Source organism: Lynx canadensis, chromosome A3 (assembly GCF_007474595.2).
Source record: "Lynx canadensis isolate LIC74 chromosome A3, mLynCan4.pri.v2, whole genome shotgun sequence".
NCBI classification, from domain to species: domain Eukaryota; kingdom Metazoa; phylum Chordata; class Mammalia; order Carnivora; family Felidae; genus Lynx; species Lynx canadensis.
This window is the reverse complement of record NC_044305.1, coordinates 20,437,729-20,675,774: the sequence shown is the minus strand read 5'-3', so window position 1 is coordinate 20,675,774 and position 238,046 is coordinate 20,437,729. Positions and strand designations below refer to the sequence as shown.

Sequence of the window (238,046 nt, the reverse complement as noted above, 5' to 3'; positions counted from 1 at the left end):
CCTACCGTATCCTCCAGCTGAGAGTTGCTCAGGTAAACCTAACACGCTCAACTGTGAACATTAGTAACACTGCAGCATCCTAATGGGGATCTGCGAGAAAAGACCAAATCCAGAAAATTCGAAGTCAAACTTGTTAGCAGAAAACATTGAGGGAAAAAAAGCCAGAGGAAAATTGCAATGCGGCATTCTGACGTGAATTAAATAATGAGGTAAGCACATATAGTCGGGAGGGTACCACAACAGAAATGGAAAGCTTTGGGTAGAAATGACTAGATGGATGCGAAATGGGAACTGACAGGACCCAGGAAAGAAACTGAATAAAACCGAAAAATGATCTCAGAAACCTAAATCCAAGATGCTCAAGGGGGGAGATACTCACCCGGAAAGAAAGAAAACGAAATAACCAAATGAGAGAGAATTAAGAGAAAGTTACAGATAAGGCAAAGGAACCTGAATCAAGCTGAACATAGTTGAAGAAAATTTGACTGTGTTGAATTTTGTATTGTAAAGGAAGAAGAGAAACAATGGAACGAAATTCACGTTTAAAGGGTAATTGAATAATACTTTACCCCTTAAGAGAAAATGTTCTGAATATAAGTACTGCAGAGACATGCTGTGTACATGCTTGGGAAAACTGGCTCAGAAGTGCCAACTCTAAGAAAATCCTAGCCAAATAAGTCCTCTGGGCCTTCAGGCGAAAAGACAAAGTGATTTGCACTATAAAGGAAAATTAGGTGTCATCAGACTTTCTAAAGGCACTGTATAACACTAGGGAGTTGGCAAAAGAAATTGAATAATGATAAACGAACATGGTAAAATATGCTTATTTGAAAAAAAACCCACAAAACATTTAAGAAATACTACAAAACCTGCTAGCAAAAGACCAACAAAAATTTAGTGGAACGAATAGAGAAAGCACAAATACATGAAATAAGGAAATAATACTAAAACAAGAAAAATCAGAACTGTGGGACAAGTCTTTGCAAACACATTTGAAAATATAGATAAAATCAAAATATTTTAGGCAAATATCATTTACCAAGACTGACCCTGATAGAGATCTGTAAAGTTTGGAACGACCCATTTCCATACAGAAACTAAAGACCATTGTCACAGAGCTGCCCCCTCAAAAAGGGTCCTGATCCAGTTATGTTCACAGAATTCTATTAGCCTTTAAAGACCAGATCCTTCCAATGTTCCTTAAACTTTTCAGAGCATAGAAAACAAAAGAAATTCTCTACATTATTTTTAGGCATAACTTCTATCCAAATCTGATTGCGTGCACGCACACACAGACCCACCATAGCCCAGCCTCCCTTAAAAATATCAGTGAAGTAAACACAAGTCAGTTATTTACAAACGGAATCCATCAGCACACGAAAGGATAATACATGGTGACCAAGTGGTTTTTACTCCGGGCATGCAAGCGTAGCCACCAAATACCGAAAACCTCAGAGTCTTCACACAAGGTGTATTTCGTATGCTGTGTGTCCAGTGAATGTCAGCATGTGCGTGTGGGCTGGGGGGTGGGGGGGGCATGCACTGTCCCACAGAATCATTGCACGCCATCTTAGGATTCTGCCATCTCAACGCAAAGGAAGGAACCAGGAACATCAGGAGTCCGGTCCCGGCTCCGAAATGCTTCCACCAAGAACTGACATTATGTATAGCACACCTACTCAAGATTTCTTTCATTGGCCAGAGCACATAATTTAGCCCTGTGTGATTTAGCATTCCATTTTATCTCCTCTGACTAGTTATGTCTCTGTCATTTTTGAAAGGTGATCTAGAAGTTACAGTGTACATGCTTAGCTTATCATAGTCTGCCATTACTTAATTCTAGAACACTTCACCTACAGTGTAAGAATGTTGTCACATAGAACTCCATTTTTCACATTGGAGATTTGCTGTTGGTATCATGTGCTTTGCTATTCACTTATGGTGTAAACCCCGTAACACGTTTTTAATTTTTTAAATTTAGTCGTTAGTCTTGGAGAAATCTAGAAAAATAGATTACCTGCATGTTGACTCTTACTGGTCAAGACACTGATGGCGGGGGGGAGGCTTCCTTGGCTTCAGTACTTGCACATTCTTCTCAGGAAATGCCACAGGACGGGCGGAGGCTTCCTTCTGGAAGGAAGATTTTGGAAACCATCTAGAAGAAGTGTACTGGGATTCTCCCCATAGCCATTCTCCAACCTGGACAACAAGAGCTGTCTGGAAGATGCATTCACCTGCTTGGTTCTTTCCAGCCTGAGTAACATTTTGTTGAACACTTGGCTGGGAGGGGGCTGTATTGGATCCTGCCAGCCCTCTCCCAGCCTGGACAACCATCTGGGGATTGCCCGGGAGCCAAGTTGATGGGCATTCCTCAGTCTAGACAAACCTCTGGAAACTCTTCAACTTTAGTTTGGAAGGAGGAGTTTACTTGATGATCCTTCCCCACCTTGGAACACCAGCAATTCTTTGGACTGGGTCAAATAGAAGTGTTGTTAAATCTAGAAGGCGATATCCTTGCCAGCAAATGTCCATGCCCTCGTCAGTATTCACAGTAAAGGATGTTCCAAGAGTATGTACTGAGGAAGTCTTTTTGTTGATAGTGGTCCTGTCAGGCTTTGTCACAGGCCTTCCTGTCAGCCATTGTGAAAAGGCACACCTAGTTGCTAAAGTACACAAATAAGAATCTGAATAAAACCAAAACATTTACAAAGACCCCCCCCCCCCCCAGCCGAGGAGGAGGAGAATCTAGCCTCTTCTTGGCAGCTCTCCCCACATTCTGGGTCTGACAGTAGGGAAGCTCTTCCAAGATTATTGAGGTAGCTAGGAAGTCTGGGGACCTGCCAATTACACCCAGTTCATCCTGGCATCCCCTCTGTGTGGTGAGCCTTGGGTTTTAGAAATAAGATGAGCAAACAGACCTGTGGTGCCCCCACTTTGGGGGCGCACCAAAGGTGACGTGGACGCAGAATATCCCGAAGCCTCTTTTCTGAATTTGGGACTGATGTTGGAGAAGGACCAGAATGAAAAGAGCTTCCAGAGAGTCTGCTTGGGTGAAGAAGATAAAAGCAGGGGGTGGCCGGGGAAGGTGAAGTTCCTGGGCCTTGGCCCCTTGTGAGCTCTGGGAGCAGAGTTGGCAAACTCCCCAAAGCTCTTTTCCTTTCCGTCTTCTGAGTTCCCAGGCCTGCTCAAGGCTCGACCTTGAGAATGAAGATCTTCCTCATTGGCAATTTCTAGGGAAGAGACTCTCAGAAAGAAGGAGGCGGTCCCTCTTCCCCCTGAAAGTTTGGAAAAGCAGGCACTCTCCTGAGAGCAGCAGAAAGCCGTTTCAAAGAGCCCGTTCGGATAAAATGTGGGACTCTCATCCTGCTCTGACTTTGGCTGCAAATGTTATTTGTAACAAAGGACTCTCTTAAGTCATCTGGGTTTCAGAGAAATGTAATCGTGCTGTAAAAATAAATCTTCAAAAAGGCTGGTATCTTTAAAAATTAAAAAAAAATGTGATTGGTAGCTTTGCTTAATTATATATTGCCCAAATGATAGCATTTCATTGGACATATCTCTGCTTAAAAATGAAGGTAAAACTATTTGTCCGTTGTCTGTATTTGCAATTTCCCTCTTCTTCTTTCTCCTCTGACTATGACTTTGAATTAACAATACACGCTTTGTATATTTGGCTTTGGAACTGTGTATATGTTACATGCAGTTATAAAACAAACCAACTTTTTATTCACAATGTGAGCACAATCCTTAAAAATCAAAAGCGGAGTGGCACAAGTGAACCTCATTATCAAGTTGGCAGCTTACTTACACAGAGGGGTCTTAGTTTTATGTCTTGAATGAGGTGACTTTAATTAGGTGATTTTATTTTAAGTGACTTTTTTCACAGCAATGAAGAAAAAAAGTCCAGTAAGTGAATGTACATCTTTAGTGGGATATAGTCTAAGAACAAAACAACTGTAAGCAAATCTTGCTGTTTTCAGCAATTATGTTGTTAGTAATGGCATTGGTATGGCTATTCTGAAGATATGAATATATATATATATATATATACACACACATATGTATACACATATATGTATACACATATATGTGTGTGTATATATACATATGTGTATATATATGTATACATATATATATATGTAAATAATTATGTTAATGTTGTTAGAAACCAACATTTCCAGCCTAATAGACCAGAGATAAAAATATAAAATCAGGGGCGCCTGGGTGGCGCAGTCGGTTAAGCGTCCGACTTCAGCCAGGTCACGATCTCGCGGTCCGTGAGTTCGAGCCCCGCGTCGGGCTCTGGGCTGATGGCTCAGAGCCTGGAGCCTGTTTCCGATTCTGTGTCTCCCTCTCTCTCTGCCCCTCCCCCGTTCATGCTCTGTCTCTCTCTGTCCCAAAAATAAATAAACATTGGAAAAAAAATTAAAAAAAAAATATAAAATCAAAAATTAAAAGTCCTATAATCCTGAATTTGGATCACAAGTATCAGAGCACATGATGTATTTTCTCTCCGAACATAGTACCGTCTTACTTGAAATAGGATCTAGAAATAATGAACAACCCAGTATCAAGGAACACCCCCAGCGTGGCTTCCCATTAAAAGGAACCAGGGCTCATTAAAAGGCACTGTTTCTTATTAAAAGGAACCAGGGCTCCTTGGAGAAATGACTGCTTCCCGTTCTGGGGCAGGAATTATACAAGATGAACCTGGAAAATCTTGTTGCATCAGAAAGCAAGGAAACTATCAAAGATTCCCAAAGACTCCCGGGTCGTCTTGAAAGAACCCAGGAGCTAACTTGAAGTGGCTCCCACTGGCCAAGGAATGAGATCGTTGGAGCATCAGAAAGAATACAAACGAAGGGTTAAAGCACATCAGATGTGGAAATCCATGAATGCATCATTGGTAATCTCATAAGCTCATGAGCTCAAAAGCTCATAATTTTGAAAAGGATATAAAATGAAAGAAGCAGGTATTCATCTTGCCTTTCCCGTACCGAATGTACCCCATGCTAAACAGATACATGACAGGGGAATTTTTCTTTATAGAGGATTCCCAGCGAATAGAAGAAGAAGGAATGATAGAATACCACCATTTTCCAGGGCGCCCGGGTGGCTCAGTCAAACGTCCAACTCTAGATTTCAGCTCCGGTCACGATCTCAATTGGTTCATGGGTTTGAGCCCCCCCTGCATCAGGCTCTGCACTGACCGCACGGAGCCTGCTTGGGATTCTCTCTCTCTGTGTCCCTCCTCCACTCTCACGCTGTCTCTCGGTCTCTCTCAACAATAAATAAACATTAAAAAAATAAAATTAAAGGGGCACCCAGGTGGTTCAGTCGGTTGAGCGTCCGACTTCGGCTCAGGTCATGATCTCGCAGTCTGTGAGTTCGAGCCCCGCGTCGGGCTCTGTGCTGATAGCTCGGAGCCTGGAGCCTGCTTCGGATTCTGTCTCCCTCTCTCTCTGCCCCTCCCCTGCTCACGTTCTGTCTCTCTCTCTCTCTCTCTCTGCCAAAAATAAATAAACATTAAAAAAAATTAAATTAAAAAGCATTAGTACTCTCATTTAGCCTTGTTTTGTTTGTCACATAGCAATATGTCTTAGATGTCATTCCACGTCATTGCATACGGAGTGGCTTCTTTCTCATCTTTGAAAAACGTATGTATGTGTATATGTGTCACAAACATGACAACTCCATGAGAATGTGATCAGCATGTCCATGACCTATATATGCTTTCCCCACAAACAGTAGCGTGCTATGCACAGTATAACAGTATATCTTGGAAATCATACCACATCAGTACAAAGAGAACCTCCGTGTTCTTTCTTTTGTCTTTGTTTTTATGTTATGTTCCATGGATAACTCATTCACAGCCTTCCGAAAAACTGCCCCCCGACCCTTTGCCCTTTTATACTAAGAAATGTGGTAAGAATTGCAAACATTTTCCTATAATGGGTGTTTGTCATTTGACTTTTGTTGAGGTATTTTTCCATGCATAATTCTTTATGGTCTCAAATCAAGCAATCTTTTAAAATTGCTTTTGGGTTTTATCTCATCTTTAGAAAAGCTTTACTCTGAGATAATGAAAAAAAAATCTTATGTGTTCTTTCCATATATTTAGTTCTTTTAAACCTTTTAATGTAAAAAAACATAATGGCATACAATATAAATGTATATAACTTAACAGCTTGTTAGAAAATGAGCACCTGTGTAATCATGGTGGTCAAGAAACTGAACATTGGTGTCCATGCCCCTCCCCGGAAACCCCCAATATGATCTTTCCTGATCAAAATCTGCCCTTTTCCCTTGGTAAGAAACCACTGTATCAACTTCTAACATATCCTTTTTTTGCTCTCTATAGTTTTGCCACCTAATTGTGCATCCCTAAACATGGTCTTTAAGACGCATCCCTGTTGTGGGGCACCTGGGTGGCTCAGTGAGTTGAGTGTTGGGCTTCGGCTTAGGACACGATCTCACGGTTCGTGTGTTCGAGCCCCGCATTGGGCTCACTGCTTTCGGCACGGAGCCTGCTTCAGAACTTCTGTCCCCTTCTCTTTCTGCCCCTCCCCAGCTCATACTCTCTCAAAAATAAGCATTAAATAAAAATTTGAGACCCATCCCTGTTTCATGTAGCCGTGGTTCGCTCATGCCCGTGGCTCTGGAGTATTTCACTGCACACATGTATCATGATTTATTTATCCAGTTGGAGTTGCTGTTGGGAGGTTTATGGCAGGACTCCAGCTGAATTACTTTTCGGATAACTAGCCAATTGTACCAACAATATTTATTAAGTAATCTGTCTTTTCTCCACTGATTTAAATGCCACCTTCATTACTTATTAAATGACCTTATATTTTGTGGTTTACTTCCAGACTCACTCATCTGCTCTATCCATCTCTCTGTCTGTTCCTGAATTCATAATGAACTCGTACTCTTACCTTGTTGCACACTTTATTTTTTATTTATTTATTTTTTCAACGTTTATTTATTTTTGGGACAGAGAGAGACAGAGCATGAACGGGGGGAGGGGCAGAGAGACAGGGAGACACAGAATCGGAAACAGGCTCCAGGCTCTGAGCCATCAGCCCAGAGCCTGACGCGGGGCTCGAACCCACGGACCGCGAGATCGTGACCTGGCTGAAGTCGGACGCTCAACCGACTGCGCCACCCAGGCGCCCCCCCTTGTTGCACACTTTAAAATGCAACAGAGTTTGTCTCCCCAGAATTCTCTCTCTTTTTTTAAGGACTTCAAAATTTTTTTTTCCTGCATGATCCTTGGAATCAGTTTGTGAAGTTCCAGAAAAATCCTGTTGGAATATTTATTTGCATCCCATTAAAATTACAGAGCGAGAAATGAAAGATCGTATCTTTCCTTTATTGACTCTTCTAGCCCCAAATGGAAAAGTGCCTTTTTCCTTTGTTCAGGTCTTCATGTCATGCAGTAGGACTACACCAGTTTTATTCATATATTTTCTGCACATGGTTTGTGAAGTCAGTTCATTCATTCGAACATTTGAATGGTATTCCATGGTATTTCATGTCACGATTTATTTAATGATTCTGCTTTTGAATGGCGTTTGAATAGCTCTGTTTCTAAATTTATTTTTTAAATTTTTTTAATCTTTATTTATTTATTTTTTTTTTAATTTTTTTTTTTCTTTCAACGTTTTTATTTATTTTTGGGACAGAGAGAGACAGAGCATGAACGGGGGAGGGGCAGAGAGAGAGAGGGAGACACAGAATCGGAACAGGCTCCAGGCTCCGAGCCATCAGCCCAGAGCCTGACGCGGGGCTCGAACTCACAGACCGCGAGATCGTGACCTGGCTGAAGTCGGACGCTTAACCGACTGCGCCACCCAGGCGCCCCATAATCTTTATTTATTTTTGAGAGACAGAAAGACACAGAGTGTGAGCGGAGGAGGGGCAGAGAGAGAGGGAGTCACAGAATCCGAAGCAGGCTCCTGGCTCTGAGCTGTCAGCACAGAGCCCGATGTGGGGCTCGAACTCACGAACACGAGATCATGCATGACCTGAGCCCAAGTCAGATGCTTAACTGACTGAGCCACCCAGGCACCCCTAAATAGCTCTGTTTCTGAATTTATTCCCTTACGGATCAGGGTGCAGTGAATATCCCCGCACACACGCATATTCGGAAAGGATACACTCTGCAAATGAAGTTGCTGGATGAGAGGATGTTTTAAATGTCGACTGGTACTTCAAAGCACTGTCCCAAATGATACCAATTTACACTCTTTCTACAGGTAGCTACCCATTTTCCAGACTTCAACAGATCCTGCATATTTATAACTTTAAAATCTTTTTCTAATGCTCAGTACATTATATCTCACTGTGGTTTTAGTGAATAGCTCTTTGATTTCTGCTTACCTATATTTCTTCTGAGCATTCCCCATTTATATCCTTTACCTAGTTTGACATGGGACATATATATCTTTTCCGTACGGGTTTTGTATATGCTATTTATTTCACGTGCGAACCTTTTATTAAAGTCTGGAACATTTAATTCTTCACTGTCTGGAGTTACAGTGTTCTAATTTTCTCCATAAAGATCTTATGTGGGTTTATTATTCCTAGACACCTCCTAGATTTCATTGCTATCGTAAATGGCATCTTTTTTAAAAAGGCTATTTCCTAATTGTTTGTTGCCGGCATGTAGGAATGGAATTGATTCGTATCAGTGATGTTTGTTTAGTGATTCTGTGTCCACCAGCCCCACAACGCTCCCCTGTTAGTCCTCAGGACCTGAGTGAGAATCTGTTGGACTTTACTTTTATTTAAAAACACATTTTTTAAGTTTTTATTCATTTCTTTGGAGAGAAAGAGAAAGCACGAATGGGGTAGAGGCAGCCAGAGAGGGGAGACAGAGAATCCCAAGCAGGCTCCGTGCTGTCAGTGCGGGGCTCGAACTCACAAACCGTGAGATCATGACCGGAGCCAAAACCGAGAGTCAGATGCTTAACTGAGTGAGCCAACCCAGGCGCCCCTGGATTTTTAAACGTAAAAAATCAGACATTTCTAGCGTCGTGTGAGCAACAGGTAGTTAAGCCTTGTGATGTAGAATCCAGGAAGCAGGGAGAGGGAGACAGAACTGCAGAGGCTGGGAGAAAGTGAGGAAGCAGGACAGGAAAGAGATGGTCGAGAGAGACAGGGGAACTGGGAAGACTGGCAGGTGTGCGGGTAGTGGCCAGGGGGGAAACAAGGCCTTGAGTTAAGTGTTCCTGGGAAGTTCGCGTCTGCATTTCCTTTCATGGCATTTGAAAAACAAAAGCTGGGTTATTTGTAACATTTTGGGGCCTGTACTGTGCTTGCCTTAACTCCAGCAGTGCTTTGGGATTGGATGTCACGGATCCTGGCTTATACCTGCTACAGTCATGCACAGACCGAGCCCAAGACCGTGTGCCTGGAGCAAAGGAACTAAAGAAGAAAGGAAACAGGAAGAATACTGTATGAATATAATGGAACAAACAAATGGACTGCAAGGTGGCAACATCGTGGCTATTTTTTTTAATGTTTTATTTATTTTTGAGAGACAGAGAGACAGAGCATGCGCAGGGAAGGGGCAGGGAGAGAGGGAGACACAGAATCCGAAGCAGGCCCCTGGCTCTGAGCTGTCAGCAAAGAGCCCGATGCGGGGCTTGAACTCAGGAACAGTGAGATCATGTCCTGAGCCAAAGCCGGACACTTAACCGACTGAGCCACCCAGGTGCCCCAACATCATGGCTATTCTAATTAAAGAGCAGTGTGCTATCCTGAAAATCTAAACAAGAATATGGAGATAAAAATATACCAAATAAGGTTCAAATCTATAATGTCCTTGATACTAAGTAGAGGACTATAGCAAAAAAGTAAAATTATAATAATAACAACATATTTATTATTATACTCCTTATCTATTTTTATGATTTTTCATTTAAATTTTATTTTACTTATTTTGTATTTTGTTATGATATTTATTAATTATTGTTATTCTTGCTGCTATTGTTGTAGCTTTCTAGATGGCCAGACCTGGGCTGGAATTCTGGGTCCTCCACTCACAGGCTGTATGAACTTGCGGAAAGAAAGTCAGTCCCTGAGGTTGAGAGGTCAGTGAAGAAGGCAAATCTGAGACAAAAACACGCACGCTGGCTATGACCATGGGCAATCCAGGCCCCAGCTGGGATTCCTGGGACAGGTAGGGCGACAGGGTCATTCTCTGCCCAAGGTCTCCCATCCTCGGGTATACTCCGGTTTTGTGCACAAGGTGGCAGTGTTCCAAGCTTGTGCACGCGTGCTTCTGGAGCGCCTGCTCGCATCACATTTGCTGATGTCCCCCTGGCCGCAACAAGTCACTGGGACAAGTCCCAAGTCCACGTGGGAGGGGGTACACAAAGGCGTCAATACTGAGAGACGTGGTTCATGGTGAACCGTCAATGTGACCGCATTACAACGTAGTGGACGATGTAGCGTGCAAGGCGTGCTGGGCCCTCGGCCTCCTCACAGTCTCAGGTGACACCGTCCCTGGAGCAGACAGAGCATAAGCCGGTAAGACCAGCAGATGGGACCAGAGCTGGTGCAGTCCGAATCGTTGCAGGGGTTGATGCTTTGATAGGAGGGTTGAACCAAAGTGGGGGTGGCACAGAGGAGGCCATCAGAGGCCCCGGAGGGTAAGAAGTGACAAACACAGGCTCCGGAGCAGGCAGACCTGAGTTCAAGTCTCGACTTTGCCATTTACTTGTTCATAGCTCTGGGTTGCTGACTTCTCCGCTTCGGCCTCTTCGTCTATAAAACTGACCTCGAGGGTTAAGGATTAAATGAGACCAGTAGAACTTAGCTTGGCACAAAGAAGCGGCCCATGAGTGGCAGTGGTTGTGGCCAGGCTGGCAAGAGTGGTGGTGAAGATGATGATGGTCTGCGATGACCCGGGACAGAGGTCAGGAATGCTCTGGACGAGCAGTGACTCTGGACGGGTGAATGAGGGTGGCCTATTAGAGCAGGGCGGGTGAGGGCATCCCGGGCAGGCAGAACAGTGTGTTCAAAGGCACGGGGGTAGGCTGAGTCTGATGTGCTTAACAAACTGTGATGCCTTTGGAGCCTTTGGTGCAATGGGGGGGGGGGGGGACGTGCAGATTGTATTTTCCCAAGATGGCCGTAGGACTGTCTCCCATCCCACATGCTCTTCTGACAGTGTGGCTGTTATAGGCTGAATTGAGTCCCCCCAAGTTCATATGTTGAAGCCCTAACCCTAGTATCTCAGAATGTGGAGATAAGGTCTTTAAAAATGTGATTAAGGGGGTGCCTAGGTGGCTCGGTTAAGCGTTGGATTTCAGCTCAAGTTACGATCTCACGGCTGGTGAGTTTGAGCCCCGCGTCGGGCCCTGTGCTGCCAGCTCAGAGCCTGGAGCCTGCTTCGGATTCTGGGTCTCCTCCTCTCTCTGCCCCTCCCCCACTCACACTCTGTCTCTCTTTCCGTCCAAAATAAATAAGCATCAGGGTGGCCCTAATCCAGTTTGACTGGTGCGCTTGTAAGAGGAAATGTGGACACACAGAGACACAGGGGTGGGCACACAGAGGAAAGACCATGTGAGAACAGAGCAAGAGGGCCGCCACCTGCAAGCTAAGAAGAGAAGCCTCAGGAGGAACCAAACCCACTGACACCTCCATCTTGGACTTTCAGCCTCCAGAGCTAGGGGAAGTAGATTTTTATTGTTTAAGCTGTTCAGTCTGTGGCATTTTGTTATGGCGGCCCTAGCAAATGACCACAGTGACCTTGACATTCCTCCCATCCCGTGGCAGTCCGTGTTCTCTCCCCTTGAGGCTGGGTGGAGACATTCACGCTTGAAGCAAGCTGCCATGTTGCGAGGAATCCCACGCTCACATGGAGAGACCCCACGTAGATGTTCCTGTTGCGGACCTAGCTGAGGTCCCAGCTGACACCCAGCAAGGACATCACACACTGAGTGACGACACCTCCAGGTGATTCCCGCTCTGAGCTGTTGAGTCACCCCCAGCCCCTGAGTCTTCCCAGCTGACACCCCAGACATGTGGAACGGAGACAAACTGTCCCTACTGTGCCCTTTTCAAATTTGAGATCCACAATTTATGAGCATAATAAAATGGTTGTTTGCCCCATTAAGGTTTTGGGGTAGTTACATAGCACCATGAATTCCCAAAGGCTCTTCTAGAGCAGCTACCGTGAGCCTGACTCTCTCACGGAAAGGCACAGACCGCCCCTCTCCATCCAACGTTCTCCCCAGCCTTGAGGCAGAGCTGTTGCTGCCACCTGGTGGCCAATAGAGAGAATGCGAGACCTACTGTTCTCCCTCACGAGCAGCTTATTCTCATTCATTCATTCATTCAGTCACAATCCCTGATGGTGGCGGGTCAAGTGTAGTTTTAAAAAGCATAATCTGGGGTGCCTGGGTGGCTCAGTCGGTTAACCATCCGACTTTGGTTTAGGTCATAATCTCACGGTTTGTGACTTTGGGCCCCGCATCTGGCTCGTTGCTGTCGGCGCAGAGCCCGCTTTGGAACCTCTGTCCCCCTCTCTCTCTGCCCCTCCCCAGCTCGCCCTCTCTCTCCCTCAAAAATAAATTAAAAAAAAAAAACATGAAAAAGCATAATCTAACACTACTGTTTCTTGTATGCGTTTGTCTTTGGTCATGAGATTTCATTTACAAGTCCCCAATCCCTTAAACTTTCCTTTAAAATCCAAAATTCTCTGAAAAGTGAAAGGTTTTCATCAGTTTACAAAAGCTCGCTCAATAGCTAGACCCAATCTGAACTGACGTGAGGCCATGCATCGTCTCTCACTGACATTTCACAGCAGAAATATCAGTGTTTGATTATGGGGTGCTGCCCTAGATTCCCTCTAGGGGTATTATATAATAGCCCTGGTTCTCAAGTGTGGTCCCCAGACCAGCGGCATCAGTATCAACTGGGATCTTGTCAAACATGGAACTTCTCAGGCCCCACCCCGGACCTGAATCAAAAACTCTGGGATGGAGTCCGGCCATCTGTGCCTCAACGACCCCTAAGGGTAATTCTGATTCATGTTCAAGTATGAGAATCACCGATATAGAGTATATGCACCACATTATAGTTATGAAACCCCAGAGCCTGAATTCCAGAGCACATTTGGTTCCCATGGTTTCAGAGAAGAGATTCCTTGCAGACTTGTATTTTGAAATTTCAAGTCACGTTAAAGGAAGCCAGGAGACTTTTATGTGTAAGAAAGAGGGCGGTGCTTCCTTGTAGGCCTAGAGAAAGGATGATTGATAATAATAAAAGCTAACTTTCTGAGTGTTTATAACCTGGCGGGCACTGTGCCAAGTACCTGGGCTCACCAGGTCCACACAATGAACTTAGAAAGTAGGCATCGTTATCATCCCCATTTTACGAATGGGAAAACTGAGGCGAGGGGAGTGAGCAATTACCAAAGCACGGAGAGGACCCCCAAAGGAGGCCCTGGGCTTCAGCGGAGGGATACCGGCAAATCACAGGGCCTTGTTTCTTCAGTGTTCCGAAACCTGCTGGTGCCTCCATTTGGCTAAGCTCTGCGAGAAGCCAGAGAACAAGGGAATCCCTACGGCTTAGCCCACAGCGGTGCAGAGCAGAATAGATCTACGGGGGCCACTGTTTCACACTTCTACGGCGAGTTGTATGTATCATAACTGGATGCTGCTGTGTGTTTAAATATAAAAGTATCACATTGCAAGGATCCATTTGCAACTTGCTTTCGTTTTCACTCACATTTTTGTTTTCTAGATTTGTCTGTGTTGACACAGGTAGCTCTGTTTTAGTTCATTTTCTCTGTTGTCTAGAATTCCATCATCATAAAAGAGCCCTTCGTAGGGGCGCCTGGGTGGCTCAGTCGGTTGAGCGACCGACTTCACCTCAGGTCATGATCTCACGGTTTGTGAGTTCGAGCCAGCGTCGGGCTCTGTGCTGACAGCTCAGAACCTGGAGCCTGCTTCGGATTGTGTGTCTCCGTCTCTCTCTGTCCCTCCCCTGCTCATGCTCTGTCTCTGTCTCAGAAATAAATAAACATAAAAAAAAATTTTTTTTAATAAATAAAATAGACCTTCGCTTATTGATCTCCAGTCCCCTGTCGGTAGATACTCAGAATGTTGCCCATCTTTTACCATTACAAATCAAACTACAATAAATATTCTTAGACCTCTCTTTTCCTACACCGGTGGGAGCCTTGCTCCAGGCCAGGTCCTCCTAAAAGTGGAGTTTCTGGGTCACAGGACACGCTTATCCAACTTTTCCAAACAAGTGCAAAAGTCCTCTTCAAAGTGGCTGTACTGATGTTGGGTTCCCCCTCACTCCAAGGGATTCCTGTGTCGTATCCCTGGCCTGTTCCTCCCTTGAGAGGAAGGACTTGCTTTGCCTTTCTGCCGGCCGGCAACCTTTCTCGCCTGGGTGTTTTGCTTGACTTCACTCAAGAATGCAGAAGCCGAGCCTCCTGTGTGGGGATAAGCACTGCTTCATCTGCGGAGCCTGGATTTCTAGCATTCCGCCAGACCCTTCCTCTCTTGTCCCAGGCATAACCCAGGACGAGCGCTTTGACTTTCCAGCGTGGGTGTTACCACTCAGGAGTGGAGAACGACTTTGTTTGCTCCGGGTGGTCTCTGTCCTCCCTCAGAGGCAAAGAGTGACAGCGGCCAGATGGACACAGAGCTGAGGGCCGCCACGGCGACCACAAAAACACAAACCTGAAGCTGCCCGCTATCCAAAATGTTGCCGCATCCGGGAGCTGTTTATTGAACCCCGGAGCGAGCTGGGACCGGCGGCAGGGCCTCTGTAAACCCTTCCCTTGTGAAGCAGGATCCCTTCATCCTCCCTGTGCTCCTCCTGCAGACAAAACAGACCTGGCGCCTGCTGGGGGACACTCCCCACCCATCTGTCCGCTGGGAGAGGACAGGACAGGACAGGAGACACACACTGGGGACTTAAACTGCAGAAACTCCTTTTCCCACAGTGCTGAAGGATGGAAGTCTGGGATCAAGGTGTCAGCCGGGTCCTGTCTCCAAATGCAGTTACATTCCGAGGTCCTGAGGGTCCTCCCCACATTTGAAGGGAGGGTGGGGGGGGGTGGAGGGGGAAACACCATTCAACCCCTCACACTGTCCAAACGGGAGAGGCAGACATGAATCCAATGGTGACAAAGAGATGTAAAATGATAGCTGTGGTCCCGGGGACCATGAGAGCCAAGTCCAGGGGGTTTAACTGAGAGGCTTCCGGGAAGCCTTCACTGAGGAAGTGACATTGGGGCTGAGACCCGAAAGACGCGTGGGGTTTCAGCAGAGAACGAGGGAACAGTATGTTCCAGGAGATGGGAGTACCGTATCTGCAAGGTGTTGGGGAACTGGAGGGCAGCCAGTAGGGGGGGGGTGCTGTTAGCGGGGGGGGGGGGGGGGGAGGGGACCTCCAGGGATGGCGAGGCCCTGCGTCAGGGAAAAATCACCTGGGCACCCCTTAAAACCACAGACCCTGGGCCTCACTCCAGGCCCACGGAATCCGAACCTTCAAGGGACGGGGCTCCGGGATCTGCATTCCTTCCCAGTGTCCAGATTTTGTTATTTCGAAAAATATCAAACTCGCAGAGAAATCGAAAGCGAAGTACAAGGAACCCTTGAATACCCTTCACCTAGATTCACCGATGGTGAACATTTTGGCACATTTAGGCTTTTCTTTCTTCCTCATTCACCCTCCCCTTGGCAGGCATCCCCGAAGAATGAGGGAAGGAGCCGTCCTCCATGACCACAACACCGTGATCGCATCTCAGAGTATTAACGTTGCTTCGGTAATGGCATCTCATATACACACAAGAGCTAAATTCTCTATAGTCTACAAAATTCTTTTGTAGCCCTTCACTTCCTCAATCCAGGATCCGACCAAGGTCCATGCTTTATGTACTTTTGGTTGATGCCCCTTTACTCCCTCTTAATCTAGAATAGCTCCCCACCTTTAAATAAAAAATTAACTTTGTAAAAGAGAGTCCAGGCTGGTGGAATGCCCCACATTCTAGATTTGTCTAAATTTTCCTCATGATTAAAATCAGGTTAAGTATTTTTGGCAAGACTATGCCATAGAAGGTGACGCGTACGTCATATTGCATCACATCAGGGCACACACACAATGTCAGGCTGTCCCATTCTTGGCGAGGCTGGGTTCCATCACTGGGCTGAGGTGGGGACTTCTGGATCTCTCTATTGTAAAGGTGCATGTCCCCCTTTTTAAATCAGTATATAATTTGGGACGTGGTCATTTGAGCCACGTGAACATTCTGTCATCCAGCAACTTTTTACTCAGTGGCTCTAGCATCCGCCGATGACCCTTGCTTCCTCAATTGTCATTATAGTGGTGACCGCACGGTGACATCTGCATTTTTAATAAGCGCCCCAGGTGATTCTTTTACTCAGGAAATTTGGGAAACCTTGCTTAAGTCAAGGTAAGAGTTGCAGGAGAAGATCACTGTGGCATTGGCAGCTGGAGGCATTAGCTAAGACCTATTGTTCTTAGGGGATCAGTTAAAACGCATATTCCTAGGACTGTATTACACCAAAGAATGGAAAAGCACTGCCAAAGACAGGCCTGGGGAGCAGCGTTTTAACACCCTCTTCCTCCCTTTGCCCTAGGTAATTCTGTGCTCTGTGAACTTTGAGAAACACAGACTTAGGTGGTGATCCTTAGCCTGGATGCACATTACATTAAAAAAAAATTTTTTTTAATGTTTATTTATTTTTGAAAGAGACAGAGCATGAGCGGGGGAGGAGCAGAAAGAGGGAGACACGGAATCCGAAGCAGGCTCCAGGCTCTGAGCTGTCAGCACAGAGCCCGACGCACGTCTTGAACTCACAAACTGTGAGATCATGACCTGACCCAAAGTTGAACCCTTAACCGACTGAACCACCCAGGCGCCCCAAGGATGCACATTGCATTTTCAAATCACCTGGGGAGTTTTTGTGATCCCTGTGTATACGTGTGTGTGTTTATTTTTTTTTTAATGTTTATTTTTGAGAGAGAGAGAGAGAGAGAGAGCATGAGTGGGGGAGGGATAGAGAGACACACATACACACACAGAATCTGAAGCAAGCTCCAGGCTCTGAGCTGTCAGCACAGAGCCTAATGCAGGGCTCGAACTCACAAACTGTGAGATCATGATCTGAGCTGAAGTTGGACACTTAACCACCCAGCCACCCCGATAAGTGTGTGTTTAAAAGTAGGAGCCCCATCTCCAGAATCCGATTCAAATGGCCTGGGGCATCCATCCTTCCCAGCGCTCCCTCAGTGATTCCAACGTACCGCCAAGATCGAAAGGCACCGTGTTACGAGAATTCTCTGTAAACGGAATATAAAAATGAAATCCTGCCCGCCCCCTCCCCCCAGCCACCCTGAAACTCACAGTATCCCCAGCACGGAGCTCACCTGCTAGCCCAGAACATCTAGTGTTCCCTCCACACCTCTATGGGGCTCCCACTGTGTGCAAACATTTCTGACCGTGCTCTTTGGGAAGCTTACAAAAGAGGTCGAAGAAAGGTCACTTCCCTCAAAAGCACGAGGACGTGGGAAAACACACACACACACAAACCCGTGCGAGTATTGTACAAAAGGAGTTTTACCGACCAGGAAACTGACACCCTGGAAGGGGAAATGACCACCCAGCAGGTTCACAGTGGAGCCAGGACGCTTACCCAGCATGCCTTTCTACCACCCTGGCTCATTTTCCCCGGAGCCCACGCTGCACCCTCTGCACTCCCTGCACTCCTGCCAACACCTTCACCAGCAGCACCTGCCACCCAGCAAGGCTCACGGAGGGCCAGCCATTGCAGGACGTATTTGTTGAATGAATGAATGTAGCCAGCCCGGCACCTGCCCACCGGCTGGTATTAAGACCAGTGGCTCAAATAACCTCGAAAATGAATCCCTGTGAGTGGGATTAGCTCATTTTTCCCACAGACTCAGGAGCCTCTGGGCCTTTCTTCTTCTGGACCCCTTGCTTTACCTCATAACAACCATATAATGAACCACCGTTCTACCTCCTGTGTAATTATGTAACTGTGAGTTCACTTGAGCTGCACTTGACTAGTGGAAAGTTACGTAGATATTTAATTCTGTATTTGTAAACACCGATGTGTCAGATTTTATATGTTGGGGCCAATCCATTTATTTTTAGGTCCTCAAAGATTTCCCGCCATCAGTTAGAATGTTCTTTGGCCTTGGACTGTATCCTAATGTCTCATAGACCATAGGTGAGCTCAAAATATAAAGCAGGGCTTTTGTGCCTGGGGACAGGGGACAGGCTGGGAGATACAGTCCTCTGGTTGCTTTCAAGGGACCAGTTTACCTTTTTTTTTTTTTTTTTTTTTTTTTTGTGAAAACTTTATTGCGATCCATATACTACACAATTCACCCACTTAAAGTATACAATCCAGGGGTGCCTGGATGGCTCAGTCGGTTAAGCATCCGACCGGCTCAGGTCATGATCTCACGGTGCGTGAGTTCGAGCCCCGCATCAGGTTCTGTGTTGACAGCTCAGAGCCTGGAGCCTGCTTCAGATTCTGTGTCTTTCTCTCTCTCTCTGCCCTTCCCCTGCACACACTCTGTCTCTCTCTCAAACATTAAAAAGATTAAAAAAAAAATAAAGTGTGCAATCCAGCGGGCTCTGGTATATTCATAGTTGGGCAGCCATCACCGCATCGGTTTTAGTATTTTAATCACCCCCAAAAGAATCTAGTACCTTTGATCAATCATGCTTCCCTTGCCCCCCAAACCCTCTCCCAATTCCAGACAACCACTGATCTACTTTCTGTCTCTGTACATTTGCCTGTTCTGGACATTACCTACCGGTAGAATCGTACAACCTGTGGTCTCGTGTCTGGCTTCTTTCGAGGTGCATCCGTGTTGTGGTATGTATTGGTACCTCATTCCTCTTGATTGCCAAGTGATACTGCATTGTGTGGACATATATCGCATTTTATTTACCCATCCAACAGACGATGGACATTTGGGCTGTTTCCACTTTGGTGCTGTTGTGCGGAATGCTCTGTGAAGGTTCGTGCACAGGTTTGTGTGGAGGCATGCCTTTATTTCTCCCGGCTGTGTACCTACCAGTCGAATTTCTGGATCATCTGGTAACTCTATGTTTAACATTTTGAGCAACTGGCGGGCCGTTTTTGAAAGCAATTACCCCATCTTACATTTCTACAAGCAATGTATGAGGTGTCTAATTTCTTCACTTCCTTGCCAGCCCTTGTTATTGCCTGTCGTTTTGATTACAGTCTTCCTATTAAGTTTGAAATGGGATCACATCATAGGTTTGATTTGCATTTCCTTGATGGCTAATGACGTTGAGCGTGTCTTCGTGCACTTACGGGCCACTTATGTATCTTCTTTGGAGAAATGTCTACTCAGATTCTTTGTCAAATTTTGAATCGAGTTATAGCAAACCCTCGGTTTGCGAGCATAACTTGTTCCGGAAGCATGCTTGTATTCCAAAGCACTTGTATATCAAAGCAAATTTCGCTGTAAGAAATAAGGGACACTCAGATGATTCATTCCACAACCCAAAAATATTCATATAAAAATGATTACAATACTGTAATGTAAAACAAAATAATAAAGAAAATACAAAATGTAAAGAAAAATAAACAAATTAACCCGTACTTACCTTTGAAAACCTTCCTGGCTGGTGTGCGGGAGACAAGAGAGAGGAGGGTTATTGTGTAGGACGACTGTCACTATCACTAATGGAATCACTGCTGTCTGTTGGCTCAACGGAATCTTCTGCACGGGGGCCATCGTAGACACTCGCACGGATGTTGACCACAGTCATATACTGTATGTAATGTAACTGGCAATAAGGCAGCAGAGGAAACGGTTTCTATCTGCAGGCAGCCTGACCTAGGATGAAGCAAAGCATTCCTAAGCTTACTCTTGTATGGGAAAGCAAAGGACTGTCCCTAGATGCTTTGAAGTGACAAAAAATACAGTAGTGCCTGTTGTGGGCACCTTCCAATGTTCTGAAAACTCACTGATTTCTGCCAAGCACTGAGGCGTTAAGACCAAGCATGAGAGACAATCACCCAGAATCCCTCGGGGAGGGAGGGAGAGGGAGAGAAGAACCATTGGCTCAGTTGTGATCATGTGACTTTTGGCATCAGGTACTACTTGTATTGCAAGACATCGATTGTTTAATCAAGTTAAAATTTATTAGAAATGTTGGCCCATCTGGAAGAACACTCGTAGAACGAGTTACTCGCAGACCAAGGTTTTTACTGTTTGCCTTTTTATTATTGAGTTGTAAGAGCTCCTTACATATTCTAGATACAAGACCTTATCAGATGTATGATTTGCAAATCTTTCCTCCCATCTGGTGAGTTATTGTACTAGTTTGCTAGGGCTGCTGTGACAAAATGCCACATTCTGGGTGGCTTAAACAACAGAAGTTTATTTCTCACAGCTCTGGATGCTAGAAGTCCAAGATCAAGGTGTTTGCAGATTTGGTGTCTCCCAAGGTTTCTCTCCTTGGCTTGTAGATAGCCATCCGTTCCCTGTCTATGTCTTCACAAGGTCTCCCCTCTATGTGTGCATCCCGGATGTCCTTTTCTCCATTTATAAGGACACTAGTCACACTGGATTCAGGCCCTATCCTAAGGGCCTCAGTTTGACTTAATCACCGCTTTAAAGGCTTGTTTCCAAATACAGTTAATTCTGAGGTACTGGGGGTTGGGACTTAGACATGTGAATTTTGCGGGGACACAATTCAGCCCATAACAGTTACTTTCTCTTCACTTTCTTGATGGTGTCCCAAATTAAAAAAAAATTTTAATGTTTTTATTTATTTTTGAGAGAGAGAGAGAGACAGAGCGTGAGCAGGGAGAGAGGGAGGGAAACACAGAATCCGAAGCAGACTCCAGGCTCTGAGCTGTCAGCACAGAGCCCGACGTGGGGCTCGAACTCATGAGTTGTGAGATCATGACCTGAGCTGAGCTGGACGCTCAACGAACTGAGCCACCCAGGTAGGTACCCTGATGATGTCCCAACTTTTGAAGCACAAACTTTTTTTTTTGATAGGGCCTGACTTCTCTGGTTTTTTTTTCTTTGTTGCTTGCGCTTTAGGTGCCACATCTAAGAAGCCATTACTTAATCGATGGTCACAGTTTATGCCTACATTTTCTGATGAGTGTTTTGTACCTTTAGCTCTTACGTGTCAGTCTGGTCTGTTTTGAGTTAATTTCTGTACACAGTGTGAGGTAGGGGTCCAGCCTCATTCTTCTGCACAAGGAAATCCATTTGTCCCAGAGTGACATCCAGTTGTGCATGAAAAGATTTGTTGAAAAGATTATCGGTTCCTCGTTAAATTGCGTTGTCACTCTTGTTGAAAATTAATTGGTCGTAGGTGGAAGGGTTTATATTTGGACTCTCAGTTTTATCCCATTGTCTGCATATCTATCCTCATACCCATACTTCACTGCCTCGATTACTGTAGCTGTGTTTTGAAATCAGGAAGCGTGAGTCCTCTACCTTCTTCCAAGTGCACCGGAACTTTCGGCATCAGATACGGTGAAAGGTGTGAATGAACAATACAACAAGGGGATTTGGGCCTATCCTCAAGGCTTCATGTCAGGAACATAGGCTCCAAGTTCAATACCTGCCTTAGATGGATTCCCGCCCTCTGAGCCGACAGCTCTTCTCGATAAATCAACGGAAACATTCTGTGGAGAACAATGATCCCCTTGGGTTATTTTAAACATCGCTTTATGTCTTCTCCCCCACCTGCTCTACTCTCTAATTGCTCCTTCTGAAACAGTGTCATTCACCACTGGATTATTAATGAACTAAGAGGGAGCGGGGGGGGGGGGGTGAATGAGAGAGGGGGCTTTCAGAGGACTTGAGGGGCCCCAGGGCCTGGAACAAGCCCAGCCCTGAGTTTTTCACCTTCCCCAAGGAAGGTTACTGAGTTGCCTTAGCAAAGAGGAAATCCCTAAACTCGGGTTCTACCCGTCACCGCAAAAGGACATTGCTAGTGTGATGGCCAAGAGGAATTCTTCCTTCAAACTGGATTGCTGGGACGTGAAAAACTGCGCATCACCCCAAAACTCCCCAAACTTAAACGTTGTCTGCACCATCTCTGACTGGCCCTGGGCTGCCTGGGGCTCTAAGCTGAGGCGGAGAAAGCTCAGGAAACAAGGCCCTTTGTGGACAAGAGAATTCTATTGTTCTAAAGCCAGTGTTCAGGGAGTGTGGATTCCAGAGAATGTTTTGGTATGGGTTTTTTCCCTTTGTTAACTTTCTCTTCTCTTCCTGGGGGGTGGGGTGGGGAGTAGGGCCCTCTCAACAGCGACGTAAAAATAGTTAGATCCTGTAAAAAAAAAAAAAAAAAAAAGATGGTGTTCAGAGTGCTGAGGCCTTCAGCCCCGGAAAGAGGCTCGAATTCGATGATCGAAACCACCTCGGTGTGTTTTGCTTTTCGTTTTTTCATTTTTACCACTAGATCTCGGGAGGGCAGCCCCTTTCTGGAGGCTGCACACCTCAGACAGTGACGGACGTCAGCGGAGGTACGACCACTTCCTTCCTCCTTCGCTTAGCCTCCTTTCTTTACACAAAGAGGAAATGATGAGAGTCCGTGTCGCAGGCCACAACCCCCAAGCTCCCACCGATCTCTCCTCACCCCCCACCCCCGCCCCGTCTGGGGAACCTGCCCCCACAAACCTGTCCCCAGGGCAAGGCCTAGTTGGGCTTCTTGAGGTCCCGGAAAGGCTTCAGACTCAGGCTGCACAGGCCTTCGAGGTAGGAGACCTGGGTTTCTGGCACTGGTACTGATTCTGTATGACCTCGGGCAGGTTACTGCTCCCCTCTGGGCTTCATGACGCCCTTCCACGAAATGGGAGCAGGAATGCAGTCCTGGGCTTCCCCCTTTCCGCGTTTGGTGATGGTGAGGAGAGGGCGTGGAAAGGGGGGAAGACTGTAAGGACGACTGTTCCGAAGCCTGGCAACGTCCATGGCCCTCGACTTCCGCTGCTCAGTGGAGGGGCCCCGGCACCCCCAGGGTGCCGGGACCCTTCTGCGAGCTCCCAGGGCGGCGGGAGGAGCGGGGTGAGCGTGCCCACCCACTTCCCCGGAGCTCAGGCCCCGCCTAGGGGGAGGAGCCGAGGGGCGGCGCGGAGGCTGGCGGCCGGGCTCAGCCAGCTTCTGTCGCCGCACGGGCAGCTGCGGCTCGGGGACCGACTGACAGAGCCAGGGCCGGAGCCGCTCGGGGCCGGGCTAGGGAGAGCGGGTGAGTTCCCCGGCGACGCCGCCCCTCCCTGGCTGGAGCCGGCGGGGATGAGGATCGCGGCGGGGAGGTGGTCCCAGCCGCGGAAGGTCTGGTTGGGGGTGTGTGGGGCGCGTGGGCCAAGGGCCGGCGGCTGGAGGTAATTGGGGGAGGGGGCGCTGGAACGGCGGGTGCGGGGAGCGCAGGCCGGGGAGTCGGGCTGGGGTGGGGGCGTTCTCCGGGTCTGGCGCGCCTACGACGAGGCTGGGGTAGGGGGCGCATCGGCAGGCTGTTGGCCGGGGCCACCGGGGCCCGCTCTTGGGGCAGCCTGTGGGATTTCGGCTGCTTCTGCAGGGGGTGGCAGTGCCGCGAAGCGGGAGCCACAACCAGCATCAAACGGCCGGGGCGCCCAGCCTCGGGGCCCGCCGTGGGGGCGCCGCCCCCTCGCGTGGCGGCGCCAGATCCCCGCAGGGAGCGCTTCTGCCCGGGCGGGAAAGGTCCCCAGGGCGGGCGCCCCCGCGTGCGGACCCACCCCGCCGCTGGCTCCAGCTGACAGCGCCCGCCGGCCCCGGGAGACCCCGCGCGCTTCTTCCCCGCGGGAGGTGCTCCCGGCCTCTCCAAAGGGCCGCCGTGCGCGGGCTGCCGGGTCCCCGCGCCAGGAGCGCGCCTCTCCTCCCGAGTCCCGCGCCCCGACTCCGGCCCGAGGAGCGCCCCCGAGAGCCTGGGATGGGCAGAACCCGTGCAACCCGCCCCAAAGAGGTCGCGCGGAGGGGTCTGCCCAAGGTCACCCGGAGCGCCCGGGCTGAGCTGCCCAGACCGCCCGAGTGGAACGCAGGGAGGGGGAGGCGCCCGCTGCCAGCCTCCTTTCCCTGATGCAGACTCCCTCCCTCCCTCCTCCTCCCCCAGTCTGGACCCGGCTCCTCGGGAGCCGCTGCTGATGCAGCTCCCAGCCCCGAGCGGATGACTGAGCCGAGGCGAGCTTTGAATCCGGTGTTCCCGGGAGGGCCGCGCTCAAAGCCTGGGACCCGGGACTCCCGGGCACTCGGGAGCGGGGAGAGAGGTGGCTGCATAAGCGCTTCTCAGAACCGAAAGCCGAGCTGCTTGCGCGCCCATGTGATTGGATTCCACATAATGGGCCCCTGTTCTCGCTGTCAGAAGCGCTCACCAGCTCCCCGCGGCCGCGGGCACCAGGTGCCGCCTCTGAATCGCCCTCTGTGGAGGACCCAGGGCCCCGAGGTACCAGGCTCCCTTTCCCGCAGGGCTGTCTCTGGAAGGGGCCTGTCATTAGCCGCCTGAGCCCACGGGGTACTTTCCTGAGTGCCCTGCCATTTCCTGCGGCTGGTGAAACAGCGAGGGGGAAAACCCTCCATCTGGGAGGCTTCCCCCTAGGTTGGTAATAAAGCTTCTTAGCTCAGCCAGTGACTTCCAGCGCTGGGCTGGAAGGCAAGGCACTTGGCCTCCCGGAGCCTCAGTTGCCTCTAAGACAATGGGGCTCATACTCAGGCCGTGGGCAGGGGTGGCGAGGGGACCCACGTGAAGTGCTTGGTGCAGTGGAGCGGGTCGGGAGGAATGCTCTTAGGTAAATACTGGCGCCCTTCGTAGTGGTTTTGAGTGGGGTGTGTCTCTTTTAGGCAGGAGCAGCCCGTGGAGTCCTGGAGGGTGGTTCTGCAGGGGCCGGGGGAGTTTCCACATCTTCCCCCAGCTTGGTCACAAAGCTCCAGCCTGCAGGCGGCTTGTGGGCCCTGGTGAGCGAGTCCTTTCAGCTCGCCGCCTGCTCACAGAGCCATCCCACACAGATTTCCCCGGCCCCTTCTCTCCCCCCTGCCAGCAAGATGCTGGAGACAAGATGTCACCCAGGCCACTCTGGACGTTCGACTTTGAACCCTCTGGTCAACTGGAGCGTACCCAACAGTGTCGCCCACCCTGAAACCTTCCTGACCCGTTTCCTGGTCCCAGCCTCTGCAGTGGCTCCTTCAGGAAGACCAGTTGACCCTCCCTGTCCCTCTGTCAACCTCCTCCCACTGGGACATTCACCTGCACATTCTCTGGTTAGCGTGCGGAGGCTCCTTGCCTCCTGGAAGGACACGCGGGCAAGGCCAATGTATGCTCAGACTTCATTCCGGTCACTGGTGCTGGAGGGAAGGTTAAATCCTAATCTAGCCGCTAAGTCTGTTTGGGAGCCTGAGGGACAGGGGGAAGGGGATGCTGACACAGGAAGGTGGGATTTTCCCCAAGGCCAGAACCTTTCGGCTGAGCCCATTTGGACTCATTGGAAACTAGGGCCTCAGTTTCTTTTCAAAACCAGTCCCATCCCCAGAGGGACCTTTCTTTGGCCAACAGAGGTTGCAGCTAGCCTGGTTTTGCAGATGGGGGAAGGCACATTCCTGGATTCCTGTGCCGTACTTGGACCCTCAAGAACCCCACCCAACCTTGCTGCCTTCCCCCAACTAGCTGCCCCAGCCTGTACCCTGCCTGCACCTCGGACTTGAACCATTTGGCGTATAGTGGGTCCCACAGGGCATTCTGCCAGCAGAGATCAGGACAAACCTTCTTTAGCCCGAGCACATCTTAGAGGCTGGGCTCAGGGAGGGCTTGGACCAGCCTGCCTCCTGCAGAAAGCTACAAAGTTTGCAGACCACGAGCACCAGGCAGGTTTAGTTCAAATGATACTCGATGAGCTCGATACTTAAAAGCTGTGTGTTGACAGGTAAATTACTGCTCTCTCTGAGTCCTGGTTTTCTCATCTGTAACATGGGAGCAAATAGTACTGCCTACTTCGTGGGGTTGTGAGGATTCTGTGAGATAATAATGCACAGAAAGTGCTTAGTGCAGCACCTGGTGTGGGCAGGAATGCAGGAAATGATTATCGTCACCATCACCACCATTTCCTCCTCTGCCTTGGGCTGTCAAAGGTCCCACCGCCTCCAGTCTGGGGGAGTCAGACCTCTTCTGCCTCTAGCTCTCAGGACAGGGAAAGCCTCTTGGCTGGGGAGGCCTGACTCCTGGGAACTGGAGTCCAGCATGGGCCTGTCCCCAGGAAGTCTGTGAGTTAGCCTCTCACATCTGGCTGCCATTTTCCAGGATTTGTGGGTTCATTCGATAGATGTTTACTCCATTGTAGACCTTGTGCTTAGCGAGGGATTTCAAGATGAATCAAGCAGCAATCAGGGCTCCCCTCTGCGGGGGAGACGCAGGCCTGGAAACAGATAGCGAGGACACCGTGGGATAACAGCTTCACTGGTGAGAAGGGGAGGGGAGAGCCGAGCGGCGGGTGGACAGGTGGCCAGGGCTAACCAACCCAGGTTTCCCTCCTGAAGCTGCCACCTTGCTGCTGGCTGGTGATGGACAGATGCCTGGGTAAGAAACTCAGCGCAGGGCCTTTTAGATATTAATCAGAGCTTTGCACATGTTAGTAGCTATTATTACTAGTCTGTGATGACCGATGACAGGTGGGCAAGCTGCTGTGGGAGCGCGTCTCGGGTCTTCAGAGACAGTTTTCCAGGTGGCGGCTACTAGAGGGGCGGGCAGACTGGGCAGAGGGAGCGGCTTGCGCAACAGCACAGGGGCTTGAAAGCGCTTGGTGTCTCTGGGAGCAGTGGGCAGAGGCCGCGGCTGGAGTGCCATCACCATAGGGCGTGACGGACGCTGGGGCGGCAGGCGAGGCCAGGGAGGTGGGCAGAGGCCATCCTTCCGAGGGGTCCCAAATGATTAAACACTCGCTGACCCGAAGCAGGCACCCTGCGGCCTGTGGAGGGCTGTCCGGTTGCACACCCAAGAAAGTCTAGGATTAACTTCTGCACGGGAGGGAGGGCTGGCCCCGGGCTCATCGGCCAGTATGTTAGCTGTCCCTTCCTCTTCCTTCTACTAGGAAAGCACGGAGATCCCCTCCTTCTTCCCGAGATGCTTTTCCTACTTCTTCATCTGTTTCTCTCTTCCTGGGACTCAGTAGCTCATTTGAAGGAAGGGGATGTACGTGGAGGAAGTGCCGTGATCTGGCTCCTTATTGATTATAACATTGTACCAGGTGCCGGTACGCTTCCTGGAGGCTGGTCACTGTCCAAGGTCTTTGCTTGCATCGCCGTGGAATGCTCATACCGACTGACTTGAAGTGGATGCATGTGTCCCTGTTGTACAGAAGGGGACACTGAGGCACCAAGGGTGAGGCGATTTGCTAAGGGGCCTGGGGCTCCTAAGTGGCGGGAACTCATGTCGGGGGTCTCCAAAGCTTCCACGTGCTGTCCCGTACCACTTCACTCATGCTCCTTGTAAATCGCTAAATGTTTCACTCATGCAGAACGTCTGGTTTCTTCCACTGTGTACTCTTGGATGCTGGGCGGTAGGCACCTTGGAGATGGGTCACGGTGGGGGGTGCTCTGGCTTCCTGGACACTGCTCCATTCTCTCCCTGCCCTGATTTTTGGGGAGGCCCCGTGGACAGGCATTTGGCAAAGGGGAGGAGGTGTTCTTGGATGTCTCGGAATTCAGGGCCGCATCCCTTGGCCCGTAGGGTCCCACAAATGTGCCTTGAGGCAGGCAGTTTGTAACCTCATTGACGTGGCAGGTGGTGGTTGAGTTCTACCGGGACACCCTAGGAAGGAATGAGTCTTTTAGGACGGCTAGTCAGCGCGTCGCGTGACCTTACCTGTTTTCAGAAGGCAAAGGCTCAAATTTCCTTTTCCATAGGAGGCAGAGTTTAGGGCTGGGGTTCAAATCCAGGTTCTGCCTTCCACTGGCTTTGGGGCCTTGGGCAATTTCTTCGCTTCCTTGAGCCTCAATTTCTTCACCTGGAAATACAGATCATATATACTATATACATAATATGTATAATTCGGAGTTGTAATAAAGACTTGTAATCATACAAAGAAAACCTGGCTTCCACGTCGTAGATAACATCGGTATAATATCCACAACATTGACCTCTGTGGTACTTATCGTAGTTGTGATCATATGGTTATTTGTGGTCATTACTTTTTGAGTCTGTCTTACTCGCTAGACCAGTGGTTCTCAGCCGGTAACAGTTCGGCCCCCAGGAGTCCTTTGGGAATGTCTGGAGACATTTTTGGTTGTCACAACTGGGGAGGTGCGGGGTGGTGGGGGGGGTGCTACTGGCGTCTAGCGGGTACAGGCCAGGGATGCTGCTGAATTTCTTACACCACACAGGACAGCCTTTCATAGCAAAGAGTCACCCAAATGTCAATAGTGCCGAGTCTGAGAAAAGTTGCACTGGGCTATGAGCCTCATAAGGTCAGTGACTGTGTCTAATTCATTCAGCTCTGTGTCCCCGGTTGCCCAGCATGGAGCCCGGTACATGGGAGACAATCAATATGCATTAAAAGGATGAATGAGGACTTGGAAGGCCTTGTGTCCCCTAGAGTCCCAGAGGTTTGGCTTGTAGGACATTTTGAATGGGCAGGAGAGATTTAGATGAAACTGAATGATAAATGGCCAGTTGGTGATGCAGGCCAAGGAAATTCAGACCAAGCTATTTTCCTTCGCCAGCAGGTGCTGGGGGGCCCAACTGAACCATTGCTGCAGTGACCAGTGCATTTTGGTCACGTGCCCGTAGGACTCACCTTTATCTGGACGAGCCGGCCGGGGCAGGCGAACTAGGTGCCGACAAGGAACGCCCTGTCAGCGGGGCCCTTGGGATTTGCCAAGCTGGGCCGCAGCTGCTGTTGCCTTCCTGTTTTTTCCCTTTCTGGTGGAATGAAGGAAACCCACTGAATGGCTATTTTTCCACTGACATTTACAGCAATGTGATAGGCTTTGGATTAATGAGGTCAAGCTCCAGTGTGAAATCTGCCCGATAACTTGAAGCTGGGCCAACAGGAAGACACGGCTTGTTTTCTTTGGGCTATTTGATGTCTTTGGATGGCTTTGGCCAGGGAAGCAGGGGTCACAACTCCGTACAAAAGAAGGGAATGTTTTTACGCCCCAGAATTCTAGAGGCTGGAGTTGTTGTCTCTTTTTCAATTCATTGGGAAGGCTTATTTTAAATTTTTTAAAATGTTTTTATTTATTTTTGAGACAGAGAGAGACAGAGCATGAGCAGGGGAGGGGCAGAGAGAGAGGGAGACACAGAATCCGAAGCAGGCTCCAGGCTCTGAGCTGTCAGCACAGAGCCTGACGCGGGGCCCGAACTCACGGACCGTGAGATCATGACCCGAGCTGAAGTCGGACGCTTAACCGACTGAGCCACCCAGGCGCCCCGGGAAGGCTTATTTTAATGCCGACTTAGAAATAAGTAACTCATTTAAGCAGAGGTTCACTGTGAGCCCTAGGCTGGCTGCCGAGCATGGATCTGGGCTATGCAAAGCTGTTTTTCTGGGGCTCTCTGGGAGTCCAAAGGAAAAGATCGGCCCCAGAGGGTGCTTGGACAGGTTAGAGGTGCGCACGAGTTAGAACTTATTCTGATGGGGGACGCCTTCTTGGACAATGTGCCTCAAACTTGCTCACGAGTCACCTGGGGGTTCCTGTAAAACGCACAACCTAATTTAGTAGGTCTGGGTCCTGTGTGTCTGCATTTCTAACAGGTTCCCAAGGGGGAGCCATTCTGCTGGTTTGCGAGCTGTACTTCGAGTGGCAAGGGTCTGGGGAAGCCCACGTCTCCAGGGGAAGGGTCTCTGGTGTCACTCACGCAAACACAGCAGCATTCAGCTCGTCACTCCTGTTGGCCCAGCCATCTGCTCTGCCGGCTGGCTTGCAGGGGCACGTGTTTCTTGCTCCCCCGCTCCGTGTGTCCAGACCTGGGACCAAACATGAAAACGAGGCCGCTTGCTCCCAAGGGCAGGAACAGGTGGGGACGTCTGGTGCTTCCAGAGATGTGTGTCCAGGGACATGCCGTTCCCGCGTCACTGATCACCTGGGGCTTGTTGAACATACAGATCCTCAGGCCCTGCTTAGCCCAACCCGCCTGTATCAGAACTTGGCCGGGCCCTGGGAATCTGTGTTTGTAAAAAGTGGGCCAGGAGATTCTGACCCACAACCAGGCTGGCAGAGGGGAAGCCGGGAGGAAAGAATGGCTACGTGTGGAAGTGAATCGCTCAGCAGGCGTGATATGTGAGGTTGTGGACTTGTGCACTGCCCGATGGCACAGGGAGGGGGCAGAAACGTCGCCTGCCCCACTTGCTAAGCTCTGCACCCTGCAGGGTTGCATCTGCCTGGAAGGAAGGACACCTTTTTCTTAATCGTAATAATAATCGTCAACATCTGTTACGTATCACGAGGCAAGCACTGTTTATTTAACCCCTTTAGTCTCATCCTCGCAGACTGTAGAGGGGGCATTACGGCGACCTTGATTTTACTGCTGAGGAAAGCGAGGCACAGAGAGGTGCAATGACTTGTGTCAGGTCACATGGCCATTAAGTGCGGGAGTCAGGATTTGAATACAGGACGTCTGGCTTCAATGTGCTGGCATCTAAATCATTATGTTCTCTGGCTTTTCTCTGGGCAAAAATGCCGTTGCGCTTCGGGGCTGTCCCGACTCTCAGGAAGTGCCTTTTTCTATTTCTTTCCCAGGTAGGGGAAAGGCTAGCAGTGGCCTTGGCCGTCCCTGGAGTCAGACCTGGGTTTGATCCCCGCCTCTAGCACTTACTGTAATCTTGAGCAAATTACTTGCTTAACTCCACTGAGCCTCAATTCCCCGCGTGTAAAATCGGAACGATAATAGAATAGGCTGGCATGATTAGCCATTTTGCTCCATACAGAGGATGTACTCAATAGTATCAGCAATTCTGATTACATCAGCATCTGTCACGTCTGCCCTGGGAGCATCCCTTCAGAACAGAGGGGATAGGTGTGCAGAGTCCTGGGTCATTTACGTCCCTGGGGCCTGAGCTCACCCAGATGACTTATTTACGTCTATTACTTACTTAGGCATCCCTAGCCTTTACTTCTTGGCACTGGTCAGAGGCCCCATGTACATTCCAGCTTGGTGAGTTCTCAGAATTTCTTGGCTCCCAGACTGATTCAGAGTCTCAATCAGAACTGGCTTTATTTTCTGTCATCCAAGAGCAACTAAAGGCACACATTCCCATATTTATTTCCTTCAGGGCTCTTGGCCCTTCTCGGTGTCTGTCCCTGTCTCCAGGTTCCTTTCTGGAACTCTGTAGACATCATTGGCGCCCCATGAACTGGACAGAGAGCCAATGTTGCTTTATAGACATTGCCTATTGCCGTATAAAGAAATAGGGAAGATTTTCTCCAAAATTTCATTAGTTATCTTTTTTTTTTAATGTTTTTATTTATTTTTGAGACAGAGAGAGACAGAGCATGAGCAGGGGAGGGGCAGAGAGAGAGGGAGACACAGAATCCAAAGCAGGCTCCAGGCTCCGAGCTGTCAGCACAGAGCCCGACGCGGGGCTCGAACTCACGGACTGCGAGATCATGACCTGAGCCGAAGTCGGACGCTTCACCGACTGAGCCACCCAGGCGCCCCTCTATTTTTATTTTCAAATGTTTTTTAACGTTTATTCCTTTTTGAGAGACAGAGCATGAGCGGGGGAGGGGCAGAGAGAGAGGGAGACACAGAATCCAAAGCAGGCTCCAGGCTCCGAGCTGTCAGCACAGAGCCCGACGCAGGGCTGGAACTCACGGACCGCGAGATCATGACCTGAGCCGAAGTCGGACGCTTCACCGACTGACTGAGCCACCCAGGCGCCCCAGTTATCTTCTTTTACATATAAAGCCAAGCTTTAGTTTTCTTATTGTGGTATTTTATCCTGTTTAGTTATAAAAAGAATACAAAATCATTGTTAACATCCGAATAGTAACAGAAATGTGGAAAACAGAAAGTGAAATGTCCCCAACCATCATCTCCAGCCACTCATTTCTTTTCCCCAGAAGAAATCCCTGGGTGTTTTTGAAACTTTCCATAAATGTCTTATATACATACGTACAAACCCCTATTCATTTATGTGTCTGTCCTTTTTTCTTAACACACCTCTGCAGCATGCTTCTGAAACTCCCCCTTTCAGCTCATTTATCTTAGCACATGTCAACATACCTCTGTCTCTAGGGCTATGTGGTACTCCAGGAATAAGCATTTATCGTAATGGATTTTCTAGTTCCTTGTGACAGTGAAGGTTGTTTCCAGCTTTCCTCCTACTAGAGCTGTGAAGTCACAGCATCCTTGCCGGTGCAGCATATCTCTTTGTACCCTGGCGCGATGTGATCCCTGTGGAAGTTTCCCCGCAGTTTCAACTATGATGGGCATCATCAAACTCTCCTCCCAAGAGGCCAGACCACTTTCTATCCCCTCAGCAGTGTGTGCAGATGCCTCTTCCCCACCCTCTTCCCGCAACTATGGTTTTGCCAGTCCAAAAGGAATAAACTGGAAAGAATGTTTCAGGGGCCACGTTAATTCTGGTTGTATAACCTTTTAGACTCTGCCTACATAAGCATTGTTAAATATTCAAGAACTACATTTTACCTGGCCTTAAGCTTGGGATTAGCGATCTAAAATTAAACGAAGCCGGTTTCTGCCCTCAGGTTGATCCCTGTCTTCTGGAGGAAGCAGACACGTGGAAAGATAAAAACCGAGCAGTGTGGTCCAAGCGTGCCAGAGGAATGCGTAAACGAAGCTAACTTTTGCTCGATAAACTCTATCCGCATGAACATCACAGATGAACTTGTAAAATACAGAATAGACCCTGTCCTGAGGGGAAAAGGGGTACTTGAAATCCTCAGAAGAAAATGACTTGGTTAGAAGCAGAAAAATCCTCCAGCTTACCCCTAGTGGGGGCAGCAGAAGAGGCAGGCAGCTAGGAAGGTGGGGAGATAGGAAATTTTCAGAGAGTCGTTTTGGTGGTTTCCGGGTTTGCTCATGGAAACCCATCAGTCCGAAGGAGGTGGTGCAGAATCCCCACGGAGTCTGTAGCACTCATTACCGATCACTCACGCCCGGGCAAACGTGCACATTAGTCCAGAAAGAGTGAGAGCAAAGGAGCAGAAAGCTGGATCCGAATACCCACGACCCTGGCCCTCGCAGAGGCTGGCCGTGGGTGGCAGGAATGGGCGGTTTCCCCAGGGGTTAGGAGGAGACGAGCTCCGGACGGTACCCACCGTGGGGCAGATGCACAGAAAGGGTATTCAGTGAATGAGAGGACATCAGAGATGCCTCTGTTTTGTAAGCGGGCCTCCTACTTGAAAAGAACAGGACCATTTAGAAAGGGGTATGATCACCTAGTCTGCCCATCTGTGGGGAGCCAGGCCATAGCTGTACATTTGCTTTGGGCCACGGTCCCGATGTCTCTTCATTCACTTGGAATGGTTTAACTACGACACAAGGTGGGGAGCAGTTGAGAATATCTGAAACCACGCTGTGGGGATGAACATAAGCATCACTTTACAGCAAATCACCTAAGCGGGGGCACACAGAGCCTATGAAGCTAGGGGCAATCTTATCCCACCCTTCTGTGGCAGGGGCCCCGGGAGGGGTGTCCTGGGTCGACTCCTCAGTGTTCCCCCATTCCCCCCATCAGCCAGATCTATTTTGTCTGGTTTGATTCTCCAGTGCTGGTTCCAAACCAGGATAACTCCTTGTGACGCATGGATGGAATAATCTCTGAATTTTCAGTCTCTCGGTCTCCTGACTTCCTGTCCACTGTCCTCCCAATGGAACACCTACCGCGTGCTGGGGTGGCTGTGTGGTGGGACATAAAGGGGAATGATATGTATCCCTTGTCTTTGGAGGGCATCTCGTCCAAGGGAAGAGGCAGATCTGAAACTAACAATTACTACAGAGGGTTGAGCGCCACAGGGGAGATGTGGTCACGTGCCTTGGAACTGGAGAGGAGGAGAATGAAACCCATTTGGCACAGGGCAGATAAAGAACAATCCAGAGGGAAGAAAAGGAGCATTGAGACAATACTGTGTAAAGGAGACAAAGCGGGTGTTGAGCTTGATGCCTGGAAAGCACTTCAGGGATGATGGATATGATCCCAGTGCTTGTAGCTGCTCTCAGAGAATGGGGAGTCTGCCAGGTGGAGGGATAGAAGGGTGATGCCACCCTGTGGAACAGAATGAAGGAAGGTGAGGAGGGGGGGTGTGGTGTAGTGAAAATTGTGCGGGCCGTGGAGCGGAGAAACCCGAGTCTGTGTTCAGATCCTAGTTCTGCCCCTTTCGAAGTGTGGCTCGGGCCATTCAAGAGGAGCCTCCATTTCCCAATTTGTCCGTTGGGGACAATCATGTTTGTCTTTCAAGGCTGGCTGTGTGGATTGCAGTGAATCCGTGTGTGGCAGAGTCTCGAGACAGCAGAGTCTCGGCCCCTGGGGGCTACAATTGCTGAGGTGTGAGGCCATCGGTCTGGTTCTGTGTAGCTGGAAAATTAAGCGTTAGCAGGTTGGGGCTGGGGAGGGAGGTTGGGCTGGCCCGAGATAAAGCTAAAATGCCCAGGCCAGACACCAGATGGGCTGTGAGACTGAGGCGTCTACCCATGACTCTGGAGGCCATGGGGAGCCATGAAATGCTTCCTTACGAGGGAAGCACTGTGGCATCAGACTTGGTTTCAGAATGACCACTCTGCCAGTGGTGTCTGTGGTGGGCTGGAGGTAAGGGAACCACTTTGGGAGATGCTGCCTTCCCCGGTCCTGTCTTGGCAACCCACAGCTCACATTAGCCTGGTGAAAGTTCTGGTGAGTTCTGCAGTCAGGCACTTCCTGGAGAGACAGTCTAGAGTAGCGGTTCAGAGCATGGGCTTTGGTGTCAAGGCCAATGTGAATGTGGATCCTAGCCCTGTTGCTTTCCTGGCTGTGTAAACTTGGCACTCTCTTAACCCCCCTGAGCTGTGCTCAACCCTTCTATAAAAGGAGGGCTCACAGTACCTTCCTCATAGACTTGTTGTGATGATTACTTTTTTTTTTAGTAGGCTCCATGCCCAGCGTGGGGCTTGAACTCACTACCCTGATATCAAGACCTGAGCTGAGACCAAGAGCCGGAAGCTCAACCCACGGAACCACCTGGGCACCCCTTGTTGTGCTAACTGAACGTGACAGTGGGGACGAAGCAAGAAAGCTAGCTCTAGGAGTTCACTAAGTGCCCAATAAAAGCTGATCATCAGAATTTTTATTCAACGTTTTTTTTTTTTTTTTTAATTTATTTTTGGGACAGAGAGAGACAGAGCATGAACGGGGGAGGGGCAGAGAGAGAGGGAGACACAGAATCGGAAACAGGCTCCAGGCTCCGAGCCATCAGCCCAGAGCCTGACGCGGGGCTCGAACTCACGGACCGCGAGATCGTGACCTGGCTGAAGTCGGACGCTTAACCGACTGCGCCACCCAGACGCCCCTATCATCAGAATTTTTAAAATCACATCTTTGACCATGAAACCCCGTTCCCCACGTGACACCTATTAACCATCTCTGGAGCTGCTGGTGTTACGACAGAAAACATCTTGCTTTAGACTTTTCTGGAGAAGCAGCAGCACTGTTTGCTCCAAGAAGTAGTAAGGAGGGTTGCCAAGTTCTAACACAGTGGTTCTTGGATGTACATTAGCCCAACTGGGGAGCTTTTCAAAATGTCAATGCCTGGCCGAGACCAATTAAACCAGAATCTCTCGAGGTGGGACCCACACACATCGGTATTTTTTTTTTTTTTTTAGTTTTAATGATTTATTAAGGTAAAACAAATATAGGAAAGAACACAACCCTGAAGTGAATGAATCGTTCACTGGCTGCAGATGCCCAGATCCTGCTCAAAAACCAGAATCTTACCAGTATTCCTGCAGCCCCTTTTAGGTCCCTTTCCAGAAGCTCCTCCACCCCAAAACCACTATGCCGATCAATTGCCTGCTGCTGAATTTCACCTAAATGGAATCGTATAGCGTGCACCGTTGTGTGTGTTTGGCTTATTTTGGTTAACGCCGTGAGAGTCTTCCGTACCGACGGGTGTAATTGCGGGTTGCTCACTCTCCTTGCTCTACAATGGTTCCTAGTGTGACTGAGCCATTCTTCTCTAGACTACTGAGGGTGGGCATTTTGGATAGTTTACATACCTTAGGACAATCACAAGCCGCGCTATTGACATTCTTATACGTGCCTTTTGGGGGAACGTATGTAGAAATTTCTGTTTGGGTATACTTCTAGGAATGAAACTGCTAGATTACAACTGCCGAGCAGTTTTTAAAAGTGGTGGTACCAATTTATATCCCCAGTGTATAAGAATTCTTGCCAAGAGCTGCTATTTTCTGTCTTAAAAATTTTTTTGGCCGTGCTCGTGGATGTATAGTAGTCTTGCTCTGCGGTCTTAATATAAGTTCCTAGCATCTCCAGGTGATTCCAACGTGTAGCCGAGTTTGAGAACTTCTTTCTTAACAGGTTTTGAAAAACCAGGGAGCGCCTGGGAGGCTCAGTTGGTTAAACGTCTGACTCTTGGTTTCAGCTCAGGTGATCATGATCTCATGGTTCGTGAGTTTGGGCCCCACATTGGGCTCCACAATGACAGTGCAGAGCCTGCTTGGGATTCTTTCCCTCCCTCTCTCTCTCTCTCTGCCCTTTGCCCGCTCACATGCTCTCTCTCTGTCTCTCTGTCTCTCAAAATAAACAGACATTTGAAAACAAAGAAAAAGGAAAACACCTCTTAACACAACAGGATGAAGAAGGGCCTCCCCATCGACTCCCTCTGATGTCTGTACGTAGAGTTTTTTATGGACCCACTGAGTGTAATCAGCCGCTGGACCATGCTTTTGCTGTGGAAGGAGACTGCGGAGGTCTGACAGCCTGCCCCTCATTCCTGTGTGTGCTTTTTTTCGGGCACATGGTGCCGTCAGGAATGATCTGGAAGCTGGAAAGAGGCCACAGTGGGACTTTACTCTCTTTTCCTACTTGAAGACCTGAAAGAGAAGGAAAGGAGCTGAGAAGGGGCTAGTGGTCTAAACAGATGTTGTCAGATGACCGATCTGGTCTTTGGGACCGGGGTTTAAGATTCTGTGTTGTGTTTTTGCCCCTCAAAGCTTGCCCAATACCTGGCACTTGGAAGGTACTCAAAAAAGGGTCACTGAACTCAGTATGAGAGAGAACTTCGTGATCGTCCTTAGTGGAAAGCACGAGTCAGGATGCCGAGGAAGGCGTTGGTGGGGGTTTAGCTGATCTCAGGAAGAGTTTGGGTTTTCTTCTTTGTTGTGTCGATAGTTTCTATTTGCTCATTTATCTTCTTTTACACCCTCGAGCAAAGTTACAGGTAGCTGCTTTAAATCCTTATCTGTTGACTTCCAACATCTGGGGCATCTTGGGGTAGATCTCTGTTGATTGCCTTTCCTCTTGACTTTGGGCCACATTTTCCTGTTTGTTTTTAATTTTTTTTTTCTGGTAATTTTGGATGACATTCTGAACCATTGTGAGCGAGACTTGAAGAGACCGTTGATTTTATTATGTTCCCCAGAACGGTAATGATTTCCTTCGTTTGTTTTATCAGGCAGTTAACTTGACCAAACTCAAACTCTGAACTCAGTTTCCCCTGTGTGGACAACAGCTGGAATCTTTTGTTCTGTTCCTTTGGTCTTAGCTGAGCTGCTTGGAACCTCCCCCCATACATGCGTCACTCAGAGAAACTTGGGTGGAATTTATACTCAGAATTCGGGGCTACTGTCCTGTGGCTATTTTCCGAGACCTGTCTCCTCACTTTCCAGGTGTAGTTACTTGAATTCTGCCCTCTAATTGCTCAGACAATAAGAGCAAAGGTCTCCATCCACGTTGTAGCCACCATGAACGTTAACTGGGTTCTGTCCTTGGGGAAAACCCTATAAAAACACGGAAGTCACCATTTCCTTCTTTCGGGTGTTGATTCCCCTCTATTTTCTGTATGCTTGTAATTGAACAAACCGAGTGCCTTCTGATAGATGTGTGTGTGTGTGTGCGCGTGTGTGCGCGTGTGTGTGGTTTATAATAATTATATGTGAGAGGCTACTCTGCCATTACCTAAAGCAGAACCTTTCTGATCAATAGTTTGGTTCATTCAGGGACTCTCAGAGCCCCCTTATTTTACTGCCTAGCACATAGTAGATGGCAATAAATACTTATTAATTTATTGAGTAAATGCATGAGGTCTTAAGTTAAAAAACGAAAAATGAAAGTGAATCAGGGGAGAAAAACTGCCAGGAGAAAATCCTGAAACCAGCTCCCCCCGGGTGACACCAGGTATAAGATAGGGAGGGTTTTCGGTAATTTGCTGGGGGCAGTGTCGAGTGCAGGGTTGTGATTAGGGCCCCAGACGTCTGAGGATAGACCGAAGTGGCTCACGAAGTGAACCTGTGTTTTCATCGCGAGGAGACAAATTCAGCTGTGACAGTAACATCACTTTCAGGGCATCGCGTCTGTGGGTCACTGAGAACTGACCGTGTTCGGTGGAAATACAGCTGGTCAGAGGGGAAGCAGAGGTCTGCCTGGAGTGCTACACGCTCCAGAGGAGCCAAGGGGAGAGAATCAGAAGGGAGGCTGGCTGGCGATCAAAGAGCGGAGGAAGGAAAGTAATGAAAGGCAGTCCAATGCGGCTTGTTCCTCGCCGCGTGCTGACCTGGGAGGTCACAGACCCAGGACAGAGGGACTTCAAAGGCTACCTAATGCACAGAAGTGTCATTTAGTGAAACCCCGGGCATCTGGAAACTTCCTGGCTAACTCTACTGAATTTCATCTCGTGGAGAGGAGAGGAGAGGGGAGGAGAGGGGAGGAGAGGAGACAGGACAGTTGCTGGTGGGAATCTGGCTCAGGAGCTGTTGGGGGAAGTAAAAATGAGAAAGTGCTCACCAAGAAAGGGAAGACTGGGCCCACAGGGGTTTAGGAAGGCAGGTTTTATGAAACTTAGGGTGAGTTTACAGTTGACCCTTGAACAGCACAGGTTTGAACCGCATGGGTCTACATATCCGTGGATTTTTTTTCGATACAGTACAGTCCCAGAAGTGTATTTTCTCTTATGAATTTCTTTCTTTTTTTTTTAACCTTTATTCATTTTTGAGAGAGAGAGAAAGAGAGAGAGAGAGAGAGAGAGAGAGAGCATGAGCAGGGGAGGGGCAGAGAGAGAGGGAGACACAGAATCTGAAGCAGGCTCCAGGCTCTGAGCTGTCAGCACAGAGCCCGACGTGGGGCTTGAACTCACAAACCGAGGGACCATGACCTGAGCCAAAGTCGGATGCCTAACCAACTGAGCCATTCAGGTGCCCCTCTTATGAGTTTCTTAATAACATTTTCTTCTCTCTAGCTTACTTTATTGCAAGGAGACGGAATATAGTACATATAACATACAAAGATGCATTAATCCGTTGTTTATGTTATGTTAACAGTAAGGCTTCTGGTCGACAGTGGGCTATTATTTTTTCTTTTCAAGCAGGGGAGATATTAAAATTACCTAACCATCATGGCACAGGCATAGACCAGTCAGAAGAGAGGCTAGCCACCAACAACCAGAATATCAGCCCTCCTTCCAAGTTCCTTACCTCTGAGTCTCAGTCTTCCAGTCTTTGAAATGGGAACAATACCTCCACTGCAGGGTTGGTGCAATGGTTCCAAGGGCCATTACATGGAGAGAGCCTGATACGTGGGGAGTGCACTGTGGACAGACGCTGCCCTTGTCACTTTGCATTGTTTATCCCTGGGTTAATTTCTTCTACACATCTTATAGCTTCTCTGATGTGATACCTTAGTTTCATTAAGTCATTACATCTTACTTTCTACTGACTTCACTAAATATTTGTTTTAGTACAAACTCAGCTGTTCGTTTTCTTAGTCAAAGTGTCCTCCTGTCTCCTTGATCACTAACACTGTGGATTCTCTGAAATCTTGCATTTCATGAGGAAGGTCTTTTAAAGTTTATTTATTTATTTTTGAGAGAGAGGGGGAGAAGGGAGAGAGAGAGAGTGCGTGGGTGGAACAGAGAGAGAGGGAGACACAGAATCCCAAGCAGGCCTCATATTGTCAGTGCAGAGCTCGATGCAGGGCTCGAACTTTTCGAACTGTGAGATCATGGCCGGAACTGAAATCAAGAGTCAGAAGCTTAACCAAGTGAGCCACCCAGGGGCCCCATGAGGAGGTCTTTTAAAGCAGTTCAGGTTCTTGTAGGGTTTTCCCTAGTTCCTTCCTCCTCTTCTTCCTCTTCTTCCTCTCCTTCTCCTCCTCTTCTTCTCCCTTTATGTACATAGACTTTGGAATTAAGCAGACCTGGGTTCACATCCCAGCTCGACCACTTATTGGTTGCATGGTCAAGGTGGCCACTCTCCGCCTTGACCTTCCCTCCTCTTTCTTCCTTCCTCCATTGTGGGACTTTCTCTCTCTCTCTCTCTCTTTTGCTATCCTCACTTCCTTGGCATCTTCTCTAAACCTCAGTGAACAAACAATATGAAAAACTCCTTAAAATTTCCATCTCTGCTACTTCCAATTGGCCAAGAACACCCCTGGCCCAAAGGGGAGGAGAGAGCTTGCTAGTTTCTGAAGCGGAAAGAGAGGTCTTGTTAGGAAGCAGACCACAGTCCCCTTCTTCCTTTATGTTGGCAGTGGTGTTGGACCCGCGATGTCTGGAACGGACGAGAAAGTGATCCCGGGCTTGTAGTAGTGACTCTGCCCCTCCCCCTTCAAGAATGGACCCCATCCCGTCACCAGAATGTGTATCTCCTACTCTCCAGGGGCAGAGCTGAGAGAGGTGGCGGTCAGCTCGCAAGCTGCCCTCCTTTGCTTGAGCTGGCTCAGCATACACTTCCTAGAATCCGGATCCAGCCAATTTAAGGGGTTGGTTCTTCATTCTACCCCTTTGAAGTGATTAGAGAATAGAGTGAATTATTAGAGAGATTCCTACTAGAACCTAAACTGCGATTTGAGGGGCCCTTCCACTCAATCTGATAACTTTCTAGATGTTTGTGTTTAAGGATTTTGAACAACGGGGCAAAGGCAAGTGTTGAAATCCAAGGTTAGGCAAGCATGCTCCCAGGTGTGTGCTCAGTAAGCATGCAAGCCACTCCCCACTGCTTTATCCGTGGCAGACATTACTAATCGATCCCACCACTCATTCCTCCTGTTGTCACACATGGCCCCATAAACCCTGCCTTCACAGCGCTCCAAGTAGCCATCACTAACCTGAGAGCTGGTGCAACAGAGAAAAGCTTAGCCTGGGCTGTCAAAAAAGAAAGCTTTACCGGGCAGAAAGAGGCAGGCAGAGAAGACAGAGGCCACTCTAGGCTTAGCCAGTGTGAATGGCCATCCCCTGTTCGATAAATGTGTAACCCAGGAGGGCATTTTGTGGCCACAGGTGGCCTCCTTTGGAAAAGGATCCTTCCAGCTGCAAAGGGAGCTTTTTCTCTCCCTGCAAAGAGAGGGGGTGGACCACACTCCCTGAAGCCTGGAGAAGCAGTATGTGTAATTTGACTCCTGTTTCCCCGTGCTTAGCTCTTACATAAGCTTCTTTAGAAGCCTGGCTGTTTGGTGCAGCACTGTCACTGTGACTGACTAATGTTCGTAGACATCATGTCAGCTTTGTGTGTGCCCCATCCTTGGCACCTTCCCTCTGGCCCCTGCAGCCTCCCCCACACTTGACATTCTTATCCAAAAGTACGTGGGCCTCTCTGTGGGTTCAGGTTCGCGGGGAGAAACTCAGCATGAAAGACTGATGTGTGCATGGGTTTTCCTTCACCTGTTCGAGCTGTGGTTTCCTTTGAAGGTTTCTTGGAGCTGAGCCTGTGTGAGCTGCCTCACCATCACGGGCAGGATGAATCCGAAACATCGTCAATCAGTGTCTACTTGGAATAGTCCTTACAGACTATCTAGCCTGGTGGTTACCAAGTTCTGGGCTGCGAACGTGCATGATGGAGTACTTGCTCCTAACACAGATGATCTGCCTGCCGGGCCAGGATGGGGGCCCCCTGGGACCGTCCCACCTACCAGCCCACATGGGTGGTGGGACCTTCCCTCTCAGCAGCCTCGTGAGTGGCCTTGGAGGGGACCCCAGCATTGTGCCATGGGTGGGCTTTGTTCAGTTGTCAACGTGAGACGATTTTTCCCCATGCCAGGCTGATCCTGCTTCTTCATTTTGCCCGTCCATGATCCCAACCCTGTCCTCTAGAGACCTGGAAAATAGCTCATGGCTTTTTAAGGCCTGGTCTTTTCCTGCCAATATGGCCCAGCCAGTTCAGTCAGAGGTCCACTGGGCTATTATTATCCCCGGTGCTGGGTAAGACTCTTTTCCCAAGAAAGTTCAAGCTGTGCAAGTTACTTGATCCCTCCTTGTTCTTGCTGAACTTGTGGGCTTTTGAATCCTGCCACCCTCCCTCGCCCTGGTTCCCCTCAAAGTCTTGCCAAATCGGGTCATGGTAAACGGGCTTCAAGAGACAGTGACAAGTCAGGGCCGAGCCCACGGCCGTCACTCAGAAGTCCGAATGAAGGAGCCCAGCTGGGAGAGGCAGACTTGAGGAGCAGGCCGTTGGGGACCCGAGTCCCCAGATTTAAAACCAAAATGTCTGTCTAGGATGACTGTGCTTGAAGTCTAGAAGGTACCTCCCAGCAGGGATAGGAGAGTGAGTCCATCACATCCCATGAGGATGGGGTTGAGGGTGACCAGGCTCATTTCTAACTCAGATAGTTGGAGCACCGAGGGTGCCGGAAGTCTCTTTGCTCATGAGTAAGGCATTTTTATACTGGGGCAGGGGAGCGGGGTGGGGGTGGGGTGGGGAGGGTGGGGTGGCGATGCTGTTTTTCAAAGATGCGTGTTGCGGAAGGGTGGGGGCGTACATCCTTTAGGAGAGAAAGTGGGTCCCAAGTGAGATCCAAGGAGGAGGGCAAGCCAGTGCTGTTTGTTTTGTTTCCCCCTTTCCCTCGTGCTCGACAGCACAGGAAGCGCGAGGAGAAAGCACGCATGGTCTTCCTCTAGGATCCTGCCAATATTGTGTGGAGGAGAATAGCCGAAGAACAAGGAAAAAAAAAATCTTCACATTTTAACGGCGTGAACTTTGAGACACCGTCTGACTCATGTTTTGAAGGCTCTTCAATTTGAATTCACCTGCCTCCGTGTTGTTTTTCTCAAGCGCTACTAGGCTCGGGTCCAAAGAGGGGTCAGCCAGTTTCTCCCCTGGGATTAAGGAGTCCCAAGGCCCGGGCCCCCTGCTCCCATCTTGGGGTGGGGGGCGGGGGGTGGGGCTGCTGATAGAACCTGATAGAACGTGGCTTTGGCCTTCCCCCTCTTCCTCGAGCCTGGCCTTCAGCGTGGGGCCCCAAGTTTAGGCCGCTGTATCGGGCAATGTGCCCCAGCAAGAGGCCACTCATCTTGCTTCAGACAACAGTGCCTTCTGGAAGTCCAGAAGCCCCTAAGTTAAAGGACCCTCGTTTCCCTCTTCCTACTCCCAAGTATTGGTTCCTTCCAAAGGCTGGTTTCCGGCTGCCACTGGGGTTCATGTTTCCACTTCAGGGGCAAGAGGAAAACAGAGCTCCTGACTGGGGCAGTTTAGGTCACGTGCCTACCCCCAGCCAATCACACATGGCTGGGCTTTGGCCCTCGCTGACAGGTTCTGGCCAATCAGGGCCCAGCACAGAGTAACCCTGGGGAAACTACAAGGACCACGAGCAAGCACACTGTGCCTTTCAAGGGACCCATGCCTTTCTTCCTTTTCTGGTTTCCCCAGAGACCCATCATTCCCCAAACGACACTCCTGTAACGGCCGTCTTCTTATTTTCAAGGAGGAAGGGGTTCTGTAGAGTGTCCTCCCCTTTCCCCCTCAAGGCTCAGCTTTCTGGAGTGCAGCCCCTGCTCCCGGAGGTGTATACCGACTCAGTTTCCCCCTTAGCAGACAGCAAGGGTTAGTAGAGGCACCAAGAGAAATCAAGTTCAGATTTTGTCAGACAGGAATCAGAGGCGGAATCGAGGCTCACCCCAGATGCCTGTCCTGCCCCGCCGAGGTCAAGTGGCTTGGCCTCAGACTTCCTGCTGCCCACCCTCAGCCTCTTTTGTTTCATCCGCCCAGACCTCATACAGACACCTGTGGGAGAATTAAGTACCTGCCCTATTTCCCCCTGCTTCTGATTTCTCTCCTTATATCATACACACTTCCTGGGTGATCTCACCCCAACCTGGCCTGCTTCCACACCTGCCTCGCCGGCCTGGCCACGCCGCTGACCACGCCACTGGCTTTTGGCCACATGTGCCCAGCTCTCTGCAGGATGGCCCTTGTGGACGTTCCCGCGAAACACTGGGCTTCATATATCTCCGTGGGGCTGGTGTTCCTACAAATGAGGGCCTCCTTGGGGATCCCCTTTAAGTGCTGATGATGCCGTTGGTCTCCCAGGTCCTGACAGTTTGGGCTGCGTCCCCATCACCATCCAGGGCTTCCTCTGAGAGTGCGGACAGGTGCGCCCAGGTCTCGGAGGGGGCCGGTCCACAGCCCATAGGAGCCGGGACTTCTGTGGGCTGCCCCAGCACCCAGGCAAGTGCCCTGCCTTGGGGGCCGCCCAGCTGCTGTGTTAGCAGCACGATGGCAATTCTTTAATTAGACCAAGCAGGGTTTTCTCGGATGGGGGTGGGAGGAGGTGTGTGGGTCTATTGGGGGAAACTGGGTCACCTGAAAACCAGCAGTCAAGAGGGAGCTGTCCTGGAGCTCCAGCTCCAGGGAACCTAGAGGGGTGAGGCAGGAGGGGCTGGCAGGGAGAGCAAAGTCAGAGGAAAATGTGCTCTGGCCCCTTTTATTGGCCCTTGGGAGGCACCGTCCTCACCTTGCTGCAGGGGGCTGGGCAATTGCCCTTAATTCTGTCCTCCCGAGCACACTGCCCTAGCCAGGGAGGACACTGCAGTGAGTGCCTTCTGTCTGCCTGGGGCCTGATGCCATCTATCCAGTGGCTAAGGACCGTGCCTGTCTTTGGCCCTGCTGTACCCCTAGCCATCAGCACAGTCCTGGCACGCGATAGATACCGATACCCAGGAAATATTTGTCAGATGAAATCATGAGTTCACATGAGTGCTTCCCTTATAAAATTGTCATTGGCCAGCAATAGCCCGCTGGATATCCCAAACGCCAATCACTTACAATTTTTGCCAGCATCGAGTGCCATCATTATTTCATATTTTTGGCAGCCACCTTGCTAGTTTTCCACAGAAGTGGATTCATTTCAAAAGGAAATTTTATTTATTTATTTTATCACCACCATAAATAAACAGTAACTGCGAAAACAAATCCACAGAAAACAAAACAATGTTTTCGCGTTCGATCCCCAACGCTATGAGCCTGAGGCCCGCCTTCTCTTTGTTTACAAGGGAGATTGACAGGGTTATAATGATGTTTAAGGTCTATGAGTACCCCACGGACACTGTCTCCTGGAGAAAATCTGATGGATTAAAAAAGAAGCGAAGAAGAGAAGTTGCTCTTTCTCTGAGTTCCCGTGATGTTAAATCTTGTCCCATACTTTTGAAAATTTTCTTGGAGTGGATTCTCTTTCCACACTTAGGGAAACACTTGGCTAAGAAGATGGCTGGGAGTCCTTAGAAAAGGATTAAGTGCTTTAATGAACAGGATAAGTGATTGGTATGCTTCTTATCTTTAGTCTTGGCAGGCTTTTGGTACCTCTCACTTAGTGGGTGATCAGTAAACACTCAATATTGCAAAAAGGAGTAAGTGTGTACAGAATGTGAGGGCCAAAAGCAATCTTGTGGAATACTCAGGCCGATCTGACCGAAGGGCAAACGGCGTTCTCCAGTGAGTGATGGAGAATCTGCCGCCTCCTGAGACCACAAGCCCCTCGCTGAATTGTTTGTTGGGCTGCTCTGAGGACAGGTGCACAGCACTGCGCCCCTGTGCCCAGTCCTGTTCTTCCCTGGGGAGATACATAGACTCTCTTTTCTTTCTTTCTGGGTATTTGGAGACTGCTGTCTCATTCTGCCTAAGACGGGGCTTGCGAACTCAGATGACCACAGGAGCCGGCAAAGTGATGCCAATTAGTGAAGGAGGTCAGGTGGGGTAATGGGTGGGAGGGTAGTGTCCCTACCTGCATGGGACAGTCCTCCTCCGCATCTGCGGGTTGTTGCCTCGTGAGCCCCGTGTGGCCGGTGCTGAGATGGTCTAAGAAAACCTGAAGATCTGATTTTGGATGTTAAAGGTTCAAGTTGTAAACATTAGCAATACATTACAGCGTGATAAAACATGGTGTGGTCCAACACCCAACCAGCTGGCCAGCCAGATGCGACATGGACCAGGGGGCTTCCCGGTGAAGTCTGGCCTCTCGCCACAAATTGCCCTCTCCCCTCGCCCCCCCTTCTTCTTTTTGGGCTGAGCAGCCCATTCTCCTCAAGCCGTGACTGTGGGTGTTGGTCCCTAGAATTCCCTCCATGGTGGTCGGCCCCCCTGCATGCCTTTAAACACCGCCCAGCTTCCTCTCTGCCTGTGTCTGTCCTTTTCATCTGGCAAACTACTCTTCCTCATCATTCCCTTTTTTATTTTTTAATTTTAATGTTTATTTATTTTTGAGAGAGAGAAAGAGAGAGAGTGTGAAAGGGAGAGGGGCAGAGAGAGAGGGAGACACAGAGTCCGAAGCAGGCTCCAGGCTCCGAGCTGGCGGCACACAGACCGACGCGGGGCTCGAACTCATGAACCCCAAGATCATGACCTGAGCCAAAGTCGGATGCTTAACCGACTGAGCCACCCAGGCGCCCCTTTTTAATTTTTTTAATGTTTGTTTATGTTTTGAGAGAGACAGAGACAGAGTGTGGGAGGGTCAGAGAGAGAGGGAGACACAGAATCGGAAACAGGCTCCAGGCTCTGAGCTGTCAGCACAGAACCCGACGCGGGGCTCGAACTCGCGGACTGCGAGATCACGACCTGAGCCGAAGTCGGACGCTTAACCGACTGAGCCACCCAGGCGCCCCCGGGGATTTTTTTTTAAGTTTATTTATTTATTTTGAGAGAGACAGAGAGAGCACAAACGGGGGAGGGGCAGAGAGAGTGGGAGAGAGAGAATCCCAAGCAGGCTCTGTGCTGTCAGCGTGCAGAACCTGACCCGGGGCTTGAACTCATGAAACCGTGAGCTCATGACCTGAGCAGATATCAAGAGTAGGACGGTTGGGGCGCCTGGATGGCGCAGTCGGTTAAGCGTCCGACTTCAGCCAGGTCACGATCTCGCGGTCCGTGAGTTCGAGCCCCGCGTCGGGCTCTGGGCTGATGGCTCAGAGCCTGGAGCCTGTTTCCGATTCTGTGTCTCCCTCTCTCTCTGCCCCTCCCCTGTTCATGCTCTGTCTCTCTCTGTCCCAAAAATAAATAAACGTTGAAAAAAAAAAAAAAAAGAGTAAGACGGTTAACCGACTGAGGCACCCAGGCGCCCCAAACCTATTCTGAATGGATTGCTAGGTTGTGTCGATGTCAGGGTCCCTGGTTGTGATCTTGTACTACGGTTTGGCAGGATGCTATCATAGGGATAAACTAGGTAAACGTTGCCTATTATTTGCCACAACTGCATGTGCATCTACAACATCTCAAAATAAAAATTTTAATAAATTAATTTAAAAAGCATTGCATGGGGGCCGCCTGGGGGGCTCAGCCATTAAGCATCTGACTTCCGCTCAGGTCGCGATCTCGCAGTTGGTGAGTTCGAGCCCCACATCAGGTGAGCACGAGCCCCGCGTGGGGTGGGCTTGCGCCTCCCTTCTGGTGAGCTCCAGCCCCGATTCAGGTAAAAACACAAGCCCTAGGTGAGCCCCACTTCTCTCTCTCCACCCCCGCACTCCCCTCCCCTCATTCACTTGCATCTCTCTCTCTCTCTCTCTCTCTCTCTCTCAATAAAGAAATAAAGAAATAAAGCATTGCATGGTATTCAAAGCAAAACGAAACAAAAAGCAACCAAAGGCTGTAGGCCTGCTGTTTGTTTGTGTTTTTTTTGTTTTGTTTTGTTTTGTTTTGTTGCTGAGTCTTACCTTCAGCTTCTGTTTACATTTGAATCAAGTTTACTCGGACCCTTAGGGCTTTTGCCAAGCCAGCCCCTTCCCCATTTGCTTGTCTGCCCTCCAGACTGGGAGCTGGGAGGGACCGGAAGAACAACCTGGCCCAACCTGAGCTCCCAAGGGTCCAGGCTAAGGCCGAAGCCTGGTCTTTAGCATCTGGAGGATGGACAGTCTGGGAGCAGAGCAGGGAACCCAGAAGACCAGTGATCACTTCCTGAAGCCCAAGGCTATCCTGACCCCTTGGGACCAGCAGGCATTAAGGCATTATGCAAATGCAGACCTGCGCCAGTCTCCAGTCTAATTACCCAACAGCCCACAATCATCTACCAGCCTTGCTGTGGCTTCCCCGGATGGGCTGCATTTACATGTCCCTGATCTTCTTCCTCCAAGCTGTTTCTGCTGTTAGTTGTATAACCCTTTTTGGTCAGGTCTCTTTATTCCTATCAGTTCTGGGAGGTGGCTACAACATTATAAAGGCGGGAAAACAGGCTTAAAGAGGTGCGAGTGATTGTGCCAAGACCATTTCCCTGTGTGTGAGAACCCATAGGGTCTGTGCTGAATGAGGGACAGGGACCCGCTGGAATGAGATTGAAATTTTGTCAACTTCGTGTTGTCCAGGAATCTATGAGAGCAAGAGGTGTGATTTGTTTATTTATTCTTTAAAAAATTTTTTCTTTAACGCTTATTTATTATTGAGAGACAGAGAGACAGAGCATGAGCAGGGGAGGGGCAGAGAGAGGAGGAGACACAGACTCCGAAGCAGGCTCCCAGCTGTCAGTGCAGAGCCCTACGCGGGGCTCGAACTCACAAACCGCAAGATCATGACCTGAGCCGAAGTCGGGCGCTCAACCGACCGAGCCACCCAGGCGCCCCTATTGTTTATTTATTCTGAGAGAGAGAGAGAGCACAAGTGGGAGAAGGGCAGAGAGTGAGGGAGAGAGAGAATCTCAAGCAGGCTCCTAGCTGTTAGCATGGAGCCCAATGTGGGGCTCAGACCCACAAACTGTGAGATAGTGACCTGAGCTGAAACCAGGAGTCGAGGCATAACCGACTGGGCCACCTAACCGACTGGGCCACCTAGGCGACCCACAAAAGGCATGATTTAAAAGAAAAATTTAAGGTCACCCAAAGAAGAAAACTTGAACTAAGATGTTCTAGACTCCTGTAGGTAGGCAATTACCAAACTTGCCTAAAGGGGTCTTAGGACCCCTTTATGCTCTTAAAATTAAGGATCTCCAAGAGATTTTGTTTTTGTGGATTATATCTGTCAGTATTTACCATATTATAAATTAATACCGAGAAATGTAAAATATGGTATTAATTCCTTTAAAAATGACCAAAACCCTTTATGTGTTATAGCAGTATAACAAGCTCCTTATATGTTATAACACTATAACAACCTTCTGTGAAATAACAATGCAACCCCAAAAAAGCAGTAATTATGCGGCGCGACGGAGTAATCACGCAGCTAAGGCTGCAAGGGTCACCATATTGCCAATAGATAAGTGTATCAAATCAACGCTTTGCGCCCTAGACTTCCGCAACGTTATAGGCCAATTATATCTCAATTTAAAAAAAGGAGTAAAATAGAAAAAGCAAGCGTTCTCAACACGGGGCGAGCGACACCCTCTGATCGGTGTTTTGAGCCTGACCGGCGTGTCCATCTGTGTCTCTCTCCCCGCACAGGCCCCACCATGAGGCCCCAGTCCCGCAGGAGCCCCCGCGCTCCGCTGGCACCCGGCGCACCGCGCTAGCGCCCCGCCGGGCTGTGGGGAGGCGCCAAGGCCATGGCCAGCCACGTGGACCTGTTGACGGAGCTGCAGCTGTTGGAGAAGGTGCCCACGCTGGAGCGGCTGCGCGCCGCCCAGAAGCGCCGGGCCCAGCAGCTCAAGAAGTGGGCGCAGTACGAGCAGGACTTGCAGCACCGCAAGCGGAAGCATGAGCGGAAGCGCAGCACGGGCGGCCGGCGGAAGAAGGTGTCCTTTGAGGCCAGCGTGGCCCTGCTGGAGGCCTCCCTGAGGAACGACGCCGAGGAAGGTAGGCCGCTCCGCCCTCGGCCCCGGGCGCCCCCCCCCCCCCCGGGGCTGGCCTCCAGAGGGGTGCCGGTGCCGGCGGGGTCTGGCCCCCTCCCAGGTTTGGGCAGCCCCGCAGGTGCTAGCAAGGGCGCTTACTTCGTGGGGCCTGAATTATGGGAGACTTTTTTTTTTTCTAGCCTTTGGCTGATGAATTCCATGCTGATTTCCCTTCCCTCCGTGAATGTTTAGGCCCCCCCCCCCCCCCCCCCCCCGCCACCCCCTTGCGCATTTCTATTCCAAGTGTGGCGAACAAATTGGATCTGGTCTTGCCCCTCCAAGAGCGCCATACTCGAGGATCTTGCATTTAAGGCCCTGTTGGGCACCCCACCAGCGCCCAGGGCGCTCTGTGTGCGGTTGAGTTTTGTCTGGCCTTGGCTGCAGAGCGGGGCGGGTGTAGAGCGGTGGTTAATAGCACAGGCCGGAAGTTAGACTGCCCTCCCTTCTGAAGCTGGCTTTGTCTTTTAGACCCGGGGTGACTCTGGCAAGTAGGCGGCTCACTTCGGCTCCCTGTGCCTTAGTTTGCCCCTCTGTAAAGTGGGGATAAATGCTAGTATCCGCTGCAAGGCCTTGCTGTGAGCATGAAATGAGGGAATACCCCTGAGTTCTTGGGCATGGATAGTCCCTCATTCTGTGTGAGGAGTTATTAGTATGTTTTATTTTATTATGTTATGACTGTAGTTTATTTCATTATATTTATATAATGAATATGTATGCATATAACGTTTGTCTAATATACTATTTATATGTGTAATTATGTTTATACATAGAGTGTTCATAAAGTCTGGAAACGGACAAATATATACAATGTTGTCTAGGACATTTTCACTCTATAAAGCGAACAAATAAATGAGCACGAACACACATAGAACAAACGAACACGAGCACATATAGATACACTCATAGAATCCGTTTCCAGATTTTATGGATACCCTGTACTTGTTACATTTGACTTAATTATGGTATTATCTGTCCTCCATCCAGATATCACAATACCCTAAAGACACGTGTAATAGGCACCCATGTTACAGATAGGGAAACTGAGACCCAGAGAGGTTCAGAGCCTTGACCGAGGTGGCAAAGCTGGGACCAGAAAGCTCAGGATGCCAGCTGTTGTCGCTGGTCTCATGGCCTCGTGGGTTTGTTTCCCGTTATATGAATGACTGGAGGATCCATGATTTGACCAAAGCTCTCTTCTCTGAACGTGCCCGGTCCTTGTGCAGCTGAGGTTTGCATATGTGTCCTGTGCCCCCTCCCGTCCCCTCCTTCTGTACAGGAGTCCTTTCTGGCTGTCCCTGGAGAGGCCTAGCCATGCTTCCTGGGTCCCTCCGGCCTCCTGCCTTTGCACACCCTCAGACACGTGGTGCTCAAATAGTTGTTGAAAGAGGGACGGCACTTTCTGCACTAGAGGGTGTTGGGTTTTTCGCACATTGCTCCTCAGGTTCTAGCACCTTCTGAGAAGCACAGTTCTGCTGCCCCGGCTATGGTGTTCTGGGAATGAGCAGAAGCATTCCCGGAACCACTCAGCTGGAAACCGCGCAGCTGAGAGCCTGGGGTGAGCAGCCTGGGGGGGGGGGGGGTGGTGGGGAGAGAGAGAGAGAGGGAGAGGCTTGAAATGTCAGGCTCGGGGGACCGGCCCTGCGAGGCTCCTTCCCACACGAGATTTGCTGGGTGACGCGGCAGACCCATCCCACTCAGTGGGCGACACATCAATGATGTCTGATTTTTGTCGTGGGTGGCGGTTCATCATCTCTTCTTTTGCCGCTCGTCTTTTCCTCCCTCTTTCCCTGACAAAGCCTCACTCCCCTCCCTGAAGGGGCTCTGTGAGCTGGCTGACAGCTCAGAACAGGGGCGCCTGCCCGGCCCCACCGTGGGCCCCACACCCTCATAGGCGCCCACGTGCCGCTGAGAAGGAGCCCTGGGCTTGGGGCCAGGACCGCGAGCCCCCTTGGCCTTGCGTGCGATCTGGAGCGGCTTGTTACACCTCTCTGGTCCAGTTTCTGGGTCTGTAAAATGGAGTTTTGAACCTTGTCCTCAAGGGGGGGGGGTGTGGCAAGAATTAGACAAGATGCTGAATGTGACAGCTGTCTGAAAAGTGACGCTGAACGCAGCCCCAGGGTGGTGGGCATTTTAACCCGTTTTTTCCCTCTGTGTGTGTGTGTGTGTGTGTGTGTGTGTGTGTGTGTGTGTGTTTTAACACACTTTTTAAAGAACCCAAATATCCATAAACACATTCTTCTTCTAAAACTCAACACAGAGGTAAACACAGGGTCCCTCCCTCCACCCCTTCTTTCTTTCTGTTACTTTGATGTGCTTCCTTCCAGGCGTTTTTCTTATTTACCTGTGTGTTTGTAGACTTGGAGAATTCGAGAGGCCACGAATTGGGGTTTTTTGTTTTTCTTTTTTTTTTTTTTTTTAATGTTCCTATGTTTTTGAGAGAAAGAGAGAGACAGAGTGTGAGTGGGGGAGGGGCAGGGAAAGAGGGAGACACAGAATCTGAAACAGGCTCCAGGCTCCAAGCCGTCAGCCCAGAGCCTGACGCGGGGCTCGAACTCATGAACCGCCCGATCGTGACCTGAGCCGAAGTCAGACGCCTTACTGACTGAGCCACCCAGGCGCCCCTGTTTTTGTTTTGTTTTTACCCAAGTGATGATACACTGGATACGTTACTCTGCAATTTGTTTTTCCACCCACGTTTCTCCAACGTGTCTTGGAGGTGTTTTCATGCCGGTACCCTGGGATAATAGATCTGTATTATTCTTTTTAACTGCTGTGTAGTATTCCGTGGTTTGGATTCACCAGAATTTAAAAAAAAATTTTTTTTTTAATGTTTATTTTTGAGAGAGAGAGAGAGAGAGAGAGAGAGAGAGAGAGAGTGGGGTTAGGGGCAGAGAGAGAGGGAGACACAGAATCCAAAGCAGGCTCCAGGCTCCGAGCTGTCAGCCCAGAGCCTGACGCGGGGCTCGAACTCACGGACCGCGAGATCGTGACCTGAGCCGAAGTCAGACGCTCAACCAACTGAGCCACTCAGGCGCCCCATCAGCAGAGTTTTTGAACTGGTTCCTCATTGATAGGCATGGAGGCTTCCTCAGTAGTTTTGCTTTGGCCCAAGTGAACGTTCCGTGCACACAGGCTGCTGTGTCTCAAGGACGGATGTGGGAAAATGGAAGAGCCGGAGGCAGGGACATGTGTATTCAATTTGAATGAGCAAAGTGCTGGCCCCTGGGGCCAGCCGAGCGAGGGCGGACGGCCAGCATACTGGGCGCTGTGGTGGGCCGTGGGGTGGGGTGAGCGGTCCCCCCGGGGTCCTCAGGCGGCTGGGTTTGGGCAGGGGCGTGAAGCTTCCATCAGGTAGCCGGCAGTCTGGCCGGGCTACGCTCAGCTCCCTGGCAGCATGACAGAGCCCGCTGCTCCCAGCTGGCTGCGATGGTTTCTATGTGCCGGTGGAGCTGGTGTTGGGGAGGCTGCAGGGGCGTCAGCTCGCGGCGGGATGGGAATGGGGGTGGCAGCTCCCCCGCTCCCTTCAGCTCACAGCAGTGGCTGAGTCAACCTTCTCCACCTGCCAGGGCAATGTGAGTCGACCCAGAGAAAGGCAGCGTTGGGGAGGGACTCTCTGTATTTCCTTCTCTGGCTCTGCATTGCCTTCAGGCTAACGTCCGGGCACCAGGGACCCTCCTTGGCCTTGGACCTGCCTGAACCCCACCCTCAGGCGCCCTCTGCCCAGCATCGCCCCATCCTCCAGCCATCTCCCGTTCTTCCCGTACGCCCTGCGTTCTCTTACCTCCCCGCCTTTGTATATGCAGACCCCTCTGTCTGGAACACTCTTTCCCCTGACTCCTGTAACCCTAGGGGTTGGGTCTTGAGTCTTGGGGAGCTGACTGTGAGCCTTCTCTGCACCCCACTGCACCGTCAGTGAGAGCAGTAACTGAATAGACAAGCTGGCGTTTACTGAGAGGCTGTGCAGTGTCGTGGCCAAGAGTAGGCACTCCAGAGCCATTTCTCCAGGATTCAGATCCCACCTCTGCTGTGTCCCAGCTGTGCAACCGTGGGAAGGTTACTAAACTTCTTGGGGCCTCAGTTTCCCCGTCTGTGAAAATGAAGATGATATAATACACCTGCCTCAGAAAGTTGTCCTGGAGCTGGGGAGCCGGGGTGGCTCAGTTGGTTAAGCGTCCGACTTCGGCTCAGGCCATGATCTTATGGTTCGTGGATTTGAGCCCCGCGTCGGGCTCTGTGCTGGCCGCTCAGAGCCTGGAGCCTGCTTCGGATTCTGTGTCTCCCTCTCTCTTTGCCTCTCTCCTGCTTGCACTCTGTCTCTCAAAAATAAATCAAAACGTTAAAAAAAAAAAAAAGAAAAAAAAAGTTGTCCTGGGGTTAAATCGACTTTACAGGTATTGGAGTGGCATGCTAAGGAGTAGATAAGTGCTATACATTGTTGCAATTCTGCATTATGCATGGTCTCCACTTACATAATCCGTTACTAGTATATACACCGATTGTCATCATTACTATTATTTATCGAGTGCTTACTTTGTATCAGACGTCATCTCAGTTCATCCTCACAACAACCCTCTGAGGTAGAGAGTCAAATCCCATTGTTTAAAAACAGCTCTATTGAGTTTTAATTTACATATCGCAGAATGTGCCCATTTTAAGGGTGCGATTCAGTGATTTTCAGGACATTTACAGAGTTGTGCGCCCATCACCACAACCCGAGTTTTGAACATTCCGTCACCCCAAAAAGACACTTTGTGCCCACTTGTAGTCACTCCTGTCCCCAGCCCCAGGCAACCACTAGTCTGTTTTCTGCCTCTGTATCTTTGCCTTTTCTGGAATGTTCCACGTACATGGACTCAGCTAATATGTGATCTTTTGCGATTGGCTTGTTTCATTTAGAGTAATGTTTTCAGGGTGCGTTCAGGTTGTGGCATGTATCAGGACTTTCTTCCTTTTATCACCCTTTAGTATTCCATCGTGTGGATATGCCGCATTTTGTTTCTCCGTTCACCGGTTGAGGAACATTTGGATCGCTTCCACCTTGAGTTATGATGAATAATGCTGCTAAGAACAGTTGTGTGCAAGTCTTTGTGCGGATGTATGTTTTTATTTCTCTTGGGTGGTTACCTGGGAATGGAATTGCTGGGTCACATGGCAAATTTCTGTTTAGGAAACCGCTAACCTGTTTTCCAAAATGGCTGTACCATTTTGCGTTCTCCAACTTCAGTTTGGCTATGTCACTTGCCAAAGATCTCTTAAGTTTTTAGTGTCAGACCTGGAACTTGAACCCAGATCTGGTATCTCCGAAGTCCGTGCTTTTAGCATCTCCTGCTTTGGATTTTCCTGAGAAAACGAGAGAGCCACTCACCTGTGGTTCTGATCTGTCTCTCCCGGGGCCTTAAGGCCCTGCTGCTTCTGCTGGCCTCTTGGGCCCTTTGGATCGGAGGGGTCCCCGGATAAGCTCTTCATCCCTAGCTGTCACCTTTTCCATGGCCACATGAGCGAGCCTCTGTTGAAACCACCGAACATTTGTTAAGTTGTCAGGGCTTCTGTTCTCTCAGAATGTGCAGGATTTTCTTTATGGAAACTCTGTTCACATTCCCAAAAAAAGTTTGAGTGGTTCTTCTATAGCCTAATTTTAACTCTTCAACTGTTATTCATTCTCACGGTAAAGGTTTTCAAACTTTTTTTTTTTTTTCAAGCAGTGGAAACTTTTATGTGAAATTATGCAGAAACTCAATGTGTAACATGCGCGAAAGAGCCAGTCTGGCTGAGGTTGTTGGGGGGGCAGGTGTTGTGGCTACTGGCCCCTCATCCACCATCTGCCCTTCGGACCTCTCCCCGGCACACAGGTGCACCGGCAGACATCTGGCCTCCGCATGTTGTGCTTAAACGGTCGACTCATCCAAAGGAAATACAGGTCTGACTTTCACTTTTGATGATTTTCAAAAGGGAAGTTTCTCTTCTCTTAATTATAAAAATCATTCATCCTTGTAGGAAATTGTTAAGTACAGAAAAAAAAAAACCCATTAAGACAGTAAAATCAAGATACCTAAAACAGCAACAACTATCAGTAACATTTTGGTATTTTCCTATTACTCAGGGTCCTGATAGGAAAGAAATGGTGCCCTGACATGAGGTAGTTTGAGAAAAGTTTAATAAAGGGGCAATGGCCAAAAAGCTTAGGGCAATAGTTCTCAACCTTTTTGGTCTCAGGGCCCCTTTATATTATTAAAAACTGAGAACTCTTAAGAGCTTTTGTTTACCTGGGTTCTGTATTGATATTTACCACTAGAAATGAAAGCTGAGTAATTAAAATAAACATGTGCTCATTAAACCATAAACACCAAGTTATCTATTGTTATCTAGACGCTAGTTATCTAGTTATCTATTGCTACATAGTACAGGAGCTCAAAATTTAGCAGCTTAAAACAATAAACACTTACTGTCTCACACAATTTCTGCGGATCAAGAATCTGGGGCCAACCGAGCTTGGGTGGTTCTAGCTTAGGGTCTCTCATAAGGTTGCAGACACCCCAAGGCCTAATGGAGCTGGAATAGCTGTGTCCAAGATGGGGCACTCGCATGGCTCTTGGCAGGAGGCCTCCGATTCTTGCCATATAACCCTCTTCACAGGGCTGCTTGAGTGTCTTCGGAACATGGCGGCTGGCCTTCTTCCGAGTGAGTGATCCAAGAGAGCAAGGGGGAAACCACAATGCCTTTTATGATCTAGACTTTTAAGTCACATATCATCCCTTCTGCCATATTGTGTTCATTAGAGATGAGTCACTAAATCGTTCAAAGGTAGGGGGATTAGTCTTCCCCTCTTGAAGGGAGGAGAAATGGTGGGCATGTTCCAAAACTACCACACATGTTAACATAAATGTTTTTATGAAAAATACTGATAGTTCTCAAAACAAAAAACATAGAGTAGCCTTGTTTTATGCTTTTGCAAATCTTTGTAAGGTCTGGCCTAAAAGAAGGTGGCTGGATTTTTTTTTGAACCTGCTTTTGCTTCTCTCTGTTGTGATATATTATTTTGGTTAAAGTAAATGGACAAAATCTTACTTCACACAGATACGTTGGAAAATAGAGGAAATATTTTAATTGCCTTTTCAGATAATTGTGGATATTCTTTAATACTCAACTAAACTCAACAGGTGGTAGTTTTTTCTTATTTTATTTTATTTTTTAGTTTTTAGTTTATTTTTATTTGAGAGAAGGATAGAGAGCAAGCAGGAGAGGGACAGAGAGGGAGACAGAATCCCAAGCAGGCTCTGCACTGCCAGCACAGAGCCCGATGTGGGGCTCGAACTCACGAATTGTGAGATCATGACCTGAGCTGAGGTCGAGTCAGACGCTTAACTGACTGAGCCACCCAGGCGTCCCAACAGGTGATAGTTTCTTGATGATTAATCTCAATGTGGAATCTGAAACCATATGAAGTTTTAGCTTTTCTTAACTTTGTTATGTTAAAATCCATTGGTGGGGGGCGCCTGGGTGGCGCAGTCGGTTAAGCGTCCGACTTCAGCCAGGTCACGATCTCGCGGTCCGTGAGTTCGAGCCCCGCGTCAGGCTCTGGGCTGATGGCTCGGAGCCTGGAGCCTGCTTCTGATTCTGTGTCTCCCTCTCACTCTGCCCCTCCCCCGTTCATGCTCTGTCTCTCTCTGTCCCAAAAATAAATAAACATTGAAAAAAAAAATAAAAAAAATAAAAAAAAAATCCATTGGTGGCTTTGCATTTTGAATGGCTCTTTTATCCATACCTATTTTTTTTTTTAATGTAATGTATTATCTGTTAGAAAATATTAGCTCATTTCTTGGGGGATATTACACCAAAAGTACAAGCAACAAAAGGAAAAAATAAGCAGGTGGGCCTTTATCAAACCCAAAAGCTTATCCACAGCAAAAGAAACAGTCAACAAAAGAAGAAGCAAATTGCGGAATGGGAGAAAGTGTTTGCAAACTATGTATTAGATAAGGGGTTAATATCCAACATATATAAAGAACTCATACAACTCAATAGCAGAAGGCCCAAACGATCCAATTAAAAATGGGCAGAGGACCTGAATAGACATTTTCCCAAAGAAGACATGTAGACGGCCAACAGACACATGCTAAGATGCTCAACATCACTCCTCATTAGGCAGATGAAGGTCAAAGCCACAATGAGGTATCACTTCATTTAAGACACAGAAGAACTATAATGACTTTGTGCCCATAGTAATAGCAAGGTAGATGGAGCAAAGAACCAAACCAAGAGAAAGCCCTGGGACACCTCAGATGCTATGTGCTGAGCTAAGAAGAGAAGGAGGGGGACCAGTAGTCACCTGCCAGGTGGAAGAAAGACAACTAGGGTGGTGTGGCATCTCAGAAGCCTAGGGAGGAAGGCATTTTTATTTTATTTTATTTTATTTTATTTTATTTTATTTTATTTTATTTTTATTTTTATTTTTTTTGAGGGAGGCATTTTTAGAAGAAAGGTCTGTCGGTTGACTCAGATGTTGCTTAGAGGTCGACAGTTTTTTATTGTCTTACTACCGTCTTTGCAAAGGAGATTTTTAATGACGCCCTCAATCTTCCTCGTCTGAATGTACCAAAATGTACGTAACCACTCCCTATGATTGGGTTTTCAGGTTGTTTCCAATTTTTGCTACTATAAATGATGCCATAGCGATTATCATTGTTTATCTTCGTATGGAAGTATCTGGTCACGACTTTGGTTATTTACTTTGGGTAGATTCGAGGTTCATAGATTTACGATATAAACATATGCAAGGCTTTGGTATAAATTGCTTATTTGGTTAGTTTGCACCTCCCTCAGCCCATGTCCAGCCTTGCCTCCCCTCTGCCTTGCTCATCGACACTGCTGGATGAACAGAAAGCTGACAGATTCAATATACGGAAAATAGTCCTGTTGTCTTAATTCATATATAACTAAGAAGTTTAATGTTTACTTATTTTTGAGAGTGAGAGAGAGAGCACGAGCAGGGGAGGGGCAGAGAGGGAGACACACACACACACAGAATCTGAAACAGGCTCCAGACTTTGAGCTATCGGCACAGAGTCTGATGTGGGGCTTGAACTCACGAACCCTGAGATCATGACCTGACCCAAAGTCAGATGGTTAACCGACTGAGCCACCCAGGCGCCCTGAGAAGTTTAAGGTTGAATACCTATTCATAGGCTTACTGGGCATTCATTTCTTTATTTCTCCGAGTTGTCTATTTTTTTGTGTCTCCATTTGTTCTACTAGCTTGTTTCTTTTTCTTAATTGATTTCAATGACAGGGTAATGTTTGTGGGTGACGGAGGAGAGAAAGGGAGGAGAGACAGCATGAAAATGGTGGGGAGGATGTCAACCCTGTGCTGTCATGTATGATACACATACTTTCTCAGAGAGAGAGAGAGAGTGTGTGTGTGTGTGTGTGTGTGTTTGCTTTAACATTTTGTGTATAGATCGTTTTTGTGTAGTTAAATCTAATGATATTGGCTTTTTTTCTTCATTATTTTGTTCTTTGCTTTTATCCCTTTAAAGCAGGGGTGACAAAACTATGGCTTGAATGCCACCGTCTGTTTTTGTAAATAAAATGTTATTGGAACACGGCCACACCCAGCCATTTACATATTGTCTATGGCTGCTTTCACACGACAATGACAGTGTTAGGTGATGGCAACAGAGACCACAGGACCTGTAAAGATGAAAATATGCCCTTTACAGAAAAACGTTTGCTGACTCTTGCTGTAAAGTGTTTCTTCATCCAGTGTTGTATATTAACCTACATGCTCTTCTAGATTTTCGTGGCCTTTTGTAAATAAATTAAACACTTAATTCTTTTGGGACTCGTTACAGCGTAAAGTAGTAAATGAAAATCTGTCTATATCCATTTTGTTTCCAAGGCATTATCAATTGTCCGGCTTCCTTCCCTTGCCGGGGAGTATGTGATGCCACGCTCGTACTCTGAGCCTCGTCGGTGAAGAAGGGTGACTTTCCAAGCTGTTTATTGCGTTCCAGCAATCTGATTCTGTGCCAGTTACGCAATGTTTTGATCCTAGCTTTCTAGTGTGGCTTCATATACGACAGAACAAGTCCTTCCTCAAATTGCTCGTCTTTTGCAAAATGTTCTCGGTTATTTTCAGTCGTACACGTCACATTTAAGAACTTTCGGTCAAGCTTTCCCACTAGAGCTCAAAAATAGATTCCTCCAACATTGATTAATATCGTAGATTGGTAGAGAGTTCCGGTTTCACGAGATGCAGAGAATTCTGGAGATCGATGGCGGTGATGGTTGTACGACATTGTGAATATATTTAATACCACGGAACTGGGCACTTGAAAATAATGAAGCTGGTAGATTTTGTGTGTATTTTACCACAATTAATAAAAAACATTAAAAAACAACCCCCCCCCCCAAATTTAGCCAGGGGCTGGAGGGAAGGGAGAAGGGGGAAGTCATTGTCTAATGGGTCCAGAGCTTCGGTTGGGGAGATGGAAAAAGTCATAGGGATGGATGGTGGTTTCGGGTGCATGGTAATGTGAATGTGATTAATGTCACTGAACCATACACTAAAAAGTGGCTGATATGGTGAGTTGTATCTTCTGTATATTTTATCACAATTGAAAAAAATTCATTTGGGCCAAACTGATTCCCTTGTCATGAGTTTTGTCTAAGCAGGCCAATGGCACCTGTCTCTACTGGGCAAGTATTCTTTTTTTTTTTAATGTTTTTTTTGATGTTTATTTTTGACAGAGGAAAACAGAGCATGAGTGGGAGAGGGGCAGAGAGGGAGACACAGAACCGGAAGCAGGCTCCAGGTTCTGAGCTGTCAGCACAGAGCCCGACGCGGGGCTTGAACTCAAGAGCCGAGGTCATGACCTGAGCTAAAGCCAGACGCTTAACCGTATGAGCCGCCCAGGCGCCCCTGGGCAAGTATTCTTTTATGCCCTTTAGGAAAGCTACAGATTTTTTTTTTTTTCTGTTACCATATAAGTCCTGTTTATTTCTTGAAAGGATGGCTTTAAGTTTTTATGTATTAATTTTGTGGAAAGCCATTTTACTGTCTCATATTTTTTCAGTCAGTGCTTTTAGGGCTTTCGTGTAGAAAATAACCTTATTTGCAGATGATAAGGTTATCTGTTCATTCTGGTGTTTACTGAGGCTGTCATGCCTATAACCTCTACTCCCACCTCTTCTCTCTAGGCTAACAACCCCCTGTTCCTTTTACGGATTTTTATAAGATGTGACTTTGAGGTTTGTGAACATGCTCTCCTTTGTCTATAGCTTTCCCGAGTCTGATCTGGCTCACCCTCAGGTGGATGGAACTGTCAGTTTCCTCATTCTGGTTGAGTGTGTCTATTCGTATGGCCCAAATTTCCATTGGCTTTTTGGCCAGCTGTCAACTCATATGGTGTTTATAAGAAACTAAAACCCTCAAGTGGGTGTCCCATTAGTGAAGTTACATCTTCCCCATCCTGTTGTTATGCAAGTGACTTTATTTTTGTCTTTAAAAAATGTTTATTTTATTTATTTTGAGACAGAGAGCATAAGCGGGGGGAGAGGCGTAGAGAGAGAGGAGAGGGAGAGAGAATCCCAAGCAGCCTCCACACCTCAGCACAGAGCCCAAGGAGGGACTCCGTCCCATGAACTGCAAGATCATGATCTGAGCCGAAATCAAGGGCCACTTAACCAACTGAGCTAACACTGAGTGCTTTTTCAAAAAAAACTATCTGTCGAAGTATGTTTTTCATACAGAAAATGACAAAATTGGTTCCATTTTCATAAGTTGTGTGTGCCTATGTAACTCGTCCTCACTCTGAGCAATTGAACATCGCTGGCACTCTAGAAGCCTTATAGGACACACAGGTGATTTTCAACACTGAAGTCGAGACTCTAAATTTATCTTGTTGAATTTTGAGCCCATTATCCACCTGCTCAAAAATTTGGACTTTGAATGATATAGTAAGACTTCTGTGCTACCAGTGACAGGAAATCCAACTCAAACTAATTTAAACCTATGTGGCTACAGGGGGCCACCAAAAAGTGTCTCTGAATAATAGATCACTGTCAGCAGCTCAAAGTGTGTATTTTGTCCTTACGGTAACCTCCTTAGGAATAATTTCTCTTCCCAACAGTCTCCCAGGTTCACCAAGTCCCAGAATTGAATCTCATTGGCCAAGATGCCTACCTCGGAGCCAATCACAGGGGCTAGAGCGTGGATACAATGCTGTGATTGGTCTGATCTAAGTCACGTGCCCACCCCTGAAGTCAGCTCCTCCCAAAACACATGGCCTGACACTTGGAGATACGTTATACCTGCCCCAGGGAAAATTGGGATGCTGTTACCAGCAGGAGGGAGGATGGATGATGGGCAGGCCATAATTAAATATGTCCACCTTAGATGAAATATTCACCGGCACTTTCTATTCCGTGCCACTCACAAACACAATGAAATCAGCATTTGCCTTCTACCCCAGAGTTAGTTGTTCAGTAGAACTTTTTCTGATGATGAAAATGCGCTGTCTGTTACGGTAGCTGCTGGTCACACGTGGTTCTTGAGCACTTAAAATGTGACTAGGAGCCTGAGGAACTGAAGTTTTGATTTTATATAATTTAAAATCATTTTAGGAGTCCCCTGTGGCTAGGCTACAGGTCACTGTATCAGACAACACAGTCCTGGACCCCATCTAAATCCTTGATAAGAATGTTAAGCAGGCTACAGCCAAGGAGAGCCTGGGACGCAACCAAAGACCCTGCTCCTTATTCATGTATCCGAGCCAATCATTACCCATCAGGGATAGTTGTTTATCTGAAATGAATTTAACTATACTGTTTTTGTAGTTGGTATGTGGGAACAATAGCAGGAGTCTCCACTATAAAAAAAAAAAAAAAAAAGAGACCCAGAAGAAATTTTCCTCGGAGGATTGAATTATAACAAAACATGCAATGGATCAGGGTAGAATTTCACGCACAGACATACATGGAACACAGTCTGGACATCTCCAGACTGGCAACAGTGGTTCAGTAGTGAACAGGAGGCTGGGTCACGCCATAATGGAGCTCAGAGTCTAGCAAAGTCAGCATTTGAAGAGTGGATTGTGTTAGCCTTGTGAAGAACAGATGTCTAGATAGAGGAGGCTAGGAGATCACCGATGAGCGAGGCCATCTAAATACTGTCCAGGAGTTGGGACAATGTGACCAACAACTTTTGAAGGTCACCGCCCCTGGGGAAGGCATTGTGATTATGAAAAAGGAGACTTCAACCCGTCTGGACACAATGCCGTTAAACGTGATGATCATGTACTTCCTTGCGGCCCTCTGATTATAACTTGGCTTCGCAGCCAGGTCTGCCTACAGGCGCAGAATGAGTTGCCCATGCTTCAGTGAATTTCTGGAGTGCAAGACAATTCCTATCCTCAAGGGAGACTGTATTGTGGTTTTATTCAGCAGCCTCCTCTACTCAGATGGTAGGAGGCCACTCTTGGGCGAAGAAACCACTTGCGGTAGGCTGGTACACGTGGTCAGTCACCAAGATGAGACCAGCCCTGGGGCGCTCAGCTAACTGGCACTCTCCTGGAACCTCCTCAGACCCCAAACACTGTGACACCCGATGAGTATTTCCCCTGGATATTGATAAGGAGCTACGTGAGAGGCCGTCCGCTGCTCGCTAGAGACTAGACACACCCTCTCTTTAACATTTCTCAGTCCAAACTGACCCTGTTGAGAAGACAGAGGAGATATTTGGGGCATGGTTTATTCTTGTCTGGCTTCTCGGAACCACTGTTGCCTTCACAATGGAGTGAGAAAACGGTTAGTATTTCTGCCAGAGGAACTCAGGGGCTCTTTAAATGAGCAAATCCTAAGCCTTTCTACAACATTCACCAGAGCCAAAGTCATTCAGTAACCGTGTGGAGGAAGGCTGGGGTTTAGCAAATAGAAGAAGGTTCTAGAATCTGCTCCAAGTATTGAATCGTCCTAGTACATCCGTCCCGTGTTTGTGCCAGCAAGCAGAGCTGATCCCACCGCCCCGTCCTCTGCCCGTCCCGTTTGGTGGAGACAGTTGTGTCCCGGGCAGAGGTGAAATCTAAATGAAGAGGTAAGAAGGTTGCTACCTGGGGGAGAGGGAGGTGCTACCTTCATCACCTACACGCGGAAAGCTACGTGAAGCCCAATCTTGATGGAGGAGCCAGTGTTCCCAGTCCTTCAAGAGAAACCCGAGGACACAGGCTTTTTGGCTTAAGGATCCCCATTTCCCGGGGATCACAGAGGTAGTCGTGGCAGCTCTCCAGGTGAGTCATCAGCAAGAACTCTGCCGTCTCAGCTGCCTGTTGTTACGTAACAAACCACCCTGAAACACTCAGTGGCTTGAAACAACTTCTCAACGATCCTTTGGATTGACTGGGCATTTCTGCCGCTCTTACCTGGGCTCCGTATGAGGTTGCAGCTGTTGGCTGGGTCGGCCAGTGTCTGGGCGCAGCTGGGATGGCTGGGATTCTCTCTCCCTGCGGTCTTTATGCTGGGCTTCCCGCAGGACTCCAAGAAGGCAAGCTCCAGTGCACAAGCATGTGTCTGGCCTTTGCCTGCATCATGTTTGCTGATGTCTCATTGGCCAAAGTAAGTCACATGGCCAAGCTCGGAGTCCGTGTGGGAGGAGTCTGCACATGTGCATAGGTACTGAAAGGCGTGATTCATTGGGGCTGTGATTGTTACAATCGACCACACACTCTAGACTTTGCTTTGCTCTACACCAGAATCCCAGCAACCCCGTGTGATAACCCTGGGCATATTGTTTTGGTCAAATGCTGTGATTGGTTGTTGATATATTGCAATGTCCGGGATGTACCAGGTGAACCAAACACTGTGCCATCCTGGACCCTGGGTTGAGCATGCCAAGTATGTGATATGCATTGACTCTAAAACCATGTGGCAGTCAGGATTCAGCACTGGGGAATGGTTCTCGTGTTTATTTAATTTTATTGCTTATTAACTACATAGCCATGACGATGATTTATGTGATTTCATAATATTATGGTGAACCCTCAGTAATTGGGGTTAAAGTCTGGATCAATGTTGAAACAGAAGCAGGAACAGAAAAATAATCATCAGCCAGATGGAACGAATTATTAGTTCACAAACGCAGCGTGCCCGAGAGATAGAATCTTTAAAAACATGGATGGCGTAGGGAAAACCGAATCGGAGGGGGCTTTCGGTGGAAAGGTGGGGAAGCCTTGCAGAGATGGTAATAGGCCTTGGGAGTTATCACGGAGTCAGACAAAACTAAGTTTTAATCTCTATTTTGTGGCCTCGGGTGAATGCCTTGATCTCTTTGCGCTTGGATTCCTCATCTGTGAAGTAGAGAGAATAGTGACTGTAGAGAGAATCTGTGAAGTAGAGAGAATAGTAGAGAATAGAGATGCAGTCTGGACAGCACATACAGCCACTTAGCTATTGCTGTCATCTGCCGTTAGCCTTGGTTATCATGGGCCAGAGGCAAGGTTAACATCTCTTCTGTTTTCTTTCGGATCCTTCTTCCGCTCACCCCTACTGCCATAACTACTCCGTTGCCCCTGTCTGCACTTACTCAGTGCCAGCCTCCCATTAGTCATTCATATAAGAGTATTCCGATTGTAGTCATTTACACTTTAGCGTGAAAATTAAGCCATTTTACAGCAATTCTTGTCCCAAGCCAGTGGGAAATGAAAGGTTTGGGCCACCCCACATGATGTAACACTTAAAGGATGCTTGCATCAGGGGGTCCTTTCAGACTCCCTAGAGTGGAAGGGCCTGCCCCCTGGAGAGCTTCTGTCAGACTGTTGACTGAGACTGTAGAGCCCAAGGTGCCTGGAGTCTCCTGGTTTCTGTGTGTCACCTCTTAAGGCGGCCGCAGATACCTGTGTTGCTCAGCCTGAGTCATTTGAATGTTCAAAACCCGGCTGTAATTATAAAAGCTCTTTGGAGGGACCCTAATTAGCTTCTATAAACGGCTTTCTCTGACCTTTTGAAGTTAATACGATCCCTTCCCTTGTCATTAAGAAAAAAAATACCCTAGATTATTTCGCAAAACTTCTCCCAAGTTCCTTGGCCCCTAACGTTTTGTCAAAGAGACATGGCGGCCAACCTTCCTGTGGATGGGCAAGGTTTCTACACAGTCATTCCTTCCGGCTCATGACTTTCTTCTTCCTTTGCTGCCCACGGATGCTGAAAATAACTTGTTTTCTGGCAAGTTTGGGATGAGATTCCTTATGATTTAATCAGATCCATAATGAAGCTCTCCTGGCTTTTAGGAGAGAGCATCTCAACCTGCAGGGAGGGTATGGGCAGGGCTCTGGTGAGGGGGGGGAGCCTCTGGGCTTGCCGTCGCATCTGGAACCAGGAGAGCTGCTACAGGGCCGTGCTACCCAAGCTGCCAGGGTCCCTCCCCCCTCGCTGGGACTCCTGGCTCTGCCTGGCAGCGTTCCATGCCCTGCATCATGTGGGCTTTGCCTTCCCACTCTCAGTAGCCCAGACCAAAGGCCTCACAGATAATAAGCAGGAAACATTCTGTCTCTAAACATCAGCTGCTTGGTCCAGGAAGACATAATTTCCTGCAGAGATGGGTATATATAGACCAGGACAGATTTGTCCTGACTAAAGCCAAGATTCCCTTGATTGTTCCAAACTGATGTTAACTCTAGATCATGCAAAGATGAGAGAGAAGCTGGGGAATCTGGCAGGGTAGCTGGGCGCTGAGTGATCCTCTGAGTGGCTGACGTGGAGTTGGCTAGCGAAGGAACAGCTAAAGTAATGGGAAAGTAGCTGGAGAGAGGGAGTAGCTGGAGGGAGAGGGAGAGGGGGAGTAGCTGGGCCGTCAAGGGCTGGTTGGAGAACGGAAAAGTAACTGGCTAATGACGGTAAGACACAAGGTGGGAGTTCCTGCCGTGGGACTGTAGAAGAGTCCCCGACCTGGAGCAGGGACCCCGCTGCCCTGTGCATGCTCCAGGCACCTCCATTCTGCCACTTTCTTAGGTCTTGCCGGTGAGAAACGAACTCTGTCTGAGGGTATGTCGGTTGGCTCCAATCCAGTCTGCAGTATGCTAGTGGGGCAAAGCTCTCCGGGATTCAGGCTGGTGTTGTGGCCGTGGGGTGTGGGTGCAGTGTGGAAGAAAGTACGTTTCTTCCCTTCGGGGAGGGGCTCTCTCTTCTCTCAGCCCCTCAGAGGATGGGTGAAACCGCCTGCCAAGAGGCCTCAGCAGAGCCCACGTCTGAACCCCCACTGCCCCACTGTCACCTTCGTCATTCTCTCCGCCAGTTGTCATTGGCCACTTGAGTGTCGGGCACTGTGGTATGTCTTCGCATGCGTTATCTCGTTTCATCCTTTTGACAACTCCGTAAGATAAGTATGACCGGTAGCCCCATTTTACAGGGGGATAAACTGAGGCTTAGTAAGGTCTAGTTGCTTGCCCAGCTAAGCAGCAGAGCAAGCACTGTCTGTGCTCTGAGTCTTATGCTACACTCACGGATTACACCCATAAGGAGCATAGTCCCTCTTCAAAAGCCCAGTTCTCCCCATTCACGTTTAAAAAAAAATTTTTAATGTTTCTTTATTATTATTATTTTATTTTAGAGAGAAAGAGACAGGGTGTGAGCAGGGAAGGGGCAGAGAGAGAGGGAGACACAGAATCTGAAGCAGGCTCCGGGCTCTGACCTGGAGCCCAAGGTGGGGCTCGAACCCACGAACCGCGAGATGACGACCTGTGCTAAAGTCAGACGCTTAACCAAATGAGCCACCCAGGCGCCTCTCTCCCCATTCACTCCTTAAGAGGACTTAGCAAGGTCTGGTCCAGAAGTGAGGGCTCAGGTAGAGTGTCCTACTTGAGTGAGGAGCCTGAGAGAGAAGCCAAGCGCCCGGGGCCCCCACCTGTGGGTGGATGCAGCTGCCTGTTAGCCGTGTTCCAAAGCCATTCCCAACGAGGTCTGTTGGATAAAGTCACAATTTAGAACCTGACTTCCCCAGGGTGTACCCACCACTGGCAATCAGACCTCATTTGCACTTAGACATTTATAGTCCATGGTGAATTTCCATCATCTGCACAGGCTGAGGCATAGGAGTAGAAAGCTCCTGGGCTTGGGAAGTTTCTCCTTCCGTCCTCTTGGGACGCATGTCTTGGGACAGATGCCATGTCAAGGGTCGTGCCCAGCTGACGTTTTCAAAAACATTTTCTGACACCAGGTGCTTGCAAAACATAACGTGGAAATAACTTCAGGCTTTGGGAGATTGTTTTAATTCAAAAAAAAAAAATTTACATTTGGGTCCCGAAGAGCCTGACTGTATCTCATGAAAGCAGTGCAGTCTCGTTGTCATATGTGACGTGATCCCTTATTTAATAAGCTGCCGGTTCCGAGATAAGCCGTTCACTCCCGAGGCTCTTGGTTGGCAAAACTGTTTTTCGCTAAGAGAAGCTTAAGGTTAAGCTCTAATTAATGGAGGGGGTTGGATTTTATACAGATAGATGGGTAAGTAGGTTTGAGGACATGTCAAATACACCATCGTTGTCTCTGCAGCTGAAAATATATTCATAAAGCCCACACAACGCTGTAGATTTCTTAAAACTCCATTTTTGGCAAATGTATTCTAGTCTCGGTGTGCTCTGGCTAATAAACAGCCTGTGACTCATGACACTCAATGACTGGTGATTGCATTGACCTGGTGTCTCTCAGGGCATAGCTCTTGGGAGCCAAAATCCCCCGAGTCTTTCCTGGGCGGCCATGGCCTGGGGACCTCAGCCAGGCACTAGGATTCTGTCTTAGTCAGCTTGGGCTGTCCGAGCAAAATACCGTAGACCAGGTGGCTTAGACAATAAACATGTATTTTCTCATATTTCTGGAGGCCGAGAGTCCAAGATCAAGGTGGCAGCGTAATCAGTTTCTGGTGAGAATCATCTTCCTGGTCTTTAGATGGACGCCTTCTTACTGTGTCCTTATATGGCAGAGAGAGAGAGAGAGAGAGAGAGAGAGGGAGAGAAAGCTCTCCAGTGTCTCTTATGAAGCCACTAATCTCATCACAAAGGCCCCATCCTCATGACCTCATCTAAACCTAATTCCCTCCTAAAGGCACCATCTCCAAATGCCATTGCCATTGGAGGTTAGGGCTTCAGCGTATAAATTTGAGGGGGACACAGTTCAGTCCATAGCAGGCACTTTGTGTTGTCGGGCCAGAGGGCCAACTTCTTTGATATTGCGGGGGGTTCCTTGCGATCGGGAGAAGCTGGTAGGGAGTCGCCAAGGAGGACACAAAGGCAGCCTGAAGTTAGGAGGTTATTCCCAAGGGGTGGTTGTGCTGAAGCGAAGTCCACTGTTGATTGGCAGAGCTCGGGGGTCCCAGGTCCTGGCAGACCCAGAGTGTATAATTTTTGGAGGAGAATCCTGGTCTAAGAGAACTTTCAGGTAGAGAGGAAAAGAAAGGGAGGCAGAGGGAACGATCAAACCTGATTTGCTGGGTAAATGGATGGACCTACCAGCTGGCACCCTGTTTGGACAATACGAGTTGAGCACGGGGCTACGATTCGGATCTGCAAAACCATGCAGGGGGCAATGAGCTTATTAACCAAATCCCTGAAGTTACTCAGAAAGGTGTAAGGAAGTAGGGATGGGGAGGGGAGCTATATTACCAGAGAGGGGTCCTGATTCTCTGTTGCCATATAAAAAAAATTCCAAAACTTAGTGGTTTATTTTATTTATTTATTTTTGTATCTATTTTATTTCTGAGAGAGAGACAGAGACAGAATGCGAGCGGACGAGGGGCAGAGAGAGAGGGAAACACAGAATCCGAAGCAGGCTCCAGGCTCTGAGCTGTCAGCCCAGAGCCTGACGCGGGGCTCGAACTCACGGATCTTGAGAGATGATGACCTGAGCTGAAGTCGGACGCTTAACCGACTGAGCCACCCTGGTGCCCCCCACAGCTTAGTGGTTTGAAACAACCACCATTTTATCATGATCTTCCATGGGTCAGGAATTCAGATCGAGCACAGCAGGGAAATTTCGTCTCCACTGAGACCTTAGCTAGGGTGACTTACGTAGTGGGGGTGGGGCCTCTTGGAGGTGGCTGGGCACCTCCCTGTCTCCGTGTAGTCCGAGGGCTTCTCCACATGGCCTGTCCAACATGGCGGCCTTGGTATAGTGAGACTTCTTATGTGGTAGCTCAGGGCTCTCGGAGCACATGTTCTGGGATTCAGGAAGTCAGAGTTGCCTATATCTTGAGGCCTGGAACAGTTACAAAGCCCACCCAGATATAAGGAGAAGGGGTGAAGACCCCGCCTCCTGAAGGCAGGAGTTTGATGCGCACAATTTGTGGCCATCTTTTTAATCTGCAACAAGGTGCTAATTGCTGTGACATTTTGAAGTTTATGTCTTCCTCACGTAACCATCCAGCATGGGTGTTCATGGATTACCTAGGGCTGGAGTTGCCTAGCGAACGGGGAATGACTGCTAATGGGCATAGGGTTCCTTTTTGGGTTCTGGAATGTTCTAAAATGGATTGTGGTGATGGTTGTCCCACTCTGAAAGGCCCTCTTAGGTAACTCTCCTCCATGCCGTGACCCTGTGCCAGGATCCTTCTATCCTTAAGCTCTGCCCTCCAGGTCTGCACCATCCAGTAGAGACATAATGCAAGCCACATATGTCATTTTAGCTTTTTTGTTATTTTTTAAATATGAAATTGTCAAGTTGGTTTCCATACAACACCCAGTGCTCATCCCAACAGGTGCCCTCCTCAATGCCCATCACCCACTTTCCCCTCCCTCCCACCCCCCATCAACCCTCAGTTTATTCTCAGTTTTTAAGAGTCTCTCTTTTTTTTTTTAATTTTTTTTAACTGTTTATTTTTTATTTTTGAGACAGAGACAGAGCATGAACAGGGGAGGGGCAGAGAGAGAGAGGGAGACACAGAATCTGAAACAGGCTCCAGGCTCCGAGCTGTCAGAACAGAGCCCGATGTGGGGCTCGAACCCACGAACTGTGAGATCATGACCTGAGCTGAAGTCGGATGCTTATCCGACTGAGCCACCCAGGCGCCCCAAGTTTTTAAGAGTCTCTTATGGTTTGCCTCCCTCCCTAACTTTTTTTTCCCCTTCCCCTCCCCCATGGTCTTCTGTTAAGTTTCTCAAGATCCACATAAGAGTGAAACTGTGTCATTTTAAATGTCATAGTAGCCACATTCAAAAAGGTGAAAATAAACAGGTGAAATTAATTTTAGCAAATTATGAATAGACTGAATAGTATATTTTCTTTAACCCAGTATATCCAAAATAGTATTTCAACATGCAGTCAGTATAAAAACTTATTAATGAGATATCTTACCTCTGGGTTTTTTTTTTCACTTTTTAATGTTCTTATTTATTTTTGATAGAGAAAGAGTGTGCATGCGTGCACGCACGCAAGTAGGGGAGGGGCAGAGACAGAGGGAGACACAGGATCTGAAGCGGGCTCCAGGCTCGGAGCTGTCAGCACAGAGCCCAAGGCAGAGCTCGAACTTGTGAACCGTGAGATCAACACCTGAGCCCAAGTCGGTCGCTTAACCGACTCAGCCACCCAGGCACCCCCATTCGGGTTTGTTTTTATAGAAGTCTTTGAAATCTGGTGAATGTGTTGACACTATATGTCGATTCAGATTGGACACATTTCAAGTGTTCGTGACTGTATGTGGCTTGTAGCACCATCTTGGGCTGCAGACCCCCAGGTCCTGTCCATTCAGGCCAGGAATGGAGAACGTGTGGGGATGGCAAGGGAGGGTTCTGCGGGGTTCCACCGACGCCGTTGGTGCCCACATTCCATTGACCAGGACCCAGAGTGTGGTCCTGCCTTTACAAGGGAAATGGGGGCAGGTACTCTAGCCATATGCTCAGGAAGAGAAGGAACAGAGTTTGGGGAACACACAGCAGATTCTGCCCTAGCAGCCGACAGTTTTCGGAGCACCTACTGTGTGCTCGTGGGCCTGGTCAGCATGCTTTGCTTAGGTTTGGAGCAGGTGGGAGGAAGCTTTGCTTTGTATACTGTTTGCCCTTGACTCAGTTCATACAGCTTAAAGGGGCATCCAACTTACTGGCACCTGCTATGTGCCAGGCACCTCGAGTGCTTCATAAATATTCACCCATTGAGTCCTCCGGACAGCCTTATGAGAGCTTCTGTTAATTACCCTGTTTCTGGGTAGTGGGGACAAATGCACAGAGAGATAAAGTAACCTGCCCAAAGTCACACAGCTAGTTCGTGGCGGACCTGGGAACCGAACTCAGGCCTTCTGGCTTATGCCCCGGTCTCCACACTAAGCTGTCCCCCTCTGCAGCAATCAGAGGTCATGGGACAGAGGGGGTCATATGACTTCCTCAGCCCGTAAGGACCTCCTACACCCGTCATGGGAGATCTTCTGGGACCCGGGCGGGCTGTGGCCCCGGAGCCGTGTCAGGGTTGCTGCTGCTTTTGTGGTTTCTCTGTGGGAAGGTTGCACTTGACGGCTCTGTGGGGAGACAGAGGAGAGGATTATCACACAGCAGCACCTGGTCAGAGCGCCCCGTTCCCCGCTTGGTTCCCTGTGGCAGTCTCCTGGCCTTCTCTGTCAGTCCTCGTTTTCATACTCACCCTGCACCGACAGCCTCTTCGCGTCTCCCCAGTTGTCCACGGGGAGCCAGCCCTACCCTCAGTTTGCAAATCCCTCAGCAAAATGGGAGGCTTGGCCAGACAGCAGCCTCTGCCCCCAGGGCCTCCCTCCGCTGGAAGTTCCAGGGTTCCTTCAGCCAAGTTGCTCTGACTTATGAAGCCCTCCACGTCCTCCTGGGGCTTGACTCCTCTCTGTCTCCTCTGGACACATCCGTGAGGCTCACCCTTGCTGCATCCCCATTGGGCAGGCCCCTGAGTCTTGGGGTATCCATAGGTCACAGGCAGCCAGCTCGGGCAGCATGGTGGTGTTGCGCACTGACCCCAGGGAGCTCATAGGCCAGTGTGATTGGATCACATCCGAATCTAAGGCTCAGCGAAGCCCCAGCACCTTGGCGGGCCACCACGGGTGCACTGTGACATTTTCGCCTGAGTCAGGAAGCGGATTAGCAAATGGTGGAGAGCAAGGACTTGGCAGTCGGCCAGGCCTGGGGTCTAGCCCTGACTCTGCCGTGGCCTTGGGCAAGTCACTCCATCCCTCCGAGCCTCAGTTTTACCATCTGTAAAATGGGGACACCAACAGGATGCTGCAAGGTTTCAATAAAGAAATGTGTCACCCGCATGGGCATACTTCCTGGCACATAGCAAGCCTCTGATAAACAAAATCTTTCATTTTTGTTAGGATATCCCCAGCATATAACTGGGTCACGGCTGACGACTTCCGTTGAAGGCCTTGTCTGAGTTCTGCCCCTCAGCCTGGGCCTTTCGGCTGGTAATCTTTAACCCCCAAGATGCCCCTTTGCCTTTGTTTGGACTTTGTTTGGACTTTGTTTGGGCTGGTTCCTTCTGTTCTCATTGTGAACTCAGCGAGTTCTGCTAGGCCTTGCCCATGAGCTGGCCTTGCAGCCCCAGAGACCTTGACCCTGAACCAGCCATGATGCCTGGCCATGTCTCCCCTCTCCCCACCCCGCCACCAAGTATGACTTCAAGTTCACTCTGGACCTCCGAGCCCCGCATTGTGGAGTAGCCCGGGGACCCGCCTCTCCAGGGAGGAGTGCGGTGCCCATTAGGGTGACAAGGCAGTGGGAGGTTAAGACCTTGGTCAGTGACCCGAACGTAGGCACCGGGGGGGGGGGGGGGCTAGATGCACCAGCAGAGGTGCAGGTAAGAAGTCAGTGCTTCTGAATGACTCTGAGGAACTAGCAGTCTCTGACCCAGTTTGGGAGCCACCGGCCCCTCTCAGAGCTGGAACTGCAGAAATCGATTTGCAGACGGGCATACACCACTTAATTAGCGTGGCCTCCTTCTGGCTGGGAAAACACCGTTAAGTGGGCTGGGTTGGCCTGAAATCATGCCAGTGGCCCCAGCCCCAGTCCCATCGGCCTCTCTGTCCCTTGGGCTCTGTCCTCTTAGCCAGGCTGGATTCAGAATGGCCCGAGTTTCCGGTTTGGAGCTGAGACAAATACTACTCTTGTCCAGGCCCGGGAAGCACCTGGCTCCCACGTGGCAAGGTGAAGTTGGCCCTGGGGCCTGGGGTGTGCGGGGACCAGAAGGAGGAGAAGTAGGGGCTTCCCCCAGCGCACTCTGCCTCCCTGCGCCTTTCTGCCCGTGTGCTGCCCTGCCCCAGCTCTGACTGCTTCCTGCGTGGCACCGGCTCCTTTCTTTGCGTCACCTGTGTGCCCGTAGCGTGGGCTCGACGTCACAGCTGAGGGGACAGGCTCAGAGAAGTTGTCCCTTGCCCAGAGTTTGCACAGCCAGGAAGTAGCAGGGCAGGATTTGGCCCAGCTCTGCCAGGATCCCGTGTCTGTATCCTGGCTTCTGTGCAAACTTGGTCAGCCCCTTGCCGAGCCTGCCTCTGATTTGAGGACAGCTTTCAGCACCTGTGTTTCAGAAGCCTGTGAGGTTCGATCCCTGCCTCTGGTTTTGGAGGGAGAGTCGTCACACATGCTGTGGAACAGAGGAGCCCCCACGCCCTAGGTGTTGGGTCTTCTGCGGGCTGCGTGTGTGTGTCGCCAGAAGAGGGGGTTGCCTGTGAGTTCTACCGTGGGCTTGCTAGGTGAACTTCAGCCGTGAACTTGATCTCGGAGCCTCTTTGCCTTGTCTGCGAAATGGGAGTAACAGCAGCATGTATCTCACGGTTGTCCTGAGGGTGAAATAGGGCAACATACAACGAGGGCACCTAGTGAGTATCCCACCCGAACTCCTGTTGTGGGCAGCCCCTCGGACCCGGCACAAAGGAGGCTGCTTTCTTTCCCCTCACACTGTGGACGTCTGGGGTGTGAGGCAAAGGAAGTCCTTTCCCACAGTGAGGGCACAGCTGGGCATGCTGGGGCAGCCCGGGGTGGGGGGCAGGCCTCCCTGGCCCAGACACAGCTCTCCGTGCCTATGTCAGGAATCGGGGTACACCTGGGGAGTTAAAGTGCTCTGCGGTCTGGAAACTACTGGGTTTTTAAAATTTGAAAATGCGGATGGAACTAGAGTGTATTCACGCGAAGCAAAATAAATCAGCGAAAGGAAGACAAGTATCGTCTGATTTCACTCCTATGTGAACTTTAAGAAACAAAACAGCTGAACAGGGAAGGAAAGGAAAAATAAGATAAAAACAGAGAGGGAGAGGGAGGCAAACCAAAAGAGACTCTTTTTTTTTTTTTTTTAACGTTTATTTATTTTTGAGACAGAGAGAGACAGAGCATGAACGGGGGAGGGTCAGAGAAAGAGGGAGACACAGAATCTGAAACAGGCTCCAGGCTCTGAGCTGTCAGCACAGAGCCCGACGCGGGGCTCGAACTCACAGACCGCGAGATCATGACCTGAGCCGAAGTCGGACGCCTAACCGACTGCGCCACCCAGGCGCCCCTAACCTGCCTTCTTAATCTAAGGATTTACCTACTCCGGACATTCCATGTAAATGGAGTCATACAATATGTGACTTTGATGTCTGACTTCATTCGCTTAGAATAATCTTTTCAAGCTGTATCCATGTTGCAGCGTGTATCAGCATTTCTTTCCTTTTTATGGTTGGATAACAGCCCTATGAATGGATGTGCCACGTTTTGTGTATCTGTTCGTTGGTTGATGGAGAACGGCTGTTTTTTCCGGTTTTTTGAAATGGCTTTTTTCTAAAAGATAAAAAATAAAAAAACCTGCTGGGTTGTTTTTAAAGTTTATGTATTTATTTTGAGAGAGAGAGAGTGAGCAGGAGAGGGGCAGCGAGAGCGAGGGAGAGAGAATCCCAAGCAAACTCCGTGCTGTCAGCACAAAGCCCAACACAGGGCTCCAACCTGCAATCTGAGATCATGACCTGAGCCGAAATCAAGAGTTGGACCAACTGAACCACCCAGGCTCCCCTAAAACTGCTATTTTTAAAAGGGGCTTGAGGAGAGGGCAAGTCTGAGCCCAGAGGGACACACACACACACACATACACACACACTCCACACACACACTGCAGTCCAACGGAAGCCCCCCTCCCAACCCCCCCACGCCCCGCAATGATGGGCAAAGGGCACTGCAGACGTGGTCCCTCCGGCCTCGTCAGCGCATTACTGCTCAAATATTCAACCTGGTGCTGATGGGAGTGATGGAGGGGCGGTGGTTCCAGGGGTGGGGATGGTTAAAGATCTACCAGGTACCCAGCCTGTGGGTCACCAGAGTGCACGGGGCAGCCCTAGGGCTTTGGAGTGAGACCTTCTGGGCTCAAATCTGTGCTCTGCTGCTTGTTGGGTAATCTTGGGTGATTTGCATCACTCCACCTCTCTGTGCCTCGGTTTCTCTTTTGGCCAAATAGAAATACTATCACCTTCTCAAAAGGGTGGCATCAAGGACTAGATGAAGCCTTGCTTTATTCAGCACAGTGTCCAGCATAGCGGAAGGTTCCAAAGTACGTTAGCTATCAGCTGTCCTTATTCTTTGACTATATGAGTTGGCATTTGCAGGCTTGCGGCAGGTGCCGAGCCCCTGACTGGGCCTGGTCCCTGCCCGGCATCCTCATGGCATGGTTCCATCTATTTGAGTGGTCGTCTTGTTACCATGCATCCCTGTGACCGACCCCCACCAAGGCAAGGGCTGGGTCTGGTTTGGCTCAGCCCAGTATATATGCCTGGGAAATCTGTATGAAGGCTGCATACCCACATTGCTTCTGCCTTCTGCGTCAGGAGTTCAAGTCCCTGCCCCCCGTGAGCAAAACTTATGCCTTTTTATTGTGAGACAATTTTAGATTCATTTTAGATAAAAAAAAAAAATAATAGATCCCCTTTACTCTTTGCCCAGTTTACTCCAATGGTAACATCTTATAAAACTATAATATAGTATCTCAACTAGGAAATTGACATGGATACAATCCATCAACGCTACTCAGTTTGGTTTCTTTTTTTGGCCAATTTTCGTGTGTGTGTGTGTGTGTGTGTGTGTGTGTGTGTGTGTGTGTGTGTTTAGCTCTGCAGTTGTCTAAATCACAGATGGAGATTTGTGTGACGGACACCACAGTCAAGATACAGGATTTAAAAATATTTATGACATACATATTGAAATAATATTTTGGATATAGTGGGTTAAATAAAATGTATTATTACAATTAAAATAATACTACGATTAAAATATAGTATTAAGATTAAGATATATTATTATTAAGGGGCACCTGGGTGACTCAGTTGGGGAAGCACCCAGCTCTTGATTTCAGCTCAGGTCGTGATCTCGAGGTTTGTGAGATCGAGCCCCGTACTGGGTTCTGTGCTGACAGTGCAGAGCCTGCTTGGGATTCTCTCTCTCCTATCCCTCTTCCCTCTCCCCTCAAATTAAATAAGAAAATTTAAAAAACGTTAAAAATATATGTTATTAAGACCTATTTTTTTAAATATGAAATTTATTGTCAAATTGAAAACCTATCTATTTTTCAATGTTGCCACCAGAAAAAAAAATATGTGGCCCACATTGTATGTCTGTTGGACAGTGCCGGTCTTGAACATTACCATCCCTCCAGAAAGTTCCCTTGTGCACCTTCCCAACCTGTCCTCTACCCGCCTTCTGGCAAGTACTGTTCTGATGGCTTTTTTTTTTTTTTTTAACCACTACAGGTTAGATGTTTTGTTTGTCTGTCTGTTTGGGGTGAAATTCACATCACATAAAACTAACCATTTTCAAGTATACACGCCAGTGACATTCCGTACATTCACAGTGTTGTGCAACCACCACTACCATCTAGTCCCAAAACATTTTCACGCCCCCAAAAGGAAATTCTGTACCCGCTAAACAGTCACTTCCCATGCTGCCCTCCGTCCAGCCCCTGGCAACCACCGATCTGTTTCTGTTTCTCTGGCCGTACCTTACTTATAAATGGAGTCCTGTGATATGTAACCTTTCGAGTGTGGCTTCTGTCACTTAGCATGATGTTTTCAAGGTTCACCCAGACTGTAGCATGAATTAGTACTTCATTCCCTTTCATGACTAAAGATATGTACACACTTGGATTGTTTTACTCGTGAGCTGTTTTGTGCCCGTTGTGAATGATGCTGCTACGAACATGAGTGTGCGTGCGTTTGAGTTCCTCTTTCCGGCGATTTGGAGGCACGTACCTAGGAGCGGAATTGCTGGGTCGTACGGTAATTCTGTTTCAGCGTTTAGGGAGCTGTCAGATTGTTTTCCAAAGCAGCTTGCACCGTATTGCATTTCCCGCCAGCAGTACAGGCGCGTTCCAGTTTCTCCACATCCTCGCCAACCCTTGTTTTGTCTGCTTTTTGATTATGGCCACCCTAGTGGGTGTGAAGAGTACCGTTAGTTATGCTTGTTCTAGAACTCATTCAGAAGGAATAATAGCGTCGACTCCTGTGGGGGGGGCTTCTTCCAGCCTACCCGTGAAGACATTTGAGGTGTGTGGTTGAATGCCTGAAACACTGTGTCATGGACCATGGAGGACTTTAAAGAGGAAGAGAAGACTCTTTTAAGGCATAGGTGACAGCTCACTCCCCCCTCCCCCGAGATCACCTGCTATGCCTTGGTCGGGACAAGAGGATGGTGGGTAGTGAGGAAGGCCAGTTGGGGAAGTTCTCTCCGAGGACTTCGGGGCACCTGAAGGATGAGAGAGGAGGCAGCTGTGTAGAAAGTCAGAAGAGGGTGGGCTAGAGGAGAGCGTTCTAGCAGAAACGGTGACATAAACAAAGGCCCTGAGGCAGGGAAAGGGGGTTCAGCGCTAAGTTGGGAAGGGTATAGAACCGGTGGGAGCATGAGGGATGTTACTGCTGGTGATGGGCCATGGGGTGGGGGCCACAACCTTGCGTTAGCTGCGAGTGGGTCCCAGGGCACGAAGGGCCAAATCCCCATGCCAGCCTTCTTGCTGCCTTCCCAGCCCCACGGGGCAGCTCATCTGAGATATTGTGGCTCATCCCAATGTCTTGCAGCCTCTCGAACTGGAGGGTGGGGTGGTGGCGATGGGGAAGGGCGCCGTCAGGGGCACCAAGTCCGAGATTCCAGGACGCAGGCCTGGAATCCCCACAGGGACTCTTGCACGGTTCCCAAAGCAGGCTTGTAAGCTTGAGTCTTGCCGACACACCCACACCCTCGTCCTCTCAAGTTCACGGGGGACAAGGTTGCGGGCAGTGCATGGCTCAGCCCGGTGCTCTCCCCTCCCTGGGGAGCTGGGCACTAACGAGCTCTGGCCAGCCTTCCGGAGCTTCGAGAACAATTTGTTCTGCACACAGAGCCCTGGCCCCAGGACCCGAGTGTACCTGAGCCCCATCTACAAGAGGAAAACTGACCCCAGGTCTGCGTTACGTAAGGACATCTTTGGAATTTGGCTCCCTTTGAAATGAAATGGGAAAACTACACTCAAACAAGCAGGTGTGGGAGTTCAATAGGAGGGAAACTCCCTTAGGGTCATCTCTGGGTCGGTCTGCTTCGAGTGTTGGTTTATTCATTTAGCAAATGGTGCCGGCACCTACTTTGTGCCAGGTCTCATGGTGGCAGTGAAAGAACAGATGGCCAATAAATGCTTGTGGGGAGAAGGAGGGGAGGGGCAAAGAGAGAGAAAGCCAGCAAGGGAGGGATGGAGGGAAGGAGGAAGGAAGGAAGGAGGGACGGAGGGAAAGAGAAAGAAAGGAGGGAAGGAAGAAGGAAGGAGGGAGGGAAGGAGGGGGGAGAGGAAGGAAGGAGGGAGGGACGGAGGGAAAGAGAAAGGAAGGAGGGAGGGAGGGGGAGAGGAAGGAAGGAAGGAGGGAAGGAGGGAGGGAGGGTAGGAGGGAGGGACGGTAGGTGGGAAGGAAGGCAGGAGGGAAGGGAAGGAAGGAAAGAAAGGAATGGGTAAGGAAGGGAGGGTAGGAAGGGAGGAAGGGAAGGAGGAAGCATAGATGGACAGAAATACCCTTGCAGAGCTCACACCTGTGCCCATAGTCATGTGACTAAGTACCGTCTAGCTCAGTGTTGGTCAACAGAAGAATCATGTGAGCCACATACTTAATTTTAAATTTTGTAGTAGCCACATTCAAGTGGAAAAGAAACAGGCGAAATGAACTTACATAACGTGTTTTCTTTCACTCAATGTCTCCTTTCAACATGCAATCAGTACAAAAAGTTACTGAGACATTTTCCGTATCTTTTTTTGGTATAAATCTTCAAAGACCAGTGCCTTTTTACACTTACAGTGTCTCTCAGTCTGGATAATGCACATACGAAGTGCTCCCCAGCCCCAAAGGGCTCACGGCACCTTATGGGCCACGGTGTAGGGGGACAGGTGCCGCGGACGAGGTGCATACTGTCCACTGTGGTGGGCACGTGAATCAAGGTCAAGGAAGACTCAGCCGAGGTGGTACATTCAGTCTTGTATTCGTTCACTCATTTAGTGTTCGTCTGGTGATCGCCGAATGTCTCCTACAGTGGTGTGAGGCTGGGCAGGGATTTAGCTGGTGGGAAAAAGGGAAGAATATTCCAGACCGAGGAGAGGGCAGACTGCAAGCTGGGAGAGAATGGAGCTCTTGTCTGTCTTGTTCACTGCTGGACGCCCACACCTGCACAGAGTTGGTGCCTGGTGAGCATTTGCGGAGGGGACACGGGGGTGGAGGAGTAGGGTGTTTCTAGAGCCCGGGAGACACAGGAAGGAATGATGACAGAGGAGGCTGGAACATCCGCATCACCGGGAGGGCTTGTCAAACTGTAGATCGCTGGGCCCTCCCCTGAGGTTCCTGGTTCGGTAGGTCTGAGGGAGAACCACAGGATTTATGTTTCCAGCGAATTCCCCAGTCCTGCTGTTGCTGCTGGTTCACACTGTGAGGACCTTGGGGCTAGTCCACTGACAGTGTGAAGGCAATGGGGAGCCATAGGAGGTTTTTGAGCAGGAGAGGAGCACCTTCAGGTCTGCGATTTGGGAGACGGTGGGTGGCCGCTGGGGGCAGGGGATGGCAGCGTCCTCCCCACTTGTCTCTAGCCAGGTCAGCGGCACCTTAGCTCAAGAAGGTGCCTCAGGACCCGTTCCATTCTCACACAGCACGGGAGCCTGGGTTGGGCCCCTACAACAAGAAAGAGACGCAGGCGATGCCTGACTTGTTTTCGGCACCGAGGGCGGTGGGGAACCGAGGCCCTTAGTCAGCTGCAGGATTCAGCGCAGACTTTCCCTGGTCAACAGAGATCTGACTGTGCGGGAGGGCGGGGGTGAGGTTGGGGCGCTGGGGGCCTGGGCTGGTAGCTGGATGGTTCTGGCTCAGGGTTTCTCTGGAAGTTGTGGTCGGTACGTCACCCGGGCTCCCGTCATCCGAGGGTGTGAGTGGGGCTGGAGGTTCTCATTCACTGTGGCTCTCTGACCGTGGCTCTCCCACACGGCTGGTGGCAGAAGGTCTCCGTTCCTCATGACGTGGTCTTTCCACAAGGCTGCTTACGTGTCGTCCCGACATGGCAGCTGCTTCCCTGCAAGTGAGTGATCGGAGGAGCAAGACCGAGCCCACCGTACCTTTTGTGACCCAGCCTCGGAAGCCACGCTCCGTCCCATGGTGCCACACGCCGGTCAGCTCTGGTCAGTGGGAGGCCTGGGAGGAAGGGAGGCGTCAGCAGCGTTTGGAGACGGGCTGCCACACCCAGGCTGCCCTTTGCCTCTATCCCAGGGTCATCCCACAAGATTGCCAAAGATGCTTTACGCCTGGAGCCACCATTAGGTGACTTAGAGCGTGAGCACTGGGTTCCACATTCCTGTGGGTGGCTTGTGTGTGTGTGGGGGGGGGGGGGGGCCAACTAAATCATGTTGTCATTGCTGTTATTACTGTCATCCTCATCAATACCTTATAATCTCCCTCTCAGATAACCTGATGAGGTTATAATTCGTCTTTTACAGATGGGGGAAACTGAGGCTCAGATAGAGGAGAAGACATGCCTGGGATCAGGTCACTGGCTGAAGGGGTCTGAATTCTTAGCCACCACCCCTGTGTTTGCATGCCAGGTGCCATGCTTGGGTGGCTTGCCTGTCCCCCCGACGGTGCATTCTGGTGTCCCCTCTCCAGGGTGCGAATGACCATAGCAAAGGTCAGACTGGCCCTTTCATGCCTCTCAGAGCCTGGTGCCGGACGTGCTGGCAGAACAGGAAACGGGAAGGTTCCGGGCTGCAGATCCCCTGGCTCTGGAGACCTGGGGTCCAGCTTAGCTCTAAGACCTGTGTTGAAATTGTTATGGCAGAGCAGGCACGGAGTTCAAGTGTGGGGCTACTGGAGTCTCTTACCACCTGAGTGGCTTGATTAGCAAGTTGATTAGATGCGCTGTGACTCAGTATCCCTAGCTGTAAAATAGGAGTGATCAGAGAGGCTGCCCCCTTCCAGCCCGGGGCCGTGGTGGGGATCCGGTGAGCTAATTCCTGCTCTGTGCCAGGCACACAAGGCAGTGCCCGGCACATGTGTGTTCTTGCTGTCGCTGGCTTGTTAGATGCTGGTGTGTTTGCTCTCTGTTCCCGCATCTGGCTGAGTCCTGGGGACAGGACCGTTGGGGACAGTCCGTTTTCGTCTGCTGCTGGGAGCATCAGCAAATGATCCCCAGGTCCCAGGGCTGAGGCCATTCCCAAGTTCTGTATTTAACTCTGCTCCAGCAGCAGGCCGGCCCTCCCCAAGCCAGGCCTTGCCAAGAGCAGTGGGTTCCAGAAGCTCTGGAAAACCTGCAGACTTGCTCCCCTCCTGGCCAAGACTGCTCCTCTCTGATAAAAGAGCGGGTTTTTCCATCCTGTAGCAGAAACGCGTCTGTCTCCCCTGCCCAGCCAGGCTCTCTCGTTTCTACACGTTTCACAGGTGGTCCTACAGCAGCCAGGGGGCGTGGATGGGGGACAAAGGACAGGGGCCTTGGGCGGTGGGCCTGGGTGGCAGGCAGCTATCCTGTTAGGAGACGCCTCTGTTCCGCTGTGGCAAGGGTGCCGAGTCTGTACCAGAAATGACAAAACCGAACGCCAGCACACGAAACCCCCCAGCCGTCAAACAGGAAGCAGGGCCCGGATAAAAATACCCTCCTTCCTGCAGCTGCAACCTCCACCACACCGGTTTCAGAAGGTCACGCTCTTAACAGGAAACTCGGCTGTGCTGCGTGGCTGAGTTGGGGCTCCGGGGGCTGAGCTGGTGGGGAGAGAGGCGACAGCAGGCTCTCGGGGCTTTGTGCCCCCGTGTTTCTCAGCAGGCGCAGACATTGAGCCCGATCTGCCCATGGCCCGCCTGGCCACGATGCAACGGCCTACCTTCGATGTGTGTTGATTTCTTCCTCTCCTACCTGGCACCACGAGGCTTTTATTGTGGGAGGGAAATGACTGCGGTTTTCAACATGCTTTGTGAGCTAAAAAGCCCTGCACCAGGGACCAGCAAACTTTTTCTGTAAAGGGCCAGATAAGAAACACCGTCGGCCGCGTGGGCCACCCAGTCTCTGTTCTGACAGAGGAAGCAGCCAAAGGCAATACATAAACAAACGAGCCTGTGTTCCAGTTAAACTTCATTTACGGGCACTGATTTTTGGCTTTCATGTAATTTTCCTGTGTCATAAAATATGATGCTTCTTTGATTTTATTCCCCCAGCTGCCAAAAATATATGTATAGAGAGAATCATTCTTAAGTTGTAAGCAGTTCAAAATTGCACGATGTTAGCCATTGGACCATAGTTTGCCGACCCCTGCACAATGCAAACAAAGGGGTTATTATTATTATTGTTTCTATTTAACATCCTACCCAACACAGGAATTTCAGCTTCAGCATTTGCTTCAAGGGGTCAGCCAGCACGAGACCTCATTTCTGCCCTAGAAATTTCACAGAAATGTAGTTCTTACCGCTTGGCTCTCATGGTGTGTGGAATGTATCATTTTGTGTCTTAGTGAAATTGGAACATTCTGGTTACTGGGGCGCCTGGGTGGCTCACTTGGTTGAGTCTGACTTTGGCTCAGGTCATGGTCTCACGGTTTGTGGGTTTGAGCCCCGCGTCAGGCTCTGGGCTGACAGCTCAGAGCCTGGAGCCTGCTTTGGATTCTGTGTCCCCCTCTCTCTCTGCTCCTCCCCCGCTCACGCTCTGTCTCAAACAAATTTTTTTTTGAAAAGGAAATTCTGGTTATGAAAGTAGTGCATATGTACTTTTAAATGCTTGGACAATTCTGGCCACCATAAAATAAAAGTCACTGATAACCACCGTTCGTATCTTAATTGTTTTTCCAATAAGCAGCGTGTGCCTGTGTGGAAGGCATTTTTCCTTTCTAATTGAGATTGCATTGAATGTACAGTTTTGGTCTCTCATTTTCCATTCTACACTATATATCAAGCAATTTCCCACATCCTTAAAAATTCCTCAAAGATACGAGCTGCAGAATATTCCATCATATGAATGTTCCATAATTTACCTAATCAGTCTCTAATTGTTTAGATGTTGGGTTGCTTCCGGTAATTCTTTATTATAAACAATGTATATAAACAGTGCTGCTGTGAACGTCCTTGTCCATAAATCTTTTTCCGCCACCCCTCCTCTTATCTTTAGCGTGTGTATGTGCTGGAGATTCCTCACAAAAAAACACATAGTTTTGACTTATCTATGGACGATTTTTGTCTTACTGGATTTTGCTTGGTGTATTATGCGATTCACAGGCTTTCTTAACTGATAATTGCTTCGTTCTCCCCACCCCACCGCTGACCCAGGCAGCCACTAATCTGCTTTCTGTTTATGATTTCATTTTGAAATATCTTTTAAAAAAACCACCCTAAGGGGCGCCTGGGTGGCTCTGTCAGTTAAGCGACTGACTCTTGGTTTTATGGACCAACTCAGGTCCATGATCTCACGGCTCGTGAGTTCAAGTCCCACATCCAGCTCTGCACTGACACCACAGAGCCTGCTTGGGATTTTCTCTCTCGCTGTCTCTCCGCCCCTCCCCTGCTCTCTGTCTCTCTCTCTCTCAAAAAAAAAAAAAATAAATAAATAAACTGAAAAAAAAATTTAAATCCATTCTGCACCATAGTAATGTTGCCACCCCCACTTTCTTTGTTTTCGCATTTGGTGGTTTATTTTTGAGCATTCCTTTATTTTTACGCTCTGTTATTTTGTTGGGATGTATCTCTTGTAAGCAACACACAGATGAATGGTTTTTTTTTTTCTCTTTTTGACAACCAAATCTTCACTGCTTTATAGGGGAGGGTAGATGATTTCATTTATTGTAGTAGATAGTTGGTTTTTGGTCATCTTGCCTTAGGCCTTGTGACATTTATGTTTCTATGTTCTTTCATTCTGTGACTTTAATGAATACTATGTTTTCTTTTATCTTTCCCGTTGGTATAGAAGACAAAATCCCGGTTTTAGTTTCTCCAGTGGTTCCCTTAACAATTTCAAAAGTTTTGTTTAATTTCCTCAGCTAGACAGGTGGAAGCCCAGAGTGGGATTTGCTGCTGTTGTGTGACACAGCACTGAGAGACAGAAGCAAGATGCATCGTCTTTAGGAGAAAATTGAGAGCCAGGCAGACAGACGGGGGGTGGGAAGGATGTGGTTATGGGACAGGAGAGTGGAACCAGGGAAAACAGACAGAAGGTTCCAAGTGGACGGGTGGGAGCTGGAGGAATATCCCCCTTCATAGGCAACTTGTTCCCTCTTACTAAATATCGATAGGAATGGGTTTTATTCTTAGTTATATATGGGTGAGTCTCTCCTGTCACTAGTTATGCCTGAAACACCAGCTGTACCTGGAATCAACCACACTAATATTGGTTCTCAACACTTATTAGCTAAGTGAGTTTGAGCAAATCATGGACGTTCCCTGTTGAACGAGCTGATGATAGCACCCAAGTCATAGGATTGTTGTCATAGTTAACTGGGATGAGACATGTAGCATCTGGGTATTCTTCACGCTTGGAAAATATTCAGTAAACGTTAGATATTATTATGATGGCTGTGAAGCCATTTTCGTTTTTATGTATATGCAGCTCCTGCGTATAGAGCTGGGAATATTTTTGTCTGTTACTTGCATGGAGACATGAAATAATTATTATTTTTTTTTAATTTTTTAACGTTTATTTATTTTTGAGACAGGGAGAGACAGAGCATGAACGGGGGAGGGTCAGAGAGAGAGAGAGGGAGACACAGAATCAGAACCAGGCTCCAGGCTCTGAGCTGTCAGCACAGAGCCCGACGCAGGGCTCGAACACACGGACAGTGAGATCATGACCTGAGCCAAAGTCGGACGCTTAACCAACTGAGCCATCCAGGCGCCCCTGAAATAATTACTTTAAAAAATGAGGAACAATAAGTAGACAGAGAAGAGAGGTGATAGAGCGATGGGGTTGGGGCAGCAGCAGGAGGAAGTCCCGAAGAGGAGTGCAGGGAGTTTGGGGAGAGAGGGCGGTTGGGGAAAAAAAAGAACAGGTACCTTGGAGAGTTCCCAGGAGGCCAAGGCTCTGGAGGGCAGAAGGGAGATCAGGTTCCCAGATCCCCAGAGAAGCTGCAGGGAGAGGTACCGGGAAAATTCTGGAAGCAGAATTAGTGAAGAACAGGGACCTGGCACAGTTGGGGTCCAGGATGTTCATGAATGGAATGGGGGAAGTCCCAGGGTCACGTTTCCGGACTGGCGGTACCCTCACTTTGAGTCTGAGGTGTTAACAGGCACAGGTGCACCTGGGTGGCTCAGTTGGTTAAGCGTCCAACTCTTGATTTCAGCTCAGGTCATGATCTCACGGCTTTGTGAGTTCGAGCCCTACATCGGACTCTGCACTTTAAGCTGCGGAGCCTGCTTAGGATTCTGTCCCCATCTTTCTCTCTGCTCCATCCCCACTTGCTCGCTCGCTCTCTCTCTCTCTCTCTCAAAATAAATAAAAAATAAATAAACATTGAAAAGAAAACAGTAAATCGGCACAGCCTTTGTAGCTTTGGTGGAGAAACCTTACAGACCCACGTCTTCTCTTATGAGATGAGTTAAATTCAGTTCTTTCTCCCTTTGAGGAAATCTAGTAAAATATCCGCTGCTACATTAGGAAGTTTTTCTTCTCCCACCCCCACGTTTCAGAAAGACTCTGCATTTGTCACGAGCATTGACTGTAGCTTATTTTGCATCAAGGTTTCCCTGGTTGCCTTCTGTTTATTTATTTATTTGGACTGAATTTTCCGAGAACAGTTGTAGGCGCACAGCAAAAATGAGGGTAGGTACAGAGATTTTCCATATACCCCTTGGAAGTACACATGCGTAGTCTCCTCCATCATCAACAACCCCCACCAGTGTGCTACTTTGGTTACCATTGATGAGCCTACATTGACCTATCATTAGCCTACAAAGACCCCGGTTTACATTAGGGTTCACTCTGGTGTTGTGCATTCTGTGGGTTTGGACAAATGTATAATGTATAATGATGTGTATCCATCATTATGGTAGCATACAGACTGTTTTCAGTGTCCTAAAAATCCCCTGTGTTTTGCCTATTCATCCCTCCCCCCTCCCCAACTCCTAGCAACCACTGATTTTTTTTTTTTTTTACTGTCTCCATAGTTCTGTCTTTTCTAGAACATCATATAGTTGGAATCATACAGTATGCAGCCTTTTCACATTGGCTTCTTTCACTTAGCGATATGCATTTAAGGTTCTCCCATGTCTTGTCATGACTGGACAGCTCATTTCTTTTTAGCACTGGATAAATATTCCGTTGTCTGGATGTACCATGGTTTGCCCGCTTACCTGCTGAAGGACCTCTGGGTTACTTCCAAGTGTTGGTGATCATGACTAAAGCAGTTATAAATTTTTGTGTGCAGGCTTTTGTGGATATAGTTTTCAACTTCTTAGAGTAGATACTAGGGAGTGTGACTACTGGATTATGCGGTAAGAGTATGTTTAGTTTTGTAAGAAACCGTCAAAAGTTGCTGTACCATTTTGCATTCCCACCAGCAATGGATGAACGTTGACTGTATTCATGTGGGTCTATTTCTGGGCCCTCTATTCTGTTCCGTTGATCTGTTTGTCTCTTCTTCCACCAATACCACACTTTCTTGATTACGGTAGCTTTAGGGGTAAGTCTTGAGGTCAGCTGGTGCCAGTACCCCAACTTTGTTCTTCTTCTTCTTCAATATAGCGTCGGGGCTTTTGTCTTTTTCTATAAATCTTAGAATCGATGTGTCAGTATTAATAAAATCACTGACTGAGATTTTGGTTGGCATTGAATCTATAGATCAAGTTGGAAAGAACTAACATTTTGACAATATCGAATCTTCCTGTCCGTGAACATAGAATATTTCTCCATCTATTTTTCTTCGATTTCATTCATTAGAGTTTTGTAGTTTTGCTCATATGGATCATATACATATTTTTCTTAGATTTTCCTGGTATCTTTAGTTTTATTTTCTTAGGAGAATTTTTTTATTTGTTAATTCTCTCAACAACTACTTGTGGAGCTCTTACTCTAGGTGCTGGATATTCCAGATAAGAAGACAGACAGGATTTGCCTGCACAGAGTTGGCATTCTAAAGGGTCTGCAATCCCTTTTCCTGCGCATATCTAATACTAGATATAAGTGACACATGTGCAGAGGCTTCTGGGTAGCTGATGCGAGTCCCTGTCAACAACTTCTGTCCAGCATGACCATGTGTCTTGGGCATGGAGGTTCTAGAAAAGAAAATATTATAGCTACATGCCTGACATGCCCTTGGCCATCTTGCCTTCCTAGTTTTGAAGGTATCGGGGATGCTAAGAGAGAAACCAGCCTCTTTGTATAAGTCAAGGAATGAAGATTCTCTCTGAGATTAAAATGTCTATGGCCTGGCCTGGGAGCATTTTTGTCCAGAGCACGAAGTATAGACCAGCCCAGGAGAGGATGCTCTGGCCAGTTCTGAGGCTTGGGTAGAGACCGAGCAGGCTCTCTTTACCACTGCAGTCATCAGATATTGACTGGGATCCCAAACCATCTCAGAGTAGCTAAAAAGTTTACGGTTCCTACTCTCCTACCCCTCCAGCCCTTTCACTAGACCTCCTGGTCTAGTAAAAACACAGACAGATGCATGCACAAATACATCATAGTGTTAAGTGTTTGGGGGAGGGAACAGGAAGCGCATGAGAAGGGTGCCTCCCCCAGCCTCGGTGTCAGCTTCACAGAGGAAGTGACATTTAAGCTGAGACATTTAACCTGAAACCCGGTTAAGAATTAACCAGGGGCGCCTGGGTGGCGCAGTCGGTTAAGCGTCCGACTTCAGCCAGGTCACGATCTCGCGGTCCGTGAGTTCGAGCCCCGCGTCGGGCTCTGGGCTGATGGCTCGGAGCCTGGAGCCTGTTTCCGATTCTGTGTCTCCCTCTCTCTCTGCTCCTCCCCCGTTCATGCTCTGTCTCTCTCTGTCCCAAAAATAAATAAACGTTGAAAAAAAAAAAGTTTAATAAAAAAAAAGAATTAACCATGAAGTGAAGGCTGAGAAAGTCAGGCAGAGGGATAGCCCATGAGAAGGTCACGAGAGTCAAGAGAGAGGGTGGTACATGGTGATCCTGGAAGGTTCCGGGTGGTTAGGAGGGAAAATGCCAGCAGAGGTGGGCAGAGGCCAGATCATGCAGGGCCCTGGAGGGATCAAGTGGCCAGTGGCCTCCTTTTTTCTTTCCCTGTTTTAAGTAAGAATCAAACACCTATTGTTTACCAGGTACTATCCTAGGCACCGTGGGTACAGTAATGGATGAGACAGATACTGTCCTCACCTCATGGAACCCCCAGGCTGGCAGGGGAACGAGCTCTCAGCAGGGTGCTCAAGGCCACCTTAGAGCCCCTTCCTCTTTTTTTTTTTTTTAATGTTTATTTATTTTTGAGAGAGAGAGAGAGAGAGAGAACACGAGCAGGGGAGGGCAGAGAGAGAGAGGGAGACACAGAATCTGAAACAGGCTCCGGGCTCTGAGCCGTCAGCAGAGAGCCCAACGTGGGGCTCGAACTCACGAACCGTGAGATCATGACCTGAGCTGAAGTCGGGCGCTTAACCGACTGAGCCACCCAGGCGCCCCCTCTCCCTATTTTTTTTTTTAATTGAAATATCACTCACATACCACAAAATTTACCTGTTTAAAGTGTGCAAAGGATGCCTGGGCGGCTCAGTCGGCTAAACGTCTGACTCTTGATTTTGGCTTGGGTCATGATCTGTGGTTCGTGAGATCGAGCCCCGCGTTGGGCTCTGTGGTGATAACTTGGGATTCTGTCTCTCTCCCTCTCTCTCTTCCCCTCCCCTGCTCACGCTCCCCCCCGCCACCCGCCCAATTCAAAATAAATAAATAAACATTAAAGTGTGCAATCTGTGGTCTTTAGTATATTCATAAGGTTGCGCAACCATTACCGCTGTCTAATTCCAGAAAATTGTTATCACCCCAAATGAAACCCTGTACCATTAGCCGGTCACATCCCAGGGCCCCTTGCCCTCAGCCCTCGGCAGCCGCTGATCTATTTTCTATCGTTATGGGTTTGCCTACTCTGAAAATTTCATACAAATGGAATCATACAACACGTGGCCTTTTGCGTCTGGCTTCCTTCCCTTGGTGTGATGTTCTCAGGATTCATCCATGCTGTGGCATGTGTCAGCATTTCATTCTTTTTCATAGCCGCATAATATTCCACTATGAACAAACCCCATTTTACTTATTTCTCTATCCATTGCTGGACATCTGGGTGTTTTTACTTTCGGGCAATTATAAATACTGCTCCTAATAAACGTTTGTGGGCAAGTTTTTGTGGGGAAACTTGTGTTTATTCCTCTTGGGTCTATACCCAGGATTGGAATCACCGGATCACTTGGTGACTCTATATTTACTTTCTGAGCCACTGCCAGACTTCTTCTCGGCGGCCGCCCCATTTCACATTCCCACCGGCAACATACAAGGGTTCCGGAGTCCCTTCCTCCTTGCCAACCCTGTTATCGTCTGCCCTTTTTTCTTCCCAGATGGGTCCTGGAGAGAGGCTCCCTGGGGAAGAACAAGGCCTGGCTCCTGGGGCCTGCACTTGGGGATGTGGCTTTGAGGGAAGCCCGGGTCTGCCTTGCCCACCCTCCACCGCGGCTGAGTCACCGTCCGGCATCTTGGGGTGAACCGGCCGGCAGTGGGACGGGCTGCACCAGCCCCTGCAGAAGCCACCATTAGACTTGACTGAATCTCCACCCCCAGCCTTGGGGCGGCTGGGCTTCCCTGGAAGCAGCTATCTCTGGCTGTTTCTGCTCCAGGGAGGGGGGGCAGTGGTGGGTGGAGAGGTTGCAGTCGAGTGAGTTTGGAGGCGTGGCGCATCGAGGGCCCAGGACAACCCTTCCGAGAGCGCTGGTCCTCCTGGCAGTGTCTGAGCAGCAGGCTGGGCGCCCGGCCACCCCGACAGCACCCTGGGAAGGGGGAGAGCGGGAGGGCAGGTGGAGGAGCTGGTTGGACCAGGCTGCACGTGCTGGACCCCGGGAGACTCTGTGGAGGGGGAGCAGCCCAGTGGGTTGGCGTCGCAGCTGGCCATGTGCCTCCCGCGTGCCTGGCATCGGGGGGCGGGGGTCTGCCTAGAACGGAGGTGCGGTAGGGAGACGGACAGAGGATGCATTGGAGCTCGGGCTTCTGTGTCTACCCCAGAGCTGCCACTCACCTGTCACGGGACCTCAGGCTAAGTGTTAACCTCTGTGCCACCGCGTCCCCGTCTGCAGGCTGCACTAAGAGGGTCGCTGTGATGACTATCACGGATCACTGTCTTCATTAACCAGTACTGAACACTGAATGATCGGCGATGGTCCCGGCCTTTCTGGCTTTTCATCCTGTCTGTGGCTCTCTGCTGCATTCACCCTGCTCCTCTCTCTGCCATCCACGTTCCTGCCCGGGCCCTTGTGTGGCCACAATTTTAGCCAAGCGGTGAAGCGTTCAGATTTTGGAGGCAGCCAGCCGAGGTCAGAAGTCCGAGCTCTGCCGTTCCCAGACACGTGCCCTTGGACAAGTCCTTTCCCTTGCTCAAGACTGAGCCTCAGTTTTCCCATCTGTGAATTGGGGGCAATAATAGTAGGCAGGTGATACTAGCCGGTCGTTAATCCTCATACTGAATCAGGAGGACTAACGGATTGAAAGACAAAGTGCTTAACGCCGTGCCCGGCACGGTTAGGGCTGGCTGCACAAAGAGCAACGGAAGGTGTCAGGCAGAGGGCGTGAGGTCTGGGACCCTGGGCAGGAGGGGACTGATGGGTGTCCGTGCCCGGCCTGGGAGTGGCCTGAAGGACGCCTGCAGTCAGCTGCCGGGTCCGGCTGCATTGCCAGTGGAGGTTCAGGGAGGGATATTTGCTGCTTCCTTTCTGTACCAAATCCGTATTGTGGCTTTTCAGTTCCTGAGTCCCACGCCGTGTGGTGTGTGCAGGACTGTACGCATGTCCCCAGGGTTCCCTGGTCCCAGGGGCAAGCAGCTCTGTGGGCCCTCCCCTCCCCACTCCCCCCGAGCAATCTTCCCTTCCTCCCTCGCTTCCTTCCTTCGTCCATTCACACAATAGACTTGCTTTTTAAAATTTTTATTTTTAAATAAAAATTGAATATATGTGAGATATACAACAGGGTGTTGATCTAGAGAGAGAAATGATTAATAGAGTGAAGCTAATTCACATACCCATCTCCCTATATAGTTACCTTTTTTTTTTTTTTTTTTTTTTTTAGATATTGGCCAAAGGGCACAGAGTTTCAGTTTGTTATATGGGATCTAATGCACAGCATGGCGACTATCGTGAATGCTTTATTGGGGCGCCTGGATGGCTGAGTTGGTTGAGTGTCCGACTCTTGATTTCAGCTCAGGTCATGATCTTGTGGTTCCTGAGATCGAGCCCTGCGTTGGGCTCTGTGCTGACAGCGTGGAGCCTGCTTGGGATTCTCTCTGTCTCCCCCTCTCTCTCCACCTCCCGCCTGCTCTCTCTCTCTCTCTCTCTCTCTCTCAAGATAAATAAATAAACATTTAAAAAATAATAATCGAAAACTAGAAATTTGCTGAGGGAGCAGATTTCTGGTGCTTTTGCTACAATAATTTCTGGAGCCCCTGCTAGGAGCCGGGCTCCCTCGCGGAGCCCAAAAAACTAAAGAAAGAGTTATATAATCATTGTAGACTAGTCAGCCTGTATTCACAAATCGGGAGAGGCACTGCTGCGGAGCTGAAATGCAGAAATGCAAGGTACTATGGGAGTGGGTAACTCAGGCAACTTGCCCGAGACTGGGGTGATCAGAGAGGGCCTCTCCGAGGAGGTGACGTTTCAGCTGGAATCTGAGGTTTGAAGAAGAGTTCGCTGGCCCAAGAGTGAGAAGAAGGAGGGCTCCAGCCACAGGAACCTGCACGTGTAAAAGCCTGGAGGAGCTCTGTTTTTGTTTTCTTTCATTTTGATTTGGTAAATGAAAGAAACCAGCGGCCACTGAATCGGTCACCGAGGGATTCGGGGAGGGGCAGAGACTGCATCACGCGGTGCCTCGGAGGCAGTGGAAGGATGTGGCCTCGTTGCTGGGCGCTGGGTGGAAAAGGAGGTGAGAGGGGGCGGGGAGGGGGGAGGAGGGCCGGTGAGTGGGTGCCCCACAGACATGACTGTGCAAGTCACATGGCCGGGCGGCAGCTGCTCAGCCCCAGAGCGCCCCCCCGCAAGTGTGGATTGCCCAAGGTCCGCCTCGGTGGGCTGACACCTCTGTCCTTCCGTCCAGGGCCGGGAGCAGGTGCCACACAGACCAGCTCGAGGTCAGGCCGTCTGCTCTGTGGGGTAGAGTGGGTCAGGTGGCAGAAAAACCACCAGCTCATCAGCAGTGATTTCTCCCGGCAAAGGCAGCCGCCACCAGCTTCCTGCCGAGACGGGTCCCTTCAGCCTCACTCGCTACAGCTGGAGATGGAGGGGAGCAGACGGCCTTGCTTGGCCCAGATTCCAGCCAGATTGCCAGGGAGGTGTGGGCGGAGCGACAGGGTGGGTGCCAGGAGCAGGAATACAGGAGAGGAGGGTGGGAGCCACCTCCTTGCCATCTCAGGGGGACCTTGCTTGCATGGGGGGCGATGGGGACCCCCTCATTGCGGTCCTTGAGCCAGCAGAGGCTTGGAGCTCCCTCGAGAGAGATGCTTCTGTCTTTTACAGCCAGGCCAGGAGCTTTTGAGAAATGCGAGATATTGACGGTTTCATCCCCAGCGCCCGGCGCCTGGTGGGACCAGGCGGGAGCTTAGTGGTTGTTTTTTACTTGTGTTTTAAAAATAAGGGGCGCCTGGGTGGCTCAGTCGGTTGAGCGTCCGACTTGGGCTCAGGTCATGATCTCACGTCCCGTGAGTTCTAGCCCCGCGTTGGGCTCTGTGCTGACAGCTCGGAGCCTGGAGCCTGCTTCCGAGTCTGTGTCTCCTTCTCTCTCTGCACCTGCCCTGCTCACCCTCTGTCTCTCTCTCTCTCAAAAATAAATAAACATTAAAAAAAATAAATGGTGGTAGTAGCTTTCGGGAGATGAGCCTGGAGGGGTAGGGAGACAGGACTGCTGGGTGCAGCTGAGCAAGCTGCACACTGCACAACTCCAGAGGAAGCCATTCCCATAGACCGTGATGAGAGGAATGCAGCCTGGGAATTGTGCAAGGTGGTAGCCCTGTAGGCGGGACCCCACCATGCAGGACCTTGAAGCCCAGCAAACATTTTCTATAAAGGGCCAGAGAGTAAATATTTTAGACTGTGTGGTCCATACATTCTCTGCTCTGCGACTCAACTGTGCTGTTTCAGGATGAAAGCGGTCATTGGCGATATGTAGATAAATGAAATGTTTCTTGTTCCCATAAACGATCTGATTTACAGAAACAGGCTGCCTGCCAGATTTGGCCCGTGTGCCCACCCCGGTGAAGGCCACGAAAGGATTTTGAACTTCATTCTAAGAGCCGTGGGGAGCCATGAGAGGGTTTAAACAGGAAGTGAGAGGTGCAAGTTCGCAGTTAACACGGTTCTGAAAGACCTGACTGTGCCCCCAGGACCTGCAGTGTTTCTTCCGTCCTGTGTGTGGATCACTCTGTTAGTGCTGGTTCCCACTGGCCTCAAGGGCAGAGGGGAGCAGCCCCGTGGTCAACAGTCAGGGCCTCGGAGTCGGAAGACCTGCTTTCCTCTGCTTGGTCTCCTGTGACTATGACCCTTTGTCTCTTCTTCTCCACGAGGGGAATCGTTGCAGACAGGAGCCCCATGAAGGAAGGTGGTTCTGCACGGACCTGGGGGCACAGGAAGAGCTCAGTAAGGAGGCACTGTGGATGTAAGAATCCTTTTTCTTGCTGAACCGGAGGCAGGAAAGCCCGGTCGCGCCCTGGGCGCGTGCCGTGGGCTCTTTGCTCCAGTGAGCTGTGCCCAGAGCCAGGCTCCCAGCTGGGGCAGAGCACACTTCCAAGGACACCGTGGCTCATACATGCGAAGGGCTCCGTGGAGATGGGGGTGATGCTTCGTACCTCTTGGGCTGAAAATAACTGCCCGCCATGGGAGTGATTCCTCATCTTGGGTTCCCAATAATTCCTGCACACGGACGCGGTTTTTGGCAGCTGGTGTTTCATTTCTGTCTCCAAGAGTGTCTTCTGGACAGGGAGCCTGGTCCCCCCCACCCCCACCCCGGCGCTCCCCGCGGGATTTGATGGCTTGCCTCGTATAAGCAGAACCTTCCCAGAATCCGTCCTGTACAGGGGCACGATGGCCACTTCTACTCTCCCAAAGGCCACCAGCCAGCCCCACGGGCTCTCCACTCGCCCCCGGATCAGCAGGCTGGGCCTCGGTGATCAGCGATCTTGCCATAACTCTTACCTGCCCCGAGGCTGTGGGGGTCACCACTGCAGGGTGCTCTGATTTGCTCAGAGCCGGAGAGGCTGTGTCCTTGGGCTGAGCTAGGGGGCTGCCGATTAGGCCACGGTCCAGGAAGAGTGGCTGAGGACTTACCCGTGTGCCAGGCCTCGGGGAAGGAACAGTAAGTGCCAGGTCACCGTCCTGCCCTTTTGGGGCTTAGTGTCCTACGGCAGACAGACCCAAAGCCCCTAATGACCCAGATGGTTATGTAATTTCGGTTGTGAAAGGCTGTAAACTAGATTCAGAGGAGCTGTGGGTGTATGTTAACAGGGGAGTGCCTCGTCTGGGGAGTTTGAGCTGAGACCTGAAGGTTGAGGAGTGAGGCAGATTGTGTGTGTGTGTGTGTGTGTGTGTGTGTGTGTGTGGGCGTGCGTGTTAGGGGCAGATGTATGAATGAAGCTGGATGGATGGATAGCGGATGGGTGGATGAACGAAGGGACACGTGGATGGATGAGTGAGTCTTCCAGGCAGTGGGAACAGGCTATGCAGAAGCTCAGAGACCAGAGGATGCAAGGTAACTGATGAGAGACCATTGTGGAAGGTGTTTGGAGTTTAAGGAATGAGACTGGAGAGGTAGGTAGGTAGGAGCACCATGTACCGCTGAGCAAGTTGCGCACTGCTCCAGGGGGTGCCGGTCTTATAGATGGCGGTATGAACGGTGCCCCCTGGGCTGTGCAAGATGGAGGCCTGCAGGAGGGAGCCCATCATGCGAACACCGTATGTCTTAGGAGGGGTTTTGGACTTTGTTCCCAGAGCACTGGGGAGCTACGGAAGGCTTTTGACAGTTGGCGATGGGGCTCATTTCCATTTATAGTGCCCCAAAGCGGCGCTGTCCAGTAGAACTTTCTGTGGGGATGGAAACGTTCTATTTCGGCACTTTCTAATATGGTAGCCACGTGTGGCTTTTGAGCACTTGAAATGTGGCCAGAGTGACCAAGGACGTGACTTTTGAATCCTTATGAGTGTAAGTTTAAAAGGCTGTAATAGCCAGATGCGGCTGCTGGCTCCATAGTGGACAGGCTGCCCCAGAGACTGAGACCATATCCCCCCCCAGACTCCTGCCCAGCTGGAGACGTCGCCGCTTGCCAGAAGGCTGGACAGAGGCCTCAGACTCCCCCCTCCTGTGGACCTCAGTTCACCCTCGGGCCAGGGAGGCCACAGGCCTGTGGTTCTAGGAACTGGGCCTGGTGAGGGTAGAGCTGAGGGGCCGCGTCCATCCCCTCTGCGCCTGAGACCTCGTCTCTTCCCCTGCTCCCCCCCCCCCCCGGGGGTGCTGAGCCGGTATCCGTCCTGCAGAAGCGGCGGCCGTGTCCCTGCCCTTCCCAGATCCCCCCTAGTTTCCCCACAGCAGCTCCTCATCTGTATGGCGGAGAGCTGTTCACACTTGCCTCCTGTGCCCAGGACGTTCACATCAGGACCTGGGCGCGGTGGGTCTTACCTGGGCCCCCCGCACACCTGCTCACTCCTCTGCCCTCCGTTGCAGTGCGCTATTTCCTGAAGAACAAGGTCAGCCCTGATCTGTGCAATGAGGATGGACTCACAGCCCTGCACCAGGTAAGGCCAGGTCCTTGGACCTGGGGTCCCTGGATCCCTGCGCCCCAGCTGAACGGTCACGCCATCTCCCGGCCTTTTCCTGCCCAGAACCCCCGGGGCGGAGGGGAGGAAGGGCAGCCTCAGCTGTCTCGTCTGAAAGACTCTTGTCTACTTGGGAGATGCGCGTGTCTGTCACCGACACGCCCACGGAGCCCCTGGGCACACGTGCGTGCGGCACACGCACAGCCTCCCGGCACAGGGAGCCTTTGTCACCGCGTCCTCTCTGCCCAGCGAAGGGCTCGACAAACAAAGCAAGTCTGTTCTGAGCTTGAGGTTTACGAAGCACATTTGTTCGCACCCACCGAGGCCTCCGTCCACCCTGGTGGGAAGGGTGATTGACAGGGAGGCCACGTGAGCCGCCTGGGGTCGCACAGCCGTGGTCCGTGGCCGTGAACCAGGTGCCCTCGTGGCCCACATCCTTTCCGGGGCGGCGCGATGGGCCAGCCCCCCCTTGGCCCGAGAGGGGCTGTTCTCGCTGTCATCACTCAGCTGGGTGCTGCCAGAGCCTCCTAGCTGGTCCCCGGCATTCAGTTGCCCTGCCGTGTTTCGTTCTTCCCGCGGTGGCCTCAGGGACGCTCGGGCCAAAAGTCTGATGTTACTCAAAGCACCCTTGGTGTCCTCCCACATGGTGCCTCGAGGCCTGGCCCCTGACTAGTGCTCCATGCTCCCTGCCTCTCCGGGCTCCAGCCGCATGGCTTTTCTGTTCCTTCCACACACTGGCTCCTCCCACCACGTTTCCCATGGCGTGTGGGGGTGTGCCCTAGTTAGTCCCCGTGTGCGGCAAGAGCCTGAGAGCTGTGCTATCGTATAGTGTCCTTTTCTTCTGAGCACCTGCTCCGGTAGCCATTTTAGCCATTCGATGCTGGCCTCCCTCTATCCAGACAGAGCCCGTGTCTCCTGCCCCTTGGTACGTCCTACCATCTTTCCCCGTGCTGGTATACAGTCAGTGCTCGATATGTGCGTGCTGACTTGAACACACGGAAGTCTCCCGGTGCCCTGGCCCAAGTTTCTGAGCAGGTGGGAGCCCAGGCTGCCTGAACCCCAAGCTCTCTCCCCGAGAGCGTCTCCATGAGCTCACGAGGGCCGGAAGGGATGGACGGAGACTGGCCGCTGCCCTACCCGTGAGCCCCAGGGGCAAGCCCCACCCCCAGCCATCAGCCCAGTGGCTTCCTATCTGTCCTTTTGGCTTCTCTTCCGCTCCGCAGGGCTTCATTCACCCACTAATTCTAGCTGTGTGACCTTGGGCAAGTTACGTAAGCTCTCTGTGCCTCACTTTCCTCATCCGTAAAATAGTAAGTACCCACCTCACTGGGCCGTTGCGAGGATTAAACGAATACGCATGACAGCCCTTCAAGCGTCTCCTGACGCTGCGTAAATATTAGACGGCATTATCGTTATTGACATTTGTCACCTCGTTGGCTTCTGTGCAGAGCCACTTATGTGAAGTGTAGTTGATCCTCTCAACAGCCCTTTGAAATATTATGGTTCCCATTTTATAGCCCAGGAAACCGAGGCTCAGGGCCGGCACTGTCTAGTAGAATTTTCTAGGGTGATGGGATGTCCTGTGCATCTGCACTGTGCAGGACGCTAGCCTCGCGGGGCTGTGCGGCACTCGGAATATTGCTCTGAGGATTGAATGAGGTCGTCTGTGGCCAAAAGTTAGCGAGGTGGCCCTAGCGGCACCTCAGAAAGCACCAGCCAGGGTTATTTGATAACGTGACAGGCTGTTATTGCCACTGCCCGGCTGTCATTGCTGTGTCACTGCGGCTGCATCCAACACAGGCTGGAAGCGCCTTCGCACGCCTGGTAAAGGCGTGTGGCTCTCCTCCCCTTGGCAACAGGGAACCTTCGGGGCTTGTAAACTGGGACTCATGGACTGACGAGGAGGAGCTCTGTGGGTTGAGGGTGTGGGAAGGGGGGCGACGGGGAGGCAGGGAGAGATGATGAAGCCGCATCAGGGCAGTGGGGCTGGGGGCAGTGATTTAGAAGGCGGCATCCACACCCCATGAGAGATTGGATGTGGGCAGTGAGGGGGCGGGAGGAGTCATCCAACCGCAGGTGCCATTTCCCACCTTGGGGAATGTAGGGGAGGAGGCCTGCCCACCCCACCACCTACCGCCCCAGCGTGCACCCCAAACCCAGCCCTTCGTCTGGCCGAGCCTCGGAGGTGCAGGCTGGTCCAGTCCCTGGGCATCCCTCTCGTAAGGCTGCAATTCTGGGTGCGCAGTCCCCTCCCCTTTCAACCTGAGCTCCTCCGCTACCCCGTCCTCACGTTTTCTGTAGCCCTAAGGGCGGGTTCTCTGGCCCGGCTGTCCCCTGACACCAGGGGCTGACCTGCTCCTGCTCCTGCTGTGGACAGGAACTCCCCAGACCCAGCTCCCAGTGACAGGGGCCCCTTGTAGGTCCCCACTGCCTCCCTCCAGTGCCTTTGGCTCCCTCTGCTGGCCGTGCTGTGCCACTGCATGGTTCTCTCCACCACCTGAGGCACACCCCTCTGGGGTCACACCTCTGCCCCACTTGTCTGGAGAGCTGCCCTCAGACCCAGCCAACTCTAGACAGGCTGGAAAGAGATCTCTGGCATTATCCACACAAACGGTTGCTCTTTTCCCACACGTCCTTCTGGCACTGAACCCTGGCTCTGCCGGGGATGGGGTGCGGGGCCATGGTACCACCCTATCCCCAGCCCCATCGCCACGTAGGGCCATGGGCTCCCCAAAGTGCCCCTGATCCTTCTGCTGGCATCCAGTCACTTCTCCCCATGTCCACAGATAGTCCTGTTGGCCCAGCCACCATTGTCTCTTAACTGGATGATTTTGCCAGAGCTTCTCCCTGTCCCTCTCCTCCTCAAAAAGTGCTCACATGCAGTCTGTTCTCCACATGCACCCAGAGGAAGGATTTTTTTTTTTTAAAAACAAGTCTGATTATGTCGCTCCTCTGAGTATAACTCTGCCACGTCTCCCATTGCACGGGGACCAAGCCCTTCCCTGGATGGGGCATCACTGCGCACAGATGCCTGCTTTGTCCCGGGCTGGCTTCTCCATCCCGGTCTATAGAGTGACTCCCTGTCTTCTTCCTCCTCTGTCCTCGCCTCTGTCCTCTCAGGGCCCTGGCTTGAGGCCCCCCTGTCTCCTTGGAATCGTTCACTCTCTGTCCCTGGAGTTTGGGGGCTCCGGTGGCTGTCAGAGGTCTTTGTCTCCCTGGGGGGCTACGGGTTCCTGAGCCTTCCCTGTCCCCAGGGCTGACCTAAATGTGGACAGTCCAGAGCATAAATATGGCTGTGTCCTTTCAGGGACTCTGTCAGGGTCCCCAGAGCCCTGATGTGGAGGAGGGTTCTTTGCCGGGGGGGGGGGGGGGGGGGGGGCTTGGTTACTTGGGGCTTAAAAAAGAACAAGATTTTGAAGCCTCATTCAAAATTTTGTTTCGTTTCCACCACTCACAAAGTATTTTCTCTCTGCCCCTTGGATTTTTTATATTTCACTTATATTTTTATCTTGAATGTTATTAACTTACTCGTGGGGAAACCGAGGCTCAGAGAGGCTGTGTGGCTTGCCCAACGTCACACAGTGTGTGAGTAATGCAACTTGATTCAAATGCAGACAGTTTGGCTGCACTGTCCTTCTTGTGGCCTCTCGAGGGGAACCCCTCAAGGGCCGCGGCCCCGCTGAAGCTGACCCTGTGTCCCCCCTCACCCCCCGCAGTGCTGCATCGACAACTTTGAGGAAATTGTCAAGCTGCTCCTTTCCCATGGTGCCAACGTGAATGCCAAGGACAACGAGCTGTGGACGCCCCTGCATGCCGCGGCCACCTGCGGTCACATCAACCTGGTGAAGATCCTCGTTCAGTAGTACGTGACCCTCTCTTCCCCAGGGACAGCCTCCCCTCTGCCTTTGGTGGTTTTCTATTTGTTTTGTTTCTGCCTTCCACCCCTTCCCCCCACTCCCCGCTCCGTCTCTCCTTTTCCTCCTGCGGTGCCATTTTCTCTGTCTCTTGTGGTGCCTCGTGTGTCTGTCTTTCTCCCCGTGCCCTCCCTTCACCTCTGTCTCTGTTTCTCTCTCTCTTCCTCTGGCTCCCAGTTCCCTTCCTCCCTCCACCTCTGTGTTCCTTTCCCACTCTTGTCTCTCTCTCTCTCTCTCTTTTTAATATAATTTATTGTCACATGGGTTTCCATACAACACCCAGTGCTCATCCCAACAAGTGCCCTCCTCCCTGCCCATCACCCACTTTCCCCTCTCCCCCACCTGCTCTTGTCTCTTTTCAATCTGTCTCTCCCTGCGGTTTCCCCCCAAAATATTAGCACACGACATAAAAACTCACCTTTCTTGCATTGCAGGAATAATCCCGATCAGTCTTGGTGTGAATCCTTTTAATAGGCTGCTGAGTGGGGGTTGCTAGTATTTTGTTAAGGATTTTTGCATCCGTGTTCACAAGGGATATGGGTCTGTAGTTTCCATTTCCTGGAGGGTCTTGGTCTGGCTTTGTATCAGGGTAGCATTCTCTTTTTGTAAATCTCTTTTTTTTCTGTCTCTGTGGGTCCATGAGTTTACATTCATCTCCTCTACTCTCTTTGGGTTTCGTTGCCATTTTTGGTTTCTTTTGCTATTAAAAAAAAAAAAAAAAAAAAAAAGCATACTTGCTTCCTTGGCCCTGCCTCTCAAATGTTATTTACATGCTTTTCTTCAGGACAGAACCTGCTTTGAGGGGCACCATGTGGCAGTGTTTTTCCTAGGAATATGGCCATTTCTCTCTATGCTGTTCTGAGGGTCCTTTCCTGCCCTGGAAGGCTTTCCAGTCCGCTCAGGTTCTGTAGACACACAGAAAAGACAGCATTCAATTTCAAATTATCGCACATCTGACTGAGCCGCGGGGAACATCGAGTGGCCACAGCCTGATCAGTGATGGTGCCCAGAGGAAAAGGGAGTGCCAGCCGAGTACAGTGGGTCCCCAGCGCTGATCTGTACCAGAATCATGTGGGGCGTGGGTTCAGAATACATAATCCAAAGCCGCACCCCCAGAGACTGTTTCAGGAGGTCTGGAGCGGAGCCCAGGAAGCTGCAATGTATTTCGGTGATTCCCCGGATAATTCTGCAGGGCATCTCAAGATCGCGTGTGGGAACCACTGGGCCAAAAACCAGATTCTGCCAGAGAGCCCCAGGGCTCTGTCCTGCCCCTGTCCTGTCAGCCTTTCGGGCCAGGACTTGGGAGAAGGTCAGGGGGAGCCGGTGGACAAGGACTGAAATAGAGCCGGGGTTTGAACCTTGACCCTCCCGCATGCTTGCTGGGTGACCTTGGACAAGTGACTGTTTCCCCTTGAGTGAGATGGGTCCGCAATAACAACTCAAAAGGACTAGCACGAAGAGTCACTCAGACGATGTGTGTATAGGGCTTAGATCAAGCCTGGCTCTAAGCAGATGTGTGATAATATGTGCCGTTAGTGTTATTCGTACTGTCGTCACCAAGGAAGACTTTGACATCTGTCCTCAAGCGCCTGTCTGCTGGCCCAACAGAGCAGCAAGCTGGGGGTGGTCTGCTTGGGACAGCTTTCCTGGGAGCTCCCGTCAGAGGCCCCCGGGGATCCTGAAGCTACCGTCCTGGCTGGGGTGCTCCAGCGAGGCGGAGGGGTAGTGGGTGCTGGGGTGCCCAGTGGGGTTGCGGGGGAGAGGCTGGGGGCGGCGGGGGTGAGGCAGCCAGACCAACCCTAGCCACCCCTCCCGGGCCCTCACGCTCTCTCTTTTTCTGCAGTGGGGCCGACTTGCTCGCCGTCAACTCGGATGGAAACATGCCCTACGACCTCTGTGAGGATGAGCCCACCCTGGATGTCATCGAGACGTGCATGGCGTACCAGGGTAAGGGCGGGGTACCACGCGTAACGTGGGCGCAGGTGAACGCGTTAGCTGGCTGCAGGCCCGCCTCATGCTCCGCGCTCAGGAAGTAGGACGGGTCCTCGTCGTGGTTGTTATCCGGGTGACTAACAGGACGAGGCCACAAAAGGCCCCTGGAAAACGTGCTGTGCAGGAGGGAGGCACTGTTCTCATCACGTCACCCACACGCGCGGGCGGCCTCAGCTGGCCTCGTCTCCTCTTCGTCAGCTGTGACAGTTCAATTCAATAAACACTCACAATAAAGATATATTCCCCTTTGGAAACATAATCGAGAGTCAAGAACATTCGCGGGTGCCCGCTCTGTGCCAGGCACCACGCTGGCTGCCAGGGGCCGGGGTAAACAAGATGTGGGCTGTTCTCAGCTCACAAATGAGCCGCAGAGAGGAAACAAATGTGGCAATCAGAGACCTGCCCGCCCCCACCACCCCGCACGCATATTTCTGAAGGCCTCCTTGCAAAGAAGTCTCAAATCCAGACCCTTGACTGCAGTCTGAGGTCCGGCCGGGACCCTGCCGTTGAGTCTCCTTCCGGGTTGGGGCAGTAGCCACCGATGTGGTCGCTGGCCCGGGCTCTCCCTATTCCTCTGCTGCAGGGGTCCTTCACTTTTGTATCAGTCTGGTGAATCCAGGGGCACCTCTTCAGGAATAGTGCTTTTAAATGCGGTTCTCGGGGCGCCTGGGTGGCGCAGTCGGTTAAGCGTCCGACTTCAGCCAGGTCACGATCTCGCGGTCCGTGAGTTCGAGCCCCGCATCAGGCTCTGGGCTGATGGCTCGGAGCCTGGAGCCTGTTTCCGATTCTGTGTCTCCCTCTCTCTCTGCCCCTCCCCCGTTCATGCTCTGTCTCTCTCTGTCCCAAAAATAAATAAACGTTGAAAAAAAAAAATTAAAAAAAATAAAAAAATGCGGTTCTCAAATTCCCGGCATCATAGCGGAGATCAGTCATGTTAAAACATGGCTACCAAAACATTTTTAAATGTGTTACGTAGAAACTTCGTTAATTCACGAAACAGTAAGAAAATACCTGCAGGTTTTCTGTTGGTGACGGTCACGGGCACCTGCTAATTCTGTGGATTTTCCCCACGTCCCCAGTGGAAGGAAATAACTGTATTTCATTTCATGGTTGGTGATAATAAACGTGTAATTTTTTTTCCCTCCTTTCGAGTTTATAGACCTCCCCTCAGTGCTGCCCAAGAATGTTTGATTTGAGGGACATTTCTGTAGGACACGTCACTTTCGCCTTTTTAAACACCATGAAGTAACTGTCAGTAACGCTTAGACTTTTAGTCGGAGATTCAGGCTATCGAATGTTTGTCCGGGTCCTTCCACTCCAGTTTATTCAACTTGCCATTCAGAAGTTACATGTTCGCTAATTCATTCATGCCCGTAACAGAAATTCATTAAGCATTGAGCCCTCGTGCTACAGACACAGCCATGGGAGAGATGAAGAGAACTAACAGAGAGACCCTGGTCAGACAGGTGGTCGAGGCAGGGGGGGCGTCAGCAAGGGAGGTGATCCCGGCCAGACCTGCAGGATAAGACAGGGCCAGCCGACTGAGCGGTTGCAGGCAGGCAGGTGGATGTAGGGATTTCTGGTGTAGAGAGACGGAATATGTTGCAGTAACCAATCCTATTTAAGTGCCTCCTGGGCTCCAGGCAGGCATGGCCCTTGATCTTTGGGCCAGTGCACGGTGTGCGTGTTCACTGGGCCTGGGAGACAATGACCTGTGGGCATGTCTGTCTTCTCCCTTGCCCGGCAGACCTCGGGGGGCAGGAGCCGTGCCTCGCCCTTCTGCCCCGCCACCCCTCCCCGCTCGGGGCCTAGGCCCGGGGTGCTGACTCAGTGCCCTCCCCCTCCCCATGCAGGCATCACCCAAGAGAAAATCAACGAGATGCGGGCAGCCCCTGAGCAGCAGATGATTGCGGACATCCACTGTATGATCGCAGCGGGCCAGGACCTTGACTGGATAGATGCCCAGGGTGCCACACTGGTGAGCAGATGGGCCCGGCGGGTTTGGGCTGGGGCGGGGGGCGTCAGCACCGGAACCAAGACCAGCTGTGGCCGAAGTGGGCCAGCACCTGGTGGAGGTTAAGCTTATGCAGTTGGGGCCTTGAACCTCCTCCAGACGGCTTTGGGGCCAGAGTTGGCTCTGGAATATGGAGCGTCAGCAGAGCGGGGGGCTCACCCCCTTTGAGAATCTGGCCACTTTCAGCTGGGGCTGGGAGTCAGGAGCCCTGCTGTCCGCCCGTTCTGTGTCCAAGTTCCTCCTCTACTTCGAGCTCCCGGTGTCCATCCTGAGCTCATGATTTCCCCCTCCTCCAGGGGTGGCTGGTGCCATCATTCATCCATCCAGTCGACACAGACCTCCGTGCCACATGCTTTGCTAGACTTTGGAGAGCTAGAACAGCGAACCTGCTCTCTCAGATCTGCCTGATTGGCCCCATTCATCCTTTTGGCTCGAGTGTCAGCGATTAGAAACCTTGACCTCTCTCCATAGGCTTTCGTAGGACGATGCAGCCTAGTACTGGGGAGGGCCTGCTTCTGAGGCTCTAAACTGGAAACAAGAACAGGGCCTGGGAAGCCCGGATGCCCTCCCCCGCCCCCCCCCCCCCCGCAACCCTTGCTGATGGCTGGGCCCTGGCCTGGGCTTGGGGTCCGTGCTGGTCGTAAGCACTCAGGAGTCTCAGAATCTTGAGCTGACCAGCTGTGGTTCACCAGCAAGACCCCTCAGTGCCCCTCAGGCCTGACCTGGTGGCCCAGGTGTGGTTACTGGGCTTCCCCCACCGGGTTCCTGAGCCCCACCCTCTGCCTTATGCCTTTTCCTGTTCACTGGGTCCCTGCTCAGCCCAGCGCTAAAAGATAGAGTTAGGTAGTGAGACCGAACACGGCAGTATGAAATCAAAGCTAAGCTGTCCCAGGGCATGGCCCACCCTGGCTGGAGCTCCTTTGGGTGTGTGGCTGGGCCCTTTAGACACACGGGTCTTCTCTTGGGCTGAGGGCTGGCCTCAGGGTGGCCCAGACCACATGGGCCAGGCCCCTAGTGGGTCTCAGGTCATCCCAGTAAAGCGGGGATACGAATAGCACCTTCCTCACCAGGTTGTTGGGAGGAATAAGTGAGATTCTGCATGTAGGTGCTTAGCACAGAGTCTATAAACTCTCAGTGGATGTTAGTGATTAACATCTTTTTAAGTTTATTTACGTGTGTGTGTGTGTGCGCACGTGTGTGTCTGTGACAGAGAGAGAGAGAGTGAGCGAGCTCAGGGGACAGGGGGAGAGAGGGAGAGAGAATCCAAAGCAGGCCCACGCTGTCAGCGTGGAGCCTGATGTGGGGCTCGAACCCACGAACTGTGAGATCATGACCTGAGCTGAGAGCAAGAGTCAGACACCTAACCAGCCGAGCCGCCCAGGCGCCCCAGTGTTAGGTTATTCTAGCAATATCACTCTCCCGGTCGTGCCATTTTCTTCCCAGCCAAGTATGAGGCCCCACAGTTTGTAATGTCTGGCTGGCCTGCTCGGTGTCCTTCTCCACAACTGGCAAACCACGCGTTTGTAAATCAGATGATTGTTCTAATTTTCATGTATGCCTGTACCAGATCACACCCCGGGTTTATTCTGAAAATTAAAAAAATAAAGGAAAACCTCTATTTGCCGGAACCTCATAGCAACCTTACCCCGGGATGGGGCAGCGTCTGACCATCAGGGCTGTGTTCTGAAGGGCCACTTCCTGGGGTCACGCCTTCTCTGTCCCACTGACTGGAGCTCTGTGGCTGCAGACCTCAGCCCTGCCAGAGCTCTGGCGTCCTTGGGATCTCAGCTCTATCTCCCACCTTGGCTGGGCAGTTGGTTTCTCTTTGCCTCATCTCCTTACTCCTTCCTTTCTTCCCAGGGTGCACCTTACCATCACTCACGGCCCTCCAAGACAATCACTTATTGTTTGTCATGCGCTAAGCACTTTATATATTTTCTGGAGGTCAAGCAGATGGGATATTTGTGGTCTGCAAGGCGGCATCCATCCCCAGAGGCCTTGAATGGTGCTGGGTAGAAGAGTTGTGGCCTCAACATGAAGCTTTCCCTTGTTGGACGTGTTGGTTACCTATCGTTGTGTGACAAGTGACCCCAACACTTAGCATCTTAGAACAACAGTAAATATTTGTTATCTCACATGGTTTCTGTGGGTAGGGAATTGGGAACAGCTTAGCTGGGTAGCTCTGGCTGGGGCCTCTCACGAGGTTGCGGCCATCTGAAGGCTTGACTGGGGCTGGAAGATCCACTTCCAAGATGGCGCACTCACATGGCTAAGAAGTTAGTGCTGGCTGTTGGCCGGAGGCCTCAGTTTTTCACCTCCTTACAACCTCTCCTTGTGGCTGCTTAAGGGTCTGCACTACATGATGGCTGATTCCTAGAGTGATTGATCCAAGAGAGCCTAAGGTAGAACCAGCAATGCCTCGTATGACCTCACCTCAAATCACACACCACCACCTCACAATGTCTTGTTTGTTAGAAGCGGGTCACTTGTTCTGGCCCACATTCAAGGGGAGAGGAATGAAACTTCATCTCTCAAGAGAGGTGTGTCAAAGAATTTGTAGACATTTTAAAACCACCATGTTGGGCCTCTGAAACCCCTTCCTCAGAGCTCAGCACGTGGTAGGGACTCAGTAAGTGCTGTTGCCTTATCCACAGGGGCTCTCAGACCCACCACAGGATGGAGAGCGGCCTTAAGAATGCTTTGTAATGTGGCTGGATTTCCGACTCATTCTCTTCCATTCACTGCCCCCCGGAATGAGCTGGGATTTGGGAAGAAGTGGGACTGGTGCCCGTAGGGAATGCTCACGTTCCTTCTCTCCTTCAGCTGCACATAGCTGGAGCCAACGGGTACCTGCGGGCAGCTGAGCTCCTCCTGGACCATGGAGTGCGCGTGGACGTGAAGGACTGGGATGGCTGGGAGCCCCTGCACGCGGCCGCCTTCTGGGGACAGGTAACTCTCCGCCGTCGGGCTGGGAGGGAGGGCACGCAGGACCAGCCCGCTGTCCTTTGGGCCGGCAGAGGGTTCACAAGACCCACCGAAGGGGTTGACCACAGCTAGTTTGTGGGATAGGAAAGGACCTTGAGAGTTTGCAAAACCATTTGACAGGTTGTGTCCTAAGAAGATGATGAACACATTTGCCAAATTAGAAAATTCCTCACATTTTTGATTTGAGTAGTTTCTCCTTTTGTTTCCCAGATACAAAACTCTGATTACAGCTGTTGCCGTCCCTCCTTGGATTCCTGACAGCTCTAGATTTACAGCTGACTCCTTCTTCTTCTGTCCCTTGGCATGGCCCAGGCATGCTGGAGGAGGTGTCAAGCCCATTGTGTGGACAGGATTCCTGGCTCCAGGGTGCAGAGCCTTCCCTGCGAACCCGCTCTGTCCCATCATTTTTTATGTCATATCCTGAGAAACATTGGCACTCTTACTGCCTCCCAGGCTTTTTGAGCCGAAGGGGAACATGGGCTTCTTCCTGTTTCAGATGCAGATGGCAGAGCTATTGGTGTCCCATGGGGCCAGTCTCAGTGCTAGGACATCCATGGATGAGATGCCAATAGGTGAGTCCAGCATAAAAACTAATATACACATAGGTACTCATTAATGATTTGATGGATAGTGGAATAATTGGATAAATATATAGTTGGCTAGATGGTGGATTCGTGTGTGGATGGATAGGATGAATGAATAAATTAATGAAGGGTAGTTTAATGTGCAGATGCACAGCTGGATAGGTGGATAGATACGTGTATGGGTAAGTGGATGAATGTATGGATGGAAGGTTCGATGGATAGATGGATGGGTGGATGGACGGATGGCTAGATGGCTGGCTGGCTGGCCGGATGGATGGATGGACAGCTGGGTGGCTGGATGGTTGGATAGATGGATGAATAAGTGGATGGGAGGGTAGGGGATGAATCTGTGGATGGATGGCTGGGTCAGTGAACAAGAAGACAGATGAATGAAATGATTAGGTGGATTGAATGGGTAGGTATATATGATTTGATATACATGTAATTTGGGGCTTGGACTACATAGAGTACTTGCTTGTTTCTCTTGATGTGTCTTATATCGCTGGAGAGTTGATGACTCCTGATGGAAACTACCAATGGGGGATGGCTCTTCCCATAGCTGGGAACCTTAGGAGCTGTGACTGTACAGATCCTGGGGTTCCTGTTCTTATCCTCTAAGGATTGGGGTGTAGCCCAGGAAGTAAGGCTGGCATTGTTTTCTTTCCTCCCTTGATGATGCCCCAAAAGATGCTGGGAGTTCTCAGGGTGTTGGGATGGCAGCTGCCACAGCCTGGAGGGCCCTCAGGGGCCACTGGCCCCTGCACTGCTCCCCACAACAGTCTCCTTTGCCTCTTCAGACCTGTGTGAGGAGGAGGAGTTCAAAGTCCTGCTGCTGGAGCTAAAACACAAGCATGACGTGATCATGAAGTCACAGCTGAGACACAAATCGTCCTTGAGCCGGAGGACCTCCAGCGCCGGGAGCCGTGGGTGAGCCAGGGCCGGCCAGCCTTGGCCCCTGGGGATGCTCCTGCCCGTGGCACCTGGGCACAGCCCTCTAGCACCTCCTCTCTCCCCTCAGGAAGGTGGTGCGGCGAGCCAGCCTGTCGGACAGGACCAACCTGTACCGGAAGGAGTATGAGGGAGAGGCCATCCTGTGGCAGCAGCGGAGTGCGGCCGAGGATCAGCGGACCTCCGCCTACAACGGGGACATCAGGGAGACCAGAACAGACCAAGAGAATAAGGACCCAGTGAGTGGCTTCATGCCCCTGCCTCGGTGTCAGCCCCGACTTGGGAGGTGGCCAGGACCCCAGCCCGGTCTTGCCTCTTCTTCTCGGGGCCTTCCGAGGGAGGGTGGCCGGGCAGTGCCCTTCAACCAGCCGGACCCCATCTGATGCTGGTGGCTCCTGTGGTTAATGAGGCGATCCTGGGGGTTGTGAGAGTCAGAGCCAGGAGCTTCGGCACACAGTAGGGTCTCATAACAGACAGGAGGTAACTGCCATGTGCCTGCTTGTGCTCCCGCAAACCTAGTTCTGGGCTTCCCAGAAGGGAGGTTCAGTGCACCAGCCACCCTGGGAGCTAAAGGCACTAAAACTTTTTGGCCGTGTGGGGGGGAGGGGGGAATAACAAGATGCTGACCATTGTGTTTGCAGAACACGTCAGTTGGAAGACATTTTTTGAAAAACTGAGGAGGGTAGTGAGAGGACCTCCAAGAAGCCTGCTCGAGGAGTAGCCAGGGGTCTGGGCATTAAACTTTCTTTCTTTTTTTTTAGTATCTATCTATCTATCTATCTATCTATGTATTTATTTAGAGAGTGAGCAGGGAAGGAGCAGAGAGAGAGGGAGACAGAGGATCTGAAGTGGCCTCCATGCTGACAGCAGAGATCCCAATGCGGGGCTCAAACTCACGAACCGTGAGATCGTGACCTAAGCCGAAGCTGGACGCCTAACTGACTGAGCCACCCAGGTGCCCCATGGGCGTTCAACTTCCTTAAGGGAATGATGCTGTGTTGGTTTCCTAGGATTGCTGTATGTATCACATTACCGTCAACTTGGTGGCTCAGAGCAGTAGAGATTTATTCTCTCATGGTTCCGGAGGCCAGAAGTCTCCTATCAAAGTGTCCACGGGGTTGGTTTCTTCTGGGGGTTCTGAAAGGGTATCTTTCCACGCCTCTCTCCTAGCTTCCGGTGGCTCAGGCATTCCATGACTCCAGTCTCTGCTTCTGTCTTCACATGGCCTTCTTCCCTGTGTGTGTCTGTGTTTCTGTTTTCTCTTCGTAGAAAGACGGCAGTTGTTGGATTAGGGCCCAGCCTAACTCAGTGTGACTTCACTTTATTTTAATGTATTGCATCTGCGAAGACCCTATCTCCAACTAAGGTCACATTCGGAGGTGTGGGTTGGCCATGACTTTTGGGAGGACACTACTGGACTCAGGTTCCATGCATGGCTGCTGTCTCGCTTCGTGGGGCCAGCAAGTTTGGGGCCAGAGCAGAATTGCTGGGGACAAAAAAGGGAGGGGCTGACCATCCCAGCAGTGGTCTGCCTTTTTTGGTTCTTCTACCGACCAGGAGCAGCTGAACACATCTCTAGACAGTGTGGCTTTGGTGGGATGCGAAATGATTAGCTGCCCAGAGTGCCCACCTGTCGCAGTGGGACCCTGCTTCCCAGCTGGAGCAGAGAGGTCACGTGCAGCCTTGTCTCACCCGCAGGGGAAGGTGCCCACTGAAGGGAATCCACTGGAGCCTTGGCTGGGGACAGAGAGGGCACCTCGGAGGCTTTGTTCTGCCTGGTCCCTAAGCTTGGGGGTTGGGGAGAAAACAGCTCTAGACTGAAATCAAATCACATTTCAGATGTCTTCCACTACACATTATTTACTTTTCCTTCGTGAGTTGGATTTATGTACGGTAAAGTACACAAATCTTTTTTTTTTTAATTTTTTTTTTAACATTTATTTATTGTTGAGACAGAGAGAGACAGAGCATGAATGGGGGAGGGGCAGAGAGAGAGGGAGACACAGAACCCGAAGCAGGCTCCAGGCTCTGAGCTGTCAGCACAGAGCCTGACGCGGGGCTCGAACTCACGGACCGCGAGATCATGACCTGAGCCGAAGTCGGACGCTCAACCGACTGAGCCACCCAGATGCCCCAGTACACAAATCTTAAATGGATTTTTCTTTTTTTTTTTTTAAATTTTTTTTAACATTTTATTTATTTTTGGGACAGAGAGAGACAGAGCATGAACGGGGGAGGGGCAGAGAGAGAGGGAGACACAGAATCGGAAACAGGCTCCAGCCTCTGAGCCATCAGCCCAGAGCCCGACGCGGGGCTCGACCTCACGGACCGCGAGATCGTGACATGGCTGAAGTCGGACGCTTAACCGACTGCGCCACCCAGGCGCCCCTTAAACGGATTTTTCACTGGACTTTTATAAATGCGTACCCTCAGGCGAATGCATAGAACATTTCGATCACCCCCAGGAAGTTCCCATGTTCTCCCTTCCAGTGGTCCTTCCTCCCCACCTCCCCAAAGAGAGACGCTACTTAACTTGGAACGGTAGAGGTTAGTTTTGTGTCCACATCTGCATACGAATGGATCCAGGTAGTAGGTGGTCTTTTTTTTTTTTTTTTTTAATTTTTTTTTTTCAACGTTTATTTATTTTTGGGACAGAGAGAGACAGAGCATGAACGGGGGAGGGGCAGAGAGAGAGGGAGACACAGAATCGGAAACAGGCTCCAGGCTCCGAGCCATCAGCCCAGAGCCCGACGCGGGGCTCGAACTCACAGACCGCGAGATCGTGACCTGGCTGAAGTCGGACGCTTAACCGACTGCGCCACCCAGGCGCCCCAGTAGGTGGTCTTTTGTATCTGACTTCATTCTTGACTATGAGACTCGTCCATGTACAGGCACGTAGCAGCAGAGTTCATTCGTTTTCATTGCTCTGGAAAGTTCTGTCGTTTAGCTAGGCTACGACGCACGTGTCCATTCTCCTGCTGGTGGAGGAGCAGGTTGTTCCTGCTTTGGGTTGTTTCAAGTTTGGGGCTATTTTGAATAAAGCTGCTCAAAACATTCTCATCCATGTCTTTTGGTGGGCATCAGCACTGTTTTCTGTAGGCTCTATACCCAGAAATGCAGGATGAGTCATGGGGAGGCTACGCAAGATACCGCCAAGCACTTTGCCAGAGTGATAATACCCATCTACTCTCCCAACAGTGCTCAAGAAACGTGAGAGCTTCTTGCCAATCCTTGGTGTACTCATTCCTTTCCATCCGAGCCATCCTGGTGGGGTTACTGTGGTAGCTCGCATTTTATTTTATTTTATTTTATTTTATTTTATTTTATTTTATTTTATTTTATTTTATTTCATTTCATTTCATTTCATTTCATTTCATTTCATTTCATTTTATTATTTTCTATTTTAGTTATTTCATTTCATTTCATTTTTAAATGTTTATTTTGAGAGAGAGAGAGAGTTGGAGAGAGAGAGAGAGAGAGACAGAGAGTGGGGGAGGGACAGAGGGAGACAGAGAGAGAATCCCAAACAGTCTCCACTCTGTCAGTGCAGAGCCTGATGTGGGGCTTGAACTCACGAACCAGGGGATCATGACCTGGGCCGAAATCAAGGGTTGGACGCTTGACCGACTGAGCCACCCAGGCGTCCCTTGCATTTTAAATTGGTATTTGCCTGATGGTGGTTGGTGGTGAACACATTTTCCTGTGCTTATTGGCCGTCTGGTTATCTTTTTTTTGTGCCACGTCTGTTCTTCTGCCCCTTTTTGTTGGGCTGCTTATCTTTTCCTTATTGATGGGTGGGAGAGAGACCGAGATTCTTAAATCCTCATGGAAGCAGCTCCTCCTTCACACCTACTGTGTTTGTTCAGATCTCCCAGGCCAGGGGCTCTGCCACAAGTGCTCAGTTGGCATGGAGCCGTGTAAATCATTAGCCCTGCAGGGAATTAGGGTGGGAGGGGGGTGGCCCGAGTCTGTTGATAATTTCTACGGCTTCCTCGTCAGACTGCAGTTTATTTAGGGGTTTGTTGAAGGCAAAAGAATGGGCCGTTTTGCCTCTGGGGCTGGGGTTTCAGGCCTGGGGAGAGATGGCAGCCTGAATTTTTGTATTTGTTTTCTTTACTTCCAGAATGGTCCTGGAAAGAGACCATTCCGAAGATGGCTGTCTTCCCGCCAGTTGCCCAGCCATCCAGCGTCAAGGGCAGCTGTCAGGGTCCAGAGCCCCAGATATCAGTCCCAGCCCCCGGGGTAAACCAAGGAGATGGCAGGGCACAGCTACAAAGCCCACAGCTCCTTCCTTTCTCTTACCTCCCCCTTTCAAGGCTGTAGGTGCTGACAGGGCTGCGATGGTCTCTAAGATAGACATTCTCCAAGTGTGGTCCCTGGACCACAGCAGCAGCGGCATCACCTGGGAACTTGTTGGAAATACAGATTCCCAGGGGCGCCTGGCTGGCTCAGTCAGTTAAGCATCTGACTTCGGCTCAGGTCACCATCTTGCAGTCTGTGAACTCGAGCCCCACGTCGGGCTCTGTGCTGACAGCTCAGAGCCTGGAGCCTGCTTCACATTCTGTGTCTCCCTCCCTCTCTGCACCTCCTCAGCTCGTGTTCTGTTTGTATCTCTCTCAAAAAATAAATAAACATTAAAAAAAAAAATTTAGAAATGCAAATTCTCTGGCCTCGCCCCAGAGGTACTGAATCATAAACACTGGGCTCTGGGTTTAACTAGCAATCTGTGTTTTCACCAGGCCTCCAGGGGATTCTGGGGCACACAAGAGTTTGAGGACCATGCATCTGGGGGGGAGTATTTGCTCAGCTTGACCCGCAAGTCAGGTTTCTGCCAAGACTCTATCCGGTTAACCCCCAGGGCTGGCTTTGGCACACGCTTTTGGCAGAGCTGAATCCCCAGAACTCAGGAGTGATGGGACAATCCCATCTCTTAACCAGTAGTTCACAAACTTAACTGTAGGAGAAAATCACCTGGGGTGGTGTTTTTGGGTTTGTTTTCAAAAAATTCTGATGTCTAGGTTGCAACCCAGACAAATGAAATCTGAATCTTTGGGACTGGTGTCCAGGCATTGTATTGATGTATTTAAAATTTTTTTTAATGTTTATTTATTATTGAGAGACCCAGAGAGGGACAGAGCATGGGCATGGGAGGGGCAGAGACAGGAGAAGACACAGAATCTGAGGCGGGCTCCAGGCTCTGAGCTGTCAGCACAGAACCCGACGTGGGGCTCGACCTCACAAACTGCGAGATCCTGAACTGAGCTGAAGTCGGACGCTCAACTGACTGAGCCACCCAGGCGCCCCTGTACTGATGTATTTAAAAAGAAACTAATAGACTTGATTTTTTGGAGCAGTTGTAGTTTATAGAAAACATATGTAGAAAGTACATAAAGTTTCCACACACACCCCTCATCATGTCCCCCGATATCCACTGGTATTAACATCTTATATTAGTGTAGTAGGTACGTTATCATTGATGAGCCAATATGGATATATGATGATTAGCTGAAGTCTATTGTTTATGTTAGGGTTTACTCTGGATGTTGTACATTCTGTGGATTTTGACAAATGTGTAATGTCACATATCCATCGTTAAACTTTTATACAGAATACTTTCACCGCCCTAAAAATCCCTGGTGTACCTGTTCATCCCTCCCCAACCCCCTGGCGACCACTGATCTTTTTACCATCTCCGTGGTTTTTTGCCTTTTCCAGAATGTCATAAAGTTGCAATCACACTATGTAGCCTTTTCAGGTTGGCATGGATATGTGTTTTTAACTCCCCAGGTGATGCCATTGTGCATCCGGGTTTTAGATCCCTGCTACTCAAAGCGTCAGTCTGGAATTTTCTTAGAAAAATGCTGAAATTCAAGTCCCAACCCGGATCTGGTGACTCAGCATGTGCATTTTAACAAGAGCCCCAGGTGACTCATATGCACATGAAGTTAGAGAAGCACTTATTTAGACAATGAAGAATGGTCTTTTTCCAGGACCGTTCCGGAAGCAAAGAAAATAGATACAAAAATTCAAGCTGCAAAAAAAAAAAAAAAAAAAAAAAAAAAAAAAAAACGCCTCAAATGTGGCTTCAATCTGCCTGTGTAGCTCGGAAGGAGCCGTTAAAAACCAAAAGAATATACACACATACCTGGAAGCTGACTGTAGAAAGGGCCCCTCCCCTTACCATGATTTAGCCCAATTGTATATTTCTTGGAGGTCTTTCCAAGAAAGGGAAATTCTTGGAATCACAAGTCAGCGCATGAAGATTGCCTTCATTCTTTTTACCAGATGCAGAACGTTCCAGCACAGCTACTTGCCATAATTTCCCCACTGCCTAATGGTGACTTCCAGGCTTTTCTCCCCTAAGGGAGCATACATCTGTGAAATGAAGTCCTAGAAATGGGCTTGCTGGTGTAGAGTATGCATTCTTCCTTAAAAACCAATTTTTTTTGGTGGGGTGCATGTGTGGGGGGGTGATGTGATATTATCCCCCAAAGAGGTGTGGTGGCAGAGTTTATATACCTGCCAGTTTTCCCACACTCTTGCTGACCCTGAGGCATAACAGAGTTTTAAAATATTTGTTGGGGCGCCTGGGTGGCTCAGTCGGTTAAGCATCCGACTTCAGCTCAGGTCACGATCTCGCGGTCCATGGGTTCGAGCCCCGCGTCGGGCTCTGGGCTGACGGCTCGGAGCCTGGAGCCTGCTTCCGATTCTGTGTCTCCCTCTCTCTCTGCCCCTCCCCCGTTCGTGCTCTGTCTCTCTCTGTCTCAAAAATAAATAAACATTAAAAAAAAAATTAAAAAAAAAAAAAGAAGAGAGAGAGAGAGAGGAGGCAGAATCCCAAGCAGGCTCTGCCCTGACAGCAGATGCAAGGCTTGAACTCACAAACTATGAGATCTGACCTGAGCCGGAATCAAGAGTCGGACGCTTAACCGGCGGAGCCACCCAGGTGCCCCTGGGTAGTTGGGCTTTTTAAAATGGGCTTTTAAGAGCTCTTATTTATTTGGGAAATTAGTCCCTTTTCTGTCATACGCGTTGCAAATATTTTTATGTGCCTTTTGACTTTATTTATGGTGAGTTTTGCTCTGCTTTTTTGGTCACCAAATACAGCCACCTTTTAGTTTCTAGTTTATAGGCAGCAGCTTCTTTCAAAGCTCTCGTTATCCAGGGGTTTCTGGGTTAGAATTTCTGCTGTTTGGAGTGGATATTTGCTGGGAATACAGAAGGAAGATGACAAGTGACCAAAAACTCAGCTAGAAATGGCTTACACAAAACAAGAATTTATTGGCTCGTGTCACCGCAAAGTCTGGGGCCGACTGGACACTGGGGCTCAAGGTGCACCCCTTCAGCCTCCCTTTATGTCAGCGGCACTGTCGAGTGGACCCTTTGACATGCCGTCTCCCCCAGGCCCCCAGCTTCCATCACTGTGGCCACCCTCGAGTTCTGCATAAACAGAACTTCTGTTTCCCAGGTGTTCTGGCACAGATCCCAGGGATGAGTTTTGTGCAACCAGTTTCAGCCAAGAACCAATTCCTGCAGTGAATCTGCCGACTGGCCATGCCTGGGGTCATGGTCCAGTCCTCACGGCAAGGATGGGGATTGGCCAGCTCTGTCAAAACGCATAGATCGGCGAGTCCCCTGAAGCAGAACGGAGGTCCTGTGAGCTCGGTTGGGAACACGGAGCGAGGACAGGTCCAGGCAATAAGGCCCTCAGCAGAGGTGCAAGCAGGGAGTGGGTTTGGATCCTCTACCCGGCTGGTAACGTTGTCCTTCTCCCCCTCAGAACCCCCGGCTGGAGAAGCCCGTGCTGCTCTCCGAGTTTTCTACCAAGATCCCACGAAGTGAAATGGACGGGCCTGTTGAGAATGGCCTCCGGGCTCCAGTCAGCACCTACCAGTATGCACTGTCCAACGGGGATGTCTGGAAAGTGCACGAGGTGCCTGACTACAACATGGCCTATGGCAGCCCCGGCGTGGCCGATGCCACCTCGCCCTGGAGTGGCTACAAGGAACAGAGTCCCCAGACGCTTCTGGAGCTGAAGCGGCAGCGGGCTGCGGCCAAGCTGCTCAGCCACCCCTTCCTGAGCACTCACCTGGGCAGCAGCATGGGCAGGACGGGCGAGAGCAGCAGCGAAGGCAAGGCCCCCTTGATCGGAGGCAGAACTTCACCCTACAGCAGCAATGGAACCTCGGTATATTATACGGTCACCAGCGGAGATCCCCCGCTCTTGAAGTTCAAGGCCCCCATGGAGGAGATGGAGGAGAAGGTCCACGGCTGCTGCCGCATCTCCTAGTCTCTGTGTGATGGAGGAGAGAGATGCTTCGGGGAGGGGTCTCTGGAATCCACCCACCCGGCAGCCCTGGCTGGGGAGACATCAGAGGGCAGCTTGCGGGGAGGTGGGCTTTGCTTTCCAGAGCTGAGCCCACCTCTCACCCAGCGGCCCATAGCATCACCACTTCCCACGGCTCTGCTTCCGCTGCATTGTCTGCCGTCAGAAACAAGGCCCCATCGTGGCTTCCTGACTCACCCCGCTGTCAGATTTTGGGGGGGGCGCTGGGATTCCATTCCAGTTCTGTTGTCGGTTAAGGCTTCTCTGGACCGGGACTCGCATATCCCATATCGGTGCGCACGTGCATGCGCACACACACACACACACACACACACGCTCAACCCTGTGTAGGAATGACACAGCTGGGCTCATGGGAAGCAGGTGGGACTGAGAATTGGTGGGTTCTTCCCAAGAGGATTGAGGCTAAGACTCCGTTTCATCACCACTGCCAACGTGGCTTTAGTAGGGGAGGGGGGGCTGCGAAGCTGAGACCCACGGTCCCGCCCAGGGTCACGCGGCGGAGGGGGGGGGGGGCCTGGGCTACCATCCACATCTAGCAGGAGAGGAGGTCCACTCTTTGTTCAGAGGAAGCTCTGAACCCACGTGGGGTCAGTGAGACGGGCAGTGGCCTTCTCCCCACAGCCTTGCCCATGCCGGAGGCCAGCTGTGTGACCACCCAGAGGCCGAGGTAGAAAACCAGGCTAATGCCTGGGATATTCCATGCCTGGGATAATCCAAATCCTATTTTACTTTTGGACGGAAGTGTCAAAAATTGGAGGCGAGGGGGAATAAGGTTAGTGTTTCCGAAAGTGCGTTGGATAAAAGGATTCTTTTAGGCTGTAAAACTACAGGTGGGAGAGAACTGAATTTGCTTTCTTGCTTTCTTTCGCGGATAGCATCATGCTCACTGGGTTTTACTGACTGGTGTTGGAAGAATGAAGCTGAGTGAGGAGCTTCGGTTGCAAGGGCTTCCCAGGGCGAGGAGTGAGTTTGTGTTGTTAATTTCTACAACCCTCTCTGGTGACCTGAGAGAGCCCAGTGCCCTGGCCAATCTTTGTGAATATCCAGGTGATTTCGGTCCAGCCTCTGTCAGCCAGACTCCCTCAGGCTGAGTGAGCCATCGGAGTGAACAGTGAGAAACTGCTGGGAGCCCCCACCCCTCCCGGGGTAAATGCCCAGGACCCCCAGCCCAGATTTGCCTTTTCTGAAATGCTCGTTGAGACAAGTTTTCCAGTTGGCCCTTGTGAGGTCCTGCTTGGCCCAGGGTCTCCCAGCCTGCTCTCGTGGGAGTGGTGACACCCCAGGGCTGCAAATCCAAGGCACCCATGGCCAACACCCTGCACTGCATTCAGGACAGCGGTGATGGGGCTAGAGAGGGGCCTCACTGCAGCCCAACAGTCTCAAAGCCCTGATCTCCCTGATGCTGGGGAGGGAAAACCAAGCTGCCCACCGTCTCTCGACTGCATTTTCTCAAGAGCCCCTTATGAAATTGCTGCCCACGAGTTGGGTACTATTCACAGGCTCAGCCAAAACCTATTGGTGTACTTCATAAGCCGCAGGTTTGTTCCCTGCTCTGGGCGCCTTTTATTTATCCTACAACTACCTCCTTAGAGCTCTGAAGGGGCTCCCTAGGTCCAAATTCTGGGATTTGGGGGACAAATCTGGGTTCCCTTTAAACTTCTTTCTGAGCCTGTGAGAAATTCTCCCTGAGGGGCCCCTGGGCCAGGGAGCCGGGGCTGGAGGAGCCCCCCTGTGCCACAATTCCAGTAATGGGGTCTGCTGTTTATCAGCCCCAGTCCCCACTGTGGCCTCCACGGCCCCATAGCCCAGAGAGGGAGCTGGATCCCAGGGGCCTGGCTGATGCTTTTCCAGGAGCAGGGCAGCTGGACCAGAGAGCAGAGGGCTCAGTGGAGTCACTGTGCACCTGGTGGCTCCTGGGAGCAGGGAGGGTCACAGCAGCAGGCCAGCCCCACCCCAAGTCCAGGACAGATCCAGTGGAGGGTGGAGGGGCAGCTCAGGAGACTGCAGGCAGGGATGTGTGATGCCTCCCGTGCCCCTGGCCTCTGCGGCGGTCTCTCCGTCACGTCAGCCCATGGCTGGAGCGGGGCAAGAATGATCAGAACACACATGCCTTTGACTTTAAAACAGTGTTCAGATTAGACTGACCCTGAACTCCTTTTGAGCCAACTTAAGCTGCAAGCAGAAGAATGCCAAGGGAAGCCACACCCTCCCAGGAGAGGGCTGTGCAGGTTTTCGGATCTGCCGGCTCAGGGGCCAGGGACTGAAGGCATTCGTTGCCCACTCCGAGCCCTCCTGGCCGCTCCCTCTTTCCCCTCACTTCCTGCCTCCTGGGCCACTCATCTCCCAGCTGGAAAGAAGGCCGGGAATCCCAGCTGATTCCCCGACAGCAGCCAAGCGCAGACTCATGGGCATTTTAGCTCTTGTTTTCAGTCCGGGTAAGCCGTTCCCTGTTAGGGCTTCGAGTACCTGGGAACTCAACCTACGGGTCTCCGTGGTGTTGAGGGACAAGGCGGGGTCAGGGTCATTCATTTATTCGCTCATGTCGTTTATTGAGTAGCTGAGACATACCAGGCACTAGGTTAGGCTCTGGGGGTAAAGGAGGAGCAAGACAAGGCGAGGAGACTTCGTTTTACAGTTTTTATCCCTTGACGACCAGCATCTGATACCTTGAGGTCTCAGGAGCCCCTCTGAAGTTCACCTGAGACAGAGGGACAGCATACTGGTGTAGCTTCACCTTGGTTTCTAGCTCTGGAGTCTCTAGAGTGGGAAACCCATCAGCAGCGAAACTGCCGTCCTGGCCATCCCCGGATAACATTTGCCACTAAACGCAGATGCTGGCTCTTGAGTTCATGGAGACAGCATTCCAAGTCTGTCTGGGACTTTCAGGGAGAGCTGCCTTCAGGCCAGCATCTTTGGGGCATCGTAGACTGGCAGATTTGAGGTATGTGGAAGAACAGAGAGTCTGGAATTTGCTGCTGCTTGCACCTCGGGTTCTGAAACTCACTGTCTCTTGCTCATTTTTGCTCCTTTGTTATGGAGTCCCCCTGCCCCACCAATGGATAATGGGAGGTGAGGAACTTCTCCTTTAACACTGAAGCCTTTCCTCATGCATCTGCCTCCTCCTGGCAGGTGTGGATCAAGGAGCGGGGAGAACGCTAGCAAGGTATACCAGATGCTCAGCTCACTCCTGAGCCCCAGGTCCGGTGGTAGTTCCTGGCTGATTAAAGGAGGCTACTCACAAATCACGTGCCACGTGGCTCACTGTGAGCTCTGGCCTTTGCTCCCACCCTGTGCCCCCGGACCACTGAAGACTGTGGCTGTCACCAGATAGTTCCTGGCCAGGAGCTCAGGGAAGTGGAGTAAACCTTAGACCCAGGTTCAGGATGTAATTCTCCACCAAATATGCAGCTGCGATTGAACTGCTCCACACTGTTGGATCAGGGTCAGTGGGCTTAGGAAAGCAAACAAGGGGATATCCCCTGTTCTACACCGCCATGGTTTGCTGGCTCTGTAATAACGAGACCGTTTTTGGCAATTGGTATCAGATACCTTTTGGTGTTGAGCTCTCCCTCCCACTTGCCTTCCCAGAGTAGGTTTTACTGGGGCACTTTCCAGAAGGGCAGTTTTTACAAGATGCTCAGAGGGACTGCATTTAACTCTTGCTATTGTAGCCTGGGGACAGCCTCCGCCATCCCAGTGCATGTAAGAGCGAAGGGTCATGCGGTCAGTGGTTGACTCTCCAGAAGTGACCCCCTTTGCTAGAAGCTGTAGACCTCTCCTTGATAGGAGTCTCTTGTTGGCCAGTTGGCCAGAGGGCCTGCTTCCCATGAACATTGCAAGTGCCACAGTGCGGGGCCTGGCTCTGTGCACCGAGGAAAAGTCTGCAGACACCCAGCCCTCCGCAATAATTCACCAGACCAGAAGCCACTGATGTACAGAGAACACTGAAGAAAAATGTATTTTATGTGAAAAAACGTTAAAACTCTGTATACTGTATCAGCAGCTTTGTGTAAAAAATGGCAATCAAGAGAGTCTAATATATTTAAAACTTTTTTTAAAAAAAAATCCTCGCGGATCTTTGATATTGTATTGAAGTAACTTCCGGGTAGCTCCTCGCCACGTGGCAGTGGTGGGCCTCGATCCAAGACCGTGGCTCGACCACACCCCAAAGGGGCGTGACCCTGGGGTTGCTTCCAGCTGCCAAGGCCTGTGACAGAATTCACTGTTGAGAGTTTTTAATTAAGATTATTAAAATTCCTTTTAATAACACCTGCTAGTGTGGCTGTGGTCATTGCGGCGAGCTCACTTGAATTATGCTGAGTTGAATTCACAAAGAGATGATCTCTGGGATGGAGGGCAGGGGAGGGCTCCTGGTCCCCGTCCCCACGACAGAAGGCTCTCCTGGAAGGTCCCTAAAGCAGAGGGAGCTCTGAGGGCTCAGACACGGAGTAGATGTCTTTCTAGATTGGGGGATGGTGAAATCCAATGCATCGGGGGATGGTGAAATCCAAAGAAGGGTGGTTGGGAATGACCTTCACTTTGTCAAATGTTCCCTTTGGAATAACATGGAACCCTGTAATAACTCATAAGTATATGAGGTTTTTTACCCCCTACTTTCAAAGGTTTATCTGGTAACATGTATAAATAACGGGGCTTCCCTTCTAGTTTTGGAGTGCACTGGCCGACCTGCCTTAACCATCTTTCACCCCTCCACCCTGGTCCTCCTACTGGTAAAATACTCTGTACTACTTTACATTACTACAACACGACAGCAGGGGAGACCCTGGTTATTCTCACTTTTTATTTCCAGCAATAGGGACATTGACAAGCTATGTGGCTGCACAGCCCCAGACTGTGGTCCTTGTCTTTGTCATAAGCAGAAGTTTGTTGGTGTCTTGAAAGAGGGTAGAGAACCGTGCTCTCTTGGATCCTCCTGGGTCACATTTATGAAGAAGCACTTTACAGTTGTGTATTTACTTTCTCATTTACACAAAGAAAATGTGGCCTGAGAGCTGACTATTGGATTTAGTGCTGTGGAGCTCCTCATGACCTTGACAAGAGGTTTTGGTTGAGCAGGGGAGGCACAGCCCCTTCGACTAGTTCAAGAAAGAATGGGAGGAAAACTGGAGACAGCAAGTAGAGACAACTGGTTTCGGGTTTTATGCTATAAAAATAAGCAGAGAAATGGAGAGGAAACTCTAGAGGAAGGTCAAGAGAAGGTTGATTTAAGATGAAAAATACTCCAATATCAGTATGTTGAGAGGAATGAAGCAGTAAAAGAAGGGAAACTGATGATCCGGGAAAGAGCATTGCTGTAGGGATATAGGTTAGTAGTAGAGGGGTTGGAAGCTAATGCCCCAATGGAAGGATTGGTGTTAGGCTCAGGGACAGTTCATTGGTAGCAACAGAAGGCCCAGTAAGTGGGCGGAGATGTAGACGGGTAGGTAGATGTGGTGGCAGCATGTGGAAGAAGTTCTCTCTGGTTGCTTCTATTTTCTCAGTGAAATACGAAGCAAACGCTAAGAGTAAGAACGAAAGGAAAAGGTAGGGTGACTGAGGGAAATGTAGGCTAGCAGTCAATCTTAAGGATCCACTTGAGACTGTGAATTTAAGGCACAGACAGCTTGGTTAAGTAGTCTTTCCCCCAGGACGGTAGGGCTGCCCAGGTGCGGGGGAAAGTAGGTGAGGAGTGGGGTTTAACCAGGGTTGGGATTTTGCCAGGACAATAACTTGATGGGCCGAGAAAAGGAAAAGCTACCTGAAGGTGTAATCAAAGCCAGTATTTTTTGAACGGATTTACGAATGATTTAAATGCAGGGGATTACAGAGACAGGACTGGTCAGTCACGCCCAAGCCCGGAGTGAGAGCCCAGGAGCAGCGCGGCCAGCAGGGGGCGCGCTAGGATGGAGGGGGCCGGACTCTCAGGCTTCAGTTCGGGATCCGCTACCTGCGCCGCGGCCGGGTCACTGGGGCTCGTTACTCCCTCTCTCTAGCTGACCCTTAAGAGCTCGGTTACCCGCAGGCCCGGAGCAGGAGCAACTCATCAGCGCAGCCGTGGAGCCGCCACGTTGAAACTCCACGGAGCGACCCCAGAGTTTGAACTCGGCCGCCGCCGGCAGCCAATGCGGAGGCGCGGGGCGGGGCCGGGCCGCGGAGCAGCCAATAGCCCATCAGGGGGAGGGGCCGTGGTGGGGTTCGCAGCGCCTGGATTCCGCCGTTAGAGGTGGCAGCCAATGAGAAGGCCGGGACGCGGGCCGGTTAGATTCAAAGGTGCGTATAAAGCTGCCGGCACGCCCGCGCTCCGCCGACTCTGCAGCGGTCCTGTTCTGTCCGGACTTCGCAATGGCTCTGCGCCTCGAGGGTCCGGACGAGCTGCCCGCCGCCTGCCTGTCGCCGTGCGGGCCGCCCAACCCGGCCGAGCTGTACAGCGAGGCGCGGCGCCTGGCGCTCGAGGAGCTGGTGGCGGGCGGCCCCCGTGCCTTCGAGGCCTTCCTGCGAAGAGAGCGCCTGGGCCGCTTCCTGAACCCGGACGAGGTGCGCGCCATCCTGCGGGCGGCCCAGAGGCCCGGTCAGGAGGGCGCGGCGGCGGGGGCCGAGGACTCCTTCGGCTCGTCGCACGACTGCTCGTCCGGCACCTACTTCCCCGAGCAGTCGGACCTGGAGCCGCCGCTGCTGGAGCTCGGCTGGCCCGCCTTCTACCAGGGCGCCTACCGCGGCGCCACGCGCGTCGAGGCGCACTTCCAGCCCCGCGGCGCGGGCGCCGGCGGCCCCTACGGCTGCAAGGACGCGCTGCGCCAGCAGCTCCGCTCCGCGCGGGAGGTGAGCGCCCCGCCTCGGGGCCCGGGGCGGACGGGAGGCCCTCGGAAGAATGGAGCGCGGGGCTGGGTGGTCCCGGGGGCCCCCGACTCGCCCCTTCTGCGTGGCTTCGCTCGGATCACTGATCACTCGGCCGCTCGTTGTGTCAGGGACGTGGGGGGAAGCCGCAGTCCTCAAGGAGGAGCATTGTGGCCGAGGTCCAACTCCTGACATTCACATCCCCTGGGGGAGGGGACCAGAAATACTTCTAGTTCCACATTTTAGTTAAAAGCAAACGAGAGTGCTAATTTTCCTGGCTGCCAGCCAACACTGGATCCCATCTCCTAAGAAGTAAGTGCGTTACCTAGGGAAAAATTCCAGAAAGATTGTACCTAGCGACAACTTTGGGGCTTAGGAGTCTGTTCATTGCTAGTCACCGCCGCGTGTCTTATCTTGTAGAAAGCCAATACATTCCAGTGGTAAACTGAGAATCCTGCCTCTTTCCGTCCTACCATTGACCAGAGAAATTGCTCTCTCTCTCTCTCTCTTTTTAATGCTTATTTATTTGTGTGTGTGTGTGTGTGTGTGAGAGAGAGAGAGAGACAGCGACAGCGAGTTGGGGGAGGGGCAGAGAGAGAGGGAGACAACAGAATCCAAGCAGGCTGCTCAGGCTCTGAGCTGCCCGCACAGAGCCTGATGGGGCTGGAACCCTCCAACCGGGAGATCATGGACCTGAGTGGAAGTCAGACACCCAACCTCCTGAGCCACCCAGGGCGCCCCAGGAAATTGCTCTTTCTGTGAATGAGACAGGCAGATACCCCTGCTTTGGGTCATCTCTCTTCCCAGTGGGTTTTGGTGCTGTTGTCTTGACTCTTAGAATGGGTGGGGTGGGAAATCTCGACTGCAGCAGGGTGCTGGGTACCTAGGGGTCTGCGAGAACGTAGCACCAGGTGAGTGGGGTCGGAGCCGTAGTTAGCTGCCTTAGTCTAGAGCCGTAGTTAGCTGCCACCTTGCTTGCTGACTGGCATAGTGCCCATCTTCCTAGCGGCCACCTGTGCCAGGAACCTGGCAGGTGAAGCCCCAGGCCATGGTTAGACTCAGGGGGGCTGGTACCTGAGTGTGTCTGTGGCTTATGATATCTGCATCATTCTGGCGGAAACAGTCAAGCCCAGGAACAAGCCCGGATTCTCACCAGTGTTCTTGGTGCTGCCTGTTCCTTTCCTGCTGGTGGGGTTGCAGTGGGTAGAGGGTAGTGTGGGCTAGGGCTTTGCTTTTGGGGGAGTAGGTGCAGGCTCCAGCTATGCCTGGTATCAGCCGTGCAGTGCTTTGGGTGTGCTGACGGTCCTTTTGATGGAGCAGACACTTGAGAAGAGTAAGAGGATGGAAAAAGGCCTGATGGTGGGGTGCATTTCCAGGCTTGCCTCCAGGAGGGAATTTGGGCACTTGCAACTTGAGAAAAAGCAACAAATAGGTCTCCGTGAAAGAGAGGAGAATTGCCCTCACCTCTTGCCCAGCTCCACTTCTTAGTGGTAGTGAAGGGATTCTGGAGCTAAGGCCAGAGGGAAAGCTGCCTGTCGACTCATGTGCTGGCCTTAGAAGGGGCTCGAGGCTGGCCCTCAGCCACCCTTTTGTCCTGGGGGCATTCTGTAATACTGGCATTCCAGGGTAGAATGTCCTGCCCTGTTCTGTGCCCCAGTCCAGCCACACACTCACATCTTTGAGATGCTGTATTTGGAACCTGGGCGATTTTAATGGTGAAAGGTGGTACATTACCTTTAGATCAGATTAATATTTTCAGTGTCTCTGCCGGATGCCAAATTGCTCGCTCATTTGGCACCTACCACGTATTGGATGCTGTGCCAGGGGCTAGGGGCCACAGGTGAAGGGCATGATGTTTGCCGGACACTTGAGAGTTGACAGTCTGCTGGTGGAATGGGTGGGGAGGTTGCTACAGATAGAGACATTGGAGGAAGAAAGAAAGCAAGCCTCAGGAGAGGTGGTGACCTTGGATCTGGGTCCAGGAGGATGCGTGGGACTTGCCAGGCCAGAGGGTAGAGACTGGCCCAGAAGTGTGAAAGGACCTGGCATGTTTGGAGGCAGCCAAGTTCCTCACAGCTTGAACAACGAGTAGGCAGGGTTAGTGGTAGAAAGGAGGCTGAAGGGGAGGCTGGAGCCGTGCTTTGCCCGCCAAAGAGCACTGGGGAGCCATTGAAGGTTTTGAAGGAGGAGCATGATCAAATTGGCATTCCTGAGCAGTCATTCTGGTGGGAGCACAAGGGAGCCTGGGTTAGAGAGGGCCGAGGCTGGTGTGTGGGGTGCCTGTAAGGAGGATGCCATAGGGATCTAGCGACGAGAAGAGGGTGTGTGCTAAGGCAGTGCTGGGGAGTTGGGCAGGGGAAGTTTTAATGACAGGACTCGGTCATTCGTTGGCCTGGGAGGGAACAGGAGAATGAGCAAGGCCAAGGAGAACACAGGAGAGGCAGGGTTGGGGAGGACAGAGGTTTTTTTTTTTAGCTTGGTAGGCAGTGAAGCTACAAAATTAGGAGGAAGAACAAGACCGAGAGTGGGGACCCGGTGACGGGTTGGATTTGAGACATGCTAACCTTGAGGCCTCATCCCCTTTACTTTAAAGAATATGATAATGCTCTGCGAAGCAGGTAGTCCCGAGGTAGGTGCGGTTATCTCCACTCCGCAGGTGATGGAGCTGAGGCACGGAGAAGTTAAGTTGCCCGGAGGTCACGTAGCTGGGGAAAGACAGAGCCAGGACTCCCAACTGAAGTACGGCGGCCCTCAGCCCCCGACAGCCCCAGCGCGCCGCCTGGTGCCGTGCAAGGATAAGGCGCTGTCTCCGTCCTCAGGTGGACAGGACCTTATGGGGGTGATATCCTAGGGAGCTCACCGGGTGGCCCCACCAGAGCTGCGGCTCGGGGTAGAGTTGCGCCTTGTGTGCACAGGAGTGGCTGCGTCCTTTGAAGTTCAGTCCCTGGGACAGCAAGGATGCTGACGATGCCGGTCCCGGGCTGTCTCAGGATGAGAGGAAAAGCTGTTACGCATCTGTGTCCTGATGGTAAGCTTGATCCCTTGCAGTAGGTCAGTTTCTGTGCTGAACCCTTTACCTGGATTCTCCCATTGACCCCTCCCACTGTTAGGAGGAGGCCACAGGTAAGAAGATACTAGGCCCAGAGAGGTTAAGTAACTTGCCCAAGATCACAGAGGTAGCCCGTCTGCCTAGCTCCCAAGCCCATGCTCGCAATCTCTGCTCCCCGTGGATTCCCTGGCATGAGAGAGGATTGGCACCTTGGCAGTTTTCAGCGACAGGCTGAAGGTTTTTAACAGTTTCTGAAGATTGGGACTTTTTATTTCCTCCTTACATATCCTATAAACAGGAAAACGACTAGGACGGGACGAATACTTCCTGTCCGTTTCGGGAAGAAGACGGGAGTGGTCAGGATACAGGCCCAAGAAACCAGGGTCACCTGGGAAACGGAGGTGTCTAATGCTAGCTTTGCAGCCTGGACGGAGGGTTTTCGGACAGGTTTCATCCTCACCTGGGACCTGGGCCGCATGCAGGGTGTCTGGCGGGGAGAGGAGAGGCGGGGCAGAAGTGACAAAATGGTCTGAGCGATTCCGCCTGCCTTTCCAGCGAGTTCTTGTCCCAGAGTAGGTGTGACCGGGGCTGTGAGTCTGCCAGGCCCTCCGCTGGCTCAGTTTCTGAGCGCCTTTCAAAGCGTGGGCATCCTGCCACGTGAGTGAGGGACGGCGTTGAAAACACACATGATGTATGTGCGGCCTGGCTTCTGAATGCAGGCTGACTGCTGACCTGGTCGAGCTCCACCAAAGCTGGAGGAAATACTGCTTTGGACCCGAGAGCCAAGATGTTGGCTTCCCGAGGGAATTCTAGAATAATTTTGAACCGAACAGGATTTTTCCCTGACACACCTACTCTGGAGTCTTTCCCTACATTACTGAATTTGTCGAGGAGTCATTTTTCTCTTTGCCTCTGCTGCCCTGTGAATCAGCGTGTGGCTGGGCCCCGCCTCCCCAGGGGTCAGGTGGGAGTGGAGACCTTCCCTGGACGTGCTGCGTGCCCTCACTGGTGATGGGTTTCTGTGCTGGCCCTTGGGGTATCTCTGGGTTTTGAATGGGAGTTCATGGGCAGAGCCCATTCTGGAGGTTCCACACTCCTCAGGCATCCTTCTTACCAGCTGCCCGTGTTCCAGAGAGACACCTGCGCTATGACGCGCCCTGGGGCATCCATTTGATAACCTGAGCATTGGGAGAAGCGTCACTGTGTTGACGAAGAGTCCTGCCAGGAGTGGCTGCTGAGAAATCTGGCCGAGGCCCCTGATGTGCGTGTGGATGTATCAGAGAACTAAGGTGCTCCTGATCTTGTTTAACGCTCCTCTGGGTTTCAGTAGAATCTGTGCAGTGTGATCAAGTTCCTGCTCCGGATGCCCCAGTCAGCCCGGGGCGGGCTTTCTCAGCATCACTCTGCCGTGGATGTTTTGGACCAGATCGCGCTCTGTCTTGGAGGGCTGTCCTGTGCCTTGGGTGCCCAGCAGCCTCCCCGGGCCCCGCCCACCAGACGCCAGAAGCACCATCCCTGGCCAAGAGTCATGATGTTCAAAAAAGTCTCCCGAGGGGGGTTGGGGAGGATAGGGAGCTATTGCTTAAAGGTTATAGAGTTTCTGTTTGGGGTGATGAAAACCTCTTGGAAACAGATAGTGGTGATGATCGCACAACGCGGTGAACGTAATTCATGCCGCTGAAAATACACTTGAAAATGATGAAGATGGCAGATTTATTATCTATTTTACCACAATTCAAAGAAATTGCCAGATGTCCCCTGGGGAAGAAAATTGAGACGTGCTGGCCTAGAAAGCCTGTCTGATGCACAACTTGAGGCTGTGCCTCACCAGACAGGGTGGCTGCTTTTTATCTCTTCCTTTTGGTTTTATGAGTCAGGTGAAGGAGTTTGGAATTGTTAGCCACTTCATTTCTTTCTTTTTATTTTTTTTAAATTTTTTTTAAGTTTACTTATTTTGAGAGAGAGAGAGCATGAGCAGGGGAGGAGGAGGAGGAGGAAGAGAGAGAGAGGGAGAGAGAGATTCCCAAGCAGGCTCTGCACTGTCAGTGCACAGCCCAATGTGGGGCTCAAACTCATGAACTGTGAGATCACGACCTGAGCGGAAATCAAGAGTCAGAAGCTTAACCCATTAGGCCGCCCAGGTGCCCCTATTTTTTATTTTATATTTTTTCAAGTAGGCTCCACGCCCAGTGTGGAGCCCAGTGTGGGGCTTGAACTCGTGACCCTGAGATCAAGACCTGAGTTGAGATCAAGAGTCAGACACTTAACTGACTGAGTCGCCCAGGTGCCCCTCTTTTTTTTTTTTTTTTTTTTTTTAAATTACAGTAAAATACACGCAAGTCGATTTGCCATTTTAACCATTAACTGGCCTTGAGCACACTCACATCGTGTATCCGTCTCCACCATCTGTCCGCAGAATGGTTTCGTGTTCCCTGACAAGCTCTGCCCCCGTGGAACAGCCACTCCCACTCCCTCCTGCTCTCGGTCCTGTAGCCACCTTCTCTGTCGGCCTGTTCCTTCCTTCACTGTTTCCAGCTGGCGTCCATCAGGCAGCAGGGAAGCCACAGGATCGTCCGGATTCCTTTACAGATACAGGATCCGTTCGCTCGCCAAAAAAGTACTGGGTATGCGGGCTTTCTAAAGACACTGATGCAAACGATGTAGCCTCTGGAGGGGAATTTGACCATATGCGGCAACACTTGAGTTGTATTTACGCATCAGCCTAGCAACTCCACGTGTGTGTGTCTGTCCCAAAGATAACACTGGCAAAAATGCATAGACGCGTGTAGCAGGCTGTTTGCGGCACTACTTACCATAGCGAGAGGCTGGGGGAGCTGAGATGTCCTTCAGTAGAACAGATGCGTCCCCAGAGTGGAGTCCCCTGCGGCTCTGAGAAAGCAGTGACTAAGTGTCTAGGGCCGCACCGACCAGTGAAGTCACCGTTAGCCACCAGTGGCAATTTCAATTTATATGCATTCAAATGAAATGTGAAAAACTCAGTTCCTCTGCCTCACGAGCTATATTTCAGGTGTTCAGTCTCCACTGGTGGCTAGCGGCTGCTGTGTAGATGGCACAGACCTAGCACGTTTCCTTCCTCTCAGAAGCTTGCATTGATGAGCACTGCTCTAGAACAGTGTGCATCACATTCTGCCTTGTAATCTACAGGGGGATGTGAACACACACACACACACACACACACACATACATAATACACGTTCTTGTTTATAGCAAACAAGTATGTACATACATGGGCCTAAGGCAGACTTCTTTATATTCAAGAAAATGGAAGAGGAACCAAAAATAGATTGAAATGATTGTAATGCAGAAGGAGGAAGGGAAAGGAGAAAAAGGGAAGGGACAAGGACGGAAGCTAGGTGTCTCTGAAAGCACCCTGTTTTGTAAATCGGACGTCGGAGCCAGGTAAATGTTTTACGTAATTATCAATAACTCAGAATGATAGCCCCCTAATTCCCCCAAGCCCCTCTGGATGCTTTTTCTTTCTGAAAGCCCAGCAGGCATGCGTACTTCACGCTGGGACACGACAGCAGCCACGTGGCTGCCACCGTGGCCCGCGAGCAGTTGGCACACCTTCCCGCCTCCCGGGAGAGCTGCTGTGCCAGGCTGCAGACGGAGGCCACGCCAGCACCTTAGTCCGGCACTTAAATGGTTAATCGTACACTGACAGCCCATGAAACCGAGAGAGACCAACTCGCACAGGCAAGGTTAGGGTCGACCGTGGACATTTGCTTTGTTTCTAAATCCGGAAGATAATGCCAAGTTAACTTAAAAATTTTTTAAGACATTTCAAGGAGATCGTTTCTGTTCTATTTAAAACCTGTAATGAGTGGGGAGAAAAGAGGTCTCTTGTTTTTGAGCGAGACCATGTCCAGAAGAGTAGGTGGGAGAGCACGGGGGACCTGGAGGAAATGGGTTTGAGAGCCATGTGGTCCGCGCGAAGAATCCAGTTGCCGGGCTGGCGTTGGCCACCCCCCCCCCCCCGCCCCGGGCAGGTTGATGCGTCATTGAATGTGCGCAGACCTCTGGCAGAATTCCAAGCGTGTTGCACACGTGTCCTTGCTTTGTGGGTGGGAAGTGAGGGAGACCGTGGCGGACTTGGGGCTAAGACACACAGGCTGCTGTGTGAGGGCTTCCTGTGTGCCAGGAGCCGTCAGGTGCCCTCTCTGGACTGAACCCACTGCAGCCGCTACCGGATCGGCAGTAGTATTTGCAGGCGACAGGAAGCAGTGACACTTAGGTACCGCACCAGCAGGCACGGGGTGCTCGAAAGCGGAGGAGCTGGCTTCCGCGTCAGGTCCGCCTCTACGGCCTGTGCTCCCAAGGTTTCCCGATTTAGTCCGTTCTGGGTTAGTCGGCGGGACCGCCTGCAGAGAGAAGGTGCCCACGTGCTACGGCACTCCAAACTTCCTGAACGTTTGTTCTGTGAGCTGTTTCGTGTTATTAGTAATCATCCTCCGACGGGCTCCATCCCATGTCCTTTGCGAAATATTCCACTGGTCCCTTCAGGATGTATTCCAAGCTCTGTCCCTTGAACACTGAACCTCAGGCTTGTTTGGAGTAATATTTAACCCTCTTCTAATAGGTGGCTCTAGAGTCGCTCAGGCCGGGGTTGAGACTCCACCTCCTGCATTTGTTTAAGAATATCCCTACGAACGAGTCACCTAGCCCCTCCAAGCTTTATTTTCCTCATCCGTAAATCGGAGATAACAATTACTGGTGTTTTGAAATCTCTACATCTCTCTTTAGAGCTTTGGTGCAAGAAAGCAAATGGAAAAGCTCCCAGGTCACGTGAAAAATGAGTAGAGTCTCTGCTTGTCCCCAATACACAATAGCGCAGTGGTTGCTACTGTGTAACTGTGTGTGTCACTCGATCCCTTGGTTTAAATCATCAAGGAGTAGTTGGAGTGACTGTGGCGGTGCTGGGGGGCACCTGTGAGGATGGTGTGGGGCTTGACACAGTCACGGCTGCTCTAGATGTGGCTGGAGATGTGCAGGAACTATGGGGTACCGGGCGGCAGACCAGCCAGCCGGGCTTCTGGTGGCTAGATGTTTCCTCCTGTAATGACTGATGCCCACTTTCCAGATGCGTCTCTCCTTTGTCCATCCCGCATGATATCTCAAGGAGTGACAGCAGGGACCGGTTCCAAGTCTGGGCATCCTTGCAGGGCCCAGAGACCTGTAGCAGGAGCCCCAGCACCTGGGAGACGGGTCCGGCCTTGGAAAGCAGACACTTGGCTGGCCAGCGAATGAGTCCAGGCCATTGCTGAGCTCAGTGAGGAGACTGTCCCTTGAGAGATTTGAGAAGCCCCAGGTCTCGTTGAGTCTGCAGGACTTGGTTGCACGGGGCTGGAGTGGGGAGAGTACAGGAAAGCGGGGTGGGGTCTTGAAGGAGGGAAGGTCATCGTGCTCATTGCTTTCCTGCGCAGGGCTGTGCCTCCGTCGCAAACCTTTCAAGAGTCCCGCTCTAGTAAGAGAGGGAGGGGATGTTGGGTACAGGGGGAAGTTAGGGAGGGAAGCACTTGCACCCACCTTCTTAACACCTCGCGTTCAGATCCAGTTATTTTCAACACCCACAGGAAAGGCTGGGGCTTTAACACCAAATAATGAAACCAATAGCAAATTAGAGACTTACTCACCACCTAACAAAGGTGGCGTTTGTATTGTTTGGTTCAGTGGTGAATCAAAGCCCAGTTTGGCAGGCCCTGCTCCTGGGTCCCTGCCTCCAGCAACCCTCCAGCCCTCTCTAAGCCAGCCAGCTGGGCAGGGTTTTCTGTCCCTCCCACGGGGAGTCTGGGTGCACGTCCATGCGCCGCCTCTGTCCCCCATTGGCCTGGGTTTCTTGAGGACAGGGACGGACCCTGGATGTGTCTTCCTCCAGCTTTCTCTCGTGAGCGCTGCGCTCATTCCTACACGAGTGTGTTCAAAACCTCTGTGGAGGTGTCACCGCGTGGTTTTACCGCCTGGCTCACCTGTCTGTCTCTCAGTCCTGTCCCGCTGCTCCCCATCACGCACACTCTCCGTTCTGGCCACACTGGCCCCTGCCCCTTCATTCCCTGCCTCTTCTGCTGCCACGTGGCTTCAAGACCCTCCCCTTCACTTCTCCCCTGTCAAGACTGCGCCCTTCTTCGTGACTCAGCTCAAAGGCCCTCCCCGCCAGGAATCCTTCTCTGCTCTTGTAAACATTTGAGTGCCTGGAGCGCGTCCACCGCAGCTTGACCGTCTCCTCCCTACCTCCATCCAAGTTCCCGTGATGTGATCGCCTCGTCCGGTGTGTATCATTCGGCCCCCCTGCGTGCGTGTCTTCCTTTTGCGGACAAGTCCGGTGTCTGTCACATTCTGTAGAGCCGTCTTTTCTGCCTGGCCCAGGCTTCGGCCCGCCATAGACTCTGAAGAGGCGCCGGCCGCAAAATGGAACGCCCGTTTCATGCCCGAGCTAAGCCCCTTCTGTCTTTGTCCCCTGCGATCCTGACAGCAGCCCCTTACGTAGACGCTGTTACTGTCCATCTCTTCCAGAGAAGGAAACTGAGGCTCCGCAGCATGCCTCGGGTCACACGGTGGTGAGCTGCAGAGCTGACATCTGTGACCAGGCCTCTCTGCCTTTTGCCCACGATGCTGTGTGACCTGGGGGTGGATACAACTCCAAATAAGATGCATAAAAGCACGTGGGAGGCCGTGAACTTCTCGAGGTGCCACGAGTTCAGAAAAATCACGTGTCCGGGGGGTTGAGGCAAACCCTTTCCCGGGGAATAGCTCGACAGCTGGGGCTTCGTCAACACTGGGGAGGGGCGGGGATAAGTAGCCAGAGAGAAATGGATCTTCCCAGACTCCTCATAGCAGTGACTTCCCGGGATCTGGCCTTTCAAGGTCTCTCCAAGGTCGCCTCCTGGGAGGCGTGACTTGGGGTGTTGGAGACAGAGCACGGGATCTCCTGTTTGTCTCCATTTGCTTCTTGAACACCCACGTCCTTGAGGGGTCATGACTGTCGGGTACTATCTTGAGTCCTCTAGGGTCACAGAGATGAGTCTATCCCATTCCAGGGCCTCCGTCCCCATAGAGGAAGTGAGACCCATAAATAAATTACCTTAACGTTCGAAGAGGAGTTAATATGGTCCTAAGAGACACTAGTTTTCACTGTTGAAGTGAGGAGGAGGGAGACCCCCTTCCGGCCCAGGCTGCTGCAAACCGTGGCCCAGGCAGCCGTGGCCTTAGCTCGGGGCCCCAGCTCTGGCTTGGTGTGCAGAGACTTGTACTGAGCCTGCACATTCTGACACCCCATAGCCTTGGAGGGATTTCGCTGAGGGCCCCACTCTTAAACCTGCAAAGGGTGTCATGAGAGGCTTGGCGGCTGGAGCGATGCCTCCCTGTGGTGAGCTGTCTGGACTGGTGAAGGGAACCCGCGAACAGATACTTGAGGGATTTTTGTACCTAGTGCTTCATGTAACGTAGTCATTCAGTTCTGACCGCATGCCTATTTTGCAGACACAGGACCAGACCTTGGGAACGACTGTAATTTGCTTAGGGCCGCATGGCTGAGGCATCTCGGAACTGTAGTCTGATGCCGAGTGTGGAAGATTGAGCAGCAGGCATGAATGGAGTGCTGCCAGGGAGGAAAAAGGACTGGTCCGAGGAAGCGTGGAGGACAGTGGCTAGGAGGCGATCGGGAGGGTCAGCTGGGCCAAATCCAGATGTGGCCTGAGTGTCTTTGGAGAAGGAGGTGTCTGCGGTTGGGGGCAAACTGATAGTGCAGAAGGAGAAGGGAGGAAGGATCCCGTAGGGTGGGGATCCTTTCCCGGCTCGGAGATGGGCTCCAGAGTCTGGACGGTGCACCGTAAGCTCCCGTGAGCCGACAGCTTGCTCTTCCCTCTGCCTCACGCCATAGGTGATTGCGGTGGTGATGGATGTTTTCACGGACATCGACATCTTCAGGGACCTACAGGAAATATGTCGGAAACAGGGAGTCGCCGTCTACATCCTCCTGGACCAGGCTCTGCTCTCGCAGTTTTTGGATATGTGCATGGACCTGAAAGTGCATCCTGAAAAGGAGAAGGTTTGTGTTCCGTGTTTCCAGTTTCTCCTTAATCAGCAGTAAGACTGAGCATCTGTAACCTACATGATCTACACGATGGTGCGGGATGGGGCGGGGGTTGGATCCCCATGACACGAGAGGCAGCGGAGGCTGTGGCCAAAGGCATTTGTCTGAAATCTCACAGAAAAGAAACCACAGAGCCAGGTTTCAAACCTTGGCCTCCCCTGAACAGCCGGGAGCTCGGCTGTTGGCCGCACGGGGCTGCCTTGGAGGCGCTGCTTTTGACAGTAGCGCCGGCCCGGCCACCGTTGACGGAGCCCCTGCTCTGTCCTTGGCACTGTCCTGGGCTCCTGACAAGTGTTAGGCAACTCCGTCCTCACCGCAGCCCTGCCGGGTAAGTACCTGTTTCAGCGCAGACGTGGTGGCACAGAGAGCCCGGGGTCTGCCGCTGGAAAGGAGCGGGGGTGTGCCTCCCTCGCGGTGGGCCTGCCTCCAGCCCCGTGTTCCTGATCACCGTCACATGCTGCCTCTCCGTTCTCGCTGCTGTAAAATTAGGCTTTTCATGTCCTTTGCTCTGAGCATGACAGTAATGCAAACTGAAGTCTTTAAATGTACGGTTACATAACTCAGCCAGCTTGTTCTCTGTAGCAGAAAGAGGCAAACAGCATCGTCGTATTTGTTATTCATCTTTTTCAATTAAGCAGCTTAATGTGAGCTGTGAGCTTTGGAACTTAATTCATCCACTTGGCTCATCACCTATGTGAGCACCTTCTCTGAGCCACTTAACTGTTCCAGGCGCTGGAAATAAAGCAGTCAGCAAACCGAACAACGCATTGGGCTTCGGTACTATAGGCTGCTTGCAGAGTGGACATCAGCGCACCGCCCCCCCCCCCCCCCCCCGGTTGTCAAGTAATTTGGTTTACAAAATTTGGCTATTCGACTTCCCCCACAGAGTTCTTGGTGGCCGTTTTCCCAAATGGGGAAACCGAGGATCAGGTTGTTGCTAACTTATCACAGCCGCTACAAAGCCAATTCCTGGCGGAGGTAGAATCGGAGCTTGGAGCCAGGATGAAATGAGCCAGCCGTGTGACCCGCACTCGGTTAAAGTACGAGGTCAGGGGGACCCAAGGCAAATGCATGTCAGGCGTGGAAAAGCACGCAGACATTCGGCCTGTGACTGCTTTTACACAGAGCCAGGGGAAGCGATGGAAGATGTGCTGTTTGACTCTGAGGCTCTCTCTGCAACGAGGGCTGTGTGCCAGCAGCAGGAGAATCACAGAGTGGCTCTGGCCACAGCTCTGGTCGTGAGATTGGCTTAGAGACGATCCAGTTATCCAATCCAGCATTATTTACCGACTCGCTTGCACAGTGTTGACTGTTGCCTCGAGGAGGAGTCGAAAGGAAGTCTGTACCTTTGGCCTCAGCAGTTCTTGTAGTGTCTTTTTTTTTTTAAGATTTTAGTTTTTTTTAAGTAATCTCTGCACCCAACATGGGGCTCGAACTCATAACCCTGAGATGAAGAGTCGCATGCTGTACTGACGGAGCCAGCCAGGCGCCCCAATTTTTGTAGTGCTTTGACTTCTTCCTAGAGCAGCACCGTCTTCCCTGGCGGCTTCTCTCAGGACGTGTCTGTTGGTGAGTCTGTACCCTCCCCCAGTGGGGGCTGACATCTGCCGTGCCCTCGCTCTGTGGCTGGTTCTGGACGCTGGGTGTCCTGTCTGTAGGCACTTGGTCACGTGTTTGTGCGTAGGCCCTCAAAAGCGCTTTGACTGAAGTCACAGAGGCCTGTACGACATTTGGGTAAGCACCGACGGAAAAGATGCAGAAAACTACACCTAAATGTGCCCACAGTGACATTTTTGAATGCTTGCTATTACATGTGGATCCTTTGAAACCTGGGTCAGGAATCGGTATCTCCTCCAGGAATCCCCTGCCCCACCTGCTCCAGGTGCACCTCTATGGAAGGTGCTAGTTTCTTTGTTTGTTTAATTTTATTTTGAAATAGTGGGATTTTCAAAGGAATTAGCGGTATAATATAAGGAGTTCCTGAATACTCTTTGCCCAAATTATCTAAATGTTAACGTCTTATAAACCTCTGTGCAAATTTCAAAATTGAGAAATAAATTTGATATAATACCATAATTTACAGACCTTCTAAGTCTCACTGATCATTCCACGAATGCCCTTTTCCTTATTCAGGATCCAACCCAGGACCGAATCTTGCATTGAGTTGTCCTATCTCCTTAGCGTCTTCTCATTTGGAGCTGCTCCGCTGTCTGTCTTTGTGTTTTAGGGTCTTGGTGCTTTGGAAGAACATTAGCCAGTTTTCTGTAGGATTTGGGTTTGTCTGATGCTTCCTCATGGCTAAATTCAGATTGTGTTTTGGTAAGACCACGGAAGTGATGTTATGTCATGCCATGGTGTTTTTTGTTTTGTCTTATGTTTTTATTTTAAAGGAACAGTAGGTTCAGGGTGCCTGGGTGGCTCAGTCGGTTGAGTGTCCGACTTCGGCTCAGGTCATGATCTCGCGGTTTGTGAGTTCGAGCCTCGCGTCGGGCTCTGCTGACATCTCAGAGCCTGGATCCTGCTTTGGATTCTGTGTCTCCTTCTCTCTCTACCCTCCCCGCTCATGCTCCGTCTCTCTCTCAATTCTTTTTTTTTTTTTTTTTTTTTTTTAAATGAAAAGGGAACAACAGATTCACAGAAGTTGCAAAGGTCATACATAGAGGTTTCCATGTGTCCCTCACCCGGTTTCCCCAATGGTTACATCCTATGTGACTTCTAGTACAAAACCACAGCCTGGAATCTGGGGATGGCACAACATGTGTTGACAGTTCTATGCCATTTTATCACATGTGTACACCTATGGAACCCCCCCCTGCCATCAGGATCCAGAACTGTCCCACCACTATCGGGATACAGGACTATTCTATCACCACAACCATCTCCTTGCTCCCATTATGGTCCCATCTGCTCTCCTCTCTGTGCCCTCCTCCTCGTTTTTAACCCCTGGAAACCAGTAATTTATTCCCCATCTCTATAATTTTGTCATCTAGAGAACGTTCTATAAATGGAATCATATAGTATATGACCTATTGAGATTGGCTTTTTTCATTCTGCATGACGCGCTTGAGATCCATCCAAATTATCGTATCAATTGTTAGTTCTTTTCTGCTGCTAAGGAGTGTCATGTGGTGTGGTTGTGCCATAGTTTAACTGTTCACCCGCTGAAGGACTTTAGGATAGTTTCCAGTTTCTTACTATGATGAATAAAGTTGCTGTGAGTGTTTGTGCACAGGTTTTTGTGTGGATGTAGGTTTTCACTTCTCTGGATGATGTCATACCTTGTTTTTTGAATCACGCATTACTTTTCTCTCCCTTAGTCCCTAAAGGTAAGGAACATGCCTGATCCCTCTATTGTCTCAAGGCTCAGCACACGGTAGGGACTTTCTTTGCTTATGGAATGAATGAGAGAATCAAACAAAAATCTTAAGCATTTAATTTGAATTGTGTAAGGTTTCTAAAGGCATAGAGCTGACGCTGTCCTGATTTGCTCCAAATAATGCAGATCGTCTTAGTGTTTTACATACCATCGGATATACATTTATGCGGGTCATTTTACAAGGATGATTACGCACTGTGGGGCCCCAGCGTATTACCGGAGTACCTTTTTGATAAATCCGTAGGAGATGTGACATTGTTGGTGAAGCCACATGTGATGTGAGTGTGTCAGCCTCAGAAGTCCCGTGTTAGAGAAGGCTCGTCCTGTTCCCCATACTGAGGATGGCATGGGGGTAAGTGAGGGTGGGCTGTTAGTCATTACTGATGCAGTCAAATAAGAGAGTAGGAGAAATATCAGCTTAGCTTCCTTAAGCCTTCGCTAAAATGCTATTTATTATTAGTGTGTTTTCTTTGCTGATTTTATCCCCCACATTCTGTTTCAATGTCATTTCTTGGATTCTGGCGTGTCAAAGAACGAGTGGCTCTTCTTTGAGAGCACATGTACCCGTGAACCAAGAGTCTCACAAGTCCGTGTGAGAACAGGGCACACGAGAAGACGGACCAAGTGAAGTGACATTCGTCGAGTCCCGAGAACCGCTGGCTAGTGTGCGTGTGTGCCGTTACCGAAGGGGACAGGGGACCGCTCCTTTGCCACCTAGTGCGTCTTTTCGGGAACTGTAGACCAAGCCCTCTGTCGTTTGCTCACTGGCCTGTGTGTTTCTTTTTCCCCTGTTCCCCGCCGACAGCTGATGACCGTCCGGACTATTACCGGAAACACTTACTATGCGAGGTCGGGGACTAAGATAGTTGGGCAGGTTCACGAGAAGTTCACACTGATTGATGGCATTCGCGTGGCTACAGGCTCCTATAGGTAAGTCTCTAGCCTGCCCGTGCTTGTGACTCTGAACTTTGCAGTGGGTGCATGCTGGATAAAGGAAAAGCTGCTTTTCCTCTCAACGTGAGCCTCCGTGGCCGGGCGTTCTGGTAGGTGTGCATCTGTGCGTGTGAGGACGTCAGTCCGAGTGGCCTTTTGCAGGAGGTGGTTGGGGGACGGGTCACCTCCCCTGCCCTGGGGGGCCACGAAACTAAGGCGTGGATGTTGAAACTTGCCTGGAGCCTCTGCCAGGCCTGCGGTGGCCAAACTGGGGTTACCGGTGACAGGAGCAGTCTCAATTCCTGTTCCTTGGTCCCCCCCGCCCCTTGTCCCTGTTCGCTTGCAGATAAGGGTCATCACAGGTCTCAGCGTCAGTGTGGAGGGCAGAGCCGAAGCTGTTACCTTATGCTTAAATCCTTCACCTTCCGTCAAGCCTTGTAACTTAGTGCTTTAGTCTAGAAAGTACTGATCCAGGTTTCTGGCCCCACCTTTGAAGTCTGAACTTGGCAGTGGTATCTTACGGTAGAGTGTCGTCGAATAGAGGGCGCAGATGATTGGATCATTGATTTTCACGAATCTCCAGAAGTTAAGATGCACCGTGTTTACTTACGTGGCTCCAATGGCAGTGTGTCTGTGCGTTCGATCGTCTGACGGTGTGTGTGAGGCATGTCTTGAGTTTAAAAAAGAAAAACTCATTTTTGGAGAAACGCGCATTCCCGAGTGATGATTGTGTCAGCCCTGGCAGATGTGCAAAAGGTTGTGGAAGCTGAGGGGGTCAGATCAAGAAACTCTTGGTGCCTTTCTTTTCAGACAGTACCATCATTGCTCAGAACAAAATTCACACTTCCTCGAGACTTCCTTTCATGAGACGTTTATAAATAACAGGAGGAGACTAGATTTTCACCCGAAGCAAGCTTTATCTGCGTATACAAACTTAGTCCCAAATGGTTTTTGGCCATCCTGAAATATCAAATATAAAAATTACCCTCTGCAAATGAGATATGCTACCATTGAGGATGATGATGATAGGTTTTTTTTTAAGTCTATTTATTTTGAGTGAGTGAGAGACAGAGAGAGAGAGAGAGAGAGAGAGAGAGAGAGAGAGAGAGAGAGTGAGTGGGGGGGGGGGCAGAGAGAGAGGGAGACAGAATCCCAAGCAGGCTCCGCATTGTCCGCATGGAGCTTGATGCAGGGCTCGAACTCACAAACCATGAGATCGTGACTTGAGATGAACCCAAGAGCTGGTTAACCAACTGAGTCACCCAGATGCCCCGAGGAGCATAGCTTCTATTTGTTGACGGTATTTTATACTCCTGGTGTTGGATAGGTGTCTTGTTTGCATGATCTCATTGAAGGTTTTCAGAACCTTTCTTCTGGGGCTTTGAAGGCACTTCTCAAGGTAGAGACAGAGCTGACACTGTGTTTCATGATCTCTCATTTAAAACATCCTATTCCTTTTTAAAAATTTGTTTAATGTTTATTATTTATTTTTGAGAGAGAGGGAGACGGAGTGCAAGCGGGGGAGGGGTAGAGAGAGGGAGTTACAGAATGCGAAGCAGGCTCCAGGCTCTGAGCTGTCAGCACAGAGCCTGACACGGGGCTCGAACCCACAGACGGGGAGATCACGACCTGAGCTGAAGTCGGGCTAAAGTCGGATGCTTAACCCACTGAGCCACCCAGGTGCCCATAAAACATCCTATTCCTGATACAAACTTCTTTATCAGTGGGGTGATCGGGAGTGCAGAAAGCTAGCTCAAACTACTTTATGCAAAATAGAATTTATTGAGTTCCATAACTTGGGAGTGTAGAAAGGTGCAATTGGTTTTCAGTTCATCTTGACCTGGAGGGCGTACATTGATCAGAATATTGTCCCCTGGTCCTGCTTTTTTTCTGGTTGATCTTTATTCTCAGTCACGCTCTCCCTTTGAAGGCAAGGTCCAGGCTTACTTACGTAGCCTTTAGTATCTCTCCCAAAGAGAGAGACTTTCTTTCTGCCTGCACTGGCATCAGTCCTTGAAGAATTACTTGGTCCTAGCTAGGTCGCGTGCCCATCCTGGGTAGGTCCCTGACCCAAGTGGGTGGGATACTCTGGTCAGCGTGGGTCATATGTCCGCCCCATTGTGATTGCAGGAAGTGTCTAAGAAGGCTGGGGTGGATGGGGTTCTATTACTAGAGGAAGAAGGATGCCTGACAGGCAGGGCACATGGCCACTAATCTGCCCTGAATGTGCTACTGTCCCCATTGAAAATGGCAGCACTGGCAGCACCTGGGTGGCTCGGTTAAGTGTCTGACTTTGGCTCAGGTCACGATCTCACTGTTTGTGAGTTGGAGCCTCGCGTCAGGCTCGCTGCTGTCAGCACAGAACCCACTTCGAATCCTCTGCCTCCCTCTCTCTCTGCCCCTCCCCCGTTTGCTCTTTCTCTCTCAAAAATAAATAAACATTAAAAAAAAGAAAAAGAAAAAGAAGGGGCACCTGGGTGGCTCATTTGGTTGAGCTTTCAACTTCAGCTCAGGTCACGATCTCACGGTTCCTGAGTTCAAGCCCCACATTGGGCTCCGTGCTGGCAGTGCAGACCCTGCTTCGCATTCTGTCTCTGTCCTTCCCCTGCTTGCACTTTCTCTCTCAAAATAAATAAATGAAAATCTTAAAAAAGAAAGGAAGAAAATGGCAGCATGGGAGCAGGTAGTAAGGAGCACTGCACTAACAGTCCTTACGTCCTGGGGTCTAGTCTGCAGTCTAGACCAGCTTCCCGCTGGGACATCACTGGCTAGTTTCATCACTTCTAAAATCAGGGTGCTTGCCTAAATCTTTTTGAAGCCCTTTCTAGTTTGTAGAAACGCTGAGGCTGTGGATGTCTAAGTCTCAGTGTGTTGGTTAAACAGTTGGCCTTTTTCTTTCTGTTACCGCATACATACGTTATGTATGGGGTTGGGGTGTTGAATTTACACTGAATGGTGGGTATGCTGTCACCAGAGTTGTGACTCCTGGAGCAGGATATCTAGGCTTTATTGTTCATTTTGACAGTGAGTAAACTAAGAGTGCTCATGCTTACCAGCTTCTGTTTGTTTGTTTTTAATCCTTAAGTTTTACGTGGACAGATGGCAAATTAAATAGCAGTAACTTGGTCATTCTGTCTGGCCAAGTGGTTGAACACTTTGACCTGGAGTTCCGAATCCTGTATGCACAGTCGAAGCCCATCAGCTCCAAGCTGCTGTCTGACTTCCAGATCAGCGGCAAGTTTGACCATCTAGTGGACAGTAAACCCCTGTCTAAGGAGCTCACGTTGGGCGGCCTGCTGCGCCTGCGGCTGTCCCGGCTCTCGAGCACCCCCAAGAAGGCTGAGCTGGGGTGTGAGGCCCCCGCTGAGGGCAGGGCGGAGGCCAGGCACCAGAACTGCGAGTCCTCCACCGTCGGCGATGGGGACGATGTCATCAGCTGCCAGGACAGACCACAGGGCGGGAGGAGGACGACCGACGCGGCCACCCAGACGGAGCCAGGAGAGGAGGTTCCAGCAGTGAGCACGAGCGACGCGGGGACACAAGCCAGCGTCACCACGGCATGTGCCGGGACCCAGACCACGGTCACCACCAGGGTCGCGAGCTCCCAAGCTGCGGTTCGGTCCGCGTCGGCCACCACCCAGACTGACGTGGACGAGAATGTTCTCTTTTCTCAGGGCACCCAGTCTAAAGAAGGGTCACCAGTGTCCAGGATGTCTGTGTCCAGATCTCCCAGTTTGAGGTCTTCCTCCTCTCTGTCTTCGCAGGGCTCTGTGGCGAGCTCCCTGGGCTCCCAGACGTCCAGCAGAGCCCCTGACTTTGTCCCCGCTGGACACGCCAAGTACTGGGGCGCCCCCCACTTGGATCTGTGCTTGCGAGACTCCTTTAGGAACTTGAATCAAGAGCGCCAGTTTCACTTTGCTGGTATCAGGTCCCGGCTCAACCACATGCTGGCCATGCTCTCCAGGAGAACATTCCTTGCTGAGAACTACCTCGGTTTTCATTCCGGAAACGTTGCCAGAGCATCGGTGAATCTCCTGGCTGAGAGAGACACCGCGCTGTATCCCTCCTACCAGTGACTGCTCGGCGTTCAGCGCCTCCTGGTTCCATCAGGTGCGCGGTGCTGATCCACCGAGCACCCTGCTTTACAGTTTGTTCGCCTGATCTTTGGTCCCCCGCTCGTCTCTGAATTCTATAAACTGCACATTATTTTATGTGCTTTTATCCTGTTCTTGTCATGTATAAACCAGGCGTTGGCTTTATGGTCGAAACACTATGGGTACAATTTCTTTGCACGACTTTAATATTGATATCTCTTAAAGAGAGTGTTTAGGGGTTCTCAGGCTCATTCAGGTGAGAGATAAAATGGGTGCTGTGTTTTTTTAGATTTGTGTGCTCTTCTGTTTTAGAGATTTGAACACTAGGTCTTATCAAAATCCTGTTTAGAGAAAACTTTCTTATTGTCTGTCTCTTCTTCAGGGTATCTGTGTTCTTAGGATTAAATAAATACAACCAACTTGTGTTTGGTGATGGCTTGAGTGTTATTTTTCCCCGCTGACACTTTTCTTTTTAACCCTAGGAGTGTGTCACAAGTAAACGCACATAACAGCTATTTCTGCAGAATTTTTTAATAGTGTTGGGGTGGGGAAGAAGTAGATGACCCAGATTGTTAAGAGAAAATACCCACTTAAAAGTTAGAAGACCTAAAGTAAGTTTCAGGGTCATGCCTTCCTTAGGGATAGGAATGTTGGCGTTACTAGCCGTATAGTTTGAATGAGGGAACTTGCCAGGACCTGCAGGTCTTTTCATGTGCTCTGCTTGTCTTTTCTTGAAAGAAAAAGCTTGAGCCCTTTAGACAAGGACCTTGGTTCTTTGCTTCTCTGCCAAAGGCGGCCTTAGTGTGCATTCCCGGATTCATCCCTGATATTAACTCTAGTGGCCCCATGGGCCCCATTTCATCAGATGGGTGTACTGACATTGATTTAGCAATCTAATATCCTGTAGTAGGGGCAGAAGAGGACACTGACAATTATCCCAGATTCCTAGTTCGGTGGCAGGCGATGCAACTGGTTTCTACACCCTGCTAATCAGGATTGGTATGGCTGTGGAATCCTGTTTTTGTCCAGTCTCATTTGTGTGGACAGACCAGAGGAAGAGAATTCAGAGGTGGCTTCCTCCTTCTGATTTGGTCAAAGCAGCAGAGATCTGTAATAAGGGAGGGCGTTGTCTGCCACGTCGGCACGTTGCCGATGCAGCCGGTCATGAGCGCGCCTGCAGATTTTCATGCATGCACCAGGCCTCCCTTATGCTCACCAGGTTATTTGCTGGATTCGTGCCTTAATCTGGGCCGTGAAGCCAGCCAGCCAACCGGTTCCCGTCCGATTGTAAACAACTCAGGCCCAAGCCTCACACAGACATAGTGCTGGTTGAAACCATTTGCAGCTTGAAAGAATTTCCTATATGCTCTCTTTGACCCTCGCAACCAAGTCGTGGCTGGACAGCTGTTATTCCCAATAAACAGGCAAAGAAACTGAAGCTCAGGTAAAGTGGCGTATTCTAGGTCACAAGGCTGATAAAGGCAAGGAACACAGGTTTTCAGATTCTGAGTCTGGTACTTGGTTGTACCACTGTCTGTCTGCAGGGAGCGTAGAGGCATTACAGGGTGTACCTTGGGAAATGCAGTTAATACCCTGATGAATTCAGAGTTAAAATTTAACCTGAGTAACAAATGTAGGCACATTTGAAATTTCAACTCAGTGTGTTCTAAGGAACTGCTGATAGGCGTTCATAAAAAAGGCTGTGCACCGGGATAATTGATGATAACTGAGTTTGGGAATTGATGGATCAAATAAATTTACATGGGATGACTCAAGAGTTTTGAGAGAGGTGATGATCCCGGTGATTTTCTCAGAGGAGGGCAGGTATGTGGCCCATGACAAACTTATCTGCCCACAGAGTCCTCTTTCTGTGGAGTCGGACCCCAAACCATTATTCTCTGAAGGTGTTGCCAATGATTAGAAATTAGAACAAGAGAAATATGGGATCCCAAGAAAATGGCCAGGTTTCTTGGAGTAAAGCTTTTCTGGCACTTGAGCGTGGAAAGATCATTCCAGGGCAGAGCGTGTCAGGGTGAGGTCTGAGGACCACCTGCATCAGAGTGAGCTGGGTCCTTGTTTCCAATGTCCGTTATTGGCCCTGCTCCCAGGGGAGGGGAGGGTGACTAGGGCAGACTTTTGGTACAAAATATTTGTTGCCCCTTCTGCGAGAGAATTATTATTTCCTCATCTAATGGCAGACTTAGCCATTGCAAATTTGGCTGTAAATATTTCAGAATATCTGTCTAAAAGATCAAAACAAAAAACAGCTCCCTTTCAAAAACCACAATACCACCAAGATCGTACCTGAACAGCTTTAAAAATTTCCCGGTATCATCAAACGGTGTTGAAATTCAGTTGTCTTATTTTCTCCTTGCTGATTTGTTTGAAATTAGAGATCCATACAATTTTAAGGTCAACCCAATTGGATTGCAGGGTCGACATTCTTTTGAAAAACTTAAGGAGTCAACTGGAGAGCTGGCCACCCCACCCCTGTAGGCAGTTGGGTTGGGGAGTATTTATCTTTTACTAAGGGAACTTGAGGTTACTCAGAAGAAAACCTAGGGTACAGATCATGTAAAGGAAAAATTACATGAAGAAGCCCAAGGGTGGATGGGAATGAGGTTACGTGTGCGTGCCATAACGACCAGCACACTCCCTTTGGCAGGCCACATGTTTACCTTTAAGCTTCTCGATAGCTGAGACAGAGAGAGAAACCTGGTCAGATCCACCATTCACAGCGTCCGTAAGATTAAATTCGAGTTCAGGAATAATTCTTGCGACTAAGATAAGGTAAGAATTTTTCACAAGGACCCTCCTATACAGATGATACTGGGGGAGGCACCTGGCTGGTCCCGTCAGAAGAATGTGTGGCTCATGATCTTGGGGTCGTGAGTGCAAGCCCCACGTTGGATATAGAGATTACTTAAATAGATAAGTAAACTTAAGAAAAATGATACTGTGGGGACACCTGGATGGCTCAGTCAAACGTCTGACTTCAGCTCGGGTCATGATCTCACGGTCTGTGAGTTCGAGCCCCGCGTCGGGCTCTGTGCTGACAGCTCACAGCCTGGAGCCTGCTTCGGATTCTGTGTCTCCCTCTCTCTCTGCCCCTCCCCCACTCACACTCTGTCTCTTTCTCAAAAATAAAAAAAACATTAAAAAATTTTTTTCTAAGTGATACTGTGAAGAATTTGGATAATAATGCCCTGATGATAAACCCCACGACAGATACTTTGAGGTGTGCCCAGACACTGAACGCACCAGGGCAGTTGCCGAAAGCTTTAGTGAATTGAATGTATTCAGACACTCTATGAGAATACGCCCCAGTTTGCTTGGCAGAGTTCCAGTTTATGTCTGTAGATCCCCACCCCCTTTCAGTCCCAGAAGTGTCCCAGCTTGTACAATAAAGCATACGGTCTTCCTATCTTGAAAGCACCTGGTAGGTCTAAGGAGGCCTTCCCCAGCGCATCCAACTGCGTAGATGTGGATCGTCCCTCAGGCCAATGTGACAGTCATTCCCCTGATAGCTGAATCTCTTTCCTAGTGGATCTCCACACCTCTGTACCCAAATCCTCGGAGCTAAGTAACACTTTTGCTTATGCTAATACATGCGTGAACTTGTTCATTTGTGTGCAAGCCAACAAACCAGACAGATTTACATAAGTTACAAATTGCAGAGGGCTGCACTGAGACCCAGGGGGAAATCCCAGTACCATGCAATTCTGCAAAGAACGACCTCTTTTCGGGCTGGAGCAAAGCTCTTTCTGATCTGGCTTTGGGGAGGAGACCCAGGGCAGTTAGGACTTTTTCTCAGAAGCCAAGAGTTCTAACACACGAATGCATGGATGGTGTGATGGACATCTGTTATTTTTGCTTCCTTCAATCCACCTCTGATAATTTCATCCTGAGATTTCCCTCTGAGGAACCATTCTGCTTCCAACTCTCAGTCCATGTGGTTCTGGTGAAGCTGACCACAGCCACAGCTGACTTGGGGTGGAGCTAATGACCGAGGTTCAGGCCACTCAGAACATCATATTCCGTGGTCCTGGTGATTGGTTCAGGGATGGAAACACAGTCAGATACTATTTTTTTATTTGAGAGAGCGGGGGAGAGAGAGACAGCGCAAGCAGGAAGGGGGAAAGGGGACAGAGGAAGGGAGGAACAGAATCGTTAGCTGGCTCTATGCCAAGCATGGAGCCCAACGGGGGGATTGATTCCAGGACCTGGAATCATGACCTGAGCCAAAATCAACAGTCGGTTACTTAACGGGTTGAGCCATCCAGGCGCCCTGGCACAGAGAAACTTCTTAACATATCCATGACACGTGGTTTTGAAGAATATTATCTTTCTGGAAAAGCAATTATTCACAAGTTACACAATATACCATGTAACAAAATGATCAACTTTCATGGAATTGTTGGCAATGAACTAAATTCTGGATGCCATCTCAAGAAGCAAGTTTTAATTTTAGAGTAGTTATTTTAAGGCCAATCTTTCTGAAAATAGTTAAGAAGAATAAGATAGTCTATTAAAACACTCCTAGTTTGTGACAATAAAACCACACCATCGGCATCTAGGTTATTACTTAGGTGTTTCCTCTAAAAGAAGTTTGTGAAAGCAAAACAACCCATTAGGGACAGTCGGGCTTTGAGAACTTTCTGAGGCCGATGAACTAATTCTCATCTAGGAGAGCTAAGCTCTAATGGTTTTAAATGGCCCATGTGGGTGAAAAACCACTGGCTTGGGAATTAGAAAGCCTGAATTCTAGTTTCAGTTCTGATGCTAAAATTAGCTCATTGGGTCTGACCAAGTCCTTTTAATCTCCAAGAGCCAAGGTTTTTTTTTTCTTCAATAAAACAAAGAATTTAGGCTACATGTCTCCTCTAGCTTTAAGATTATGATCCAGTAATTTGGGAATGGCCAATCTACTGCCTCTTTGTAAATAAGAAGACTTCTTCATGTAAGTCAGAGTGATTTCTAAAATATAGAAATAATAAAAAGTGGCTTTTATTTCATTTTCCCTTGTATTCATGTATAAACCCCTCCTTCTATACTTTGGCCCTTAGTGAAAATAAAAGAAGGAAGGATCAATGACATGAAGAATTAAAACTAAGTATAAAGCACGGCGTTCACCTGTACATGATTCAACAGGTGCTTTGTTACTGGGCTATGAGTATGAATGTGACAGGATCTTTATGAAGCTCTCCATGTTAACAGTGGAGGCAAATTATAGTTCAACTAAACAAGTGTTAACACAATAGTGAACACACTGGTTCTGAGTCCAGAGGAGGAAGGCTTAAGCCAGTGAATTTATTCTTAGAGCTGGCCTGTATATTTTTATTTTATTTTTTAAAAGTTTGTTTATTTAGAGAGAGAGAGAGACGGAAGGGGCAGGGAGAGAGAGAGAACCCCAGGCGGACTCTGCACTGTCAGCACAGAGCCTGATGCAGGGCTCAAACTCAGAAACAATGAGATCCAAACCAAGAGACTGATGCTCAATCGACTGAACCACCCAGGTGCCCGTATATTTTAAAGATGAATAAAGAGTTCTTGGCAGAGAGATTATCATGTATTGAACCCTATTTTTATTACTGTGGAAATAAATCAAAGGGGATATTTGGAAAATGAATATAGGTATGTAAATTCTGATGTATTTTTTCCCCCTGGTGGATTTGCTCTATTTGAGTTAATGAGAACCAACATTGAATGCTTATGTCTTACACTGTTAGGTATTTTACATGTTATGTCATTTAGCAGAACCTTTAACTCATTTTACATGATTAGATTATATTACAGCTAGGCTGGAGCAAATGGCAAAATTAGGATTCCAAATCATATCTACTATCTCCAAAGCTCTTGGTCTTTCCATGACTCTGCCATTTCTCATAAATGCAGAATTTTCTTCACAGCTCTAAAGATGCATAAATTCTGAGGCCTATCCCTTCCTATTAGTTGCCAACCCATAAAATATTTCTTCTCTTCTTTGGGCTAGCGGAATCCTTTTCAAGCTTGTTGACTGAAAGAATCATCTGTGGGGTTTCCTAAAATGCAGGTTCCCAGGGCATACCCCTGAGATTCTGACTCAGGATTGGATCAGGGCCTACAATCTGTATTTTTATTTAAAAAATTTTTTCTTAATGTTTTATTTATTTTTGAGATAGAGAGAGACAGTGTGAGCAGGGGAGGGGCAGAGAGAGAGAGAGGGAGACATAGAATCCAAAGCAGGCTCCGAGCTGTCAGCACAGAGCCCGACGCGGGGGCTCGAACTCACACACCGGGAGATCATGACCTGAGCCGAAATCGGACGCTCAACCGACTGAGCCACCCAGGCACGCCTACAATCTGTATTTTTAACCAGCGCTGGAATCCTATGAGCAGTCAAATTGGAGGAAGTACTGGGTTAGTACCCTAGCCTAACTTATCTGCCCCTTTCTAAGGCTCTTATTTCAACCCATTTCCCCCCACTGTTTTTTGAGCATTACTCGAGCATTACTGAAGAGCATTACTCTTAAGGCTCCGGAAAATTTCCATACCATTTCCGATGGCTTTATTCGCTGATAATAAGTACTACTGTTTATCGAGCATTTTTTTCATTCACTATTCACCCTCCCCACCGGCTTGCACAGAAACTGCAAATAAGGGGCGGAAACCGCAGTACCTGGGCGTACAGTGGGCTCCCAAGAATTATTTACTAGACCGGCAAACTCACGAGGTAGTTACTATGAACCTTCATTTGAAAATACGGAGGAAACTTAAAAAAACCCAGTAGGTCTGGGACGGCTTGTAACATAACCAGCACGTAACAGCTAATTCGGGATGGATTATCTCCGTGCCCACCGCGTGCCGCCGGTAGCCGCAAGACTCTCGTGCCGGCGGTTTTCTCCCAAAGCTCGTCCTTCCGGAGGTGTACGGCGGCCACGCAGTCCACGCCAAGCTCCTGGGCAGGGAATCCAGAATCTTCACATATCACACACTAAAGAAAGAGCACGGAGAACGGCGTCCTTTCCCTCAATATGGCGGGCCCGGTCACGTGGGCCAGGGGGCGGGCCGGGGCGGTCTTGGAGAACCGCTGTAGGTCACGTGGCTCGGGGATGGTGGTGACCACGGGGGCGTGGCCGTAACTCCGCCGGCGCCTCCTGGGCCGAGGCTCCTCGCGGGCCACGCCCCCCGGCCCCTCCGGGGGCTCATGCGCAATGGAGGGGTGGAGTCTCCCTCGTGACCTTTCACCCCAGCATGGCTGCGCCCGTGGGACAGGTGAAGTTCTGGCGACCCGGTAAGGCCCTTGGAGGGACGCTGGGCAGATGCGGCGGCCTGACTTTGGTCTTGGCCCCGCAGCCGGCGTCCTGGGGCCTGCGGACCTGCTCGCGGGCTTGACCTCGGTGGGCTGGCCACCGCCGCCGCGGAGCTGGTGGGTTCTGTGGCTCTGGCGCTCACCGTGGTCCGGACGGATTCGGGGGTCCGCCCCCAGGCTGGGCAGAAAGTCTCTGTGTCACCTTGTTCGAGTCTCAGCTTCCCCGGGCCTCGTTTTCCTCGCTCTTGATGCGTGTCTTGCCCAACGCTGGAAAAGCGCTGAAGCGCCCACGCGTGTCCTGTTACCGTCCCGGTGCTACGGTGGGGCGGGATGGGCGGTGCTGCTCAGGGCTTGGGAGCTCAAGCTTTGGAGTCGCGCTGCCGGGGTCAGACTTCTCGGCTCTGCCCTGTGGTAGCAGAGTTCCTTGGGGCAAGTCACTTAATTTTTTGAGTCGCCTTGACCTCTTCACCTGTAAAATGGGTAGAATAATAACTATCCTGTGGGATTGAATGATGAGCACAGCGCCTTGCCTGACGTTGAGTAAGTCCTCATAAAAAGGGAAAGAAGCCTTGTTTTGTTTTAGGGTAATTCTTGCCCATCCCGAGTGGCTACCAGAAAGTGACCATCCTCCTTCGTATTGGCTACCACCGCTTTCTCTCTTGCAGGCAAACACGAATCTTAGTCACAAAATGCTTGGCCTGATTTGGTTTAATTTCTTCATTAATCAGGATTTTATAGAATGTGTACTTGCCAGATCCTGCTAGATACATTAGTTCCTCCCCTTCCATCAATTTCTTGTAAAAAGCAAAAGTTTCTTAACAATTACCAGTTTGTTTTTTTCCACCACTTGCACCTCTGCATGTCCGGATGTGCAAAGTAGATTGCAGCAAAAAATGAAGTGAGAACAGAGTTAGATGGAATTCTAACCTTGCATATAAGTGATGTAGGAGAGAAGCCCAAGCAAGGGATGTGTTAATTCTTTTTTTAAAAATATGTAGTTTGTCACTTAGCGACAGTTTTATTCAGTATTTAAAATCGTCAGCCAGTTATCCATCATGAATTTTATTTGTAGCCAGAAATTAGATCTCATTAGGTAATGAGATAGCCTGCATTTTATTTATTCAAGCCTTTATTAACAGGTCAAAGTGTTAAGTATGATAAAGGCCTGAATGAAATGTTGAAAATCAGAACAGGATACTATTTTGGCTAAAGAACATGTGGTTATTCCAAGCATTCTATACTGTTATTTAGCTCATTTGTTGAGGGTAAACTTATTGAACACCTAACCTTGTGGTCAGGAGACAGGTGACCAGGCTGCTGCTCTGCTCTCAAGATTTATTCTTTTTCTCTCAGTTAGAATATGAAGTTGGGTATCCTTTAATTTTTTTTATTAGTTTGTTTGTATTTTGAGGGGGGGAGGGGCAGAGAGAGAGGGAGAGAGAGAATCCCAAGTAGTCTCCACGCTGTCAGCGCAGAGCCCGATGCAGGGCTTGAACTCACTGTGAGATTATGACCTGAGCTGAAATCAAGAGTCGGATGCTCATTCGGCTGAGCCACCCACGCGCCTCTAGGAGAGATATTAAAATGAGGCAGAAAAAGGTGGTGGTAAGGAAGATAGTCTCCACAAGTCAGTCTGTAGAGCTATCCTTGACTGCCATATACTAAACTGGTGATTTGGCAAAGTCACTTAAGTGCTCTGAGTCTCAGTGATCCTCATCTGTAAATTGGGCATAACACCTACCAAAGGATTCTTTTGAGGATTAAATGAGAATACATGTAAAGCTTTTAGCACTAGATACACATTAAGTATTATAATTACATAAAAGTATAGAAGAGAGGGAAAGATTGTGTGGATAGGAAGTACTTCATAAAGATAGTGACATTTTTGAGGTGAACATTGAAGCACGAATAAGGTTTATTTCACGGAGAGGTAGGAGTACAGAGCTGGGCAAAGGGCGCAGCATGAACAAGGCAAAGTGGGATGTGTGCCTCAAGCATGTCCTAAAAACCAAGATAATTGAGTAGCAAGATGATGTTGTGATAGGATAGGTTATATTTTGGGTCGAGGCAGGAGATGATGGTATTCTATTTCTAGTTCGTTATTGGAAAAAAATGCTGGGACGCCTGGGTGGCTCGGTCGGTTGAGTGACTGACTTCGGCTCAGGTCATGATCTCACAGCTCTTGAGTTCGAGCCCCGTGTCGGGTTCTGTGCTGACAGCTCGGAGCCTGGAGCCTGCTTTGGATTCTGTGTCTCCCTCCCTCTCTGCCCCTAACCCACGCACCTTCTGTCTCTGTCTCTCTCAAAAATAAATAAACATTAACAAAAAAAATTAAGAAAAAAAATGCTGGTCGTGACCCACTACATGCTTTCCATAATCCACTAATCGGGCACCACTCAAATTAAAAAACTGGTTTAGAGGGAATGCCAGATGGGAGGGTGTGGGTGCTGTTGTCATCCTTGTTTTGTAGATGGAGAAATGAAGGCATTTGTGGTTTGCAGGATTACAGACGTGTACTCTTGTAAGTAAAGAGAATGCTCCCAAGGGAAAGGCAGCCATAGGCGGTCAGAATGGGAGGTGGAATATACATAGAAGGAAGCAGTTCTGATTTGGTCAAATGAAGTCTGTCTTTCTTTCTTTCTTTCTTTCTTTCTTTCTTTCTTTCTTTCTTTCTCTCTTTCTCTCTTTCTCTCTTTCTCTCTTTCTCTCTTTCTCTCTTTCTTTCTTTCTTTCATTTATTTTGAGAGAGACAGAGAGAACTCCAGCCAGGGAGGGGCAGAGAGAGAGGGAGAATCCCAGGCAGGCTCCACGAGGTCAGTATGCAGAACCCAACGCAGAGCTCAGGCTCCCGAAACTCTGAGATCATGACCTGAGCCAAAAATCAAGAGCCAGGTGTTTAACCAGCTGAGCCACCCAGACTCCCCTGAATGAAGTCTTTTGTCAGGAGGAGACATGTTCCTTATTGATTGGCAGTAGCTCTTGTAAAACATCTCATAACAATATACTTGGATGTAGGTTAGAGACAGGGAGGGGTGGGGTAGTGAAGATACCTGGGTGGATTGAACCCTGGTGGGCGGGGGGGAAGGAAGAGACCTTGCGGGAGCAATGCTAGCATGTTCTAGACATGCTGTAAAAGTTTTAAATGTGTTCTGAAAAGGAGGGAATTTGCGACAAAAACAGAGCTGGTGAGGCTGAGGTATTCTTTGCAGATTTTTCGTGGGTAAAGTCTACAAGAAGTTATTAAGATGTAGCGGTAATAAGAGACAAAAGGAAAGGAAACCTGCTTCTTTGAGCCCAGGCTTTGTTCCAGGTCCTTTTCTATCTTTTATCTTGTTGAAAGGAAGGTCAGCGTTTTGGCAAAAAACAATACAGCAGTGCCCCACTTACCCGATTTTGGCAATCTTGGACCTCTGGAACACAACTGTGTTCCTCGAAATAAATGGAAAAGGGATTAAAGATCTGTGGCAATGATTCTAAACTTAGCTCTAGGGGGTTTATGGACCACGAGCATTTCGTCTCCTAACCAATTACATTCTGGTGTATTTTTCAGGAGAGAGAGTCCATAGCCTTTCTAGATTGTCGAAGGGATATGGGACCTCCAAAAAATGTAAAAATAAATCGGTGGCTAAATGTGCTTGTCACAAAGCCCCTGTGTTTCCACATAGCATTATCATCTCCATGAGTTCAGAAGGCCTGGGGGATGATAGTTTTGGATAAGCATCTCTGTAGCGCCCCCCAACAGAAGGCGGTGGGGCACGTCGTTGAACTTCCAGGGAGGGTTTTTATGACTCCCAAAGACATTGCACCCCAGTGCTGACCAGCTCTAGCTTTTGAAAATTGCTTCCTTATGTCGTGTTATGTGTCACTTACCACTTCCAGTTTCTGTTCGAGGGCTACACAAATGAATCCCCGTGAAAAGTTACGGAAGCTGATCATAAAAATTGGACCCATGTTCCTTGTAAGGCATTTTCCTTCTCAGGCTAAAATCCACGGTACCTTGAACAGTGTTTCATGGTGGGATATGGCTTCCCTACTCTTCACCATCCTGAGCACCAGTTTGTCATTGTTCTTACCAAGCAGCTGTCGTGGGAAGCTGTTGTTTAATCTGCTGAGCACAGTGGTTTCTTGGAACAGCGCTTTGCACCCAGCCACCCCGGTTCTGTGATTCACAACGGGGGCTGCCGTCTAGCACATCCCGCTCCACTGGCCATGGTTGATCGGATCAGGCTGGGCTTTGGACCTGACCTGGGAGGAGAGGCTCCCCACCCTCCAGACCACACACACCTGGGACTCCCGATCCCCCTTACCTAGTCTTTTATTTTCTCCTTAGCACTTAGAACCACTTCATGCACTAAGTTACATTCTCTTGGGAGGCAGAATAAAAGAAGCAAGCAAGCTGCAGAGGGGAGGGCCTGCCTCTGTAGTGTTCGCTGCGGTATCTCTTGCCCTCCTGTCCTTGTCGGGTGAGCGAACGGGTGATCGGTGAGGGAGGGTGAGCCTGAGCTCTGGCCCTGTCAGCAGCCTTGATTCCAGCTGCTACAAGAAGCCAAACTTAGCGACAGAAAGGAGCTGATTGAGAGGCTCTGAGATGAGAGAAAGAAAGCCAGCGCAGCTTTGGAGTACCCGGTCCCTGGCGTCCCCAGGCCTTGCTGCTGGAGTCCTGCGGTAGTGCCGCCCCTCCTTCGCCTCTGCCAATTCCCATTGGGTTTCTGTCACTTTCAGTAATTAGTAGTAATATGTGGAGGCCGGGCCTGAAAGCATTGTCCTCTGTGACATACAGTTACGTGTGGCTAGTTTGGAGCCCAGTGGGACTCTCATCTCTGTTCTTGACGCTTTTAGGGAAGATTTTTGTATTTTCCTAGGTCCTTTCCTAGATGCTTTCCTCAAGTTAAAGTTGATTCTCTTTTAGTAGTTTGAGATAAAGCACATTGCTGGTGTTGTTTACCTTCGTCTTTGAATTTGCAACGTCTGCACATTTTTCTGTTCGTTGGTTGCATCAGAGCATCTGAAAAAAGCATTTCTGTTGCAGGTACAGAGGGACCCGGCGTCAGCATCTCTGAAGAGAGACAGAGTCTAGCCGAAAATTCTGCAACAACCGTTGTTTACAATCCTTACGCTGCCCTTTCCATAGAGCAGCAGAGGCAGAAGCTGCCGGTGTTCAAGGTACACTGAATAAGAATGCGCAGTCTGTTGGTCCAAAGCAGCGTGCAGTGGCTCCGTACTTGGTACTGAAGTGGACTCTTAATGATTCTTTAGAGGGGCGACTCTTACTGATTCTTTAGAGGGGCGCCTGGGTGGCTCAGTCAGTTGAGCGTCCGACTTCGGCTCAGGTCATGATCTCACGGTTCGTGAGTTCGAGCCCCGCATCGGGCTCTGTGCTGACAGCTCGGAGCCTGGAGCCTGCTTCGGGTTCTGTGTCTCCTTCTCCCTCTGCCCCTTCCCCACTCATGCGCTCTGTCTCTCAAAAATGAGTAAACATTAAAAAAAAATTAAAAAAAAAAGATTCTTCAGAACACAGTGAGCTCAGAGCTACCCTTATGTAAGGGGATTAGCTTTTCAAAATATGTGTGTGTTAGTTAACCATATCAATCTTGAAAGTCCTTAAGGTTTTTTTTAGTTAAATCTTATGTATTGAAAAACTTTGCTTTCAGTTGTGGACAAATTAAAATATAAAGAAGAGTAGAGAAAATAGCACAACGAACTTCTATGCCTCCAGCTTCTACAAATTAACCAACGCATGGCCAGTTTTAGCTTCATTAAAACATTTTTTTTTAATGTTTATTTGTTGTTGAGAGAGACATAGACAGGATGCAAGTGGGTTAGGGGTAGAGAGGGAGGGAGACACAGAATCCGAAGGAGACTCCAGGCTCCGAGCTGTCAGCACAGAGCTCGACGTGGGGCTCAAACTCACGAACCGCGAGATCATAACCTCAGCCAGTCGGATGCTCAACCAACTGAGCCACCCGGGCGCCCCTTAGCTTTATTTTTAAAGGCAAATTTTAAACAAGACTAGTTGGGAATGTGAGGCTGTTTCGGTGGAAGAGGTCAACTCCAACTGACCCAGTGACGGGATGTGGGTGGTTGTTATGGGCTGTGTGCACATCTAGACACTTTATTGGTCTCATGAAGTGGACATATTTATCTCAAGAGGCCAGAGCATAAACTAGAATTCAGAATATGTTCATTTATAGCCATAGTTCTTCAGTACGGACAGACACGGTCCATGGACACACTTTCTCCCTGTTGCCAAGACCACATGGGAAGCCAAATTGTAATCGGGAAGTGAGTGCAGGGCCAAAGGCCATTTAGATATAGCTGAAGAATGTTTCTTTCATATAGCCCCCCATCAAGGGTGACGAGCTCTCCCTGCCTCACGAGGTGCCTCTGGAATGACCCAAGTAGGTGTGGCCACCAGAACCCGTGATTGTCTCTCTTTCGCTTGGACAGTGCTGGGGGAAGGCTGCCAAGTTCTTCTGCTAAGGGAGTCCCTCTGTATAGACCGTGCTAATGATTCCTCTTCTATTAATTCGTGCTTTCTCCAAGTGGATTTGAAGCAGAATCCTTCTTACTTTAGCCAAGTCACCTTGGTTAGAGCTTTATGTGGCCCCAAACATTTTAGTCACTCGTGTACTGATGTTTCTGGATTTCTCCCTCAGGTGATTAGCCTCATCCAGTACGTGTGAATGTAAACAGGTCTGCCTCTCAGGAGATAAGCTTATAGGTTCACTGTTGCTGCCTCAGTGGTAAGGGACAGCCTGAACTGCGGTGAAGTATCGAGACTCTGGAGCTCGACTTTAGAGTTCAAACCCAAGCTTCATCGCTTGTGTGCTGTGCGATCTTGCTTGACCATCTGAGCTTCTGTTTTGTTATCTGTGACATGGGACTGATGGCACCTACCTCAGAGGATCCATAGGGGGCCCAGACGAGCTAATCCACATCGAGCCTTTAGCTGGGTACCTGACATACAGTAAACGTTCGAGTACACAGATAATTACTGTTTACCGAGTATTGAATTTTGGCCTTTTCTGGACTGTTCTTCATCCTCCAACTGAACTTACAAGATATGATAAATGAAACAGTGGGAAAAAGCCATCAAGATTTAACATACGTTGACGGAAATTAAAATGGTAAGAAGAGGGATATAAGTTATTGATAAGCAAAACAATTTAAATTTAAGCACATTTTGGATCTCTTGAGATGTTAAAGATAAATGTAGACAAAAAGGGTAAAAGTTAACTCATTCACCAACCCCTGCGCCATTAACTAAAAGTAGATTTAAAAACAAACTGAAACGGGGGCGCCTGGGTGGCGCAGCCGGCTAAGCGTCCGACTTCAGCCAGGTCACGATCTCGCGGTCCGTGAGTTCGAGCCCCGCGTCAGGCTCTGGGCTGATGGCTCAGAGCCTGGAGCCTGTTTCCGATTCTGTGTCTCCCTCTCTCTCTGCCCCTCCCCTGTTCATGCTCTGTCTCTCTCTGTCCGAAAAATAAATAAACGTTGAAAAAAAAAAAAATTAAAAAAAAAAAAAAAACAAACTGAAACGAAAGGGGCAATAAATTTAAAGTCACTCCCTTTCCCCTGATGACTTACAAGGCTGCCTGCTCCTCGACTGCCTCCTGTCGGCTGGTGTTCCCATTAGGGCCCTGACGCCGCTATGAGAGGTTTCCTCTTACTCCCTCAACAGCCGCCTCTTGAAGCTCAGTCCCCCGCTCCTCACCAGCTCTTGGATTTCCCTGCTTGGGCCTCTGGGTGGTAGTGTCATTCTCTGTCTCCAAATCGGAAATTTTGTCATTTCTCTCTCTGTTGTCACACACTGGACTTCTCCATTTGCAGTCCTTCATATTTAGGATGTGATGTATGAATTAATTGCCTTCTATTTTTTCGTGCCCAGTCTCGTGTGGTGCTGCCCGGTTTTCTCACAGCACTGACAGCCCATCCAACGCCCCCCGGGAAAGTCCAGACTCTCGCTCTGCATGCACGGCCTTTCACAGGGAAGCCGGGACCACCCTTCTCGTAATCATTTCCAAACCATTCCCGGAGCTTTTCATGGGCTTTTGTTGGTGCCCCTTGAATAGAGTTGGTACTATTTGCTTGTTTCCGTTTTCTTTCTTTTGCTTATGTTATTTCCCTTTCCTGGAATGCCTTGTCTGTTTCTGTCTGTATTCAGATTGTCTTTCAAGATTTCCTTGACCATCCGTCCATTTATCCATTCACCCATCGACTGGATGGATTTTCCATTTACAAAATACCTGCAAAGATCCCAAACCTCTCACCTTCCCTTACCCAAAACAAAAGAAAGCACAAAGTCCAGCGTGTAGGCTAGTCAGTATAGGTTACCTGCAGCAGGCTCTCCTTTGGGGGCTTGAGATATGCCGATTCCTGGGCTCTGTCCTAAACCTGCTGAATCAAACCCTGAGGGTAGGGCTGGGAATCTTCATTTTTACTTTGTTTAAGTGTTACTTATTTTGAGAGAGAGAGAGAGAGAGAGAGAGAGAGCGGGGGAGGGGCAGAGAGAGAGGGAGAGAGACAATCTCAGGCAAGCTCTATGCCAACACCACAGAGCCCGACACAGGGCTCGAACTCACGAACCGTGAGATGGTGACCTGGGCTGAAATCAAGAGTCGGATGCTTAACCGACTGAGCCACCCAGGCGCCTTAGGAATCTTCATTTTTTAACAAATATCCTAAGAGGTTTTTCACACTAATATGTGAGAACTACATGCTTAGACCCCATATGCCAAATTCAAAAACCCCAAACAGCCAGTACCTTACTGGGTCAGTTAGGCAGCCTTTCTGCTCTCCCAGTCCTCACCACATTATTGGTGCAGAATCAGACGGGTTGAGCGGTGGTCAGAGTGCGGGAACTTGGCAGGGCTTACTTCATTCCAAACCAGGTAGTTAGGGAATACTTTCATGACTCTCCGGAATATCAGGTGCATCTGTAAACAAATGCGGGTACAAAAATATATCCTGAAGCTAAGTAGATAGGATGTGGAAATGATCTGAGTTTTCAGGGGCCAAACCAGTATTTCTGCTCACACTAAATGGGTAAAGGAAGGCTCACTTGAAATCTAGATGCAACCTACAGGTGCTGTAGTGTGAACTCAGATATAGAGGTAGAGGTGAAAGCGTATTCTTTTTTCTTTCTTTCTTTTTCCCCCCCAGTTAATAAATGGAAGAATTTGTAACTAGATAATACATAATTGTACAAAGTGTAAAGGTCTCCTTCACATCCTTGCCCCTCCCTGGCCACCCTCTTCCACTCCTGGAGACGTTACAATGACCAGTTTCTTGTTTTGTTTTGTTTTGTTTTTCCCAAAGAGAGCTTGTGCATAAGCATATATGTATTTACCCTTTCTTTAAAAGCATAAATGGTAGTGTATTATTTACACGGTTCTGTGTCTTGCTTTCCTCTCTTAACATACCTTGTTGACCATTGGTTATCAGTGCAAATAGACATTCGTTCTTTTTAACAACCATGTGTATTCCGTTATTGGAGTGTATCATAACTGACTTAACCCTGTTAGTGAACTTTTAGACTGTTTGAAGTTTTGGCTGTTATAAACAACCCTTCGGTGTGCTGTATGTGCACTTCTTTGTTCACATGTATTAGTACGTCTGCAATCAAACTCTTTGGAAGTGACCATGTTGAATTAAAGGTTAAGTACATTATATATTTTGGTAAGTTATTGCTCTCAATTGCACTTGGTTCAGCTTATATAGACACCGACAGTATGTCTGCGAGTTGGAAATACATTTTGATAGTTCTTTTTAAAATTGACTTGCCTTTGGCCGACAGCTCATTTCATAATGGTTAAAAGTCTTTGTTTCGTTCTTTTGAGGAAATGTATGGCTTTTTACAATGTAGGGTTGTATTTTTCAGCTTCGGAATCATATATTATACTTGGTCGAAAACTATCAGACAGTGGTGATTGTCGGAGAGACGGGATGTGGAAAGAGCACACAGATCCCACAAGTGAGTATACGCTTCGATGTGTCTTTGCACTTATATTTGACTGGAAGGGTTTTGTAACTTGAGAACTCTCTTTACTATAATTTGCATTTTTAAGATCTGCCATCAGAGAGGAAATATCAACCCAACTGGATGTTTTTTATTCAACTTCTGGCTCTTGTGGTTTCTTTGATTAGTGTCAAAGTAACACTCGTCTTGGATTTAATATAATTCCACAGTAACGGTTGAATAGCCATACTCTGAAAGGAACGGTGGGGGCTCCTTCAAAGAGGTGTAATGTGTAGTTTTGGCCTTCAAATAGTTACAGGTGAAGAGGAAAGTAAAAGGAATACTGCTATAGTTGTAAATAAAAATGGATGACTAAAGAAATACCCCCCGTGGGAGTGGAAGGAACCCCCCGTGCAGGGCAAAGCCCTATCTAGCGTGGACACAAGTTGACAGAAGGATCAGGAAAGGCCTTGTAAGAGAAATGACATTTAGAGTAGACATTGAACACCCATGGCAGCTGGTGGGAAGACGTTCTCCTCCAGGGAATATTGTGCTCAGGGCTGCTGGGGTGTGAGAAGTGTTTGGGACTCAGCAAGAGTTCACAGTTAGGGTGAGATCAAAGTATGTCTTATGAGGGTGAAGAGTGATGTGTAAGTAAGTGGTCAGGGATGGGGGTCGTTGCAGGTCTTTCTTTCCTTTTTAATGTAGATTTTTGTTGAAGTATAAAATGCATGTTGAGAAGTTCTCATGTCATAATTGTACAGCTTGATAAATTTTCACAAGTGAATACACCTGTGTTACTAGCACCCAGATCAAGAAGCAGAACACTATTACCAGAGCCCCAGAAGTCCCCTTGTGTCCCCTTCTGGTCTCCTGGCCTCTCCTCCTGTTCCTGCAACACAAGGGTATTTCTTATTCTGGCTTCTCATACCACAGATTTGTTCTGCCTTTTTTTTTTTAAAATTAAAAAAAATTATGTATTTTTGATAGAGAGAGGCAGAGCACAAGTGGGGGAGGGGAGGAGACACAGAATCTGAAGCGGCCTCCAGGCTCCGAGCTGTCAGGACAGAGCCCGACGTGGGGCACGAACTCACAAACTGCGAGATCATGCCCTGAGCCAAAGTCGGCCGCTTAACCGACTGAGCCACCCAGGCGCCCCTGTTCTGCCTATTTTTGAACTTGTATAAAGAGATAATATAACTTCTTTTACCCGACCCAATAATGGGTTTAGGATGTGACCCAGACATAGGTATTTCTTAAAAGGTCCCCAGGTGATTAATGCGTAGCCCGGGAAAGACAGGAGGAAGGGAACGGACAGCAGTAGAGGAAGGACGGCAGGGCACATGGCGAGCTGCAAGGAAGACAGGTGCACGTGGTATCAAGCCCTTAGCAAATTACTTGCTTCTTGCAGAGAGCCACGGGAGAAGGGCCACGCCAAGTTACCAAGAGACTACCAGAGAGTCGTGATAATCCCAGCCATCATCATCATGAAACAAGTGATGAGTAGTAAACAAGTGCTACATAAAGTGGTCACTTTGCACACGTTACTCTGTTTAATTCCCAGTGACCCTGCCAGGCAGGTACTGTTATTATTACCTTCATGTTACAGATGAGGACATTAGCAGTGATGTGGAGGAGGGAGCAAGGGTGAAAGATGGGCCACGTGAGTTGAGGTGGTCTCAGTTTGTTTTGGAATCAGTCTGTATGCTTATTTAGTCATCTCAACCTAACTGTGTTATGTTAACAAAGAACCTGAAAATCTCGGTGGCTTAAGAACACAAAGGTGTATTTCTTCTTTACGCCGTGTGGTCTTGGGTTGATGACCCAAGATGGCTGCTCCACATGGTCAGTGGGACCTAGGATGCTGGCCCAGTTCTTGTCTGGGCCTTGGGAGTCTTCACGGTAGATGGCAGAATTGTGAGATGGCTCAGGTGTCAGGACTCGTGACTGGTTGTGGTACTCCTCACGTTGCCTTGGAGAAAGCAAGTTTCACGGCCAGGCCCGATAGCAGTAAGGTGGCGGTATATGTAATCCTCCTATCAGGTGGGTGGCAGATATTTGGATCTATAGTACAGTACAGCACAACGATCTGGTCATTTCCCCCAGCAAGGCTTAGCTGCCAGGTAACAGAGAGGGCCTGCTGAGCGGCGAGTCCAGGGAAAGAGTGGCCTGGAGGCCAGAGAGCGGGGTCTGAGGATCCAGCCTGGGCAGTGTGGCAGCGAACGAAGGTAATTTGTTTTAAATTTTAAGGTTTATTTTAACGTTTACTTTATTTTCATCTTTTTAATTTTGGAGGAATATTTAATAGGTTCACATCGTTTAAAATTCAAAGGCATGGAAGAACATCAAAAGAAAGGATTTCTCTTTTGCCCTATCTTCTGATACTCATTTCCTTTATACAGATACAACGGATGTTAGTAGTTTCGCAGATAGAGATTTTCTTATTGCGTTTACAGAAAAGTGTGCGTGTACCTCTTTTTAAAGCACAAATGGTGGCACGTATCCATGCTTTAATATACCTGGTCCTTTTTTCCACTTAATGTGTCATTTTTCAGTTGCATAGATTCTCCATAATTTATTTTACCTGTTCCCAGTTGAGAGGCATTTAGGTTGTTTCCAGTTTTGTATTATCGCAGTGATGAAGTGAGTCAATTTTCATATGTATCATTTTGTACGCATATGGGTATACTTACAGAATAAATAGAGGAGTTATGGAGGTAATGGATCCAAGGGCACGTACATTTGAATTTAATTACTTTTAAGGAACTGTATTTTCTTACAGGCACTGTGTTTTTTTAATGCATTCTTCTGGTACACAGTTGAAAAAAGCACAAAAGAATAAATGGGAAAGCGTGAGTCTCCTAAGCTTTGCTGGTGAAATTGGCTAGGTCATTGTGATAGATGATTATATTGTTGGTCCGAATATCTGCTACCCCTCGTGTGGACGGATCATCTCCCTTTCCTCACCACGGAGTTTCTCTTCTCCGAGATTACCACAACTTCTTATTATGGCCTAGGAAAATTGGACAGGCTGAGTGAGGAGCTGAAGGTCATGGCAAGAATATGGAGCAGGTTTTCTTAACAAACCGTCTTGCTGGATTTATATAATATCTTTCCTTGGAAAAGTACTGCATGCTGAAGCACCAAACACCAGTTTTGAAATTTCACAAACTATATGTAGAACCCAGATGATATTTTTTCCCAGAGCTCTGTCAAAACAATGGATTATGCAAACAAGCTTCCTTACTACAATTTTTATTAGTGCTGTTTTTGATGGAGTGCTTCCTAATCCCACTCCTTAACAAGAGGACTGGATTTGGTGACCCTTAAAAAGAGCGGAGATGGAATTCAGCGTGACATAACACTGCCTTTTGATAGCAACGCTATACCTGCTTTCGCAGCAGCTTTTCATTTCCATCTGTCAGTGGTCATTAGCATGCAGAAGTCTGAATCACAGGTGTATTGAGGAGACTGGCTTCGTGGACAGGTTGTTTGTTATTATGGAAATTCTTTTTCTTTCGCTTACCACTGTTATTAAGAGATTGACTACAGTTATGTATGTTTTATTTTGGATGGGAGAATTGTGTCCCAGTTTTGTGACAGGGCTGTGGTTTGCAGAGCTTAAATTCCAGGGCTTAGATTTTTAATCTGTCCCGGGACAAGTTATGTGATCTCTTTGTTTGCTTATCTCTACATTGTTGATGATGCTGTTAACCTTCCTTATAGGATTTGTTGCGAGGATTAAATGGGCTTGTGTGTGCAAGGTGCTCAGCACGGTTCTGGCACTTAATAATGTAGTCCTTGAATCTTGGCTATTATTTCATTTTTTTTCTTAAGTTTTTTTTTTTTTTCTTTATTTTAGAGAGAGCATGCAGGGGAGAGTGGCAGAGGGGGAGAGAGAGAGAGAGATGGGGGGGCAGGGAGGGAGGGAAAATCTCAAGCAGGCTTCACACCCAGTGAGAAGCCCGACGCAGGACTTGATCCCATGACTCTGGGATCATGACCTGAGCCAAAATCAAGAGTCAGATGCTCCATGGACCGAGCCACCCAGGCGCCCTGTAACTATTGTTTCTTGTGGCTCTGGTTTTGCGTTTGTGTTGTTTGGTGTGGTTGGTAGTGTCTTGTGTATGTATTTAATGTTTAATACAAGAGAGAGAAACTTGACAGTTTTTATAGCAAAAAACCTACATTATCTAAAACATGTTGTTCCTTAGTCATTTTTTTTTAAAACTGTTATTTCCAGCTAATTCTGGACGAATGGAACAGTTGCAAAAACAATGCAGAATTCCCTTAAGCCTCTCACCCCACCTCCCCTAGTACAGTAATCAAAAGCGGGACATCACTGTTGGTATGGTGCAACAGCTGGGCTGGAGATCGTACCCAGTCTCTTCAGTTTTCTCACCAGTGTCCTTTTCCATTTCCAAGATCCAGGACCCCATGTTGCAGTTAGTTGTTATTTCTGCCTAGTCTTCTCTAGGCTGGCACAGTGTCCTAGCCTGGAGTCTGTCTTTCTCATCTTTCGTGACCTTGACATTTTTGAAGAGTACTGAGCATTTATTTTCTGGAATCCCTCTCAGTTTGGATTTGCACGATGTTTTCCCATGATTAGAATGGGCTGATGCATTGATGCATTTTGGGAAAGAATACCACAGAATTGCTGTATCCTTCTCAGTGCGTCATATCACGGGGTTTGAGATGCTAATGTCTGATCACTGGCGAGGTTCATCTTGGTTAAGGTGCCAGGGTTTGCGTATAAAGTTACTGTCTTTCCCTTTGTAGTTGGTAAATATCCTTGGGGGAGATATTTTTAGACTGCAGATACTCCCCTTCCCTTCAGATTTGCCTCCTAACGTTAGCATCCCTCAGTGGATCTTTTGTTTTTTTCTTTTAATTAATTTATTTATTTTGAGAGAGAGAGAGAGAGAGAGAGAGAGCGCGCGCACAAGCAGGAGAGGGGCAGAGAGAGAGGGAGAGAGAGAGAGAATCCCAAGCCAGCTCCACACTGTCAGTGCGAGGAGCCCGATGCAAGGCTCGAACTCACGAACTGCAGGACCATGTGTGACCTGAACTGAAATCAAACCTTTGACTGGGCCACCCAGATGCCCCTCCCTCAGTGGATCTTGTCTGCAGCAGTTACTCAGGTGTTTGCTTAATACTTTTCTCTTTTCTCTTTTTTTTCCTTCATTAAATGGAATCTTCTGTAAGGAAGAACTGTCTTTTCTCGCTCATTTATTTATTTATTCAATTATTTATGTACATCAATGTGGATTCATGGCTCTATATTTTGTTCTGTGGGTTAAAATCCAGTGCTATCCTTTTTAGTTTGTTAGTTTGATCATCAGGAGCTCCTTTACTTAGGCCCTGTGTTCTTTCTAAAAGCCTCCTTCCTTTTTTTTTGAACCTTTCCTTACCTTCTAGTACCGTAGGATGTTCCAGGCTCGTCTAAGGTTTTCCCTGCACTAGACCTGGAATCCAACACTCTGCAAGGAGCCCTGGTTCCTTTATTGGAGAATGGTGTTTAGAAATCAAGATTTGGGTGCTAGGGTGCCCATTGCTACTGAGGTGACATTGCTGTGAGCCTTCAGTGGGTAGATTTAGGAAATCTTTATGTGACTACCAATCCCCACATATAAGAGCATCTGTATATCTATGTCAATCTGTATATGTATTAAAAAGCTTGAACTTATGCCGATACTTCTGATTCCAGTCCCACACCACAGGGCTCATTTTAGCCTTTGTTGATTTGTAACTTTTCTCCAACAGGGAGAAACTCAGACCTCATTGTTTACAGTATGTTAACTTATGTGTTAGATTCTAGTATAAACATAAAGCACTTTTAGAATTGCTAACCCATATGCCCATTTGCTTATTTACTAACATTTACTAACTGGATCACAGTTCTCTTTGTCTTTGGCTTTACAGCATCCAGTCCAGACATTGTTCTCCAGTTACTTAGGTCAGGTCTTTTCCACTGGCTTCGTTGTGATCGCGTTATTCATTTGTACTACAGAAAGGGCCATGTGTTAGCGTTTGTATTTCCTTCTGATTTCTCTTCACTTACATCTCGGTCAGTTTGTTTATTTTTTGGGTACTTGAAGAGCATGTGAAACATGACTGGCTCTAAGAGTCAGAGCTCCACAAAATCATCTACTCAGAACATTGTCACTCCCTCTTCGTCCCCTGCTGCCCTGTTTCTATTTCTCCCTTTTTCCTGCCAATCCTTCGTAGACCGTCATTCTCTCTAGTTCCTTCCCTCATTTCTTTTGAACAAGTGAGCAGGTACGTTTTTATGTAGTGGCATTTTTGTTCTTTTTTTTCCTACTGTAGAATATGTACTCCTGGTGAAACAGTGTCGATGTTATAAAAATATATAACTGATAACCACTGTTATCCACTTTAGGCTTTAAAAATGTAAACGATAAAATAAATATATAACAAATGAATACATAAAGCAAATAAATGTATAAATAAATCAGATAAATACACATAATCAAATTTTTTGTGTACTGATGTAATGGCGTATGTACACGGACAAAACCCAGTTATTTTTATTTAATCTGACTAAGATGTTTTGTATGGTTGATATTTACATTGAGTTGGCTCAGCGTGTACTTTAAAATTCTTTGTTCTGTGGATTCAGCAGCGTTCTGTGTGACCCACGGATAGCTGTTTATTCCTCCAGGCAGCACTGGTACCTGGAAATTAGTAAGACCGGAGTGTCAGAATGTTGACCATGTACCTTGGTTCTTCTGATTATTAGCTCTGATGTGAACGCAGGCAAATTACCTAACATTTCCAAGCCTCAGATCCCCTCATTTGCGAAATAATTTCCAAAATGTCTGCTGGGATCAGAACCCTCTGTTACTAACTCTGTCGGCGATTTTGACACAAGACGAGGTTACCTTGGGGGAAGTGGGCTCTGGAGAAGTGGTGTCGCGTGCAAACTTAGGTGTGCTTTTTTCTGCAGTACCTTGCAGAAGCTGGCTGGACGGCCGAAGGAAGAGTCGTGGGAGTGACCCAGCCTCGAAGAGTGGCAGCTGTCACAGTGAGTCTCTTTTCCGTGTTGTAAAAACTCCATCTGCATCTTCTGTTTTCAGTGGCTTATTTTGTTTTCTTGTTTCCTGAGAGCTCCAAGTGAATACGAAGTGGCTCCTTAAGTATTTTAATTCTTCAGTTTAAAAAGAGCTGTGACCTGCTTACTTTTGCAAAGTTGGTGCTTGTATGAGCTTGATGAATTTTTAAAGTAGTAATAAAGTACAGAGGAAATCACAACAAACAAAAGATAATGAAAAAATGAAAATCTCATCGCCCAGTGAAAACCTTTTGAACATTTGTGAACATCGTTCCAAGCTCTGCTTTTATGTTCACGTAAAGATGAATCGGTTGGATGGACGGGAGTAGTTCTGCATACATGGGGTCCCGCCTGTGCATTTGCCTTTGTTGGATTTAACAAAAGGGGAAACTGGAGTGAAGCAGGAGTCGGTGCTGAACGCGGGAGAGGTGGGTGTTCGCCACAGGAAAACGTATGAGAGCTTAAAAACTAAGAAAAAAGATTCCGAAGAGCTTGACGATGTTACTTGTTTTTGAAACCACGTTCGGTAGTTTCCTGTGACAGACGAACAAATGCACACTTACTCTCTGTATATTTTCTCCCTCCGTTTGTTATAGATGCAGCGCTAGGATTTTTAATTTCAAGGGTTATAAATACATGTTCTTTTCCTGTAATCACCAATCACTCCCACAGCTGATGAACTTTAATTCTAGTTTAAATGGAGCCAGTGTTCATCGCCAGTTCTCTTCCGTGGTTTTGCTAACCTTGAATGGTTCATTTTGCCTTATTTCTTCATTGGCTGAATTTTCTGTGCCTGAGAACGTTTGATTGTGGTCTTTGTTACGAAATTCTCGGTTCACACTCTCTTTCCCTAGGAACTGTGCAGACACTGTGCACTGCCCTTGGCCTGGAGGATCACTGTGTAGATGCCTGAGTTCCAGCGGGTTCTCTCCGCTGCCCTCCTGGCTCACTTTCCCTGCTTGTAAGCCTGTTCTTGTGCCAGGATACATCTCGATGCTGATTGTTTCTGTCTCATTTTTTCTTAAATGTGGAAGAACTTCCGCCTTCAGGTTCAAATCTCAGGTTTTCTTCTGTTAGATGTTGGCAAACTTCCGTTCCATATACGTTTTCTTTTGTGTAAGGGCATCAATTCAGTGATATTAGATATCCTTTGTTTGCTTTTAGTGTTTATCACCATCTCTGGAATCGTCTGCTCTTTTGCGGTTTCTTTTGTAAGGTTTCTCCAAGCCTGTCCGCCATGTTTGTGATTGTTTTTAGTCAAATGTATTCTGTTTGGGTTCCTTTATATCTCTACTTGGGTCTCGTAATCACTTCTTTGAAGGTTTTTTTCATTTTGTTTTGTTTTGTTATTTGTTTTGCTTTAAAAGAGAAGTGAGGGGCGCCTGGGTAGCCCAGTTGTCTGACTCTTGGTTTCAGCTCAGGTGGTGATCTCATGGTTCACGAGTTTGAGCCCTGCATTGGGATTCTCTCTCTCCCCTCCCCTGCATGTGCACACACACTGTCTCTCTCTCTCTGTCTCTTTCTCCCTCAAAATAAATGTCTAAAATGGGAGGAGATATTACATTACAAATTTTAAAGGTGATAATATTACAAATTTTTTTTAAAAACCCAGAAAAATAACACAGTGTTATTATTAACTGCCTGACACATTTCTGTAAATCCTTTTGGCCGGCAGTTGTTGACTGCCTTGCCATGGATCGCCTCTTCACACGACAGTGATTTCCTATTCTTTTTTTTACAGAGGGAGTAGAGCAACATTTTCGTGTTTCCCTGGAACAGTCGATTCACATTTGCTTTTTATTATTGCCACTGAGGAAAAGTTTCTTTAATTTTATAAGTGGTTGTTTGTAGCATTGTATACATTTGGGGAATTGTTCTCAAATTTGAGAAAAGCCTCTCAGGGGTCTGTCCTGTGAGATTTGGGGACCTCCACAGACTGACTTGTGACCTGCCCACTTAAGACCTTAATCCTGCTTGTTTCTTGGGAAAATCCCTTTTTCGTGTGTGCCGGAACCTAGGATTAAACCGTGGAAAATACTTTTAAAATTTCTTTTTAATTGCTTTTTTGCTTGTGTTCCTGCCTTTCTTTCCTTCCTGGTCGGCTTCGCTGCGGCGGGCTGGCGTTAGTACTTTGATGATAATTGCTCATCCTTGCAGTGGGCCACCGACGGCCGCAGAATGTTGAGGCTCCGCTGGGCTAGATAACGCACGGCCTCCCCCCACATCTCTTCTCCTCCTTTGCTGGGCCAAGGTGGGGCTGCGGAGCTCGAGGCGCATGCCGTAGTGATTGCAGAGGTCTGTCAAGGCTCATGACAAAATTCTTTGGGCTCTCTGACTTAGGATTCGATACTTGCTGCCTGACTGCATGCCTCTCCTTCAGTCCTCTCCCCCTTGTGATTGTCTGCTATCAAAATGGATTTCCACTGAGACATGTCCTAGGTCTTCTGGACCCGAACACGCTGCTGTTTCTTGTCTTCCTAAAATAAGGATTGTCCGTCCTGACTGTTGGGGCCGTGGCGCCACATTAAGAAAGCCCCGTAGTTGGCCATGGTTGACCTTGGAGCCTCTCTAGAGTCAGGCCTCAGGGCATCTGGCAGCTGTGCTTCCCAATTTGTTGTCTGGCCTTGTGGCTCTTTTCTCCTTTCATCGGAGATACAGGTTGTGGCTGATAATATGTTTTATTTCTTTTATTGTTTTAAATTAGCTCTTCAGAGGAATGCCTCTATTTTGCCATCTTTACCTGGACAAGAAACTAATCCTGTTGCCTTGAGTTACTTGTGCTCTGTACTGAGTTTTAATTATTGTGTCATCTTTTTTTTCCCCAAAGTCTATTTTCTGATTGTCTTCAAGGCAGAAATTATTGATAAACATTTTTTTCTGAGCCTGTGTAAGTAAAAACAAGAGATAACAGTTGGGAAACCACTAGACTTTGTAACCTTCTATGTCACTGAAAGATGACTCAGTTACTTAGGAATTAGAGCAATTTTTCCTGTATGTAGTTCGGACTCCCAGCTCTTAATCACTCCGCGTTTTGCTCCAAATTTGTAGCTATGGATAATTTCCACGAAGCCCCATGCCTTCTCTTGAAAGGGCAAAGAGTGTATAAATCAATGGGGTAGTATTAATAGAGCTGTGAAGTTGGGAATGCTACATCTCAAGAAGTACTTTGTGTGCAGACTAAACTCTGAAAACCATCTCAGAGCCTGAGAACAGATCGCGCAAGCCTTTGCTAGATCTCCGTGAGAGGCGGTCCGCCTAATGAGGATATCTGTTGGACTGCTAGGGTCTGGGTTCGCCTTCAAGACCAGGCCCTGCCTTGACCTGTGATTCAGGACAAGCCCTAACCCTGTCTTACTTCGGTTTCTTCCTCTGGGAAAACAAGGGTACCTCGCCCAACTCGTGGGCCGTGCGCGTATTTAGCGAGATACAGTTTTTGGAAACTTGGAGCACAGCACGGGCCGGTGGTTAGTGCTCGGTGACTGGGTTCTCCTTTTTGTCTCCTTTTCCCTGTGTTTGTTTGCCTGTGTCAAAAACATAGTATTTACCCAGTCCGGTTGATGCAGTCATTGGGAGTGAAACTTAAATAGTAGAGGTAAAAATCTGTCAGAAAGCCTTTTCAATGTCCAGTGATGTGATCATACATGAAAGACTAAAGTAAAGAGTTTGAAAATAAAATATCTTTGATAGCAGATGCGTCCGAATCATGAAGTAATAAGGCTTGCCCCAAAGGGCTGAGTGCAGGGAGGCTCCGGGCTCCTGCCCCTGGGGCCGCCGCAGGCCAGCGACACTGGCAGGAAGCCCTGCCTGCAGACAGCACCTGTGCCGGCCCACGTCCCCGACCCAGGACTCGGAGACTCCGTGGAGAGGTCGTCTCACCTGTGGGAGTGGGCGCCGGGCTGCCTGCCTCGCGTGGGGGGCGGTGTGCCAGGTCCCCGGGAAGCCTCTCTACTACCGTTTGCCTGTGGTTCTTTTCAGTTAGGTAGTTTATACGGTGAACATTAAAGTCTTTATTTTCTTTTTATTGCTCTCCCACTTTGATATTTATCTATTATTTCAAATATTCTCCATTAATGAGTTGACAGCCTTTGCCTTCGAGGGGCGGTGGGAGTTCTTGCCGTTGAGTTTTGTCTTCTCTTTCCTGTGTTCACCTCTCATTTGTCATATGTTGGTAAGTGAAGAAAAAATCTATAGATTGTGGTCTTTCTAATATATTGTCATGTGTCTTGTTTTCTACTCTTACTTTATTAAGGTAACTTGGATCCTTCATTAACCTTCTCACCTGCTTATCCACCCTGTTCCTTTTTTTCATCTTTTAACCTACATTCTTCTTTTTTGTTTCCCCTTTTACTGCTTTTTTGGTAGCTGGGGCACTGTTGCAAATTGTTTTAGGTTATCTGCCCCTGGAAACGTCATTGCTTTGCCTCCAAAGGGACAATGAACTTGGCCCAGTGTTGAATGGGATCATTCCTGTTCTCCTGCCTTCATGGTCCAGTGGAAGGTACTTTATTTCGAGGCGTGAAGACGTGAAAATTTGTCCTTAGTCCGTGTGCTAAAGAAAGCTTTACTAGGGTGTAATCTTGTCACTTCTTCAACTTTTTGCTTCGGCCGCCAGGAAATGCCGAGCCGAATTTGTGGCTCAACTGAAATCATGTTGGCATATCCATGTTTTAAAATTCTCTCATTGGCTTTGATCTTTTGAATTTTATCTGCCATTTCTTTGGTCTGTAACATCTTTATGCGATTCCATTGTGCGGCTTATTGTTACACGGTAGTTAATTATAAGCTGCCTCAACTTGGGTGTAGAATAAATCACATGCTTGCTCTCTGATGACCTGCCCCTTTTCTTCTCATTCTCCATGGTGTTCACATACTATTCAAAAAATAAGGGACCTTTAGATTTTCCACAGGATGTGCTCTGTGCAGTAATTTCTGCGTCTCTGTTTTCAGCATGATCTTTCTTCCCAAAGGTTGCAGGGAGAGTAGCTGAGGAAAGGGGTGCGCTGCTGGGCCACGAGGTGGGCTACTGCATCCGCTTTGATGACTGCACCGACCCACTGGCCACGAGAATTAAGGTGAAGTGCTCACACTGCTTTTCGTGCTGTGAACCAAGAAGATTATTGGGGGGAAATTACGAACGTGCAGCCTCACTGCTGACGGGGACCTTGATGCCATGGCAGAAGGTGTATGAAATCACCCTGCCCTCAGGGAGATGAGTCCGCGGGAGGTGCGGCGCTCTCCCAGAGAGTCCTTGAATCATAGCCCAGAAGGGACCTTGGAAGGAAGGTTAAGCCCTTGGTTCGGCAGATGAAGAGGTTGAGGGCCCGGGAGGTTGAATGGCTTGTCTGAGGTCTGTGCCCGTTGGTGATGGAACCAGGACTCGAGGCTGTCCTTTCTTCTGTGTGTTTTATTGTTTTTCCACCAATTCACACAGCTGTCAAAACAAAGAGACTTGCCTGCGAAAGACTTAACAACAGGGACAAGGCAGTATCAGTTGATAAGCATGGAATTCCCAAAGTGAAAACTTTGCCATTTTTAGAGGAGGACAGATTTTACTTGTGTGTTCTTTGACTAGTTGCTACTGTTGAAACAGTTAGTATCCGTGGTAATTAGTCACCATCAGTATACAGTCACCGGGGCGTCTGCTCCTCAGGGCAGTGCTGGAGTCGTTCTCATCAGACAGTACTGCAGAACAATGAAAATGCCCTGATGAAATGGAAATTGGTTCTGAGAATCTCCATTACCTCTCAATTTGCAGCAGAGGAAAGTTGAAAATAATCAGATGAACCAAACAAGGTGGTGATTTATAAAAATAGGGATCTTATTTTCTAGATTTCTGTATTTTGTTACCTTTGAGATTTTGCCAGGTCAAGGGATCATTCTTCTGTACCATCAAATTATTTATTTATTTATTTATTTATTTATTTATTTATTTATTTATTTATTTTTTTCAACGTTTATTTATTTTTGGGACAGAGAGAGAAAGAGCATGAACGGGGGAGGGGCAGAGAGAGAGAGGGAGACACAGAATGGGAAACAGGCTCCAGGCTCTGAGCCATCAGCCCAGAGCCTGACGCGGGGCTCGAACTCACGGACCGCGAGATCGTGACCTGGCTGAAGTCGGACATTTAACCGACTGCGCCACCCAGGCGCCCCTGTACCATCAAATATATTTAAAGTAGGTAATTTAGCAAATTGTTCAATTAAAACGGTCGTTTCTGAGTCTTTGACGAGAAGCTTCTGTATTCCGTTTGGCCATCCTTTTTAAGGTGCTCTGCTCCTACCTGCTGCCTGTCGTCGGTGGTGGGTCCTCCTTCTCACTGCTCTGCGTATGTGTGGCAGCTGGTACCAGGCTCAGGATGGAAGCGCATCCTGTTCTTAAACACAAAACAAAAAGTAGAAACACTAAGCTACAGCATGCGAGGGAGATGGTTAGCCTGGTTAAAGTACTGAGCTATTTTAGACGACATTAATAACGTAGTTACTACTGCATGTTTTTGAAGCATTTTATAAACATTCGTTAATCCTAAATAATAATAGCTGATATTCTTGAACACTGTGTGCCAGGTCCCGTGCTGAACACTTTACATGTACTATCTCTCTTAGTTATACCATAGTAACCCTCCGAGGTACATCCCTTTATTATCTCCGTTTTACAAATGAGGAATCAGGCTCAGAGAGGGTAGGTGACTTGCCCAAGGTTCACACAGCTTGTGAGAGGCGGAAAGAGGATCCGGGCTCCCAGCCCACGGACACCACAGCCTTTCTTAACCACCGCCCTATCCGGCCTCCCTAAGTAAGATAATAGCAGGCGAAGCCCAAGTTAGCAACCTCAGAGCTGCAAGTCTGAGTTGGAACATTTTTAAAAAAATTTTTTTAATGTTTATTTATTTTTGAGAGAGGGAGAGACAGAGTGCAGGCTGGGGAGGGACAGAGAGAGAGAGGGAGACCCAGAATCTGAAGCAGGCTCCGGGCTCCGAGCTGTCCGCACAGAGCCCGACGCGGGGCTCAAACTCAGGAACCGTGAGATCATGACCTGAGCCGAAGTCGGACGCTCAACCGACTGAGCCACCCAGGGGCCCCTGGAACATCTTAAGAACAACGGCCTCAGATTCATGGCCTTTCTTTGCATAGACAGGGTTTGTCTTCACGGCCATTCATCCACAGTACCAGGAGTGCAGGCCCAGAGGAAGCGGGGTTGAGCCGATGTCAGATAGTAAATGCGGGTGGGATTCTGCTGGAAGATTTGCAGGCCCCAGCCGCGGACCCCGTGATTGAAGTCTTGTTTGTGAACAGTTCCATGGCTTGATAACAAAAATGTCGGGGCATTTCCTCAGTCCTCTGTGGGAATTACCTTGTACGCATACTGGCAAAGAGGCTGTATGCATTTGGTTACACTTGAGCTTTGAAAAAAAATCATGAACGTACAGCGTAAATGAATTATTTCTAAAACTTTGTGTCTCTGTTTTTTAGTTTCTGACTGATGGAATGTTGGTCAGGGAAATGATGGTTGATCCGTTGTTAACAAAATATAGGTAAATGTGTTTTTCCTATGATAACTTCCCTGAAGTTTGAAAGGCACACAAGTAGATTGAGAAGCAGTTGTGTCAGTAGCTGGGATTTGCAACTGCCTTCAGTTGGCCCAAAGCTTTCCCTCCTTACCTGGGCTGTTTTGACCTTTGACGCTTTCTCAGAGTTTACTGAGATGTAAAAATGGGCACTTTAAAAGCCCTGTCATTATTTGAATAATCTGTTGACTCGTCATACTTATCTTGGCCACTGTTATATCCCCGGCTTGATGGTGACTGTGGATGCCAGCACAGAAATGGGCGATGTTGGTTGGATATTATATGCAGAGTCCAAATAATTACTTACACTCTGTGTGTCTTTGTCCATTACTCATTAATATACCAACGTTGTCCCACACAGGCTCTGGGGTATGTTGGGGAAGGATGTCGCATTTGACACCCGTGTATACATGTGACCCATCTGTGCTCACATGTCTCTGTGCTGTTATCTGCAGCCTAACAGTCTTCGGGTAGTGGGGTCTTGCTCTTAATTCTATGTGCTTTGTGGGGTTATGTGTTATATTGTGATTTAAAAGTCAGGTATTAGGTCCTATGAGAATCCAGTGTGGGTTATAAAACTCTTTAAAGATAGCAAAAAAATATGCACCGTTCTTCACCAAGATATGTCAGTGTCACCATTCTTGTTAGCTGAATAGTCGTCTCCTTGACAAAGACGAGTTACTTAGCTCTCCTTTCGATACAAGGTGATTGCATGGGGACTAGATACCCAGAAGTCCCTTTGATGGTCTGGGTGGGATTATGCAGGTGGTTTGTTTGATGCTCACTGAGGTCTTCCCTTTGATCCTTAGTGCCATCATGCTGGATGAAGCCCACGAGAGGACCTTGTACACAGACATTGCCATTGGCTTGCTGAAAAAGGTGTGATTTCGCCGCCAGACTTTTGTTTTTCTGTTTCTGTTTTGTTTTATTGCTTGGTTAGGAAAGTAATTGTAGCAATTTGGGAAATCCAGTAAAATATGAAGGAAAGACATTCAAATGATCCATACTTCTGCTCACTCAGAGAAAATTACTGGTAGAATGTTGATACGGTTCTTTCTATCCTTATGTGTATCTGTGTGTGTACCTGAATCTGTGTTGGCATAAGAGGCATTGGATTGTATGTGCTAACTTGTATCTCGCACATCTCTCTTCATATTACATCAAGATCGTTTCTCTGTGTCATTAAATAGTCCCCGAAGACATTATTTTTAATAATGGCTATATAATCACATGTCTCTCTCTTGCCTTACTGTTAGGCATTTGAATGGCTTCCAGATTTGAAGTATTTTCAATAATACTTCGGTGAGCACCTTTGTAATGAAATCTGTTGCATTTGTTTCTTTTTTTTTTTTTTTAATTTTTTTTTTTTCAACGTTTATTTATTTTTGGGACAGAGAGAGACAGAGCATGAACAGGGGAGGGGCAGAGAGAGAGGGAGACACAGAATCGGAAACAGGCTCCAGGCTCCGAGCCATCAGCCCAGAGCCAGACGCGGGGCTCGAACTCACGGACCGCGAGATCGTGACCTGGCTGAAGTCGGACGCTTAACCGACTGCGCCACCCAGGCGCCCCTGTTTCTTTTTTTTTTTTAACTTTTTACTGTAGAAGGTTTCAGGTATACCACGGAGTAAAGAGAGGGGTTTAATGACCCCTCTGTGCCCATCATCCGGATCCACCTATTACAACTCATTGCCAGTCTTGTTTCAGTTTTACCTCGCCTCCCTTCCCCGTACTTTCCGATTGTTTTCTTTGGACACAGTCCTAATCGCAGGAGTCTAGAGAGAGGTAGGTGGTAGAACAGGGTGATTAAAAGCATGGACTCCGGGTCAGACCGCCTGGGTTCAGATTCTGACTCTGCTGGGTTTACGTATCTCTCAAATGGGGATAGTAGAAGTCTACATCTGTGCTAGTACACTTTCCCATATGGCCACTAGCCACCCGTGGCTAGTCAGATTTAAATTAGTGAAAGTAGAATTAAAATTTTAAACGCAGTTCCTCTGTCACATTGACTAAATTTCAAGAGCTCTGTAAGCATGCGTGGCCAGGGGCTACTGCACTGGACGGAACCTCTCTGTCACTGGAGAGTGCTCTCTGGGACAGAGCTGCTCTGTATCATAATTTATTGTGAGGCTCAAGTAAGATCGTGTACAATTCGTAGGACGGTACCCGGCACAGAGTCACAAATAGACTGTGAGGTCCCACCTTTGTGCAAATTAGAAAAAGATGCCCACACTAAGAGTCTGTCCACAGTTAGGTGAGGGGAGGGTGGTCTGGACTTCAGATGCCCCTAGCCGCCTCAGCCAGGCATCTTCGTGCAGCACATAGGCCACACGGCTGTACGCAGGGACCCTGGAATAGCGCGTGACTTAGTTTACATTAGTTCTGTTAGTTGCCATTGTTCCTGTTATTTTTGTTATTTTATTCTTTGGCCAGAGATTTATACTTCTGATACTTATGAGGGATTATCCCACCTGCTTGTATCCTCTTGGGAACAGTATAATAAGAGGCTTATGTCACTGCATCTTTGCCAATCCTGAGTAATTAGCCTTAAATAGATTTTTGCCAGTGTGGTAGATGAAAGAAATGTCATTGTTACTGTATATTTTTGCTACAGTTTATATGATCGTTGCTTCTCTGCCTGTTGACCGTTTCTTGTTTCTTTCTCTGAATACCTTAAGATCTTTTGTCCATATTTCTGTCTTGGTGTTAATGTTTATTGTTTGCTTTTAATGAATTTTTTTTATGCTTTAACTGTGTATACTCTCTGGCTATCCAGAGACCCAAGTATCAGGAAAAAATGGTTTTACCTTTGGTAAATTCAAATTCAGTTCTTAAAGCTCCTTTATGCTTTCTATAGACATTTTTTTTAGCTTCTTATTTTGGAAAATTTTACTACTTACACAGTTAGCATAGTATATTGAGCCACCTTTTTACCTGTCACTCTAACACCAACTTATAACTGTAAGCTCCCCCCTGGCCCCCCAAAAATAGACGCACTGAATTATTCTGAAGTAAATTTCAGGGACCAGAGTATTGCACTGTATCATTGTTTCTTAATGCCTTCTTTTTTAGATTCAGAGAAAGCGAGGGGATCTTCGATTGATTGTGGCTTCAGCCACTCTGGATGCAGAGGTACAAGCATTTCCCCCACCCTCCGCTGTCCCCTGTAAGCCCTGGGATTGTTGGACGTGTCCATGGGAAGTTACCTGTAACGAGAGCTGATCTCTGGTGGAATGGCCTACCTTCCCTGTGGGGCCATCCGATGTCCTAGATTCCGTTTGATCAGAGGATACTCCTTTTTAGCTTGTGGGTGGAAATTAGCCTGTAATCAAGTGAGTTCATAATTACCTACTTGTCTTGTTTCTCTACATACTGTGTTTCTCCCCACGCAGGCAGTTTCTTTGTTACTTTTCTCGGTATGAGGTTATATTTCTTGGATTTATTTATGATTGCGGCACTTATGTTTAGATTTTTTTTGCATATGCAGTTGAAGTTTTCCCTGTATGTATAATAATTTCCATGTTATTGCTTTGACAGCTCAGCTTACATTATTTTTCTCTCTTACCAAGTAATATTTTAGTTCTAACAGCAGTTCAACTTAGATAATTTTGATCACTTCCTGTATGTAAATATGTAAATAAATATAAGTATAAATATATACTAATAAAGTAAGTATAAGTATATACTAATATACTGTGCTAAGCACAGTGCTGACTACGGGTGATTGATACCCTCCCTGAACTTCTTGGGAAGCTGACACATAAATAGATGTTTACAGATCAGTATGTCAAGGTGCTGAGACGGCTAAAGCGAGGGCTGCTTAAGTCTAGCTGGCTGGAGGACGTCCAGAAGCTTTCACAGAAGTCAGACATCCCATTTGGGTTCAAAAGATGCGCAGAAGTCTGCCAGATGGGCAGGGGTGGGGAAGGACATTCTAAGCAAGCATAGAACCATGGGCGCATGATGCCATGTGTCCAGGGGGCTGTGAGGCAAGTGGAGGTGGGAGTCTTCCCTTGCCTCCAGGGCCTATGGGGTACGATCCGCCCCCAGTCCCCTCTCTTGTCACCTCTTTGACTTCCTCTCCGTCCACAGTCTCTCCTGTGCACCTCACACCCGGCCTCATCTTGCTGTTCCTCAGAAAAACCCAAGTATGCTTTTACTCTGGCGGGACCCTCTCTCTAGACGGTGCTCCCACACGTTCTCGTGGCTCCCTCACTTCATCCCGGGTTTGACCGTGTATTAGTCTCTCTGAGAGGCCTTTTCTCACTACCCTGACTGAAACCGTGCCTTGCTGCTCTCCATTATCGTACTCTGCTCAGTTCTTCTGTTTGGCATTTGTTAGTACCCAGCATTGTACGCATAGCCAAGTGTTCGTTTATTGCGTGTCTCCCGTCAGTGAAGTAAAAGTTCCGCGAAGATTGGGACTTGGAATGTCTTAGTATTTTATCCCTTTCACCTGAAACAGTGTCTGGCACAGAGTAGATGCTTTTAGGTTTAGGGAATTTTGACAGAATGGGAAGCCCTGGGAATTAAAATGGAGAGGTTGGGAGGGGTCAGATGATGGAAGGTCGTATAGGCCAAGCAGAGGAGGAAGGATCCACCCCATACCTGGTTGGGAGCCCTGGGACAGTGTGAGGAGGGGCAGTGCCTTGATCACATTTAAGTTCTAGAAAGATCACTCTGGGTGCCCTGTAGAAGAGGCAGGATAGATGTGGAGAGAGATACCAGTCAGCAGGCCAGTTCTTTCATCCAGCTGAGATGTGAAAAGGGCCTGGCCCCTGGCTCCTGGCCTCCCTGTGGCTTCAGGGATTCAGAGAAACTTGGAGAGAGAAAAAACTCAGTGTGTCTAAGAGGGGTGTCTGCGTGTGTAGCCTGGCTGATTTCTCGGACCTTCTCAAGGCCGTCTCTTGTCTTTAGTTGGCTCTTGATCACCTTTGGGTCAAAGCTCTTTGTGGCCCTCTTGAATTACTTCTCACCCCATGGCCTATGGCACCTGCCGGCACACCGGTTAGAGGGTTCTGCCCCACCTCACCTCCTGTCATTGCCTGCGTGCCCACGTTGCACAGAGCATCTGCTTCTGTTTGACCTCTTACCTTCATCTCCCCTTCTCTTTTTTTTTTTTTTTTTAACATTTATTTATTTTTGAGACAGAGAGAGACAGAGCATGAACGGGGGAGGGGCAGAGAGAGAGGGAGACGCAGAATCGGAAGCAGGCTCCAGACTCTGGGCCATCAGCCCAGAGCCTGACGCGGGGCTCGAACTCACGGACCGCAAGATCGTGACCTGAGCTGAAGTCGGACGCTAAACCGACTGAGCCACCCAGGCGCCCCTCCCCTTCTCTTTTAAAAATGATTGCCAACAGTTTTTATTGTGTTTGAAAATGATGACGTCCCAGTGTTTTCTTAGAATTGTTGTGGAAATTTATTGCTTCCAGTATCCTTTCCTTGTCTTTTGGTGTGGCCCAGAGACTTAAAAAACCGCCTTCTTTCCATTCTGCCTATAGTAGTTGATATAGGTGGACTTTCTGGAAGTAGGTTTTTTTAAGTGGGAGAGTGGAGTGTAGGAAGCTTGGCGTGGCCTGGCGGTGCTTTATGATGCAAGGCATGCTGGGCCTTCGCTCCTTCACCCACCCTTGCTCAGCTTCTCCCCTGCCAGGGGGAGGAGCCTGTGTATGTGTGAGCGGGGATCTCGCGGGCAGGAGTCAGTCCTATGTGACTGAGGGTGTCGGAGGGTGGGAGTGGGTGCGCGTGGGGCGTGGGGTGGGGGTCCCTACGTGAGAGGAAGAGGGTGAGGGAAGTCAGTGTACTGGAGTGAGGGAGTGGGGAGAGTGAGGGTCGAGGTGGCAGGATGTGGCTACAGCAGCGTTTGCCCTGGAGGCCCAGGCGTGCCAGACCCTCTCCCCTGGCTTCTCAGCTCCTGGCTCTGTGGGCGACAGACTAATTCCAGGCCCCACTGTCTGGAGGGGTAGATGCCATCTGCTCTGGTTTCAGGGCCTGGGGACACCTAGCCTGGCAGCGAAGACTGCGACCTGGTGACTGGTCGGTGACTGCGGCCTGGGGGTGCAGAGGCAGGCGGAGTACGATTGGGCCCATCGGATCGTGGCCTTGATTGGGTTAGCTGCTTTGTTAATGGAAGCTTAATTGTGCGAGCAATTCTAGAACATGACCAGGTATAATTAGGAAGTATTAATTGACCATTGTATTACAGGCTATTGTTTTTCTTTTATGTGCTTCCATCCACATGGCAGGAAATCTGGTTGCTGACAATGCCGAGGTTTTTTGTCACTGGTCCAGCTGCTTGCAGAAGACTGATTTGTCTTTCCAGATTCCTAGAGAAGGAACTGAGGGTCAGCTGGGGTCAGGTACCCCCTCGGGACCAATCTGCATTGACCAAGGGCTGTGGGCGTGTGGTGTAGACATGGCCTCTGGGAGCCCACTTCTGTGGGTCAGGTCTGGGCAGCTGTCGGGGAGGGGCATGTGGTGAGCTGGGAAGACAGCCCAGCAGATGTCCTCGTCATTTACACTCTGTTCCAGAGACCGTCCTCTTTTTGTCATTTGATGTTCCGGGCCGTGTGTCTGTGTTGGTCCGAGCCCACCTCTTTGAGACCTGACTCACACGCTCTTTTTCCTGGAGCTCCTTCCTCACCTCGCTCTCGCCGCTCCGTCATTCGGCCTCACGCTGTATTTATTTGCTCTCTAGCCTGTAACTCTATGTAGTATACTTATGTATATATACTATGTAGTAACTTTATGTTTCCAGATGAAGATGAAAGGTAATTATCCTGAGGCTAAAAATCTTGTGCCTCCTCAGTAACGCTGAGTTTCATTTCCTGAAAGAGCAAGTCCCTGTCCGTTCTCTTCGGCACCACATGTTCGGAATGAGGTGTAGCCATCCTCCTTGTTCTGCTTGCCTTTTCGGTAACATTCGGTTCTCTTCACCAGGCCCCCCCCCCTTTTTTTTCCTAATGTTTATTGATTTATTTTGAGAGAGAGCACGAGCAGGGGAGGGGCCGAGAGAGTGGGAGAGAGAGAATCCCAAACAGGCACCTCACTGTCTGTGCAGAGCCATCAGCTCAGAGCCCGACGTGGGGCTTGAACTCCCAAACCATGAGACCTTGACCCGAGCCGAAGTCAGGAGTCAGCCGCTTGACCCACTGAGCCACCCAGGCGCCCCCACCAAGCCCTTCTTAAAATCTTCCTTCTCAGTCTGCTACTTCCGGATCCCCGCCGTCTCCCCTCTCTCCTGCCTCCCTGCGGCTTCCCCTCAGACTCCTTTGCCGGCTGCTGTTCCTCCTCAGGGCTGCCCGCCTCCGCGGCCTCTGGTTCAGCCGACACTTCGTGCTTGTGGCCGTCTCGACCGCGTTCCTGTGCTCCCGCTGAGTTGTTCGCAGCTGGCTGGTCACCGGCCACCTGAACTCACAGCCCCGTGACTGTTGGCTTCTCTGTGGTCCTCTCTCATCGTAGTTGTTCAGTCTCAAGACTTGCATTGCTTCAGGGAGTGTTATCCCTGACCAAGAAGTAATTCCGTCCTCTCCACTCCCCGGCTGCCGGGCCCCATCAGTCTTACCTCTGGCATATGCTTCGCTTTCACCCGGCCCCTGCCCAGCGTACGCCTCATTCTCTCCTCTGAGCTCTTCCGATAGCTTTCTGAATTAGTCGGCTGGCCTCCAACCTCTTCTTGCCCCTGCCCGCCTTCACAATGGCCACGGGAGCCAGGCATCCAGAAGGCAGGTCTGACGACGTCACGCCTGTCCTCACCGCTCTCGCCTTGTGCGTCAGGTGAAGTGCCCGTGCGGCCTGACGTTGGCCCTTTCAGAGCGGTAATACGATCGCTTACTGATGATACATACTTTAGGCCAGACCTGTGGACTATAGTCACGTCACGTACGCTTTATGTGGCCTGTGTGGCGGCCTTGCAGGGGAGATAGCAGTTTGTCTCTTTTATAGACAAGAGGACTAGTTCTGAACAGGGCTGGCCTGCCCTAGACCTTGGGCCCTCTCCTCTGTCGGGGGCCCCTTTATGTCTTAGTCTGCACTCTGCTCTCATCCTGGGGGCGGGGGGGGGGGCGGTGTCTGATCTCCTTCGCAGCCAGTGATCATCTTCCTCATCCATTCAGGCTCAGCCAGGGGTGCTGCTGCCTCTCTGAAGCCTTCCCTGAAAGCCACTCAGCGTCGACCTTTCGTTCTCTCCCAGTCACTGGCAGCTTTGTTCTGGTCACGTAGTCACTCTGCCTTGCTTTGTGTTGTGACTGGTTCTCTGCGCGCCCGTCCCCTGGAGTATTCAGTCTTTCTAGTGTGGAGGAGCCGTCCCTGCTCGGTTGTTTGGGCGTCGCTTGCAGCCTGCCTGTGCTACATGCACATCAACGGACACAGGAGGGCTGAAGTCCCTTGAAGGGAATTTATCCAAAAGGGAAGCGAAGAATGGTGCCCTGTGGTTCTTCATAGCAAAACATGGTCCTTTGCTGGCATGAGGCACTTGTATGTCTGTGCCGACTCTTCTCAGACACAACTTTGAGGTCAGCCTATAGCATCCCATTTTCTGTAGTTCAATCCGGTTGACTGTAGAAGAAGTATTCCTCCACGTCCATTCACTCGGTACTCGATGCCGTCCTCTGTGCGCCCCCGGCTCCCGGGCCCCAGGAGCGGGCCGCAGCATGGTTGGCAAAGATAGGCGGGGAAGTAAAGGAGGCAGGACTTGTGATCACGTAGGCAGACCTCCCAGGATAATAGAAAGGGATGCCCAGCCAGGCCTCGGGGGGACTGGGATATCACCGGCGGGAATCAGATGACACACTCCACCCAGCAGGGTTTCCATGTTCCTCTGCCGTCGGCACAGCCACTTCCTGTCTGGCACTCGCTCCCCTGCCAGCTTCTCTGTGTATCTTGGGTCGTGTTCTCCGAGAGGGGATCTTCAGTGGTGCCTCCCTGCTGCATCTTTGGCCAGAGCTCTCGGGCCAGGCCTCCCTATAGACTGCCAGTCTGGTGGTCAAGTGCCCCCAAAGAGGACATAGCCGCCTTTCCCGGAGAAACTGCCAGGAGCTACTTCTGTCCGCTGGGTGCTGTGGGAGGGCTCAGGTGTGTAGCGCATGACCCCCATACACAGTGTTGTGCCCGCTCCCACAGGGCATGGAAAGACGGAGGAGACACCGTCCCTGCTTAAAGTCTGAGAAGGTTATCGTAAATAGGTATCCGTAACCATGGTGCCAGGACCATACCTGGTGTTCATGGAAGTGTAAGTTTCCTCTGTTAATTGATAACCTGTGTGATCACATATGTGCTTTCCAGATGGGCCCGACTTTATCTGTGTTTAATTTGCATCACACCTTTTGACCCAGTTTTCTGTTAAATAAAATACAGAGGATGAAAATAAGATAAGTAATATCACAGCTACATGTTGACCCAGATCCATTAGTGAATAGTTTTGAAATCTTCATTATTTTTTATCAAACCTTAGTAGAGTCAGTCCGTCATTGAAATGTCATTCCTCAAAATTGCAGTAATAAAAACACAATTTTTAGTAGTTATTTTATAACCCACAGGCCATGTAATATATATCCAGTCTCTTCTACCCAGCCCCTGCTCTTCCAGTTTTATATTATTTTCTTTCTTTCTGTGAGTTACTGTGAATCATTTTTTTTTTTTTTTTTAGAGAAATTAAGTTTTGTTTGCTTTGTTTTGTTTTGTTTTGTTGTTTTAATAGAAATTCCGGGATTTCTTTAATCAAAATGAGACCAGTGACCCAACAAGGGATACGTGCGTGATCCTTACAGTAGAAGGGCGAACATTTCCAGTGGACATCTTTTATCTACAAAGGTTTGATGACCCTTGCCTTTTTAATGATGGTCGTCAGCAGACCTGGCCTGTGTTGTGGAACGAGAAGCAATTGCATCCGCTCCCAGCCCCAAGGGCAGTATGCCAGGCTGGGGAGAGGAGCATGTTTCGTGTCTCCTGTCACTGGCAGGATGTTCTGCAGCCCTTCTCGGTGTCGCTGCTCAGTGCGTTTGAACTCTTGACACCGGTGGGCAGATTTCTGGGCGTCTGTGGTCACGGTCTCAGTGGGAAAGAGCCAAGGAGTAACGAGATTACAGGGAGGAGGCCTGGTGGTCTTCAGAACGGGGGTTTCCCAGGCTGCCTGTCTGCGAGAGCAGCAGTAATGATTTGAATCATTTGCTTCTTCGCTCTCTTCATCTTTGCAAGAAGGCCTGGTTGACATGGTTGGGAGGAGCCCCCTTGGATAGGAAGGGTCCATCCTAATTCCTACACCTAGTCACTGCACAGACGAACACCAGGAGCCTGGCGCAGTGGTTGATAAGGCCAGAGCTGGGAGTCTGACTTCTGAGTTGTTCTCGCTGGACAGCGCATCCATTAGCTTCGAGTACCCCACTCAGACTTGCTGCCAGTGATCAGGAGGGAAAATAGAAAGAGTGTGGAATTTAGCACTGGAACCATAGCCCTCAGTTTTCACTGACCAGCCATCTTTGCATGCTAAAGATAGCACATTTATTTGCATGAGTTTTTATTTCTTTGCAGGTAAAGCTAAGAATCATGGTATACATGTAATTATGGGTTACTTTTTTTTAATGTTTATTTTGAGAGAGTGAGAGCATGCGTGTGTATGAGTGGGGGGGGGGGGAGAGAGAGAGAGAGGGGGAGGGAGGGAGGGAGAGAGAATCCCAAGCAGGCACCACACTGTCAGCACAGAGCCGACACGGGGCTGGATTTTAGGAACCGTGAGATCATGACCTGAGCTGAAATAATGAGAGTTGGACGCTTTACCTGACGAGCCACCCAGGCGCCCCTATGGATTACTTTTGAATGCTGCCTTTAAAAAAAAAAAAAGGAAAAAAGTGAATGACTATTTTATTTATTCACATACTGTTCACCTGCCAGGCAGGCCCAAACTAACTTTCATGAGGCTTTGCTGCTGGATTATTAGGCTAATTAATCTATAATTGATGAGCGTGTCCTAGTGATGAATTTATCTCCTACGTCTTTTCAGTCCTGTTCCAGATTATATCAAATCAACTGTAGAGACTGTGATGAAAATTCACCAGACAGAGGGAGATGGAGACATACTAGCATTTCTTACTGGCCAGGTAATTCCACTGGAATTTTCTCTGATAAACAGACATGTTAAGGCAACACCAAAATTAACACAGGGGCGTGTTCCTTTACTTAACTATTCATTTCAGATTTTATTGTATCTTGTGATTAATTAATTGCATATAAAATTGTTTGGATTGATGTCATTCATCTACCGACTGGATTGTCAGGGAATCATTAGCTCCCGCCTGTTCTATCTGCAGAGGGTTCAGTGTATTTTAAATTTATTAGTTGGTTCCAAAGTAAACGAGGCAGTCAGCGGGCTGTTGTGCTAACCGTGGTGAAATGCTGTGTTAGGGACCCTTTGTGCATGTGCGTTGGCTGCTGTATGCCTCTTTCCCGGCGACACCACCCCTCCCGGGGTGGTGAGCGGGCACATCCCTGGAAAATCACCTGAACAAGCCCCACTGCTCACTCAGGGTTGGAGCACTGTTCAGAACCACCCTCCAGCCGTAGTCTTTTCCACTGTCGAACACTTTCCACAGTACGGTAGTCCTTTCTGGGGAAAGCTTGTAGTGATTTTATGTGTCACAGCTTGTCCACATGTAGGACGTGCTTTGTTTACCACAGTACGTGAAAGCCGAGTAAAATAGTCATTGTTTTTGTTGATTGGGAGCTCTTGTATTCACTGCAGATAGTATAGATGTCAGTAATGAACCTGACAGTTGCAAATTTTCACCCATAGGCACCACTGTTCAGTAGCATTTGATTAAAAACCGCCCCAGAGCAGAGTGTGCTCGCCCTGGGAATCGTGAATCCTACCACAGTTAAAATTCTGGTCCTGAATTAACATTTTCTTTCAAAAATGACGTGCTTCAAACTGATCTCGGGTTCTTTGGTTCCTGGTTCGATGTTTTTAGGAAGAGGTGGAAACGGTCGTGTCTATGCTAATCGAGCAGGCTCGGGCGCTAGGGCGAACTGGGATGAAGAGACACCTCCGGGTCCTGCCCATGTACGCAGGACTGCCTTCCTTTGAGCAAATGAAAGTGTTTGAAAGGGTGTCACGCAGCGTCAGAAAGGTGAGACTAACCCGCTGACCAGGGCCTTGGCAGCCATCTGTGATGGCTGGGAAGGTTTTTTGTTGGTTTGTTTTCTTGTTTTTTAATGGAAGTGAAACTTGGTAAGACTTTTAGGTCCAGGTTTCTGTGCAGTAGATCTAAACGCACACAATAAATCACAATGAATATGGTGTTCAGAACTCTCTAAAGCTGCCCCACAGAAGGATCACTGTGACAGCAGTGATCAGAACAAGTGACTCCTCTCTGCCTCTTTTCTGTCTGCTTAATATTGTTCCCTATGGCACGATACTGGCTTGCCTGACGTGAGTGTCTTAGTGAATTGTGTAGATGAGTTACTACAAATGGTTTCTAAACCGTTTGTTTTAGGCATCAGCAGTTAGCCTATGGAGCCAAGTTTAGATCAGTTAATTCAAAGTGTGGTTTTAAAAATATTTAGCCTGGAAATTGGGGTGGGGAAGGGTGTGGTGAGAAACATGAGTTGGAAGGAATGAGCAGGCGGCCAGCCTGTGTCCCGCTCGTTGTCCCCTGGGCCTGGCTCAGCTTTCCTTCCCAGAGGACGAGGAAGGCCCAGACCTGGCCTGAAGCTGGCTTGTTGTAGCTATTTATCAGCAAGCGGATGGTAGAGAACACGGTGGGTGAGGGCCGGTCTGAGGATCCACTCCCGATTCTGATCACTTGGGAGAAGTTGCCCAGCCTCCTGGTCGTTGGGGTGGAGCACCTCAAGCCTGCGAGTCCGTGGACTGTGGCCAACCAGTCAGGAGACCTGGACTCTGTGCCTGAGCTACTCGGAGCCTGGATGGGTTTCTCAACCTCAAGGCCCAGTTTTCTCAGCTGCGAAGCATAAATAACAAGTTTGGATAGGTGGGTCTCTAGTATAAACTAGTAAATGTGTATTTTTACAAAATGATAGATGGAGAAGTGCCTTTGAAAAGTTCTGAGTGCTGTTTTGCATGCTCCTTGCTGCTTCACATCTTCCAGGGGCAGTGCCTGGTGCACTTAGAATAAAATGCCAGCCCTCCTGGTGGCCCAGAGACTGTACGCGATCTGGTCCTGGCTGTCCTCCAGCCTCCTCTTGTACTTCCCCTGGATTCTAGCCTCCCTGGCTGTTTCCGCTTCGAACTCTTTCTTCTGCCTGCATCTCTAGCAGGTTGACTGTTTCTCGTTACTCAGGCCTCAGCCCAAAATCTTCTAGAGAGACTTTCCTTGGCCATCCACAGTAGCGTACCACATTATTATTATTTAACACATAATGAGCACTGCACCCAGTAATGTTGTGTTATTACTCTGTTGCATTTTCTTCATAATATTTGTCACTCTCTGAGGTTGTTTGCTTGTTCATGCGCACTGCTTCTTCACCCAGACTCTCACACAAGGATGCAGACTCTGGGAGAACAGGGGCCCTGACTTTCTTGTTCCCCGTACATCCCTGGCACCTTGAGCAGTACCTGCAAAGCACAGACAGATTCTCAGAAATGGTTCGAATGTGAGCAAATAAATGAATAAGGATGTACAAGGTGGTCATTTCCTTCAGTTGTGCAAAAGGCAAAAACTAACATTCGTTGAGTATTTATTATGGGCCGAGCGCCAGGCTGTAAGTACTTTATGTATATAGTTCACACTTGATCCCCTCCACAGCCCAGGAGGGGTGGATATTACATAGGTGAGGGACTGTGCAGGAGGTTAAGTAACTTGTCCAAAGTCACACCTTAGGCAGATTTCAAGCCCAGGGCACACTGACCCTAAAACTCATGTCCTTTCCAGTCTATTAAACTGCCTCGTACAGATTCTACACTGTTGGAAATATCTTCAGTAAATCTTGTAGGATTTTGAGTAGTTTCTTAACCGTGAAAAGATCTAAGCAGCTCTTTTTGACTCTTCTTCCTGTGGGGACCCAGGTGATCGTAGCCACCAATGTGGCTGAAACCTCCATTACAATCAGCGGGATTGTGTATGTGATCGACTGTGGCTTCGTGAAACTCCGAGCCTACAATCCCAGGACAGCCATTGAGTGTTTGGTGGTGGTCCCAGTGTCCCAGGCATCAGCCAACCAGCGCGCAGGACGTGGCGGCCGCAGCCGTTCGGGAAAATGTTACCGCCTTTATACAGGTTAGTGTGGCTTTCCTTAAGGGTTTTTGACTTTCTCATAGTGAAGCCTGAGCACTGGAGAAGATCACGCATTTTCCCTAATGGGCAGAACTTCGCATAAAATCCAGACCCCCCTCACAAGGCCCTCTGCCCTCGGCCCCTGCTGCTTGCTTGACTCTAAACTTAGCACATTTTTGCTACTGCTCCCATCGGCCAGAGCGAGCCCATGAATCAGCAGTTATTTGCCGTCCCCGTTCCACCCTCACATCTGGGTGTAGGCCTGCCTGTGGCCGTGTGGCCTTGCAGCCTGGGCCTCATGTCTCGGGTCCTGTCTTTCTTACCTTTTCCCTCAGCTTAATGTGCTGCTTTCTTGTTCCGGCATCCCTGATTCCTGTGAGGCCTCACACTGGGTTCCATCTTTACCTCTGGTTCAGAGCGTCTTTGCAGAGCAAAAATGGCAAGCTCTGTCCTGAGGCCACTGATGGAAACGCGTAGTTGTTCCACTCCAGTCACCAGGCTAGACTCTGAGGGAGCAAAATAAAATTAGGATAAAGACTGTCGCAGTCCTCACGGAACTTTCTTTCCAGCTTGAAGACAGCCTTGCCTTCGGCGGTGATATCTCTACGGCTGCTTTCTCTCTCTGTGCTGCCTTTTTGTGGGCGATGGCACCAAGGTTTCTCCCAGTTGTCCAGACCTAATTTTCACACCATTTTTGATTCTCTCCTGTGTCCAGTATCCATCTGCACTCATTTCCCATATCAGGGCTTTTGTCATTTGTCTCTTCTTTCCTTCTGGTAACCATCCCCCTTGTTCAGTCCTTGATGTTATGCTTTCTTGTAGCGAATGTTTACGGGGGACCTGCTGTATGCCAGCCATCGTGCCAGGGTTTGGAGAACCAGGCCTAGGCGAGGCGTGGGCTGCGGGCACGTGGCGGACAGCCAGGGCGTAGAGGCAGCCCCCGACACAGATTGGCACGTCGCGGTGTGATAGGGCTGCCATAACGGGATGAGCCTTGGAAGCAGAGAGCCGGGAGTTATCCCGCTGGGGAGGGCTTCACGACTGAGTATTTGCACCTGATCTCACTGGCTGCCCAGTGGTTATCCAGGTGAAGGGATAAGCACCAGGCAGAGGGAATGGAAGGTGCAGGTACTTGGTGTGGAGGAAGCGAGTAAGGAGTGTTCATGGGACGTGGGGAGGCGGAGCCTGAGGCCAGAGTGGAGGGGTCTTCCGCCACTGAAGGCACGAAGGAAAGGTTGGAGAGGAGAGCACTGAGCCTGAAAGGATCTGGAAAGTTAGGAGAAGAGAAAGTTCCAAGATACTTGAAAATAAATGTATTGAGGTGGAATTCACATTACATAAAATTAAGCATTTTAAATCGAATGGTTCAGTGGGATTTATTACATTTATAGTGTGCCCCACTGACTCTGATGTCCGAATATGTCCATCGCTCCATACCCATCAAGCACTTTCTTCTCATTCCTCCCTGCCCGCTGGCAACCACCAGTCTGTTCTGTCTCAGTGGATTTTTCTGTGCGGGATATTTCATATAAATGGGATCATACGATATTGACCTTGTGTGTCTGGCTTCTTTCAGTTTAGCATAATGAATGCTAAATGTTTTCTGGGTTCATCTCTGTTGTATTCATACTTCATTCTTCTTTTTTTTTAAATTTTTATTTATTTTTGAGAGAGAGAGAGGGAGAGAGGGAAGAGAGCGCATGTGCATAAGTGGGAGAGGGGCAGAGAGAGAGGGAGACAAAGAATCCGAAGCAGGCTCCAGGCTCTGAGCTGACAGCTCAGTGTGGGGCTTGAACTTACGAACCGTGAGATCATGACCTGAGCTGAAGTTGGACCCTTAACTGACTGAGCCACCCAGGCGCCCCAGCACTTCCTTCTTTTTTGATGGCTGAATAATATTCCATTGGATGGATATACCACAGTTTATCCATTCATCAGTTGATTATTTCTGCCTTTTGGCTTTTGTGAATAGTTGCTGCTATGAAAATGTGTGTCTTGAGTACCTGTTTTTAATTCTTTTGGACATAAACCTGGGAGTGGAATTGTGGGGTCATATGATAATTCTATGTTGAACTTTTTGAGGAACTCTTGTTATTTTTAAAGAAGAAATGGCCCGCATTATCTCGTGCTCCAAAGAAGTGAAATCGTAGAATGCGGACTGAAGATAGGCAGGTAGATTTGGTTGAAAGGTCACTGACTTCCTTAGCAGGAACAGTTTCAGTGGAGTGGGGTTGGGTAGGGTTCACCCGACAGAAATGGGGTGCGTTAGCATCCAGCCTCTAGGCTTTTTTGGCTAACCGGCTTCCAGATGCGCTTTCACAGAATGTAGCCCTGAGCAGAGTGCTCTCTGCTCAGACCCTTCACTGTTTCCCAGAGCCCTCCAGAACTTGCCCTCACTTATGTTCTGCCACGACCCACGTACCCTGCTCTGCCCTGCATCTGACCTGAACCGTGCTCTTCCCGAACATACCTTCTGTCTGTCCACACCCATTTCTCATCCTTTTGATACCTTTCCTTGGGTTGTTTCCTCTGCCCGGCAGATCCCCCTTATCCTTCAGATCCTTTCTCAAATGGCAGCTTCCTCATGAAGTGACCTCAGATGCTTCCTCTAATGACTGTGCTTCCTCCTTCCCTGAGCCTCCATTTTCCTTCAGGAGGACCATTCACTGGGACCCAGCCTTGGAGTTTACCGTTTCCGGTCTCGGTGCCAGCCCTTTCATATCACTGAAGCGTCTCACAGCTGCTCCCGCAGCTCCTGGCCCAGGGCCTTGTGTAGTCGAGTCCTCAGTGGAATTTGATTGAGTGTCCTTGAACTCTTGGGAAGCACTGCTTCCTGAGAGCGGTATCTCAGCAGGGTTGTCTCGTATCTGATAACTTTGCTCTCCCTTGGCCAGCAGTGTGCTTGGAAAATGTGGTTATCCTACCAAAAGCTGTCCCCAAATACTCTTGAAACCCAGAGGGAGGATCCCATTTGGAACTTCCTGTTGTCGCCTGTTATTCTGAACCTTCCAGCTAGACCTGTGCGTTTGGCAATCTGCATCCATCAGTCCTCAGAATATTGGTTGTTTCTGAAAACATTTTTGAAGTTCTTCAGGGATAGTGCTGTTTCTTCATGATACCTTTTGTTGTTTTCTTTCCTTAGTTAACCAAAACCTTATGATCTGCATGGAGGTTGGGTGAGCCTTGTGTTAAAGAGGGTGTGCGTAGTTAAAATGTAGACTGATTAGAGGGATTTGTGGGTGGAGCAAGCTGTGTATAATCCAGAAGCTTACTGAATATATACAGAAGTGATTTAATCCCTTCCTCCCTCTTTTTCCTCCACCCTGTTTGTCAGGCTTTTATTAAAAGGCCTCCCAAAGTCTCTTCCTCCCTACCCCTCTCCTGTGGCCTCCCATCTTGGCATCACCTTGTGGTGCTTTTTCCTGTCGGTCACCTTTTGTCCCTGATGGGGCGTGTCAGCATTCCTTGATCTGTTTGGGGCAGCATCAGATTCTGAGTGTGATGCATGCCTGGCCCGTTGGTTTTAAAAGATAGATTTGGACGATTTTTGCCCTTTGTAAGATTTGGTCATTTGCTCTATTGTGGTTACCGTTTTGGTGATTTGCGTTGAGATTGTTCTTGGCTGATGTGTACAGTTCTTGCTTTCTAGACTTGATGCAGCCCAGGCAGAGGGTAATGGTGCCTGGGCACCAGTAGGGATTCAGCAAGTACTTGTTGCTTTGATTAATGTTTTACTGGCAAAAAGCACATTAAAAAAGGCTCTTAAAGTAAAAGGACAGACTTTTATAAAGATACTCTCTCTCTCTCAAAAATAAAAAAGAGGGAGGGGGTCTCCTGGGTGGCTCAGTCGGTTAAACGTCCAACTTTGGCTCAGGTCATGATCTCACGGTTTGTGAGTTTGAGCCCCGCATCGGACTCTGCTGTCAGCACAGAGCCTGCTTCGGATCCTCTGTCCCTCTCTCTCCCTCTGCCCCTCCCCAACTCGTGTTCACACATTCTCTCTCTCTCTCTCTCTCCCCCCCCCTCCCTCCCTCTCCCCCTTTCTCTCTCTTTCAATAAAAGGTATATTGTTTACAAAGATATAAACAGCTAAGGTATTTTTATATAGAGTGGTCTTTTCTAAATACGAAACAACTTTGTTGTGTGACATCCTAGGCATCCGATCCTAGAATCTTGAAGCCTCTTGTCAGAGACGAAAACCTGTGCCTTGGGCACAACGATTGCATTTGACTGTGGCATTTGACCCCAAACAGTTCTGATTTCCTATCCTCAGAGGAAGCCTTTGACAAGCTGCCTCAATGCACTGTCCCTGAGATGCAGCGTAGCAACTTGGCACCTGTCATCCTCCAGCTGAAAGCACTAGGGATCGACAACGTCCTCAGGTTCCACTTCATGTCGGTAAGTCCTGCTCTCTGTCTGCATGCCCACTGGTGAATGTCAGGACATCAGATAGAGCAGAGCACATCACTCTTCTTTTTTATTTCCACTTAGCTCATGCGTCGTGTGCCACTTTGCACCAGGCCCTCGCAGGGTATGGGGGAGTGGAGGCAGACGGCAGACGCAACGTCCTGTACTTGTCTGCCGGGGGGGAGACAAGTAACTGATTGCAGTGCGTGGGCCCGGTGCTCTGAGAGACCAAGGAAGGCCCCCGCCCTGGTTAGTCGTGTGTGAAGTGAGACCTGAAAGGCAAGAAGGATCTCAGCACGTGGGAGGGGCGGGAGAGCCAGGACAGCCAGCGTGTGTGGGCCTACGTGAGGGAGCTTGACAGCTGGGGGAGAGCTGCAGGGACGTCCTTGTGGCCGCTCTCATTCCGGATTATTTCCTGAGACAGGTTTCCAGGAGTGAAGTTATTGGGTCCAACGGCCATAACCATTTTGTACATCCTTGACATGTGGCCAGGTTGCTTTTATGCCTGAAGTCCAGTATTGCACGATGCCCACTCGTGGTGCCTTCATCATGCCGTTTTGTTTTCTGGTAGAGCTTTGCTGATTGCATTGGTGGCAGGGAGGGAGGAAGGAAAAATAGCTGTACCTTAATATTTGATTTCTTAAAAGACAGTTAAAAAAAAATTTATTGTCCGCTTTATATTTCTTCCGAATCGTTAAGCCGTTTCTCTGTTAGAATTAGGGTCTGTGGTGATTTTTAGGAGTCCTTTAATAAAGACATTAACCTTTGTCTGTTGTATTTCTTGGAAATGGTTTTTCCAGTTATTTGTATTTTACTTTTTTTAATTTGTTTCTTAAATGTGCAGACATTATAAATATTTCCACAGTCAAGTCTTTCTGTCTCTGTCTCTGTGATTTGTTTTGTCGTTCCCTTGCTTATGACACACTTCCCCGTATCTAGGTCAGTTAATAAACATTCAGTCATGTTTTCTTCCTGAATTTTTATGATTTGAAGACTTGAATCTTAACTCTGTTCTGCCCCGACTGCATTGTTGTGTGACAAGCCTGGGTTCCCGGATGATAAAGTCCCTGATGGCATATACATGTCATGATGAACTAGGTGAATGAAGGAATAGAAAACGTCAGCCTGTGTCCCAAAGAAAACAATTGTGTGTTCACCATAAATATGGAAAAAACGCACGCTTTGATTACTGGTGTGTGCAAGAAGTTATAAAGAAAAGATAACAGTACATGCAAATTAGAAGCTTAAGAAGAACCTCACATCTAGGATGAAAGGAAATATGTATTATGGCAGAAATGACCTATCCGCACTTGAGAAAGTGCAAAGAGTTTTCAGGCGTCCTTTGGAACTTGTGAGCTACCTGCCGGGGAAGGAGCCGAAGGAAAGGAGGCAGCAGAGTGCGTGGACAGTGGAAGCTTACCCATGCTTCTGTGGGAGACAGATATGTGCGGACTGAAAGAGCTATAAGGCACCGCTTTACGTTAGTTAAATGATCCCATGAAGCAAAATGGTAAAATCCAAAGCTGGCACGGTTTGGGACGGCAGTTATATTCTCCCGTTTGAGTCCCTGAGGGCTCTCCGACATTATCTAAGGAGCCGTAGAAATGCCTGGTATTTCTTCTCAGGGAAATTTCTCCTGAAAAAATAATTCAGAAGAAGAAAAAAAACACTTCGGTGTATGATCATGTTTATAGTATCATTGTGTATCAAATTTTTAAATAGAATAATGAAAATCATAAACTTGTGGACAGTTGAAGAATGAGGAAAATACGTATAAATTCATCTTTGTTGATTTCTCTCTGGTTATTTTCTCCTGAAACTGTGTTTTAACAATTGAAATCACAGGGTACATGTAACTTTGTATATTTAGCAGTGTTAATTATGTAGCAAAGAACTGGAAACAAGTCAGTTGCGCAGGACTAAGACAATTGCTTACTTTACAGAGTATGACCTTGTCGGAATATTATGCAGCCATCCAAATAATCACGGTGAAGTTTCTATGGGTGAAAAAACACAATGAAAACAGAAAATCATACAGTGAGAAAAACAAACTAAAATTATACATAAGCAGTCCTTCCAGCTATCTTAAAACATAGTGTTCACATACGGTCCCAAATCAGATGAGGCCAGAGAGAAATACTAGGTGTGTGTGGTTAGGTGAAAATACTAGGGATGTGATTTGGATTCAGAGAATCAGACTGAAGGTCACAATAGCAGCTTTGCTTAACTTCAGATTGCCTCGCATTCTCTGTTGTTTTCAGCAATTCAGATCCCGCCTCTGTCATTTGCCCTCTGTAGGCAAGGCCTGGAGCCGGGCTCTGGGTGGTCCAGGGTTGGCCACCGGGGCTGCTGGAATGGAAGGTGGAGACTATGAAGTAAAAAAATCAGAAATGTCCGTTGAGAGTGGAGAAAAACAGGGAGGTTGTTCAAGATAGGGAGCCATCACTCCTGATGGAGGGGGGCGTGGGGAGCGCCTCAAGGGGCAATGTTTAATCAAGGTGAGGTTGAAGACCGATTAGCACTAAGGATGCTGAGGAGAGAAAGGACACCTCAGGGGGTGCTGACATGAATAGAGGCCCGGAGGCCGGGAAGTATGGGGCACCTAAGAGGGAAGAGCGGCTTTGAGCAGGAAATAGTCACATTTTGTGTCTGGTACCCGAAAAAATTAACTTAGGAGGATTTTTATGTTTTTACAGCCCCCTCCAGCACAGTCGATGGTTCAAGCATTGGAGTTACTCTATGCTCTGGGAGGTATGCCTGTCTCATCCGTGTTCTCTAATCTGTTTACTAATAGATGGTATTAGGTAGGTTGTATTCACACTAGGGCTCTTAGTGTCTTTAGGAGTGGGATTGCTTCTCCCCACATATACAATCCTTTTAATAACGCTTAAGCTTTATTGAAATAAAAAAGGTGGGATCATAATTAATAGATGAAGTCCACTTATGACAATGAATACCTAAAGCATGTCAGTACATCAGAAGCTATTAATAACCATCATTGGAGCCACACTCCTGAAAGACATCTAGAAGATTGCCTACCAGTATTTCAGGTGTTACCTCTCCAGACCTTTTTCTCAGTCCCTCCACTGCATCCTGAAATCTCAGGCTCACTATTGTCTCCCTCTTCCCCATCATTCCATTCTTGGGGAGTTCCCTGTGGAGAATTGGGTTGATGACCAGCCTGTGGAATTCTTTGGGGGCAAGGAAACACCATGTTATCGAGAAACCTCTATTCTCTTCGTTTAAAAATGTAGTGTTGGAGCCCGAATGGCTCAGTTGGTTAAGCTCTTCGTCTTGGCTCAGGTCTTGATCTCAGGGTCGTGAGTTCAAGCCCCATGTTGGGCTCTGCGCTGGATGGGAAGCCTGCTTTAAAAAAATTAATGAAAAATAAATAAATAAAAATGTAGTGTTTATCTTAAGATCGAGAAAACTGTAGCCTGAATTCATCTGTTCAGGAAGTACCTATCTTTTCTATGAATGTTGCCCCAAGTGAGCATAATGTCTGGTGTGGTAGTGAGTTTCAGTAGAGGTTTTGTCCTTTGAGATCGTTTTGTTTTTAACATCTTTATTGAAGTATAATTCACATACTGTGGAATTTACCCATTTAAAATGTCCAGTTCTGTGGTTTTAGTATATTCACAGGGTTGTGCAGCCATCACCCCACGTTGAGAACATTTGGAACAGTTTTATCACCTGAGAAAGAAACCCCGTACCCACTCGTGCTCACTCCCACTCCCTGTCCCCTCCTCCTTGCAACTGTCCTAGGCAACTGCTAATCGAATCTCTGTCTCTGTAGATTTGCCTGTTCTGGACATTTCACAGAAGTGGAGTCACATATAGGTGGTCTTTTGCGATTGGCTTCTTTCATCCAGCACGATGTTTTCACGGTTCATGTATGTTTTAGTGTGTGTTGATAATTCATTCCCTTTTATGGCTGAATAACATAGCATAGTGTGGGTTGGATATACCAGATAGTATCCTTATCCACTGAGCAGTTGATTTGGGTTGTTTCCCCTTTTTGGCTAATACAAATAATGCTGCTGTAAACATTTGTGTGTTAGTTTTTGGTGGACATTCCTACCAGCCGTGTATGAAGATTCCACTTGCTTCACATAATAACATTCGAGCAAGTTGCCAACACCTGTTACCTGTGTTTTGTGTTATAGTCATCCTCGTGGATATGAAGTGGTATCTTGTGGTTTTGATTTGCATTTCCCTAATGACTAATGACGTTAAGCACTTTTTCCTGTGCTTATTGGCCATTCGTAGAACTTTGGAGAAATGCCCATTCAAATCCTTTGCCCATTTTCCCTTGGGTTATTGTCTTTTTATTGAGTTGGAGGAGTTCTTTATGTATTCTGGGTATACATTTCTTATCAGATCTGTGATTTGTAAATACTTCTCCCACTCAGTGGGTTGGCTTTTCACTTTTCTTGATGGTATCATTGGTAATACAAAAGCTTTAAGTTTTCACGCAGTTCGTATACGTATTTCTAATTCTATTCCTTGTGCTTTTGGTGTGTTAACCTAAGAAACCATTGCCCAACCCATGGGCATGGGTATCTCTTAGGTTTTCTTTGAAAGGTTTTTATAGTTTCTAACTCTTACATTTAGTACGTCTGTGACCCCCCCCCTTTTTTTTAATGTTTATTTATTTTTTTGAGAGAGATAGCGCAAGCTGGGGAGGGGCAGAGAGCGGGGAGGACAGAGGATCTGAAGTTGGCTTTGTGCTGACAGCGGAGAGCCCGATGCAGGGCTCGAATTCACCAACTGCGAGATCGTGACCTGAGCAGAAGTTGGACGCTCAACCGACTGAGCCACCGCGGTGACCCTGTGATCCGTTTATGGGTTAATTTTTTTGTATGGGGTCCATCTGTATCCATTACCTTTATGATACTTCTCTGGGAAGGAATAGCCAATGACTGATTTAAAAGATCGTCGGTGACTTAAAAGGCCTTTGGGTTGGTCTTCCTCGCGTCAGCCCAGGGAGAGTGTGAGCTGGAGCGGGTTTCCATCCCTTGTTCTCAGGCGTGTAGTAGGAACCCGAGAGTCGGCTTTCCTGGGATGGTCTGTAACGAGTATGAGGGAACACTGACTACATAGTTTTTCATTTGGCTTGATTTTCCTCCAGTCCAACAGAATGGAAGTTAAAATTATTTTCTCTTTCTTCACCTCCCTGAATAAGCTGAAGGCAGGGGGAACCACCTGACTTAATTAACAGTTACCAGCTGAATTACCACCTTTCAAGAGATGATTACATGGGAACAGAAGAGAAATTGCCTTTTCTGTCTTACTCTGAGCTCTGCAGCTCACACTGTCTCTGGGCCGGCACACCTTGGGAACAGTCTAAACGGTAGTAAAATAAAAGTCACCGTCTCAGGAATCCAGTCCTTGTATATTTATTGGCTAGTGGTGAAGAGGCAAGGAGGGATGTGGGGAACTGGGATCCGCCCAATTCAGTAGACTGCCCAGGAGGCAGTTGGATAAACACTTCCGGCGCTGGCATCCAAGAGAGATGTGGGCAAGTGTTCGGCTTCAGAGTGGCTGGCCTTGTACTGGCTCTCTTACTGTGGGAGGAACAGAGGGTGCAGGATGCCATTCTGGGACATCTGCACTTGAAAAGAGCAGGCTCTGGGGTGGGTGAGGGGAGCGGGAAGGAGGGGAGGCTGCAGGGCCCTTTCCCTGTAATTCAGTCCTTGAATAGAAGCTGTTAGAAGCCTCCGTTTTTCAAAATTGGGTATTCAGGAGCCCAGAGGGGATCTTTTCTTCTTTTCCTGTAACAGCCCTCCGGTGTCAGATGGAGTTCGGTAGCATGATTCATCTTTTGGGTATCTTTTTTAGCATATATCGCCTTTTATTCTCTCGATAACTACATCTTCCAACACAATGGTACGTACCTTCTGATTTTCCTTGTTGTTGTTTGTCTGGCAGGTCTGGACAAAGACTGTCGCCTCACTGAACCGCTCGGCATGAGAATAGCAGAGTTTCCTTTGAATCCCATGTTTGCAAAAATGCTGCTTGAATCAGGTAGGTGGAGACGGACAGTTCTCACTGATTTTGTCACCAACTTCTTCGACTTTTGTGCACCCTGGGGAAGAGGGCACGGAATCTTCTGAGGAGCGAAGGAGCTTTCCCATAATGCTGTCTGATGTGGGGCATGTTGTTAACTTGGGATTCAGTGTCCGTCATCATTAATTCGGCAAAAACTTTTGTTTCTTTTCTGGGGGCCTAGACCTAAATGCCTGACCTGTTTAAAAAAACAAAACAAAACAAAACAAAAAAACAAAAACAGGGAAGTTTTTTTCTTTTTTTTTTCATTATGGTAAAAAATACATAAAATTTACCATTTTAACCATTTTTAAGTGTGCAGTTTTGAGGCATTAGGTACATTCACATTGTTGTTCAACCCCTATCACTATCCGCTTCCAGACCTGCAAGAAGAACTTTTTCATCTTTTCAGACTGAAACTCCGTACCCCTTAAATACCAACTCCCTATTCCCTCCCCTCCAGCCCCTGCAACCACCTTTCTGCTCTCTGTCTCTATGAATTTGACTATTCTGGGAACCTCACTTCCGTGGAACCCTACAGCGTCCGTCCTTCTGCGACTGATTTAGTTCACTTGATGTACTGTCTTCCAAGGTTCATTCATGTTGTAGCATCTGTCAGAATGTCCTTCTTCAAGGCTGAATAATATTCCATTGTGTGTATGTACCATTCATCTGCAGAGGGACACTTAGATGGCTTCCACCTTTTGGCTGACGCGAGCATCTGTTTGAGTCCCTGCTTTCACTTTTTTGGGGTACATACTTTACAGTGGAATTGCTGGGCCATCCAGTAACTCTATAATTTTTTTGAGGAGGCACCATACCGTTTTCCCCAGAGGCTCCGCTGTTTTGTATTCCCTCTCCCAGCACACGAGGGTCCCAACTTCTCTGACGCCTTCAGATTTTTGTGAGATTATGAGTTGAGTTCGTAAGTCAGAGATCTTCTCATTGTACGTCAGGATCATCTGGAGGCTATAGTTTATGTGTTTCTCCCCCCAGCCACCACCCCTGGTGGGAAAGGAAGTAAGAATTTTTTCTTGCCTTTGGCTAGCTTGTGCACTCTCTAGGAATTTGCAAAGCTGTATTTCAGACTAAGCCAGACTAAGCATGGTGGGAGTTAGCTATACTTGCGTTTAGGAGTGCCCGGATGACCTCGGGCTTACACTGAGAAGCAGGACTCTTAAGTTTGGGGTGGGGGGGGGGCATATCAGTCGTGAGGCAGGGAGCTGTGGGAAGGGGGCCGGGCAGTGCAGTTTGCTCTCACTGTCCAGTGCCCTGAGGCACTGATTGCCACAGACCCAGTTTCCAGGGCAGGGTGCTGCCCTGGTCTACGTGTGCCTTGAGCTTGCCAGGTGGGGTGGGCCCTAGCGAGAGGGAGGCCACCCCAGAGGAGGGTACAGGAGGAGAGAAAATCACAGAGGGGACACAGCCCACACACTCCCTGCTGCCCCTCTGTTCCCTCTTGGGTTTTGGCCAGGATCCTCTGTCCACATGGGAGTAGGGAACCGGTGTGGAGCGGACCTGCCCCGAGTGACGCGGCCCCCTGCCCTCCCACCCCCGTCAGCTGCCGAGCCCGGAGGCTGTGCTTTCTCAGAATCCTCCCAGGCCTGCGTTCACTGGGGCCACATATGGGACGTTATGTTCAGCAGGGGAAAGTGTTCATGTGGTAATCAGACGATTTATAAATGTATGACTTTGGTGACACTGTGGTGTAAGGAAAATAACAAGATGTCTTTCACTTCTCAGCGACACAATATGTGTTTGAAATCAAACGTGCTTTTTTTGTTTTATAGGAAATTTTGGCTGTTCTCAGGAAATTCTAAGCATTGCAGCCATGATGCAAATCCAGAATATCTTTGTGGTCCCCTCAAACCAGAAGTCTCAGGCAGTAAGTTCAGCCTTTTCCCCAAGCCATTCCTACCTAAGTCTTTATTCTGGGCTTTCCTTGTTGAAAGGACCCGGGAGCCACCGATGACAGGGCTGTGCAGATGGAGTCTGTGTGCATCCTCAGTGTTTGCCTGACATTGTGCCTCATTCCGTCGTATCTTTGTAAACCTGGAAGGTAGACACCATCCTCACCATTTTTAGAGGTGGAGGCCCAGAAAGGTTAGGTAACTCGTCTGTGATTGCACAGCCATGGGGCCGTTGCCTTTCACAGTACAGAGACCCCGGTCTTACCTGTGTCCCGCTGACTTCCCCATAAGGGAGACGGGCCTTCAGGCTGCTCCGGGACAAGCCGGGTGGCACACACTAGTGACATAATGAGTCGTGCCTAGGCACAGCAGGCTGCTTTTGGTGGAGGGGCGCTCCAAGCCCAGGAGGCGGCAGGACCCCCCGCCTGAGGCCCCGGCACCAGACAGCACTACAGGAGTGGGTGCTGGGGAGACTGGAGAAGTCAGCCCCTGGGGGTGAGGCGGGCCAGGTGAGGTTGGGATGGTTCCTGCGGGAAGAGGCCGAGAAGCGGCCGCCCTGCACACACGGGAACTCAGCTTGGGTGTGTGCCGGGGAGGAGAGACTTTCTTACGGGCTGGTGTCCCCTTCCCTGACAGTCGTGTCATATGTTGCAAAGTTTGCCTGTCCCTGTGCCTGGTGGTTATGTCCATTTCCTCCATTGTTTGTTTGTTTGTTTGCTTTTCTATTATCTTTTTTTTCCTTTTTTTCTTTTTATTTATTTTTTTGATGTTAATTTCAAAGGACAGAGAGACAGAGTGTGAGCAGGGGAGGGGCAGAGAGAGGGAGACACAGAATCCCAAGCAGGCTCCAGGCTCTGAGCTGTCAGGATAGAGCCCGATGCGGGGCTCAAACCCACAGACCACGAGATCATGACCTGAGCTGAAGTCGGACGCTTAACCGACTGAGCCACCCAGGCTCCCCTGTTTGCTTTTCTGTTAATCTAACGCTCCTCCTTCAGAACAGGCAGACTCATTTCCAGGGTGAGGAACCTGAGGTCCTGACCGCCATATGTCTGAAATGGCAGCACGTCCCCGTGGCGGTGCACCCCCTCCGCGGCCCTGCTCTCCTCCAACGCTTCTTACCACCTGCTCTACTATATGTTTGGCTCGTTAACCTGTTGGGTTTTTGCTCCCACCCCTGTTTTGTTCACTGTTACATTCCAAGTGCTTAGAACAGCGCCTGGCCTCTGGTCGTGCTCAGGAAATACCAGTTAATGAAGGAATGGATGGAAGGCAGGGAGGCGGGTAGGTAGGTCGGTTAATGATGTGGTATTTGAGGCAAGGAGAAAATTGTGCAGATAAGTATATTTGTGAGCTCAAACCTGTATCGTACGTGCTGCTTCTTGAACTCCCGGGAGCAGGGTGGTGTTGCCCAGGAGGTAACAGAAAGGAAAATTGAGAGATGGGGTCTGAAAGGATCGTGCAGCTGGTGATAGCCCACGAATACAGTGTCTACCACGCGCCAGACAGCTGCCCCCGCCCAGCCCCCTAGAATTTACTCTCTACTGAGGGCTGGAGGGGTTCTTCTGGAAGAGGTGGTGTTGACTGCACAGAGGAGGACAGAGACGAGAACGCTGACATCTGTCTGACGTCTGTGGCCGGTGTTACAGTGAATCACCTTAATCCTACAACAGTCTCGATGGGTTTGATACCCTGATTTGACAGATGAGGAAGTTGAGGAAGAGAAAGGTTACGTCACTAGTCAGGTTTTCAGGGAAGGCAGAGCTAGCGTCGGTGCAGACCAGGTCTTTCTGACTACGCAGGCCATGAGCTGCTCACTGCGTGATGTTAGCTCCCGGTACAGGAGGCTCACAGGAGTCAACTTTGTTCTTTCCAGATGCGAGTGCACCGAAAATTTGCTGTGGAGGAGGGTGATCATCTCACCATGCTCAACGTGTATGAAGCGTTTATCAAAGTAAGCACAGCTCCCACCCGGAAGGCCCCTCCACCCCACTCGAGGTGAGCTAGGAGTGGGGAGTCCAGAGGTTCAGTTTATAAAGGAATGACCGAGAGACCTCCTATCTTCCTATTAGATTATTGCCAGGAGTTCTGATCCACGGGCGGGGCCCCTGCCAGAGTCCGTGGTGCGCTTTTGCCTGGAAGAACGCACGAGTCGCCCTGGCTTTCCCCTGCCTGGAGACGTGGCCGGCTGGCCGTGCCCCTCCAGGGCCCGCGCTCTCCCTACTGCCTCACACCCGCCGGTGACGCTGGTTCGCACTAGCCGGCATCTGAATGCCAAGCCCTGTTCTATTTTCTGCCAAATAAGCGAGGCCCTGAGTGGCATCTCCAGAGCTGTCTCTGGGCGTGTGAGACGGCGTGACAGGCCGTGGGAGGGGCGTGTGGTGAGGACCCGTGTCTGTTCACACGCCGTACCCGTATTTAGCCGTAGGTACTGTTCATTTTTATTGTGTTTTTCTGGAATATTCCTAACATTTCGTAAAACTCGGCAAATAATGCGGCTTGAAATTGTCGCCAAAAACCGCTGAAAAGCTGTCCTGACAGCTCTAAAGCTGATGAAAACCGTAAGAAACCTCTTATATATAGGAATGGGTGGGAGGGGGAAATTAGATGCTTCAGGTTTTCAGTATCTTGTATCATTTTCTTAAATACTTTCTTAGAAGAGAAGTACTGAATTTTTGTTTTGCCAGAGATCTAAGGGAGATTATTCAGTTAATGAACAGTCTTCAGAAAAGCCCCATCTCTTAACTGAGATCACGAATTATGAGTTACTTCAGTTAGAACTCGTTTGCACCGGCACAGCGTGCCGTCTGCAGTCTGAGGCTCCCTCAACCAGAGGAGGGCGGGCACAGGTCTACACCATCGTCGTGCAGAGTTGCCTCCGAAACTCTGTGAATTACATCTTCTTACGTGAAACATCGTCCTTTCTGGCTTACGGCATAATTTCAGACATAACATTCCCACGGCAGTAACTCAGTGTAAGACATAATGATCACGCTTAGGAGTGTAGAATAAAATTAAGCACTGTTGATAGAAAAATCATACTTTGGGGATAAATAATAATAACTTGCACATTATTTCTAGATTGGCAAGTGCTGCTCACCTGTAGTCTCGCAGATTGATAAACTCGGAGAAAGTTGACTTACAAAGTTAATTGACAAAGACCCACAGGGAAGTGGTTCTTTCTGATAATTCGCCACCCGGGTGGGTATTTCAGATAGGAAACAACTGCTTGTCAGCACGTTCTCCTTTGCCCTTAAGCACAGGGACTGAGCCGGAAGAGCAGTCACACGGTGCACGGTGGTCAGCGCCTGTTTAGGGAGGTGGGGTCGAAAGGGGCCCATCGGCACCGGAAGCTCTTGTCCCCATGAGGAAGTGGTGCGCCTCGCAGCTTAGCCGTGGTCGAGAACTTGTCTGTGTGTCTCTCACTCACCCTCTGTCTCGGTCGCCCTGCAGCACAATAAAAACTCTCAGTGGTGCCAGGAGCATTTCCTGAATTACAAGGGTCTTGTCAGAGCTGCGACAGTGCGCGAGCAGTTGAAGAAGCTTCTTGTCAAGTTTCAAGTGCCCAAGAAATCTAGCGAAGGTAAGAGCAGGCCACCTCTCCCGGGGACGCCCCCTTCTCTGCTGCTCATTCACACCCCTGGACATGCCGGCGTGGTGCTGATGTGCGGCACCGGGCTCACAGGCATGTGTCGGTGAAAAGCTGAGCGTGTAAAAGTAGCCTGTTTTTTCTAAGAAGGTCCATTTTTATTTGAGGGTTATTCTTTTTTTTTTTTTTTTTTTTTAAGTTTATTTGTTTTGAGAGAGAGAGAGAGAGGGAGAGAACATGAACGGGGGAGGGGCAGAGAGAGAGGGAAAGAGAGAGAATCCCAAGCAGGCTCCGCACTTGTCACACACAGGGCTTGAACCCACAAACCGTGAAATCATTATCTGAGCTGAAACCAAGAGCCGCCTGAAGTTAGTTGATCTAGCGCCTGTCACTTAGCAGACAGATGACAGCCTTACTTCTACATCTGTGTTTCCTAACCTGTTTTTCATTATCAGCCCCTCGGTCAGGAGAAAAGTTACATTAAATTAAAATTCTTCCTGGTGGCGCCTGGTGGCTCAGTCGGTTGAGTGTCCGACTTTGGCCCAGGTCATGATCTCACAGTTCGTGAGTTCGAGCCCCACATCGGGCTCTGTGCTGACAGCTTGGAGCGTGGAGCCTGCTTCAGATTCTGTGTCTCCCTCTCTCTCTGCCCCTCCCCAGCTCCTGCTCACACTCTGTCTCTGTCAAAAATAAACTTAAAAAAAATAATAATTTAAGAAAATAAAATAAAATTCTTCCTAACGAGAGAAGGTAAATACGAAGGAGAATAAGATTCTGTAAGGTAGGGTTGAGCCTTGGTGGGCCATAGCCATTGTAATATCTAAGATTCTCCCCCTTCCCTGCCCCCAAGAGCCCATTTTCATCCCTTTGGCAGTGACGTCACCCTAATAATGATAAGAATGTATGGTCTACATAGAAATTTCTTTTGGGCAGCAGTTGGAGAGAAGAGACTGAATCTTGGATCAGATTGTGGTTAGAAATGTAGATTTGAGATTTATCAGTTCTGTGCTGAGGAACAATAGAGAAAATCATGGAAACACAGTAAATTACACATTTGAAACTTCTAGATGTTAAAGAAAATGCAAATAATGAAAATATTTTCAGCAGATCTAAGAGATAAAAAATTAAAAAGCTTATCATAGAATGAGTTCCTTTAACATGCTCCAAAAAAACACTAGTTTCCAAGTTGATAAATGGGCACAAGAACAGAAAACTCACAAAAGAAGAACTACGGATAGTAATTGATAAACATACAATAAAAGAAGGGGTGCCTTTTTGCCAAAACATTGCCGGTAAGAATGCAGTGAAACTGACATTGTTCTGCACTGTTGATGGCTCTGTAAATTATACCACCTTTTGGGAACTTATTTACGGACATACTGTATTTCATTGGCTCTAAGATGCCGTCATTTGTAAGGCATGCTGTTGTTTTATGTACCACTAAGAAAGAAAAAAGTACTGTTACTTATAATTACAAAATGCTGTCCTGATTTCAGTGAGTTAAAGGGGAAAAAAAGAGTGAACCTTAGAATGAATGAAATACCATATGTCATAAGCCACCTCCGTGACCTTATGCTTTGTATAATAATTTGGAATGCGTCCTGTGGACATCATCTCATAAATGGTCAGGCTGTATCCTTGGAAGATGATCACTGTAGCAATACAGATACCAATCAAAATGGAACATTTGAAAACTTGCAAAGAATTACGTGCAGTAGCTCATAACCACAGAAATAACGTTGTGTCTTACGGAAGAAATGTTATTCGCACAAGATTGTCTCCTAAAAAGGAGTTTTTGGTCACTGGCCAGCCTGTGGTGTGCTCTCTTGGGTTCTGGTGCCCAGCCTTGGTTGGGTCATCCTGTGGCCTAGGAAGGTTGGGGCATCCCAAGTTAAAGGGACAGTTCAGCGTGCTTCCCTCAACAGCCAGTTGTGGGCGGGTGGGGCCTCCATGGATACTGCCAGGGCAGGCATCCAGCACCGGGAGGCACTGGGCTGGGGCTGGTTCAGGGCGGGGTTTCAAGGAGGCTCGAAACAGCCTTGGGCGGGGCCTCACAGCACAGGCCTGAGCGCGCAGAGTATAGGGCAGGCCGGGGGCTCACGCATCACTCTGTTTGCCACCTTGTACAGGTGATCCGGATCCCGTCCTGAGGTGCCTTGTTTCGGGATTCTTTGCCAATGCGGCAAGGTTTCATTCCACCGGAGCTTATAGGTAACTGGTATCTTGCAAAGTCATTTGTTAAAGGAGAAATCTTAAAAATGACCCAGCCCCCTTAGAAAGCTGATGTGCCGGGAAAGTACAGAAATTAAGTTAAATAAGTTGTCTTTATCTGCCTGCTTCCAGAGGTCAGTTGAGATTAACTACATAGCTTTAAGCATAATATCTTAACGTCACGGAAATGATTCCCAAATATTTAGCCCATCCATATGTTGTAGAAGGATGATAATTACAAGCCTGGAGGCTGGAAATGTTTCCATTCTAATAACAGAATAATACAACCAGAAGGGACTATTAGAGACTGTCTTTCCAGGAGAAGCTCCCTTGGCCGTCGGCACTTGGTCTCTAGCCATCTGGGGGACTGAGACCCCGGCCTGCCCTGATGTGCCGTAACTTTGGTCTGTGGGTGTTGGCAGGTGTTTCTTCCGGCGCTGGATCTGCCTGTTGCCCCAGACCACATCCCGTTTCTTGCAGTTCCACTTTCTGGGCAGAAAATCACTGGTCACCGACACCCTCCTAATAACCTCAGAACCTCGGCCGTTCTGCTCCAGAACTTCACCGGAACCTGTTCAAAGTGCATCTGTTCTTTCAAACGGGAGCAATCCAAAGGCTTTCTCCCTGACTTTTCTTTGCATTTCCTCCTCATACTATTTTGTCATTATCCTTCTTCCCTCAGAAAATACTCTGTTCCCATTCCCTGGGGGGAGGTCAGCCACGATGTTCCCTCCCAGACACCGGGCTTTGTGAGCTAGTCCAGAGTTGCACTGAGCTCTGGCAGCCAGGTCTCTTACATCTGCTATCCTAGTAGCTGACGGAGCCCCTGCCCTTGACATTTACCTCTGGTATGTTTTATACCAGTTCCATACTAGTATGGCCAAGTTTTCTAGCCCGTGATCAGTGTCCTGATTCTGTTGCCCGTCATGATGAGCTCCCCCTCCCGGCACTGAGTTGTCCATGTTGGAGGCAACTCTGGGGAGGCCTGTGAGCTTCTACAGTGAGGCCTGTCATTTTGTTGTCATTTTGATTGTCCCACCTGCCTCAAGGGTATTAATAAGCAATTTCTACCAGTATTGAAAAAATTCTTTCACTGGAGTCCTCAACTAAGGGCTTCATAACAGGGTTTAGTGGTCAGTCAGTTCCTCTGAGACAAAAGTTCAGTGTCAATGAGCTCAGGCCACCTGGTGGCACAGCCAGGACCCCGGCATGTTGGTTTATTACAGATCTGGAGAGGAGCTCACCCATGGTGCTCGAACTGCTTGCCTGGCACCCACAGAAACACTCCATAATTAGGGTTTGGGTGGCAGCATTCTAACATGTTCATGCTCACTTGTGATCGGATCTTACTGTTGTGTTTCTGTAGTGATTTTTTTAGTTAAATTGAATCAAATCCGAGTTGGAATTTGAAATACTGTCTCAGAGAAATGGATGGTCCCATACTTAACCTTCTTCTTCCCCTATTTTTATGTCCCCCATGGTCTTTATCTTAACTACTTTGTGGAATAGAAAAGTTTATAGAGGTAACCATGTATGTTATTTCTCCCCCTGAGGAGATTGTTGTGAAAAAGAACGTGTGTAAGATAAACATAAACGTGGGCAGAGCAGTATGATTCTCATGTTTTTCCCCAAATGGCCACGTGCTGTTTTTTTCTCCTCTTCCCTTTTTTGCGTGATTTCTTCCTGACTTCCGGGGGGCAGTGGGCAAGGGGTCAGTCAGGGCTCTAGAGAAGATACAGAGAACAGTCGGCCGAGTCAAGTATGATCTGCATACATTTGTTGATGATATGAACCATCTGTGGGAGAGTCCTGCTGTAAGTATTTCAGACTGACTTCCGATTACATTCTTCTGTTCACAAGGACTATCCGTGACGACCATGAATTACATATCCACCCTGCCTCGGTCCTCTACGCAGAGAAGCCGCCTCGCTGGTGAGCACCCCCCTACTCCTTAGCCTAGTAACGGCTCAGAAGGCCAGGCCTGGTTCCCGTTCACCCCTGGGCCCCCGGGCCTGGCACTGTGCCAGGAGTACACATTTGTTGACTTTGTTATACTGAGTCGTCCCCAGGATTCTGCCCTGTCACAGATTTCCTTATGCAAATGGTGATGTTCCTCTGCTCATTCGTGGACTCAGCAAACGTTCATTTTCACCCACAGACTAGATGCCAAACCCTGCACTGGGCACAGCAGTGTGGAGGCGAATTTGGGTTCTGGGCCACAGGCCTGAGCATCCAGCACCTCAGGACAAGGGCCCGGGGGAGGGGTAGAAAGCACGGAGGTTGGCACCTCATGTGCCAGGGAGAGTGACGGCTGGTTTCGTGGAGGAATCGACATTTGCTCTGGGGCCTGCAGATAGGAGTTGTTGGGCAGAAAAGGATGAGAAGGGAATACAGACTGAGGAAGCAAAGTCATGGGAACGTGGAAGAACCCCCTTTCTGACAAGTGGGGAGTCATCGGGGCGGCCTGCCCCAAAGTGGTCTGGGAGGCGGTGCGAGTCTGCGACGTGTCTGGGGGAAGAGACACACGCTCGAGTTAAAAGGAGGCAGTTAGGGGCGCCTGGGTGGCGCAGTCGGTTAAAGCGTCCGACTTCAGCCAGGTCACAATCTCGCCGTCCGGGAGTTCGAGCCCCGCGTCAGGCTCTGGGCTGATGGCTCAGAGCCTGGAGCCTGTTTCCGATTCTGTGTCTCCCTCTCTCTCTGTCCCTCCCCCGTTCATGCTCTGTCTCTCTCTGTCCCAAAAATAAATAAACGTTGAAAAAAAAATTTAAAAAAAAAAAAAAAAAAAGGAGGCAGTTAGACTTTTTTTTTTTTTAACGTGTATTTATTTTTGAGAGAGAGGCAGCGTGTGAGCAGAGGAGGGGCAGAGAGAGAGGGAGACACAGGATCCGAAGCAGGCTCCAGGCTCCGAGCTGGCAGCGCAGAGCCCGACGCGGGGCTCAAACCCACGAACCATGAGATCCTGACCTGAGCCGAAGTCGGATGCTTAACCGACTGAGCCATCCACGCGCTTCACATTTAGGTTAGGTTTTTGTCTGCCCAATTTAATAATAGAGAACTGGAGCCTACCTTTTGTATGTCTTTCAAATCTCATTTTTCTAGTAATTCATTTGTATTGTGTTTTACAAAAATATTTCTTTCCCAGCGGATTGGAAAATTTTACAATAACAGCTGGTTCTTCACCACAGCTAGGTGGAGAAGCCTAGGCAAGAGCGTGCCATGTGTGGAGAGGGGAGAGGGAACACGGCAGGAGAAAGTAGAGGGCAAGAAGGCCCATTGTAAGGTACTTGGCACCCCAGAGTAGTGGTTTCCAAAGTGTCATCTCCAGGTAAGCATCCGATTCACCTGGAAGCCTGTTAGAAAGGAAGATTTTCAGGCCTTGCCCAGCCTTTCTGAATCAGAAGCTGGGGCGGGGTGGTCCAGCAGCCAGTTTCAACAAGCCCTCCAGGTGATCTGATGAGGGGTCAAGTTTGAGATCCTGTCCCCAAGACCAAGGAATCAGACTCTGTCCTGTAACCAGTGCAGGTCCAAAAGCTGCTGAGCCAGCGCAGGGCTTGGTCAGTCAGTTCGGGGTTTAGAGATGTTACCCGATGTCGAGGCGCCAGGGTGGCTCAGATGATTGGGCATCTGACTTGGTCTCAGGTCATGATCTTGCAGTTCGTGGGTTCAAGCCCCACATCGGGTTGTCTGCTGTCAGCATAGGGCCTACTTCAGATCTTCTCTTTGTCTCTCTCTTGCTCGCTCGCTCTCTCAAAAATAAACAAACATTAAAAAAAAATTTTTTTTTAATGGATTAAAATACTCTGTCCATTAGCGTGCAGGATGAGCTGAAGAGGGAAGCGAATCTCCGTTCTAGATCCTTCCCCAAGGGTCTGCTGACTTCGGGATGACTAATTTGGGAGTTGCTTAATTTGGGAGACTTCTTTTTCCTGCTTCATTCCCAAGGAGCCCTGAAGGGCAAAGGGAGCGTGGCTGAATAGGGCCCGTCCTGAGGCAGCCCCGTAACCTTAGGGTGGCCGAGGAAGCACCCTTCCCCTCCTGCTTCTGCAGACGGCCCCCCTTCACTGGAGCCGCCCTTCAACAGCCGATTATTTGCCGGCTTCAAAGGGCGCACGGTGGCAGTGTGGCTGGGTGATGATAGTTGTTAGGGGAGCCCTGAATCAGCAGTTTGGGCGCTCAGAAACGGTATCTTATCTAAAAATGCATTCTAAAATCTGGGGATTTGAAGTGATCTTCTTGGCTCTTGGTGTCTTTTACCTCAGCCTCAGGCCAACCCCACCCCCCGCCTCCTTTTTTCTCTTAAGTAGAGGTGTAATTTATGTACAGTGAGCTCATTGGCACCTGTGCACACCCACGTAAGCCACACCCCAAATAGGATGGAGAATGTTTTCATCTCTAAGAACCTCCCTGTGTCTCTTCACAGTTAATTTCCATCCCCTTCAGAATCAGGTAGGTCTTTGCTTCTATTTCTACATCTTCTAATAGAGTCAGGTGTACTGTTGAGAGTTCTGTAAATGCAGACCTGGAATCCGGAAAGGTCCTGTGCTGATAACAGATGCTCAAACATGAGTCTGAGCAGACTTGACGTGTCGGACAACAGTCATGTCAGACTGAGTCTCGCCTGTAAAGTGGACACACTTACCCACCCCTCAGGTCATGGGGCGCGAGCGAGCAGCGCGGACGCGTCTGTGTGTGGTCTCTGGTGCGCGCGATGGGTCCCTGGTAAACGGGAGGGAACCCGCCGTCTCTGATTGCCGTGGTGCTTGATTTTCATTGTAAGACACAGGAAATCCATGTTTTCTGCTGGTTGCAGGGTCATCTACAATGAAGTCATACAGACCTCCAAGTACTACATGAGGGACGTGACCGCCATTGAGTCTGCTTGGCTGTTGGAGCTGGCTCCGCACTTCTATCAACAAGGAACGGTAGGGGTGAATAGAGACCGTCCCTCAAAACCACCCGTTAGCTGCCTCTCCGTATGTTGAAGTACAGATCGGTGCTCCGCGCCCGTTTAGTGCCCTAAGTTTGTTCCCCCTCAAAAGTGCATGGGGTGAAAAGGTCACTACCATATCTCTGCCCCATTCTGGGTAAAAGCACTGTACCATTTGCTCATCGTGAAGTGCACTTAGAGGTATTTCTTTAGAAATAATCCCTCCAACCTAAAAGACAACAAAGAGAATGTATCTTCAGCTCTTCCTCTCCCCCTCTGCTTTTTTTCTTCGAAAGAAATTATATCACACTTTGGACCATGTTCACAAGGAGTGGCACAAATATTCTCTGGTGAAGATTGCCTCACAAAGAACACAGATAGGTGTGCGAGCTTAAACCCGGCGTGGTTCACACAGTGGTGGGTGATGCTGAGCGCTGGCATTACCGTGAACGTCTGTCCTTCTTCCCTGCCAGGCCCACGCGCAGGGCCCGCAGGGTGGTGAGCCTTGCAGAGGAGACCCATGGTCCTGTTTTCTTTATTTTCACCAAAAAATGGTCTGTTTGTCGGGCGAGGGGGGAAGGCCATACATTCTTCTAATAAGATCTTTAACTGAGTGGTGGTTCTATCTGGAAGGCTGGCGTGAAAACAGGTGAACCAGCGTCCACAAACTTCCGTTGACTCATGCTGTTTGGTCTGCGTCCTGTATTTCACTGGATTGTTCAGCGTAATCACACGTCGTGCAGTTATCGGAATGGTTAGAGTGAAGTCCGCCATCTTGCTGGTGGTTTTCTGTCGTCTGAATTAGTTTGGTTTTGTTTTTCGTTTTCTCTTCTTTCCTGCCTTGCTATCTGTTGCCCAGTGCCCAAAGACAGTTGCTTCAGATACTTTTTCAGTTTTACCACTGTGTGCCCCAGAAAGGAAAGTCCAAAACCTGTTACGTCATCAGGGTTGTAACCAGACTGCAGTGTCCTCAACCCAAAACTTGGATTGACAGGCGCATCTAAAAATGGGGAGATTTCGCGATGAATATGGATTTCAAGTTTCTCTCGAAATGTTAAGTCTGCTGGCACTGGGCCCGCATGACCCATCGGCAGCAATCAGCAGGGGTGAGGAGCGGCTGCGCGCTGTGACTGTCACTGTCCCGGGGCCACAGTCCGGCTTCACTTGTGTATTAATTCACTTGCTCAACTCTGGGACACATTTGAGTTGTGGCCCCATAAATGGAAAGCTCTTCTCATCTCTTCCCCTCCAGCAATGTCAGGGGACATTGTTCTTTCAGAACTTTCCTACACTATTTAAATCTTATCCAGTCAAAGGAAAACTATCTCAAGCCTGTATAGTTCTTCACATGTCCTCATACGGATACTTCAGCTGGGAACGAGATCAGCCGCAGGCACTGATCAGAATTCAGAGTGTGTCGCCCGTGCTGGGTCCGGCTGGCAAGAACACACCTGGAGTGAGGGAGCGTCTGCCCCTGAGAACCTTTCGGGTGGGAAACAGCAGAGTTCCGAGGTCCAGGAGACGTGGGCAGAGCCGCCGGCTGGGAGCTGAGAGCGACACGCTAGGGAAGGGCTGGTTCAGGTCGTAGCGTGCGGGGGCTTGAGGGGAGAACCTGGAGCCGTCTTGGACTCGTTCTTTGGGGAGCAGGATTGACCTAGAGACTGGGTCCTTTTCCCCTCTCAGCTTGGAACCACAGTTGGAGCCCAGCAAGTTAAAGGGCAGAGAGCCCCCAGGAGTTTGAAGAAAATGACAATCGCAGGTTTCTGCACTGGCCTCTTCTCTCCAGATGCCTGTGGTCCACTCATCAGTCCGTTCAGATCACTGCCTGTGATCGGAGTATCTTTAGAGATGCCCGGGCCTCTACAGGTCATCCGGTGCCACACCTTCACTGTACAGGTGAAGGCCCTGAAACCCCCCAAGAACCTCGGTCCCTTCTTACCCAGACGGTTCAGAGGTCCTTCTGTATGAACTTGCCTGGAATGAACGGACTTCTCCAGGAGCCCCGCAGGTCCCAGTGGCTGCCCATGTGTGGTGGATGCTCCTGTGTGGAACACAGCGCCCCGCGCCCCGCCCCCACCCCACCTGTGATCCCCGGCTCTGTTCCTGGCACCTGTGGTGACTTTCCATCGCTGTTGTCTTCAGAGTGTCACTCTCACCCTGTGTAGGGGCCTGAAATGGTCCAGAGTCGGCTGTGTTCATACTCAGCATTCTTGTCGGAAACGAGCACCAAAAACGGTCCCACAGGCGTGATGACGTCATCCTCACCCCCAAGCTAAGGGCTGTGAGCATCTCACGTTAGTTGGAGGGGTCACACCGGGTAAAGTGCGGGGAGGAGAGAAATGACTCCCAGCTGGAGGCAGCAGGGTGACCCGTTCAGAGATTCGCCTTCTTGTGCTTAAGTTGTATGTCCTGATTCTCAGAGATGCCCTTGGGATCTAGGAAGAACCCTAACCAGGGCCTTTGCAAGAGCCCGTATGGGTCCTTTCTCCAGCTTACGCGGTTAGAAGGAGACTTCTTGTGACTCCCTTAGACTCGTGTCCCACTCACTCCGTCAACTGGTGCATCGTGCTTGGTGGTGTGTGGCATCTTTTGCACCCCGCGCTCTTCCAGGGCCTGCAACTCCCCTTCAGCAGTGGCGCGGCCACCTCCGCCCACGTGGGTGTGCGGCCGTCGGGTGCTGGGCGTGAGCGTGCTGGGGACTGGTGGTCCGATTGGGAGTTGCTCGTGTGAAGGTCCCTTGGCTGCTTGTTTGTGACTGTCAAGGGGGTACCAGGGATACCTCAGATGGTAAATAGAGGTCCTTTATCAAAAGCGTATGTTTACATACTCTGCCTTAAACGCATATTTCACAGTTTCCGGCACTTCTGACTTTACCTTAGAACATCAAGTCTGATGGAAACCCCAAATCTATATCCGATGCCCATGATGATGTCGTACATCGTACGTTGTACTGGTGGGGAGCAATGTTTCTGAAAGGAAAAAAAGGTGTCCTTTTCCTGTGTGCCTTCCCTGCACGCGCACTTGCAAGGGGGTGCACGGGGGTCAGTGCCCCGAGCACACACACTTGCACACGGAGATGCTTTGGTGAAATGATGGATCTCCTTGTTCCTGAGGGGAGGATACCTTTCCTTGACCATTTGTAAGAAATTCCTGGAAATGTGAAGTGACCTGCAGCCTGAGCCCAGTCCCCTGAGCACGGAAGGTGTGGCTGCAGTGGTGTCCCAGGGGCTGGGGCAGAGGGAGAGCGTGTTCCATCGACACCTTCCCGCAGAGCCCTCGGTGAGCAGGCTCGGCCGTGGCGGGCTGGGCCTCGGGCTGCTGTGCCTTCCCAAAGCCGGTCCATCGCCTTTGTCTGTCACTTGGGCTTTTTCCCTCCAGACTGTTGCCCGAGGGGCATGGCATCTGCTGAGAAGGTGTGAGCCAGAGGGTGGCTTTGATTGTATATGTGGGCGTTGTGAAGTCCGGTCTCTGAGCACCCCTAACTCTGGTGTTTCTTTTCTCTTGCAGCACCTGTCCCTCAAAGCGAAAAGGGCCAAGGTCCAGGACCAGTGAGCAGAGCTCAGCCGCAGGGGCCTCGGTGCCCTCTCCTCCACACTGTGGCCCCCCAGCCCTGGGTAGTGAGCAGGCCCCGGCTCACATGGAATCTTCCGCTGTCCTGCAGTGGGCCGCAGCCCGTCCGTTAGCCCCTTCCTTCCCGCTGCCCTCCGTGTTCGCGTTCCTTGCTGGGATCCCGGGGGAGTCTGTGCATGAGCAGGCATCCCACTGTGCTGCACCCAGGCCGAGTGGGGGTGGGAGGGCCGTGCTCTCTGCTCACTCAGCACCCTCGCTGACCCAGCATGCCACTTCCAGCAGGCACAGAGTTCTGGCCCAGCTTCCTGGGGAACCAGGAGGAAAGCTAGCCACCGCAGGCAGAAGTGCTGTGCAGGGTGGATGAGGGTTGCTGGGCTGGCTTCGCTTTCCCTGGCGGGGCCACGGCTGTGCTGACCAACGAAGTCCGCTGCCAGGTGTGACAAGCATGCGTCTACGAAGGGAGGAGACCGCACTGCAGTTTCTGCTGGAGTCACTGAGGCGCGTGTCTGGCAGGCACAGGGGCTCCCCAGGTGAGCAGCTTCTGTTCTCCCTCTGTGCCGTGTCCCTGTCTGTATGCGGCAGGAGATGCGCAAGGCTTGGTGATCGGCAGGTGGGACTCATGCGCACTGTCCTTTGTTAGCAGAGAAGATTTCTCTTTCTCACAAGTGGGCTTAGCTTTCTGTCTGCGTATGACACCACGTCCTGATGCCATCAGCTGAGCACCGGTGAGCTCGTCAGCTCAAACCCCGTCGGGAACCCTCTGTCACAGAAATTCACAACCGTTTAGAGGCTCTAAGCTTCTGTAGCTCAGGAATACAACTTGTATATTTGGTTTTTGTTTGCTTGGGTTCTGTGAGAACACCGGGGCAGTCCCTCCAGCAGGCCCTGGTCTCGGTGCTGCCCCGGGGCTTCTTTGCCATGATGACGTTTGCGTTTCAGCACATGCCGATGCAGGTGTTTTTCCCCTTACTGTTTCAATGACCTTTATTTTAAAAACATGTAGCTTGAAAATTTATTTTTGTACCGATCTTAGTTTGGATGTGCCACTTTTGGCACCAAATATGTATGTCATTTTTATTTCCATTTTGTAAACATGTAAATAATAGTGATAACTTGTTAATAACAGTAAACCTTTCTACCTAAAGTAAACATGTTCCCTCCCGCCCATGGTACTCGTGGTCTGTATTTTAACATGGTCCAGTGAATTCTGAGAGAGGGGCTGACATTCGCTAAGACACCTGATGATCTGGTGCACAGTAGCCTTTGAGGCCCTATGGACACGGGAAACCTCATAAAACGAGGTCGATGCAGCCATGTGCCCTCAGGAGCTCATTAGAGCAAACCATGAGATGTTGTTTAAATAAAGTGCGAAAGAGGTGCTAATTTTTGCCAGTTTCTGATTGGGATCATTCCGTAGAAAGGTCAGTAAGGTCTGAATTTAGGACCAGGGCTGATTGCAATAAACCGCTGTGTGAGGTGGGAGGAAGAAAAGGCACAAGATCCGAACCCTCTGGGGTGAGACTGGGGATCCGGAATGGGAGAGTGAATAGGTGGTGGGGGTAGGGCAGTGCACAGACTGGTTGGAGCACGGCGTCACTGGCCACCTCTCCCTGGGTGTCACTGGCTCCGGACACATCTGCCCCTGTACCTCCGCCTCTCAGGGCAGCCCTCAGCAGGGCGGCTGTTACAGGCGGAGAGGGATCGTCACTGTCCGGGGCATAGCCACAAAGGCCCGACCTGGCTGAAGGCCCCCTTCCTGTGTATGAACAAGAATGTAGCCTGTCAGCCACGTCCCTGCCTGGAGGAGAAAGTGGGGACCGTGGCCATCGTGGCCGCATTGCCTGGCACGCCAAGACTGTCCCCGTGTAGTTTCACGACAGCCAGTTCCCTGGGGCTCATCAGAGGTTTTCGGGTGTTTTTAGTGACGTTTCTACGGCACTGAGTGTCTTTCTTTGAAGGCAGGTGCTCAGGTGAGAGGGTGGAGGGGAGTTTGTGCTGGAAGCATCATAGAGGCGGTGGTGTCCTGTACCCCCGAGATGGAGTTTTCTTTGCTGGTGGCTCTCTTCCTGTCGCCGGTCTCCCCGAGGGTGCCGTCACAGGGGCCCTGGCCCAGCGCTGCTCACCCAGTCCATCGGCACAGCCTGGGCACGTGGGCTGTGTGCTGGTGACAAGCGACTGGGCTGGTGGGCAGGTGAGAGCTACCCCGTGGGAGGGACCGCAGAGGCCAAGGTGGCACTTAGAGGCCAGGGCAGCACCCAGAAGAGGCTTCCCCGCGACAAGACCCTTTCCTTGTGAACGTAGATCGTGCTCATGTCCCGCCCTGTCTGTGCTGTCCCAGCTGAACGTTTCACTTCGACTGTGAACTTGGCGGATGCAGGGCCCCAGCTCCGCGCTCGTCTGCTGTTGGCCGATGTCGGGGCAGCCTGTGACCGGCGCTGCTTGCTCTCGGTGGCCCGGGTGCTGCCATTCAGTCGGGGCCCCCTCGGGCCTTCTGCCCTGTTCTCAGCTGCGCTTTGCGGGCCCCAGTGCCGATGGGCTGGCTGGTCCTTCGGGGGGTCACGTGGTGCCGGCCCCACGCTTTTACCAGCTGCCCTTCCAGAATGAGGGGCATGGAGTAATGAGCATTCTGAAAAGCTGAAGTGAGTCTGTAAGAGACCTTTTAGTCTTTTTTTTTTTTTTTTTTCTTTTTTGGTGCTACACGTTCCTTTTAGAAAATGATGGCGGGGCGTCTGGGTGGCGCAGTCGGTTAAGCGTCCGACTTCAGCCAGGTCACGATCTCACAGTCCGTGATTTCGAGCCCCGCGTCAGGCTCTGGGCTGATGGCTCAGAGCCTGGAGCCTGTTTCCGATTCTGTGTCTCCCTCTCTCTCTGCCCCTCCCCTGTTCATGCTCTGTCTCTCTCTGTCCCAAAAATAAATAAACGTTGAAAAAAAAAAAATTAAAAAAAAAAAAAAAAGAAAATGATGGCGACAATTACATGGTAGTTTGAAAGTCTGTTCCTTGGAAAAGTAAAATCCCAACAGCCTTACATCAGTCTCCCCGTTCAAAACGAATTCAAAACAAACACGAAAACTGGTTGATGAAATCTGCAAGGCAGGGACCCCTTGGATTGTGGGCCAAGCAGATTTGGGGCCTGCTGGTGACATCAGCACTGGGCAGCGCAGCCCTGGGAGAGCGACCTTCCTGGCGAGCAGCTGACTCTCCGGTGAACCTTGGGAGCCGCTGGGAGGTTCCCTTGTCTTGATGTAATTGGAAGGATTCGAATTAGCGGGACTCGGCCCCCACATCCCTTACCTCATCTTTAGATAAGATCAGATATTTTCCACTCTCATGACTCACCTGGAATCTTCCTCAGGCTTCTAACTCGTGCTGAAACAGGATGGTGGAACTCTGCATTTCAGTTTAATCCTTCTGTCATCGAAACTGGAAATAGCCAATCAAATCATTTTCCACACCGCTGGCCACTTCGGATAAGTAGCTGGAGCCTGCGTGGCAGGGCTCCTAAAGACGGTCCTCAAGGACATTGCTCCCTCTGGCAAGCCAAGATGACGTTCCACTGTCTCTGGCGGATCACGGAGGTGCTACCTTGTGCTCTTGGGTGGTATTGAGCTTGTTCCAACAGGCCGTCTCCCTGCTCACAGCAGAGATCCCAGTGTGGCACCTGCCCCCGGCCCTGGGGCATACGCGGCCTCAGCCTCCGCCTGGGTTCTGCTGAAGGCAGTGAGCCAGCCAACGAGGCCGGGAGGTTCGCAAGGGAGCCAGTGTGGTGGTGCCCAAGACTTGTCTGTTAACCGTGGCCCTGAATCCGGAGGTCCAGGCTGGGCTCTTCGCTGGCCCCGGACTCGGGACAAACACATGATCCAAAAGGAGCGCAGGCTCCCTGCCTCCTGCCCTCACCCCTGGACCCCAGGAGCCCTGAGGGCAGGATTGACTGATAAGGGCTTACCTGTCTGCCCTCAACTGGTTTATTTTAGCCTTTTCTTTCCGTCCTGCTTGCTTTCTGTTCTGTTCTGTTGTTACCGTGTTTACTCTTAGCACCTGTTGCTTGACTTCCACTGGGGCAGATGCTTTGTCCCTTTAGTCTTTACCTCTCTGACTTCTGCATTGTTTCCCTTTTTACCATGAAACTTGAAAGTGAATATGGATGTGTGGGATTTGCTTCATTTGTCTACTTTTTTTAAGAAGTATTTTTACCTTGGGGCGCCTGGGTGGCGCAGTCGGTTAAGCGTCCGACTTCAGCCAGGTCACGATCTCGCGGTCCGTGAGTTTGAGCCCCACATCAGGCTCTGGGCTGATGGCTCAGAGCCTGGAGCCTGTTTCCGATTCTGTGTCTCCCTCTCTCTCTGCCCCTCCCCCGTTCATGCTCTGTCTCTCTCTCTCTGTCCCAAAAAAAATAAATAAATAAACGTTGAAAAAAAGAAGTATTTTTACCTTGGGGCGCCTGGGTGGCTCAGTCGGTTAAGCGTCCAACTTCAGCTCAGGTCATGATCTTGCGGTTTGTGAACTCGAGCCCCACGTCGGGCTCTGTGCTGACAGCTCAGAGCCTGGAGCCTCCTTTGGATTCTGTGTCTCCCTCTTTGCCCCTTCCCCGCTCGCACTCTGTCTGTGTCTCTCAAAAAATGAATAAACATTTTTAAAAAAAAAGAAGAAAAAAAGTATTTTTGCCTTGGCCTATATTCTGACTTTTTAAAAAAGTTTTTAATGTTTATTTTTGAGAGACAGCATGAGCTGAAGTCAGATTCTCAACCAACTGAGCCACGCAGGCGTCCCTAACTTCTTGATCTTGTTTTTATACTTTATTTATTTGTTTCTAACTTTTATTTTGTACTTTTAGGCACAAAAAGAAATCTCATTTAGTTAGGTTTTTGTTTTTGTTCTGTAAATATTTCCTAACATTATTTTCGTTTTAATATTACCAGTTATTTTCTTAAACACTCATTTAAATATTTAAATGGGGCTGGAGCCCACGAACTGCGAGATCATGACCTGAGACCCTTAACCGACGGAGCCACCCAGGCGCCCCTGTTACTAGTTATTTTTAATGTTTATTTTGAGAGAGAGAGAGAGATAGAGCACAAGCAGGGGAGCAGCAGAGAGAGAGAGAGAGAGAGAGAATTCCAAGTAGGTGCCATGCTCAGCACAGAGCCTCACACTGGGCTCAAACTCACGGACGGAAACTCACGATCATGACCTGAGCTGAAACCAAGAGTCGGACGCTCAACCAACTGAGCCACCCAAGCGCCCCTTAATATTACTATTTTTTAAACTCCCCTGTACAATTTACTTTCCATTTCATTTCCCCTCCATTACCCGCCTTGTGCTATATCTTAGTCAGCTTCGTTTGTTTTCATGGTTGGCGACAGGCCTAACTGGTAGGTGTGGGAGCTGAGCGAAGAGGTTTGCAGTGGTTGAAATGGGCAAAGGATTCACTGTCAAGAATAGACAAGGAACTCCTACAAATCAACCATCAAAAGACAATAGAAAAAACAGAAAAATAGCATGGGCAAGGGGAACGAACAGTTGAGAAAAACAGACCCTAAAGTCTACCCCGCCTATGGAGAGATGTTTCAGTCATCTAAACCAAAGCAACTATTAGCTCTTTGCACCTGTCGGATTAGTAAAAAGTGCAAAGGTGGGTAATGCCAAGCGTTGGCAGAGATGTGGGGACCCCAGTGGAATGTCGGTGTGGCCATGCTAGAGGGCACCGTGCCCCACAGTCCAGAAATTCCACGTCTGGGTAAATGTTCCCAACAAAATGATCACCTGGGCACATAAGGAGGCACGCGGGAGGCTGCTTAACCCAATGGGAGTGTGGTAGGAGGGACCGTAGTAGTTGGGAGGGGATGAGTCACGTCCATCGGCAGGAGGACGTTCAGGGAAAAGTCTGGATGACACCGACTACAGAGTACTACAGAGCAGTCTCAAGGCACAGACAGCATACAACACGTGCCTCTAGAATAGCTGAGCGAGAAAAGTAAGAAATAGACACGACAGTATCATTTACAGACGCTAAAAATAATGTGCAAAAGACACAATACAGCATTTGCAGAACGTACAGATGTGCATTGTAAGGGTTGCCTATTGGAGGCGGGAGAAGGATGGGGGTGAGAGGAAATTGACACAGGACAGGACGGAAGAAGGAGCCTCAGATGTTCAAGAGACTTGGCTCTTAGGGCATTTATGCTTTCCCTATTCAGGGTTTTAGACAGGGTTACCTGTGGCCCAGACAGGCGGGGGTTATGTGAGGTTGATCTCGGTGAGCCTGGGGCTGGCCTGCCGGCTCACATCCCTGCAGGAGCCACTTCTGTCCCGGATGTGATGTTCTGATGAACACCATGGAAGGTCTTGATGCTTACATTCCTCATCACAGTGTGTTTCTGCTCAGACATCTGCTCTCATGATGCCTGTGTAGCTAATACTAACCCTCCCCCCACCCCTCCCCCACCCCCCCCCCCCCCCCCCGCACGCGGAGCTCACTGGCAATCCAAAAACCAGCAACAGCCACAGGCCTTGTATGGCCACCGAGGGGTGAGAAGCATGCGGCCCCGTGGTCCCTTTCAGTAGCGGGGAACGAATTCGCTGGAAAAGCCCTCCCCAGACTTATGCACGGACAGACTGCGGCAGTAGATGGTAGCTTGTGTGATTTATCTGGGCAAAGGGCATCCGTATGTCTGAGACAGGAACCCGTAGAATGCATGACATCATTGTGAGGGCTTCCTGCTGGTCAGCATCCTTAAGATGGAATTTATGCCTTCAACCCCCGGGGCCTCTTGTCCCTCCACTGCAGCTCTTGTCCCTCCTTGCTCTCAGAGCTGGCCTCGATCATGATGAGGCTGACAAGAACAGGATATGCCATGGCTCTGAAGATCCCTTGACGATCCTTTATCATCCAAGCAGTGTGTAAACTTCTGCCCCGAGGTGTGGCTCCTCTCCCCTTGCCATCGGCTTGCTCGTCATTTAGGACCAGTTCAATTATCGCTGGCATCCGGTTTTCCAAGAATTGCTTTGGAAGAGAAATCTGGGCCAGGTTAGAGAGGCAACATGCAAACTGGAAGAGGCCACCGGGGAACTTATTAAATTTAAGTCTTACTCTAAACTTTTTATTGCTTGGCGAAAGGGTGTTAGAAATCATCCTGGCCTGGGCTGCAGACTCAGAAGGAGGGCAAATTCTGGAACAGTTGCCTGTCCCAGAGGTGGGTGGGGTCATGGAAACCCAGCTTCTAGGGGAACGGGGAATGGAAAGGTTTCCCGTTCCGGGATTTATAAATCAAGGTCAGCTCTCCCGAACTGTGACGATGCCTGGCCCAGTTCTGAGTGGGTTCAGATGGGATAAAATTTTAAATTTGGTTTTTGCCAATTGATTAGTGCATCATTGCAGCCAGAATTGGGGTTAAAGGCTCTGCTTCCTGGTGACCTCTCCTGAGGGCTCTCCTGCCTCCTGTGCAGGTTGGGGGGGGGGGGTCTGACAGCCACTGGGTGCGGGGATAACTCATGCCGGCCACAAGGACACACACCAGTGAGCACCACTGGACGCCTCCCGAGCGATGGGGGTGAGAGCACTGAAACCTGAGTCAGGAGACCCGGATTTAAAGAGCAAAGGCCAGAAATCTTTATTAAAGTATAATTTACGTTTGATGAATGCACTCATTTTAATTGGATAGTTCAATGAGTTTTGACAAATATACGCACCACAAATGACCACCTCCATCAAGTGTAGAACATTTCCATCCAAAAACCTTCCTCGTGGCCCACAATCTTCTGTCGTCAGCTCCCTTCCCCAGCCCCCAGCTTAAGGCATTGCTATTCTGCATTCTATCACTATGAATTACTTTTTTTTTTTTTTAATTTATTTTGAGAGAGAGAGAACACGGGAGGGGCAGAGAGAGAGGGAGGAAGAGAGAAATCCTGAGCAGTTTCCTCACTGTCAGCACAGAACCCTCCAGACTCCATACCACCAACTGTGAGATCATGACCTGAGCCGAAATCAAGAGTCAGACGTTTAACGGACTGAGGCACCCAGGGGGCCCCACTATTAATTACTTTTGCCTTTTCTAGAATTTCATATCAATGGAATCATTCGTGTCTGGAGAAGACCCGGGTTTAAGCCTCAGTCCCACAAAAAGAGAACTACGGGGCCCTTGGCAGGATGGGGTTTCTGTCTTGAGCTCAGTTTCCTTACCTGTAAATTGATAACAGTAACTTACAACATTCACTCGCTCACATGGGCACTGGTGCCGAGGTAGTTCTGGGCTGGGGGCCTCTGCTCTTTCGGTCCCACTGGATCCCTGCCCCATCCTGCCACACCTATCACAGCCTCCCACGATCTCAGGTCCTGCCCCCCCCCAAAGGAGGATCATTTTATTTAAATAAGAGGTACGTGGGGTGGCGCAGTTGGTTAAGCATCCAACTCTTGATCTCAGCAGCTCGGGCCATGATGTCACAGTTCGTGAATTCAAACCCCACATCGGGCGTTGTGCTGACAATACGGAGTCTGCTTAGGATTCTCTCTCTCCTTCTCTCTGCCCCTCCCCTGCTTGTGTGCTCTTTCTCTCTCTCTCTCTGAAAATAAATACATTTAAGAATAAATAAACGAGAGGTATGGGGACACCTCAGGAAGACTGGGATGAAGGGATGAGGCCCCCAGATGGGGAGGGGTGGCCAAGCATGAGTGGGGGAGAAGGATATGTCTGGAGGCATCTACAGAGGCCTGGACTGGGGCCTCCCTGGCCTTGGGGACACCGGGCCTTCCCTGGGAGAGTGAGCAAAGGCATGAGGGGCTTCAGGACATTCCAGGTGAGCGGTGGCTAGTGGAATCCCCCCTCAGACCCTACATGGTAAGACACACTCACATCTGACACACCCAGAAAAACTTTGAGATCGGAGAACTGCACACACGCAGGCACACCCCTACATTCAAATACGGATTGATCATCTGCGTCCCAGGCTCCGGGAGATGCAGCCCCGAACACGGCCAAGCCCGTGCTTCCCTGAAGCTCACACTGAGAGACTAGGATCCCACGTTTAGGCTGCACTTCCTTAGCCAGGAGTATGGAAGGTCCTCAGTGTGGCCTTGAGTTCCATCTGGTAAAAATCAGTCTTGCGCCTCTGCTCAGCTTTGGAAGCCGCAGAATGGGGCTGCACCGCCCTCTGCTGGCCATATGGTGGTAGTGACTCAAGACTGGGCGGGCCGTTCCCGACAATGGGCTGCGGGAAAGGGGATGGTGCTTTTGGTCCCTTGCTTCTGGCACCCGGCAGAGCAACTATGGAGGGAGCAGGGGCAGTGAAGACCTCTTCCCCTGTGCCCTGAGCTCCTTGTTATTTCCTGCATTACCCACACCCCCCTGTGAGTACTGTAGCCAGGGCGCAGGGGTGCAAGGGCACCGGCTCTGGGGGTGTCCCAAACAGACCAGGTTCAGCCCCTCGCCGCTGACGAAGTCCAAAGGCCGAGGAATGAGTGGAGGTGAAACAAGAAAGGAATTTCGGTGAGGCCGACACCAGGAAGACGGTGCACTAATGTCTCAAAGACTGCAAAGTGCCGAAAATACTTCCAGGGACCTGCTGGACCCCTGTTTATTCTAATGGGGAAGCCATGCTTTGTGCGACAAGCATTTTGCCTGCAGGGTCTTAAGCACAGGAATGGGCACACTGCGACCGGGAATGATACAGTGTCAGGCACATAGCGGAGTAATGGTGGGATTGGAAATGGACCCGAGGAAAGGCAGGGACCCCGACGAGGACGAGGTGCCAGGAACACTGAGGAAGAGGCAGCTCGCCGGGGGCGCACTCCAGGGTCTTGCCTTGGCTCCCAGGGGAGCCGAGTCCTGGCGGAAGATGCCAGAGCGCAGCGTCCCGCGCGCCCACAGCGCAGGTAGAGGCGGTGCTGCGCGCAGCAGCCGGCAGGGGGCGCTGGCGCCCTGCGTTTGCACCGCCAGGACAAACCGACCTGGCCCTGGGTCCTGCGTGCGCGCTGGTGCCCAGAGCCCCCCAGACCCGTGTCCCTACCGGGCGCGCGCTCGCCACCCGGCCACCCGGCACGCTCCCCGCTGCCCTGGTGCCGGTGTGAGCGTCTGGGAATGGAGGACACGGTCCAGGACAGTCCCTTGCTCTGCCCACCCTGCTTAGGGCTGGACATGACCCACCAGGTCCTTCAATCGCGACAACCTCCTGGAGGAAGGCATGAATCTTCCCAGTTTACGGGTCTGGTTTATGATAACAATGATCAACAACAGAAATCAAATTATACCAGCTAAGCTTTATGGAGTTCTGATTACTCACTTGGCTGGCCAGGCACCTTCAGAGTGGAGTCAGGGCAGGCAGGGGAGGGGTGTAAAGCCGGCCCCCAGGAAGTGGCCATCCTCATAGACCCCTGCTCTACCGCCAGGGTCCTTGCGGACCTGAGGACCTGGCAAGAGGAACAGATGTGCCAGAGTAAATCTGAAGGTCCGGGGGGATGTCCGAACCATCCAAGGCCCCCCTGTATCTGGATTTCTGTCCATTGCAACCATCTTTCCTGTGGCCTTGAGTGGCCAGAACGCCCGGGTCACCGCCCAGGAACAGGAGGCCTAGCACCTACTAGGAAGCAAAGGCCAAGGTCATGGTTCTCAGAGCTAAAGCCTGATCCCAGAGCTGTGTCCTTCTGTGCCAAGGCCATGTGGTCGAGGTCACGGCCATGGCTCGGCCTCACCCCAGTCCAGGCCCTGGGCTATTGGACACCAGCCAGCGAGCAGCCCCCTATGTGGGGGGAAAGTCCCCGGCAGAAGGTAGGGTGGCAACAGGGTTAAGTGCCTGGTTTTTGTAGCCTCGAGGCTTGGGTTCAAGTCCTGTGTCACCAACCTATCAGCTGTGGGCCTCGGGCAGGCTTCTTAACACTCCTGCCTCGATTTCCTCATCTTTAAAATGAAAATGAGAGTCATAGTACGCCGTATCTGTGTCAATCACGCTTTAGCCTGGCGCCTGCAAAATTCTTCAGACTAACCAATCCTGACCGGCTTACCTTGCCTTGCCCGTGCCTCCTGTGAAAACTACAACCGCGCCTCTGGGCGGGCTCTCCCCCGGTGCCCGCCGCCTGTGGATCTGCTCTTCCCCCGCCCAGGGCCCTGCCAGGTGTCCTCTGCCCCCCCTCCTTGGGGACTGTCACAGGTTCTTCTTTCAAGGCCCTTGTCTTCGTCATCTTATCCCGCCTGATGCCGACAAAGTCCCAGATACGTTTTAGAACAACGGCGTAGGACTGTTGCAGGAATTAAAAGACTTTCCTAAGCCGCTAAGCAAGAGGTACCTTTTATTATTGCATAATAATAAAGTAAGATGTGCTGTTTGTAGCAAGAGCGTCCCTCTGGGTGACTTGGAGCGTGAATGCGGCGTGAGGAGCGGCCGGGGGGAGGGGGGGAGCGGGGGGAGGGCGGCCAGGTGCTCGCTTCCCTTGGCAATGGCACTGAACGCCCAGGCTGCGAGTGAGTGCCGGGCGAGGAGGGCTCTAGAAGCCAGTAGAGGGAACGGCCCCACCCCGTTTGGCTGCAGGGACTAAATCCCCAGTCAGGGGCCCTGGCCAGTCCCCCCACCCCAGAACCCTCTGCCCAAGTGGGGAAATCGCCCATGGATGGTTCCGTTTAATACGAATTTACTGAGTCCTTTCAGTGACCAGGCACTGTGTGGTTAGCCTCTTCTATCAGCAACGCTCAAACTTTTTAGTCTCAAGAGCTCCTCATACCCTTAAAAATTACCGGGGAGCTCTAAGAGCTCTGGCTAGTAGGGGTCGAATGTGTCACTATGGAGTTAAAACTGAGAAGTTGTAACCACATTTGCCTATTTGTTTAAGACGGCAATAATAAACGCATTACATGTTAACGTGAATACTTTATGAGAAGTAACTACGTTTCCTAACACAAAAAACTTAGGGAGAAGGCAGCGTGGTGGTGGTGTTTTACCATTTTGCAAATCTCTATCGGGTCAAGCTTCACAGAAAACTGCTGGGCTTTCATAGCTGTGTCTGCATTCAGGTTTCTGAGACATCACATGCCATGTAGTCTCTGGAACCCTCCGCTGAGAGTTAAAAGAAATCTTTAATTGGGAGCAGAAAAAAAAACAGATAGCATCTTCGTATTATGAGCATAGGTTTCACGGTAATGGACATGCTGGAAGGGTCTCAGGGAACCACAGAGGTCCCCAGATCATACTTTGGAAACTGCTGCCTTATATACTCAGGGGTAGGTTCTAATATGTCACACAAATGATGGAACTGAGGCACAGGGGGTTGACGCAAGGTCACACAGCTGGGGTTCAAAGCCAGGCCACCCGGAGAAGGGAAAGACCTTGACTTTGGTGTCTGTGGCCCTAGCGCTCAGCCCCGAGAGTCGGGGCAGGGGCTGGACACAGACAAATGGAGACAGGCAGGATGAGCCAGCGGAAAGGGGAGCCGGGTCTGTAGTTGAGGGGGGGGGGTTGGGAGGGGCCCGGAGGGATCAGTTAGTCACCAAGTGGTCTCGGTGACAGGGCTGGAGACGGCAGCTGGCCGCGGATGCAGCCTCGGGCTGGAAAAATCAATAGGTGATCAGCGGTCCAGGGGCACCGCTGTTCATCAGGTGCGTGGAGAGGCGGGGGCGGGGGTGGGGGGCCTGGAGGAAATATCACTGACCCCCGGCAGGATTGATCAAACAGCCAGACACCCAAGGCCAAACTCACTAATAAAGTGAGACGTTCAGCTCAGCCAGGCGACTGCTGGCTGAAGGTCTTAAAAAAACCGCTTAGCTGGGGAGTTCTTGCTAAACTGTCTTTGTTTCTTGAGGCCAGTGGGAGGGAGGACTGGCTGGGGGCAGGGTGGGGGGGAGGTGCGGCGTGGCCGGGCTGCTGTGGGGCCAGCGTGTTGCGGCTTGAGGCAGGGCCCGGACCGCAGACCCCGGGAGCCCGCGTGGCCCGTGTGCACGGGCACGTGCGGCCACTGCAACGCGCACCGTTTACACGCAGCTTGTGTGTGCGCGCAGGTGCACGTGCTGCAGCCAGCGTGGTAAGCACCTACCGTGCTCTCACGACACGCTCACACGTGCCCGCACGGTCCGCACAAGGGTGCCTTGCAAGTGCACACGCAGGTGCATGTGCTACATACAGCACACGCTCCGTTTGCATTTGACCGATGAGCACGTGTGCTTGTGGCTTAAACTCTTTCTTCTTTTTTTCACCAATATCACCACTTCCTCCAAGGTGCCAGGTTTGTTTGTGTTTTGAGAGAGGGAGAGGGAGGGTGCTAGTGACGGAGGGGCAGAGAGAGAGAGAGAGAGAGAGAGCGAACCGGGAGACCATGACCTGAGCCGAAGTCAGATGCCTAACACCCGAGCCACCCACGTTTGTAATGACAGTCATGGTCATTACCGGGCGACTGGAGGGACAAGTAGAGATGGGAAAGCAGTATCTAAACAGCTTAGATGTACCGTAGAGACTGTGGATGTGAAATGGGAGTTAAGGAATGTTTTGGCCAGGAGTTGAGAGAGAAGAACCTGGGGAGGGGGGAGAGGTGCCGGGGTCGCTGGGATGGGGGAGAAAGTCGAAGAAGAAGAAAAGGACGTGCAAATGGCGTGTTAAGAAGTGGTGTGACGGGTGATGACTTTGGCATCCTCGTCTCCCTCTGAGGGATCCGGGCAGAGAAAGAGTAGACGGACCCCTAGTAACTTTCTGAGCGTTCGACTGTGTGACTTGTTAAATGTGCCGCCATACAGAGCCTGGGCTTATGGGCACACCGAATTTATTTGGGTTAAATAATGGAGTTATTCACATTATGGATTACGTTTTACGGAATGCTCTTGTGGACCAGAGACTGTGCCAAGAGCTTTCCGTGTCTCATCTCCTACTAGCCCTCAGGGCCTGGTATTACTTTTATTTCCATTTTGGATGGGTTCTTTGGAGCTCAGAGGAGTAATCGCTTGCTTAAGTCATGTGGCCAATAAGGGACCTGCAGCCCTGGTCATTATTTCAGAGTCCTTGAGGGGTGCAGTGTGGGTGCTGGGGGACCCGGTAGGTAGACCGAGCCTACATCTGGATGGAGGAGGGGACATTTCCCATCATTGTACCTTGCCCTGAATTTGGGGAGCAGTGCCCTGGCGTGAGGGGCTGAGCATCTGACCTGCACACCTTTCAGATCCTTCCCCCCACCAGCAATTACAGCCTCTCCCATCCTCCGCCCCCCTCACCCCAGAGCCCCCGATGGGCCCCATGTTCTGTCGGTATTGACGAAGGCCACGTGGGTGTGTAGGAAGGTGTTGGGCGGATCCTCTGTGCTCTGGTCGCTGACTTTAACTAGAGTGTGTAGGTCTGAAACGCTGAAGCTATTGGGGTTTTATAAAAGCATAGGACAGATTCACTGAGAATGATTGAGGATCTCAACCAGGGGAGAAATGTAAAACCATGTTTTCTCAAAATATGGTTCTTGGACCACCCGTATTGATGAAAATGGGGGTAACTGGGTCCCTCCCAGACTTACTAAGCCAGAATTTCTGTGGCGGGGACCAGGGATCTGCATTTAAAAGACCGTCTTGAGTAATTGCTCTGCACATGCTCATTTGGCCCTTTTTATTTGCTGTTCCCTCAGTGTGGCATGCCCTGCCCCGGTTCCCCCGTGGTCACGGACTTCTTCAGATCTCTGTGTGATGTGATCTTCTCAGAGACGTCTCCCCTGCCCGCCTTACCTAAAATAACACCGTTCATTCTCAACCCCCTTCCCCTGCTTTATGATTTCTTATTTATTTTCACTGTATGCATCACTAGCTAAATATATGTATGTATATATATATATATGTATATATATTTTTATTAGCTAAAAATATATATAAAATATAAATAAAAAAATATATAATATATATAATATATATAATATATATAATATAAATATATAAAAATATAATATAAAAAATAAAAATATATATAAAAATATAAATATATTTTATTAGCTAAAAATACATATTTATATATATATAGCTATATATATTAGCTAAAATGTATATATATATAATATGAATTACACACAGCAGTATGTGTCATGCATTATGTTCTATATATCGTGTGCTATATATCACATATATGATCTTTTCATCTGTCCTCACTTGTCAAGGTTTGGGGAATGGGAAGGGCTACAAATGAACTACGTGTGACCACATTTTCCAAAGGCAAATCTCACGGAATTCTAAAATGGTAAAACAGACTTAGTTCAGAGTCTCAGGTTTTGGCTTCCTTAAGGCCAGGGTATACAGAAATGGAGAGGTAAAGAAAGAAAACCGTGTTCTGCCTGTTTGTCTGGTTTTCTGACATTTGTCTGTGTTTGTTTGTTTGGTTTGGTTTTTGTAGGTTTTGACTGGATCATGATTTCCAAATATAACTATAGATACAGATTATGAACTCAGAGAGAAAACGACAGTGACAATTTTGTGAAAAACATGTATGCATATACACATATGTACGTACAGGTTTCACCTCATCTTATACCAAAGGGAATAGAACAGGCTTGACCTTCTGCCTTCTGAAGAATGTCAGGGAGACAGGCTGTTTTGTCTGTAGAATGAAGAGCTGAGAGGGTGTATTGGCTTGAGTAATGGAGCCCCCAAAGATATGTGTGCCTGGAACCTGGGAATGTGATCTGCTCTGATCTAAATGTTTATATCTGCCCCCCTATTCATGTTGAAGTCCTAACCCCCAAATGTGATCACATGAGGAGGTGGGGCCCTTGGGAGGTGATTCAGGTGTAGCCCTCCAGAACAAGGTCAGCGCCCTTATGAAAGAGCCTGCGCAGAGCTCCCCAGCCCCTCCTACCGCGTGAGGACCCAGCAAAAAGATGCTGGCTATGAACTCGGGGAGAGGGCCCCCACATGGCTTTGCTTAGCACCCTGATCTCGGACTTTCAGTCTCCCAAACTGTGGCAAACAAATTTCTGTTGTGTATAAGCTACTCGGTCTGTAGTATTGTGTTAATGGCAGCCTGGACGGAAGAAGGGTCTTTGGAGATGTAGGATCTTAAAGTAAGATCATTCTGGATTATCTGCACGTGCCCGAAATCCCATGACCAGTGTCTTTAGAAGAAGGGGAAAACAGAGGAGAAGAAACACAGAGAAGCAGGGGACGTGAAAACAGTGCCGCAGATTGTAGTGCTGCATCCAGAAGCCAACGAATGCTGAAGATTCCTGGCAGCTGCTAGAAGCTTGGACAGAGGTATGGAACAAATTCTCCCTCAGACCCTCCAGAAGGAACCAGTCCTGCTGACATCTTGATTTTGGACTCGCCTCCAGAGCTGAGAGAGAATGCTTTTCTGTAGTTTTAAGCCATCACGTTTTGGGGAATTTGTTACGCCAGCACTGGGAAACTGACATAGTGGGGTGGGGGGGGGGGCTGGTAAGATGCCCTTCTGGAGAAGATGAGTCTTGGCGTGTGAAAGGGGGTTGCGTTCACTCTGTGTGTTCCTGCAGGAGCATGGAAATCACAGGTACCCAGCTCCCAATGGCGAGGACTTTCTACAGGCGGGGTATTCAGGATGGAATGGATGCTGTTGGGAAGGAAGGAGCTCTCCATCACTGATGGGGCCATGGGAGAGTTAAGGCATCTGTTATGTAGTTGAACCTGACAACTTTGAGGCCTCCCCCAGCCTTAAGCACCTATGCACTAGTGCAAAGATAGAGGTAAAAGTCTGATGGATGACAGAGGACTGAGACTGGATGCCCAGGTTGGTGCCCAGAGGCCAGGGAGATGGTGACGGTGGCTGGGAGAGAAATGGGTCCGTGGCAGGGGAGAATGCTGAGCTTGCCTGCTGGGCGGGCAGGGGCATCTCCCCGGCTCTGGAGCATCTGCAGGGCTCTGTCCTCGGTGAGCCTCGGAGACCATCCCACAATGCTCCCTCCCGGCTATCTTCTGATAAGCTTGTCTCCATGTGGATGCTGCCTTGGACGCGATGTTCACAAGCCCTCGAGGAACAACATCTCTCAACAAGCCCCAATGTTTTCCCAGCCAAGAACTCGTTTCCAAGTTCATTAACACTGGTTTGGTATTCTCTTCCCATTGTGTGCCAGGAGCTGGTGTGGACAGATTTGGTAACATCACGGACCGGTGCATGTTAATGACTGATTGTTCCGTCAGAAAGGAGTGAACTTAATTTTGTTTTTAAGTGTACCTTTTGGATTGGCAGTGGATGTTGGCATGGGTGAAGGGAAACAGTACACTTTTATGTGTTCGGCCCAGCTCTTACGGAGAATGGTTTGAAAATGCCATTGAGATACAAACTGTGAGCGGTGGTTTGGGGTTCTCAGCCTTCAAAACTCAGCTGGGCAAGAAAAGCAAGTGTTTAGATTATTTCGTGGTTGAATTTGGTTTCTGTCTCAGTACCGTCCCCCTCCCTTCCGAATGCACGTACCCTTTCACCATCTGGCAGATAATGAAATCTAGTTAATTCGAGATAAACTCACCGCTTATGGGGTTTCTCTTACCCCCTTCTTCCTGAGGGCTCCCTGTCTTTGGGGGTGGTGGGTGCTTATGTAGTAGGTCCTCGCTGGGTGGTGAGCCCTCACCCCCAAGATGGCATCCATGGGGGTGTCTGCGGACCAGCCCTGGATTGGTTGGTGGCATTTGCTCATTGCCACAGGATGCTGAGACTCCCTGTAGGGTCTCAGTTCACTTCTCTGACGTTCTCAGAAGCACAGAGACAGTGAAATGTTGCAGACTGAGGCTGTGTATCCCCCTCGGCCATCGCGGCTGACATGACGAGGACTATAGACAGGAAGTGGGTCCAGGTCACTGCCACCTTCAGATGCCAGTCTCATCCAAGGCACTACCGCTCCTTCCCCGTCCTGTACTTAGCACTAACCCTGAGCAGGTGCCCCGTGAGACCTTTCCCTGGAGGCCGTCAGTATCAGCTTCTTACTCCCCACCTTCCCTACTCCTCTAGGTTTTCTTGGTTTCAATTCTTTCTTTGCAGGAAGCAAAGCTCCTTCAGGATGCTTCCAAATATTACGTCCTAAACCCCAAAGCCAGAATTTCCTGCTCTGTTCTCTTCTGCTGCACTCGCCCCTGATGGCAGGCTGGTGCCTGAATGGGGAGAGCCTCCGGGGGCAAAAAGCAACAGGGCTGACGTGACGTTTGTCCTGTGTATTCCACTGTTCGGCGACATCCAGAAGAGGCACAATCACAGAGACAGAAGGTGGACTAGGGGTTGGGGCTGGGGGAGGGGAATGGGGAGTTCCTGCTTAATGGGTACAGAATGCTGTTTGGGGGGCAGAAAACACTTTTGGGGATGGATATTGGTGATAGTGACACGGCGATGCCAATGTACTTAACACGACTGACCTGCAACTTAGAAACGGTCCGCATGGTACGTGTTACCTGATACATATTTCTTTCCTTTTTTTAAATATAATTTATTGTCAAATCAGCTAACATACGGTGTATACACAGTGTGCTCTTGGTTTCGGGGGTAGATTCCTGTGACCTGATACATATTTCACAATAAAAATAAGTAAAACACACAAACAAACAAAGAAACAGGGCAGGAAAATCCCATCTTGATGAATGCTGGACAACAGCTTTCTGCAGCTTTCTGACACCGCCCAGAGAGATGCTCCACTTGGGGAAACTGAGGCTACAGAAACCCCTTGCTGAGGTGTACAGGGTTGTGGGCGAGGAGGCGGGTTGCAGCCTGGTCTGTGACAGTGGGACCCTGGGGGACAGCTTGCGTATCCATCGGGGGGTGCAGGGACTGAATCATGGTGGAGCCACACTCGGAAAGGAACGAGCCCGGCTCTGAGCAGGTGTCCGAGTGGAAGATGTCCACGGCATAGTGTCTCGGGAGCAGAAGAGTCGGGCTCGTGCAGAAACACCTCTGTGTATGGGACGGGATGAACTTGCTGGATGTTTGAGGTAAAGGGGGTGTTATCTCCCCGCCGCTCTCTCTTTCCTCTCTCTTTACCAGATAAATGTTTTATTTTGCCTGCAATAAAGAGGCGTTTTCCTCTTTCACTAAGCTGGGAGGCTTCTATTCTCCATCTCTGCTGTGCATGGTGATCTCTTGTCTTTTTTTTTTTCTTTTAACATTTAACAACTTGCGAGAAATAGCTAATATACAGAAAAGTGCATAAAGTGTAAATGTCCAGCTTAAAGCAAACAGCCTGGGACCCAACACCCAGAATTAAGAAATCAAGCCTTGCTAACACCCCCGTGTTCTTCTCTTGAGTCAGTTCCTCCAGGAGGTAACTGTTATGCCTAATGTTATAGTAATCATCATTGCTTTTTTATCTAAATGTTTATTTATTTTTGAGAGAGAGAGAGAGTGTGTGTGCCAGTGGGGGAGGGGCAGAGAGAGGAAAAGATTGTGCTGACAGTAGAGAGCCCGATGCAGGGCTCGAACCCATGAACCTTGAGCTCATGACCTGAGCCGAGGTCAGATGCTTAACCCACTGAGCCACCCAGGCGCCCCTCATCATTGCTTTTTGAAAAAAAAGTCTTTTGGGGAATGATTTTATTTTGATTATTATATATTTTCAAAGTTTAATTTAAATTCCCGTCAGTTAAAATATCGTGTAATATTAGTTTCAGGTGCACAATCTAGCGATTCAGCACTTCCGTACCTGGTTCTCGTCACGACAGGGGCACTCCTTAATCCCCATCACCTGTTTCCCTACCCTCCCCCCCTTCCACCTCCCCTCCAGTAACCATCAGGTTGTTCTCTACAGTTAAGAGTCTGTTTCTTGGTTTGCCTTTCTCTCTCTCTTTTTCTTCCCCCCTTTCCTTGTTTGTTTTGTTTCTTAAATTCCACATATGAGTTAAATTATATGATATTTGTCTTTCTCTGACATTTTGCTTAGCATAATACTCTCTAGCTCCATCCACGCTGCTGCAAATGGCAAGATTTCATTTTCTTTTATGGCTGAGTATTATTCCACTGTGTGTGTGTGTGTGTGTGTGTGTGTGTGCGTGCGCGTGTACCACATCTTCCTTATCCATTTATTATCGATGGATATTTGGGCTATTTCCGTATCTTGGCTATTGGAGATAATGCTGCAATAAACATAGGGGTGCAGTGCCCCCCCCCATTTTTAAAGTAGGCTTCACGATCAGTGCAGAGCCCAGCTCAGGGCATGAATCACAACCCTGAGATCAAGACCTGAGCTGAGATCAAAGGTAGAGCTCAACCGATTGAGACGCCCAGGCGTCCCCCATGTGCTCCTCTGAATTAGTATTTTTGTATTCTTTGGGTAAATACCTAGTAGTGCCATTGCTGGATCGTAGTGTGGTCCTATTTTTAACTTTTCAAGGCACCTCCGTACTGTTTTCTGCAGTGGCTGCCCCGGCTTGCATTCCCACCAACAGTGCCAAGAGGGTTTGGGCAATAATTTTAGATTGACAAAATCATTGCCAAAAGAATATCGAGAGTTCCTTCACACCCTCTCCCTCTGTTGAAAAAATTCCTCTGTTGAAAACATCTTCCATAGCCACAGCACGTCGACCCGACGAAGAGATTCACATCCGTACGATGC

The 238,046-nt window shown here is 49.4% G+C and overlaps 3 protein-coding genes and 1 long non-coding RNA gene across 9 annotated transcripts; 3 read left to right on the top strand and 1 right to left on the bottom strand.

Moving 5' to 3' along the window:
• Positions 1-21,142: 21,142 nt before the first annotated feature.
• Positions 21,143-23,082, bottom strand: LOC115510103. The gene is made up of 2 exons (XR_003967612.1): positions 22,717-23,082; positions 21,143-21,719 (listed from the first exon to the last, which is right to left on the bottom strand). It is a non-coding gene; the product is annotated as an uncharacterized LOC115510103 (long non-coding RNA).
• PPP1R16B (protein phosphatase 1 regulatory subunit 16B) lies at positions 22,711-122,657 on the top strand. 3 transcript variants are annotated; one of them, XM_030309604.1, is made up of 11 exons: positions 22,711-22,794; positions 49,825-50,175; positions 97,513-97,583; positions 101,321-101,466; positions 103,362-103,465; positions 105,364-105,488; positions 108,348-108,473; positions 109,006-109,081; positions 109,891-110,020; positions 110,112-110,280; positions 117,822-122,657. In XM_030309604.1, the coding sequence occupies exons 2-11, from the start codon at positions 49,926-49,928 to the stop codon at positions 118,329-118,331; spliced, it is 1,707 nt and encodes a 568-aa protein (XP_030165464.1). In that variant the 5' UTR covers positions 22,711-22,794; positions 49,825-49,925; the 3' UTR covers positions 118,332-122,657. The 3 variants fall into 3 exon arrangements, with proteins under 3 accessions (XP_030165464.1, XP_030165466.1, XP_030165463.1); XM_030309606.1 differs by lacking the exon at positions 22,711-22,794 and adding an exon at positions 23,179-23,281 and having other exon boundaries at positions 110,116-110,280; positions 117,822-118,179; XM_030309603.1 differs by lacking the exon at positions 22,711-22,794 and adding an exon at positions 23,184-23,281.
• Positions 122,658-124,724: 2,067 nt separating this feature from the next.
• Positions 124,725-145,214, top strand: FAM83D (family with sequence similarity 83 member D). Its single transcript, XM_030309602.1, has 4 exons — positions 124,725-125,207; positions 136,169-136,336; positions 140,563-140,687; positions 143,776-145,214. Exons 1-4 carry the CDS (start codon positions 124,731-124,733, stop codon positions 144,764-144,766), a joined length of 1,761 nt encoding a protein of 586 aa, XP_030165462.1. The 5' UTR covers positions 124,725-124,730; the 3' UTR covers positions 144,767-145,214.
• A 6,745-nt stretch (positions 145,215-151,959) lies between these two features.
• DHX35 (DEAH-box helicase 35) lies at positions 151,960-218,939 on the top strand. Of its 4 annotated transcripts, XM_030309598.2 has the most exons (22): positions 151,960-152,057; positions 157,105-157,238; positions 161,956-162,048; positions 169,001-169,078; positions 174,073-174,177; positions 176,576-176,637; positions 177,480-177,549; positions 179,743-179,802; positions 186,370-186,482; positions 187,669-187,765; positions 188,633-188,791; positions 190,687-190,897; positions 195,168-195,292; positions 197,998-198,052; positions 201,233-201,328; positions 203,140-203,234; positions 205,136-205,213; positions 206,713-206,842; positions 208,978-209,059; positions 210,920-210,991; positions 213,870-213,981; positions 217,494-218,939. In XM_030309598.2, the coding sequence occupies exons 1-22, from the start codon at positions 152,018-152,020 to the stop codon at positions 217,536-217,538; spliced, it is 2,112 nt and encodes a 703-aa protein (XP_030165458.1). In that variant the 5' UTR covers positions 151,960-152,017; the 3' UTR covers positions 217,539-218,939. The 4 variants fall into 4 exon arrangements, with proteins under 4 accessions (XP_030165458.1, XP_032448461.1, XP_032448462.1 ...); XM_032592569.1 differs by lacking the exons at positions 151,960-152,057; positions 157,105-157,238 and adding an exon at positions 163,445-163,613 and having other exon boundaries at positions 161,959-162,048; XM_032592570.1 differs by lacking the exons at positions 195,168-195,292; positions 197,998-198,052 and having other exon boundaries at positions 152,011-152,057.
• Positions 218,940-238,046: the final 19,107 nt, after the last annotated feature.

Excerpts from the sequence above, each read along its gene's own strand:
- PPP1R16B (XM_030309604.1), top strand. The coding sequence starts at position 49,926 with ATGGCCAGCCACGTGGACCTGTTGACGGAGCTGCAGCTGTTGGAGAAG. Across the intron at positions 101,467-103,361 it reads GTGAAGATCCTCGTTCAGTA|TGGGGCCGACTTGCTCGCCG; the intron begins GTACGTGACCCT and ends CTTTTTCTGCAG. Across the intron at positions 109,082-109,890 it reads CATGGATGAGATGCCAATAG|ACCTGTGTGAGGAGGAGGAG; the intron begins GTGAGTCCAGCA and ends TTGCCTCTTCAG.
- DHX35 (XM_030309598.2), top strand. The coding sequence starts at position 152,018 with ATGGCTGCGCCCGTGGGACAGGTGAAGTTCTGGCGACCCG. Across the intron at positions 186,483-187,668 it reads GACATCTTTTATCTACAAAG|TCCTGTTCCAGATTATATCA; the intron begins GTTTGATGACCC and ends ACGTCTTTTCAG. Across the intron at positions 209,060-210,919 it reads CATTCCACCGGAGCTTATAG|GACTATCCGTGACGACCATG; the intron begins GTAACTGGTATC and ends TCTGTTCACAAG.
- FAM83D (XM_030309602.1), top strand. The coding sequence starts at position 124,731 with ATGGCTCTGCGCCTCGAGGGTCCGGACGAGCTGCCCGCCGCCTGCCTG. Across the intron at positions 125,208-136,168 it reads AGCTCCGCTCCGCGCGGGAG|GTGATTGCGGTGGTGATGGA; the intron begins GTGAGCGCCCCG and ends CTCACGCCATAG. Across the intron at positions 140,688-143,775 it reads GTGGCTACAGGCTCCTATAG|TTTTACGTGGACAGATGGCA; the intron begins GTAAGTCTCTAG and ends TTAATCCTTAAG.